Source organism: Rana temporaria, chromosome 4, assembly GCF_905171775.1.
Source record: "Rana temporaria chromosome 4, aRanTem1.1, whole genome shotgun sequence".
In the NCBI taxonomy this organism is placed as follows: Eukaryota; Metazoa; Chordata; class Amphibia; order Anura; family Ranidae; genus Rana; species Rana temporaria.
In genome coordinates, this window is record NC_053492.1 from 389,674,577 (window position 1) to 389,962,934 (window position 288,358).

At 44.3% G+C, this 288,358-nt stretch overlaps 3 protein-coding genes and 1 long non-coding RNA gene across 8 annotated transcripts; 1 reads left to right on the plus strand and 3 right to left on the minus strand.

Moving 5' to 3' along the window:
• Positions 1 to 19,538: 19,538 nt before the first annotated feature.
• On the minus strand, positions 19,539 to 139,256 carry NPHP1 (nephrocystin 1). Of its 3 annotated transcripts, none has more exons than XM_040351110.1 (21): positions 139,157 to 139,256; positions 133,482 to 133,584; positions 101,512 to 101,585; positions 95,683 to 95,743; positions 92,481 to 92,608; positions 77,951 to 78,143; positions 73,715 to 73,816; positions 71,181 to 71,278; positions 68,881 to 68,932; positions 68,692 to 68,776; positions 62,173 to 62,267; positions 54,808 to 54,936; positions 53,809 to 53,883; positions 51,235 to 51,345; positions 49,381 to 49,463; positions 46,001 to 46,077; positions 44,130 to 44,229; positions 43,182 to 43,294; positions 31,284 to 31,357; positions 21,469 to 21,513; positions 19,539 to 19,900 (listed from the first exon to the last, which is right to left on the minus strand). In XM_040351110.1, the coding sequence occupies exons 2-21, from the start codon at positions 133,548 to 133,550 to the stop codon at positions 19,622 to 19,624; spliced, it is 2,043 nt and encodes a 680-aa protein (XP_040207044.1). In that variant the 5' UTR covers positions 133,551 to 133,584; positions 139,157 to 139,256; the 3' UTR covers positions 19,539 to 19,621. The 3 variants fall into 3 exon arrangements, with proteins under 3 accessions (XP_040207044.1, XP_040207046.1, XP_040207045.1); XM_040351112.1 differs by having other exon boundaries at positions 139,052 to 139,218; XM_040351111.1 differs by having other exon boundaries at positions 139,028 to 139,218.
• Positions 139,257 to 150,884: 11,628 nt separating this feature from the next.
• LOC120937695 (heme-binding protein 2-like) lies at positions 150,885 to 187,347 on the minus strand. The gene is made up of 4 exons (XM_040351113.1): positions 187,162 to 187,347; positions 173,597 to 173,726; positions 159,251 to 159,419; positions 150,885 to 151,304 (listed from the first exon to the last, which is right to left on the minus strand). The coding sequence occupies exons 1-4, from the start codon at positions 187,303 to 187,305 to the stop codon at positions 151,127 to 151,129; spliced, it is 621 nt and encodes a 206-aa protein (XP_040207047.1). The 5' UTR covers positions 187,306 to 187,347; the 3' UTR covers positions 150,885 to 151,126.
• Positions 187,348 to 218,203: 30,856 nt separating this feature from the next.
• Positions 218,204 to 222,692, minus strand: LOC120937696. Its single transcript, XR_005748745.1, has 2 exons — positions 222,339 to 222,692; positions 218,204 to 218,455 (listed from the first exon to the last, which is right to left on the minus strand). It is a non-coding gene; the product is annotated as an uncharacterized LOC120937696 (long non-coding RNA).
• A 6,055-nt stretch (positions 222,693 to 228,747) lies between these two features.
• On the plus strand, positions 228,748 to 246,567 carry FAM161A (FAM161 centrosomal protein A). 3 transcript variants are annotated; one of them, XM_040351114.1, is made up of 7 exons: positions 229,025 to 229,275; positions 231,088 to 231,323; positions 234,363 to 235,577; positions 236,191 to 236,352; positions 236,925 to 237,024; positions 239,813 to 239,952; positions 246,329 to 246,567. In XM_040351114.1, exons 1-7 carry the CDS (start codon positions 229,129 to 229,131, stop codon positions 246,459 to 246,461), a joined length of 2,133 nt encoding a protein of 710 aa, XP_040207048.1. In that variant the 5' UTR covers positions 229,025 to 229,128; the 3' UTR covers positions 246,462 to 246,567. The 3 variants fall into 3 exon arrangements, with proteins under 3 accessions (XP_040207050.1, XP_040207048.1, XP_040207049.1); XM_040351116.1 differs by lacking the exon at positions 239,813 to 239,952 and having other exon boundaries at positions 228,748 to 229,275; positions 246,329 to 246,412; XM_040351115.1 differs by lacking the exon at positions 236,191 to 236,352 and having other exon boundaries at positions 229,057 to 229,275; positions 246,329 to 246,565.
• The last annotated feature ends 41,791 nt before the right edge of the window (positions 246,568 to 288,358 follow it).

Sequence of the window (288,358 nt, forward strand, 5' to 3'; positions counted from 1 at the left end):
GGGCTTTAGAGGGTTTCACTGCTTTCAGAATTGGCAACTTCCCATATTGGTTCCCAGATTTCTTAGCACCTTGTTAAAGAGAACCCATCAGCAACTCCAAAAATTTGGGGTAAAATCACTTAAAAATCAAGCTTTTTTTATGGTTACTTGTAATGTTTTTCCTTTTATTAAATTATGTGCTATTACCTTGCAACATGCCTCTGAACTTGATAGAAAATTTGACTATTCAGGTCCCTGGAAGAGCCCCCTCTATGCCTGTATGTTATATCCCTTTTGTAATGCTGTGTACACACGGTCGGAATTTCCGACAACAAATGTTCGATGGAAGCTTTTTGTCGGAAATTCTGACTGTGTGTAGGCTCCATCGGACATTTGCTGTCGGAATTTCCGACAACAAACATTTGAGAGCTTGTTCTCAAATTTTCTGACAGCAAAATCTGTTCTCATAAATTCTGATCGTGTGTGAACAATTCCGACGCACACAATTCCACGCATGCTCTGAATCAAGTATGAGACGGAAGCGCTCAGTCTGGTAAAACTAGTGTTCGTAATGGAGATAGCACATTCGTCACGCTGTTATGGACTGAAAAGCACAAGTCTGAAAAGCGTGAATCGTCTCTCACCAAACGTCTACTAACACGACTGGTATTGAACTTCCCTTTAATAGTGCCGTTGTACGTCTTGTACGTCACTGCGTTCTTGGCGTTCGGAATTTCTGACAACATTTGTGTGACCGTGTGTATGCAAGACAAGTTTGAGCCAACATCCGTCTGAAAAAAAAAACACGGTTTTGTTGTCATCTGTACGCGGCATAAGAGTGTCTACATACTGCTCAGTGGCAGCTCGGTGTCTGCCGGTGCTGCCGACATCACATTCAAGATGGCGGTGCACAGCAGCAGTCTCAGTGCTTTTGGATGTCTACATAAGAGAGGATTTTACATTTAAATAACATTCCTAAAATGCATTAAACACATCTATAAACCTACAGGAAGATTTTTGTTAAAACAAAGGATCTGGTGACAGGGTCCCTATATGGAATGGGTCATCATGATCAACATATGTAGACACTGGGGTTGGTTTACCAAAGGCAAATAAGCTGTTAAATTTGCAAGAGAAAATCATTGATAAAAAATACTATCAAAATAAAAGCATTGTTTGAGCCCTGCAAAAGCTTTACATGTATATCATAAGCAAACAAAAGTTATTGCTGAATTAATTGAAATATATCTATCTATGAAAATGGCTTTGGATCTGAAAATATTAGTTGTTAAGGGCTGCTAATTGGTAAATGTGCCATGTTGCTTCCATACATGAACATAATAGCAGATAGGATTGAGATTTGTTAAATTTGTTAAGAATGGTGTAAGACAAGTACATTCAAATATAATATATGTTTCATCATTCAGATTTCTGGGCGCAGCCCAACAAATTGCACATTTAATCCAGGGCAAACAAGAACGTTTCTTGATGGCCATTGATCAGCAAATATTTTATTAATAAACAAATAATGATGAGACATGTGTTTATTGTCACCAGGACCATATGATCCTTTCCTCCAGATCTGGCCGATGTATGTGGGCACATCCATTAAAGAGGTTTTAAAGGTAAATTTATTTTCCCCTAAATAGCTTCCTTTACCTCAGTGCAGTCCTCCTTCACTTACCTCATCCTTCGATTTTGCTTTTAAATGTTCTTATTTCTTCTGAGAAATCCTGACTTCCTGTTCTTCTGTCTGTAACTACACACCGTAATGTGATGCTTTCTCCCTGGTGTGGAGAAAGCCTCTTGAGGGGGAGGGGGCGAGCAGGAGTGTCAGGACGCCCACCAACACACAGCTCCTTTCTCTATCTGCAAAGTAGAGAGCGTCCTGACCCTCCTAGGGGGGAAAGAGCAAGTTTCAGGAAGAACTCCACGAGCACTGTGGGGGGGGTAGGGGGGCCCAAGCCTTCATCTCAGTTACTGAAAAAACAGACTGATTTCTCCCATCCTTAGGACAGGAGAACCAGCCTGTAAATTCTGAGAGTGGTGACTGCAAGCTGAGCTGAGTGTCAGTCTATAACACTCTTTCACAGCCCAGCGAGTCCAGCCACCCCCTCACTCTCCTCACATACGAGCAGGGAGTAATACAGCTCCTCCTCCTCCTTTCAGTCCCGCCCACACTATCCCAGCATGCTGTATCTGAAGAGAGGGGATGTGTGGGTAAAAAATATGAAAACCAGCAGCATTCCTGGCTGTGTGTGAATGATGCCTGAGATTCTAGCCTGGGCAGTGGGTAATTGTGTGCACTGCAGACTGCAGTACACTGTAATCACTGAACTGCATTATCTCCATCCCTTCTCTCCCCCATCTGTCTCCCTCCCCTCTTCGGTTCTTTCAAGAAATTCACAATTTACTTTCACTTTCAGTTAGGCAGGTAATATACGGTGCAAATTTCTTTCCTGCATCCACAGATTGCAGGAAATAAACTTACATGATTCCCCCATCAACACAGACAGTGGTGACAGGGGAATATCCCTCCTGCCCAGCAATTGTATTCTCCCGACAAACAGTGATTATCACTAGTGGCTATAGCAACCACAGGTGATAATCATAAGTTCAAATCTCAGCCAGTTCCTGTTGAACCAGCGGAGATTTAAACTGTCTATGGCTGGTCTTAGCTCTTAGGCAGCCCATACAGTGATCATTTTTTTTTCATTCAACAATTAGGTTGAATGAAAAAAAAAAAGAAATGATCCAATTCCCCCATCTACACATTATAGGCGGATGTGGGGAATCCTCCCAGTATGGACTAGTGCTTGAACAACCAGAGTTGCTGTCCTATCCCGGCTATTCACAGAGCTGGTCTCTGTCTCAATGGCAGCGGCGGCAGCACATTGGAACCCAGTGCTGGATACTTTATGGGGCTGATGTACAGGAGGGCCAGCACAATTTGTTGTTAGAGATGGGCTGGGCATGTTCAAAATTCCACATGCCAGAGCCTGACAAGAAGCCCACACTGCACAGCGCTAATCACAGGCAGTGAGACATTTCCCGGTCCGCAGCTGCACAGATCAGCAAATGTCTCACCGACTGTGATTAGCACTTTGGAGTGTCGGCTTCCTGGCGGGATCGGGCACGTGGGATTTCAAAACACACCCAAGCCCATCTCTAATGGTTGTAGACAGTTGAGCTCCCTGCAGGTTGCTTAGGAGCAGTGGAGACTTCTCTGACATGCTGATCAGGATGCAATCCAGGTGATGCTTCTAGTCAAATTTTAGTGTTAAATATCAGTGAATTTTTTTGTCTAAAGCCCATACTTTACAGGCATAGAGCCCACGTGGCTGCTGAGCATACGGTTGATTATATATATGTGGTTGTACTCTTGATGCTAATAAATACTGTGTTTATTAGATCTGACTGGGGGCATCACCTGGATCACATTCCAATCAGCATGTCAACTGAGAAGGTTATACAGCATTACTGCTGCTAGGTGACCAGTTGGGGGCTCGGCTCTCTATAACCAATAGTGCCAGCATTCCCCTGCATCCACCCATAATGTCACCAGCACTAGGTCCTAATAGACTGCCACCGCTGCCAAGGAGACAGATGCCAGACCAGCGCTGTAAATAGCAGGGACAGGACAGCTGGGGAACCCCACAGTGGCAGAACACCAGGGCCTGGTGGCAAGACAACCTTTGCAACCCTAATAGTTCTTCCACTACTTTGGACCCTTATATTTTCTTGGTGTGCTGGTGACATACATCTCTTGTTTTCTGCCACCCTGTGGGGACCCAGTATAGTAGGAAGGGAGCTCACTGCAGAACATGTGAAAGGGCCCGTTGTGGGATCATAGTAAAGGGCCCCAGGATATATATATATATATATATATATATATATATATATATATTGCATTTTATAGTTGCCCCCCTACTTTTGTCCCTGTTCCCCCATGTGCCCCCCCTAAATATGAAAGCTGGAGACGCCACTGAAAGTAATTAGTAAAGGTCATCAGGTTTGGTGAGAGGGCATATGCTCAAAATCCAGTTGCCAGCCACTAGTGCATCACTCTAAACCAGGGGTGCCCTATCTAGAATAGAATACTGTTATTAAAGGTCAGTTTATTACTAAAATCACAGTGTATATATGGGCATATGTGTTCTGCAGTGGTTACTGGGCTGCTTTCAAACTATTCCGCAGGTGCAGAGCAGCGCACTTGTGGGTTACCTGCACTGAGCCATAGACTTCTGTTATTACCTGCGAGTTTGGTGGTGAGCTTTCTGAAAGTGCACCAAACCTGCATAATATAAAATAGAAGTCTATTGCAAAGTGCAGAAAAGCTAAAAAGTACACTGCGACTGAGTTGCACACGCAGTGCGAGTAAACTGCAGCGCATCAGTGTGAAAGCAGCCTTGGGTCCTTTCACACGGTCAGTCCGACCCAATTGGACCCTCCATTCACCTCTAAGGAGTGGCAGAACCGACTTGTGTCCTACCTCCAATTTGATCCGGCTGTGACCATGTACACTCTACATATGCAGAGTGAACATGGACCTGCCATCCGCCCGTCACTTAAGTGGCCCTCGCTCTTCCAAAGGTTGGGCACCCCTGCTCTAAACATTGTATACAGACACCTTTAGACTTGGATTGCCTAGAGGATTTGTCACTAGTCAGAACAAGTTTCCTGCATTGATTGCTGATCACTATGCCATATTTAGGGGTTCCTTGCCAATCTGAACATTGTCTCTTATTGCTCTTCAAGGGGACACGTCTTTGTTACTTATACTGCTTTATCTCTCATTAGGATTAAAGGTTATATAGGTCGACCCGGGTTCTCCATTTTAGCAGGAATATTAATTACGGTATCTAATGACCATTTAAGGATCCATTTGCATATTGTCTGTTATCTTGAATATCTGTTATCGCTAATTGTCATTTAACTGCTCTAAGAATTTATCTCAACTAAGTCTTTTTATCCAAGGCTTGGTTGATTAATACTCATAAAAGTCTCTTCTCTTGATTAAGTAAATCTGAGAGAGCTGAAAACAGTTTGATTTGTGTCAGTGTGTTATTTAAAGGTATACACAACATGTAGTGTGTCAGGAGGACTGGAAAGTTCACAGGGTCAAGGCTGCGCAGAAGAACATACAATATCAAGGGGCAGTGCTACATGTATGAGAGAGGAGTAATATATGGAATTCAATTTAAGGTGCCCTGGGTAAGTAAGGAGCTGCTTCAGTTTAAAAGGGGAAACAGTCACTGTGTTTAAACCCATCTGAGTCCCTGATATATATCTGATCTGTAAATATTGAAAGAAGGCTGTGTTAGGTATCCAAATTTCAGTTTGAATGTTTTCAAAGAATTGAAAACACCCTTTCATATAAATCGGTGCAGATATTTAATTCCATATCTTGCCCAAAACATCCTTTGCTGCATTTAAAATAAATCCTTAATTTGTGGGTTACACTACAAGAGGGTATTAGATAAAGGAGGCGTTTCACCTAAAGATAGTTTCCTACAAATATTTTTTGGGCTACACTGATAACACATAATGACACATGGAGAACTTCTGTGGCTTGTGTTATAATACAAATGTTCCTATTGATGAGGTTATGCAGGGTCTCAAATTAGATAAAGAGGGCAGCTTTAGGCACAGCATTTTTGGCTACATGGAAAAACCACCAATGAGCATGGGCAAGATGGAAGGCCATGTATTAAACTTTTAAATTTGAAAGGGCTAAGCTTCTTCCTCATAGTGATAATGCAGGGCTTGACAAATTTGCTTGGAATCTAGGATCCAGCTAAAAAAGATAGGAGCCAGTTTTTTTTTGTTAACGACAGACAATGGTTAATTTTTACATTGAAATTAAGACAGAAAGACAACTAGAGCAAAACATATATATATATATATATATATATATATATATATATATATATATATATATATATATATATATATTTTTTTTTTGAATTAAGAAAAAAATTATAAACAGTTTTTACTGTTGTGCCGGCCTCAATTACTGGCCGGCACAATCCAACGCGATCGAAAGGGTGTGCACACAGAGACAGGATACCCCAGCTGTGCCCCCCCAGGCACCAGGGGTTTGTCGAGCCCTGTGATAATGGTAATGTGTCTTTGGAGATTCTAGCCTGCGTATCACTCTATAGGCAGGTATTTATTATAGAGTCAATGAATTTGAATGAGCTTTTTAGGGTATACAGTGGTGTATTACCCAGGACGTAAAATAAATCAAAGCAGAAAATATTTTTAAAAATATGAATACATCTTAGTAAGCTAAAGGCAATTTTGACAATGTTTTCAGGTACTTTTTAAGTTTAAAGTGTCAATTTTATTCTGTGTGTAATTTCATAGAGATCTTTATTATTTATTATACCTAAGTATCCAAATGTATCCAATATTGTTATGGGAGCAAACATTCTAGTTAATGGAGACTGGAAATATGAGTCAGGAGACCATAGATGTCAGAAGATGATAGAAGACATTACAAGAGACAGCACGAGATAACTGCTATTATAGCTTGTTTACAAATCAAGGCTTCTACATTTATGCTTTCTACATTCCAAATAAAATTACATGTGGCACATTTATTATTTCTCTAAGCAAGATCTGTTAAAAAATACAGAAAATAGATAAGTCAGATCTGAAAAAAACAAGATAGCTTGAAAGCAATAAACCAAGCCATTTAACTATTAAAATGCAGTATTTTCACTGGCTTGAGTATGCACCCAGGTAAGGAAAACACAAACTATTGTCTACAGGGGCAGCTAGAGCTTCACAATAATGCAAAAAGGCCACTTGCAGCCTTTCCGAACCACAGGTTGGTCACCAGGGCTCTAGCACTGTCAGGATTAATAAATCAGTGGACAAAATGCTGGAGCTAGTATTTGATGTATGTCTATTCCAAGCATTAGGCATGAACATTCGGTAGTGGCAAAAAATCTAGGTGTGGGGGGATATCTGACTGAAGCAGCAATTAGTGTAGACATAATTTTGACTGGTGAGGTTCCTTCAGATTGCTTTCCCTGCGATGCTAAATGGAGATGTCCTGAAAATGCACCCGCCCCCACATCACCCTATCAGTAGGCCTGGATACTGTCATGTGTTTAAGCAGATAACTCATATAACTATGTTATAAGTAGGGATGTGCAAACTGAGCAAAATGTTTTTTGCTGGACATTAGCTGAAACCAGCAGCAAATTCACAAACATAGCACTCGCATTCCAATAAATCTTTAGGAGCCAAATATTGTCATTTGTTTCGGGCCTTTTTGATGGTAAATTTGCAAGTTTTTGTTAAAAGGGGCATGGGTAGCTGGGCAGATTTTCAAATATACGGTGGGGAGCAGGTTTTTAATTGCATTTTAAAGGGAAAAAAAATAAAAATACACAGTTCCTTTGTTTGGGAGATGCCTTAAAAGATAAGTATGGCCAAAGCTACCTTGGCTTTTCCTCTCTTGACGGTCACAGGAGTGCAATTCGTTCTGACTGACAGTCACCAACTCTCTGTTCAATTAAGAATCGGAACTAAATGATCAGTGGTCTTTGATCGCTGAGTTCTCAGATGCTGCACCCACCTAGGTGAGTATAATTTTATTTTTCTAAAACCCAAACTTCTATTTTATTAACTACTTGCCGTCGCCGCACCGTCATTTTACGTCCACAAGGTGGCTCTCCTAGGCGAGACCACGTAAATGGACGTCCTACCCTTTAGCCGCCACTAGGGGCGCACGCGCGCCGCCGGAGGCGCGCGCGCGCGCCCCCCGCTCGCCCCCGACTCCCGTGCGTGTGCCCGGCGGGCGCGATCGCCGCCGGGCACACGCGATCGCTCGGTACAGAGCGGGGAACGGGAGCTGTGTGTGTAAACACACAGCTCTCGTTCCTGTCAGCAGGGGAAATGCTGATTTTCTGTTCATACAATGTATGAACAGAAAATCAGTGTTTCCCCAAGTGAGGCCACCCCCCCCCCACAGTAAGAACACACCCAGGCATACTTAACCCCTTCCCCGCCCCCTAGTGTTAACCCCTTCACTGCCAGTGGCATTTTTATAGTAATCTAATGCATTTTTATAGCACTGATCGCTATAAAAATGCCAATGGTCCCAAAAATGTGTCAAAAATGTCCGAAGTGTCCGCCATAATGTCGCAATACCGAAAAAAAAATCGCCGATCGCCGCCATTACTAGTAAAAAAAATATTAATAAAAATGCCATAAAAATACCCCCTATTTTGTAAACGCTATAACTTTTGCGCAAACCAATCAATAAACGCTTATTGCGATTTTTTTTACGAAAAATATGTAGAAGAATACGTATCGGCCTAAACTGAGGAAAAAAAATGTTTTTTTATATATTTTTGGGGGATATTTATTACAGCAAAAAGTAAAAAATATTCATTTTTTTCAAAATTGTCGTTCTATTTTTGTTTATAGCGCAAAAAAAAAAAAACCGCAGAGGTGATCAAATACCACCAAAAGAAAGCTCTATTTGTGGGAAAAAAAGGACGCCAATTTTGTTTGGGAGCCACGTCGCACGACCGCGCAATTGTCTGTTAAAGCGACGCAGTCCCGAATCGCAAAAAGTACTCTGGTCTTTGGGCAGCAATATGGTCCGGGGGGTAAGTGGTTAATAAACATGCAGTTGTTGATCTGTATGATGTACTCCCACAAAAGTGACAGTAAGAATAATAAACTATTGCCACTAAATGACAGTTCTGGATCGGCTTAACTTGGTTTGTAACAAAAACAGGATGGGTTCCTCTAAAAATACATGTGGTATGGATTTTGGGGTAGATGCCATATACTGTATATATACTGTATATATTTATATTACGTATCAGAATTTTGGTGCTAGTATCTTTATATTCTTGGTGGATTGCAGACCTAAGCTTAGATTTATATTTATAATGTTTTCTCATTCCTACCCTCCACCACTGAATAGCAAAGGGGCAATTCCATGTGCATATACATTTCCATCCTTTATTAACCCCTCACCCCACCTTTCCTTTCCCCCTAATCTTCAGTCAGATGTTTACTATCCTACCTTTGAACTCTCCATCAGAGCATCACTTGTCTTCTAAAAACATTCCAGCTCCCTTGTTTCACCTCTTAGATACACTAAGCTTAACCATCTACCCTGGTGGCAGCCTCCCTCAATGTGCGGTTCACTTTGTCCCCCATCACAGCATCACTGAGCTCAGATCTACTGCCTGCTGTGTAGACTCGTCCCCTTCATTCCAGAAGAGGAAATAGCAGTAGTAGTTGGAGCAATCATCAATTCCCGAATGGACTACGCAAACTCTCTCTACATAGGACTACCTAAATACCAGATTTTGCGCCTACAAGTCATCCAGAACACGGCAGCAAGGCTGGTAACAGGAAAAAAAACCTGGGAATCTATCACCCCATCCCTGAAGACCTTTTATTGGCTAACCGTAAAGGATCAGATTACATTCAAGACCCTATGTCTCACCCACAAGTGCACACAAGGAAACGCTCCTCAATATTTATGCGAGAAAATAAAACACTACACCCCCAATCGCGCTCTCCGATCAACAAACCAATACCTCCTCCACATCCCCAAGTCCCGCTACAAATCAAAGGGAGAACGAAGATTTGCAGTCCAAGGACCACGGCTATGGAATGCTCTACCCACGGACATCCGCATGGAGGAAATCCATCGGGCCTTCAGGAAAAAACTTAAGACCCACCTCTTTTGAAGGATTAGGACTTCACTGGATTAAAAGCGCCTTGAGGCAATTTAGTTTGCATTTGTAGTGCTATACAAGTTATTTACTCACTCACTCTTACTGCGTCAGGAGAGAAAGAGATTGCTCCTATGATGATGGGGGTTGAGCAGTACTCGCTGGGAGTGTGTTAGCAACAAGGCAAGACAGGGGGGTGCTTTCTCTGAGTTTTTCACCCAGGGGCTTCGTGAGGTATGTAAATGGCATACACCTAGAGCCAAGGCATTATTCAACATTGGTCAAAGCTGTGCAGATTGTTTTTTATACAGGAACCCTTATCTGTTTAAGCAGTGTTTGTAAAGGTGACCTAACACTTAAATGAGACCCTTACCCTTATCAATGTAGTCTTGTAAAAACAAGTGTCAAATCCTGTCGATACAGGCAGCATTCAGCATGTTTGTAGTTTGTGATGGTTAAATATTTAATCTGAATTGAACCAAAAGATACATGACTATTTTCTTGAATTGGTAAACTTATTTTCCATTTTAATGTAAATAGTGTTACCCTCTTGATAATGAAGTATACTAGATTAGTAGATGTATGGTTCAGGTACATTCTCCTTCCTGGCAATCAATTAGCATTTGCCAATTACTGGCCATAACCAAGGTAAACAAACACAATGACTAATACATAAAGTTATGTTTAGCCATCTGATTGGAATGTAATTCCTAACTGGGGCTTAAAGTACATGAAACCAAAACTGTAAAACTTCCACAAAGCTGGGAAATTAAAACATGAGCATAAATGGAAAAATTAATCGGCAGAGATAACCTTCAGCGAAAGGTCACAAACAATCATGTGCAGGAAAAGTTTAAAAAGTAGAAAATTCTGCTCATTATTAGATGTTTGACACAAACATGAGAACACTTCACCAAGAGTAAAAATTACTCAGTAAATAACCTTGCACGTCATGATGACATTACTGGTACATTTAGTCATCCCTTTCAGTCTAAGAGCTCATTCTGAAGCTGCATCTAAGACATTGCGATGCACCCTGCCAAAACTCTTAGGAATTAAGTAAGGAAACACCCAGAAACTTGTGTGCAATCCAGAGTACAGCAAACCAGAAGATCATGCACACACCCCCACTTACAATCTATTCCTCCTTTAGCTCAAACATTCCATTCACCTGATTGCTTCATTTGGTGTAACACCCATTCTATTTTTTTCTCTTCTGCGACATGAGATTACACAGGTCACACTCAGTTGTAACCAAGGAGACCAGACATTAATGCAACACTGTATATCACAACTAGTCAAGTCTATATTGAAATAAAGAGAAAAATGGCTGAGGATTGGAATGAATCAATGCCCTATATCTATGACTGTAAACATACTCAGAGACAAAACAATGAATACCACCATAATAATGGTGAAAAGTATAAAAATAAATATTGCAATAAGGTTAAAGTCAAATAGGATCTAGCTCAATACATGTTTGAAGATTTTTCATGTAAATGTTTTCCATTATTACACAGTATATTTTAACCTTTCACCTTGGAGAAAAAGGAAAGCTAGTTTACTAAGAAAATGGCAAAATGGGTTACAGCAGAAATAAAACATACATTAAAATGGGAACATTGAACTTAATTTTTTTATTAAAGTTTTTTCAAACATTACAACAAGTCAGCATATTGCAATTCTTTTTCTGCAGATTAAGCACGTTATTTCTTTACAATAACTTTCTCTAATTTCAAATAATCTCCAGATTACCATTATATCACTCCTAAGAAAACAAACAATCAAACAAAGAGACAAACAAACCAACAAACAGACGAGGAAGATACAAAAAAAAAAACTCCCCCCTCCAGACCATCACTATCAGTCCTCCCATATACTATGCAAGGGCCTATCCAGCTCGTGTTTGCCCATTTATTACAACATAAGTTATTTCTATGATGTTCTAGGTTAGGCCAAGGAGAAAAAAGTCAGTCCTGGGGCTAAAAAAATGGGAACATTGGGCCAGATCCTCAAAAGAGATACGCAGGCGGATCTGCTGTTCCGCCTGCGTATCCCTGTTTCTATCTTTGGAACTGATCCACAGAATCGGTTTCCAAGAGATAGACAGAAGATCCGGCAGGTGTAATAGTTTTACACTGCCGGATCTTAAGATGCAGTACTGCGACCGCCGCTGGGGGCATTCATCGTCGAAATTATGCGTCGGGTATGCTAATGAGGAGTTACGTCGATCCTCAAAGCTTTTTCGCGTTCGCTACGTCGCCGCTATGTTAGTTTCCCGTCGCTTAGTTACACTTTTGTAAAGCAGCCCTACTTTTACACAGCAGGCGTACTGCTGTGTAAAGTATGGCCGTCCTTCCCGCGTCAAATTTTTAAATTTTACGTCGATTGCGTAAGCCGTACGGGAATACGGAAATACGCTACGCGCCGATCAAAAAATGATGTCGCGCAAAGCACGTCGGGAAATTTGCGTCACAAGCATGCGCAGTATGTCCGGCGTGGGAGCGCGCCTAATTTAAATGGGACTCGGCCCATTAGATTAGGAACGCCTTGCGCTGGACGGATTTGAGTTACACCGCCGCAAATTTCCAGGCAAGTGTGTTTTGGATCGATACCTAACTTAGGAAATTTGCGGCAGTGTAACTTAAATCTGTTAAGTTACGTTGCGCTGCGGGGCTGTGGATCTGGCCCATTAAAATTAAATATTTTGCACCATTGTAGAGTTCAGATATGTTTGCCCTAGTAAGCCGCTGTCAGCATATTTGGAGATCTTTGTATCTGCACATTTTCATATACCTTACCTTAAGACAATAAATGCATCCTACATCTAACCAAAGTGACGATTAAATATTTCATCTTTGCCTCTGTCTGTGGGAGTCATGCTTATAACTGTCAGCCTTGCAATGCATAATGGGACTTGTAGTTTTGCAACAGCTGGAGGGCCGCCACTTTGAGACCCCTGCTCTAACACAAACATTCAAACAAAGAACAGCCTGCTGTCCCATTGAAATAATGTTTTAGAGTGTGACACTACAAAAATCTTTATAAGGACATTTGTCACACATTAACCACTTGCCGACCAGCTCACACCAAGATACGGCGGCAGAGTGGCAACGCTGTGCGAATCACCGTACCCGTCTGGCTGCTCCTTTAGGAGCCATAGCAGGTGCGATCGCCACCGGCCACCCGCGATCGTGAGCCAGAACGGGGATTTGTGTGTGTAAACACACAAATCCCTGTTCTGACAGGGGAGGAGAGACAGATTGTGTGTTCCTAAGTAGGAACAGCGATCTAGCTCCTCCTCTAGTCAGTCCCATCCCCTCACAGTTAGAAACACACCCAGGGAACACACTTACATTTAACAACAAAAAAAAACAGTCCCAGTGTTTCTCTTCAAAGATGATTATCTTAATCACATGTGCACAAATCCACATACGTGAAACATTTCACCAATTTGTGAGACACCACCACCTTCTAAAATGGACACTCACCAGAAACAGGATAAACAAATGCCACTGCAAGTTTATGTCAGGGTTAACCTCTCCACTCAATCTGAAGATTTTCCAAAAGGTATGCCAGTAATCACTCCCTACACCTCCACATTATTTATCTCAGGGTATCATAGAAAGCAAACAGCCATCATTGCGCAAAATATATTATGCTTTATTTAATAAAATAGAAAAAAAGAGACTCACTCAAAAATATAGTGCCTATGGACCGGCGCATACTAGCCCCAAAAATATCACTGGAAAGACTCTAGACACTAGATTTGTGAGCGAGTCTCCTTTTTATCTATTTTATTAAATAAAGCATAATATATTTTGCGCAATGATGGCTGTTTGCTTTCTATGATACCCTTGGATAAATCAATGTGGAGGTGTATGGAGTGATTACTGGCATACGGTTTGGAAAATCTTCATATTTACTCATATGAGTGGAGTGGTTAACTCTGACATAAACCAAAGGCGTTTGTTTATCCTGTTTCTGGTGAGTGTCCATTTTAAAAGATGGTGGTGTCTCATGAATTGGTGGCATTTTTTCCAGTCACCGATTTGGAAATGTGCACGTGGGATTCAGAAAATCATCTCTGAAGAGAAACACTATATTTTGTTAAATATATGATTTTCGTCTGGGACTGTTTAATATATAAGGAAACTTATTTGTCTTTTATTTTATTTGTCCTTTATTTTAGTCCACTTAATATATATTTGATTGTTTTTTTTTTTTTTTTGATTAATCACTGATGGGTTATTTATGAATATTATTCACTGTTCTAAGAGATGTGGTAAGATATATGTTATCTTTGGGTTGGCACAGTTATCTTCTTTTCCTGCGATATTGCTTACCCTGCATTATTGGTGAGGAATTTATGACTGCAGCAGACCCATCATTTGAAGACAAATTGACACATTTTTTATATATATGTTTTTACTATTTTTGTGACGGTCACACGTATATCACATGACTGAGCAATAAACAGCGGCGTTACCACTAAGTTCTGACAAGCATTATGGTAATGTGTATTGTGTCCATCCCTAGTCGGCCCAATGGGGGGAGGGGGAAGACCACATCCTGGTCAGTAGTTACCCTATTTTCCCGTATAAGAAGCGATTGAATAGTTTGATTACAAAACAGAGGGTACAACAAGTTTGACATAGGATAACATCTGGCTTGGTGGAGGCCGATATCATGTTTTTTCATAGCAACTCAAATATATAACGCAAGTTATAGAACCTCGCCCAGTCCACCTTTTTTTTTCTTCCCTCTCTCCTCTTATGGAGACGAGATGAGCTTAGACCTGGGGATCAAGCAACAGTCTTGGGTCTATCTAAGTACCTATAGTTCTCTCTATATTGGAGGGGTGAGGAGTGGGTGAAAAGGGAAAGGGGGAAGGGAAAGAAGAGAAGAAAAAAAAAGGGGGTGGGGGGTGGATATACTGGAGGTGTTCAGTGGGTGTGGGTTCTGGTGAAAAGTGTTCCGAAGTGGCAAGCATATTAAGAGCCGGTATGTGTAGTCGTAGGGGCCCCAGGACAAGGCCCAAGCCTCTAGGGCTCTTTCTGGTAGCGTGAAGCAGGGCACCGACCGCGATTAAGGGTTTGATTTCTTAGAAGCTTTGCATATTCTGTTGTTTCTGTAAAGTGTCTCCAGCAAGCCCAAGTTTTGCCGAATTTGGAGGTAGTTTCCCTGGCTTGATATATTAAATCCGCCATGTCCTCAGTTTTGTTAATGCCTCTCAGCCAGCCATTCTACTATTGTTGTTTTTTTTTCTTCTTTCCAGTGCATCAGGATGCACATTTTGGCAGCGTTGATTAAGTTAAGGGTCAAGGACTTTCGGTATGCTGATTAGGGGATCAAAGTGTGATGAAGAAAATACTGTGCCGCTGTGTATTCTATGAAATAAGACGTGAGGGAATACTAATATTTTCTCCTTTGCCAGAAAACTTTTTGAGAACAGGGATAATAAAGTGACACGAGACAATGGGCTTGATTTACTAAAGGCAAATCCACTTTGCACTGCAAGTGCACTTGGAAGTGCAGCCGCTGTAGATCTGAGGGGTAGATCTGAAATGAGGGGAAGCTCTGGTGATTTTATCATTTAATCATTTACAAGCAAAAGTGCTGTTTTTTATTTTCCTTGCATGTCCCCCTCAGATCTACAGCGACTGCACTTCCAAATACATTTCCAGTGCACTTGCAATGCAAAGTGTATTTGCCTTTAATAAATAACCCCCAATATCTTTATTCTCTAAAATATCTCCATAAACATCCATATAAAAAACAAAAACACATATAAGGGAGAGAAGAGTTCTCTTCTAAATATAGGGATTTTTAAGTGAGATGCTGTTCGTAGTATTTAAAGGGGTTTTCCACCCATTTTTTACGTTTATTAAAAGTCAGCAGCTACAAAAAGTGTAGCTGCTGGCTTTTAATAAACTGACACTTACCTGCTCTACTGCTCCAGCGATGCGCCGGCCGGGGCTCCGCTCCTCGCCCCCCCTCGCCGGCCGGCGTCTTTATTTCTAGTGTGGGCACCCGGCAGTGACAGCTTTCAGCTTCACGGCCGGGCACCCACTGCGCATGCACGAGCGGTGCGGCGCCGTCCGATTGGACATGCGCTCGCCTACAGGGAGGGGCTGTGAAAAGGCGATTAAGCTAATCGCCTTTCCAGCCCCTCGGCGAAAGGAGGAAGTGGGACAGGAAGTCCCCTTCTCCTGAAACCCCCACTCCCCCCCCCAAAAAAAATTACATGCCAAATGTGGCATGTAAGGGGGCGAAGAGTGGGTTAAGAGGAAGTTCAATTTTTAGGTGGAACTCCTCTTTAAGGTAAGCACACCAAACACGTATGTTTTAGAAAAATATCAAAAAGATTTTATTTTCATATAAAATATTTCCATATAAAACAAATTGTATGATATGACCACAGTACATTACAAGGAATGAAAGAGAGAGAATATGAAATGCAGATTGCCGACTAGTTTCGCACTGTTGTGCTTCGTCAGGGCTTGCAATTTATTCTTTCTGAATTTAATGGTCTGTGTGTGACATAAAAATATACGTCATTAGTACATCATAGCAAAATACATTGTAGTCCATTTAGTAGTCTTGATGACAAGAAAAGATAAAATACAATAACTGTGTGCTTACCAATTCCGTTTACAACTGAGCCAGAGCAAAATTGCCTATACGTCAACCGGCAATTTTGCTCTGGCTCAGTTGTAAACGGAATTGGTAAGCACACAGTTATTGTATTTTATCTTTTCTTGTCATCAAGACTACTAAATGGACTACAATGTATTTTGCTATGATGTACGAATGACGTATATTTTTATGTCACACACAGACCATTAAATTCAGAAAGAATGAATTGCAAGCCCTGACGAAGCACAACAGTGCGAAACTAGTCGGTAATTTGCATTTAATATTCTCTCTCTTTCATTCCTTGTAATGTACTGTGGTCATATCATACAACTTGTTTTATATGGAAATATTTTATATGAAAATTAAATTTTTGATATTTTTCTAAAACATACGTGTTTGGTGTGCTTACCTTAAATACTACGAACAGCATCTCACTTAAAAATCCCTATATTTGGAAGAGAACTCTTCTCTCCCTTATATGTGTTTTTGTTTTTTATATGTATCCAATGATGGGATTGTGAGTCACTGCTATTCGACTTGGGAAACCTTTCACCTACCCCTTTGTTTTTCTATATATCCATAAACATCCACTACTTAATGGTCCAGAAATAAATTTTTCATTAAATTGCTTCTTAGAAAGTTTTTCTGCCTCCTTGTAACTTCCTTTGTAAAAACTTTAAACCTCTCCTTTAACCCTTTTGTTTGGAACGAGCAGTGGACGTTAATTGCAGTTATTTGCACTGGTCTGCACACACCACACATCCCATAGTCCCTAGTCAATCTCAGGAGTGAGAACGAGAGGGTGGCTACTGTACATCCCTACATAGTGTGACCATAGAGAACAAACACAGCCACCCTCTAACAGGAAGTCAGTTAACAGCAGAAAAAAAAAGTTTTGATAGAAGAATACATACTTATAGATTACCAGAGTTTCGTGTCAGTTTAAATAATTTGATCAGCGTACTGCTGTGACTTCACTAACACAGGCTGGGACAGATCCTCAACTAGGTTATATCTTTAAACTGCACATATTCCAAAAAATATGCAGTGAAATATATTGTCATCAAAATTAACATAACTTTCAAAAAAGATTTTTGGAGTGGGTTTTGTACCTCTTTAAGTAGTTTTTCAAACAATGACAAACACTGATTTGTGCTCTGTGGTACCGTATTTTCCGGCGTATAAGACGACTTTTTACACCGGAATTACACAGCCAAAAACCGGGGATCGTCTTATACGCCGGGTTAAGCAGCTGCTCGCTCGATATCAGCCCGCCGGGCGCTCTAACTCTGTATTCTGCGCTGCTCAGCCAATCCCGATGCACTCTTTTGATGACAGAGTATGCTAAGCCTGCTTGGATTAGAGTAATTACCTCTGCCAATCAGAGCAGGCTTAGCATGCTCTGTCATCAACACAGTGCATCAAGATTGGCTGAGCGGCGCATATACAGACTACATACAGCACCCGGCAGCGGCATTTTCGTTTTTAAAACGCATTACAAACAGCCTTACAAAGCACCCGGCGGCGGCCTCTTTGTTTTAAAAGAATTACTACAGCAGAAGGGGGTCGGCTAATATGGCGAGTAGACCACAAAACCACAGTTTTTAGCAGTATATTAGGGGGTCGTCTTATATGCCGAGTCGTCTTATAGGCCGGGAAATACGGTAATATTTAAAACTAAAACACATACTGATAACGGCCAAGCTAAAATTATCTTATGTGTCAGCCTCTGTGCAGGTGATATTGGGAGAAGTCAAAATGATTCCTGGGGTAATCCAACCATCAACGATTGTACATTCTATCTGTATGTTAATAGGGAAGGGTTTTTTTGGGGTTTTACAGGTCTCTTCGAATCCAAAATGGCATGGCCAAATAGGGGAGAACCAAGGTGCACAATGTCAAGGTTTTTGAGAATGGCTGCAGTGAGCTTTTCAATGATAGGAAACATATTGCAAAAATTGCTGTATTGAGTCCATTATTTGTCTAATAAACTATGACAAAGATGAAGGAAATTCAGCCTGTCAGGTAGGTCACTTGTAGGCCTGAAATAAAGCTAGAAGCAGATGCAAAGACTGGTGTTAGAGCCAGCACCTGCTCTGGTGGAAGGGGCGCATCATCGCCCTGAGATTGTGTGTTGTGCGGGGGACTTCAGCAGAGTGAATGTTTGCCTGTGGGTTTGCAATGGCTCCCTTTTCCCCTGGTCGTCGCCTTAGCTACAAATGAGGGTATTCCCCTGTGGGGTACTCACAGAGTAAGATGTAGAATATAGGGTAAGCATATCCAAAAGGAGAATGCAGCTAGCCTGGTGTGGACCACCTTGTAGGGAATCCTTGTGGTGAAAGGGCAGGAGGAAGCGCATGAGTACCATATAAGAGCTCTAGGAAGAAGCAGCGGTATAATGTGCAACCTGTGTTGAGATGTAACACCTGGCCATACACCTGTGACTAAGCTCTGAGTAGTTGGGTTTTAGCGCCAAATTCGAAATGGTCACACTGTAGTGAGTGAATACAATTCAAATATAGCCCCAGTCTTTTATAGTCAGAATTATACTGGGTAACTGTATATAAAGTTTAGGCTTCGCCTGTCTCAGCTGGCATACCCTTGAAGGGGTCTTCATGGGCTAGGTTCCATAGGGTGGACTACAGCCCTGGACCTGAATAGCACCTACGCACGATAAACCAAGTACCAAGGTAAGCGCCCATTCAGAATGTATTGCCAGAGCAACAACACAGGCTGTCCCCACAGTGTAGGGTTTGGGAATGGCTCCCACGGTTTACCAAAGTTTTGCCAATTTGGATACACTGATTCTATTTGTGGTATTTAAAAAATGTTGAGGAGTTAAACTAATTAGGCTAACAGTCATTCTCCATGAAGAAAGAGACTTCCATCGCCTTAAAACACTAGAGTAAAACTGAGGATTCACTAAGTGCGATAGGTATATGGGGGGGGGCACCCATTGTCCAATCACCTGAAGGTAGGAATCTACAACCAGGATCTATGAATACTTTGCTTGTGTCCTGTGCTGTATGATTAGGATAATCACATTACAAAACCACCAGCTGAGGCAACATGGATTTTTTTTTTATTAATAATAATAATAATAATAATAATAATAATAATAATAATTATAATAATAACTGCAAAAATTGTACAAACGTTTGCTGAATAAATATTTCCAGTATATAAAAAAGAAACACCACCACATCAATGCACAACATAAAACATATATATTTATACCATAGTCATTTTGAAAAAGTAAATTTAAAAAACCCTGCTCAGCACACTTCTCAAGCAGTGAGCACAGAGGTTCTCGATGCATCAAGAAAGTCATATGTTATCTCTGACATGTCAAAGGGCTTGTGAAGACAATCAGGTGACAGCAAGTAATGGAGGGCTCCATCCTTCTCCCTGTTTTGCTTTAGGAAATCCGCAATAGCTTTCCAGCGTGCAGCTTCTGTTTCATCATCTGCCCATCTAGGTTCCTGGAGAAATGTTGATTGTAGAAGAGGGTAAGCTGTGTCGTGGTACACTTGAATGAATGTGCTCTTCAAAAATTCGGGATCTCCCTACAGATAAATATATTTACATTAACTATATAACTGAACTAATTTTGTTCCTGAGTTTTTGGTTTTATTGCATACATTCCTGCTCAAAGGAGCACATATGTCCATTGACAAAAAGGCAAGTGCTGGCTTGGTCTCTTAATCCCACATTTCATTTTTTTCAACATATCTCATAAGATAAGAAAGGAACTCATTCACAACTTTCACAAAAGACAGAAAACCATCATTGATACTAAAAGGGGGCAATACAAAATATCTACCAGGCAATTCCTAAATATTTTGCACACATGTTAAAATCTACTTTCTAGTAAATACTTTAAACACCCATAAATTATATATTTTCTGAAAGCAGAGGCCCTGTAGAATGAAATGGTAGAAGTTGCAATTTTTTATGTTGCATGATATTTGTGCAAATGCTGATGCGCATATGTTACATGTTCATATTTTTGTATATTTTCAGGAAAACACACAATTTTTTTATTTATTTTTTAACAGGTCCATTTTATTATTTGCTTTCTTTATTGATTATACGATTCTGTGATGTAATAGTTTAATGTGAGTTGTATTAAAAATAAAAGAAGAAGAAAAAGAAAAAAAGTGTTTTGGTCCACATCTTACCAAATGTTTCCATAAATGCTCGTTCAGTGTTATTTATCTATCATATAAATGGGCTTATTTATTACGGTTATCCAAAAGCCATTACCGTATTTATCGGCGTATAACGCGCACTTTTTTGCCCTGGGGGGCAGGGATCAGGCAGTCCGCCCTGGGTGCCACCCACTGGGGGGAGTCAGGCCAACTACCCCGCCTCTCCTGGCCCTGGGACACTGCTGCCAGCATACTTTAAAGTTAGGAAAACATTACTGCCAGCCCTTTTTCATACACCACTCCTCCTGTGTTACTCTCAATGTAAATAGAAGCCTCTAAATACCTCAATTAACACCCCTCTTTCTGGCTCTCTGCTCCTCCTGCTCCGCCACCTCCTCGAGTGTAGCTTTTGATTGGAGAGCGGTCATGTGACCGTCAATGAAACAGCAGAAGAGAGTAGTCACATGACCGGGTCCATGAAAGAGCAGCGTTAATTGAGGTATTTAGACGTTTTGATTTACAATGACAGTGACACAGGAGGAGCGGTGTATGAGAAGGGGCCGACAGTGATGTTTTCTCAACTTTAGAGTATGCTGGCAAAGCTGTCCCCAGAGACTGGGGGTCTCCTGGGAGTGCAGGGGGGCATTATAATGAAAGGGGGCTGTGTGATGTGCAGGGAAAGGGGGCTGTGTACTGTGAAACGGGCTGTGGAAAGTTTTTTTCCTGAAACTTCCCTCTTAAAGTTAGGGTGCATGTTATACGCTGATAAATACAGTAATTCAATTCCAATTTTTATCAGTTGACATACCAACATCACAAACAGGGTGGAATATGACCCTAGTGAGGCATTCTCCAAAGTAAAATGCAAAGTACAAAATGCAGAAACTTAATGCTTTGCGCTTAATAACTGTGCTTTGAAGCATTTTGCTGCAAAAAATTACATTCGTACCATTAAATAGTAATAATAGTGAGAAAAGTGCTACCTTTTCTGACCTCTTCAAAGAGTTCTGCTTTTCAGCCCATCCACTCTGAAAAGGAAAAAAAAAATCAATATAAATAATGTGATAATATATTTCTTGAAATGTTGTATATGCGCATTTGTTAACATGTATATTCTGTATCTGTGTTGAGAAATCAATTAATCAATAAAAAAGAAAATAACAAGGTCTAATAGCCTAGTATAGATTTGTCCAGAGAAGAGGAGAAACTAATGTGGACAACAAATTCATATATTAGGCTTTAAAGGAATTCTATAGTCACAGTGTACACTTTCATTTTATAACAGTGGCTAAGTGATTAGTACTTCCGCCTGGCAGCACTAGGGTTCTTGGTTTGAATCCTAACCATGACACTACCTGCCTAGAGTTTGCATGTTTTCCATGTGTGGGTTTCCTCTGGTTACCTCCCACATGCCAAAAACATGCTGGTAGGTTAATTGGCTCCTGTCTAAATTGGCCCCCAGTATGAGTACGTATGAATGAGAGTTAGGGACCTTAGATTGTAAGCTCCTTGAGGGCAGGGACTGATGTGAATGCATAATAAATATGTAAAGCACTGCATAAATTGACAGCACTGTATAAATACCTGTAATAAATAAAATAAAAACTAAAATAACATCAGCATTGTAAAGGCAAAACAAACAATAGTTAGTTTGACTTTCCAATCAACTGTAAGCTTACTTTAAAAAAATCTCCTTTTATGTGTGAGTACTGCCTATTTGCTGGCCATCTCTTTCCTCAACTTTCCCTACATGCTTTGCAACTTCTCCTCTGCTGTTTACGTTCCATTTCTAAGGACTACATATCCCATGGTACCTTGCTGCATGCAAGCAGTGATTCCTGTACTGACTCTGCCCCTTGAAACTCCCCCTCTCATCACCTCTGTAGTTCAGAAGGAAGGCTCTGCAATTTCTGTGACACAGCAGTACCTACTCACAGGGCATAGTGAATATGTGTGTCCCAAAATTCAAGGAAATAAACGTGTGGGGATCTTCGCCAAGTAAGTTTACAAACTTAAATGTGGAAATGAATACATGATTTTACATTTTGACCATAGATACAATTGAAAATAAAACCTTTTAGGTGGTATATGCACTGTTTTTAAAATGTGTCCTGTTTAAAGCACTAAAAAAAAAACTTTTGAAGAAATATTTAGGGTGCTTAGTTGATTTTTATCTCTGTAATTCTGAAAGCAATGATGATTTAATGAGCATATTTAACAATAAACAATGAGTCAGTTGTCCATGTTAAATGAAAGCGATTACTGCAAATAGCAGAAATATTATATGCTATAGATTTTATATGCTGTTTGACAAGCTTGTTACAATAATTGGTCACTTAGTGTTTCACAGTATAGTGTTGTGCATGAAAGAAAGCCTTTACAGTGAACAGGACACTCACAATTTGCCATATTACAAGAACAGTTTTGGAATATTAAAATGGTTTGCGGACTGAAGTAATTTTTGTAATAGCATTACAAATTAAAAAAAATGCTTATGTAGAAATATGTTAAATAAGGAAAGGAAAATTTGAATATTTCAAGCATGGTTGGTTTAGACGGAAGAAGAGAATTAAAGAATGCCAACAGTAAGGATGGGTTAAGCCCCGTACACACGATCGGAATTTCCGATGGAAAAAGTCAGATGGACTTTTTCCATCGGAAATTCCAACCGTTTGTATGCCCCATCGGAAATTCCGATGAATTCCATTGGATTTTAGATAGAGAACATGTTCTCTTTTACTCCGATGGAATTCCGTCGGAATTCCGATGTGATTTTGGTCAGACAAAAGTCAGATTGTGTGTACGGGGCTTAACTGCACACCATGGAAAGATAAAACTCCAACTTTTTTATTTGCAGCCATCAAAATCCTTATGCCGGGTACACACGGTCGGAATTTCTGACAACAAATGTTCGATGTGAGCTTGTTGTCGGAAAATCCGACCGTGTGTATACTCCATCGGACATTTGCTGTCGGAATTTCCGACAACAAAAATTTGAGAGCTGGTTCTCAAATTTTCCGACAACAAAAGTTGTAGACAATTCAACGCACAAAAATTCTACGCATGCCCAGAATCGTTGAACTTCATTTTTCTTGGCTAGTGTTGTACGTCACCAGGTTCTTGACGCTTGCAATTTCCGGCAAAATTTGTGTGACTGTGTGTATGCAAGACAAGTTTGAGCGAACATCCCTCGGAAAAAAATCCACGGTTTTGTTGTCGGAATTTTGATCATGTGTACGCGGCATTAGACAACATCACAGCTACACAGAGGAACCAGGTTGATGCTTTTCACATTTAGGTCCACAGATGCCTAGTCATAACCTGAATAGGTTATGGCTAACTGTCTATGGATGTGAAACACATCAACCTGGTTCATATGTGTCGCTATCCTATTGTCTAAGGGTTTTAATCAATTCAATAAGCAAGTTGGAGTTTCGTCTTCCTGTGGTGTGTGGTTATTCAACCCTACTTTTTGCATTAATTGTGGATATGAGCCAAACCTGCACCCAGGCTGTCTTAGGGGATGTGCGAAGCAACCTGGAGCTGTGCTTTACTCTGTTGTGTATTAAGAAAACTAAAGAAAATGTGTGCTTTTCCCATGCAACAAGTTAGCTTTAAAGCCCTGTGCCTCATTAGCATCTTTCCTTTGTTCTTTCAATGTTTTGTTTAGCTGCTCGTGGCTAAAAACATACCTGGTACTTACAGGTATAGGGGAGCATTTGACACATAGCCCTTACCCTCACCTAAATCGCTGGTGTTTGAGGATTAGCCCAGCCACATGAAGGCAGGAAAAGAGTCTTCCACCTTGTGTAAGCGCCAGTTAGAACGACTCGGAGCTTACACAGAGACTAGTATACACTGGTAGAAGCGTTTGTGATCCAATCTTCTTCATACAAGTCATACTCACTTGTATAAACTAATTAGAGCAAGACACAAACAAATGTCAAACTGACAAAAGGCCCACGTAGTCAAGATTCAAGTGTAGGTGGACAACTCAGCAGCCATATGCAGCCACTATACACTGAGAACCAGATATGGAATTATGTGTGCCGCTCAGGCTGTGAGGGCTTCTAGCCCTGTGCCCACCGCTATGAGTGTCGGCCAGTGAAGGAGCTTGGCTCAGCTCCAAATGTCAATGGAAAACAAAAGCTGTATCCCATTGGCTGCACATCGAAGCAAACCCGCTGTGATGAAGTATGTCACAGTCTCAGCCCAGGCTCCCGCCAGGCCATGGCCAATCGCGTTTCGTTCTGCTCCTCGGAGGGGACTTTCTCCGATTCAAACCCCATCACATGCACTCTCTGTCCACTGATGTAGTATCTCTGATCTCAGAGTTTGAGAGCTCACTCCCGTGATGATAAAGGTGAGCAGTAATAGCTGGGCCTTTCTTAGCAACGTCCTTTGAGATTTCCAGTGATGCTTCATAAGGTATGTAAATGGCCTACACCTATAATAAAGGCGATATTAAACTTTAGTCAAAGCTACACTGTTTGTTTTGGTCTACAGACACCCCTTATCTGCATCGGCAGTTTTTGGTAAAAGGTTTGACAACACTTTAAGAAAAATCCAAAATAATATTTTTTTTCCTTATTTAATTGATAGAAGTTTTTTTAAACTAGGCAAATTATCGTCTTTCTCCAGCTTTTAAAAGTCACAGGGAGATGTAATTATTACACCTAAAATAAATATGCACTGAAACCTGCCTAGTACTAGAGAACAGTGAGATGTTGAACAGGTTTATAGAAACCAATTGCCAAACACTGATTTTGTCACTCATCTATGAAAAGATTCAAATTAATTATACAGTGTGTCACCTTATAAATTCATCATAAGACTCCACAAACAAGTAGTACAAGAGCTCCTATATTTCTCGATGTTCTAATAATCAAAACTTCGTACTTTCACTGAGGATTGGTCTTGCAGGGCGGGCTGAATATTTTAACTGTATTATAATTAAAACACCCACTCCTTCCGGACCTGCAAATCTGCCCTTATTAGGAATGCATAAGTCTAATGTACTGCCTGATATTACACTGCAAATAATAATTTAGCATAACGACCATTGTGCGTAAAATGGGAAGACAGGACAAAAAAAAAAAGAGTTTAAGTATAAAATCTTTTTCTAGACATCTTACTGATATAATGTTATTTCCTTACTATGGGAGCTGCTATTGTTGATGTAATTCCAAAAATTTTAGTCATCCAGCTGTTATGCTCTACTACTGGCTTCAGCAGTTTCTGACTCCAGAACAACATACTCAAAGAGGTATTTTAACTACGTGATACGTTCATTTTTTTTATCGCTAGCTCACCCTGTGTATCAAACTTATTAAATGTGCTATAAATAAGGAAATATCAATGTATAATCACATATAATATTTCCAAAACATCAAAAGAAAATAAACTTGTTTGTATGCTGGTGGGATCTCCTATGTTGCTGTTTCAGATTGAGACTTTCTCTTCTCCTGGACAGCACTACCGGTATATGAGTTAGTGACCAGCAAGGAGAGGTACTTGTGTTTGTTCCATAAATATGTTTTTTTGAGGGGACAGTAACTTTACACTGTTATACAAGCTGTACGCTCACTACTTTACATTGTAGCAAAGTGTAATTTCTTCAGTGTTGTCAGATGAAAAGATATAATAAAATATTTACAAAAATGGGAGGGGTGTACTCACTTTTGTGAGTTATTGTATATGCGATTTTGACTTTTGTAGTGAAGGTCAGAAATGGTGGTGAGCATTTACCCTTAAGCTACTGGTTGAAGCTTTTCTGTGGTGGAGCATGTATACTTACAGCATCATTTTTTTTGGAGACCTGTTGATGCACATTAATTGATCTATGAACTAGTTTTTTTTCTTTGGATGTTTTGGAAATGTTACATGTTTGTATACACTGATATTTCATACAATATTTATAGCACATTTCATATTATTGATACACAGGAGTGTTTGCAGCCTAGTATTTTTTGACTGTTGCTTAACCACTTAAGACCATTATGCAGGTTAAAGGACCTTGCCCCTTTTTGCGATTCGGCACTGCGTCGCTTTAACTGACAATTGCGCGATCGTGCGACGTGGCTCCCAAACAAAATTGGCGTCATTTTTTTCCCACAAATAGAGCTTTCTTTTGGTGGTATTTGATCACCTCTGCGTTTTTTTTTTTTTGCGCTATAAACAAAAAATAGAGCGACAATTTTGAAAAAAAAATCAATATTTTTTACTTTTTGCTCTAATAAATATTCCCAAAAAAGATTAAAAATAAAACATTTTTTTTCCTCAGTTTAGGCCGATACGTATTCTTCTACCTATTTTTGGTAAAAAAAAATCGCAGCAAGTGTTTATCGATCGCAGCAAAATTTATAGCGTTTACAAAATCGGGGATAGTTTTATGGCATTTTTATTAATATTTTTTTTTACTACTAATGGCGGCGATCAGCGATTTTTTTTGTGGCTGTGACATTATGGCGGACACATCGGACAATTTTGACACATTTTTGGGACCATTGTCATTTTTACAGCGAAAAGTGCTATAAAAATGCACTGCTTACTGTGAAAATGACAATTGCAGTTTAGGAGTTAACCACTAGGGGGCGCTGAAGGGGTTAAGTGTGACCTCATATGTGTTTCGAACTGTAGGGGGGCGGGGCTGGACGTGTGACGTCAGTGATCGTCTTTCCCTATATCAGGCAACAGACAATCACTGACATTGCCACAATGAAGAACGGTAAAGGTGTGTTTACACACACCTCTCCCCGTTCTTCAGCTCTGGTGACAGATCGCGGGACACCGGCGGTGATTGGGTCCGTGGGTCCCGTGGGCGCGGTCACAGAGCTTCGGACCGGGTCGCGAGTGCGCGGCTGGGCCTTAAAGAGACACGTACAGGTACGTGCTTGTGCCCAGCCGTGCCATTCTGCCGACATATATCGGCGTAAAGGGGTCTTTAAGTGGTGGCTTGCTAGCTGGCACCCTGATGGGGGTGGGTGGCTTGCTAGCTGGCACCCTGCTGTGGGTGGGTGGCTTGCTAGCTGGCACCCTGCTGTGGGTGGGTGGCTTGCTGACTGGCACCCTGCTGTGGGTGGGTGGCTTGCTGCCTGGCACCCTGCTGTGGGTGGGTGGCAGGCCTGTCACCTTTCTGTGGGTGAGTGGCTGCTAGCTGGCCTGGCACTTTGCTGTAGGTGGGTGTCTGGCTGCTGACTGGCTGGCACCCTGCTGTGGGTGGGCTTGCTGGCTGGCACCCTGCTGTGGGTGGGTGGCTTGCTGGCTGGCACTCTGCTGTGGTTGAGCGGCTTGCTGGCTGGCACCCTGCTGGGGGGTGGGTGGCTTGTTAGCTGGCATCCTGATGGGGGGTGGGTGGCTTGCTAGCTGGCACCCTGCTGTGGGTGGGTGACTTGCTAACTGGCACCCTGCTGTGGGTGGATGGCTTGCTGACGCCCTGCTGTGGGTGGGTGGCTTGCTGCCTGGCACCCTGCTGTGGATGTGTGGCTTGCTGCCAGGCACCCTGCGGTGGATGGGTGGCAGGCCTGTCACCTTGCTGTGGGTGGGTGGCTGCTAGCTGGCCTGGCACTTTGCTGTGGGTGGGTGTCTGGCTGCTCACTGGATGGCACCCTGCTGTGGGTGGGCTTGCTGGCTGGCACCCTGCTGTGGGTGGGTGGCTTGCTGGCAATCTGCTGTGGTTGAGCGGCTTGCTAGCTGGCACCCTGCAGGGGGGTGGGTGGCTTGTTAGCTGGCATCCTGATGGGGGGTGGGTGGCTTGCTAGCTGGCACCCTGCTGTGGGTGGGTGACTTGCTAACTGGCACCCTGCTGTGGGTGGGTGACTTGCTGCCTGGCACCCTGCTGTGGGTGGGTGGCTTGCTGCCTGGCACCCTGCTGTGGGTGGGTGGCTTGCTGCCTGGCACCCTGCTGTGGATGGGTGGCAGGCCTGTCACCTTGCTGTGGGTGGTTGGCTTGCTGGCTGGCACTCTGCTGTGGTTGAGCGGCTTGCTGGCTGGCACCCTGCTGGGGGTGGGTGGCTTGTTAGCTGGCATCCTGATGGGGAGTGGGTGGCTTGCTAGCTGGCACCCTGCTGTGGGTGGGTGACTTGCTAACTAGCACCCTGCTGTGGGTGGCTTGCTGACTGACACCCTGCTGTGGATGGGTGGCAGGCCTGTCACCTTGCTGTGGGTGGGTGGCTGCTAGCTGGCCTGGCACTTTGCTGTGGGTGGGTGGCTGGCTGCTGACTGGCCTGGCACCTTGCTGTGGATGGGTGGGTAGCGGTTGGCTGGATGGCTGGCGTGTCCGTCCGACCCCTCTAGTAGCGTGCAGTGCATTGGTGAGGTGAGGGAGGCTAGGACTCACTGTCAGACTCAGAACGTTTAGGCCCAGTGCACGGAAGCGTAATGACGTCATGTGCATGTGCCACGCGTCCCTGCAGTGCACCGCAAATCTTCCGCCCTTTTGGGCCCGAAAATATGGCTGCGTCCCGCAGAGACCAATATCGGCAATATTAGTAAAATTTGCTTCGGATTCTTCTAAAATTGTGGATATTGGCCTGCAATAATCGGCTGTAACTGTAATCAGTCGTCCCCTATAACCAACAGTATCGGTGTATTTTGGTAATATGAGACTTCCCAAGCCCTGCCTGCATGTTCCCATACTAACTGCATCCCAGAACACAGTGCAGACCCCACCCACTGCTATTAGGACCCAATAAATCTTATAATCAGTGCTTCCTGGAAGTTCCCTTGTAAAATGAATATTAAATATTTTTCCCCAGATGTCAGTGGTGTTAGATCTTAGCATGATTTAGGCATAGGTAGATGGCCCAATCTTTGCAAAATATTCTAGAACTGGTGGTGTGCAGCATATCAATGCTGAGTAAACAGCTCGCATAAAACAAAAGGGATCCCAGAGTTACTTTAGGACTGGAACTGATCAAAGATATAAGAACAGGAGTGTCATTCAGGCATGTAAAGTCCAAAAGTATTTATTCCAATAAAAGTTTTAAGAAAGGTCTGTATGTCCAGTCAACATGTATCAGGAGCTCAGATTTGTTCCATCATCAGGAAATCATGACGATGGATTCCAAATGTCAGTGACTGGTGCAGACTGCAACAACCAGCTGCTGATGAGCTTGCCACTATGCATTCAATACAACAACCATCTTTCGGTTCACTCGGAGTACACAAGTATTTGAAGTGTAATGGATAGCATATCAAGTCAAGGATGAATTTTTATTTTAAGTGTAGCCAGGTGCTTGGCTATGAATCAAGAGTGAGAGAAACACCGGCTGCAGCCGTTCTCTGTAGCTGCTGCTCTGTGGTGCTGAACTGCACCCATACCAATACCAATAATTTATCACTAAACGGTCTTGTGTTTATTTCCTTGTGCTGAATTCAGTTGAGTTAAAAGTATCCACACTTATGTTCATATAGATGCTACAGAAACTTTTACTCAACCAGAGGGAAGGGTGTTCTTGGAGTCGAGGCACAGAACAGAGAACCTAAATTACTATGCAGCTCCTTCGGGAGTAGCACTACATGTAGTGCTACTCCCGAAAGAGCTGCATAGTAATTTAGGTTCTCTGTTCAGACATTTTAAGATAAACATTTTTTTTTTTGGGGGGGGGGGGGGGTTAGGGATCAGTTTCTACATTCTTCCCTTACCTGACAAATAAAAATGAAGCATCCACTTTTTTTTCAAGTGAATATTGCAGTCACCAAGCAGTATTAGTTAACTGGTGAAAAAATGAGAGGTCCAACAGACCAACCTATTTCCCGTTGCAGTAAACCCATCATGCTTTAGTCACCTAATAATACCAACAAGGCATCTAGCTTTAAATTCCACCCCAGTCCCAAGACGTAAATGCCCAAATAAGCAATAGCAGAAGAAAACCATCCAGGGGGCAGGGTGCAAACATCCTGTTTTGGGGGGTTACAAGGAAAAAAACAGATGGAATTGCTAAATTAAAAAGATTTCAGAAATTAGTAAACAATTCTCCCAGGCATTCATTCTGGTGGAGGGACATATTGGCTTATTAGAAAGCAGCAACAGTACTTCCTGTTGGTATATACACTGGGAGTGGCATATGAACCAGATTGCTGCAACTGTGACTTGATTCCTACTCCAGGAACTTAGGAACTTTCATCAGTAGCAACTAAGGATGAGCTCCGGCGTGTTCGCATAGAACACGTGCAGAGCCCGCCAGGAAGTGAGAACGGCGCTGTGCTAATCACAGCCAGGGAGACATTGTCCCGATGCTCGGCTGCAGGCATCGTGAAATGTCTCCCTGGCTGTTATTAGCGCAGCGCCGTGCACACTTCCTGGCGGGCTCTGCACGTGTTCTATGCGAACACACCAGAGCTCATCCTTAGTAGCAACACTAAATGACACTGAGGAAACAGTATTGGGATGCAAAATTAGTTTTTACCAAGTTTCAATGCTAGAAAACCCATTCGCTGGGTGAAACAGTTGAGCGTTGTCATGGGGGAGGTGAATATCACCAAGGGTAGAGGGGAGTTCAGCTTTCCACTGCTTCAGTCCTGCATCAAACAACGTATTCTGTGCTCCATTAAGGACTTACTAACATTGACAAATGTCTCCCTAGGTGGTCTTATATACTGTATTTATTGGCGTATAACACTCACTTTTTTACCCTGAAAATAGAGGGTAAACTGTGCCTGCGTGTTATACGCAGGGGGCTGTGGAACTTTTTTTCCTGAAACTTCCCTCTTAAAGTTAGGGTGCGTGTTATACGCAGATAAATACGGTATTTTCGTTGCATAAAATAGGTTTTGGCAATCAGCCCTATGCACTTACCCTCAAAGCATCCATGATATCAGGCTGCTCCATTAGTCTGGAGAATGTGGCCAGCAGTGGATTGCAAATTAAATCTGAAATGAGGAGCAACAAAAATCAATGTACTTTGAACCACAATCAGTGTGTGACTATAGCTCAGTGGTCTTAAAATTATAATGTATCCACAGTGTCAGTTTTGGAAAACAATTTACTTTGAAATGAATAAATGCTGAAGACATGCTTTACCACTGCTATGTGCTGACTGCCCACTAAACTTAGGTCCCATGTACACAGGACGCTGCTAAAGGTACGTTCAGAGGCAGTTGGACACTTTTTTCAAATGCCCCTGAACTCATTCAATGTTATCTTATGTGACCATGTACACAGTCTCGTTTATTGCCGTTTTTAGGCAGTTGCGTTCAACAGCGTTTCTTTGAAAGCAAAAAAATGGGTTTAGACGCAGAAGATTTCCACGTTTCAGATGCCAAACGTGAACGTGAAAAATGGTCGTTTTAAACGTGGGTTACTATCTGTCAAGTTTAATCATTTAGAAGCAGTTGTAAAAGCGTCCCCTGTACATGGAGCTCAAGACTTTACTTTTATTATTTATTTATTATAAATATGTACTTTGTTTCGCACTATTTGACATATATGCAGTTTATACATGTATATCTCAAAACATCCAGTGTCCTTTTTTCCCCATTTTAATTTATTTTTCTCTTGCACAGTACGATTGCATATAAATAAAAAGGTAAATGCATTGCCTAACATTTTATGTTTACTTATTTCACTTAGTCCTATGTTTACATTATGTGTTTTTGTCCTGGAATATCATGCATGGGACCAACCAAGTACATCATTTGCACTAATAACAACCATAATCATATATAACGAAATAATAGTAACTTTGTTATCAGTTGCAATAAAGACACACTAAATGTAAGATGTTCTGACATCTACCTTGGTGCCTACTTGACTTGCATATTGCTTTAGGCAGTTTGGGTCACCTGTACGTCTATATGAAAGACTTGGTGGTGGCTAGCATTTCAAAGTGCTAGCAGTTGAAAATGCGAATTTCGATTCTTATATCAATCTTTGCTCACGATCTGTGACGCCAGAGTTAAAGCCAAAAGCATCAGCATAACAGTCTAGAAAAATATATATTTTTTAAAAACAAAAAGGTCAGCAATGGCAGCCAACATAATTTGGTCTTGACAGGTATAAATGAATCTCACATTCTCTTCATACACAATTTCAATATGCCTTGGTAGTACTTCCTTAAGTACTGTAAACCAGCAACACTACTTCCTAACACATTTATGTATAGCTTAATCAGATGGGAAAAAGTATTAGAAGTATTAGTGTGTTTTGTGCAAACAGTGGCAAAGCAAAATCCAGTGGCACAAAAAAATATTACAAAGAAGACAATTTCCTCAGAAAAATGCTGGGCTCCTTTGTCTACATACCCATTCATAATTCAGCACAGCATATTTTTGGGTACAAACTTTCAAACTGAAAACTTTTCAGTAAAGTGAAGAAATTACGTCCTTGTATCCAGGGGAGGGCTGGCAGCCTTAGGCCTGGGGGGCAAGTCCAGTCAAGTGGCCCATAGAGCGTGGAAAAGTGATGGATAGAGGAAAACAGTCTATGATCACAGTCTTTCATGATCACAAGTATCCACACGGAGGCCCTCCTTACATCAGAGTCTGCACAGAGGCCCCCCTAACATCAGAGTCTGCACAGAGGCCCTCCTTACATCAGAGTCTGCACAGAGGCCCTCCTTACATCAGAGTCCGCACAGAGGCCCCCCTAACATCAGAGTCCGGTAGTGGGTGTTCTGGGAAACTTGATTTAAGGGTGCATGCTGTGGACTATTGTGTAAAGGGGGTATCTGCTCACCAAAGCCTGTCCCCCCTCCCCTTTAACAAAGTCCACAGAGCACCCCTTTTTATACACTGGGAGGCAGGAGAGACTAGAGAGGGTGAGCTTACCAGGATGGAGGCTGAGGCGCAGGCAGGATGTCTGATGATTTTTTGGGTTCAAACTTCCTGTCCAGTGCCCACACATGCCCGGGAAGTGTGGGCAGGGCAAACTCACAAGGAGGAGGTGCAGGTGGGCTCTATCTCTCCTCGTGTATGTGCAGAGAGAGAAGGGGATGTCAGCGCTGGTGTGTGCTGAGGCTGAGCTATGTGTGAGACGAGACATAGCTCAGCCCTGTAGCCATCTACCTCGGAGCGGACACAGGCATGGCTGCACAGTAGGAGGCGAGCAGCCGCCGAAACCTGTGTAAACAGAGCTCCAGCAGGCATATTCCTGCTCTGCAAAAACAGCGTTTGGTAGTGGCGGCCGGTGGCTGTGCATAGTGTCACCAGCCCGGGGGGGGGGGGGGATTTCCACCCTGCCCCCCCTGCCAGCCCTCCCCTGCTTGTATCACCAACAGGACCCTCTAGCCGTAGCTTGGCTATGGAGTGCAAACAATCTCTAATATATTTTTTCAAAGCTTAATTGAACAAGCGGAAGTTAGAAGCCGATTGGATATCATGCACAGCTGAATTAGATTTTGCACTCTTCAGTTTTAGTAAAACCCCAAAGTGTCAGATCGGTTGGGCAAAGTGTGTGTACATATTGAAGCAGAGCTCCACCCAAAAGGGGAAGCTCCACTTGTCTTCCCCCTCCCCCCTCTGTGGCCACATTTGGCACCTTTTGGGGGGGAGCGGGTACCTGGCTTCCCCTGCAGCCAACCCATTCAGAAAGCGTAGTAGGAAACGGGATGTGAAGCCACAAGGTTTCACTGCTGGTTTCCCTTGGACAAGATGGCGGTGTCAGCACCCGATTGAAAAATCATCTTGGGTGAGGACACCACTAGATTCCGTACATAGGTAAGTGCTCTAATATTAAAAGTCAGCAGGTACAGCATTTATAATTGCTGGCTTTTTTTGGGAGGAACTTGGAGCTCCTCTTTAATAAGTACTTCAAATTTAGAGATAAACAAATAAAAAAATGCTACCTCTCCTTCTTCCTCCCTTTAACAAATAGCTTTGCAAAACAAAACTATTTAAGAATGTAATATGCTCGTGTGCACAAGCTCATAGGTCAAAATACATTAAACAATCATAAGTGATAGGAAATGCATGACGTTGAAAAGGTAAACAAGACTATAAATAGGTGCATACTCAGGAATAGATCTTGAAACAATATTGCGGTTGACCAGTATTTGACACAAATAAATGAATAAAGTCGAAATGCTGATAAAGGTAATAAAACAATAATTAAAAATTCATGATTAACTCATATATACCCAAAGAGGAACTTCAATTACGTATGCAAAAAGTAAATGTCAGCAGCTACAAGTACTGTAGCTACTGACTTTTACAAAACAGGTGCTTACCAGCCCACAGAGTCCAGCACCATCTTTGAACAACCTGATCATTTTTAATGCCGTCTTTGGCCCAACACAACCATCTTGGATTCAGGTGCCAATTGTGACCTCATGATCAGTTCCAGTCGGCCCGCCACTGTGCGAGTACGCATTAAAGCAGCCTTAGCCGATTTCACCTTTGTCATTTGAGCGTGCTCTTGAGACCATGGCTGGTTTAACACCCCAGAACTAATTTTCTAAACTCCTTTTTTTTTCTCATTAGAAATTTGCTGCATATTTCACTGACTTTGCCTGGTCCTTGCCATTCCCTGGGCCATGGCTGAGGTGGACCATCCAAATGTCAGCTTTCTAACCTCTTTCATCTTTAAACTGCATACTATGTTGCTAAATCATCTGTTGGACCACATCTGTTCATCTATCGACCCCTTGTGTTGGATTGGTGTTTGTTTTTGTATCCCTCTCTGTGTGGAATCAAGCTTTCCTTACAATTGATGTTAATTCATGTGTGATGGTCTTTGTGTTGTTGTGCAATAAAATGTGTAAACATGAAAAATTTGAACTGTGGGCACCTGGCTGTGACAACAGGAGGCGCACTGCACATACATGAGTCGCACTGCATGTCCTGAATGGTCCGGCAGTCATCTGGGACCTGTGTCATGTCCCAGATGACTGCAGGGAGGGAGGGGAAAAGGAGAACTAGGCCTAGGGGATCCGAGCGGAAGTGGGATTGGGTACCTGTCAAATCTAGGTAAAACTCCCCCCCAGAAAAAAAGGGATTTTTAATACAGCTTACCTGTAAAATCCTTTTCTTGGAGTACATCACGGGACACAGAGCGGCATATTCATTACTATATGGGTTATATGGAGTACCTTCAGGTGTTGACACTGGCAATCTCAAACAGGAAATGCCCCTCCCTATATAACCCCCTCCCATAGGAGGAGTACCTCAGTTTTGTAGCAAGCAGTATGCCTCCCAAAATGGTCCCCAAAAAAAGAGGGGTGGGAGCTCTGTGTCCCGTGATGTACTCCAAGAAAAGGATTTTACAGGTAAGATGTATTAAAAATCCCTTTTTCTTTATCGTACATCACGGGACACAGAGCGGCATATTCATTACTATATGGGATGTCCCAAAGCAATGCTCACAATGAGGGGAGGGAGAACATCTCCAAGACAAAAGGATTTAATTTAGAGAAATACTCAAATCATAATAAATCCAACTTAGTTGAGAAAAATAATCTTAAATTTAAAATTTAACTCAAAAAAGAGGAGCCCCCGGATTCCGAGGGTCTCAAACTGCAGCCTGCAGCACTGCCTGCCCAAAGGCTGTATCAGACTTCCTTCTTACGTCCAACTGGTAGAATTTTGTAAACGTGTGGACAGAAGACCAGGTTGCCGCCTTGCAAACTTGAGCCATAGAGATCTGGTGGTGTGCTGCCCAGGAGGCGCCCATGGCCCTAGTAGAATGAGCCTTTAATGATACTGGAGGAGGCAACCCTTTCAAGCCGTAGGCCTGAGTGATTAATTGCTTAATCCACCTAGAAATGGTGGACTTTGCAGCTGCCTGCCCCTTCTTGGGCCCATCCGGTAATATGAACAGCACATCTGTTTTCCGGATCTTCTTTGTAGCTTTAAGATAGGCCTTCATGGCCCTGACGATATCCAAGGTATGCAGCAACCCTTCCTTTCTGGAAGTAGGTTTAGGGAAGAAGGATGGTAATACCAAATCCTGGTTCAAATGAAAACTGGATACAACCTTCGGTAGGAAGGAAGGATGAGGGCGGAGAACGACCCTGTCCTTATGAAAAATAAGATATGGTTCCTTACAGGATAAGGCCGCCAGTTCCGATACTCTTCTTGCGGAAACTATGGCGACCAAAAAATACTAACTTTCTTGTCAGTAAAACCAAAGGAATTTCAGCCAACGGCTCAAACGGTTGTTTCTGTAAACTTGACAGAACAAGGTTTAAATCCCACGGGCAAAGCGGGGATTTAACTGGAGGTTTAATACGTAAGACCCCTTGAAGGAAGGTCTTAACCAGCGAGTGGGTGGCCAGCGGCCGCTGAAACCACACTGACAGAGCAGAAATCTGTCCTTTGATTGTGCTTAATGCCAATCCTTTATCCACTCCTAGCTGGAGAAAACTTAATACTCTATCGATGGTAAATTTGCGAGAAAGCCATCGCTTGGACTCCCACCAGCCTACATAGGCCTTCCAGACCCTGTAATAAATCACCCTAGAGACCGGTTTCCTGGCTCTGATTAGGGTAGAGATTACTTTCTGAGACAGACCTCTACCCCTGAGAATCAGGGATTCAGCTTCCAGGCCGTCAAATTTAGATGCCGTAAGGCAGGGTGGAGGATCGGACCTTGCGATAGCAGGTCTGGCCGTAGAGGAAGAGTCCAAGGGTCTCCCACTACCATCCTTAAGATTAGTGAGTACCATGCCCTTCTGGGCCATGCTGGAGCTACCAGGATGACTGGTATGTGCTCCACCCGGATCCTGCGCAGCAGGCGGGGTAGTAACTGGAGCGGGGGAAACGCATAAAGAAGTTTGAACTGATGCCAAGGGCAAACCAACGCATCGGTTCCGCAGGCCATCGGATCCCTTGAGCGGGACATGAACCTGTCTAGCTTCTTGTTGAGTCTCGATGCCATGATATCCACGTCCGGCACTCCCCATCTTTGGCAGAGTGCTTGAAAGATTTGTGGATGCAGAGACCATTCCCCCGGCAAAAGAGTCTGGCGGCTTAAGAAGTCCGCCTGAAAGTTGTCCACTCCTGGAATGAATATTGCCGATATGCAGGGCACATGAGCCTCTGCCCATAGGAGAATCAAGCTCACCTCTCTCTGAGCGGCTTGACTCCTGGTTCCCCCTTGGTGATTTATGTATGCCACGGCCGTGGCATTGTCTGATTGAATTCTCACCGGGAACCCCTGCAATTTTGACGTCCAAGCCCTGAGGGCTAGTCGAGCAGCTCTGAGCTCCAAGATGTTGATGAGCAACTGCTTCTCTGGCGTTGCCCAAGTACCTTGGCGAGTGCAACCATCCAAAATTGCTCCCCAGCCCGTCAGGCTGGCGTCTGTGGTCACTATCTTCCAAGCCACTGGGCTGAAAGACTTCCCCTTCAGTAGATTCTGAGGGTCTAACCACCAACACAGACTTTGTCGGACTCTTGATGAGAGCGGCAACGGGATATCCAAGGCCTGTGGCCTTCTGCTCCATGCTGACAGGATGGCTGCCTGCAGGATGCGAGTGTGGCTCTGGGCGTATGGTACCGCCTCGAATGTGGCCACCATCTTGCCTAGTAACCTCATACATAGGCGAATAGTCGGTTCCTTCTTGCTTAGAACCAGTAGGATTAATTCCTTGATGGCTTTGACCTTCCTCAGAGGTAGAAACACTCTTTGTTGTTCTGTGTCTAATCTCATGCCGAGATATTCCAACTGCCTTGTGGGCAGGAAAGCTGACTTTTCTCGATTTAGGACCCAGCCGAACTTCGAGGTATTGGACCGTGAGGGCCACTGCTCGCTCCAAGCCGGGAGACGAGTGATCTATGACTAGGAGGTCGTCCAGGTATGCTAGGATCGTGACCCCTTGGATCCTTAGTTTGGCTAGAATTGGAGCTAGGACCTTCGTGAACACCCGGGGGGCCGTAGCCAACCCGAAGGGAAGCGCCACGAATTGGAAGTGACGCGAAGCCACCATGAAGTGTAGATATTTTTGATGTGGCTGATAAATTGGAAGATGAAGGTAGGCATCCTTTATGTCTATGGACGCCATGAAGTCGTCCTTTTGGAGTGTGGTAGCTGCTGACCGCACGGATTCCATCCGAAATGAGCGGATCTTTAGGTATGTATTTACCATCTTTAGGTCCAAAATTGGCCTGACATTTCCATTGGACTTCGGGATGATGAATAGGTTGGAGTAGAAACCTAGCCCCTGTTCCAGGACTGGTACCTCTACTATTACTTCCTGGGAAAGTAGATGATTTAATGCCGACATTAATGCGGCTCCTTTCTCCGGATCGTTTGGAATCCTCGACTCCTGGAAATGAAGAGGAGGAAACCTTAGGAAATCTAATTTGTAGCCCGTGGCCACGGAAGACCGTACCCACTCGTCGGGAATGCTGGCTTCCCAAACCTCTGAAAAGAGTCGCAGCCTTCCCCCCACCTTCGTGGGTGGGGGCGCCCCTTCATAAGGTCGGCTTGGGGGCTGGGTTTGCTGGTTTGCGAACCCACTGCTTTCTGCCTCTAGCAGCCTGTCCTTGTGATTTGCTGTTGAAGCCGAAGTTTGCTTTCGCAGGAGGCAGTCGATACTGTTTGGCATTAGAGGGCCCCTGCCCAGGGGAGTACTGTCGTTTAAACGCAGGCCCCTGAAACTTCCTCTTAGTTGGCAAGAGAGTACTTTTGCCATTTGAAATGGTTTGAATGTATTTATCTAGGTCTTCTCCGAAGAGTCGTCCTCCATGGAAGGGGAACCCTACCAGGAGCTTCTTGCATGGGGGCTCGGCCTCCCAGCTTTTTAACCATAAGAGTCTTCTCATATGGATAAGGGATAACGATAAACGTGACGCTTGCTGGATAGAATCCTTAATTGCGTCTACTGTAAAACATATGGCCCTAGGGACATCCGAAAATTCTTCTGCCTGCTGGGCAGGAATAAGTTTAAGCATCTGCTTAACTTGATCCGATAATGCTTGAGCAACCCCAATCGCAGCCACAGCTGGCTGTACTACTGCCCCTGCAGTAGTGAAGGAGTTCTTAAGTAGTGCTTCCAAGCGTTTATCAACTGGATCCTTGAATACCTGTATGTTTTCTACAGGGCATGTTAATGATTTGTTAATACATGAGATGGCTGCGTCCACTGCAGGAGTAGCCCATTTCTTGGAAAATGTATCTTCCATAGGATATAGGGCAGAGAATCTTTTAGGTGGTAAGAAGATTTTATCTGGCTTGTTCCAATCTTGGAACAAAACTCCCTCTAGTAGAGGGTGGATCGGAAATACTGCATTGCTTTGAGGCGCCCTCAGTGAGCCCAAAGCTGAAACCGTAGATACCTGGAGATCTGGTACTGGCAAGTTGAATGCATTATGGACCAAGTCCGTTAAGGCTTGAATCCACCAGCTCTCCCCTTGGGAGACTGCTCCAGACTCCTCTGTATCCGGATCTTCGATCCCTGAACCTACTTGGCCCTTGTCCAAGAGGTCGTCCAATTCCCCTGAGGAAAGGAGCTCCTCTTCTGAGGGTCCGCGCTCGGGCGACGGAGATCTAATCCGTTTACTGCCCCGCATAGCTGTGGCTATCATTTTTCCCATTCTTTTCTCCATCTCTCTTAAAGAGGTGAGTCCCGATGGCCCCAAGGCTCCCTGTGGGGAAAGCAGCGGCATGCTACCTATTGGTATTTGGAACTATAAAAGTTAATTGCCCAAACACCTGTTTGGGGGATAAAAAATGCTTCCTCTCCCCTAGATGACTTTTCTTTTTTTTTTTTTTTTTTTTTTTCGTTTTTGTTTCAAATCCAGGAAAGAAAAAACATTCTGTCCCCCTGAGTAGTATTGCAAAGAAAAACTATGAGATGGAAAAGAAACAGCCTATTTCTAGGCTTGAAAAACAGTCTTCTGAAGACTGCAATATCCTTTCTGGCCACGGTGTGTCCTCGGCGCCCCGTGCTGCCGCTCTGGTCTTTCCTCCCCAGTTCCAAAGTATTGAATGAGCTGTACAAACAAGGAAGGGCCGTCCCTTCCTTAAGCCACTGACCCGCCCTCCCCCCCCAGCAATCTCAAACAGGAAATGCCCCTCCCGACAGGGGGGGGGGGGGTTTGGGAGGAAGGGACCTCTCTGCTCCAGCAAACTGCAGCCTGCAGCCTGGAACCACGAGGAGGTCAGCGTTTTGCCTGCTAAGGAGGAAGACTGAATGGAGCATCGCCTGGAGGCTTGCAGGTAAGCACAGCTCTCACACACACATATACTTTTATATCACACAGGCCCCACTCAATGCTTTTCCAACACTACAAGGGAGGTCACATCTTATGGGGAATAATACATATAGAGCCATCCTATCTTTATGATATGTGACTAGTTTGCCAGATGCAGTGCATAACTTTAGGCATGTCCCCTGTGACCCCCCAGAAAAAACCTGCTAAGAACCAAGTTCCGCAAGTTTTCCCCTCACTTACCTGCTCCATGCCGCAGGACTTTGCCAAGCAAGAGGCCCAATCTTCCCCCATCTCGGTGGGGATGTCTAGACCTTCAGGCCCTGGGTTCCTATGAAGGATCCACTGTCCTGGGCCCATATAGCACCCTGGCAACAGAAAACATTAGGCACCCAAAGGTTTTCTAAGTTCTGGGCCCAGGGTCCAGCTCTCTAAAAAGAAAAGCATTATGGGCTATACCCCAAGGGTTTGGGGTCCGGTTACTGACCACTTTAGCGCTGAGGCTTTTTTGGACAGAACCGGTAGCTCACCTAATCCCAAGGATGCGGAGGCAAGCTAAACCATGACTAACACCTAAGACACTGGCGTAAAAACTGAGGTACTCCCTCCTCCTATGGGAGGGGGTTATATAGGGAGGGGCATTTCCTGTTTGAGATTGCCAGTGTCAACACCTGAAGGTACTCCATATAACCCATATAGTAATGAATATGCCGCTCTGTTTCCCGTGATGTACGATAAAGAAAATGACATGCCAAAAGTGTCAGGGGAGGGGGGAAGAGTACTTAATGTGGAACATCCCCTTTTGGGAGGAGCTCCACTTTAAAGTCTATTCAAAAATACACACATCAGTACTATACATTCTAATTCTATGACCCGTTTAACAATATCACACTTGTTTCAATGGACTGCAAGTAGCGTGCAAACCCTGTGTATTGTCTCCTTATATTAGAGTGCGAACCCTGGAAACACCTCTACGCTACTAAACCAGACGTGGGGTTTTGGCTATATGATATGACGGCAGTAAAAAGGGCATTATTCAGTGATAAAAGAAGATAATGAACAGACAATTAATAACTCCTATATACATCATTCACTTAGGAGCTGAGAATGCATTCCAATCTCCTGTATTGCACTTGGTGAATTTAGTAAAGGGACGTTGTAAGTCAATATTTCAGCCAACAATTTTTTTAGAAGACCAAAATAATGTATCATTTGATCAAGCACCCATTTTGAAAAGCTATGTAACAAAATAAATTTATTATTACCTGCAGTGAAATGGTCACATTTGAGAATCCAGGAACCCGAAAACTCTACAAAAAGAGTTTTAAAGACTTCTATATACGATGTGTGTGTACAAAAAGCCTTAGTGTAATGATAACCTTTTATTTTATTAAAATTGGGAATTACATTTAAAGGAACACTAAAGGTACCTTTTTTTATTAGATCAATTGATTGCTGTAAGCTAGAGCATTTAAATATCACTTACCTCGTTTTTCCTTTTGACCTCCAAAATACAGTAATCCAGGTTTGAAAATGCCATTTCCTGTCACTCCTCTTCTTGCTTTCCACCAGCATCTGAGCTGTTTTGCATGGTGGAAAGCATAATGTGCTTACCCCCTCCCTATGACTACAGCCCTGCGTGAAGATGCTCTCTTATCCCTCACAGGCATGGAGGCTAAGCCTAATGGGAACTGTAGTTTCCATTAGGCCGTGATGTAGCAAGAATGAATGTGCACCGCAAACCAGGAAGTCAGTGGGAATAATGATTCAGGAGTGCTGGAGGTGAATAAATCAGCTTGATTTCAACAGGTATCAAACTAGTTATAATGCAAAACATTACTTTTTACTTTATCAGCTACTGTCAGACTTTAATTAAAGGGGTTGTAAAGACAAAAATATTTTCCTCTTAAATTAGAGTCTGTAAATGTAATCAGGACTAATTCTTAATTCCTTAGTAGAACAGGTGACATGTTAATAGCTTGTAAAAGTTGCAGCATTTTTTTTAAATAACAAACATGTCAAACCTACTGGCTCTGTGCAATGGCTTCTGCTGCTGTGTCACAGCCAGTGAGAAGGCAGAGACCCAGTAGAGCTCCTGCTCTCATGCACATCGCTGGATTGCGCTCTTTTTCAATATAACTTTATTAAATAAACAGACCACTTAAATTCCTAGTGCCATATCTGGATCTATATATGCAAATAACCATTATATTTAGACAAAGATCTGAAAAAACACAAATAATCTACATCATGATTGAGCACGTATTTTTCAGCAGATAGCTAGATGTCAGTCTCTTTTCAAGGTATTAGGTATCACCTCATCTACACATCACCCAAGTAGGAGAAATTACCGTAGTGGGTCCCGATACTTAAGAAAAATGAACAAGGACAGGCAGATAGGTCTCTTCATCTATAGTTTGTGGCGAGACATCTTTTGATCTATTTATAGTCTTTGTGTTTTAAGACTGTAAGTCCCAAAAGTATACTGATTACTTATTGCATATTCACTACTATGTAGTGGTGTGGCGATAAGGTAAGGACTAGGAAATAATAAATAAATTGTATGTTTACTAGAAATATTACTCATACTAGAAACATTGCATACCTATATTCTGCATGTTCACTCTCTCCTTCAAAAGAACATCACCAAGGATTTGCCGATAAAAGACCAACAATGGCACATGGCACATGCTGCCTACCAAGGTTTCTGGAAGAAGACTACAAAACAAGATAAAAGAATAAATACAATATATTCTCTAGACACAATTGACAATGACAATGCATGGTCATAGCATTCAGTCACTAGCCCTGAGCACTATAAAATAAAGAGTGATGGCATGGGTCGGGTGAATGGGTCACCCTCAACGCTGACTATACTATCAACTGAGAGAGAAAGGAAGGAAAAACGGATAGCAGGTAAGGCGAGTATAAAGTGGTTAGGGGTCCTTTGAAGACACATTGTCACGTACATACACTTTAAATGCACCTCTAGTCTACTGACTAAACAATGAGAAACAGTGCACTGATGAGATCGTCCTTTTGTCAGTATGTTCACTGTCAGCACATGTGCAATGCAGCTAATCTGGCTGGCTCTAAATGTTGGCCCTCCTTCATCCGGGCTGAGTTCTCTTTTACAGGGGATTTAAGGAGACCAATATAAGACAATTCACGCAAGCTGCATTTAAAAAACCCTCAAAGTAGTTATTTTTTCATGGCTAAAACAGGAAGTGAGAGGAAATTCCTGTAAATTAAGAGAATTCCATGGGGACACCCAGGTCACCAGAACTAGTATGCCTGTTGGAAGATGTCCCCTACTTTTTTGAGGACAACCCAAAAAAACGTTTTGCCTTTACTATTTTAGAGTTAAAGTTTTTAAAGATAAAGGAAAGATTGCAGCAGTAACCAGCAGTCAGCTGGCTGTCGGATGCATTTCTTGTTGCTGTATATCCAAAAATATTTGAAGTAAACTTTTTAATTTTAAATGCATTAGTTAATGTTTTTAATCTGGCTGGAGTTGAGCTTTAACAATGACTTCAGTGTCAGGTGCACATACCTTAACATTTCTCTTTTTCTTCTGTTGACGGATCTAAGTTTTACAAGAAGCCGTGGTTGTCTTCTGTGGGTCATCATTTGATTAAAGACTCCACTGTTTGCTGCATAATAACATTGTAAACTCATATAAAGCAATAACACAAAAAAGAATTACAATCTAAAAATGTCTCATAATTCCTCTTATAAACTGATTTATTGTAACTGCAATAACTGAGAAGAGGGAAGGACCAGGTAGTCTGCATGACATTTTTTTTTTTTTAAACTGAGCATGATCTTTCCTTCCCCGAGTTTGCATCAGGATCAATAGCACAACTACCTTTCCCTCCCCTCATGCCAAGGTGCTAGGGTGTAATCCTGGACTCGGACCCAGTGGCACGCGGCCCCCCTAATCCATGTGCCCAGCCCCTAATCTACATGCAGGGCGCCGGTCGCATGGATTGCAATCAAGTTGTATGACAATAGTGAATATTCGCTATGGTCTTCCTGATTCTCCTTCTGGCCAATTAGGAAGCGGTTCCCGAGACCCGATTGGCCAGGGAGTCTTAGGACGGGTTTCAGGACCCCCTTCCTGTCTTTAGGCGATCCCTGAAAAATCATGTCTTCAGATAAGCCTATCTTTCTTCTACCCAACTACTGAGATTTTAATTCCCAAACAACTCATTTACACACAGTTAATACCTTTTGCTTTACTTGCTCTTGCCTTTAATTTGTAAGCTCTTACAAGCAGGGCCCTCTTAACCCACTAATATTGAATTGTATTGTAACTGTACTTTCTTCTCCCCTTATTTTGTAAAGCCCTGTGCAAACTTTTGGTGCTATATAAATCCTGTATAATAATATTAATAACAAGTTGGAAAATCAATGTGAGCAATGATGATAATTTTCGATACTGAAAAAACTTATTACCGTGTTTCCCCGAAAATAAGCCCGGGTTTTATATTAATTTTGACAACATAAGACACTGTAGGGCTTATTTTTGGGGTAGGTATTATCGTGCTGTGTCTCTCCCTACCTGCCTGTCACAATTCCCCTGTGTAAAAGTGCTTGTAGAATGATGGTATCACAATGCAAAACTTCTGCATGCTGAGATTTAGTGCCACAGAACGTCTTATATCACCTGTGACACGCCAAACGTCTGCAGAGGAAGAGGGGCCCCCCCGAGATCCCCCGCTGACATCTTGGAGAGGGAGAGATTAGCTGAGTGCAGCTTGTCACTTGCTTTGTCCGCCGGAGCTCTGCACAGGGAGGGGGGCCGAGATCCCCGCTGACATCTCAGAGAGGGGGAGATCAGCTGAGTGAAGTTTGCCACTTCCTTAGCCTGCCGAACCTCTCCTCCCTGCTCCGAGCACTGTAGGGGGGGGGTGAAATCCGAATCGCAAAAACTGGGAAGGTCCTTTACCTACATAATGGTCCGGGTCTTAAGTGGTTAAAGGAGCCTGTAGGGGGGCCAGTTTTTTTTTTTAACCCGGTTTACTACTGCTTTAAAGTGGTTGTAAACCCTTACAGACCACTTTTTACTACAGGTAAGTCTATAATAAGGCTTACCTGAAGCTACCACGGATAACTCTTAAACCTGCCCGGTTTAGGAGATATCCCCTGTATCAGCATGTGTCGACGTCATCGGTACATGCACACTGAAGCAATAGTTTGTGCCGTTGCTTCAGCTAGTGTGCCGTTACCAACGACTCCCATGCGCGGGAGTGACGTCATCGCGGCTCTGGCCAATCACAACTAAACCGAGAGTAACTCCGAGAGCGTTGTCCTAGGCCTAGCTCATTATGCCTTCATCTTGCAAGGTTTTTTTTGGGGGGGGGGGGGTTGTGGATTTACAACCACTTTCACTCATAAGGGCACAGTTATATTAATACTGACCTCGTCTTGATATAGAGGGATCCACCTCAACTCCTTGTTCATAGGGATTACCACCATTTAATGTCAATTCATAAGTCCTGTTAAAAAAATACGCTATTAATTACTAAAGCACTGTATAGAAGAAATGGTTGTAATTTTAAACCAAAAATAGAAAATACAGTTGCAATGCCACGGTTATTAATTAGCACTAGCTTAAAATACAGCATACAAAAGGTGACATTTACCCACAAATGTTATGCATTTCAATCTGTCATTACCCAAGCATTTCTTTGTTGGTCACTAAATTTTCACCACTGTACTTGGTGCTCAGATTCAAATAAAGTTTCTTGTACTACATGACAATTAAAGAGTTCTGATGCAGCAACACTAGAAAGTTATAGAGTATTTATGTAACAATCTAGTTTACTGTACATTTTATACAAGGTTATAAATACATCGAAAGCACAAGTTCGTAAATAACTTTAATTGAATAACTGTATGGGCATTTAGATATTTGTTGTGTCTACAGATCTCTATAGATCTTTTTAGTAATATGAAATATTTAGAACTCTTCAGGATTACAATCAAGTAAAATATAATCTGAATTGGGACATAACATTTTAAATCCAATATATCAGTAAACCAAACAAGAGCCCAACTGTCACCTGTTCATGCAGAGATAAGTACAGAATTGGTATCACGTGGCCAAAGTGCAGACAGAAAGCCAACAAACAAGGCCAACAATAGACTTTCAATAGGAATGATCAGGAAAATCTAATGCCCATGCACAGCCCAGCCTGGCCCAGCACTGAAAAGGTTTCTTTATACTCCTCTATACCTGGACTCGACAGGAGAAATATGGTCCTGCTTAACCACTTGCAAACCGAATGACGGCTAAAGCGTGGTCGGCGAGTACTATGACATCCTCCCAGACTCGCGCCCCCGGAAGCCTCCGTGACCACATCACAGATTGGGGTAAAGGGCCGATGACAGCGGCCCTTTACCACATGATCTCTCCGTCCAATGGCAGAGCGATCACTTGTCAACAAACCAGCGCATGCCCGGTTCAGCTCTCTCCTCTCCTTACACGCAATCGGCAGAGCATGCGAGGACAGGAGGGAGCTGATGCAGCCACGCTGCCTGATATATGCCTGATATATTCACAGCCGCGCCTGATTGAGGCACATCTGGGTCTGATCCATGCCTCTCACATGCCCAGCCGTGCCTCACACATGCCATTCCTGCCTCATTCATGGCCATCGATGCCTTATCCGTACCCATCCCTGCCTCATCTGTGCTCCATCCAATGCCACATCAGTGCTCATCCGTGGCTCACTAATGCCACATCTGTGCCCATCCATGCCTATCCTTGCCTTATCCGTGCCCATCTATGCCTCAAAAAAGTGGTCATTTGGGGGTATTTGTACTTTGCTGGCTTGTTAGGCCAGGTTCACACTTGTCTGACAAATGCTCCGACACTGGAAGCTGATGTCGCACGACGTGTGAAAATCAATATAAATAATAGATGATCCTGCGCTTAACAATACAGATCGTGCTAACAATATGAAAGTGTCGTTAATGATGAGTTAACTATCAGTGTAAACACAATGCTATACCAATGACTGATAAACAGAAAATTTGATGTGTGTAAATATAACAATATATAACATAAATGGGTAATCAATGTTCCCAAAGTACACAAATGAAGTGCAAAGTGCAGACTGCAACAGTATGCCGTGAATAAATAATCAATAGTCCAAAAGTGCACAAAACTCCAAAAAAGTGAAAAGTGCGGTATCGTGCAAAATTACAAAAAAGTGCAAAAAAGTGCAAAAATTTATGAAGCAGCCAACATGTAGCCACATGTGAAGAATGGTTCAATATAAAAAATGAATATAAGAAGATTGGAGTGTATAGAAAGTTCTATTCAGATAAATGGTGGGATCAGCCAGGGTCAAACTTCCAATATAACAATGATTTGATGGATAGATTTCCTGGATTGCAGTATTGAACCATACTCTCTCTGTCCTCCACCAGTCTCCCAGAACTCTCACCTCACTGCCAAAGCATTTAGAGCACATCAGCTTATTTCTTTATTGTCAGTCTTCTCTGCTGTGTATGTCATAACCACTGTGATAGTTTCACTATTAGGTTCCTCTATCCCTTATAACGCTCTATATCAGGGGTGCCCAACCATTGGCCCGGGGGCCACATGTGGCCCGCGGAGCTCTCTGATGTGGCCCGCAACCTCCTGCTCTGGAATGGAATAGAATAGAATACTGTTATTAAAGGTTAGTTTATTACTAAAATCACAGTGTATATATGGGCATATCTGTTCTGCAGTGGTTACTGGGTTGCTTTCAACTGATCCACAGAGGCAGAGCAGAGCACCTGTTGGTTACCTGCACTGAGCCATAGACTTCTATTACCTGCGAGTTTGGTGTGCTTTCTGAAAGTGCACCACACCTACAAGATATAATAGAAGTCTATGGCATGGTGCAGCTAACCTGCAGCAAAGCCACAGGAGATTCCGTGGTGCGGGTAAACAGTGCATCAGTGTGAAAGCGGCCTTGGGCCCCTTTCACAAGGTCCGTCCGACCCGATCAGACCCTGTACTCACCTCTAATGGGCCGTACACACGACCGAACATGTTTGCTGAAACTGGTCCGCGGACCAGTTTCAGCAGACATGTTCGGTCGTGTGTAGGCCCGAGCGGACAGGATTCCAGCATACATTTGCCCGCCGGGCCTTTTTCCAGCGGGCAAATATTTCTGGACTTGTTTTAAAACAGCCCGCTGAAATCCTGCCCGCTCGGACATGTTCGGTCGTCTGTACAGACCTACCGTACATGTCCGAGCGCCCGCCATCCCTCGCATGCGTCGAATGACTTTGATGCATGCGTGGAAGCATTGAACTGGCAGGGCCGCCCACGTCGCCGCGTCATCATCGCGTCGACGGCGCGGACACGCCCCGCGTATTGTTTACGCGCGGATTTCTGTATGATGGTGAGTACAGCCACCATACAGAAATCCCCGGGCAGACATGTACGGTGAAAACGGTCCGGCGGACCGGTTTCATCGTACATGTATGCTCGTCTGTACGCGGCCTAAGGAGTGGCAGATAAATGGACTTTTGTCCATTTACAAACGCTTACCTCCAATCTGATCTGCTAAAAAAAAAGTTCAGTGAGCTCTATAGAGTGGACTGCCAAACACCCGCTACACTCATTGTGGCCCACGATCGGTTACCAAGCCGCTTAAGTGGCCCTCGCTCTTGAAAAGGTTGGGCACCCCTGCTCTATATCAACCGAGAGAAGGGGGAGAGGGAGGGAGAAGACTCCAGCCCAATAAAAAATGTGGAATTACTACTATCAGAAAAACTGCATGAAGCATTTCTCTTACTTTGAAGGTATTGGAATTCCACTGACATCAAAGAGTTTTAAGAAAGTCCAGCCGCAGCTCAGCTCTCCCCTCTCACCTGTAGACTATAAAATAAAATTTCAGTTAATAAAGCAAAAAAACAGCACAAAAAAAAAAAAAAAAAAAAGTGAGGAAGCTATAGCGGTCACATATTTGCACTTTTTCTGCAGAGGGATTTGCAGGGAGATTGTATGTACAATGTTTTCTTTTTTTTTTAGGAAGTGCTTACCTTTTCTACCCAGTTATGTGGTTCTGCATCATAATAAATACATTCATATTGATTAACTACTAATTTGAATAATTCCTATTTAGTAAACTCTGCATTTATAAAAGATCCCCTCCACCCCTAGGATGCACGTGACAAATAATAATTAAGCTGTAACTTGAACTCCCTGGCACACAATACAGATTGCATTCCACATATAATATTATGAGTAATGTACTAGGGGACAAGGACATATAATGCCTGCAACAGGTACTGTGTGCATCTGAGCTCTGCCTGTTACAGTATGACAAAAATCTCCACACCAGTATAAACCTAACAAAAAAACAGTATCATATCACAAACAATCAACATACTAAAAGTCTACCATTTCAAATCAAAATTTATACTGAAAAAAGTGGGATAGGTGTGCGTTTCCCATAGAGGCCATATTTCAGCTGTTATTTTGCCTTGCAGCTTTGAAAAAAGCATGCAAATCAAATGACCTCCTAGATTGTAAGCTAGAGTGGAGCCAGGGCTCAAGTCCTGCGGGAACGGAGTTCCTGCACTTTTTTCACAGCAGGAACGCAGTTCCCTTTGCAGGACTAGAGCAGCCGAGGCGCCCGAGCCAATCCTTCACTAAGCGGCGATGCCCAGCTCGAGTCACTGTCAGGGGCAGGCGAACCTTAGTAATCCTTTATGTTACTGGCCGCTTCCTGTATATGGATTCATCGGGTAGTGTGCGGGTATTCCGTCACTTCCTCAATGCCGCAATGTCTCCTGGGAGCTTTTGTCATTGTTTCCAGGAGACATTGCGGAGGTCTGCAGCAAGTTATCACAGGATTTAGAAAAAACTTGCTTAAAGTTCTTTCTAAATCCCGCGATAACTCGGTACAGTGGATTGAAAAAAACAAAACAAAACATGCGGTTTAGTGGTTATGCATATGAGCGTATCATTTATTTTTTTGGTGGGGAAGTGGATCTTGGGTGGGAGTTCCCACACTTTTTTCCCCAGGACTTGACCACTGAGTGGAGCCCTCTAATTCCTCTGGCATTGAATTGTATTGTAACTGTACTGTCTACCCTCATGTTGTAAAGCGTTGTGCAAACTGTTGGTGCTATATAGATCATATATTATAATAATAATGAATGTCAACAGTAATGCAGATAATCGTATGTTGTCCAGCACTGATGCATAAGGTCCTACACCTCATCTCAGCACAATAGTACTGAAAAGCCAGAATGAATAGAGGACCTCTCATTGCTGACCAGTAATAAAAAAAATTTAAAAGTAAGGCATAGCCACTTTTTGTCTGTGAATGTGAAAAACCCTTTTAAGAAGTTCACTTAAATAATATATTCACTGTATGATTCAAACTATGCAACCAATAAGAAAAAAAAAAAAAAAAAAAATTGTCAAATAGAACATTTTTAATCTAATAAAACAAATGGATGTTCTTGCATGCAATCATTGTTTAAAGCAACCAATTTGGAAAGAAAGCAACAATCAAGATCGAACTATATACCCTAAATATGGTTTATATTTTTTTTAACAATGTAAAAATTGGCAGGAAAAAAGATCTTAATCACACAGAGCACAACACAATAATAATACACGTTAACATGAAACTTACGCTTCGGATATAGGTAACTCCTACTTCAAACAAAATCCCTATTTCTGGAAACTGACTGACAGACCTCACGAAACAGTCACCATCCAACATGCTAGGAAGAATGCCTGTAACCTGTATGCACAAATAACAAATGGAAGCACAGAATTATTTTTATCTACATATAAAACAGCTAATTTCTTAACATAATTATCCAATGTACTGTATATGTATTATTCCATTGCAGAACAAGAAAAAATTCCCTTGGTAACCATGAAACTGGGCAGTGTCCAATCACTAGATATTATTGATCCCGGTTGGAGTTTATTCCGACGGAAAAACAGGTCGTGTGTATGCAGCATTAAAGGGGTTGTAAAGGAATTTCACTAAATAGCTTCCTTTACCTAGGTGCAGTCCTCCTTCACTTACCTCATCCTTCCATTTTTCTTTTAAATGTCCTTATTTCTTCTGAGAAATCCTCACTTCCTGTTCTTCTGTCTGTAACTCCACACAGTAATGCAAGGCTTTCTCCCTGGTGTGGAGAAAGCCTCTTGAGGGGGGAGGGGGCGAGCAGGCAAGTCAGGACACTCTCTACTTTGCAGATAGAGAAAGGAGCTGTGTGTTAGTGGGCGTCCTGACACTCCTGCTCACCCCCTCCCCCCTCGAGAGGCTTTCTCCACACCAGTAAGAAAGCCTTGCATTACGGTGGTGAGTTACAGACAGAAGAACAGGAAGCGAGGATTTCTCAGAAGAAATAAGGACATTTAAAAACAAAATCGAAGGATGAGGTAAGTGAAGGAGGACTGCACTAAGGTAAAGGAAGCTATTTAGGGAAAACATTTTTTTCCTTTACAACCCCTTTAAAGTCGACTCCACCTGTGTGGAAGATCTTGGGAATCATTAAAAGCTGTGTTTACCCCAATGTTGCAGAGAAATAGGCACTCACTTCTGGTAAGCGCATTTTCCCATATGATTGGTGGTGATCACCCTGGAGTAAAGATGTTCTACATTTGGAAGAATATTATTGGTGATGGGAATTAATTAGGTTTTACACAGACTTGTTTGAACTGATTTTGCTTTAAATGTAAACCTATTTTTCTTATATATAAACTGTTTGGAGGACTATAATTAATCGTGATTTGTAATATTAAAAAACATTTTTTGCTTATGAACTTTCATATTTAAAGAGGAACTGCAGTCTGGTCACATAATTTGTAATAAAAACATCTTTGCCATTCTGAAGCTTCCCTCCAACCACTTTGCATAATTTTTTATATATACTGTGATTCTGTACTTGCCAAATATGCTGCAGAAATCTCCCTCTACCAAGTCTGGTTTTAGCCATTTTAACTGTGGGCAGCTGAAGCTGCTGCCTGTTCACTTCCTGTGTTTAGACAGAGGCACACCTCCAGCTCTGCAGCCCTGATTGGCCCTCTTATGACTCATTCCCCCATCTTTCTGGCAAACTCTCACAAGAGTGAGAGAGAGAGCTGTGCATGATATCATAAGCCTAGGCCAGGGGTGGCCAAACTTTTTTCAAAGAGGGCCAGATTTGATGAAGTGAACATGCGTAAGGGCCGAACATTTTGCTGACATTCTTTGAACCATTAAAATTCGGTCTAAGTGTGTTTTCCCGAGCACTAATACACTGCCCAACAACAATTCTCTTGCCGTTGTGGCTGTGTGTGGTGAAGAGATGAGCTCAGGCGTATTATTTGGATATAGCGTATTTATTGGCGTATAACACGCACCTTAACGTTAGGAGAGAAGTTTCAGGAAAAAAATGTTAATAAAGAACTGTGAAGCAAAATAAGGGTCATTGCCCATCAATGCAGCCTTGCCATTGCCATGAATCCAGCCTTGCCATTGCCATGAATGCAGCCTTGCCATTGTCATGAATGCAGCCTGATCGATGCCAATCTGCAGCCTCGGAGGGGAGGGGGGAGTGGGACGAGCGCCAACAGATTACATACAGGAGAATCTCCTGTTTACACAGCAGCCTCTTTAATACAATGTCCCGCCTCCTATGATAGACAGAGGAGTTGTCCAATGGCAGCCCAGGAGACAAGACTTCCTATTACAGATGCCGCAGAGTAAACAGGAGATTCTCCTGTATGTAATTTGACAGAACTCATTCCCCGCCCCTTCCTGGCCCCTCCGAGGCAGCACTGATAAATACAGTATATATCCAAAAATACCAGGGGGGCCACATTAAACTGGAACGGGGGCCGCAATTGGCCCCCCGGCCGGACTTTGGACATGCCTGGCCTAGGCTAATGACCAGACAAGAATTAGGAAGTGGGCTGAATAAGGTATCTTCTGCTAGAAAAATAAAATGTTTTACCAACAAGGGCAGAAGATTTAATATATGGAAAGTTGAAAAAAACAAAAAAAAAACAAAGTATCAATAAGGAGAAAAATTACATGTACTTTGTATCCATAAAAATGTATAACATTTTCATTTTATTTGGCAGTGGACACAGAACATATTGTAATGTGAAGCAAAAAACAACAGGAGGCACACATTGGAAATACAACTAAAAAGACACCAAAAATAGAAAGATATTACGTAAAAATAGCACTTATATGTAAACTCACCCTAGGAGAAAATGTCCAAGTTCTAGAATTTTTAGGTAGCCATGTTGCTCTTACTGTATGAATGTTACTCAAGACCTAATGATATAAAAGTATGTATAGTTTTATTTGACAACATTTTTTATTGTTTTTGATTTAAACTTTATAGCACTGATATTTTTTACAGCACTTTTACATTCATACGTACTTATAGACACTAACTCCAACAGAGACAGAAGCAAATTACTGTAACTATTTTTGGGGGTTTAAGGAATTCCCAGGGACATGAAAAGATTGTGAAGTCTTCATCCAAGCAGCTTGTTGGCGTTGGGAAACAAACCCATAGTGCTCATCAACTCATCAAAACCATTGCCAACACATGAAAATATGTAAAAAATTTACTTTTGTAAAACTAGTATTGATTTTTTTTTTTTTATCGAATTGAAATGGTAGAGTTATGCCGCGTACACCCGACCGTTTTTCATGACGCGAAAAATGCAATAATTGGTCATTAAAAACGATCGTGTGTAGGCTCCAGCGCATTTTTCTTGACGAGAAAATGGGCATTAAAAATTTAGAACCTGCTCTATTTTTTTTCGACGTTTTACACGTCGTCGTTTTTCTCGTCGTGAAAAATGGTCGTGTGTAGGGTTTAACGACGGGGAAAAAACACGCATGCTCAGAAGCAAGGTATGAGAAGGGAAATTTGCATAATTAAGCCCAAAGGTTGACGCCATTCAAATGGAACTTCCCCTTTATAGTGCCGTCATACGCCACCGCTCTTTGCTCCAGCATTTTTTATCACAATTGTGTGTATGCAAGGCAGGCTTGAGAGGAATCACGTCGAGAAAAACTTCGTTTTTTTCCATGACATGAAAAACGGTCGTGTGTACGCGGCATTAGGTGTGTTAGTGGCATGTCTTTAACCGAAAATGTTAGTGCTGAATGTGTCCCTCTGCCCAATCTCAGTAAGGCAGGAGGTTCCAATAGTACACTGGAACTTGCACGTCACAAAAGGTTTACCTTGGTGCCATCAAACAAGCAGAGGCGCACGTGTCTGCTTAGAATCTGAATACTGGCTCCAGGCAGAGGTATCATCTTACAACTCCATAATGTCAAAACCAATGAGATCCTGGTAGGGAGAGGCTGGATCTGCAGAAATAAAGTCATACGTTTACATTAATATTTTGAATCCATTAGAAGATGATACAGCCCTGAGCATAAGAATGAGCAATGCTTGTCTATCGTATTCAGGGTCAGACAGGAGAAATCTGCACAAATATTATCATAGCACATACGGTATTTGCATTGTTGAAGTCCATTGTTACATATCAAGCAATGTGACAGGCTGCATAGAACACACAAATAATGATTTGTTACCAAACACAGCTGGCTCATATTAGTAGTACAGCCAAGAAAGAAGAGGGCAAAGTACATAAATCTATATCTAAAGCTAAAGAAATTATAAAAAGGCTAAAGCTGCATTCACACCTGAGCAAAGCGACTTTCAGGTGTTTTTATTTGAGAGTTTTGGAACATTTTTAGAAGTCTATTACAAGCCTTTTACAGCTTCAGGCATTTTTGTTTAACCAATAGTAAGGACTAGGGGAGAAGAGGTGGAGAGCAGGGCCGTCTTTAATGTTAATTGGACCCCGGGCGAAAAAATTCTCGGGGCCCTCCCATGCAATTTTGCTCTCCACCTGCTGTGAGACATACAATAAATATCAGCTAGACTTAAAATAAGTTTACTGGATAAGATCAGGCAGGGATTGCGATTGGTTGCCAGAGATTGCTGTACAGTAATACTGCTCAGTTATTGGTTGCTAGAGGTTACAGCACATCATCGCTTCACTGCAGAGGGGCATGATGTACATATCAATGCCTCCGGCCTCAGCTATTTACATATGAATGCCGCCGATATTCACATATGAATGCACCTGTTATTTACATATGAATGATGGTTATTTACATGGAAACACATGGTCTACAGGTGAGTCATCTGTACACAACAATAGGGCAGAGCTGGGCAGCATTAGTAGCACAGCAAAGGACTAAAACGTCAAGGGTCAAGGGGATTTACACTGGGATAGTTGGCAAGTATGTGGCAGCTGATTTGAGCCTCACAACAATGGCAGGGCAGCTGTCCCTTTTGCCCTGCCTTAAAGACGGCCTTGGTGGAGAGCTACTGTTTGAGCAGAAGATTTGTGACAAAACTCTTGTAAAACGCTCAAGAAGAGGAGGAGCCAGGAGCGCCATGGAGGGACCCCAGAAAAGGAAGAGCGGTCCACTCTGTGCAAGACCAGAGCACGTAAGTAAGACATGTTTGTTATTTAAAAAAAAAAAGCTTTACAATCACTTTAACTATTGCTTTGAACCATTCAATATACTGAAATTCCAATCAAAGATAATTCGCTATGTCTGGGGTGTCTGCGGCGTATAAGACGATCTTTTACACTTAAACAAAAAAGCAGGGGTCGTCTTATACGCCGGGTCATCCCCTTGGATGCTCGCTGGATGTGCGGTAATACATCGTGGGGGGCGTGGTCTGGCTGCAATCAAATATGGCCGCTCCTCCACAGAGCTGCACAAAGCAATCCAGCTGCCCACCTGAGCTCCTCTCCCCTAGAACAGGGGATATCGACACCACTCATCCCCCAGATTATGACCCGTGGCCACTGCCAATCATTAGGAACAAGCAGGCTCCTTTATTGCCTGTGTCTGCCCCACATGACGATCAGGTATCTGACATGGAGGAGACAGAGCAGCAACAACCTTATCTGGACTCCTCTCCCTCTGATAGAGGTAGGAGATCTGCCATGTCACCTGCACACTCACCCACTAAGCCTCCTCCTGTGAAGAGACAGCATAGCGCTGAGCCTTGTAGTCCCACAGCTGAAGTTGCTTCTTTCTACCGAGCCTCTGGCAACGTTTACAACCACAAGAAGAAAGAAATATGAAGCCTCAGAAGGGGGGGGGGGGTGTCATCTTAAACAGTGAGTACAGACAAAAACTCTTAAAAAAAATGTAAAATTAGGGGGTCGTCTTATACGCCCGGTCGCCTTATACACTAGAAAATATGGGTAGGTTGTCGAGAAGAGTGTTGTTGTTCTTGAGATCTAGGGAAGGCCTTGGACTTTCAAATCTAATTCTATAATACTAAGCTGCTCAGTTGGCCCAACTGTCCATGGTATATTCCTGTAGAGAAAGACCTGACTGTCACTATGGAAAGTTTGGTGGTGGGCTTTTATACCTTAGATCTCTTCAAATGGATATCTCCTTGAAATGCCCTTCTGAATAAACCCATAGAGAATGTTTTGCATGCTCTCCAAAAAAAATAAAAAATACATTTATTGGCTACAAAGTGGACTATAGGCAGATTGTAGGAAAATAAGTCTCCTTGTCTCAGACCAGGCAAAAAAAGTCTTGGACTAGGACTCACAAAAGAAAGGCAGCATCTTGAACGATATGGGCAGGCGTTTTGAAAAAATGTAGGGCTTATGGGCTCGCTATATGCATATTGACCTATGATCAGGCAACATAGCTAGATGCTTTTAGAGTGCTCTTGGAATTTTTATTTTTGTTTGCTTCAGATTTTCTTTCTCTCTGTATTTGTTTAGGCACTAATTAGAGAATGTGACATGATTCATAAAACAGGATGTTGACAAAGTGTTAGGTTGTGAAGATTGCAACACTTTATGGGAAGGTCGCTTACTGATGGAGACTTGATGCTACGCTGACATAGTCAACCAAATATGACCTTTGTTGCAACTGCTGATTAATGTTAAATTGCTTGTTTTGAGTGTCACCACTCCTCTGTTTAGAATTGTCTCTTAAACTTAATGAAAATATTCAAAGTAAAAAAACCTGCTTCCCACTGAATGTTTTTTTTTTGGTTTTTGTATTGGTACATATGGTAGCTACTATGTACTTTTGTTAACAAAAGCTTGCAAATAGGCCAGAACAAAATGACAAGATTCAGCTTCTATAGCGTTCAATTGCTTGGCGAACGCGCACAGAACTGAATTTGTCTCAGTTTGCTCATCACTACTGGTTGCTATGGGGCACCAAAGCAGTTTATTAGTGTACATTGAAAATATAAACCCTGCAGTTATCCACCACCACCAAAGGATGAATAGTCCTTTGACATTCATTGCTAAATGCAGAATGTGTAAACATTGGATGGATTAAAAATCAGGTAGGTTGCTTTGTTTGATCCAATGTACCGTAACCGAAATTTTTGCTGCACAGTAAAGGGCCCTACAAACCATGAACCGACTTTCAAGTATCTCCTGGACCCTAAACTTGGCACACATGTAGCCCTACTCTTCCTTTACAAGTGTGCAAAACATTTTTGTCTGGGGGACCTACGGCCGGGGAGCACTGATTTTTCAAAGTTAGGCACCCCTTCCATAGACTCCCATGTTAAACAGTCATTTCTCTGGTGACTTTGGGGACCCAGTACAGGCTGGTTGTAGGTCCCCTGGACCCTAAACTTGGCACACATGTAGCCCTATTTCTCCTCTATAAGTGTGCAACGTTTGTTGTCTAGGGAACCTACGGCTGGGGAGCACCGATTTTTCAAACCGGGTACCCCTTCCATAGACTCCCATGTTAAACGTCAGTCTAGTCATGGTCACAGTGAGGCATGCACATGGACACAGTGAGGCATGCACATTGACACAGTGAAGCATGCACATGGACACAGTGAAGCATGCACATGGACACAGTGAAGCATGCACATGGACACAGTGAGGCATGCAGATGGACACCCTAGGCTTATACTCGAGTCAATACATTTTCCCATTTTTTTGTGGTAAAATTAGGTGCCTCGGCTTATATTCAGGTCGGCTTATACTCGAGTATATACGGTACTTAACAATCCATTTCAGGACAGTCACTTGTACTTTTCTCACTCATTAACCAAAATAAAAGAAGTTGCAAAGACGGAGAGTGAAATTATTTTCCTTTCTGTACAAATCCAAGAAGAGAAAAAAAAGGAACAGAAAAGTTTTGGGTGGAGTTTAAATTGGAATTGGAAGTGCATTTTTAACACTTGCCATGCCTCCTTTAACCATTTAATTGCTAATACAATACATTTTAAATACAATACTGCTAAGACTCAGAAGTAACAAAGCCATTAGATCTGCACAACAGCCAGGCAACTAGTAAGAGGTCAGTAATGGCAGTCTGCCAAGTCAGAGAAATGTATGTCACTTAAACTCTTCTAATAAAAGCATTATTTACCACCCTGAATCTCTGCAATCACAACCCTTTCCATGTTTTTACAAGCCTGACAGATCTTCTACCAGCAGTGGGTGGACTTTAATGCAGAGATCATTATTACACTTTATTGTGACATTATTGCCACTGCAAGGAGCCTGAAGTGGGTATATGACACCCTGCACTCATAGTATGTCCTTAGTCTTTAAGGTTTATGTTGGGCGTCATTCAACAGAGAAGATTGAGGACATCTTGTAGCACTGCGGGGGGACAGTATTAAAGAAGTATTGTAGCCAGATCTACTTATTTTATTTTTAACAATGGCTCAAGGCTCCTTCTTGTTTTAAAGGGTTAGTTCACCTTTACAAAAAAAAAGGTAAAAAGGAAAAAAACAGACACTCTTTCGCCTAAGGTTCTTGCTGTACTTACCTCCAGTATTTCTGAGCTGTCAGCACCTTTGCAGTTGCCCCAGCAATCCGGGCATTTCAAATCCCCACTCTTCTCCGCCACCGCTTCCGGGATAAACCCAATTGATTCTGATTGGTCAGCACCATCACTCTGACCAGCACTGACCAATCAGAATCCATCTTGTCCATGCCAGAAGTGCTGACAGAGAAGAGGGGGATGAGCGGGGATTCCAAACACCTGGGCCGCTGGAGCAGCTGCTCACAGCTTAACAACCCCGGAGGTTAGTACAGCAGGGGCTTGGGGGGTTGAGGCGTTGGCTCACCTCACATTTATTCTGTAAAGGTGAACACTTTGAAAAGTTGCTTAGAGTTGGGCTTCAAGGCATTTCTGAGCAACAGTGAAGTCAGCAGGCTCTCACTGACAACTGGGTCAGGAGCCCTTTAGAGGAAGGTTGGTCGCCGTTTTGATTTGGGGCTTGTGTTGCTGGGAAACGCAGATAAGAGACCAGTTTGGGATGTATCTGAGATCATTTACTGTCCATTGACAGGTATACTAAATCTGTAGCTGACCTCCTAAGCTGTATCAACCTGCTTTTGGGCTGCTTTAACATTATAACTTCTGCTTGTACAGAGAGAGAAGCAGCTCTGACACGAACAAAGGCCCATCAACACAGACCCCTATTTAATTGTGTGTGCAAAAATCAAATGGCGATCTATGTTAAAAAAGAAAGAGAAAATGTGAAAAAGAGCTAAAAGCTATACCGCTGTCCCAAAGTACAAATAAATGTTATATAGTATTTAATATGCACCCGTTTTAAATGTACCTAAAATAAAAATTATCTCAATAATGCCAATAGACCCTGATAATTTCCTATTATGGTGGCCTGAATCTGTTTATAAACTACAGGTAAACTCTCATTCTAAAGCATTTAGGTTTCCATGTGTATGCAGACACAAATTCTTTGTCTCTGTGTTCTTCCCTGGTCACTTTGTATCAGAGATTGCCTGAGGAGTTGCCTGAAAACTAATCTAGCATAACAGAAATCTGACACATTTTAAAGGAATTTTGACTAGAGAGCATAATGAAACAAGCAGCTTCTTTATTCCCATTGAAACTTTGGGAAATGTGATACAATATAAAACAAAGCATAAACATCAGCTGAGCTGTAAGAAACTACCGTGGTTGTCAATCATCTTACATCATCCATAAAGATGGCAATTTACTTTACTGTGACAGCAGGACTCGGCCCCGCCCCCCGGCTCCAGTGTCACTGGATTTTAATTGACAGCAGCAGGAGCCAATTGCGTCGTTTACAGACGTTTTTATTTTTACAAAAATAAAAAAAAAGCTTCTAGCCGCAAACGCCGCTAAACAGCCGTTTTAAGACAATGGTTTCTAGCTGTCAAGTTAAACCGTTCAGGAGAGGTTGAACAACATCCGGTGTACATGAAGCCTAAAAGAACGAGCCCTTGGCGTGCATCTGTTCATTTCGATGACCTGCCCAACCCGCAGAAACTCAGGAAAAGGTCTGGACCTTTTTTTTTTTTTTTTTATGTCATACTGAAAACGCACCGTGTTTGCCGATGCGTGGGGGAACCATTAAGAAATAACGACACCCCAGCCTGTCTGCTAAAGGGCAGTGCGTTTGTGTGTCAGGAACGCACACGATTTTTGTGCACGTTCCCTAACACATAGTAATGTGAGAAGTGGCAGCTGGTGCACAAAATTTTTGGGGGGGCGCAAACGAGAAAAAAAATTGCAGCCTCACTGTGCCCATCAAATGCAGCCACTTTGCCATCAATTGTCATCACTGTGCCATGCCATCAAACGCAGCCACTGTGCCATTAATTGTCACCACTGTGCCATGCCATCAAACGCAGCCACTGTGCCATCAATTGTCACCACTGTGCCATGCCATCAAACGCAGCCACTGTGCCATCAATTGTCACCACTGTGCCATGCCATCAAACGCAGCCACTGTGCCATCAATAAAACCATATCTTCTAATATTTATTCAAGAATAGCAGTCTGATGAGGAAGAGAATGCCACATTTGATATGTAAGAGTTGTCACCCCCTGTATCAGCCTGATACTATCAGGCATTTCGTAATTATTATAGTTATGGTGGATTTAGAACGTTCTTAGCTACTTTGTTGTGGAAAATGTTAATGTAGCTTCATCCATACATTCCTAGTAGTGCCCTTCGTCGCCGCCGTGCCCTGTAAAGTGCCCCTTTCCCACCCCGCCCGGCACTTACCTTTACTGGAGTCAGCCATCCACGTCCCTCGATGTCTTCTACCGCCCTCGATGACTGACAGGCGTCTCAGCCAATCAGGTTACCGGTAGCCAGAATTGGCCAACCTAATTGGCTGAGACGCCTGTCAGTTTTATCCAAGGAGCGCATCCCTAGTGCGTTCCTTGTATAAGCTTCCGGGACCCGAGGGCTGTACTCGGAAAGCCTATCAGAGCCGTTGGCTCTGATAGGCACTTCCGTACAGCCAACCAGCTGCCGTTATTCAGATGGCCGGACATGAGCGCCGACCATCTGAATAGAACAGCGGCAGTGGCGATAATAACATAGATTTATGCAATGGACAAACCGCCACTGAATGTGAGCCAAGACTTTAAACAGGGTGCTTTGAGACTGAAAATACTGTTCAAGGGTGCCATGACTGGAAAAGGGTTGAGAAAAACTAAGTTACTTCACTGGATTTTCACAAACAAGAGCCTTTAGTTGTACTTTCAAAAAACAAAACTTACACCTCCTCTTTCCAAGTCCCATGAAAGATCCTTAAAAGCAAGCTGGGAAGCAGTAAGCTCAGGCTGGAGATAGCGGCTTGACCTGTACTGATCACCTGCATATGGAAACATACAATTACTGTATAATTACAATGTATATTACAATTATAACGTATATTACAATTATATTTACAACGTATAAATAAAATAGTGGCTACACAAACATTACTACCTGGTACTGATTAAAGAGGAACTGCAGTTTGCTCAGATAATTTGTATGAAAAAAACATCTTTGCCATTCTGAAGTTTTCCGCCAACCACTTTGCATATAATTTTATATATTCTGTGATTCTGTACTTGCCAAATATGCTGAAGAAATCTCCCTCCACTAAGTCTGAATCTGCGGCTTGTTTACTTCCTGGATTTACACAGACACACACCTCCAGCTCTGCAGCTCTCATTGGCCATCCTATAACTCATTCCCCCTCCCTTCCTGGCGAACTGTCACTAGAGAGAGAGAGAACTGTGCATGATGTCATACACCTAGGATTTTTAACATACAAGAAACGAAGAATGAAGTAGGCTGTACAAGGTATTTAATGATAGAAAAAAAATCCAAAGTTAACCACATCCCTACCGCGTCATTGTAAAATGATGGCGGCAGGAACCCCTCCTCGATCCGGGTGGACGTCATATGACGTCCTGCGTTCTCGGCGATCTAGGGCGTGCCGCCGGCGGCACGCGCGAGTGCCCGCGGCGACGCTCATGACCCGGCGCGGGTGCCCGCGATTGTCGGTAATCACGGCAGGAGTAACACACAGATCCACCTCCTGTCAGCGGTGAGGAGACCAATGTGTGTTCCCAGTACAGAGGAACACACATCGGTCTCCTCCCCTTGAGAGTCTCCTCCCCCCTAGTTATAACACATCTTAGGGAACATATTAACCCCTTCCTCCCCCCCCTAGTGGTTAACCCCTTCCCTGCCAGTCACATTTACACAGTAATCAATGCATATTTATAGCATTAATCGCTGTATAAATGTGAATGGTCTCAAAAACGTGTCAAAAGTGTCCGATGTGTTCGCCGCAATGTCACGGTGACAGCAAAAAAATCATAAATCGCCGCCAATACTAGTAAAAAAATGTAAAAAATAAAAATGCCATAAATCTATCACCTATTTTGTAGACGCTATAACTTTTGCGCAAACCAATCAATATATGATTATTGCGATTTTTTTTACCAAAAATATGTAGAAGAATACGTATCGGCCTAAACTGAGGAAAAAAATAAAATTAAAAAAAAAAAAATTGTCATATTTATTAAATAAAAAAGTAAAAAATATTGCATTTTTTTTAAAATTGTCGCTCTTCTTTTGTTTATAGCGCAAAAAATAAAAACCGCAGAGATGATCAAATACCACCAAAAGAAAGCTCTATTTGTGGGAACAAAATGATAAAAAAAATTTGGGTACAGTGTAGCATGACCGCGCAATTGTCATTCAAAGTGCGACAGTGCTGAAAGCTGAAAATTGGCTTGGGCAGGAAGGTGCGTAAGTGCCCGGTATAGAAGTGGTTAAAAAAACAAGGGCGGAAGATTTAAAAGCTGGAAAGATGAAAAAAATGACTGAAGTTCCACTTTAAAGTGGATGCAAACCCAAATTTTCTTATTTATTTTTTGCTGTCACAATGTAGAGTATAAGATTTCCTATCATCTGTGACCAGTCTTGCCACAAAGAGTTAATCCAGCTCTGAGCAATCCTCTTTTATTTTTTCAGTGAGATAAACGGACAAACAGGAGAAAACTTTTGTCCGTTCTTCCCCCTTGCTGTGAATGACAGGTTATTTACATATCTCATGCACTAGCCTGAGACAGGCATTATTTTTTAATTCCCACCCCCACTCCTTTTCTGAAGTCATGCGGTTGCTTTTCTGGATTTTGACTGGATGTTAGTGATCATAGCAGAATTTAGTGTAAGGGGAGTGTAGAGGTGGGCAGGGAGTCTACTGACATCACGACTCCACCCACCGAGCTCCAGACAACAGACCCACTCACAGAATCTGCAGTTTTTCAGTTCTTATAACAGACAGAGGGGAGACAATTGACAGGTAAGGATACATGCAGGAGGCATCTATATCCTTATAGATCAGCACTATGGCAGGAGTTTAGAAAGGATAAGCGTGGGTTTACATCCACTTTAAGCTTGAGAAATATGCAGTTCATTGGTCAAATCAAAAATATTTCAGCAACCTTAATGCCGCGTACACATGATCGGACATTTCGACAACAAAACCGTGGATTTTTTCAGACGGATTGTTCGCTCAAACTTGTCTGGCATACACACGGTCACACAAATGTTGTCGGAAATTCCGACCGTCAAGAACGCGGTGACGTACAAACCCTACGACGAGCCGAAAAAAAATTAAGCTTCATGATTCCGAGCATGCGTCGAATAGATTCTGAGCATGCGTAGGATCTTTGTGCGTCGGAATTGCATACAGACGATCGGAATTTCCGACAAGAACTTTTGTTGTCAAAAAAATTGAGAACCAGCTCTCAAACATTTGTTGTCGGAAATTCCGACAGCAAATGTCCGATGGAGCATATCCACGGTTGGAATATCCGACCAAAAGCTCATATCGAACATTTGTTGTCGAAAAATCTGACCGTGTGTACGCGGCATTAGGCTTCATGCAAACTGGCTTAAAAATTGCTGCTTCTACAGGAGTTTTGTGTTCTGCCTCTAGAAGCAGCTCAATGTAATCCTGTGTGTCCATTCACATCAAGAGGATTTGTGCCCATTCTTCTTTGCAAAATAGCTCAAGCGCTGTCAGATTGAATGGAGAACGTCTGTGAACAGCAATTTTCAAGTCTTTCCATAGATTCTCATATGGATTTAGGTCTGGACTTTGACTGGGCCATTATAACACATGAATATGCTTCGATCTAAACCATTCCATTGTAGCTCTGGCTGTTATGTTTAGGGTCGTTATTCTGTTGAAAGGTGAACCTCTGCCCCAGTCTCAATTCTTTTGCAGACCCTGCTTTAAACTTCCACATAACTTTATCCCTGACCTGTCTGGTGAGTTCCTTGGCCTTCATGATGCTGTTTGTTCATTAAGGTTCTCTAACAAACCTCTGAGGGCTTCATAGAACAGCTATATTTATACTGAGATTAAATTACACACAGGTGTAATTACAAATTAGGTGACTTCTAAAGGCAATTGGTTCTACTAGATTTTAGTTTAGTATCAAAATAAAGGGGGTTGAATACAAATGCACGCCACAGTTTTTAGATACTCATTTGTAAACATTTTTGAAAAACATTTATTATTTTCCTTCCACTTCATGACAAAATGTGGAAAATTTCAAGAGGTATGAATACTTTTACAGGGCACTGTGGACCCCCCCCCCCACTACAGACCCCTCTCCGTCAGTATAGACCCCCCTCCCTTAGTACAGTCCTCTCTCATCATTACAGACCCCCCCCCCCGTGCAGATCCCCCTTTCCACTTGTGCGAATAGGAAGGTGGAGGGGCACTTTGGGAGAGAAGAGGGTCTGTGCTCTTGTGGGGGCTTGGATTTCAAATCCAACCCTCACTATAGGACCTTCCTCTCTCCTCCCATAGTGCCCACCCAGCACATGTCCGCTTAACCCCCTCTTATTTTAACTTGCCCCACTTCCTGGTCACTGTCTCCCTCCGCTGTCCATTTATTGTACAGGCCACATACTATGTTTCTCTAAAAATAAGCCCGGGTCTTCTATTAATATCGGGGTAGGGCTTGCCATTTAATCCCCAGTGTGAACAGAGTAAACATGCTTATAAACTGCTAGAATCCTTGCTATGACAGTAGAATATAATGTAAAAGGTATGCGTTTCTGTAATCTAAGTGTGTCACATACCTTCTTATAGCGCCGCTTGACGCTTCCGTGACCCAACTGAATAGTCTTCCCCAGCACAAGCACTGCAGAGGGAGGGGGGCCCGCGATCCCCCGCTGACAGCTGGCAGAAGAGGAGAGCAGCAAGGAAAGGCTAAACGCGGCGCTTCCATGGTCCGCCTGAGCTCCCTTACCCACTCTGAGCTTTGCAGAGGGAGGGGGCCCCAGATCCCCCATTGACAGCTGGCAGAAGAGGAGAACAGCAGGGATCAGCTGAGCGTGGTTCGGCGCTTCCATGGCCCACCTGAGCTCTCTTACCTGCTCCAAGCTTTGCAGGGGGTGGTCAAAATCCCCCACTTACAGCTGGGAGAAGAGTAGGAGAGCATCAGGAGGTCAGCTAAATGCTAAGCAGCGCTATAAGAAGGTATTTTACTCAATTATATTACAGAAACACACAACTTTTACATGTAATAGGATTGTAGCAGTTTACAACCACTTTAAACTAGGGCTTATTTTCGGGGTAGGTCTTACTTTTGGGGGGAACACGGTATCAGCACAGAACCTGCACATCCTTCTGTGTAGATGTTAACAGCGAGGAGGGGAACCAGCTTCTGTATGCTCAGCTTTGTGAGACAGGAAGACAGCCGACGAGATACGCAGATCAGTGTAAGTGGAGCATGTTAGCGGTGCCACTGCCCACAGGTATCACCCCTCTAGCAGCTGTCACTCAGGTGTGGTCCGCACCCCCAGCACCCCCCTAGCGATGCCACTGAAGCAAGCCATGGATGACGTGATTTTATTTTACTGCAACCCGCTTTCTTCCCCATTAACACAGTCAGAACACTGCAATGTATTCGCATGCTGGTTGTACTCGATTGATGGATCGACTTCAGACTTCGACCAGACTGCTCATAGATGCAGTGAATCTTAGGCCAGTCTCTGCCTGAACCAGTCGAAGTTCGATCCATCTATGGCTGGCTTTAGTCTATTTGTTTGCCAACCATGAAACAGAGGCTACAAATGAAAACTTCACAATGGCTATTCAAAGCACTAGTCATTCCTAATATGCTTAACACTAGTACAAGAAATAAGCTATTAGTAGCTGCACTCTCTCAATCAACATTAAGAATTTTTAATTCTGATGCTGCTATTGTTCGTTAATAGATATTATATATAAGTATATAATATTTATTTGTTTTAAGGACACTTCACACTAGAATCACACAGGAATGCAACCTGGTTTCCAAGCCTAGGAAAATTATGTCATACATCCCAGGAGGCTTCAGGAGGAGAAGAGAGGTTTTCCTTAGCCAAGCCCCCCTACTGTCTGCATGAGCTAAATGCATATGGATTCCAGAAAGTAAATGCTAAATAAATCATCTGCCCTTACTCAAGATGGTCACAGCTAGAAATACTAGAGGGTGTTTTTCAAAGTGATTTCTCAGTTAAAAAAAAAAAAAAAAATGAATAGATGTGTAAGTTTGCTTTGATTATTAAATGAATTAATTAAATTAAATTAAAATGAATTAAAATAGCGTTTTTAGTTAGTGGTGCTCAGTTGCAGTGTAGTGGCGCTTTAACTACTTGCCTACCGAGGCAAATCTGACATTTCTCTCCTACATGTAAAAATCATAATTATTTTGCTAGAAAATTACTCAGAACCCCCAAACATACGCATATATATATATATTTTAAGCAGAGGGCCTAAAGAATAAAATGGTGGATGTTGCAATTTTTTTTAATCACACAGTATTTACAAAGCAATTTTTCAAATGCAATTTTAATTATTTTTTTTATAAATTAATTTTAATGCAAAAAAAAAAAAAAAACACAATATATAACCCAATTTTTCCATAAGGTATAAAAGATGATGTTACGCCAAGCAAATAGATACCCAACATGTAACGCTCGTGGAATGGCACCAAACTATGGTACTTAAACACCTCCAAAAGGTGCTTTAATTTTTTTTACAGGTTACCAGTTTAAAGTCTAGCGCTAGAATTATAGCTCTCGCTATAATGTTTGCGGCGATACCTCAAATGTGTAATGTGAACACCATTTACATATGCAAGAGCGACCTATGTATATGTTTACCACTGCATGTGAGCACAGGGGGGTGAAGGCACGTTTTCTTTTTTATTATTACACTATCCCTTTAATTATTATTTTTTTTGGCACTTTTATTCCTATCACAAGAAACGTAAACATCCCTTGTGATAGAAAGGGCATGTCAGATCCTCTGTATCTCCTTTACCCTGGAAAGCATGAGATCAAAAAAATCTCCGATCTCTCTGCTTTGCAAAAAAAAAAGGCAGTGTGTCCGTCTATGGTAACCTGGCGGCAGCCCCAGATCGGATACTGGGCTCCTTGATCACACAGGGGAGCCCAGAGAGGAGCCGGTGGGCAGCAGGGAGGAGACCCTTCTGCTGCCTGAAAAGGCAATTCATCAGCTAATCAGCCACTAGGATAGCTTTCACATGACATGGAAATGCTAGCTGAAAAAAAGATACTGGGATGATGCCTGTAGCTGCAGGCATCATTCTGGTACAACCACTAAAAGGACGATATGATGGCTACAGGTAGGAAATCACATTCTGGCTTATTTGAGGAAAATAAAGTATAAGTTACAACAAAGGCAACTCAAACCATCTATTACACAGTACCTTGTTCTAAGAGTTGGGCTAAGGTTGATGAACGGAAGCCAGCAGGGATTGTACCCATAGTGGTCAGGGCATCAGTGGCACTCATCTGAAAAAGAAAAACAATTAGGCATATGCACATCATACCAAGCCAATATCAAAGTAATTATTTTTGTGAATGATACCATAAGCAGGATCCAGTTGGTCACCTACCTCCTGTGTCCTCTTGAAGGCACTCAGCTGTGAAGTGGTATCAGTTTCAGGTCTAATAATGAGAAGTATTTGATCAATTATAGCACATCATATAGGGCACTTTAAATTACATCTAGATAAGATTGTCAGGCAGATAATGTAAATAATTATGCTACATTAAAAAATAATATAAAACTTCACAGGATCTATGTACACCCTCACTAATCGATTGATCGTACCACTGCGCCAAAAATAGAATACCATCTACTAGCTGTTACTTAATATAGTGAGTATAGAACAAAAAACAGCAAATCTACCACAGCAAAAGAGGTAAATTGCGGCGCTAGCACATATTATGTGATGGAAAAGTGCAAATACAAATATCAAAGTCCAATATAAGTAAATCCATCATTGGAACAGCATATAAGTCCATGCAGAATCCCAATTGGAAGATATTCACCCCGCACCACGTGTCACAGCTCCCTCATGAGATGTACACTCACCAGCGGGAATTTCCTTGCACTCTCATGCTTGGCAATAAGGCATTGTACCCCTCGGGGTTGGGGGGCAAATCCAACGTCTCCTCCAATCTCATGGGACAATGTATCCCTCCCGTGTATATAAGATACCAAAGGACACTCCAATAGTGCAAATAACGTCTGATAACATGTATTTAAAACACCATAAAACAGATTCACAGGTAATTGCACTCACATTTATTCAAGCTATGACTCGAATTTGGTATATCATAGCTGCAGCAGGTCCAAGGCCAACAGCTTTGTGTCCCACCCCTGGGTTAGAGTTAGAGCATTTTTCCAGCTGAAAAACTCCTCTCAAAATCCACTAGTTCTGGGGGGTTTTTCCAGCTAGAAAACTCCCCTGCCAAAAACTGCTGATAAAACCCCTTTCACACTGGGGCGGTGGGAGCGTCGCCGGTAAAGCGCCACTATTATTAGCAGCGAATTACAGTCATTTTTTGCGGCGCTATTCAGGGCTGCCCATTGATTTCAATGGGTAGGGGCGCTTTAGGAGCTGTGTATTCACCGCTCCTACAGCACCTCAAAGATGCGGCTAGGAGGACTTTTTTTTACCGTCCCACCACCTTTCAAAAATGGAGGAATGAGAGGCAGGCTGCCCCCTATGGGGACCCCCAGGTATGACAAAAAGACACTCAGTGAGCTAAACCACATGAAAACAATGAAGGGAAACCTCCCGGAGATGCACTGAGGCAGGACAAATATGTGAGAACAATGACCAGAGTGAGATTAAAAGAAGAGACCACCTTAGGGAGAAAATAAGCCATAGGACTTTTCCCTTGCTTTCTAGATATCTTTTGTAAACTACAAAGCAACAATCCTCTTTGTAAAGAAGATGAGCAAAGGGGAAGGGTTTGTATCCCAAACTAAAAGAGCAGCCTAGGAAGGCAATGTTGCTCCTCCATAGATACAGAGTAGTGAACAAGATTTATCATCCTAGGACAAGAAGTGTCTTATTGGCAGAATCATAAGGTGCAAATAAAGGAAAACAAAGCCTGATACAAATGCAGTCACCACATCCAAAGGCTGGTAATCTGTAATATATCATTCTTTGCTGTTGTTGTTGGGCTTGGACAGGGCTGGACTGGGACAAAAATTTGGCCCTGGACTTCATCCAGACCGGCCCACTTTAATTCAATAAAATGCTGCCCCTGCCCCCCGAAAAATCACGCCCACCAAAAGGCACCTACATCCATTATTGTATATCATGAGAGGGTGAGAGAGAGGGGAATGAGAGAGAGAGAGTGAGGGTTGAGGGAAAGGGGGCGAGAGGGGGTGGGTGAGAGAGGGGGGTGAGTGTATGAAAAAGAGAGTAAGTGTAAAAGAGAGGGGGTGAGTGTAGGACCCCTTTTTACACTGAGGCGTTTTTTAGGCACTTTTGGGCTAAAAATAGCGCCTGTAAAGCGACTGAAAAACGCTTCCGCTGCAGTCCCAGTGTGAAAGCCTGAGTGCTTGCACACTGGGGTGCTGCCAGGATGTTAGAAAAAGTCCTCCAAGTAGCATCTCTGTTTTAAAAAACGGCCCACTGAGCCATCGGCCCACCGGGAAACTCCCTGTAGTCCCTATGGCCAGTCCATCCCTGGGCTTGCATATGATTTATGAAGCTTTACTTCTAAGGAAGAAATTTGAATTTCAATGTTTCTGCCACTTTACTCTTTGGACAAAAGAAAAGCTTTATCCATGTTATTTGATAGTGTATAAGCTTACTTGGAACATTCTGCAAGGGGGAGCAAAGTAAACTGTTGGACAGCAAATTGTGAATATTAATTACAATAATCAGTTCACCTATTTTTACTATCAGTAGCTTCTTCAGCTGCTTCTTCCTCCTCCTCCTCCTCTTCGCTTTCCCCCTCATTAGGATCAGGGCTGTGATTGTCTATAATCTGTCAGTTAAGAAATAATGAAACAAAATAATAAATGTGGTATTAAGGCGATCCATGAGTTTTGTAAACTATTTCTTACTAAAACCAGTGAATTCACCCACTCACCCAATTCCCGGCCCATCACTTTTTTCAAGTGCCCCGACAGCAGGCAGTTTGCTATGGGGGCACCCAAGCGGAGCCGCAGCTCTGTGTGTCCTTTTAGACGCAGAGCCTCTGTTCGGCCCGCCCCTTCTCTCTCCTCAATGGCTCACAGGCTTTGATTGACAGCAGCAGGAGCCAATTGTGCTACTGTAGTGTCTTAGCCAATCGGCAGGGAGAGTCCTTGACAGCCAAATGTCTAGTGCAACATCGCTGGATCAAGATTGGCTCAGGTAAGTATTAGGGTGGCTGCTGCACACACAAGGTTTTTCATCTTAATGCATAGAATGCCTTTGCAACCACTTTAAAGTAGCACATGGTCATGAAGGGGGTAAAAAAGTGAAAAAGTGGTTATTACTCATATTTTTGATGCCTAAAACATCCAAGTCCTGGTTTTTGTATACTCTTTTACACTCCGAGAAGACACTTTGTGCTCCCTAATTTTTTAACAAGCGGGTAGAGTTGTGACTCATGATACACATCTGAATGGCTGGCTGGTACTTTTTGATGTTTTGTCAGTTGGTTCATGCAAGCCTAAATAACCTTCAACAAGCAACAAGTATCCAATGTTTGATAGCCATGAACATTCGTCTTTTTATAGATTTCAGATCAACATCCTCCACCCCTGAATAAGACTTTAAAGTTGAAACACGTTAGGCTTCATATGAATAACTATGTCAAAATTACGGCCACAAAATATTATCAGCTGAAATAAAATTGTTGATTTTAATGTTTTTGATGTCTAAAAAATCTCAGTGAAGAAGCTCATAGCATAAAATTGTATCTTTATTTAAAACCCCAAATAATAAAATGATATATTTACAAAGGCAGTGCTGCAGCCAGCACTAAGAATACTCAGCATTCACTTTTGTATGGGCACCTTACCATGTCCTAAATCCTGTGTCAGTGCGTGCAGCCATTTTTTTCCAGCGCGTTTCGTTATTTGATGACGTTCATGATGAAGGTATGCATTAAAAGAGGGAAGCTCTGTGACATTACATACACACTAACACAGGATTTAGGAAGTGGAGTGGTGACCTACACAAAAGTGAATGCCAATTGTTCGTAGTGCTTTTTTTTTTATATAGTAAAATGGCCCCCCTCACCCCTTTTATTTTTGCACTTTAACCACTTAAGACCCGGACCAATCTGCAGGTAAAGGACCTGGCCCCTTTTTGCGATTCGGCTATGCATCGATTTAACTGACAATTGCGGTATTGGTGGTATTTGATCACCTCTGCTGTTTTTATTTTTTTTGTTTTTATTTTTTGCGCTATAAACAAAAATAGAGCAACAATTTTAAAAAAATATCCAATATTTTTAACTTTTTGCTATAATAAATATCCCCCAAAATATATAAAAAAAAAATAAAAAGATGTCCTCAGTTTTGGCCGATATGTATTCTTCTACATCTTTTTGGTAAAAAAAAAAAAAAAAATTGATTGATTTGCGCAAAATTTATAGTGTTTACAAAATAGGGGATAGTTTTATGGCATTTTTATTAATAATTTATTTTTTACTACAAATGGAGGCGATCAGCGATTTTTTTCGTGACTGCGACATTATAGCGGACACATTGGACACTTTTGACACATTTTTGGGACCATTGTCATTTTCACAGCGAAAAGTGCTATAAAAATGCACTAATTACTGTGAAAATGACACTGGCAGTGAAGGGGTTAACCAGGAGGGGGCGCTGTAGGGGTTAAGTGTGTAGTAAGGGAGTGTTCTTACTGTGGGGGGGCGTGGCTGTGCGTGTGACGTCACTGATCGTCGTTCCCCAACACAGGGAACAGACAAGCACTGACAGCCACACTAGGAAGAACGGGGAAGGTTTGTTTACACTCACCTCTCCCCGTTCTTCCTCTCTGTGAACCCGTTCGCGACCCACGGCTGGGCATCTTTACGTCCATGTGCCCAGCCGTGCCATTCTGCCGACGTAAATAGTAAATAGTCGTGCGGCGGTCCTTAACCGGTTAATACGTTTATTTGCTTATAGCAGTGGTTCTCAACACTTGTCCTCAGGACCCACTTACAGGCCAGGTTTGCAAGATAACTGAAATAAATCACAGGTGATATCATTTGCTGCTCAGTGATTGCAGTATTCTAGTCTGAATCTTCCCAAGGTAATACTTAAAATCTGGCCTGTTAGTGGGTCCTGGGGACCGGAGTTGAGCTTATAGGTAGTGGATACATTTTTTTGTACCAATGTATTTGTCGAATCATTTATCACTCTTATATACTGCAGATATGACAACATCAAGGCAACAACTCCAAAGAATACAGTTAATGACTTACCTTCAAGTAGGTCTTTGGTACAAGACCCCTGATTCCCTTTGAGTTCTGAGCCACCCACCAACCATCGGGCTTCTTTTCTAGAATCTGCAATACTTCTCCTTTCTGAAAACCCACAAAAAACAAAAGATGTATTAGCCACTGCAGGAAACTGGGGACTGTGTGTGCTTGGGGAAGGACACAGGGAAAGAATGATGTGTGTGCGCTGGAAGTGAGATACTGGGTAAAGACCGATGTGTGCGCTGGAAGTGAGATATTGGGTAAAGACCGATGTGTGCGCTGGAAGTGAGATATTGGGTAAAGACCGATGTGTGCGCTGGAAGTGAGTTACTGGGTAAAGACTGATGTGTGCGCTGGAAGTGAGATACTGGATAAAGACCGATGTGTGCGCCTGGAAGTGAGATACTGGGTAAAGACTGATGTGTGCGCTGGAAGTGAGATACTGGGTAAAGACCGATGTGTGCGCTGGAAGTGAGATACTGGGTAAAGACCGATGTGTGCGCTGGAAGTGAAATACTGGGTAAAGACCGATGTGTGCGCTGGAAGTGAGATACTGGATAAAGACTGATGTGTGCGCTGGAAGTGAGATACTGGATAAAGACCGATGTGTGCGCTGGAAGTGAGATACTGGATAAAGACCGATGTGTGCGCTGGAAGTGAGATACTGGGTAAAGACCGATGTGTGCGCTGGAAGTGAGATACTGGGTAAAGACCGATGTGTGCGCTGGAAGTGGGATCTTACCGGGCAAAGACCAATTTGTGCGCTGGGGGTGGGAGTTCAGTGCGAAAGCAAGCTGGGGGTGTCTTGGACAAGCAGCACAGCTACTGCATTGGATTACAAGCCCAGAATAAGTCGTCTGGTTGGGGAGTGTGCATTAACAAGTCCCTACATACAGTATTGCATTTTAACTTTTTTGCTGTTTGACTTGAGTTCAGCTTGGAGAGTGGCAGTAATACAGGCATTGCCTTTATTTAATATCAATAATAATGGTAATAATATTGATTAGTTTATGCACAAGCTTCTAAAGCACAACCATAGTAATACCATAGAAACTAGGAATAGGGATTTCATTGTATTTTTTAAACATTTTGGCTCAATAACCTGCACTATAAATTAAAGTGACATTACCTTAGCTTACTTTTTTTAAAATGTAAATTATACACCTGTCATACTTACCCGCTTTGTGCAATGGTTTTGGACAGAGCAGCCACGGGCCTACTTTTCTCAGGTCCCCCACCGGGACTCCTGGCTCCTCTACCCTGCCACGTGCCTGCATAGAAAGCCACTTTCTATGGGTACATCCGTGCAGGCTTGCTCCCAAGTGTCCTGGTCTGAGTCTTTTGTCATTTTGCGCGCATGTAAAAATCAGCTCTTTTTTGTATAATAATAATTAAAACCCCCCAGAATTTTATATATTTTCTGAAAGCAGAGGGCCAGGAAAAAAAAAGATAGTAGTTGGAACTTTATGTTGCACAATGTAGGCAGGAGATTGGAAGGCTAGAGATAGAATTTAATGGCTAATGTCCAGTCAAACGTTTAAGAAATTACAAAATAATTTTATTACAAGGTAAGAAAAATTATTCGCATATTCATAGAATAAAATATTTAGTCATGACAACCATGAGATAGCTAATTATTCAACATCCTAATGTTACCCGGTAGAATATCAAACCATCCACAATATATTGATTTTAAGTTGCTTAACATGTTGTTTCGCAGATTTTTCATATCAACTGCTTCTTCAGGAGCAAGATGCTTACCCCGACTTGTTCATTCCCCGTCTTAGTTGGGGTAGGCGGTACACTTTGTGGGGGTGGGTCAGCCACGCCCTGTGACCTCTGGGAACCCGCCTTCTGACCTTTGACCTCTGGGGGAGGTCCCTATTCCAATTTCTGAGTCCTAGCCATATTCTGGGAAACCCTAAGCCGAACCACATTATATCATCCTGGTATAACCCCCGAACGCCGCCTCGTTAATCGCGCGATAAAAAAATTGGCGGCGTTAACATGGGTTTGTGTTAACGCCGTTAATAACGCGTTTAACTGACAGCACTAATTATATATATATATATATATATATATATATATATATATATATATATATATATATATATATATATATTTTTTTTTTTTTTTTTTCAGATGGTACATACATAGATTTTGTCATGTGACATAGGGAGTTGCGGCAGACAAGTAGTCACCAGGGGCCGTATCAAGATAGTGACCCACCCTGGAGGACTGTCAGGACACCCACATCCAGTAGTTTATTCTTAGGGAGAACATCTCTGCAATTTCATGTTGTGTTGTGCACGGGAAACGTCTCTGCACCTTAAATGCGGCATCGATGGATTAAGTATCCATTTTGAACCTTGCTACATCTAGCTAAATGGGAGGCTGTTCTGAGCAATATATAATCTCCCCCTGCCTTCAATCTCCCCCAGGCCCCCTGCCTCCAATCACCCCCTGCCTCCACCCCCCTCTGCGGTGCCACCAACAACCCCTGTCTCCATCCCCATCCTCTGCGATGCCACTATCCCCCTCTGCGGTGCCACCAACACCCCCTGCCTCCAATCACCCCCTGCCACTAACACCCCCTGCCTCCATCCCCCTATGCGGTGCCACCGCAGCCACCATCACCCCCTGCCTCCAATCTCCATGCGCAGTTTCAAGCTGAACCGATCTCGGCTATTTTTACTGGCACATTTCCGCAACCACGGACATTTACGAACAGGGGAAAAAAGTGCCCGTTTTTATCAACTGTCCGTAAAAATACGAACGGTTGGTAACACTGATGTACCATCTGACAAAAATATATATATATGTGCAAAGCTCCTGAAGAAGCGGTTGATACGAAAAATCCACAAAACATGTTGGGCAACTTAAAATCAATATATTGTGGATGGTTTGATATTCTACTGGGTAACATTAGGATGTTGAATAATTAGCTATCTCATGGTTGTCATGACTAAATATTTTATTCTATGAATATGTGAATAATTTTTCTTACCTTGTAATAAAATTATTTTGCAATTTCTTAAACCTTTGACTGGACATCAGCTTAATACTGTACCATTAAAGTCCATCTCTAGCCTCCTTCCAATCTCCTGCCTACATTTTGACGGGACACAAATACCATTTAAAAAATCCTCTTTATATTTAGCACTCTTATATATTATGTTGCACAATATTTTCTTACTTGTTTATCAAATTTATTTTTCCAGGAAAAATAAATATACTAAAATAAATTTTAATGCACACAAAATAAACTTAATCCCCAGTTTTTTGTACAAAATAAAATTAGGTAGTGTAGAGCAAATAGATACCATATGTGTCATAAACGGTGTCAAAACTGTGTGTGCCTTTTAAATTGTGAAGAATTACGGCACCCAAATTATCAATAGGCGAGATTCTCCTAGAATTATAGCTCTCATTCCGACGTTACTAGTGATGTAAAACAGGTATTGTACACTCGCCATTTAAATACATATGTGTTTTTCAGGTGTGCGAAAAGCAGGGTTGTTTTTAATTTATTTTTCATTATTTTATTTTATTATACTTTATTTTTTTTTGCACACACCCCCTGCCGACTCTACACACAAGGAACATGAAAAAGTAAAAATGTGAATGGGGCTTGTCACTATTGGAAGTGTGTGCAGTACCTGTCACTGCTGGAATGTGGACGGGGCCTGTCACTATTAGAAATGTGGGCGGGGCCTGACACTATTGGAAATGTGGGCGGGGCCTCACATTATTGGAAATTTGGGTGGGGCCTGACACTATTAGACATGTGGGTGGGCCCGTCAATATTTGAAATGTGGGCAGGGTCTGACACTATTGGAAATGTGGGCAGGGACCATTCATTTCAAATTTTACGGTCTTTTTTCATTTATTTAATAAAAATCAAGTTGTGATCAGATACCACCAAAAGAAAGCTCTATTTGTGTGAAAAAAAATTATATAAATGTTATTTGCGTACAGCATTGTGCGACTGTGTACTTACTACCTAAAATAGTGCAGTGCTGAATAGCAAATAAAGCCCTGGTCATGAAGGGGGTAAAACCCTCTGGACATCAAGGGGTTCCTATTACAGGGGAGCTAAAAAGTGAGCAACAGTCACGTAACCTATTCAACTCCTTAGATGTACCAGACATGTCCAAAAAAGGTAAACTATTTAAAAAATAATTTTTCATGTATTTTTTTCTGCTGAACATGCATCAATTTAGGAGAACCAAAATGTACCTTAAAAGTCAGATCGTCTTTCTGCTGGGCTTGAAAATCTCCCTGTGTGATGAACTCTTTAGCGGTGAGGTCCAACCCTTCTTCCTCCTCATCCTCCTCCTCCTCCTCTTCATCCTCTTCATTGTCATTGTCCTGATCCTCTCCCTCATCTTCTTCCTCGCCTTCACTTTCTTCTTCATCCTCACTAGCTTCTCTTAAAAAGTCATAAAATAAATTAAAATCATTAATTTCCCATTAAAAATACAGTATCAACAAATCTTCTTTGAAGACAAGTATTAATTAATTAATTTAGTACTTGGTGGAGAACCCCTTGTTGGCAAGCACAGAGTTAAGACGTTTCTTGTAGTTGGTTACCAGGTTTGCACACATCTCAGGAGGGATTTTGGTCCACTCTTCTTTACAGATTTTCTCGAAATCCTTAAGGTTTCTTGGCTGTCGCTTGGCAACTCGAAGTTTCAGCTCCCTCCATACATTTTCTGTAGGATTTAGGTTTGGAGACTGGCTAGGCCACTTCATGATCTTAATGTAGATATCTGAAGATATCGCCCAAATCACCCCCCCCCCCCCGCTCCTCCCAGGACCTGCTGCTCTCTAGCTCCCTTGTTACCTCCTCCCATGCTCACCTTCAGGACTTCTCCAGAACCTCTCCCATCCTCTTGAACTCCCTGCCCCGGCATGTTCGATCAGTCCCTACCCTGTCCACCTTTAGGAGATCCCTTAAAACTCATTTATTCAGGGAAGCCTATCCCGCACCAACCTAACAACTGTCCCCGAGCCACCGCCACCAAATCATTCTCTGCAGCCATTACCTTTTGTACCACCACCCCCTCCCTTTAGAATGTAAGCTCTACGAGCAGGGCCATCCTGTCCCTTCTGTATTGAACCGTACTGTAATTGTGTTGTCCCCCCTCTACATTGTAAAGCGCTGCGTAACCTGTTGGTGCTATGTAAATCGTGTACAATAATAAATAATAATAATAATAATAATAATGTGCTTCTTCTTAAGCCACTCCTTTGTTGCCTTGGCTGGACGTTTTTGGGTCATTGTCATGCTGGAAGACACATCCACGACCCATCTTCAGTGTTCTGGCTAAGGGAAGAAGGTTCTCATCCAGGATTTTAAAATACATGGTCCCATCCATTGGCCCCTCAATGTGGCAAAGTCAGCCTGTACCTTTAGCAGAGAAACAGCCCCAAAGCATAATGTTCCCCCACCTCTGTGCTTGACTGTAGGGATGGTGTTCTTAGGGTCATACTCAGCATTTTTTTTTTCTCTAAACACGGCAAGTCGAGTAAATGCCAAAGAGCTACATTTTGCTCTCATCTGACCACAGCACTTTCTCCCAATCCTTCTCTAAATCATTTAGATATTCATTGGCAGACTTAAGACGGGCCTCTACATGTGCCTTCTTGAGGAAGGGGACCTTGCGGGTGCTGCATGATTTCAATCCATGGCAACGTATTGTGTTACCAATGGTTAGTTTGGTGACTGTGGTTCCAACTGTCTTGAGATGATTTACAAGCTCCTCCCCTCCCTTGTAATTTTGGGCTGATCCCTCACTTTTATCATGTTCATCCTTACCCTATGAGGCGAAATCTTGCATGGAGCAACAGACTGAGGGAGATTGATGGTTATTTTGTATTTTTTCCATTTGCGAATAATCACTCCAACAGTTGTCTCCTTTTCACTAAGCTTCTTGTTGATGGACTTGTAGCCCATTCCAGCCTTGCGCAGGTCTACAATCTTGTCCCCAACATCCTTCGACAGCTCTTTGGTCTTGCCCATGATGGTGAGGTTTGAATGGAAGAAAGAGATTCTGTGGACAGGTGTCTTTTATACACATAACAAGTTGTTAGGAGCACCTTCTTGAATTGACAGGACTAATTTGTGTACCACATGAGCACATATGGTAGCCAGTCTGTGGGAGCCAGAATTATTGTTGGCTATGAGTAAGCATCGGTTTTCGATGTGAAACGTGTCAGGTCTGTTACCCCACTGTTTGCCGTTTTTTTTGCTGTTGTAGTTTTCGTTTTACTGGAATAAAAGGCACCATTTTTTACACTTTATTGGAGAGCGGCTGTCCATCATCTCCTCCCTCTTATTTATGCTTTGTGCATTGCCTGCACCCATCGGGTTTTGAACCATACTCACCGCTGAAGTGCATTTGTCTGGAGCGGCGGTTTTCTTTCTCCAGAATTATTGTTGGTTGGTAGGGGATCAAATACCTTTTTTACTCACTGAACTGCAACTCAATTGATAACATTTGCATCGTGTGTTTTTTCTGGATATTTGGTTGATATTCTGTCTCTAGCACTTAATATACACCTATAAAAAAAATGATAGACCCTTCATTTCTTTGTAAGTGGGCAAACTGCAGGGGACCAAATAATTATTTTCCCCACTGTACTATGGTATTGTTGCACACTATGCAGCGGTTTTGAGCATTTTTACAGTACAGCAGGTCTAAGCTGAAATTCCAGATATTACATTAGAACTAAATAATATGGTCATGCAAATTGATATCTGGTCATTACCAAGGGATACTGATTAGCTTTAGAGGTAGAATTATCTCTGTGTTCGGTATGGGAGGCAAAAATATCAGAATGTTGGACAATCTACCCTTTATGTCTAAGGTTCTAGTGGTCGGTCTCAGCCTTACAGTGGAGGCTGCAGCCCAGTCCCTAGTTCATAATTTCAAGTAAATTTATTTATAAAAAACAAAGTAAAAACTACTCACAAACATGTGGAGAAATATTGCTTCTATGAGCCACCTATTTGTGGCAATAAGTCCTGAAACCGAGGGCAAGGGGACGGCATCAGGATCGCTACTGGCTGACGCGTTTCGAAGGAGTACCTTCTTCCTCAGATTCTCTCTTTTTTCTATAACTATTAAGATATCCCCCTATCCTGGAGGTCAGCAAGGCCAGAGAAACTATCCCTTGAGTAATAGACCACCCGGACATCACACTAATGTGCAAGAGTGTTTGTTTGCTGTTGTCAAGAACCAGTCTCTAGCTGTACCTGCTTGTCCCTTGGACTGTGTCCTCTTTGCAGCATCTCCTGTGTTAGGCATTGCTACTTGCAACCTTTATGCTGAATGTTCTGAAATGCATATCTTCATACTACTTGTATAGCTTTTTTCTAATTGTAAACCTAATAAAAATGATTAAAACCGAATGTTGGCCGATCTGTCCGAAAAAGACAAATTGGATAACTATGATTTTATGTTTATAAGTAAACTGTTCTTCTAATCAGCTACATTTTTCATCCCATTCTGTTAAGTTCATCCACTAGTGTCGGTAATTAGCTAGGAGGGTGATTAAATAGCTACCTTGACTGTTGTACATCAACTATACCAGTGGTCTCCAAACTGTGGCCCTTTGCTTGCCTTTATCTGCCCCTTGGGGAACTATTATTCCCACTGTCACCAACAGTGGGGCATATTACCTACCACTGACACTAATGATGGGGCACTATTTTTTCCACCAATATCAATGATGGGGCACTATTCCTCCCACTAATATCAATGATGGGGCACTATTCCTCCCACTAATATCAATGTGATGGGGCACTATTCCTCCCACTGACACCAGCAATGGAACAACATTTATTTCACCGACATCAAAGGGGCACTATTGGTCTCACCAATATACATGATGGGGCATTATTCCTCCCCCTAATATCAATGATGGGGCACTTTTCCTCCCACTAATATCAATGATGGGGCACTTTTTCTCCCACTAATATCAATGATCAGGCACTATTCCTTTCACTAGTATCAGTGATGTTGTACTATTTCTCCCACTGACACCAACAATGGAACACCATTTCTTCCCCTGATACCAAAGGTTGGGCACTATTCCCCTCACTAATATACATGATGGGGCACTATTCCTCCCACTATTATCAATGATGGGGCCGTATTCCTTCCACTAGTATCATTGATGGGGCACTATTCCTCCCACCAACACCAACAATGGATCACCATTTCTTCCACTGATAGCAAAAAGGTACGGCACTATTCCTCCCACTAATATCAATGATGGGGCACTATTCCTCACACCAATACTGATAATGGGGCACTATTCTTTCCACCATTATCAGTGATGGGGCACAATTCCTTCCACCCAAACCAACGATGGATCACGATTTCTTCCATTGATACCAATGGTGGGGCACTCTTCCTCCCACTGATACCAATGATGGGGAACTACTCTTCCTCCTCCTACTGACCACCAATTCTGAGGCCATACTTATTCTCACTGATGATGGGCAGAGGACATTTTCTACGCTCACTGGCCACAATCTGGCCTCCTTAAAGTCTGAAGGACAGTAAACTGGCCCTTTGAAGAGTTTGGAGACCCCTAAACTATACCATACAGCTACACACACAGTATCTTCAGTAATTTGTCTTCCTACTGCCCATCTCTAACCGCCACCATCTTGCAGGGAAACTGCATTCATAAGTTTTAATTTCTAAAACTGACTTTATTTGCAAAATGACTTTTGTTTTCTGAAATAGTAGAATATATTATTTTAAAATTAAATTTTCATAATTATGTAAAACTATTTAAAGGGCCAGCCTACTCAAAACTGAAGTATTAACCACTTAAAGCGGGAGTTTACCCAATTATATATTTTTTTATCTTTTCCCCTTAGATTCCTGCTCGTTGTGTCTAGGGGAATCGGCTATTTGTTTTAAAATATGATCCGTACTTACCCGTTTTCGAGATGCATCTTCTCCGTCGCTTCCGGGTATGGGTCTTCGGGAGCGGGCGTTCCTTCTTGATTGACAGTCTTCCGAGAGGCTTCTGACGGTCGCATCCATCGCGTCACTAGTAGCCGAAAGAAGCCGAACGTCGGTGCGGCTCTATACTGCGCCTGCGCACAGACGTTCGGCTTCTTTCGGAAAATCGTGACGCGATGGATGCGACCGTCGGAAGCCTCTCGGAAGACTGTCAATCAAAATAGGAACGCCCCGTCCCGCAGCCAATACCTGGAAGCGGCGGAGAAGATGCATCTCGTAAACGGTAAGTACGGATCATATTTTAAAACAACTAGCCGATTCCTCTAGACAAAACGAGCATCCATCTAAGGGGAAATAGTGTCATGTGCGGGTGAACCTCTGCTTTAAGGACTGCCTCCTGCACATTTACGTCGGCAGAATGGCACGGCTGGGCACATGCACGTACAGGTACGTCCTGTGCTAGTACCCAGCCGTGGGTCGCGGCGCGCGCCCGCGACCTGGTCCGAAGCTCCAGGACCGTGGGACCCGATCGCCGCTGGAGTCCCGCGATCGGCCCCCGGAGCTGAAGAACGGGGAGAGTTGTGTGTAAACACAGCTTCATCTTTCTGAAATCTCACTGCCTAGGCTTCAGGCCCAACAGGCGACACTCCTTGACGCTCCTCTGACGGCTGAGGAAATTGGGGAGGCTATCCAATCCTTTGCCAGAAACAAAACACCGGGATTGGATGGTTTCCCCATCGAGTGGTATATGCAGTACAGGGATCTGCTTGTGCCTCATCTGGGCAGGGTGTATGATTTTGCTATCAGGACGGGGCAGCTGCCGCCTTCTATGTCAGAGGCACTGATTGTCCTCATTCCTAAGCCACACAAGGATCACCTCCTCTGTGAATCTTACAGGCCGATCTCACTCATTAATTCGGACGTAAAAATTCTAGCAAAGGTACTTGCCCGGCGAATGAACACGGTCATTACTACCATTATTGGTGCAGACCAAACCGGGTTCATCCCGGGGCGATCAACCACCATCAACCTACGTAGATTATTCACCAATCTGCAGGCCACCCATTAAGAGATGGGCTCTAGGGCTGTTCTGTCCTTAGATGCACATAAGGCATTTGACTCGGTCGAATGGCCTTACCTGCTGGAGGTCCTGGCGAAGTTTGGATTCGGCAATACCTTTATCAGGTGGGTGCAACTACTGTACTCGAAGCCCACTGCTAGACTAAGAGTGAACGCAGCCATATCTGATCCCTTTCCAATAAAGAGAAGCACCAGACAGGGGTGCCCTCTGTCTTTGCGTTGGCAATAGAACCTCTGGCGGCGTTGGTGAGGTCCTGCGGGGCAGTCGCGGGACTGACGATTGGGGGTCTAGAGGAGAAGGTATCTCTCTACGCTGATGACCTGTTAAAATACTTGTCAGACCCCCAGTCGTCCCTCCCGGCCCTGCTGGATCTCATTGGGAGGTTTGGCCACTTTTCGGGATTCCAGGTTAATTGGGACAAGTCCATTTTGTTTATGATGGACCAGGCGACGTCGGTCCGGCTACCACCATATTGTCCACTACAGATAGTCAGCTCCTTACGGTACTTAGGAGTCATAATACAACATCCTATGGCCTCCTATGTCAAGACTAATTTAGACCCCCTCATAGGGCGCATGAAAACTATTTTCAAAACCTGGGCTAATCTTCCATTAACATTACCGGGTAGGGTTAATATTTTTAAGATGATTTTCTTGCCACGATTTCTGTATGTTTTGGGTAATTCGCCAGTGTATGTCACTAAAAATAAATTCAAAGAGATAGATTCCATCCTCACCTCCTTTTTGTGGGGAGGGGGGGGCGGTCAGGATTGCCAAGGACACCCTTCAGTTACCAGTACTGGAGGGCGGTCTGGCCCTTCCCTGCCATCAAACGTATTATATTTCCTCTCAATTGGCCCACGTACACTGGTGGTTTTACCCCAAAGCCAACATGACTCTACGGATTATTAAACTCACTAAATTGCAAGTCCCCTCCAGCAGTAATACATACTCACCGAACACTCCACTGTGGGGGAATCCGAACCTTCCGGAATTTTTCCGTAGATCGGATGGGGGATACTGGTCGAAAAGGGGGGTAAAAACTATTTTACATCTGTTCTCAGGCAATGTGTTTCGTACTTTTGAGGAATTTCGTAGAGACTATAATCTGCCACGCACGGCTTACTTCCTTTACCCACAGATACGCCACACTGCAGCAACATAGTTTGGCCTTCGTAACATAGTCATCCAGCTTTCTCGGCTGGAGCGACTACTAACTGACCCCTCGCACACCATGTTAGTCTCCACATATTATGGGTCTCTCCTGCACACTACGACTCAAAGGCTGAGCAAAGCGGCTGCTAGCTGGAGAGCCGACATCCCTGAGCTGACGGAGGAGATCTGGCAGGAGGTATTGCCCCTCCAGGTCCCCTCTGTCATTTCGTCCCGTGACAAGGTAATACAGACCAAACTGTTATATAGATCCTACTTCACACCATGCTTACTGTTCAAACTGAGCAGAATCTCCTCAGCGCTATGCTCCCGATGCGGCCCCGGCCGATGGCACGTTCTTTCATATGATGTGGGAGTGTGCTCAGATTAGAAAGTTCTGGTCGGAGGTCACAGCCTTCAATAGCTTGCTGACGCAGATACCCAATATATGTAATCCTCTGAGGTGTTTACTGGACCACATTGATGACGAGACTATATCTAAGAATACGCAAACCTTCCTGCGGATAGTACTGTTCTATGCCAAGAAGTCTATAAGCTTCCACTGGAAGTCTCCATCCTTACCTACCATTGCCTATTGGCTCACCACGATCAATCGTGCTATACCGCTGTATAAGATGACATATGAGGCCAGAGGGTGTCCAAAAAAACCTTAGTTAGACTTACCGGTAACGGTATTTCTATGAGTCTTTCAGGACAGCACCTGGAGAGAGCGCAGCTCCACCCACTTCCCAGGAAACACTGCAGTCAATGCTATAAATTCCGCCCCCTTCCACCATGGCCTCAGTTGTTCACGAGTACCTCCGGCCACGCTGAAATTAGATAAGCAGAACATAGAAACTACACACATTAGCATATATATATATTATCTTTAATAATAACAGGGCGGGTTATCGGTGCTGTCCTGAAAGACTCATAGAAATACCGTTACCGGTAAGTCTAACTAAGGTTTTCTCACCTCGTCTTTCAGGACAGCACCTGGAGATGATAACCGAGTACTTACTCTAGGGTGGGACCACCGCTTGCAGGACCTTCCTGCCAAAAGACTGCTCTGACACAGAGAGCAAATCCATCCTATAATGACGAGCGAAGGTGGAAAAGCTCGTCCACGTTGCCGCTTTACAGATGTGCTCTGGTGAAGCTCCAGCCCGTTCTGCCAAGGAAGTTGCCACCGCCCTAGTAGAATGGGCCATTACTCCCGGAGGGGGATCCAAACCTTTAGCTTTGTACGCCTCATGGATAGCCATGCGTAACCATCTAGCCAGAGTACTTTTAGAAGCCCCATGCCCCTTGCGGGATCCTGAAAACAGAACGAAAAGCGAATTCGCCTTTCTGTACTCGCTAGAGACCTCTAGATAGCGTCTAATGCATCTCCTGACATCTAGGGAATGGAATTCCCTCTCCTTCGGACAAGAAGGAGTTGGACAAAAGGTAGGTAACACTATTTCCTGCGTCCTATGAAAAACTGACACTACCTTCGGAAGAAAACTCGGATCAGTTCTTAATACTACCCTATCAGGGAAGATTGACAAAAAAGGCTCCAAAACGGACAGCGCCTGAAGCTCGCTGACCCTCCTTGCTGAGGTGACCGCTACCAAAAGCACCAATTTTAAAGTCAGAAACTTTACAGAGGCGTCTACCAGTGGTTCGAAGGGTTTTTGAGTCAAACCCCCCAGGACCACTGATAAATCCCACTTGGGGAAAAATTTTAACGGGGAAGGCCTAGCCCTGGCTAAGGCCTTAAAAAACCTGATGACGTAGGGCTCTAGAGATAAACGTCTCTCTAGAAACACTGACAAAGCCGCCACCTGTGCCTTCAAGGTGCTGGCTGCCAGACCCTTATCCATACCGTCTTGTAAAAACTCCAAGACGGAACAAGTATTCAAAGGAGAATAATTTTTACCTTCACACCAAGAATTGAAAACTTTCCAAGTCTTGAAATAGATGGCCCTCGTGACCTCTTTCCTACTACTAAGTAGCGTATTTACCAAACGTTTGTATAAACCCTTCCTGCTAAGAATTAGCTCTTCAGTAACCAGGCCGTGAGTCTTAACCGACTTACGTCTGGATGAAGTAGAGGGCCCTGAAAAAGTAGATCTCTTCTGACTGGTAGTACCCAGGGGTCTTCCACTGCCAGTTCCAACAGACTCGAAAACCAAGGCCTCTTGGGCCAGTACGGGGCTATCAGGATCAGAGTAGTCTTCTCCTCCTGAAGCTTCCGTAACACTAAGGGAATGATCTGAACTGGGGGGAAGGCATAGCACAGGCGGAAGGGCCAGCGTTGAACCAACGCGTCTAGACCCTCTGCCTGGTCCATTCTGTTTAGAGAGAAATAAGCCGAAACCTTGGCATTGGACTGGGTCGCGAACAGGTCTATCTGAGGGGTTCCCCACCTGTTTATTAGCTCTTGGAAAACCTCCGGGCATAAACACCATACCGATTCCAGAACCCTCGTCCGACTTAAAAAGTCTGCCAGAAGGTTTAGGCTGCCTTTTAGGTGTACTGCCGAAAGGAAAGCCAAGTTCACCTCTGCCCAGGACAGAGTCTGTAAGGCCAGATTGAGGAGTACCTTGCTTCTCGTGCCCCCCTGTTTGGAAACATACGCCACCGCCGTGGCGTTGTCTGATAGAATCTGGACATGTTGGCCCAGAATCAGCTCCTGAAAGGCCCTTAGCCCTAACCAAATGGCCCTGAGTTCCCTCCAATTGGAGGACCTTCTGGACTCTTCCCTCGTCCAAGATCCTTGTGCCATCTGCCCGTTCAGGTGAGCACCCCATCCCCACGAACTCGCGTCCGTAGTTAGGACCCTTGTAGTGGGGGAAGGACCAAGACAGACCTAGGCGCAGATTTGCCTGGCCTCTCCACCACCAAAGTTTCCTCTTCACTGAAGATGGAACTCTGAATCTCTTCTCTAGGGATTCTCCATGGGTCCAATTCTGAAGGATCACCTGTTGTAGGTCTCTTGAATGGGGACGAGCCCACTGCACCGCCGGAATGGCGGCCGTGAGTAAGCCCATTGTGGACATGGCTGAGCGCACAGAAATCGGCATATTCGTTTGAATTGCCTTCACCGCAGCCTGAACTTTCTCTATCTTTTCTTCTGGTAGAAAGATTTTCCCCTGAACAGAGTCTATAACGTATCCTAGAAAGACTATCCTCTGGGAGGGGACTAGAATTGACTTTTCTTTGTTCAGGATCCAAATGAGCCTGGGTCCTCCTCAGATCCAGGAGAAGCTGCTCCTCCGACTTGGCGAACACCAGGAGGTCGTCCAAGTATGGAATTATAGAAATCCCCCTGAGCCTTAGGGGTGCCAAGGCTTCTGCCACCACCTTTGAAAAGACTCTGGGAGAGGAGGAAAGGCCGAATGGGAGGGCTCTGAATTGAAAATGTCTCACTCCGCTCTCTGTTCTGATGGCTAGGCGCAGATAGCGCTGGGAGGAAGTCCTGATCGGGACGTCCAAATATGCATCCCTTAAATCTATTGATGCTAGAAAGCACCCCAGGGGAAGAAGCTTTCTCACCGAGTATATAGAGTCCATGCGGAATCTCTTGTACCGGATAGCTAGATTCAGGACTTTTAGGTTTAAAATTAACCTGAATTTGCCCGACGGCTTCCTTACTAGAAATATATGGGAATAACAGCCCTCCCCCTGTTCTCTCTGGGGTACTGGCGTGATCACCTTCTGTTGGAGAAAATCCTCCACTAATGTCAGCATAGCCAGAGACTTCTCTTGCTCCCTGGGCAATTGGGTCACATAAAACCGCGACGGTGGTTTCCCCGAGAACTCCAGTGCGTATCCCTCTGCAATCAGTTTGAGGACATACGGACTGGACGTCGCCTCTGCCCACTGTGGAAGGAAGGCTTGGAGCCGACCTCCCACAGCTGGGAGACCGTCACTGGGGCTTAGCAGGCTGGCTGGGGGAGCGAAATAACACCCCAGGCTTCCCGCGGCCCCTCTGGGACCGCCAGGGTCTACCACCCTGGCCTCTTTGCGCCTCCTTAGGACCCCTGGCTTGGAAAAAAGGACGAAAATTCTTTTTGGGCCCCGAATCTACCTTTTTTAAAGGAAGAGCCTTCTTCTTATCCGCCGTCCTATCCAGCACGGTGTCTAGCCCTGTGCCAAACACCAAGTCTCCTTCAAAAGGTAAACCACACAGTTTCAGCTTAGAGGCTGTGTCCCCCTGCCAGGTCTTAACCCATAAGGCCCTTCTGGTTGAATTTATCAACGCCGAGGATCTGGCAGAGAGCTTCACGGATTCAGCAGAAGCATCCGCTATATAGCCTACCGCTTTCATAAGGACTGGAAAGGACTCCAAAAGCTCTTTACGAGAGGTACCAGCCTCGATGTGACCCTTAAGCTGATCCAGCCAATGTTCAAGGTTTCTGGCCACCACAGTGGATGCCATAGCTGGCTTGAGATTAATCAAGGAGGTATCCCAGGCTTTTTTGAGCAGGCTATCTGCTCTCTTATCCAGGGGATCTTTAAGGGCACCTGTATCCTCAAAAGCTAGGTCCGTATTGCGGGAAACTTTTGAGAATGCTGCATCCAGCTTAGGCCTTTTATTCCAGGTCTGCGCTGGATCCTCATCGAAAGGAAATCTCCTTTTCAGGGATTTAGAAAAGAAGGGTGCCTTCTCCGGGTCCTTCCATTCTCTTTTAATTGTTTCGGACAATACTTTATGTACCGGGAAGGTACGATGTTTTACCTCATCCAGACCCTGGTACATCCTGTCATGCAAGGACAGCTGAGTCGCATCTTCCTTAATGTTTAGGGTAGAATGAATTGTCCTTAATAGGTCATCAACCTCCTCTAAGGACAGTTTATAGCGTGAGGAAGAAGTATCCTTTTCTTCTTCATCCTCCGCCTCTGATCCTGAAACATTTTCAGGTTCCTCCTCCTCGGACTCACTCTCTAACCTTCTAGATGTGGAGGGGGTACTGACCCTGGCCTTAGATCCCTTAGACGGACCCTTGTCCAGGAAGGAGCGAAAAGACTGGAAAGTCTGGTGCAACTCCTCCCTAAATGAAGAGAGCAACTCCCCCGTTCCCTTGACGGTGGGCTGCTCAGAGGCCGAACTAGTAGAGGCTTCCCCCCTGACAATATCCGCAATACAAGTTTTGCATAAAGGTTTGGTCCAGTTCCCTTTAAGGGAAGCTTTACAAGTAGCACACCGCTTCTTGGAAGGAGGAGGTTCTACCACTTTAAGTTTTTCTTTAACTTTCTGAAACGACACAAAGGACAACAACGCTATGTTTAACCTTTGTGTGCCAGACTAGCACATCACCAAGTGCACACAGCTAGTGAACAAAACAAAAACCAGAACCCATCACCGCTGTACCAGAAAACTACACACACCCACAGAAGTGACTAGGGTGAGTGAGGCAGGCTCCCCTCCCCCGAAGGGGCAGAAAAGAGGGACATAACACCCTGGTACATAGACCACCGCTGGGTCTCCTACCTGGGCTGGGCTGGTGCTTGTGGCTCCTGCTCCCGCCACCTCCGCTGCGTCTTCTGGCTCCATGGTCCCAGAACGCTGCGGGCGTGCGACAGCTTTTTAAATTTCCCGGGTTCCTCTCGCCGCTGCGAGACCCGGAAATGGCACCGCCGAGGCTCACTCCTCCTCCTGCGTTCCAGGCGGCCGGAACCGGAAGCCGCCACGCGCCGCCGGAAGTCCCGCCTCCACCCGGAAAGGACGTCACTACGCCCTCCGCTCCGGAGCCTCGTATGCCGGAAGAACGGCGACCTGACCGCCCCCCCGCAAGCTACGATGCCCGGACTAAGGGAGCGGGACCTCCAGCAGCCTCTGTCCTCGCCGGACCGAAGAGGAGAAGTACCCGACCTTCACCCGCGCGTCAGGGGAGAAGTCGAGTCCGCCTCCTAGAGGATCACAAAACCTAAAACACCGGTATGCTCAAACAAAAAACCTCCTTCCCCGCCTGGGGAGAGAACAGCACACCCCTGGTTCCCTGCAGCGCTTCCACCATGGCCGGAGGAAACACTACAACTGAGGCCATGGTGGAAGGGGGCGGAATTTATAGCATTGACTGCAGTGTTTCCTGGGAAGTGGGTGGAGCTGCGCTCTCTCCAGGTGCTGTCCTGAAAGACGAGGTGAGAAAATTTTTTCTGAAGGTCTGGGGCTCTTGGGTTGATTCCGAGAGCACCATACCTCCTGCTCCTTGAACTTTGACTGATACCTCTGCCCGTTGAATAGACCTAAGTGAGTAAATTAAAGATTCTGTTGTTTTTCTCCCACCTTTCTCTGTGCGTTTTTATGAAAATGCTCAATGTGTACCAGCTACCAAAGTTTTGTAAAATGATGTGTGTTTGTTGTACTGTGTTTTGTATGTACAAAAATTTAAAAATAAAAAATGTACCTTTAAAAAAAAAAAAAAAAACACAGCTTCCCCGTTCTTCACTGTGGCGGCGTCATCGATCATGTGATCCCTTTTAGGCTGTAGGTGTGACGTATGACGTCACACCTACAGCCACACCACCCCTACAGTTAGAAACACATATTAGGTCATACATAACCCCTTCAGCGCCCCCTTGTGGTTAACTCCCAAACTGCAATTGTCATTTTCACAATAAACAATGCATTTTAAATGCATTTTTTGCTGTGAAAATGACAATGGTCCCAAAAATGTGTCAAAATTGTCCGCCATAATGTCGCAGTCACAAAAAAAAAAAAAAAAAAAAAATCGCTGATCGACGCCATTAGTAGTAAAAAAAACAAAAATTAATAAAAATGCAATAAAACTATCCCCTATTGTGTAAACGCTATAAATTTTGTGCAAACCAATCGATAAACGCTTATTGCGTTTTTTTTTTTACCGAAAATAGGTAGAAGAATACGTATCGGCCTAAACTGAGGAATTTTTTTTTTCTTTATATATATTTTTGGGGGATATTTTTATATATATATATATATATATATATATATATATATATATATATATATATATATATATATTTATTTATTTATTTATATTAATTGTCGCTCTATTTTTGTTTATAGAGCAAAAAATAAAAACCGCAGAGGTGATCAAATACCACCAAAAGAAAGCTCTATTTGTGGGGAAAAAAAGAACGCCAATTTTGTTTGGGAGCCACGTCGCACGACCGCGCAATTGTCTGTTAAAGCGACGCAGTGCCGAATCGCAAAACCTGGCCGGGTCCTTTAGCTGCCTAAAGGTCCGGGTCTTAAGTGGTTAATATGAATACTCTGTTGATGTAATATCTGTGCTTTGAGTTCCTGGGTCTGCATATCTGCTGTGCCCGTTATGATGGGTCCCTGCTAGACAGTTTATTCATTTTATATTGTGAAAGACCTAAGAGTAGTTGCTGATACACAGAAAGTTGGGTGGGAGCATGCAAATCTTTTCAGTAACAAACTAGGTAGTAAAGCCAGCAGTGGTGGAACTGTTCCCCTAAACTGTTGTATACATTGTATACAGTATCCGCCTAGTCTGTATACTGTAAATCACAAGCCTATTACCTATAAAGTACTTTAGTTAATCTATACAACGTACTTTAGATCTCCATCACCCCGAGATAAAGCCTTGGCAAGATTTTGCAATTTTTGAGACAGCTGCATCAATCTACGATCTTCATCTTCTTTCCTTTGGTCATAATTGCCAACAGGAGCAGGTTCATCAGCCTGATAAAAGGGCAAGGAAATTAATAGACATTGTTATTTTTCCATTTTAGAGGGCTTTAACTTAACCAGTATAAAGTACATATATGGGGCAATTAGCATTCTTAGATGTAGAGGTCAGCAATGGCATCCTACACTCTTCATAAAAAGTTTCCTTGAAACATAAAAAATGCCAGCAACAGTTTAAGTTGAACTCCAAGCAAACCGTTACATACACAGATGAAATACATATATCTCAGTCTGAAAAAGGACAAAATCAAAGACCAAGCTTTTCCAGAAGGAAAAAATAAGGAAAAAATGAGAAATCCATAAAAGAATGATAAATATCCATGTCTAGGCAGTATAAGAGTGGTCGTCAGCCGTTTTTTTGCCTCTGGTGGATCTTTTGTTTGTTAGTGGACCACAGGAAGGACCCTGGTCCTCCTGAGTGAAGAGTACCTAATCCCAGTGGAATCCTATTTGTGTCTATCCTTATGCGTTTTTGGCCATTATAATTATATAATTATAAATGTTTGTATTGCCTTTTTTATGTAGAGCTCTAGTTCTTTGTCCTCTGTGCTTTCAAGTGGTATTTTGGGGGTTAAACAGGCAGTAAGGAAATATCACCTCCTCACTGCATGTCAAATTCCTCTAAAAAGTGACCTAGGCATGGTGCACTTTTCAGTGGAGAATTTTCTAACCATCTCCTGTATAATATCCGCAGTCTCTCCCCCGAAAAATATCCCCAGTCTCTCCCCCGAAAAATATCCCCAGTCTCTCCCCCGAAAAATATCCCCAGTCTCTCCCCCGAAAAATATCCCCAGTCTCTCCCCCGAAAAATATCCCCAGTCTCTCCCCCGAAAAATATCCCCAGTCTCTCCCCCGAAAAATATCCCCAGTCTCCCCCCCGAAAAATATCCCCAGTCTCTCTCCCGAAAAATATCCCCAGTCTCTCTCCCGAAAAATATCCCCAGTCTCTCTCCCGAAAAATATCCCCAGTCTCTCTCCCGAAAAATATCCCCAGTCTCTCTCCCGAAAAATATCCCCAGTCTCTCTCCCGAAAAATATCCCCAGTCTCTGACCATTTCCTGTATAATATCTGCAGTCTCTGAACATCTCCTGTAGAATGTCTGCAGTCTCTGAACATCACTCTTTCCAAAACACACTGTACATAGCTTCCTCTTGAGCCCTGCATCCAGCACCCACCTGCACTCTGCATGTAGCACCAGCATACAGAGGCATACTGACCACCAATATGCATGGCCAGTGGTTACCAGTCTACAGAGGACATAACAAATCAGGTAAATCAATTACCATGCAACTAAAAATCTCAAAAGCAATAAGAGAATCTTTTTAGCTAGTTCCCTCATCTAACGCGAATCAATAAAAAGCAAAAAATGCAGCACTGCCCTACACAACATCTATAAAATTGTACAAATGGATTTATAAGTGCGATAGTAACACCTATAAATGAATATCCAGTGCAAATCAACCAATGTATTGCAATATAGTAGTGATGGTGTCACCCCCTCTGCAAAAATATTTTGAGAAATTGCAGAGCTTCAATGTGCAAATAATGCTGAAACCCCCTACATACAATAATAATTACATGAGATGCAAATCAACCCATGTATTAGAACATAGTAGTGATGTTGTCACCCTTTATGCAAGAGGTAAGACATTTTTCAGAGCTGCAATGTGCAAATAGTGGTGAAACCCCCTATATATAATCATAATAATAAAATGTAAAATATATACATCAAGTGTACATTTTATTATTATGGTTATTATGATTATGTATAGGTGGTTTTACCACTATTTGCACATTGCAGCTCTGCAATATTTCTTACCTTTTGTAGAGAGGGTGACACCATGCAATACATTGGTTGATTTGCACTGGATATTCATCGATAGGTTTTACCTTTTAACTTATAAGTCCATTTGTAGAAATGTATAAATGAAGTGTAGGGTTGTGCTGCATTTTTGGGCTTTTTATTGGTATACAGAGGCCAGGATATAGTGATCATCATTGGACGCCATGATGAAACCGCCACTTGCTGGCCACTCCCACAGGTGTGCGGTAGCGCACAGCATTAGCACCCTCGCTTTTACTTCAAGCACCACCATAGCACCCCAAAAAAACATTGTCTGGAGCCACCCCTGCCTGGATTGGATTTGAATTTTGCGGCCCCATCCCTCCCAAGTTTTTCTCTATCTTTTCTTCAGAACATTTGCTAGTCATATCCCCAACAATTCTAAGAAGTATTTTATTTTTATTTTTTTATCTCATGGATGAAATGTGGGAAAGAACATATATATCATACAATCATTCCATAAACACCACATACACTGCATACTGCACACCACATACACTATTTGAGAAAAATATGCTTATAAAATAGTTTTCCATTAGCCAATAAAAAAATGTAATTTAAAATATGTCCCCGGATTTAATTTTAAAAATCTGGTCACCTTACCTTAGGTGGTTGGGTAATTAACAGGTGCTTATAGGGCAGTGATGGCGAACCTTGGCACCCCAGATGTTTTGGAACTACATTTCCCATGATGCTCTTGCACTCTACAATATAGTGGAGAATCATGGGAAATGTAGTTCCAAAACATCTGGGGTGCCAAGGTTCGCCATCACTGTTATAGGGGGTGTTCTATATCGGGGGATGGAAGGATCCACGAACTGCATGGTTCAATCTCCCTCTTATATTTTGAGAGGAGATTATCCATTTGGATCATCTGTTTTTATAGCGTTGGGGAGGTTTCTGACCACTAGGGAATAATTCCCTTTATTAGGGATTTTCTTCTGGTCTATTTATATGGGATTAAGGGATACTGTTGTTGCCTTTTTGTATTTTGCTTATTTATAGCTATTAAAGTGATTGTAGTTTAAAGGGTGTGCATCTATATCATTTTGTTTGTTATTTTTCTTTTTTGTCCCACCACAGAGATCTGCCTATGAAAGCTAATATAGCCCTAATAAACTTGAAAAACATTTTTCACCCCAAAAGACCAACGTGGCCCCTTTCCAGAGTGGAATACCTGCAGCATTATCTGAACGCCAAGTTTGTCAAACTTGCTTTTCTTACCTTTTTTAAATTCTGAAGTGTCTCTCTGTTTGTATCCACCAAACTCTTCAGGTGTACACTTCTACATAAAAAGAATAATAATGATGAGTATAAGTGTAATAACAATGAAAGGTAGCCAACATACATACCCTGTCACTTGGCAATCAATAGAAAATAGCCTAAAGTAAACACCAACATAAGGGTAACATGCACATGGCCGCAAGAGGGCTGTACAGCATACGTCTGGGTGTAATTCCCTGCCTGGGATTCACAGGTGCAGCATACAGCTTTCTGCAAACAACGCGTCAAAATCAATGACTGGCTGAAATACACAGAGTGCCCTACACAGATATAAACACATCCGAGGGGTACTTGTATTCAGGAACATATACACTTCCCCGAAGGCAGACTTTCTGCATTCAGGGTAGGGTATACATTGCTTCACATAAGTAAAGCTCAGATGTGTGTGTGTATATTGTCGTACAGTGGCTGCGTATTTCAGCTTGTCAATGATTTTGGACAGGCTCCAGGCAGCGGGCTGTGTAATGGACCTGTAACTCTCAGGCAGAGAAATACACCTGAATATGTGAGGGGTCTTCAGAAAGTTTCTGCACTTTTATATTTTCGTTGGAAATGGTGAGAGCAGGAGGAGTAGTATTCGGTTGTGTCTGTGTCATGTGACTACTCTAGTCTGTCTGGCAAGCCATCGGAGCTTGCAGTTTAGTATAAGAGTTGTCATGCTGTGGACAAGATGGCTGCGAAACTTATCAAAAAAAGTGTGGAAACTTTTTTTTTGAAGAACCCTTGTATATGCTAAACGGCCCTCTGGTGGCCCTGCACATGTACCATAAAAGGGCAATTATTGAATCAATTGCCAGAAAGTGCAAATATCGACCTAATGATTGTGTCTAATATAAAGGATTGAGATGATTTCAGCGACCCAAATCTCATTTCATAATAAGACCCCTTTCACACTGAGCTGCCCATAGCGCCGGCGGTAAAACTCCGCTATTTTTACCGCCGACGCTATGGGCGGATTTGCGGCGCATTTCGGGGGTAACACCGCCCCGCTAGCAGCCGAGAAATGGTTAAAAATGCCTGCAATGCGCTGTTGAAGTATTTTATACTGTATATATAGTAAATAATTAAAGTGGATGTAAACCGATTCATGAAACTTGAGCTGGGCACATACAGTATACCTGCAGTGTTTTGCTATGTCTCTCTTTAAAGCACTATGTCCTGTAGCTGTCTCCTGCGCCGTTCTTCTGTTAGCAGCCTGAAAACTCCTGTCAAGTTCTCTGTTACATATGATAAAAGCAGCCTGAGTTTTGTGTTGGGAAGGATTCTATAAATGGATTGGCAGAGCCCTAAACTATTGAAGGAACAGAGATGAAAGTCTCTACCTATCTGGAGAGGGGGTGTGTCCCTTTCCTCCAATCACCTGTCTTGGCTGTATGCTCGGGCTTCACTGCAGTGTTAAACAGGAAGAGAAAATCTCTCATCACCATGTGAACTTTCTAAAAGATATACAGGGTGGGCCATTTATATGGATACACCTTAATAAAATGGGAATGGTTGGTGATATTAACTTCCTGTTTGTGGCACATTAGTATATGTATGGGGGGAAACTTTTCAAGATGGGTGGTGACCATGGCGGCCATTTTGAAGTCGGCCATTTTGAATCTAACTTTTGTTTTTGGTGTATCCATATAAATGGCCCACCCTGTAGAATGAGGACGACCGATATACATATAAAACTTTTGTAGGGAGATTTGTTTCATCTCTGTGTATCACCTGAGGCCAGTCACTTTACCGAGGAAAAGTAGTGGGGCTTTTTTTTAACCTTAATGCAGGGAATGCATTAAAGTATAACTAAAGGCAAAACTTTTTTTTTTTTTTCGTTTTGAACAGAGTGGAAAGGTAATAGAATACCTGTTAGATTATTATTTTTTGCTGTCTGTGCCCCCGTTAGGGAGATCCACCCTTTACATTTGCACTGTTTACCCTTTTCACTGAAAGTAAAAGAAAATCCCAAATTTTGAGTTGTCTCCCAAACAGGAATAGAGGCAATGGACACACTAGTTTTGCTGACAACAGGAGATTCCCTCATTTAACCACTTGCTTACTGGGCACATAAACCCCCCTCCTGCCCAGGTGAAATTTCAGCTTTCGGCACTGCGTCGCTTTAACTAACAATTGCGCGGTCGTGCGACGTGGCTCCCAAACAAAATTGACGTCCTTTCTTCCCCACAAGTAGAGCTTTATTTTGGTGGTATTTGATCGCCTGTGCGGTTTTTATTTTTTGCGCTATAAACAAAAAAGTGCGACAATTTTGAAAAAAAATACAATATTTTTTACTTCTAGCTATAATAAATATCCCAATTTAAAAAAAAAACACACACATTTTTTTTTCTCAGTTTAGGCCGATACGTATTCTTCTACATATTTTTGGCAAAAAAAAAAAAAAAAACGCAATAAGCGACTGGTTTGCGCAAAAGTTATAGCGCTTACAAAATAGGGGACAGAATTATTATTTTTTAGTATTTTTTTTTTTTTTTACTAGAAATGGCAGCGATCTGCGATTTTTATTGGGACTGCGACGTTATGGCGGACACATCGGACACATTTTTGGCGCCATTCACATTTATACTGCGATCAGTGCTATAAATATGCACTAATTACAGTATAAATGTGACTGGCATTGAAGGGGTTAACACTAGGGGGTGAGGAAGGGGTTAAATAGGTTTCCTATGAAGTGTTCTAACTGTAGGTGGAGGGGGGGTGACTGGGGGGGGTGACCGATCTGTGTCTCTATGTACAAGAGACACAGATCCGTCTCCTCTCTCCCCTGACAGCACCGCTGTCTCTGTGTAAAACGGCAATGAGAGATGATCTCATATGTTTACATATGAGATCATCTCTCATTGGCCGCACAGATCGCAAACGGCCACTCTGATTGGCCGTTCGCGGCGATCTGTAATTGGCTGTGTCCAAGGGACACGGCCAACACAGATTTTCCCCGCTGCGCGCTCTGGAGCGCGCGCGGGGACCGCCCAAAGGGGCGGACGTCAATTGACGTCCTGTTGGCTTTTGGGATCCGCGCTGTAGCCGTCAATTGACGGCAGGCGGATCCCAAGTGGTTAAGGGGGATTTTCCCTCACTTCCTTTTTTGGCTACTGGATAGGAAGTGAAGGGAAATCTCCCCAATGGGACAGAGAAAAGCAAGAAAAAAAACAAAGCTGACAAAAGAAACATTTTGAGTTTATAACCACTTTAAGTGCTAAATCTGTCTTTGCTATCTCCCCAAGACTCCAGGTGCAGGCGGTGCAAAAACACAGAAAAGCTGTTGCATATGCACTATATTGTCAAATGAAATGGGACCCCCAGATTTACATGTACATGAACTTTATTTAATGGCATCCCAGTCCATAGGGTTCAATATTGAGTTGGCCCTCCCTTTGCAGCTATAACAGCTTCAACTCTTCTGAGAAAGCCATCCGCAAGGTTTAGGAGTGCGTTTCCATGATTGTTTGACCATTATTCCAGAAGCACATTTGTGAGGTCAGGCACGGATGTTGAATGAGAAGGCCTGGCTCGCAATCTCCGCTCTAATTCATCCCAAAGGCGTTCTATTGGGTTGAGGTCAGGACTTTGTGCAGGCAAGCCAAGTTCCTCCACCCCAAACCCACTCACCCATGTTTTTATTGATCTTTCTTTGTACACTGGTCAAAATCATTTGGTGGAAGGAGGATTATGGTGTGGGGTTGTTTTTTAGGGGTTGGATTGGCCACTTAGTTCCAGTAAGGAAGTTTAAGGCTTCAGCATACCAAGACATTTTCGACAATTTCATGCTCTCAACTTTGTGGGAACAGTTTGGGGATTGCCCCTTCCTGTTCCAACATGACTGCGAACCAGTGCATAAACAAGGCGAGTTTGGGGTGGAGGAACTTAACTGGCCTTCGAAGAGTTCTGACCACAACCCAATAGAACACCTTTACAGTGAATTAGAGCGGAGACAGCAAGCCAGGCCTTCTTGTCCAACATCAGTGCCCGACCTCACAAATGCGCTTCTGGAGGAATGGTCAAACATTCTCATAGAAACTTCTAAACTTCGTGGACAGTCTTCCCAGAAGAGTTGAAGCTCTTGGCCCAACTCAATATTAAACCCTACGAACTAAGACTGGGATGCCATTGAAGTTCATGTGCGTGTAAAGGCAGGTGTCCCAATACTTTTGACAATATTGTGTACTTTGCTAAATAAAAGGCATGCCAATTTGCACTTAATAGTGTTAATTTGCTTGATGAATGTCCCCATATTGTCAAAAATCGATGTTTGTACTTAATTATGGATTATTCATTTATTAGCAAAGCCCAAGTGTGAGAGACATGTCAATTTAGTCTTATTCTCTATACTGCTCTGTTTAGCGTTCCCATCAATGGGAAAAAAAAAACATGAGATGCCCAAATGATCCTGATAGACAGCAAGCTGTAAATAGGCACTACCTGGCTAGAACACAATTGTCCAAAAATACTGCTAAGAAAGCTCTAAGGGCCAAAATGTGTTTACTAAAACTGACCATACCCTGCTAGATTTTTGCGTGAATGTTCTCGCCAATATCGTTTGTCAATCACTATACTAAATTTCGTATGAAAGTCCTGAAAAATGTTGCTCCGTTGCCATGTTGTAAATTTTAACACTGAATTTAATTCCGAATGGGAATCATATTTACAGTAAGAATCTTGTTCAACCAGATAACATACAAGAAGTATTTTTCATCCTTCAATTTTGCTGGTCAGTGCAGTCAAAAATGATTTGATCACATTAACTGTTGATAAATTGAACATCTCGGGAAAAAAAAAAATGTAAAAAAAAAAAAAAAAAAAAAACTTTACGAGTGGCTTGCCAAATTTACTTGAAAAAAGAAAAAACACTCCCAAAAATGGATCAATTTACAGTCTACACACTATGGCCCAGATTCACAAAGCACTTACGCCGACGTATCTCCAGATACGCCGCGTAAGTGCAAATATGCGTCGTCGTATCTATGCGCCGGACTCAGAAACTAATATACGCCTGAAAATAGGCTTCATCCGACCGACTGAACTTGCTTACGCCGGCGTAGAGTGGGCGCATATTTACGCTGGACGTTTTTGACGCACCCATTGATTTTCTATTCACATATGCAAATGAGGGAGATACGCCGATTCACGAACGTCCGTCCGTCCGACACAGTGTGCATAAAGTCATACGTCCGGCGTAAAGTTATGCCCCATATGGAGGTGTAACTCAGCAGCATCCATGCAAATGGCTGCAGCAGGGAGCACAAGCCGACGTATTTTACGTAGGACGTGAATATGACTAGGCGTAGGTTACGTTCACGCCGTAGGCAGTGAGCCGACGTATCTTAGGAAGTAGTTCCGACGTGATTCTGAGCATGCACACTGGGATGTGTCCACAGGACGGCGCATGCGCCGTTCGTTATACATGTCTGGCTGGCGCTCGGCCCATGATTTGCATGGGGTCATGCCTCATTTGCATGGCTCACGCCCACTTCCACCTGCGCCGGCTTATGCCTTGGAAACCCAGCGCAGTTTTGCCAGCACTGGCTTTGTGAATACAGTGCTTGCCTCTCTGCGCTGCGTAAAGGAGATACGCTACGGCAGCATAAATATGCGCCGCTGTATGTGAATCCGGGCATATGTATATTGATACCTTTTTGGAACAAACCTGAAAAATCCTATACGGTGTCATATAATGAAGAGCTAACATGTTTAGTATTAAGCTAATCTTTACGGTTTTATGTTGGGCTTCCCATTTCAATACTACAGTTAACATCCCACGTACAATACCTTTGGTAGAAATCCTTTCTAACGGCAGGTTCTGAAGAATCCTTTTTTAAGGTGTCATTTAGTAGATCTTCAAACTAACAAAAAAAAAAAAATATATATATAGGATTTACAGCAAAATGTTATGGCTAACCATAATCCAATGACAAACAGGTGAATCTAATTATAAAAAACAAATTAATAATGTATATGATATTCCTAATATTACCACCAACAACACTATTCAGGCACTCCAATTTTCCACAACTCTTAAAAATTTCCCCAAGCCCTGACACTTATTTTCCTGTGTCTTCAAAAGCTTTCTTCATATTCCCTGTACACACGATCAGTTCATCCGATGAAAACGGTCTGATGGATTTTTTCATCAGATATCCGATGAAGCTGACTTTCATCAGTCTTGCCTACACATCATCAGTTAAAAAAAACGATCGTGTCAGAACGCTGTGATGTAAAACACAACGACGTGCTGAAAAAAATGAAGTTCAATGCTTCCGAGCATGCGTCGACTTAATTCTGAGCATGCGTGGTTTTTTAACGGATGGACGTGCCCACAGACGATCGTTTTTTTCTATCGTTTTTTTAACCATCAGATAATTTTAAAACAAGTTCCTAGTTTTTTCACCGATGGATAAAAAAACCGATGGGGCCCACACACGATCGGTTCGTCTGATGAAAACGGTCCATCAGACGAACCGATCGTGTGTACGCGGCATTATTTGTCGACATTTGTTTCACGGTTTTCTGCTTTGTGCTCATTGATAAGGAAAACCCAAAATAATAATTACCTGTTTAAATTTTCCAGATAAATGCAATAATATTAACCACTTGCCGTCGCCGCACCGTCATTATACGTCCACAAGGTGGCTCTCCTAGGCGAGACCACGTAAATGGACGTCCTACCTTTTAGCCGCCACTAGGGGGCGCACGCGCGCCCCCCGCTCGCCCCCGACTCCCGTGCGTGTGCCCGGCGGGCGCGATCGCCGCCGGGCACACGCGATCGCTCGGTACAGAGCGGGGAACGGGAGCTGTGTGTGTAAACACACAGCTCTCGTTCCTGTCAGCAGGGGAAATGCTGATTTTCTGTTCATACAATGTATGAACAGAAAATCAGTGTTTCCCCTAGTGAGGCCACCCCCCCCCCACAGTAAGAACACACCCAGGCATACTTAACCCCTTCCCCGCCCTAGTGTTAACCCCTTCACTGCCAGTGGCATTTTTATAGTAATCTAATGCATTTTTATAGCACTGATCGCTATAAAAATGCCAATGGTCCCAAAAATGTGTCAAAAATGTTCCGAAGTGTCCGCCATAATGTCGCAATACCGAAAAAAAAATCGCTAATCGCCGCCATTACTAGTAAAAAAAATATTAATAAAAATGCCATAAAAATACCCCCTATTTTGTAAACGCTATAACTTTTGCGCAAGCCAATCAATAAACGCTTATTGCGATTTTTTTTTACGAAAAATATGTAGAAGAATACGTATCGGCCTAAACTGAGGAAAAAAAATGTTTTTTTATATATTTTTGGGGGATATTTATTACAGCAAAAAGTAAAAAATATTCATTTTTTTCAAAATTGTCGTTCTATTTTTGTTTATAGCGCAAAAAATAAAAAACGCAGAGGTGATCAAATACCACCAAAAGAAAGCTCTATTTGTGGGAAAAAAAGGACGCCAATTTTGTTTGGGAGCCACGTCGCACGACCGCGCAATTGTCAGTTAAAGCGACGCAGTCCCGAATCGCAAAAAGTACTCTGGTCTTTGGGCAGCAATATGGTCCGGGGGGTAAGTGGTTAAAAACGGGTGATAAATATTGTTAGCATGCAAGGTTACGGTTAAAATGAAGGATTCCTAAACCCCGACCAAAAAAAAAGTTTATTTAAACTCAGTGGGGTAGATTCAGATAGAAGATACGACGGCGTATCTCCAGATACGCTGTCGTATCTCTGAGTCCAACCGGTCGTATCTATGCGCCCGATTCATAGAATCAGTTACGCATAGATTTCCCTAAGATCCAACCGGCGTAAGTGTTTTAGACCGTCGTATCTTAGGCTGCATATTTACGCTGGCCGCTAGGTGGCGCTTCCATAGATTTCCGCGAGGAATATGCAAATGAGCTAGATACGCCGATTCAGAAACGAACGTCCAGCCGGCGCATTTTTTTACATCGTTTACGTTAGGCTTTTTTCGGCGTATAGTTACCCCTGCTATATGAGGCGTAGCTAATGTTAAGTATGACCGTCGTTCCCACGCCGAGTTTTGAAATTTTTATGTCGTTTGCGTAAGTCGTTTACGAATACGGCTGTACGTCATTTACGTTCACGTCTAATCCAATACGTCCTTGCGGCGTAATTTGGAGCAATGCACACTGGGATATTCTACGGACGGCGCATGCGCCGTCAAAAAAAAACGTGAAAAACGCGGGGTCAAGTAAAATTTTAATAAAACACGCCCCCAACATCCCCATTTGAATTAGGCGGCTTACGCCGCCACACATACGTTACGCCGCTGTAACTAAGGGCGCAAGTTCTTTCTGAATACAGAACTTGCGCCCAAAGTTACAACGGTGTAACGTATCGGAGATACGTTACGCCCGCAGAAAGATGAGCGCATCTTTTTGAATCTACCCCATAATTGCTATGCTCCAGATATTCTTACCATGTGGGTCTATCTAGAACTATCTACAACTGGCAATAAATAGTTCAATGGGTGTTAAAACAAAATAATGCAGTGGGCAACTAAATTAGATTTTGTGTGTGGTGTTTGGGTTACTTCAAAGTGGAATTTAGCAGTTTATATTTACAAAAATAATTGCATTTCCATGTTTTGTGTACTGTGGGAGACCAGATACAGTGAATGCAGGGTGCTGGGTTTAGTAACACTTTAATATACTGATGCCGCGTACACACGATCGGAAATTCCGACAACAAAACCGTGGATTTTTTTTTCCGACGGAATGTTGGCTCAAAGTTGTCTTGCATACACACGGTCACACAAAATTCCGACCGTCAAGAACGCAGTGACGTAAAACACTACGATGAGCCAAGAAAAATAAAGTTCAATGCTTCCGAGCATGTGTAGACTTGATTCCAAGCATGAGTGTGTTTTTTAAGCGTCGGAATTGCATACAGACGATCGGAATTTCCAACAAGAACTTTTCCCATCTGAAAATTTGAGAACCAGCTCTCAAATTTTTGCTGTCGGAAATTCCAACAGAAAAAGTCTGATAGAGCATACACACGGTCGAAATTTCCGACCAAAAGCTCACATCGAACTTTTCTTGTTGGAAATTCCGACCGTGTGTACGCATGATCACACACCCAGCAAATCCAGCATTGTCCATCTGTAGTCTGCTAGTGCACACCAGGCCCTGTACTGCCATTTTCTCTTCTTAGGTAATGAAGCATGCCCAATGGATTGCCCCAAAGCTTCCTTGGATGCATGAAGTAGGTACCTCGGGAGGCCGCAGGCAGCTGGGGTTATAACATTCTTCCCTAGGCAAGAAAGGTAGGCACAGGCTAATTTCCAAAATAAAGATATATAATAAAAAATAAAATAAAAAGATATCGTTGAATGTGGAAAAGAAGGTAGGAAGGGCCAATATTAATTAATTGCAAAATGGGGTGCAGGGTCCCTTTAAGATGGTGTACATATGAGCTGCAGCTACACAGTGCTTTGGTGGAGACCATAAAACAGAAAAATGTGCCATGCCATTATTTACCAACCAAAACTGCATGCAAAATCTAGTGCAAGTCTGCATGGTAGCCAGCTTCCAACTTCAGCTTGTTCAATTCAAGTGACACTAAAGGTTCGCAGATTATTTTTTTTAAATAACAAGCATGTCATACTTACCTCCACTGTGCAGCTCGTTTTGCAGTGGCCCTGAACCCCATGGTCTCTCGGCTCCTCCTCGCCTCAGATAACCCAAAGGGGTTACCTTGTGGGCGCGCTCCATTGCCATCGAGTACAGGACTTTGGATTTGATTGACAGCAGCGCGAACCAAAGCCTGTGCTGCTATCAATCTATCCAATGAAGAGCCGAGAAGACCAGGCAAAGGAAGAGCGTGTTCGCGACGTGGGACTTTCCAGGGCTCAGGTTAGTAAAAGGGGGGCTCGGGGGGGGGGGGGTACTCGTAATGTTTTTTCACCTTAATGCATAGGATGCATTAAGGTGAAAAACACATGAACCTTTACAACCCCTTTAAAGTGGTTGTATAGTCTCTTTTATAACTTTTACCTACAGGTAAGCCTATAATAAGGCTTACCTGTAGATAAAAAGAATATCTCCTAAACCTTTACGGTTTAGGAGATATTCCCCTTGCAATGAGCCGCTGACTTCAGCGGCGCATGCGCATCTGAGATTCTCGGCTGAAGGGCCGGCAGACGCCGGACCTGGCCGGAAAGAAGTCTCCCGTGCGCAGGCGTGGGAGTGACAAAATCACGGCTCCAGACACTCACAACGCTGGAGCCGCAATACCCGGAAGACACGCCGAGGCAAAATGTCATCTCCCTCGGCGTGGACCAGCTAAGATACCGACGCCTCATTCTAAGGTAAGTATTTCATAATGAGCTAGTATGCGGTGCCTTTTGCCTTGCAAGTGAAGGGGTAAAAAAAAAAAGTGTCAGCGGGTATACAACCGCTTTAAGCTTTGACAAAAAAGGAAGCTGACTGGTCTCTATGCAGAGCTGCACCAGGTTTCACACTCTCCAGTTTTAGTAAAGCAACCTTAATGTGTGCTTTACTACTTGCCTGAACTTTGGATATTTGATGCTGCAGAGTGGTATCAAGGAGGATCTTTGCTCTCTGTGTAGAAGAGGTCTCTCTGCAGAGGTCTGGCAATTCCCTTGCTGAGTCAGAGATAACATTCTCTTATAAATAAAGCTCCTTGTAGGTGGAAGCACTCTAGTTCTGATTAAGGGGGCTGAGAAACCACTGCACCCACACAGAGAGCAATCGTCCTTCTCTGTACCATGCTGGCCAAGGACAGGCTTTTCTACTCAGTGGCTAAATGACCAAAAAAAAAAAAAAAAAACACTTTAAGACTTTGAAAGCTCCCTGTATTTAGATCATTTAAATAAAAGTTCAGTTTGGCTTTAACTTCCAGCTACACCTACATAGAAGTCTGTGGGTGGACTGGAGACAGATGATTTAACCACTTAAGCCCCGGACCAATATGCTGGCTAAAGACCCAAGGGGTTTTTACAGTTCGGGACTGCGTCGCTTTAACAGACAATTGCGCGGTCGTGCGACGTGGCTCCCAAACAAAATTGGCGTCCTTTTTTCCCCACAAATAGAGCTTTCTTTTGGTGGTATTTGATCACCTCTGCGGTTTTTATTTTTTGCGCTATAAACAAAAATAGAGCGACAATTTTGAAAAAAATGCAATATTTTTTACTTTTTGCTGTAATAAATATCCCCCAAAAACATATATAAAACATTTTTTTCCCCTCAGTTTAGGCCGATACGTATTCTTCTACCTATTTTTGGTAAAAAAAAAAAAATCGCAATAATCGTTTATCGGTTGGTTTGCGCAAAAATTTATAGAGTTTACAAAATAGGGGATAGTTTTTTTGCATTTTTATTTTTTTTACTAGTAATGGCGGCGATCAGTGATTTTTTTTCGTGACTGCGGCATTATGGCGGACACTTCGGACAATTTTGACACATTTTTGGGACCATTGTCATTTTCACAGCAAAAAATGCATTTAAATTGCATTGTTTATTGTGAAAATGACAGTTGCAGTTTGAGAGTTAAACACAGGGGGCGCTGTAACATTTAGGGATCACTGTGTATGTGTTTACTAGTGTAGGGGGGTGTGGCTGTAGGACTGACACCATCGATCGAGTCTCCCTAATAAAAGGGGTCACTCGATCGATGCGCCGCCACAGTGAAGCACGGGGAAGCCGTGTTTACACACGGCTCTCCCCGTTCTTCAGCTCCGGGGAGCGATCGCGACGGAGCGGCTATAAACAAATAGCCGCGCCGTCGTCACGAATCGCTCCCCGAGCGGACCCGACCTCCACATGTACCGGGGGGGTCCCGATCGGACCCCCCACCCACGTCTAGGCAGGCACGTACAGGTACGTTGATGTGCCTGTCCGTGCCATTCTGCCAACGTAAATGTACATGAGGAGGTCGGGAACTGGTTAATTTAGGTTTTATATTAAAAAAAAAAAAAAAAACACGTCTTTATCATGAGCATTATGGTCAATGGGGGAAGCACTGATGGGATGAATATGGCCCTTGGGCTGCTACGTTTGGTTTAAAATATTTTCACAATCCCTGATCTTCTGTCAGTGTAAAGCCATTATTACATGTGGCCCTCACTTTTCTTCTGGTAATTCCGCCATCCAATCTCTCTGTTTTCACATCTCTATAATGAATGCAGTATGATTAACATGTTGATACCAATACCAGATCTGCTTATGTGAAAGGAGGACTACTAAAACAGAATAAGAAGTTACTGTGCAGGTAAAACAAAGGTGTGGTCTTCTTTTTGATATTGCCAGCACTCCCAGTATCTGTCATATAAATGACGTGACTCATACAGGTTTCCTTTCACATATCACACCCAATTAATAACAATTCTAAAAGTTACATAATATTTGAATAAGTTAAATGGTTTGGGTCAACAGGGGTTTCTGTTCCTATTTTCGGTCCATCTTCTTTATGTTCGTCAAGTTCACACTGAGGGGCTAGATTCAGAAAGAATTTACGCCGGCCTATCTATTGATACGCCGCGTAAATTCAAAGCTGCGCCGGCGTATCTTCTTTCTGTATTCAGAAAGCAAGATACGCCGAAATTAGGCTAAGATCCGACTGGCGTAAGTCTCTTACGCCGTCCTATCTTAGGGTGCATATTTACGCTGGCCGCTAGGTGGCGCTTTCGATTTCAGCGTAGAATATGCAAATGAGCTGGATACGCCGATTCAGAAACGTACGTGCGCCCGGCGGATTTTTTTACGCCGTTTGCGTTCGGCTTTTTCCGGCGTAACGTTACTCCTGCTATAGGAGGCATTGCCAATGTTAAGTATGGACGTCGTTCCTGCGTCAAATTTTGAAAATTTTACGTTGTTTGCGTAAGTCGTTCACGAATAGGGATTTGCGTAAATTACGTTCACGTCGAAAGCATTGACTATTTGCAACATGTTTAGGAGCATGCACACTGGTATAAGTTCACGGCCGGCGCATGCGCCGTTCGTGAGAAACGTCATTTACGTGGGGTCATGTTTTATTTACATAAAACTCGCCCACCTCTTGACAATTTGAATTTGGCGCGCTTACGCCGGCAGATTTACGCTACACCGCCGCAACTTACGGAGCAAGTGCTTTGTGAATACTGCACTTGCCTCTCTAAATTGCGGCGGCGTAGCGTAAATAACATACGCTACACCCGCACAAATTTACGTCCCCCTACCTGAATCTAGCCCGATATGTCTTACTTCCATTAGAACACAGAAGAAAAAAGACACAAAACTAGGCAGCAATACAACTGTACCAACAATAACATGTGCAGAAGAGCACTTATAACTCCTCCATTCTGTGGTTTTGTAGCCTTGTAGAGGACGAGGATAAAAGCATCCTGAGCAACTCCCTTACAAGTCCACGTTCCATGCAGTCTTACAGGTCAGAGGATCTTGTGTGGGAGAGTGCATGCTCAACTGGGTGTCATCAGTTAAAATGGTTGTAAACCTCAGACATACCCGCAGTGCCCGGGGTGTCGGACAGACCGGGGCACTTTCATGCATATGTTTTAGACGTGTCCGGCTCTGGTGCCCTTCTGGTCGGGTGTATTTGACCACTTGAATGTTCGCATGGAGCTTTCCGTCCCCATGACGCCCGCACTGGCTTTGCTGGGTGTCATTGACCACGACCAGAGGTCCCACCATAGTAAGTTGTTGATCTCATCTCTACTGTTTTACGCTAAAAAAAGAAATATTAGTTAACTGGACTTCTTCTGTCTCCCCTTCTGTGTCTTCCTGGGAAAACAAGATCACTGCAGCTCTGCCTTTGTATAAATTAACTTATATTAGTCGTGGATGTCCCTGGAAGTATGATAAGGTCTGGCTGTCATGGACGGAACTCTGACCGCCCCGGTGGTGGTGCATTGTGGTCTGTCTTCCTCCTCCACTCCCTGTTCTTTCTTTACCTCTCTCATCTCTATCACTCCTTCTCTCTTCAATTTTTGTCCCCTTTCCCCTCCCTACTCCGGGGCTGTGAATTTTTGGCCCAGATCCTTCGGTCTTGTCCTTTCTCCCCTTCCATACCCTTTGGTCCGGGTTGCTATCCTGGTTGTACTGTCACAATAGCATAATATGTGAAATATTTGTTTGGCGCACTCTCGTATTGCATTATTCTTGCTTGATGAAATGTCTGTATTGCTGATATATTATTGTGTATGTTTTTTCCTCCATTAAAGCACCTCAGATATGAAACATGAACAAAACACATCCCTCTATAGTGTGTACTTGTCTCACATAAGAGCACTAAGTGTCATTTCTGTCTGCTTCTTTGTTCCTCAGCTATCAGCATGAATCACATCTGACACGTTTTCCTGACACAAAGAGAAAAATGGTGACACGGGTGAGACCTCTAGCTGAGTGACATCCTCAGCTCTGTTCTTGTGTGCAGATGGGTGTGTCCCTTCCCTCCAATCAGCTGTCAGAGTATAATTTCAGCTCTCCACCCCCTTTTTCTGACAGCTCAGAAAAGCTGTCTAAATTCTGAACTTTGAATGGATGTAGAGAAGAGAAGACTGCAGGTAAGCAGGTATAACTTATGAAGGAGGCTTTGTTTCATCTCTGTGTATCACCTGAGGCCAGTTACTTTACTGAGTATATGCAGGGCTTTTTTTTTCAGCTGGAACGCAGTTCCACCACCTCTGGCTCAGGCCCTCTGCCCCCTGCTCACCACTATTACTTGAAAACACAAAAGTCAGGCTTCTATGGTTACAAGCGACAGCTTGTTCCCCAACAGCTCCCACAGATCAGATCTCCTGAGTGGCTTCCACTGGCAGAAGGATGAAGACAAGGGAGATGCAGGTGCCAACATCACCACTGGATGATCACCCCGCAAGTTAGAGAGGTGGAGCCCATTACAGTATGTGGGGAAGTACTAGAGCCGGGTGGGTGCTTCAGCTTAATACAGCAACAAAAATAAGACATGTGGAATATGGTGGAGCTTTTAACCACTTCATTACTGGGCACTTAAACCCCCTTCCTGCCCAGACCAATTTTCAGCTTTCAGCGCTGACGCATTTTGAATGACAATTGCGCGGTCATACAATGCTGTACCCAAATTCTATTTTTATCATTTTTTTTCCCACAAATAGAGCTTTCTTTTGGTGGTATTTGATCGCCCCTGCGGTTTTTATTTTTTGCGCTATATACAAAAAAAAAAAAAGACAGAAAATTTTGAAAAAAAAAAACAAAAATGTTTTACTTTTTGTTATAATATCCCCAATTTTTTTTTTTAACAATTATTTCCCTTAGTTTAGGCCAATACGTATTCTTCTACATATTTTTTGTAAAAGTTATAGAGCCTACAAAATAGGGGATAGATTTATGGTTTTTTTTACTAGTAATGGCGGCGATCTGCGATTTTCTTTTTTTTTTTTTTCGTCAGGCCTGCGATATTGCGGCGGACATATCGGACACTTTTGACACTATTTTGGGACCATTCACATTTACACAGCGAACAGTGCTATAAAGATGCATTGATTACTGTATAAATGTGACTGGCAGTGAAGGGGTTAACTCTAGGGGGCGAGGAAGGGGTTAACTCTAGGGGGCGAGGAAGGGGTTAACTCTAGGGGGCGAGGAAGGGGTTAAATGTGTAAACTGGGAGTGATTCTAACTGTGTGTGGAGGGGGACTGACTGGAGGAGGTGACCGATGCTGTGTCCCTATGTACAAGGGACACAGCATCGGTCTCCTCTCTCCCTGACAGGACGTGGAGCTCTGTGTTTACACACAGAATTCCACGTCCCTGCTGTCACCGCCGATCCCCGGCGCGCCTGGGGAATGCAAATAGGACGTCCAGGGACGTCCATCCGGCACAAAAGAGCCGCGCTGTGGACGTCTTTTGTCTACAGCGCGGGTCTCAAGTGGTTAAGGAGATGGGGAGAAGATAGGAGCAGTAGAGGGGGGTTGCATGCAGAGGTCAGAGCTGAAGAGGGGTAAACGTGAGATGAGGATGGGGGATGCAGAGGTAAGCAGCCGTGGAAGAAGGCTGAATTCTGCACTATTTACGTAGCACACCCTGAACTCGGCACCCTTTGTCTAAACCCCCCCTGAACGCTGCACTCTGTACATAATGTACTCCTGGTATTTAATGAGCCGGTGAAAACCCTCCTATTGTTAGTGAAATTTGACCACACCCACTATTTGATGCAGTTTGGAGGGTGTGTGCAAGGGACAGGGTCGTGATTGAGTTCCTCTGCCTATTTTCCGAAAAAAAGTGTAAGGTTTACAACCACTTTAAAGCCCAACTCCTGGCATGATAAATTTACTAAGTGATGGTTGTTAGTAGGACTTAATTTTAGCTGTAACTTTATTTGTGGTGTTGCTCTAACTGCTTCAAAATTATTCCTGTGTATTTTTTTTTTAGTTTCCGTAAATTCAGCCCAATCCACATGGGCGCTGTCATGTCATCACCCCCTTTGATGGCCATTCAGGAGCACAGTCTGCCTCAGATTTAGAACCACTGCAATGTTCTTATTGCTTTCTGTGTGGGATTTATCCAAGTTTCCTGCTCCCCTTTCGCTGGGACAGGAAGTGAGAGGAAATCTCTCCAGCAACAATTTAAACTCCATCATTCTGATTGATGGTTTGTTAAGCCTATTGAAGTACATTGGTTTTTCCTTTTTGTTTTTTTCAAGTGCTGTTGTGTTGTATTCCTCTTTAAAATGAATAAGAAAGAACCTATATATAAAAAAAAAAAAAAAAAACATTTGTAGAGCAGAGATTTGGTTATAACCTCTGTCAGCTTTTATTGTTGCCATTACCCTGGGGAATTTTGCTTTTGTCTCTGTGACAGCATGTGTGTCAGGGTGTAACAGGTGTCACTGGGACACAAAAAAACTAGATCAGACAATTGTATAAAGAAATCCTGGTTATTCAAATAATAATTGCTCAATAAAAAAAGAAAAAACTGCAAGGATACTTATTACTCACTGAACAGCAGTTTTGTAATCACTCCAAACATTTAAATACTAATCCCCAAATTAAGGAAACAGGAAAGGCATTTCTCGGATTGCTACAATGGTTATATTATGTGCCATGCTATGTGCAGAATTTACTCATAGCAAGAATTCCAACATTCCATCCCAATAGCATTAAATGTCAAGTAATGTATTCCACAAAATATACATGTGTTGGTTTCATGTACTATATCAAATATCAGAGCCCCCTAACCAACATAATGGAGGAGAAAAATGGTCACCACTGTCCATCAATGTAAAGGGACATTTTTCACTGACCAACAATGTAGGGGGACACCTCCACTGACGACTAGAGTAATGCCGCGTCCACTCGATCGGAATTTCCGCCAAGAAAACCACAGATTTTTTCCCGACGGAATATTGGCTCATAAACACAGTCACACAAAAGTTGTCGGAAATTTCGAACGTCAAGAACGCAGTGACGTACAACACTATGACGAGCTGAGAAAAACCTTAGTTAGACTTACCGGTAACGGTATTTCTATGAGTCTTTCAGGACAGCACCTGGAGAGAGCGCAGCTCCACCCACTTCCCAGGAAACACTGCAGTCAATGCTATAACTTCCGCCCCCTTCCACCATGGCCTCAGTTGTTCACGAGTACCTCCGGCCACGCTGAAATTAGATAAGCAGAACATAGAAACTACACGCATTAGCATATATATATATTATCTTCAATAACAAAAGGGCGGGTTATCGGTGCTGTCCTGAAAGACTCATAGAAATAACGTTACCGGTAAGTCTAACTAAGGTTTTCTCACCTCGTCTTTCAGGACAGCACCTGGAGATGATAACCGAGTACTTACTCTAGGGTGGGACCACCGCTTGCAGGACCTTCCTGCCAAAAGACTGCTCTGACACAGAGAGCAAATCCATCCTATAATGACGAGCGAAGGAGGAAAAGCTCGTCCACGTTGCCGCTTTACAGATGTGTTCTGGCGAAGCTCCAGCCCGTTCTGCCCAGGAAGTTGCCACCGCCCTAGTAGAATGGGCCATTACTCCTGGAGGAGGATCCAAACCTTTAGCTTTGTATGCCTCATGGATAGCCATACGTAACCATCTAGCCAGAGTACTCTTGGAAGCCCCATGCCCCTTGCGGGATCCTGAAAACAGAACGAAAAACGAATTCGCCTTTCTGAACTCGCTAGAGACCTCTAGATAGCGTCTAATGCATCTCCTGACATCTAAGGAATGGAATTCTCTCTCCTTCGGACAAGGAGTTGGACAAAAGGTAGGTAACACTATTTCCTGCGTCCTATGAAATACTGACACTACCTTCGGAAGAAAACTCGGATCAGTTCTTAATACTACCCTATCAGGGAAGATTGACAAAAAAGGCTCCAAAATGGAAAGCGCCTGAAGCTCGCTAACCCTCCTCGCTGAGGTGACCGCTACCAAAAGCACCAATTTCAAAGTCAGAAATTTTATAGAGGCGTCTACCAGTGGTTCGAAGGGTTTTTTAGTCAAACCCCCCAGGACCACTGACAAATCCCACTTGGGGAAAAATTTAAACGGGGAAGGCCTAGCCCTGGCTAAGGCCTTAAAAAATCTGATGACGTAGGGCTCTAGAGATAAACGTCTCTCTAGAAACACTGACAAAGCCGCCACCTGCGCCTTCAAGGTGCTGGCTGCCAGACCCTTATCCATACCGTCTTGTAAAAACTCCAAGACGGAACAAGTATTCAAAGGAGAATAATTTTTACCTTCACACCAAGAATTGAAAACCTTCCAAGTCTTGAAATAGATGGCCCTCGTGACCTCTTTCCTGCTACTAAGTAGCGTATCTACCAAACGTTTGGACAAACCCTTCCTGCTTAAGAATTAGCTCTTCAGTAACCAGGCCGTGAGTCTTAACCGACTCACGTCTGGAAGAAGTAGAGGGCCCTGAAACAGTAAATCTTTTCTGACTGGCAGTACCCAGGGATCTTCTACTGCCAGTTCCAACAGACTTGAAAACCAAGGCCTCTTGGGCCAGTACGGGGCTATCAGGATCAGAGTAGTCTTCTCCTCCTGAAGCTTCCGTAACACTAAAGGAATGATCTGAACTGGGGGGAGGGCATAGCACAGGTGGAAGGGCCAGCGTTGGACTAACGCATCTAGACCCTCTGCCTGGTCCATTCTGTTGAGAGAAAAATAAGCCGGAACCTTGGCATTGGACTGGGACGCGAACAGGTCTATCTGAGGGGTTCCCCACATGTTTACTAGCTCTTGGAAGACCTCCGGGCATAAACACCATTCCGATTCCAGAACCCTCGTCCGACTTAAAAAGTCTGCCAGAAGGTTAAGGCTGCCTTTTAGGTGTACTGCCGATAGGGAAGCCAAGTTCACCTCTGCCCAGGACAGAGTCTGTAAGGCCAGATTGAGGAGTACCTTGCTTCTCGTGCCCCCCTGTCTGGAAACATACGCCACCGCTGTGGCGTTGTCTGACAGAATCTGGACATGTTGGTCCAGAATCAGCTCCTGGAAGGCCCTTAGCCCTAACCAAATGGCCCTGAGTTCCCTCCAATTGGAGGACCTTCTGGACTCTTCCCTCGTCCAGGATCCCTGTGCCATCTGCCCGTTCAGGTGAGCACCCCATCCCCACAAACTCGCGTCCGTAGTTAGGACCCTTGTAGTGGGGAAGGACCAAGACAGGCCTAGGCGCAGATTTGCCTGGCCTCTCCACCACCAAAGTTTCCTTTTCACTGAAGACGGAACTCTGAATCTTTTCTCTAGGGATTCCCCATGGGTCCAATTCTGAAGGATCGCCTGCTGTAGGTCCCTTGAATGGAGACGAGCCCACTGTACCGCCGTAATGGCTGCCGTGAGTAAGCCCATTGTGGACATGGCTGAGCGAACAGAAATCGGCACATTCGTCTGAATTGTCTTCACCGCAGCCTGAACTTTCTCTATTTTTTCTTCTGGTAGAAAAATCTTTCCCTGAACAGAGTCTATGGTGTATCCTAGAAAGACTATCCTCTGGGAGGGCACTAGATTTGACTTCTCTTTGTTCAGAATCCATCCGAGCCCTTCCAAATGAGCCTGGGTCCTCCTCAGGTCCAGGAGTAGCTGCTCCTCCGACCTGGCGAACACCAGGAGGTCGTCCAAGTATGGAATTATAGAAATCCCCCTGAGCCTTAGGGGCGCCAAAGCCTCTGCCACCACCTTTGAAAAGATTCTGGGAGAGGAGGAAAGGCCGAATGGGAGGGCTCTGAATTGGAAATGTCTCACTCCGCTCTCTGTTCTGATGGCTAGGCGCAGATAGCGCTGAGAGGAAGTCCTGATTGGAACGTGCAAATATGAACCCCTTAAATCTATCGATGCTAGAAAGCACCCCAGAGGAAGAAGCTTTCTCACCGAGGATATAGAATCCATGCGGAATCTCTTGTACCGGATAGCTAGATTCAGGACTTTTAGGTTTAAAATTAACCTGAATTTGCCCGACGGCTTCCTGACTAGAAATATATGGGATTAACAGCCCTCCCCCTGTTCTTTCTGGGGCACTGGTGTAATCACCCTCTGTTGGAGAAAATCTTCCACTAATGACAGCATTGCCCGAGATTTATCTTGCTCCCTGGGCAATTGGGTCACATAAAACCGCGACGGTGGTCTTCCCGAGAACTCCAGTGCGTAACCCTCTGCAATCAGTTTTAGGACATACGGACTGGACGTCGCCTCTTCCCACTGTGGAAGGAAGGCTTGGAGCCGACCTCCCACAGCTGGGAGACCGTCACTGGGGCTTAGCAGGCTGGCTGGGGGAGCGAAATAACACCCCAGGCTTCCCGCGGCCCCTCTGGGACCGCCAGGGTCTACCACCCTGGCCTCTTTGCGCATCCTTAGGACCCTTGGCTTGGAAAAAAGGACGAAAATTTTTCTTGGGCCCCGAATCTACCTTTTTTAAAGGAAGAGCCTTCTTTCTATCCGCCGTCCTATCCAGAACGGCGTCTAGCCCTGTGCCAAACACCAAGTCTCCTTCAAAAGGTAACCCACACAGTTTCACCTTAGAGGCTGTGTCCCCCTGCCAGGTCTTAACCCATAAGGCCCTTCTGGTTGAATTTATCAACGCCGAGGATCTGGCAGAGAGCTTCACGGATTCAGCAGATGCATCCGCTATATAGCCTACCGCTTTCATAAGGACTGGAAAGGACTCCAAAAGCTCTCTACGAGAGGTCCCCGCCTCGATGTGACCTTTAAGCTGATCCAGCCAATGTTCAAGGTTTCTAGCCACCACAGTGGATGCCATAGCTGGCTTGAGATTAATCAAGGCGGTATCCCAGGCTTTTTTGAGCAGGGTATCTGCTCTTTTATCTAGGGGATCTTTAAGGGTACCTGTATCCTCAAAAGCTAGGTCCGTATTGCGAGAAACTTTTGAGAATGCTGCATCCAGCTTAGGCCTTTTATTCCATGCCTGCGTTGGATCTTCATCGAAAGGAAATCTCCTTTTCAGAGATTTAGAAAAGAAGGGTGCCTTCTCTGGGTCCTTCCATTCTCTCTTAATTGTTTCGGACAATACTTTATGTACCGGGAAGGTACGATGTTTCACCTCATCCAAGCCCTGGTACATCCTGTCATGCAAGGACAGCTGAGTCGCATCTTCCTTAATGTTTAGGGTAGAATGAATAGTCCTTAATAGGTCATCAACCTCCTCTAAGGACAGTTTATAGCGCGAGGAAGAAGTATCCCTTTCTTCTTCTTCCTCCGCCTCTGATCCTGAAACAACATTTTCAGGCTCCTCCTCCTCGGACTCACTGTCTAACCTTCTAGATGTGGAGGGGGTACTGGCCCTGACCTTAGATCCCTTAGTCGGACCCTTGTCCAGGAAGGAGCGAAAAGACTGGAAAGTCTGGTGCAACTCCTCCCTAAACGAAGAGAGCAACTCCCCCGTACCCTTGACGGTGGGCTGCTCAGAGGCCGAACTAGTAGAGGCCTCCCCCCTGACAATCTCCGCAATACAAGTTTTGCATAAAGGTTTGGTCCAGTTCCCTTTAAGGGAAGCTTTACAAGTAGCACACCGCTTCTTGGAAGGAGGAGGTTCTACCACTTTAAGTTTTTCTTTAACTTTCTGAAACGACACAAAGGACAACAACGCTATGTTTAACCTTTGTATGCCAGACCAACAAATCACACAAGTGCACACAGCTAGTGAACAATTAACACCAGAACCCATCACCGCTGTACCAGAAAAAACTACACACACCCATAGAAGTGACTAGGGTGAGTGAGGCAGGCTCCCCTCCCCCGAAGGGGCAGAAAAGAGGGACATAACAATACCCTGGTACATTGACCACCGCTGGGTCTCCTACCTGGGCCGGGCTGGTGCTTGTGGCTCCTGCTCCCGCCACCTCCGCTGCGTCTTCTGGCTCCATGGTCCCAGAACGCTGCGGGCGTGCAACAGCTTTTTGAATTTCCCGACTCTTTCTCGCCGCTGCGAGACCCAGGAAATAGCACCGCCAAGGCCACTCCTCCTCCTGCGTTCCAGGCGGCCGGAACCGGAAGCCGCCACGCGCCGCCGGAAGTCCCGCCTCCACCCGGAAAGGACGTCACTACGCCCTCCGCTCCGGGACCTCGTATGCCGGAAGAACGGCACCTGACCGCCCCCCCGCAAGCTACGATGCCCGGACTCAGGGAGCGGGACCTCCAGCAGCCTCTGTCCTCGCCGGACCGAAGAGGAGAAGTACCCGACCTTCACCCGCACAACAGGGGAGAAGTCGAGTCCGCCTCCTGGAGGATCACCTCCTAACACATCAAACACCGGTATGCTCAGAAACCACCTTCCCCGCCTGGGGAGAGAACAGCACACCCCTGGTTCCCTGCAGCGCTTCCACCATGGCCGGAGGAAACACTACAACTGAGGCCATGGTGGAAGGGGGCGGAAGTTATAGCATTGACTGCAGTGTTTCCTGGGAAGTGGGTGGAGCTGCGCTCTCTCCAGGTGCTGTCCTGAAAGACGAGGTGAGAAAATTAAGTTCAATGATTCAGAGCATGCGTAGGATTTTTAAGCGTCTGAATTGCATAGTTTCCCCAGATGAAGACACGTGACTGTGTCGTAACGCGTAGGGATTGGCCGTGGGCAGACGTACACCAGGAGTGACGTGAGACGGCGCTGAGAACGCCACTGTTCATGTTTATGCACTCGTTTTATTTATCCCATGTAAGCGCATTTATACCGCAATAAATGTTCCCTAAGTTTTAATACTTCACTATTGGAGGCCCTCTCTTTTGTCCCTCCTGTTCCCGGGTACGGAGTCTATATAGGTACTTAAAGGAGACGTGTTAAGGCTTGGGCTATCTGGACCGTGAGACACCCAGGAAGTCTGTGTATGGAATAGTGTATACATGTGGATACATCTCATATTGTACCGCTGATTTGATCCATTGGTGAGGTGAGAGTTCTGGGAGACCAGATTGAAGTCTTTTTGGTGCAGTTTCTCATTCCTCCCTGGGATTGGTGGACATTTATTCTTCTCCTTTAGCAGTGTTTACTGCCACTTCACTTATGGACTTTATTATTTGTCTTTATATTATTTGATCACCTTTAGCACTCCACACTACTGTATTTATATTATGATCACTATATTATTATCTGTGTTTTATACTGTATATATTTTGCGCAATAACCTTACTCCACTTATCCACTGAATTGCATACAGACGATCAGATTTTCCGACAAGGACTTTTCCCGTCTGAAAATGTGAGAACTAGCTCTCAAATTTTTGCTGTCGGAAATTCCAACAGAAAATATCCGATGGAGCTCACATTGAACTTTTCTTGTCGGAAATTCCGATCGTGTGTACGCGGCATAAGAGAGACACAATTTTCACAGTCTGTTCTTTTTTAGTCATTATTATATTTAATTTCCTAATTATTTTCGAAATATAGAGCAGGGGGTCTCTAAATTTTCTAAACAAAAGGGCAAGTTTTAGGGTGGATAAAATAAAAATAAATGATTTAAAAAATAAATTAAAAATCTGATTTTCTTATTTAAAGGAATTTTTTTTAGGTAAATAGCTTCCTTTACCTTACTGCAGTACTGGTTTCATGCTTTTGGAGTAAAAATCTATCAAAAGATAGTTTTATATTTAGAATACATTAATAATTTAGTTTATTCAGCATGAAATGGAGCTTAGTTATGTAGCATGAGGCTAAATATTTTACAATAGTTAAATTTTTGGTAAACTCATTCAATGAATCCAAGCTCTGCAAGCTGAGATAACATACAATGTATTGATTCAGTTTGATTCATTGGTTGCAGTCACACAATTTCACAGTAACCATGAGATAAAACAAAGTTCAGGAATATTCTCTTATCCAAGGGGTGCCCAACCAGTTGCCCGTGTGTGGCCCGCGACCTCCTGCTCTGGGATGGATTAGAATAAAATACTGTTATTAACCACTTAAGACCCAGACCTTTAGGCAGCTAAAGGACCCGGCCAGGTTTTGCGATTCGGCACTGCGTCGCTTTAACAGACAATTGCGTGGTCGTGCAACGTGGCTCCCAAACAAAATTGGCGTCCTTTTTTTCCCACAAATAGAGCTTTCTTTTGGTGGTATTTGATCACCTCTGCGGTTTTTATTTTTTGTACTATAAACAAAAATAGAGCGACAATTTTGAAAAAATGCAATATTTTTTACTTTAGATACAAAAGAAAAAAAATTTAGTACAATAATTTAAGCATAAATTAAGCATTTTGATGGCGACCACGGTTCGCACACTATCTTTCATTCATTGGGTAAGCTACCTATTCTACTTATGTATTACATGCTGTAGTTATTCTAAATTATTGTCTTTATATGTCCTTATTGTATTATCTGCTTTATAGATTGGCTCTCCTGAGGAAGTGGTTTACCGCAAAACTAGTCGAGACCCTGACCAATCTATCCACTGACAATTACAGATGTCTCTTGGGTGATCCCCGAGCGTCTGTTTTTCTCATTTTAATTCATGTCAACTGTTTATTAGTTTTTTATTCCCAATAAAGCTTTTTATTATACTGTATTCTGTTATTATCGGTACCGAGATAGTCAATTTCCTGGGTGGGCACGTTACAGGGTTAGTCTCAGCAACTATTTCCCTTGTCCCCACCCCTCCCTGTTTGCTTTAGTAATCTGGATGATGGTACGTTGCTATTCATTACTATGCCTTTTAAATGAAGCCATACTCCATTTTTTGTATCAATCCCTTATATAATTTTTTTTTTTTTTTTTTTTAATGTTGGCATGGTGAAGGGTCTTCCCTTCCTTAAATTTAAAGAGCACCTGTCATTTCAGATCCATCATGGCAGCGCCTGTTAGCGGCATCCACTCACCTGCTACCGCCACGTCCCTCACTTTGTTGTGTCACTGCCACATCACCAGCCGTCCAATTAAAGTGAACGGGACTGTCGGTGAGTCAACAGCGGGTCAGAGGAGGAGCCGCTGCGGGACAGAGATGACAGTTGCTCTTTAAAATATTATGATTTAAATTGAGTTGGATTTAAATCAAGCCTTTTTACTAATGATTTAAATAATGATTTAAATTGACTTGGCCATTAGGAGTCGAAAATGTGGCATTATCAGTTGGAGCAAACAATACACCATCTTTTGTGTAATTGGAAGGAATTGTGTTCCATCATTGGCGTAATTGGGCCCAATTGTTGGTGTTATTGGTGGGAATTGTGTTCCTTCATTGGTAAGAATAGTGCCCCATCATTAATGTCATTGAGAGGAATTGTGCCCCTTTGTTGTTGTCCTTGGTAGAAGTTTTGCCCTGTTGCTGGTGTCATTGGAAGGAGTTGTGCCCCATTGTTGGTGTCATTGGGAGAAACTGTGCCCGGTCGTTGGTGTTATTAGGCGGAATTGTGCCCCATCAATGGTGCCTTGGGGGAGTAAATGTGCCCCATCAATGGTGCCTTGGGGAGGAACTGTGCCCCATCAATGGTGCCTTGGGGAGGAACTGTGCCCCATCAATGGTGTCTTGGGGAGGAACTGTGCCCCATCAATGGTGTCTTGGGGAGGAATTGTGCCCCGTCAATGGTGTCTTGGGGAGGAATTGTTCCCCGTCAATGGTGTCTTTGGGAGGAATTGTGCCCCGTCAATGGTGTCTTTGGGAGGAATTGTGCCCCGTCAATGGTGTCACTGGGCCCCATTGTTGGTGTCTTTGGGAGGAATTGTGCCCCATCAATGGTGTCTTTGGGAGGAATTGTGCCCCATCAATGGTGTCATTGGGCCCCATTGTTGGTGTCATTGAGAGGAATTGTGCCCCATCATTTCTTATCTTTGGGAGGAACTGTACTCTATCATTGGTACCATGGGGGGGGGGGCTGTGCCCCATCATTGGTGTCATTGGCAGGAACTGTGCCCCTTTGTTGGTGTCTGTGAATGAAATAGTGCCCCAAGGGCCAGATTACAGCATGCACAGGGCCGCATCCAGCCCCTGGGCTGCAGTTTAGAGACCACCGATATAGAGCAAGGGAACTTTGTAAAATAGTTGGGTGTCAAACATTCTCGGTATGCCGTATTGTTTTCAATAAAACTTTCAGCAGATTACTGATCTGATTACTTACCGATTACCGGTACTTTTTTTTTTAGCAGGGGCTCCCTGAGATCTGAGATTATTTCAAAAGGTTTCTTCAAGGTAAAAATGTTGAGAATAGCTGTTTTAGAGCATTACATATCTGTACATTCTTCAGAATGACTACAAACTATTAAGAATATTTATTGCATCTCTATGTTTTTCAGAGAAAGGGTTATCGCTCTGTACCGTGGTAATCTTATTGTGGCCAGTTTAGAAGCTAATAACATTCAGCAGCATTCTTCTTCAGTCCTGTAAGAACAGTTTGTCCCAGGTATTTGGAACTTTATTACTCATAGAAGACATCCAATGCCTCCAGTGCCGTTTCTGGATCCCTGCAGTCTGAATCAACCCTTCAGCATGCCGCGGATAAGAAAAGATGATATTGTATTAGTCTGAGGTGCATCATTGGCATTCCATGCATAGGTGAAAGGGAACCTGTCATTAATGAACATCTGGAATAATGAGAGTCTGCATTCTTGATTCATTATAAAAGTGTGGCCTTACCTCTCAGGACTCATGTGACTTTTGATTATTCACTTGTTTTCTCTCCCTGCCAGCACAGACGAGTCATGTTGGATATAAGGCTATCCTATCTCCTGCCTCAACTCAGTGATAACAAACACTTCAAGCCCTTCACACTTTAGTGCCATGCAGGAAACCCCTGTTCCATGCCAGTTTCATGTTCCTTCACCGCATTTAAATCACACTGTCCTTGCGATCTGCAAAGGGTGTCAGTGCAAAGTCAACAACATCCAAATGCAGGTCGCAAATGCATTGCGTTTGCCTGCACCGGTTCGCATGGTACAAATAAAAATAAAAAAATTTAACTGTTTCACTGCATCTACTGTATAGACAAGTTACAGATATGTGCAATAATCCGAATACACAACCAGACTTGATTCCATAAGATATGCAGCAAAGACACCTGTGTTTTTTTTTTTTTTTTACGAAAGGCAAATCCACTTTGCACTACAAGTGCAAAGTGCACTTGAAATTGCACTGAAAGTGTACTTGGAGCTGTTTCACCCAGGTGAAAAAGATTTCACCTTCTTTTCTAGGCCGCACCAAGTATATTCCCGTATCGATTACTTCCTAGTGCTACATAGAAATCTGAGTGCAGTTAGGGAGATCACCATAGGCCCAATTACGTGGTCGGACCATGCTCCGGTCACGTTGATCTATGCTCTGACGGAACTCTACTCCGAAAGGAAACACCCCTGGCGCTTGAATGAGTCCTTACTGCAAGACCCTGAAATTATAGCAGATGTAACGAAAGAAATGACAAACTATTTCACAGACAACACCACCCCTGACAGCAAACCAGAGGTAGTGTGGGAGGCCCATAAGGCGGTCGTGCGCGGCGTCCTTATCAAGCATGGAGCTAGGAAGAAGAAACTAAGGACAGAACAGCTAAATACCCTATTATCCAAATTACAAACACTAGAGAAGCAGCATAAACAAACCCCCACGAGGCAGCGAGGAGTAGAGCTAGACACAGTGCGTAGACAGATTACAGATGTTCTGACATACAAAGCCAAGGCCGCGCTACAAATCTGCAGACATAAAGTCTATGAGGCGGGGAATAAATGCGGGAAGATGCTGGCGAGATCTTTGCGCTCCCAGACCGGTGCATCCTATATCCCACACATAGCTGACCGTGAAGGCCAGAAAAACTCCCTGCCACAATCCATCTCCGAGGTATTTAGAGAATACTATGGAACCCTGTACAACCTACCCCCGAAACGCCGGGACACTGACATAGCTGCGATGCGCGACTACCTATCTTCATCGGACATGCCGACGCTACCCACGGACACCAGTGACCTGCTAGAGGAACCCATTACCCTAGCTGAGTTGCAGTCGGCCCTGAGCGCTACCAAACCGGGCAAGGCACCGGGGCCAGATGGGCTGACCGTGATTTACTATAAGACGTTCCTCCAAACTCTAGGTCCGAAGATGGTCGCACTGTTTAACATACTGGGTGCTGGCGGGAAGCTTCATGTCTCCACACTGGAAGCACAGATAGCGGTCATACCTAAAGAGGGAAAGGACCCAGGCCAATGTGGTAGTTACCGCCCTATCTCGTTGCTAAACGTGGACCTTAAGCTCCTCACCAAAATCCTGGCGAGCAGGATCCAAAATCACCTCCCGAACCTGATCCACTTGGACCAGGTGGGTTTTATTCCCTCCAGAGAAGCTAGGGACAACACCGCCAAAGTCCTGAATCTGGTCCACAGAGTAAGCACCACAAAAACACTGTGCGTCTTTGTTAGCACCGACGCCGAAAAGGCGTTCGATCGCGTTAATTGGCAGTTTATGTTTCAAACGTTGTCACATGTTGGGCTGGGCAGTAAGATGCTCAACTGGATAGAGGCGACATATACTGATCCATCCGCTAGAGTTAGAGCCAATGGGGTGTTGTCCGGACCATTCCAGATAAGCAATGGAACACGACAGGGCTGTACCCTATCACCCTTGCTATTCGCGCTTACGCTGGAACCCTTCCTACGCCATGTCAGGAACAACCCGACCATCTCCGGAGTTAAGCTGGGAAGAGGAGAATACAAGGTATCCGCCTACGCGGATGACCTGCTCTTCTCTTTAGTTGACCCGACAGTATCCCTTCCCAGTCTCATGCGAGAATTCGAGACGTATGGACAGGTATCTAACCTTAAGATCAACATGAGCAAATCAGTAGCGATGGGAGTGGGAATCCCGGATCCATGTTTGGAACGACTCCGCGGCAGCACTAAGCTGCAGTGGACCGACACGGCCCTACACTACCTCGGCACACACATCCCCCCGACCCTCGCCCAGACATTTCGTCTAAACTTTCCACCACTACTAAAAGCTGTCCAAAAATTACTAGATCAGTGGACCACCGGCCTTCACTCCTGGTTCGGGAGGTGCAACATACTAAAAATGTCTATACTGCCAAAGTTTACATACCTCCTACAAGCCCTCCCCGTACATATACCAGCAGATTATTTCAAACAAGTCCAGAACGTATTTAAGACCTTCTTGTGGGCCGGAAAACATCCCCGGATACGCAGATCAGTGCTAACTATGCCCAAGATGTATGGGGGGATGGCCATGCCTGACATTCGGGCGTATTACCATGCTGCCCATCTTAATCGCCTCATTGGCTGGTGTCGACACAGGGACATAAAATTGTGGCCTCACATAGAACAAGCCCAGAGCGAGACCCCATTGCAGACAGCCCCGTGGTGCCTTGCGGCACTCCCCAGACTGGTACGAGACCACCCACTGATAGGCACCACGGTTAAGGTGTGTGCTAAACTACTACCCAGACCGGGACCGACACAGGGAGTTTCACCCTTATACCCAGTGCTGGGCAACCCACACTTCCAACCAGGACTACGAGGTGGGAGTTTCCAAAACTTGAGAGACCTAGGAATGCTTAGGGCCTCCCACTTTGGTGTGGCCGGCCGCTGGAGAACTCTGACAGAGCTGACAGACCCGACCGGAAACTATAGTTTAAATTTCCTGACAGCGACTCAGCTTCATCACTTCCTTCGCTCCTTGCCACCTCCCGCGACAGGAATGCAAACACTGACACCCTTGGAGGAGCTGTGCTCGGGCACTGATGCCCTGCCGCATGCCCTATCCATCCTGTATACCACACTCTTGACGCCACCGGACGGCTACCTAATCCCATGCATAGTCAAATGGGAACAAGAACTACACTGCTCATTCTCGACAAAACAAAAACAAAACATATTGACCTTTACACATAAATCTTCCATCTGCACAAAAGTGCAGGAAACGAACTATAAAATCATGACACGCTGGTACCGCACACCAGCTCTCCTCAGTAAGCTATACCAGACAACGTCCGAACTGTGCTGGCGCTGCCAGAGCGAAACGGGTACATTGCTACATATCTTTTGGTCCTGCCCAAAACTGAAACCCTTCTGGTCGGAGGTCAAAAAGATCTCCCAGAAGTTTACGGAACGACAGCTCCCTGACGACCCAGCCTTCTATCTACTACACGCCAATGACATCCCGACCCGTGTGTATAAGAAGTCGATTCTTCGACACCTCTTCGACGCCGCCAAAGCTTGTATTCCACTTTGTTGGAAGTCCCCCGATCCACCGACCGTGGCAATGTGGCTACGAAAGGTGGACGACATTGGAAGACTGGAGGACCTGACCCTCTCACACCAGGACAGACAGGAATCCTACAAAAATACATGGCAGCTGTGGAACGTACACAAATACTCAGATGAGGGACAGTCCCTCAGAGGCCCGCCGCCCTAGAGCTGGACGCGGCTAACAGTAGCCCCGGCCTGGATAGAGCGGAGGGTGATGATCCAGACCCAATATAGATGAATCTGCGGGACATGCGAGTCCGGGTGTGTGTGTCCATGCCCGCGGGCCCTCCCCCCCCCCCCCCCTTTTTTTTTTTTTTTTTTTTTTTTTTTGACCCTCCCTGATGCTCTTCCGTCCCCCCTCTCTTTTCCTCACATTATGCCTCCCGGGGAGTCCCCCCTACAGGACCCCACCCCTCCCCCCCCTTCTTTTTCTACTCCTATTCCCGTACTTTCCTCTGGCACTGGTGCTGTCCACCAGCCCCTTTTCTACCTCTACTTACTATTTCTTAGAAAACAGGAAAATATGGGCGTACCGGCGGGTCATGTTTATAAGACTTGGATGAGTATGACTGTTTAACTGATATGCACTTTGCTTACAAGTTTGTGCTCACCACTGTATGTTGCACTTTTGCTGTGATCCGTACGAGATCGCCCGTTGTATTGTATAAATAAAGAATTTTGAAAAAGAAAGTGTACTTGGAAGTGCAGTCGCTGTAGAGCCGAGGGGGACATGCAAGGAGAATAAAAAAATCTGCATTTTAACTTGCACATGATTGGATAATAAAATCAGCAGAGTTTCCCCTCATTTCAGATCTACCCCACAGATTTACAACGACTGCACTTTCAATGCAATTTAAAGTGCACTTTGCACTTGTAGTGCAAAGTGGATTTGCCTTTCGTTTGCCCCCCTAGTTTTTTATCCCATTCTAGTCTTGTCATTTTGTGAGTACTGACTGATTATGCCTAGATTGAACTGACCGACTCCTAAAGTTGATCTATAGGCAAAAACCAACGTTAGACCTACCGGTAACGGTATTTCTATGAACCTTCCAGGACGGCACCCGAGAGATGATGGCTCCTCCTGCAGGAAACACAATCACATGACAGTTTAAAAGGCCCCGCCCTTCCCCTTGCTCCTCAGTATGCAATAGAGTAATCCTGAACTGGTTCACAAGGGACGTAGTCCTTATAGGTACTTACCTTTTTTCCCCTCCACATAGGGTGGGAAGTAGGCCTGCCGTCCTGGAAGGTTCATAGAAATACCGTTACCGGTAGGTCTAACGTTGGTTTTCTCTTACCACCTTCCAGGACGGCACCCGAGAGGATAATTGAGTAATAAACACAGGCCTACCTTCAGGGTGGGACCACAGCTTGTAGCACCTTTCGACCAAAGGCTAAGTCTTGCTGTGACAACATTTCCACACGGTAGTGCTTCAGGAATGTATGATGGCTGGACCAGGTGGCCGCACTGCGGATTTGTTCCCAGGAGGCCCCTGCTTTCTCAGCCCAGGAAGTTGCTATGGCTCTGGTAGAGTGAGCCTTGATCTTTTTGGGAGCTGTTGCTCCAGTACATACATAGGCTTTGGATATTGCTTCTCTAATCCATCTTGAGACTGAGGCTTTTGATGCCTGCAGTCCCTTCCTGGGCCCAGCGTGTAGAACTAGTAGGTGGTTAGATCTTCTAAAACTTTTAGTTCTCTCTAGATAAATGAGAAGACACCTTCTCACGTCTAACAAATGAAATTTCTTTTCTTTTTTGTTCTTTGGTTCAGAACAAAAGGACGGCAATATTATGTCTTGCGTCCTATGAAATAGGGATGCCACTTTCGGCAGGTACAGGGGGTCTGCTCTGAGGGTGATCCTATCTGGCTGTACCCTCAGGAAGGGTTCTTTCATGGATAGCGCCTGCAAATCCCCTACCCTCCTGGCCGAAGTAATGGCTAACAAAAAAGTCAACTTTAAGGTTAGAAACTTAAGGGGAACCTCTTCCAGAGGTTCGAATGGGTGTATAGATAACGCCTCTAACACCCTAGTTAAGTCCCAAGGCGGACAATTATATTTTTGGACTGGAGAAATTCTTTCTCTAGCTAACAAAAAACGTTTTATAAGGTCCTCTTTCGCCAATCTTTTATCCAGATAGACTGAAAGAGCCGTTATTTGGACCCGAAGGGTACTAACTTTTAATCCTAAATCTACCCCATCCTGGAGGAAGTCCAGGATAACCGGGATAGAAGTTGAAGCTACCTGTCTTTCCTTACGCCAGGAACAGAAGGTCTTCCATACCTTTTGGTAAATCTTTTGAGTTACTGGTTTTCTGCTCATGAGAAGGGTATCTATGACCCTCTCTGAGCAGCCTTTGCGTTCTAGAATCTGGCGCTCACTAACCAGGCTGCTAGCTGGAAGAATTCCGGCTTTGGATGGAGTACTGGGCCCTGCCTGAGGAGATCTGCCCTGTACGGGAGCTTCAGAGGCTCCACCATTGCCATGGCTCTTAGGTTTGCGAACCAAGTTCTTTTTGGCCACCATGGTGCTATCAGAAGAATCTGGCCTGGGGACCTGCTGAGTTTCTGAAGAACTCGCGGAATGAGCGCTACCGGCGGGAAGGCATAGGCCAGCCCGAAGCGCCAGGTCTGGGATAGCGCATCCAGACCTTCCGACTGTAGTTCCCAGGAAATCGAGAAATACCTTTCTACCTTCCTGTTTAGTCTGTTGGCAAACAAGTCTATTTCCGGTTCCCCGAAATACTGGACTAGGTGTTGAAACACCTCTGGGTTCAGTTCCCATTCCTCCTCCCTCAACTTGTGACGGCTGAGGAAGTCTGCTTCTATATTGCTCGCCCCCTTTATGTATATGGCTGAGATAGAGAGTACTCTTTCTTCTGCCCAGGTTAGGATTTCCCTGGAAAGTTCTAGTAGGGGACTGGACCTGGTCCCTCCCTGGTGACCTAGGTACGCTACTACTGTAGAGTTGTCTGAGCTTACTTGGACTTCTCTGCCTCTGATGTCTTCCTGGAAGGCTATTAAGGCTTCCCCCACTGCTCTGAGTTCTCTGTAATTGGATGACCTGCGAGCTAGTGAGCTGTCCCATTGCCCCTGCGCTTTTTTCCCCTCCAGGTGGGCGCCCCACCCCCAGGAACTGGCATCCGTGGTAACCTTCACTGGGTTCCACTGAGCCCACGGTCGCCCTCCCCTCAGGTTTTGGGGAGATGTCCACCACTCCAGGGAGGACAGAACCTGGGGGGTGAGTAGTATATCCTGATCTAAGGACTCTTTCCTTTTGTCCCATGAGGACAGGAAGAAGAAGTGTAATGCCCTTGCATGAAGCTGAGCCCAAACCACCGCTGGGATGCTTGCTGACATCAGGCCTAGAACTCTCAGAACATTCCGTCTGGAGAGTTTGGGGTTTTTGATAAGGTTCCCGACTGCTGAGGCTAGTTTTAAAACTTTTTCTTCTGGTAAGAAGAGTCTCTGCTGCCTGGTGTCCACTACGTATCCCAGGAAGGTCTTGACCTGTTCTGGGTTGAGGGAGGATTTTTCTATGTTGATTATCCACCCTAGGCTCTCTAGGAGTGCCATTGCTTTGTTGGCATCCAGCGTGACTTGGGCGGCTGATTTTCCTGAAATCAGCAAGTCGTCTAAATAAGGTATAAGGGATATGCCCTGAAGGTGTAGGTATGCCACCGCTTCTGCTAGGACTTTTGTAAAAATCCTTGGGCTGGAGGTTAGCCCGAATGGTAGTGCTCTGAACTGCCAGTGGAAGGTTTCTCCTTCCACAACGACCACAAACCTCAGATATACCTGGTGATCCACGTGGATTGGCACGTGGAGATAGGCATCCTTGAGATCTAGGGTCACCAAGAAGGCCTCCTTCATGAGGTTCTTTCTTACCGAATAAATACTTTCCATAGCAAACTTTTTGTATTCCAGAAACTTGTTCAGGTTTCTCAAGTTTACTATTAGACGGTATTTCCCGGAGGGTTTCCGTACTACGAAAATATGGGAATAAAATCCCTGGTACTGCTGAGCTTTTGGTACTGGTACTACCACTAGTTGTTTGGCTAAGTCCTGTATGCCCTCCAAGAGGGCAGACCTTTTCAGGGTATCCCTGGGAAGGTGAGTAATGGTGATCATGGTGGGGGGTGTAGCCAGAAATTCTAGGCGATAGCCTTTTTGAATTATTTGGCAGATGTAATGACTGTTCGAAATTTTTTCCCATAGGGGAAGGAATTGAGATAGTCGACCCCCCACTCTGACTACGTCGTCACTTGGACGGTTTGTCGCTGGGTTTTGGAGGAGGGAAAAGGAGGTTGTTCTTCCTGTTCCCTTTGCCAAAGTTCCAACGCCTAAAAGGTTCCTTTTTGGCTTTTTGTCTACCCTGCCCCTGGGGGCCTCGAAAAGTTTTCTTGAAACCTTCTTTTTTGGGTTTAACTGGGAATTTTTTACCTTTTTCTGATGACCTAGCCAGGACATCATCCAGGTCTTTCCCAAACAACAGGGAACCTTGAAAGGGGATGCCACAGAGTTTTCCCTTGGATGTAGCATCTCCTTCCCAGGCCTTGATCCAAACTGCCCTCCTAGTAGAGTTAATGAGGGCTGCTGTCTTGGCTGCTGCCCTTGCAGATTCCGTAGCTGCATCTGCTAGGTAAGCAATCGCCTTCCTTACCACTGTAAGTGACTCAACTACCTCCTCCGCCTCCGAATTCTGGGCGAGGTGGTCGGTGAGTGTCTCTACCCAAACATCTGTATTCCTAGCTACACATGCTGCTGCTAAGGCTGGGCTTAGTGCTGCCGCATTGGCCTCCCAGGCTTTCCTAAGGAGAGACTCTGCTCTACGGTCCATCACATCCTTGATGTTACCTGTATCCTCAAAGGAGAGATCAGACAATTTGGTGACTTGCGACAAAGCCGCATCAAGTCTAGGAAGCTTAAAAAAGACTTCCTCATCTTCCTGGGAGAAGGGGAACCTTCTTTTCCAGGTTTTTTGTTTGATTATTCTCCTTTCAGGGTCTCTCCACTCCTGAAGGACTAACTCCTTGAGGGATTTGTGCAGGGGGAATACTTTAGATTGAGCGTCACTCAGGCCCCTATAAACTTTATCCTGTGCTGAGGTAGGTTTGGGGGTCTCAGGAATTTCCTCTGTGGCGTAGATAGCCTGGAGGAGACTCTCTAGATCTTCTACAGCAAAGAGGTGTTTTCTTGGACGTGTGTCCTCCTGAGACTGACTAATGGAGTCTCCATCTACCTCCCCTGAGCTGTGCCTAGACCTAGGTAGACTGGCTACCTCACTCTCTTCACCATCTGCTTCCCCCAAAGGGGGATTTTGTGAAGGTGTAAAGAAAACACTTGGGCCCTTAGAAAAGGGGGTCTCCTGAGAGGAAGTGCCTTCCTTAGGGGTAAGTTCCTCTGTTTCAGTCTGTGCCGACTGCCCGGCTGCCTCCCGAAAGGCTTTAACTGTTGCTAACATTTCTGTTTGCATGGATGAGAGAAAACTCTTCATCATGGCAGCAGCCTCCTTTCCCGCCAGTATATTAATACATTTGTAGCAGAAAGGTTTTGTGTAGGACTTGGGGAGCTTCTCTCTACAATTCCCACATTTTTTAGAGGAACTATGCCCTGTAGCGGAGGGAGACTGAGCTGAGGCCTCCTGGGGTCCGCTGGGGGTTTCTGCAAGACATGAAATATACATTTAAATTGTCTTTTTTCCCCCAAGACTGCTGGCTGTACTGGGGAGGGGAGGAAGTGGACGAGAAGGGACCAGATCCTGCTCCGGTCGTTCCCTAAAAGTTTGGGAACTCTCACCACTTCCCCCCTCCCTTTCCAGGGGGATTGGTACTTACCACCCCCCGACCTGGATCTGCCAGCGGTCGTGTCGGTCTTTCCGTCCTCTTCCATGAGGAGGGTGACTCGGTCCTGGCTGTCGGTACTCCTGTACTGGTCACCGCAAGCCGACCCGTCCACCACCCACGCTGTCTCCTCGCTCCACTGGGAACTTCCGGGTTACGCCGTCCGGAACCGCCCACTTCCTGTGATGCAGTTCCTGTCTCAGAATGAGGCCTGGAGCGCGGCGTTTTTACATCTGGAGACCCGGGAAAACGGCGATTCGAATGGTGGTGGATTCGATAGCACGCAGTGATGGCTCACCTCCTCGTAGCTCAGAGCACTGGTGCTTCCATAGGGCGACCTGTGAGTTTGGACCGAAGTCTACAGGTAAGTTCAGCCCTCCCCGGCCTCCCTTAAACCTGTCTCACAGGGGTACCTTCGACCCTCCCCGGTCTCTAGGTTTCCATAAACAAAACAAACGTGTCGCTGTGTTGGAGAAACACAATCAATACTGAGGAGCAAGGGGAAGGGCGGGGCCTTTTAAACTGTCATGTGATTGTGTTTCCTGCAGGAGGAGCCATCATCTCTCGGGTGCCGTCCTGGAAGGTGGTAAGAGAAACTTTTTCTTTTCATTTTGGATAGAGCCAGGGAGGATTATAACCCATGTCTGATTCTTTTCGCCTCCTGTGTCCCATTACTGAGATTTTTCTTCACTTCCTGTCCCATAGCCAAACCGGAAGTGAGATGAAATCCCTGTAAATTTAGGGAATTCCTTGGGGGCCCCCAGGTCATCAGAACTAGTGTCTCCACAGAAAGATTTCCCCTCTATTACTTTTAGGGGGACAACCCAAAATTTGGGATTTTCTTTTACTTTCAATGACAATGGTAAACAGGACAAATGGAGTGGGTGAGACATCAGTTCACTTCTGGAGTCATGTGAGGATACCAGCTACCAGGAAGTGGAGATGGTCCCCGGAACGCAAGGCCTTTAGGAAGTGATGTCACATTCCACAGGATATACATGGGGCGTATCTATGCATTTTGGAGACGCTCAGCTCCTTTCTCAAACCTGTACTTAGCATGGTGCCCTCCGGTGGTCCTTCACAGAGAGGGTGAATCTCCCTTACAGGGGCACAGACAGCAATAAAACCTGACACGTGTTCTAATCCATCTCCACTCTATCCAAAAATGTAAAAAAAAAGTTTTGCCTTTAGTTATACTTCAAAATTGATTAACCATGAGCAATAGTGTATGAAATGTAGATGTATTTGTTATTAACAGATACCTGTCTTTTCAGATCATCTGTCACCCTCACTGTATTTTGCAATGGACTTCTAGTCTTTTTGGCTGACATCGTCTATGATCCAGGACATAAAAAGATGAGTCACCTGAGGACAAAAAGATACAATAAGAAAAGTTCCAAAGCCGGTGCAGAGGAATAATGACAATAATAACAAAGGAATGACAGTTAGGTTATGTGCATGGGTTAGAGCTAATTATAAACAATTGATGCCTATTGCTGTCACAGGTTGTGACATGATCATTGGTAAAAGTACAATGGCAGAAACAATAGTAAACTGTAATAGAGGTCCAATGAAAATAATGAGAGCTGACAGGGAAATATTTCATGGCTGATGCCCAAAACCAGAGGTGTTACAATATGCTTGGCATACCACCTCCGATCTCCAGTGCTTTATGACTGGCTAGTTATAACAATGGTGAGCTTTACTGACCAATCATGAAGCGTGGGAGAGGACAATGCCAAGTCTAGCAAGTAGAAACCACCAATAAGCACCTTTAAAATGAAATGATTCTTAGCACAATAATGTACAGTATTAGGCTTATCTGCCAATGTTTTAAATCAATTTTGGGGACACATTTTTAATAGCCTGGTGTATTAAAGCCCATCACAGCTCTGTCTCACATGGCCACAGAATATAACCAATTAGCACTATTTTAATTTTTATTTAAATGCTACACAAACTTAAATTAGAACCAACCCCAATTTTTTTTTCTAGTTTTGGGAACCACAGACAAAGGCCAGACACTCGGTAAGGTTTTTATTGCTGTCCCTTTGGAATAATGTCTCTCCCTTCCCTGCTTACCATTGTCATAGAGGTGAGACAGTGATGAACAGTCTAATGTCCTGTAACAGAAGTACCGTATTTGCTGACGTATAAGGCGGCTGGGCGGATAAGATGACCCCCTAATTTTCCAGCTAAAATTTTGGTTTTGGAATATACTCGCTGTATAAGACGACCCCCCTCCTACTAGTCTGTCTGGAAGCTGAGGGGTAGCCAGGAAAACCGCTGACAGGAAAAACCGCTGACAGGAACATGCTTTATTCAGCTTTTTTTCAAATCTCACTGTGCCATTACATGTGTCATTGTGCCATCAACATGCCTCACTGTGCCATCCACATGCCTCACTGTGCCATACCTTATTCCTGTACTGCGGGCGTCCATTATTCAAAAGCCGTGCCTCCTCCTCGCGCTGTTCCGTGATAGGCGCCTGTGTTCTGCCTATCACGGAGGTCCTCTCGTCCGAAGCCGAGGATGAGAAGACATCCATGATAGGTGGAACACCGAACACAGGCTCTGCTGGGAAACCAAGTGTTCCGCCTATCACGGAACAGCACAGAGAGGAGGCGCGGCTTTTGAATAATGCATGCCCGAGACAGGTACCGGCATATAAGACAACTAGGGTTGTCCCGATACCGATACTAGTATCGGTACCGATACCAAGCATTTGCCCGAGTACTTGTACTCGGGCAAATGCTTCACCCGATACTTGTACTGTCAGCGGTGATCAGTGCGTGGGGAAGTTACAAGCACCGATCACCGCTGTATAGATTTAAAAGTAATTTCTCCGCTTCTCTCTACACCCCTCGCGCGGCTATCAGCTGTGATCGGTGCATGTAATTCCCCCACACACGATCACCGCTGACTGTCCCATGTCCTCCTCCAGCCCCCCCTCCGTTTTGCGAGGATGATGAGGATGAGGAGGAGGAGGAAAGGGGAGAGAAACACAGCGGGATACACGGTGGGAAACACGGCAGGATACCCCCCTTAAAAAAAAAGAAAGCATTATAAAAATGTAAAAAAAAATTTAAAACAAATTGTTAAAGGGAAAAAAAAACTAGACACATGTGCCACTGTCACATGAGATTAAAAAGTATCGGTATTCGGTAGCGGCGAGTACTTGAAAAAAAAAAGTATTGGTACTTGTACTCGGTCTTAAAAAAGTGGTATCGGGACAACCCTAAAGACAACCCCCGAGTTTTGAGGCAAGTTTTTAAGCCCAAAAGGTCGTCTTATACGCCGGAAAATACGGTAAAAAAGAAAAGTCTCCCATCGGAGAAACCGCTGTGATGTCATCTGTCAAATGTGGGATTTCCCCTATGTTGGGGGAAAGGAAGGGAAGACGCACAGGGAGTGAGGAGAATATTCCTACTGGTGATACAGACTGCAATAGAAAAAAATAAAAATTAGCGCCCCTAAAACTTTCCCATTCTGTTCAAAAGTATAAATAAAAAGAAAACACAGCTTCGTCTGGAGTTCCACTTTAATGTAAAACTAAATGCAAAACCTTTTTAATTTTGGATGGAGTAAGAGACAGTTTTAACCCCTGTCAGTTTTTGTTGCCATTGTGAAGATTTACTTTCAATTCCGGTCTCATAGATAAAACAGGAAGAAGAAAGAATGCCTGGTTGTCACCAGAACGAGTGTCCCTGTTGAAACATTCTATTCTTCTTCTGGTGACAACCCAGAATTTGTGATTTTCTTTCACTTTTGGTGATAACAGTACACATGACAAGAGAGTGTGAATCAAGAACAAAGGTAAACAGAGGGCACACAATTAGATGTAATCTATGCTTAATCCATTAACAATCGAGACCCGGGAGAACAGGATGCCAATCACATGATCATTGTGATAGCCTGCGATTGGCTATTACAGTGATCACCCACTTTGTAGCCCTTCCTTGTGTTATTCTCCTCTGCTAGCGAGGAGGAAACAATACATTGCAACTATTCCTCCTTGCTAAGGCCCCTTTCGCACTTGTGCGACTTGGGACTGCAAAAATCGCATGACAAGTCACACCCCATGATTTCCAATGAGTACCATTCATATCTGTGTGACTTCAAAGTAGTCGCATTAAAAGTGGTCAGACTTTTAATGCGACTTGAGGTCCATAAACCTCACGATTACACAGGCATTGCTTCAAATCACGTGAAAGTCGCGGCAAAATCACAGCCAGGTCGCACAAGTGTGAAAGGTCCCTAAGGAGAAGCCTGTACAAAAAAAAACAGAAGGGATTAGTTAGTGAGTGTAGGTGTCAGGGGGAGATTTACTAAAACTGGTGCACACAGAATCTGGTGAAGCTCAGCTTTTTTGGGAACTAGCGGGGATTAAAAGCGCCGCAACAAAAGACGGTAAAAACGCCTCAGTGTGAAAGTAGCCTAAGGGGGTTATTTACGAAAGGCAAATCCACTTTGCACTACAAGTGCACTTGTACCTGTACATATCATCCCAGCTATTTAGTGTATCCAAGTGGATTATACCACCTTTTTTTTTTTCAGGACAGATTGTCCTTTTTATTTGTTAATGGATGTCTCCTGATTTTTTTTTTTTTACCAAAGGAACACAAGAGTAAACATTTTTTTTTTTTTTTTAAATGTTAGCCTTATATTTTTATGCCATTACCATGTATCACCACCAAAAAAAAAAAAAAAACACCAGCAAAATGAATTCCACTTATTGCAGGGATACCACATATGTGTGTGTAATTTGTGCCCATAGTAGGGACAAGAAACAACAATAAATATTTGATTTGTTTGTTGTTTTGGCCTACCTAAACACCCTGACACTAAATACAAAACCTTTTTTCTCTGAAGTTAAAGCGGAGGTTCACCCAAAAAAAAAATTTACATTTTATTCAGCCGAGTTGTCAGAATGACAATCGGCTGTTTTGTGTTTTTATCCCCGCACATACCGTATTTTCGCCGCCGCTTCCGGGTATGTCTTCTGCGGGACTGGGCGTTCCTAATTGATTGACAGGCTTCCGACCGTCGCATACTGCACGTCACGAGTTGCCGAAAGAATCAGAACGTCGGTGCGCAGGCGCCGTATAGAGCTTATAAACCCCCGCTTTATGCTGCAGCTACTCAGAGACTAAAAATATCTCTATAAAATATGAAGGAACACCAGGGGGCGCCAGACTAAGTACAGTATACAAGAAATCTAAAGTGGTTTTAAAGGATATCTAAAGGTTTGTTTTAACCACATCCCTCCCGGCTACTGCATATATACGGCAGGGTGGGCGCTTCCTCCTGCGTGGACGTTCAGGAACATCCCTCAGAAGGAGGGTGAAAGTGCCCAGTATTGAAGTGGTTACAAACATGTCATACTTACCTTCTCTGTGCAGTTGGTTTTGCACAGAGTGGCCCCAGTCCTCCTCTTCTGGGGTCCCTTAGTGGCGCACCTGGCTCATCCTCTTCTTGAGTGCCTCGTTGGAGAGCCAGCAGGACTCAGCATCACTGAATTTGATTGACAGCAGCGGGAACCTATGGCAAACCCAGGCCGATGGTTGTCGGGGCCTGTAGGCTGGGGGCTTATTAGAATCTAGAAGTCCCCTTTATCAAGGGGGCTCCCAGATCCAAGCCCCTCCCCCATGTGAATAAGTATGGGGTACATAGTACCCCTACTCATTCACCAAAAAAGTAAATAAAATAAAAAACAACATAAGTTTTTGACAATTCCTTTATTAAAAAATGTCCCCCGACATAGATCCATCATCAATCACGCCGCCACCGCTCACCCAAAAAAAGAAAAACTTCCAATCCCAAGGAAGTCTCCTGCTGTCTGACAGCTCTTAAATAACTAAGAAGCAGGGCCATCAGGTGACGTCACCCCCTTGTAATGTCACTGCCCCAGCATGCCCCTGACCTATAAAGTCTCAAGTGGGTGGGGTCACTGGGTGACATCACCGGGTGGCCTCACCCCCTGGTTATTTAAGAGCTGTCAGATAGCAAGCTTTTTGCGCTAATTAACCTTTTTTTTGCCCTAAATACCGCATAATCATATTTTTTGGTGAATTTTTTTTTACCAAATGCTATAAGTTATGCAAATGAGTCACGTGATCGTGTTATCACATGCAGTAACCTTTAGTGAGTTGACTCCAAAGTGCTTTATCCTGCACAAAGGTTCCTGTGGGAAACCAGCTACACAAACAGCCTGTGAGAGCGGCTCCCTATTCTGACCTTACTTCTAGGTGTATCTACATACAGGGCGAGGTCACTTCCTGCTCTGCCCCACCCGGCCGCATCATTCATTAATAGATTTCTGTGAATTGGAGAACTACAACTGCCATTGCGAGGGTGTCCGCTTGTAGTTCACAATTAATTACTAGGGCACTGATGAGCACTCTAGGTAGCTCATTGATTCTTCTTGCCATTCAGTAACTGCCTGCTCGTATGAGGTATGGACAGACAGCTACAGTGACAGCCTGCAGGAGCCTAAGACTGTAATGCTCCGCAGGCTCCTAATAAGAAAAATAATGAATGCACTTTTAACCTGCAAAAAGATGTGTATTTATTTATAAAAGGTGAATTTATCATTTAAAACATTTTCACTTAGGGGTGTACTCACTTTTGTTGCCAGCTATTTAGACATTGATGGCTGTGTTGAGTTATTTTGAGGGGACATCAAATTCACACTGTTATACAAGCTGTACACTCACTACTTTACATTGTAGCAAAGCATAATTTCTTCAGTGTTGTCACATGAAAAGATATAATCAAATATTTACATAAATGTGAGGGGTGTGCTCATTTTTGTGAGATTCTGTATACGAACCTGCAGAATTTACCACACTGAGAGCTCCTGCTTCTCTATGGAGCACCCAGTCCTAAGAGAGGGATTGGGGGGGGGGGGGCGACAATGACAAACCCGCATAACTACCTCCGTCCTGCAGAATCCTGTGATGTGTATACGGTCGCTAGGCTGCCAGCTGGGTTCGTCATCACTCTGCGCCTCAACCCACACGTCACATGACTCAGCCAGGGGCGCCTTCCATGATCAGCCTCTACACCATGTGACCTTAGCTCATGTGCCGATTGGACAGATCTCTCCCGCTAGCTGGACCATAATGAGAATGGAATGTGTGAGATAGCAGAGAGGTTGCAATGCCAAGTAGGACCACTGAGGGGTGCTGTACGTGTAGACGATTTGTGTAAGTGAGGCACCGCTGTTGTTACCCTAGGCTACAGATTTCTAATGGGTCATTGTCCAGAAATCGGATGCTCGCTCAGTGTGCTGTTAGATGGCTCCGTTGTGTGAGCTTTAGCTGCCGCGCTGGAAACATAGGAGGTAGCTGTAGCAGGAATGGAGCAGTTCCATATTTGACCACACGGTGGTGCTGCAGGATAATATGATGAAGTTGAACTGTTCAAGAAGGAATGTATCCAAACCCCAGAACAGGAATGTCATATATACTGTATATATATATATATTATAGGCATTTATATAGCGACAGCTAGCTAGAAGTCAGCAGCCATAAATCCTGTAGCTGCTGACTTTTAATAAAAGAACACTAATGCCGGGTTCACACTTGTGTGATGTTAGACATCGCATGTGATTCGTACTGCACTGCTGTGCAGGTCACATGCGATGTCTTTGCGATACAAATTCAGCCGTACAGTTTGTATGGCTGAATTCCCATTGCATTTGCACCAATTTGGCGCAGGACCTTTTTTTGGCCCGCACTGGAATCGGAATCGTATGGGTGTTCAGATCCATGCAATCCAATTCCTGCACCATTTGTGCGTGAACCGTCTGCGAGTTCTATGCGATGCGGGAAGCGGCAATGGAATCGCTCTGGTTCCTGAATTGCGCTAGTGTCAGCTGAGCCTAAAGCCTGGTACACACTGGGGTAGATTCAGGTAGCAATTACGCCTGCGTATCCATCGATACGCAGCGAAATTGCTAATTTGCGCCGGCGTATCGACTTTTCTGTATCCAGAAAGCTCGATACGCCGACTGTAGCCTAAGATATGACTGGCATAAGGCTCTTATGCCGTCGTATCGTAGGCTGCATTCTTACGCTGGCCGCTAGGTGGCGTTCCCGTAGTGGTCAGCGTAGAGTATGCAAATTGCATACTCACGCCGATTCACAACCGTACGCGCGCCCGGCGTTCGCATTTTACATTGTTTGCGTTCGTCGGTTTCTGCGTAAGGCTGCTCATGCTATTAGCAGGAGCAGCCAATGCTAAGTATACCCGTCGTTCCCGCGTCGCGATTTTTGAAAATTACGTCGTTTGCGTAAGTGAATCGTGAATGGCACTGGACGCCATTTACGTTCACGTTGAAGCAAATGACGTCCTTGCGACGTCATTTACCGCAATGCACGTCAGGAAAGTTTCCCGACGGAGCATGCGCACTACGTTCGGCGCGGGAACGCGCCTAATTTAAATGATCCACGCCCCCTACGGGATCATTTAAATTACGCGCGCTTACGCCGGCCAGTTTTACGGAGCGCCCGCGCAAATTACGGAGCTACTGCTCCGTGAATGAAGCGTAGCGCAAGTAATTTACGGAGGCGTAGCGTTAAAACGATACGCTGCGCCTCCGTAAGAGTGCGCAGCCCTACCTGAATCTACCCCAATGTTCCTTTTTTCCTGGTTTAACAAAAATCTGTCGGCTTTGGTTGGAGCCACTGGACTAACTATCCAATTTTAGTACACCGATCTCCCCCGCTGAGCTGTTGTATTCTAACAGGGGGACTCCCCTCACCAAAACACTCCGATCAGCACTAATGGCTGAGGGCGCTGATCAGGAACCGATCAGCTGCTTGTTTTCCAGCATGCTCGTCCAACAGAAGCTGGTCAAATGGCCAGCTTCTATTAGACTGGCTAGCATTCTCACAGGCTTTACCTGTCCAAGGATCCAGCACTGTCCTCGCCTGGGCTGGTTTTTCGCTGATCTTCGGGTCCCCGGCATTGGTATGTAAAGTGTGGGAAGCCAGCTGTAACTCCTTGAGGGATCACAGCCTCCCTGGTTTCCCCTTATCCAGGCATCCCTTCCCTACTAGCCTCTGGTGTTGATAAATCTTTTGAAGGGAATAAGTGCAGCGCCAATATGAAAACCACCTAGATGGCGGGATTCACATATAAACCAAGGGGTAGATTTACTAAGACTTACGACGGGCGTATCAGTAGATACGCCGTCGTAAGTCCGAATCCCCGCCGTCGTATATTTAAGCGTATTCTCAAACTGAGATACGCTTAAATATTGCTAAGATACGACTGGCGTAAGTCTCCTACGCCGTCGTATCTTAACTGCATATTTACGCTGGCCGCTAGGGGTGTGTACCCTGATTTACGCCTAGAAATATGTAAATCAGCTAGATACGCCAATTCACGAACGTACGCCCGGCCGTCGCAGTATAGATACGCCGTTTACGTTAGGCTTTTTCCGGCGTAAAGATAAACCACCAAAAACATGGCGCAGCCAATGATATGTATGGACATCGGAACCGCGTCAAATTTTACGTCGTTTGCGTAACTCGTCCGTGAATGGGGCTGGCCGTAATTTACATTCACGTCAAAAGCATGACGATTTGCCGACATCATTTGGAGCATGCGCACTGGGATACGTCCAGTGCGCATAAAAACGTAAAATACGTGGGGTCACTAGTATTTTACATAGAACACGCCCCCAACCAGCCTATTTTGAATTAGGCGGGCTTACGCCGGCCCAGTTACACTGCGCCGCCGTAAGTTTTAGCGCAAGTTCTTTGTGAATACAGGACCTGCGGCTCAAACTTACGGCGGCGTAGTGTATCTGAGATATGCTATGCCGGCCAAAATCTACGTGAATCTACCCCTATGTATATAAAAATATATTCAATGGTGCAAGTGATCAGGAGCAAAACCTACTCCTATAAATCTTTTAATACGCTTTATCTAGGTTGGAATGTCTACTGTTCCCTACTGTGGAAGTAACTACAGAAAATGTACCCGATTATGAATGTCTTCACTATTAGTTAGTAGTCATCAATGGGTCTTCTTATCACTCCGCAGACCAAAAGAGCGCAAATAAGAGAAGTTCATGTTTTAGCGGTTTACATACAGTTTGAACTAAAACCAAATCTTCTCCATTTTAAAGCGGTTGTATAGTCTTTTTTTTAACTTTTACCTACAGGTAAGCCTATACTAAGGCGCATGCACACAGCAGATTCTCGGCTGAAGGCCCGGCAGATGCCGGACCTTGCCGGAAAAAAGTCCCCTGCACGCACGACATCGCGGCTCCAGCCACTCACAGCGCTGGAGCCGCGATACCCGGAAGACACGCCGAGGCGAAATGTCAGCTGCCTCGGCGTGGACCAGGAGGGACACCGACGCCTCGTTCTAAGGTAAGTATTTCATAATGAGCTAGTATGCGGTGCATACTAGCTCATTATGCCTTTTCATTACAGGTGTAAAAAAAGTCAGCAGGTTTACTACCGCTTTAATACTGACCCCTGCTTAACGTGAGCCTGTCAGGTTATGAAAAAATCCCGCATGTAAAGAAATCAGTGGTCTGTGTCTCCTATCTTTGCTCTCTTCCAGTTCTGCATCATTGGGGTAGATTCAGAAAGCAATTGCGTCTGCGTAACCATAGTTACGCAGCGCAATTGCTTAGTTGCGCCGGCGTATCAACTGCTTCGGATTCAGAGAGCTCGATACGCCGACTGCAGCCTAAGATATGACTGGCATAAGGCTCTTATGCCGTCGTATCGTAGGCTGCACTCTTACGCTGGCCGCTAGGTGGTGTTCCCGTAGTGGTCAGCGTAGAGTATGCAAATTGCATACTAACGCCGATTCACAACCGTACGCGCGCCCTACGTACGCAGTTTACGTCGTTTACGTTCCTCGGGTTCCGCATAAGGCTGCTCCTGCTATTAGCAGGGGCAGCCAATGCTAAGTATACCCGTCGTTCCCGCGTCGCGATGTTTGAAAATTACGTCGTTTGCGTAAGTGAATCGTGAATGGCGCTGGACGCCATTTACGTTCACGTTGAAGCAAATGACGTCCTTGTGACGTAATTTGCCGCAATGCACGTCGGGAAAGTTTCCCGACGGAGCATGCGCACTACGTTCGGCGCGGTAACGCGCCTAATTTAAATGATCCACGCCCCCTACGGGATCATTTAAATGACGCGCCCTTACGCCGGGCATTTTCAAGGAGCGCCCGCGCAATTTACGTAGCTACTGCTTCATGAATGAAGCGTAGCGCACGTAATTTACGGAGGCGCAGCGTTAAAACTGTACGCTGCGCCTCCGTAAGAGGGCGCAAAAGGTACCTGTATCTACCCCAATGTCTTCATCATTGGACATCTCCAGGAGAGCGGGATGCCTGTGGCCGCTAGCATTCTATGACCCCTGCGGAGTCCTGTAGTAACGTAGAGGTTGGCGGATGGAACCACGATGGGGACACAAGTATCTGACACTCTCAGAAGTCCCAAATGCTGAAGGGTTTTATGGAGGCCACAGTGCAGGAACAGAGAGAAGATAGGAGACATGGCCACCGCAGTGATGAGTATAAGGCTGGGTTCACACCTATGCTAATTGGATGTGGGTCTTCCCTGCATCCAATTCGCAAAGCAGGAGAATGTGACTGTCTCTATATGAAGCTGGTTCACACATCTCCGCAGCGGGTCCGGTGAGTTTTGCAGGAAAAGCCTTTTGCTTTTTTTGGTCTGTTTCAGGTCCGAATTCAGCCCAAAATTCGGGTTGAAATCGAACCTGAAACGGTGAACCAGGACGCACCGGACCACTGCTGTGCGACGGATCTGTCTTCTCTTGCGGGACACCTTCAGTAGCTTTTTTTGTAACCTGACAGGGCCATATCAAGTGCACCTGTAGGGATGTAGTATTCCAAATTCACTTTTTGCCATACCATAGGAAGCAGAGGGCTTCAGTTAGCCTGTAAGGCTGCATTCACACCTCGGCGTACAAAATCGCGGCGTTTTGTCCCGCGAATTGCGGCGACAAATAGCGGCGTTTTGTACCGCGATTCGCGGCGACAAAACGCCGCGATTGTGGATGCAGCCTTCACCGGACTTTTTTTCAGGCGGCAGGCGTACGGCGTTCGGCGTGGAGATGTGAACCATCTCCATAGAGGTGCATGCTAAATCCTCCCTCTGGCGTCTCAGGGGCGGCTGCGGCGTCGCACTACAGGCGTATATACGCCTAGGTGTGAACGGGGACTCAGTGTGGACCTGTTAGTGTTTTCGAGTGTATGTTTATACTCACCTTACCTGTGCTGCATTGCCGCTCCTTCCTCATCTGCAGCCAGTGTGAATACCCATTGGGCCTAGGTATGGGGGGAGCAAATGACCTATGCAGCATTAACACATGGCCATGAGAAGTGGGAGGGGGGGGGGGGTGATGTCACTGCTTTCCAGGGTTGCTGACACAGCAAATTTTAGCACCAGCTATGGATAATTAAGGTGAGGGAGTGCAGGTAATGTAAATAGAAAAGGGCCAGGGGGTCCCATTTGCAGAGACACTGTCACTTTGCCCTACGTGGTAACAGCATCTCTGTAAAAAATGCAATAGTGATAGCACTGCTGCAGGTCCATTGTATACACTTCCCGTCAGCTTCAATTACTGCCCCAGGTGCTGGTTAGGGTAGGGTGACCAGACATCCCTGGTTTCCGGGGACAGTCCCCAGATTGAGGACACTGTCCCCAGACCAAGTCTGTCCCCGGATTGGATTTGAACAGGGGCTGGGGCAATTTCAAAGACAGTCAGTGCAGAATAAAAAATTCTGGCATGGCTGCTGGGTGGTCATAATACAGTACACTAAAAAAGGAAAGGCAGCATTGTAACCCTCTTATAGGAAGGGCTGGGGGTAATTTTGAATAACCATTTTACAAATCAAACAGAAGTCTAAATAGAAAGAGCAAACACAGAGAGCAATAAAAAAAAAAGACAATACAGGATAAATCTTTTTTATTTTAATATTTAGGTTTCGTTATATTGGAAAGTTTGTGTAATGACCAGTTTTCCATCAAATGTGGTTGGTTGTTTAAGATGACAGGTTAATGGTGGCTATACATGTTTTTATTTTATTATGCGATCGACGTGTGATTCCATTAAAACAATCAAGTCTGCTTCCCGTTCTATGGCTTTCTACCTACCTCTGAAGATTTTTTTGCCCTTCTGAATCCTTGTGGAATGTTATAATGTTACAAAACCTACGTTTTCTCATTGTACCAGTAATTGTAATCCTCTTAAAGCGGAGGTTCACCCCTACAATATACCTTTTTCCCTTAGATGTATGCTCGTTTTGTCTAGGGGAATCGGCTAGTTGTTTTAAAATATGAGCAGTACTTACGGTTTACGAGATGCATCCTCTCCGTCGCTTCCGGGTATGGGCTGCGGGAATGGGCGTTCCTATTTTGATTGACAGTCTTCCGAGAGGCTTTTGACGGTCGCATCCATCGCGTCACGATTTTCCGAAAGAAGCTGAACGTCGGTGCGCAGGCGCAGTATAGAGCCGCACCGACGTTCGGCTTCTTTCGGCTACTAGTGACGCGATGGATGCGACCGTCGGAAGCCTCTCGGAAGACTGTCAATCAAGAAGGAACGCCCGCTCCCGAAGACCCATACCCGGAAGCCGACGGAGAAGATGCATCTCGAAAACGGGTAAGTACGGATCATATTTTAAAACAACTAGCCGATTCCCCTAGACAAAACGAGCAGGAATCTAAGGGGAAAAGGTCACAAAATTAATAAATGGGTGAACTCCCGCTTTAATAATTTTTTTTGTATTGTTTCAACTTCAATAAAAACTGATTATAAAAAAAAAATCAAGTTTGTGATCAATAGAAAAGCCATAACTTCCCTTCCGCTCGTTGTAAGCTGTATCAGATTGATTGTATGCTTTCAATACAATCATCTTTAGATTTATCCATACTATATAAAACGAGGACAAACCTAAACCCAATTTGTATCTGTACCATACTAGATGTACCTTATAGGGTCTAATACGGGGGTCTCAAACTGGCGCCCTCCAGTTGTTGCAAAACTACAAGTTCCATGAGGCATTGCAAGACTGACAGTTACAAGCCTGACTCCAACAGGCAGAAGAAAGGTGGGACTTGTAGTTTCGCAACAGCTGGTGGGCCACCAGTTTGAGACTCCTGGTCTAATAAATTCAAAAACGATTGAAATGTTAAAATATACAAATCTTAATCTTAAAAAAAGGTGAAGACAAAACTGGTTAAAATCAGTTACAGTTTAGTTGTCCAGGGTGATGTTATCCTGGCTGAAGAATCCGGAAAAGTTGCCTACGTGTTTCGCGGGCTGACTCGCTTCATCAGGGCCTCAGATTTTAACACAAATTATTTTCCTCTTTCTTACACATTCTGTCATGGTGCATACAACAGGCTTCATCATAATCTAGTCGGTAGACTCAATAAATAATTATTGAAAGAAATAAAAATTAGGTGTAATATTGTTATGCCGCGTACACACGATCGGATTTTCCGATGAAAAAAGTCAGATGGACTTGTTTCATTGGAAATTCCGATCGTGTGTGGGCCCCATCGGCCATTTTCCCATCGGAGTAAAAAAATAGAACATGTTTTAAAGTCTTCCGATGGAAAAAAATCCAATGGGAAATTCCGATCGTCTGTGTGGAATTCCATCGGAGAAAAATCCACGCATTCTCAGAATCAATCAACGATAGGTCGGCACAGTGGTGTAGTGAGAAGCACTCTCGCCTAGCAGTAAAAAGGGTCGCTGGTTCGAATCCCGACCATGACACTACCTGCCTGGAGTTTGCATGTTCTCCCTGTGCCTGTGTGGGTTTCCTCCTGGTACTCCGGTTTCCTCACACATTTCAAAGACTTGCTGGTAGGTTAATTGGCTTCCGTCTAAAATTGGCCCTAGTATATGAATGTGAGTTAGGGGACCTTATATTGTAAGCTCCTTGAGGGTAGGGACCGATCTGAATGTACAATGTATATGTAAAGCGCTGCGTAAATTGACGGCGCTATATAAGTAGGGTAGTAGGCGGGATTAGTACGGGAGAGACGGGAGTGAGTGTGGCGGTGGTCGGTGAGGTACGGAGAGAGAGAGGACGGTGAATGTCTTGTACATGAATAGTGTGACAGAGGTGACAGTGGCAGCAAGTAGACTCGGGGTCGGCAGACGCAGTGTGGCGGTTTGGAGGAGGATCTTTAGGACACCAAAGTCAGCAGCTGAGTTTATCAAGGCCCTGGCTAGGGTTTTTAGCCATAAGTTGATTACAATTTTTCTTCTGGTAAGCCTTCATTTTATGAGGTGATCTGGTGATGGTGTTTTAATTCAGTCACAACCAATTCACTTGCATGTGCTGTTTTGTCATACTTCACTATATGATTCTTATTTTTTGGATACACACAACTTGCCGCTGATCCTCCTGGAGGGTTCCTTTATCCATCTGCATCTGGTGTTGACTACATAAAGGCCCGGGCTGGGGTTTACAGCCGCAAGCGAGTTATGCTTGCCATCTGGTAAGCCTCCATCTTCTTAAGGTGTATATGTGGTGGTGGTTATTTAGGGCCAGATTCACAAAAAGGATACGACGGCGTATCTGCTGATACGCCGTCGTATCCCTGTTTCTATCTATGCGACCGATTCATAGAATCAGTTACGCATAGATATCCCTAAGATCCGACAGGTGTAATAGTTTTACACTGTCGGATCTTAGGATGCAGTACCGCGGCCGCCGCTGGGGGGATTTTGCGTCATAAACCAGCGTCGGGTATGCAAATTAGCAGTTACGGCGATCCACAAATTTTTTTTCCGTCGTTAGGTCGCCGCTAGGGTGGCCACATTTCCAAACTGCCATTCAGGGACACCCCCCCCCCCCTCCTTTACAAAAATGTGCCAATTTTAACGTTTTTCGGGAGCAGTGATTCTAATTATGCTTAAAGTGCAACAATAAAAATGAAGAATTCCTCTAAATATAGTGCCTGGGGGGGTCCTCCTAGTCTGCCTGTAAAGTGGGGCATGTGTACCATGTATAGAACATGCTGCAGCAAAAATGAAATTTCTTAAGAAAACAAAAAAAGAGTCAAATCACATTTAAATTGACTCACGGTTGCACTTGCTTGCACCTAGCTATTGAAAAAAAGAAAAAGCAAACAAAACCCAGTAAACCCCCCCCCCAGTCCATACCAGCACTCATGAGCTCTACCCCCCCCCCCCACCCCAAAGCATCACGTCCCCATCTTACCCTGGCTGGTGGTTGTGGTGGCATGCAGGCAGGGAGGGTATCAGAATCTGGAAGCCCCCAAAGGACTAGGGGAGGGGGACCCCACGCTGTGTTTTTTTTTAACTGGCAGTTTTATTTTTTATTTAGCTGTCAGCGGGAAAGACCATTGACCGCTGAAGACTGAGTTGCTAGGGTACGCCGGCTTCCCAGCCCCGCTCTCTCATCGGGTGGCTGTGTCAGGTTCATTCCGGGACACTGTACTGTCCTGGAATGAAGGTGCCCGGGACCCGGGACAGAACTTCAAAATGTGGGACTGTCCCGGGCAATCCGGGACACGTGGTCACCCTATTTGCCGCAAGTGTTAGTTTGCCGTTGCAAAGATAGGGCACCTTTTACAAAGTGTAAAATTAGTACACCATGTAAAAGTATACCCGTCTTTCCCGCATCGCTTTCAAATTTTTTTTTAATTTTTTTTTTCCCCGGCGCAAGTCTTTTTTACCCGTCGCGATTCACAAAACGTCGGCGCGTCGTAACTTCGCGCAAAGCACGTCGGGAAATTTGCGACGGGAGCATGCGCAGTACGTCCGGCGCGGGGGCGCGCCTAATTTAAATGGGACTTGCCCCATTCGATTGGGCACGCCTTGCGCCGGACGGGTTTAGGATACACCGCCGCAAATTTCCAGGTAAGTGCTTTGTGGATCGGGCACTAACTTGGAAAAATTCCGGCGGTGTAACTTAAACCAGTTACGTTACGCTGCGCCCGGGCTATGTGAATCTGGCCCTTAGTCTTTAATATATACTGGACTTCCTAGCATCAGGATTGCTTTCAACATTTATTACGCAAGATTTGGTTTTTCGTCATTTGCATAATTAACATCAAGTTGTTTTTGGCCCACATTTGCCATTTGAACTTTGTTTCACAATTTGTTTTACATTTGAACTTTGTTTCACATATTTTGGACACTATCTTTAGCAGCCTTTGTAGTAAGGGCTACTTTATTCACTTATGGTCCCTGAAATTTCACTGTGCTAGTTTAGTTTGGTATTATTTCACAGCGCAACTTCATTTCTTTCTTGGCGCTATATAAGTACCTAAAAAATAATAATAATAACACATGCTCGGAAGCATTGAACTTCATTTTTCTCAGCTCATCGTAGTGTTTTACGTCACTGCGTTTTGGACGGTCAGAATTTAGTCTAACAGTGTGTATGCAAGACAGCTTGAACGGAATTCCAATGAAAAAATCCATCGGATACTCCGATCGTGTGTACACGGCATTAGACAACATTGTTGGAATATCTGATGATGATTTTTTTATGTTCTTTATGGGATGGTACCTTCTGTAGGGTCATAATTGTCTCCCACACATCACCTGCATTTCTTTACCCTAAGGCCCCATACACACGAGAGGATTTATCCGCAGATACGGTCCAGCGGACCGTTTCCACGGATAAATCCTCTCAAAGATATCCGCTGATTTCGATGGGATGGAGTGTACACACCATCGCATTGAAATCCGCGCGGAAATCCTCTGCCGATGACGTGTCGCGCCGTCGCCGCGATTATGACGCGGCGACGGGCGCGACGCTGTCATATAAGGAATTCCACGCATGCGTCAAATCATTACGACGCGTGCGGGGAATCCCTTTGGACGAATGGATCCGGTAAGTCTGTACAGACGAGCGGATCCATCCGTTGGAATGGATTCCAGCAGATGGATTTGTTGTGCAGCACAACAAATATTCGATCTGCTGGAATCCATCCCAGAGGAGATTTCTCCGCGGAAACAGATCCGCTGGCGTGTACACACCATAGGATCTATCCGCAGAAACCCATTTGCTGGGATTTATCTGCGGATGGATTCTATCGTGTGTACGGGGCCTAATTTGTATCTGGTTAGGAAGGAAGGCCTTTGTACTTTCAGCCCTGGTTCACACTGGGTACGATTTGGAACGATTTGAGATGCGATTTGACATGTAAAATCGCATCTCAAATCGGCGGCAATTGTCGGCAATGGCACTGTCCTAATCAGTGCGACGCCGCATCTGCGATTTCAAAAAGTAGTTCCTGTACTACTTTTTGCGATTTCAGGCCGCGATTTACATTAAATTGCGGCCAAAATCGCGGCAAATCGCGGCCGCGAAATCGTGGTAAAATCGCGCATTTTACCACGATTTTTAATTCTCAGCAGTGTGAACCTAGGCTCAATCAAACTGAGTTGATCACAAGGGTGAAAACGTATTGATCGTTTAGCACTGAGATGCTTTGTTCACAAATATGATCATCATCAGATTATGAGATTACATAGTGGAAACAGAGATGTGATCAATCATTTAGGATCGATCGAACAGGCTGTCAACTGTGGTTGATTTTTTACTTTCAGAAGAGATCGAACTCAAATAAATCAATCGATCATTTATCAAGGCTTGTATGACCACCATTATGCATGTTGTAAAGTTGTGGACTTTATTTTAGTGGAAGCCGTGTCAATCTTCCCAACAAAACAGAGCAAACTAATACAATAGAAATACATGAGTGTTTCCTCCGCATGTCATCAACTGACATTCTTAGAAAATCACTTGTTACAAGATACACATTTTTTCTATTTTGAATTTAATTTTTATATATAGTCTCTCCATAATAATCATTGCTAGATAATGGATGCAAAATCTCTTTCCCAGATTAATTTAGGGACTTGAACCAGACTTCATTGTGTCGTTTAAAAAATGTAAGGGGGTCATTATAGGCTGCTGCCATTCCAAACTGGTTATCAAAGGCTAGACCAAGGGCGGTCAGCTCTTCGGTGAGGGCCTTGGAGTGTTTTTCATAGTCAGAATTTACAGCGTATCCCGAAAAAGACCTGTTAAAACAGAACACCAAACATTTCAAATTAGACATATGATGAGCTAAACAACAAATATAACAAAAAGGTTAAATTAATACATTTTATGCAAAGGATTCAATAGTCAAAACTAGTTCTAAAGAGCTGTTGCCCATAGCAGACAGTCGGTACTAAAGATATCTGCTTGCTATAGCTGGCCAAAAAGTGATAGAATTTCATTGGTCAGCTTAAAGGTGAACCAAAAAATACTGGCCCAGATTCAAGAAGCACTTGCGCCCGCGCAACCATAGGTTGCGCGGCGCAAGTGCTTACTTGCTCCGGTGTAACGAGTGCTCCTGATTCAGGAACCTCGTTACACCGAATGCAGCCTAGGATCTGACAGACATAAGCCTCCTTATGCCTTCACATCCCAGGCTGCATTCTTGCGTTGGCCGCTAGGGGGCGCGGCCATTGTGATCAGCGTATAGTATGCAAATTGCATACTACCACCGATTCACAAAAGTTGCGCGGGCCCTGCGCACGCAAGGTACGGAGTTTCCGTACGGCGACTTTAGCGCAAGGTTGCTCCTGCTATAGCAGGGGCAACCTATGCTAAAGTATAGCTGTGCTTCCCGCTCGTGAAATTTGAATTTCACGTTGTTTACGTAAGTGATTCGTGAATGGCGCTGGACGCCATTCACGTTCACTTAGAAGTAAATGACGTCCTTGCGACGTCATTTGCCGCAATGCACGTCGGGAAAGTTTCCCGACGGAGCATGCGCTGTTCGCTCGGCGCGGGAGCGCGCCTAATTTAAATGATTCCCGCCCCCGGCGGGATCATTTACATTAGGCAGCCTTACGCCCGGCTGTTTAGCATATCGCCCGCGCAATTTACGGAGCTACTGCTCCGTGAATCGCTGGGCAAATCGAAATATTTGCGTGGGCGCAGAGAAAAATCTTTGCTCTTTGCCCACGCAAATATTGCTCCATTCTACCTGAATCTGGGCCACTGAATTCCTTTATTCACGCTTTGCAGCACAAATGGAAAAATCTACAGTGACAGTTTATGTATTCTGACAGCCGGCACCAGTGGCTGTCAGAATACCCAAATCTCATTAAATGCAGTCACTGCTTGGTGAACAATTTTCTACCAGGCTCTTTTGATTCTTCAACCAAAGGATTCCAGGCAGGAGAGTGCCATTAGGGCCACCCACATAGTAAATGTAATCAGTGTATGGCGAGCAGGGCCGCTATCAGGGGGGTACAGGCATTACACCCGTAAGGGGCCGATGGTCCCCCAGGGGCCCTGATGGCCCTCCTCCCGTTTTTTTTTTTTTTTTAATTCATTTTTTTTTTTTTTTTGCATTACACCTGTAAAGCCTCGTACACACGATAGGTTAACCAGAGGACAACCGTCTGAAGGACCGTTGTCATAGGTTAACCGATGAAGCTGACTGATGGTCCGTCACGCTTAATAACCGATCGTGTCAGAACGCGGTGACGTAAAACACAAAGACGTGCTGAAAAAAACGAAGTTCAATGCTTCCAAGCATGCGTCGACTTGATTCTGAGCATGCGTGGATTTTTAACCGATGGTTGTGCCTACTAACGATCGGTTTTGACCTATCGGTTAGGAATCCATAGGTTAAATTTAAAGCAAGATGTTTTTTTTTAGCCTATGGTTAAATAACCTATGGGGCCCACACACGATCGGTTTTGACCGTTGTCCTCTGGTTAACCTATCGTGTGTACGAGGCATTAGGGGGCCAATGGTGCCCAGGGCCCCTTACAGGCCCAGATTGCCCCCCTCCCATTTTTTTTTTGTGCATTACACCTGTAAGAGGCCCAATGGTCCCCATGGGCCCGGATGGCACCCCTCCCGTTTATTTTTATTTTTTTATGTTTAATTTTTTATTTTATTTTTGCATTACACCTGTTAGGGGCCCGATGGTCCCCAGAGCCCCTTACAGGCACGGCTGGCCCCACTCCCATTTTTTTTTTTTTTATTTATGTATTTTTTGCATTACACCTGTAAGGGGCCCAATGGTCCCCAGGGCCCCTTAGGCCTCGTACACACGACCGGATCTATCCGCTGGGATTGATCCGCAGATCAGTTCCAGCGGACAAATCCGGTCGTCTGTACGGCCTATCGGATATTTATCCGTGGAGATTCGTCCGGCCGATCGATTTCAAGCGGATAGAAATTTCTTAGCATGCTAAGAAATGTATCCGCTTGAATTGTGTCCAGCGGATTGATCCGGTCGTCTGTACAGACTCACCGGATCAATCCGTCTGCTCCCCTCCCTCGCATGCGTCGTAATGATTCGACGCATGCGCAGAAGTACTTACCTTTCAGCGTCGCGCACGTCGCCGCGCCATCGTCGCGGCGACGGCGCGACACGTCACAGCTGATGTATTCCGCGCGGATTTTGATCCGATGGTGTGTACAAGCCATCGGATCAAAATCCGGAGGAGGAATCTCCGCTCCGGCGGACCGTTTCCAGCGGAGATCCCCTCGTCTGTACGAGGCCTTACAGGCCCGGCCAGCCCCCCATCAGGAGAGAAGAGATTACACTTATTTTTTCTTCGTCAGCATCCCCCCCCCGGTTCTCTGCTCCAGGGGGGGCACTGCCTAAAGCTGTGCAAACAACATTTGTGATGGCTGCCCCGGCAAGTTTATGATGAACAGTTTCAGTCTATAATAAGGCTTACCTATAGTTACTGTAAATATCTCCTAAACGTGTGCCGATTAGGACATGTTTACTGTACATGCAGCCAGTGACATCACTGGCGCATGCGCCTGTAGGAACGGCCACCTGTGCCATTCCTTCAGAGCCCTGTGCTATGACCGGCGGCTCCCATGTGCAAGCATGGGAGTGATGTCATTGCGGATCTGGCCAGTCACAGAGCCGGTGTCCATGAACCCGGAAGCAAGACAGGTGAAGATGGCAGCTGTCTCCAGCAATGACATTGCATCGCTGGCTTCCTTTTCAGGTAAGTCTCACATAATTTGCTAGTATGCTGCTGTGCATACCTCCACATTATGGCTTTGTCTTGCAGGTAAGAAAAAAAAACGTGCATCGGTTTACAACTGCTTGAAACTGGCCATAGATGGATCGAAAATCAGATGGTTCAGCAGCAGTTAGCTTTGAGCCCCCATTCAAACCGGTGTGACTTGTCATGTGATTTGACAGGTGCAAATCTCATTAAAAGTCACACCCTATTGTCAGCAATGGAACTGTTCAAATCAGTGTGACACCGAATATGCAAGGTCGCACCAATTTGATACAAAAGTTCCTGCACTTTTTTTTTTGCGATTTCGGGTGTCACTTGCATTGACATCTGTACATGAAGCCGCACAGATATCAGCCAAGTCGTACCTCGACGGGTTATGCTGGGTGGTTATAATGTTATGGCTGATCCGGGTATGTAGGACATTGCAAGGCTCAGAAAAAAGAAAAAAAATGCAGCTGCCAAATCTATGAGTTGGTAGTCTGCAATTTAAATATTTTTTTTTTGGGGGGGGGGGGGGGTTAATACCGCTTTAAGTCTGCACTACCAGTCAACCTTTATCATAGAAAGGGTGATGAAAGAGTTTGTATGAGCTTGTGTACATTTCAGAGTTCATAGAGAACATTCACAGTAGATGTGAGCTGTAGGTGGGGGGCACATGATACTTTGTAACAGCAGTCAAAGGTTGCAATCACTGTTTACAATTGAGCAAGGTTTGGAAAACACTGATAACAAGGCATATTTATAAAGCGGGGAATCTGGCATTCAGCAAACATTCTCTTCAGGTGAATCTTCCAGGTACACGTGTTTTAAATGGCAGTGATTGACTCTCTGTCAGAGAATATTCACTGAAAGTTAAATCCACTGCTTTATAAATAGACTCCAATTCATTAGACTAGATTCCAATACATTATTTCTGCAGTACTAAGGGCCAGGGCTGCAGTTAGAAATCATAGGGCCCCGTACAGCCTAACTGACAGGCCCCCCTAAAAAACAACCAAAACAATATTTTTGCCAGAAATACACAAAAATCTTTATTAGCGGACACAAATACAACTAAACTTACAAACTTGCTAGGGAACAGGAGGGTACAGTACGTGGGGGGCGGCAGGATGGCACAGTACCGGGGGGCAGGAGGGTACAGTACAGGGGGGGCAGGAGGGCACAGTACAGCAGTTAGGATGGTACAGTACAGGGGAGTCAGAAGGGTACAGTACAGAAGGAGGGGGGCATGAGGGCACAGTAAAACACTTAGAAGGCTACAATACAGGAGGGCACAGTAGAAGGACAGGAAAGTACAGAACGGGGGGGCAGGAGGACATTGTATGGGGGGGGCAGAAAGGTACAGTATGGGGGGTTGGGAGAGCACAGTACAGTGGTTAGGGGTGTACCGTGCAGGGGGGAGGGTACAGTACAGCAGTTAGGATGGTACAGTACAGGGGAGTCAGAAGGGTACAGTACAGAAGGAGGGGGGCATGAGGGCACAGTAAAACAGTTGGAAGGCTACAATACAGGGGGGCACAGTAGAAGGAGGACAGGAAAGTACAGTACAGGGGGGCACAGTAGGAGGGTGTCAGGAAGTCACAGTATGGGGGGGGGGGAGAAGGGAACAGTATAGGGGGGGGCAGGAAGGTACTGTATGGGGGGTTGGGAGAGCACAGTACAGTGGTTAGGGGTGTACAGTACAGAGAGAGCAGGGGTCACAGTACAGGGGGAGGGTAGGTAGACATAGCAGGAGGGTACAGTACAGGAGTTAGGAGTGTACAGTACAGGGGGGGCACAGTAGGAGGGTGACAGCAAGACACAGTATGGAGGGGCAGGAGGGCACAGTATGGGGGGGAAGGGAGGTACAGTATGGGGAGGTTAGGAGAGCACAGTACAGTGATTAGGAGGGTACAGAGCAGGGGTAAGATAGGGGGACATAGTACAGGGGGCATGAGGGTACAGTACAGAGAGGCATGAAGGTATAGTATGCAGAGGAAGGAGGGTACAGTATGGGGGGTTAGGAGGGCACAGTACAGTGATTAGTAGAGTACAGTAAAGGGGGAGCAGGAGGGCACAGTACAGTGGGAGGGTGAGTGGACGCAGTACAGTGGGTGGAAGGGTATAGTATTGGGGCAGTAATGTATTATACAGATATAGTCTCCTCAAGCAGAGCTGCGCAGGGAAGCTGATGTCACAGATCCTACCTATTTCTGGCAGGCTGTCACTGGGCTAAATCTACAACTGGAATAACATCCCCCCTCTACCTTCCCCTCCAGAGTTTCTGGCTCTCTTCCGGCACTTTGCAGGGGTTAAGGAAGAACCCTAAGGTGGAGCATCTTACTACTGCTGCTGTTTGTGTGGGCGGGATGTGTACTGCACCAATCACATGGGATGAATGGGAGAGGGTCAGCAGGGATTGGTGCAGTACACATCCCACCCACACAAGCAGCAGCATCAGTAAGATGCTCCACCTTGGGGTTCTTCCTTAACCCCTGAAAAAAATGGGGGGGGTGAGAACCATGGGGTAGGGGAGAAGGGGGTGGAGTGGGGGGAGGGTATGAGATGAGGGATAGATAGAGAAGAACTGGAGTGAAACTGGGTGATCCTGGTCTGTATGGGTAATACTGCCAGCTGGAAAGGAATAGAAATAGTATAATAAAAGCAAATGGGCTAGCTGGCTGGGAGGGGGAGAGGGAGTGATCTCCATTGACTAGTAAAGGGACAGTTTGGGGAGTGTACAGGGTGCTTCCAGAGAAGAAGAGGGGGGAGAGAGTGAGGGAAAGTGAACTGGAGGCATAGGTGTGCCCAGCCAATTGCAATAGGGTGTGCACTGCAACGTTCAAATGAACGCCACCTGCTATCACAGGAAGGAGGTTCTGGTGGTGGGAGCATATTGTGTTACTTTTTAAATATGTGTTAATAAAGTTGAACCTAGCCTTTATTATATTGGGGGCACCTATACTAGCCACTGGCACCCCCAACCACCCATCTGGTGCCGTCCCTGGATAATGCTAATGAACGTAGGGTGATTAGGGCGTGCCCAGGCACATCCGGCGCACCCTGTGTGCACGCCTATGACTGGAGGGACTAATTATTGAGAAAGTATTAGGAAGAGAATTCCAGGTGGCTAGGGAGAAAAAGGTTGTAAACTATCAGAGCTGCTGAAAGTATGGATGCAACCAGCGGCACCGACACTGAGGGACTGGAAGAGGGAGGTGAATGCTATTCTTTCATACAGGAGAATGATTTATACGCATAGAAGGAGACCACAAAAATTTTCCAATGTATGGGACAGGTGGCTGGAAGATGGAGAAACGTGTACTGTCTGAGAGTAAAGGTGCAGACCCTCGGTGAGAGCCAGAGGGGGATTAAAAGGGTGGGGGTCACGTGGGACCTAATGGGTGGTACTGTCGATCAAAATGTTTCGGTTTATGTTATACATGGTCGGGGACGTGCTTATTTCGGTTTATTTATGCCAGGGGGTACACCTGCGGAAGGGAATGTAGTCGCTATGAATACAAGTAACTGTTTTTCCCATTGACTATATGGGGAATGTTGACCCATTGTTACAAATGTTTGTACACCTTTTTTCTACATTTTAATAAACTTGGATTTATTTGGAAAAAAAAAACTATCAGAGCTGCTAGAAGGGAGCAGGACAGGATAGTGACTGAGTCAGGTAGAGAGATACCGGGGAGGAAGTTGGACATCTGAGAGACAGATAACAGAACTGACATGTAGCAAAAGAGCCAGCCAAAGCGAGGGGAACCGTTGCCAGAAAACTGCGGGGAGAAAACCTCAAGTGCCCCCATGCACCTAGGACCCTTGGGCAACAGTTCTACAATGTGCCTGTGCGTTAAGACAGCCCTAGTTACCAGCCCCTTTCCCCGCTCTCAGTGTCGCGACACATCCCTCTGATTTCCAGGAGAGGGGGTGGGCATTGAAGGTACCCATGGGGAGTCATATGTAGCCCAGACAGGGAGGTGGATCGGTGCCGTGTGGCAATTACAGAACAATGCCCTGTGTGTCTTTCCATCCAACAGCTGAAAGCCGACAAGAGGGAGAGGGAGAAAAACTGGCTTTCAGCTGTTGGATGGAGAGACACACGGGGCGTTGTTTCTGTAATTGCCACACATCACCGATCCACCTCCCTGTCTGGGCCCCATGTGTGCTCGGGCCCACTACAGAAGGACCGGTGGTCCCACCTTTCAGCAGCCCTGCAAAAGATGCATTTATTAAAATTAAACTCCATGCACACTGTCTTAAAAATCGCTGCTTCTATAGGAGTTTTGTGTTCTGCCTGTAGAAGCAGCTCAATGTTATCCTATGTGTCCATTCACATTAGGACGAGTACAGGCATATTTTGAGCTCAGCGTTTAGAGGTAGGAAAAAAACCCTTCTAGGTTGCGTTTCCGATTGGAACTTTCTGGCAGAAAAAGCACTAAACTCTCCTAAACTGTGTACAAAAAAAATTTCTGCCAAGGGAGCTGGCGTTTTTTTAAGCATGGAGCCTCAGTATCAAGGAAAAAAACGTCAGCTGAAATCTAATTAGGCTTCATTTCCATGGACGTTTTTGGACGTTTTTACAGCCACTTTTCTGAGTGTTTTTTGCAGCTTAAAAACGGCTCTCCATGTTAGTCTATGGCCTCATGCCCACCATGACGTTTTTGAGCTGTAGATGGCTGAGCCGTTTTAAGCTGCAAAAAAAAAAAACAGGACCAGTGCGTTCTTAAGCTCCAGCGTTAGAGCTGTAAAAACGCCAGACGTTAAAAAAAAAAAAAAACGCTTAAAAACGCGTAAAACCGCTACCGCGGACCAGTTTCAGCAGACATGTTCGGTCGTGTGTACGGGGCCTTAGAGTTTAACCTAAGCCTACCAACATTTGCACACAAAACTGAATTTTTGTTTAATCAAAATTTTGTACAATATACATTCATATTTTTAAACCAACAAGTAAAAAAGATAAGCATCCTTTCCATTTCACATACCTGACATAAACATTCATAGGAGGAAAGCTTTCCAAAACAACAGAGCGGTCATTAGGTGTGGGGAGATTCATCATTGCCGATGGCATGAAGAGAGACATGGTGGAATTAAGTGTGGAATCAAGCAATGGTACAGTGACGCGAACAGGGACGTTCATTTTCATAGATATACCTTTTAAGAACAAAAAGAGGAAAGAATGAATTACCCTTTTCAACATTTTTAAATGACCTATAATAAACAATGAAATTATTTTCAGATGTATTCCATGTACTGTATACCAGAAGGGAAACATACAAACAAAGCATATCCCTCTATAGTGTGTACTCAATTAACGGATTTAAAACTGCGTCGCTTTAACTGATAATTGCGCGGTCGTGCGACGTGGCTCCCAAACAAAATTCATGTCCTTTTTTTCCCACAAATAGAGCTTTCTTTTGGTGGTATTTGATCACCTCTGCGGTTTTTATTTTTTGCGCTATAAACAAAAATAGAGAGACAATTTTGAAAAAATTCAATATTTTTTACTTTTTGCTATAATAAATATCCCCCCCCCCCCAAAAAAAAAAAAAAAATATATATATATATATATATATATATATATATATATATATATATGTATGTATGTATGTATATATATATATATATATATATATATATATATATATATATATGTATATACAGGGCTTTTTTTCAGGGGGAACTTGGGGGAACTCAGTTCCACCACCTCTGGCTTAGGCCCCATACACATGATAGAATTTATCCGCAGATACGGTTCAGCGGACCGTATCCGCGGATAAATCCTCTCTAAGATTTCAGAGGATTTCAATGCGATGGCGTGTACACACCATCGCATTGAAATCCGCGCTGAAATCCTCTGCCGATGACGTGTCGCGCCGTCGCCGCTATTATGACGCGGCGACGGGCGCGACGCTGTCATATAAGGAATTCCACGCATGCGTCTATTCATTACGGCGCGTGCGGGGAATCCCTTTGGACGGATGGATCCGGTAAGTCTGTACAGACGAGCGGATCCATCCGTTGGAATGGATTCCAGCAGATAGATATTCTGTGCATGTCGACAAATATTTATCTGCTGGAAATCCATTCCAGGGGAGATTTATTTGCGGATAAATATCCGTTGGCGTGTACACACCATAGGATCTATCCGCAGAAACCCATTTGATGGGATTTATCTGCGGATAGATTCTATGGTGTGTATGGGGCCTCAGACCCTCTGGTGCCTGCTCACCACAATCACTTGTAAACACAGAAGTCTGGTTTCTGTGTTTACAAGTGACAGCTTTGCACTCTGTGTGTAACCCCCCTGAACTCTGGACTCTGTATGTAATGCAATCCTGGTATTTAATGCCCCTTTAAGACCCTTCTACTGTTGAATGGGGTCGTGGTTGAGTTCCTGCACCTATTTTTTGAGAAAAAAAGTTCTTTATATATATATATATATATTCACAAGGTAATGGAGTCCATGTCTGAATACTCTGGTATGTAACCTTTACGAGAAGATTTGAAAAATAAAACGATTTTAAGTGCAGCAAATCTTGAACTTTTTCTCATATATATATAGATATATATATATATATATATATATATATATATATATATATATATATATATATATATATAAATCCTCAGTTTAGGCCGATACGTATTCTTCTACATATTTTTGGTAAAAAAAAAAAAATTGCAATAAGCGTTTATTGATTGGTTTGCGTAAAAGTTATAGCGTCTACAAAATAGGGGATAGTTTTATGGCATTTTTATTAATAATTTGTTTTTTACTAGTAATGTCGGCGATCAGCGATTTTTATTGTGACTGCGACATTATGGCGGACACATCGGACACTTTTGACACAATTTTGGGACCATTGTCATTTTTACAGTGATCAGTGCTATAGAAATGCACTGATTACTGTGAAAATTACACTGGCAGTGAAGGGGTTTACCTGTAGGGGGCGCTAAAGGGGTTAAGTGTTCCCTAATGTGTGTTTCTTACTGTAGGGGGGAGTGGCTGTACTTGTGACATCACTGATCGTCGTTCCCTGTGACAGGGAACAGACGATCAGTGACACTCTCACTAGGAAGAACGGGGAAAGGTTTGTTTACACTTACCTCTCCCCGTTCTTCAGCTCTGTGACCCAATCGCGGGACACCAGTGGCGATCAGGTCCGCAGGTCCCGCTGGCGTGGTCACGGAGCTCAGGACCGAGTCGCGAGCGCGCCACGGGCTGGGCTTCTTAAAGAGGACGTACCTGTAAGTCCATATGCCCAGCCGTGCCATTCTGCCGACGTATTTAGTCGTGTGGCGGTCCTTAACTGGTTAAGAGCACTAAGTGTCATTTCTGTCTGCTGCTTCGTTCTGACAAGTTTTACTGACACCAAGAGAAAAATGGTGACAGGGGAGGATCCTCTAGGTCAGTGGTCATCAACCCTGTCCTCAGGGCCCACTAACGGGCCAGGTTTTATGCAGCCTAGAATACTGCAATCACTGAGCAGCAAATGATATCACCTATGATGTATTTCAGTTATCTTGCAGTTATCCTTCAAACCTGGCCTGTAAGGCCGGGTACACACGGACAAACATGTATGGTGAAAGCGGTCCGTCGGACCGTTTTCACCATACATGTCTGCCAGAGGGCTTCTGTACGATGGTTGTACACACCATCGTACAGAAGTCCGCGCGTAAACAATACGCGGGGCGTGTCCGCGGTGTCGCCGCGTCGATGACGCGGTGTCGCCGCAACAATGACGCGGCGACGTGGGCGGCCCGCCTTTAAAATGCTTCCACGCATGCGTCGAAGTCATTCGACGCATGCGAGGGACGGCGGGCGCCTGGACATGTACGGTAGGTCTGTACTGACGACCGTACATGTCCGAGCGGGCAGAATTCCAGCGGGCTGTTTTAAAACAAGTCCAGGAATATTTGTCTGCTGGGAAAAGGCCCGGCGGGCAAATGTTTGCTGGAATTCGGCCCGCTCGCGCCCACACACGACCAAACATGTCTGCTGAAACTGGCCTGCGGGCCAGTTTCAGCAGACATGTTTGGTCGTGAGTATGGGGCCTTAGTGGGCCCTGAGGACAGGGTCGATGACCAATGCTCTAGGTGATTGACAGCCTCAGCTCTGATCTTGTGAGCTGTGTGAATGGAGGGGGTGTGTCCCTTCCCTCCAATCAGCTCTCAAACCTCTCCTCGCTGAGCTCTGCAGAGCGTAACTTCAGCTCTCCGCCCCATTTTTCGTAATTCTCAGACAAGCTTTATAAATTTAGCACTTTGAACAGATGTAGAGAAGAGAAGACTGCAGATAGACAGATATAACTTATGTAGGAGGATTTGTTTCATCTCTGTGTATGACCTGAGGATAGTCACTTCACTAGGTATATGTAAGGGTTTACAACCACTTCTTTTAGTTTACATTCTATTGCTGTCAATAAAAACTACGTATCAGCTCCTTCAACTGCCTGCCAGCTCATAGAGGTTCCTTAAAGGTTCACTCCAAATGCCTCCCTCCAACTAGTCATCCTTAAGCCATGATTATTTTAAATGCCCCAAATGTGAAATCGTGTTTTACACAACCATATGATTATATTGTAAAACTTCATAAAGCAAGGTCTGCTCAATAATTCCGCACCCAGGGCTGGACTGGCCTACTGTGATAGCGGGAAATTTCCCACTAGGCCGCTGGCCTTGGGGCCACTTTGCAGGGCCAATCCTGGGCACCCAGGGCCAGCCCTGCCATGGTCCGTTGGGTTGCCTTGGAGGGGAAGGGGATTACAAGTGTCACCGGATTACAAAGAGCAGGAATCACCCGCTTACCCAGCGGTCGCTGTCAATCAAGTCCCTCCTCCTGGCCCAGCTTCTATGCTAGACATCACACTGGTCCAATGCCGGGACGCATGTCGTCTATCATAACAGCCCGGGCCAGGAGGTGGGACTTTGTCTGACAGCGGCTGCCGGGTAAGCGGGAGATCCCCCACTTTGTGTAATCTGGCTGCTCTCTTCTCTCTCAAACCCCCTGCACCGGTAAGCCTGAATTGGATGGGCAGTGGTGAGGCTGCAATGATGAGCACTGGTGAGGCTGCATTGATGGGCACTGGTGAGGCTGCATTGATGGGCACTGATGAAGCTGCACTGATGGGCACTGGTGAGGCTGCACTGATGGGTACTGGTGACGCTGCATTGATAGGCACTAATCAGGCTGCACTGATGGGAACTGGTGACCCTGCACTAATGGGCACTGGTAAGGCTGCACTGATGGGCACTGGTGAGGCTTCACTGATGGGCATTGGTGAGGCGCTGGTAAGCCTGCATTGATGGGAATTGATCAGGCTGCATTGATGGGCACTGGTGGGGCTGCATTGGATGGGAACTGCTGAGGCTGCATTGGATGGGCACTGGTGAGGCTGCATTGATGAGCGCTGATCAGGCTGTATTGATGGGCACTGGTGAGGCTGCATTGATGGCCACTGATTAGGCTGCATTGATGGCCACTAATCAGGCTGCATTGATGGCCACTGATCAGGCTGCATTGATGGCCACTGATCAGGCTGCATTGATGGTCACTGGTGAGGCTGCATTGATGGCCACTGATTAGGCTGCATTGATGGCCACTGATCAGGCTGCATTGATGGTCACTGGTATAATACACTCTTCAAATATGCTTTAAATGCATGGTTTTCCCTTTTATGAACAAGAAAATAATGACGTTATGCTGTTGAGCTGGTATAATAATGCTATGAGGCTGGTATGAAATTATTTCAAGGACTGGTTTTTATTCATAGTCCGGCCCTGTCGGCACCCCTGAGAAAGTTATATATTTACTATACCCCCTTACCTTAATCTCATGGTATGACACTCTATGGTGCAGGAGCATCCTTCTGCCACATTTCAGATCCTTCTTGGCAAATGGATCACAATGTCACATACTGCCCTGTGTTTGTGTTGGAACTGCATTGGGCAACTCTGCCCAACGCTGCCAAACTCTGCTTGTGCCCTCAGCCACGATTGTAAAATGTAAAAAAGCTTTACAAGTTATAATCTAACGTGATTTTTACAATCTAAGGGCTACTAATAGTAATCTCTTGAGTCTTCTAGAAATCAGACAAGATCTCGTACAGGTCTGGTCTTCACCATGTACAAATACCCAAATAAAATCTGCAGATGTTGGATATGGCTACTATCTTAAACTACTGCACTGCTATATAAGGGGGTAAATACCGTACATGCCCGATATCAGCATGGACATAGGAAAGATTTTCTGTGTAAAATATGCTGCACATAGAAGATCCAATTAGTTGGGAGTCACAATAAGACTCACAGCAGCATTAGGAAAGCTGCTAAGCTGCATTACCGGAGATTTGAAAGGGTAAAGTCAGCTAGTATTATTAAGTCAGCATCGGTCTAAGCTGGAATTATAGCTGCATACATACAATACAAAGGAGACCATTTAGTCTATCACTTAAGCCCTGTACACACGATCAGTCCATCCGATAAAAACGGTCTGATGGACCGTTTTCATCGGTTAACCGATGAAGCTGACTGATGATCAGTCGTGCCTACACACCATCGGTTAAAAAAACGATCGTGACAGAACGCGGTGACGTAAAAAAAACACAGCTACGTGCTGAAAAAAAACGAAGTTCAATGCTTCCGAGCATGCGTCGACTTGATTCTGAGCATGCGTGGATTTTTAACCGATGGACGTGCCTACTAACGATAATTTTTTTTTCCAATCGGTTAGGAATCCATCGGTTAAATTTAAAACAAGTTGGCTTTTGAGTGTACGTGGCCTTACTGTATATCAATATAATTAACATACTTTTTACTAAAATGTTAGGCATCGTCTGTAATATAAATTATTAGCCGGATTCAGGTAGAGAGGCGTATATTTGAGCGGGCGTAGCGCACCTCATATGCGCTACGCCGACGTAACATAGAGAGGCAAGGCCAGTGGCCCGGATTCAGAGAGCAATTGCGCCTGCGTAACCATAGTTACGCAGCGCAATTGCTTACTTGCGCCGGCGTAACGAATGCTCCTGATTCAGGAACCTCGTTACGCCGACTGCAGCCTAAGATATGCGTGGCATAAGGCTCTTATGCCCGCATATCTTAGGCTGCATTCTTGCAATGGCCGCTAGGTGGCGTTCCCGTTGTGCTCAGTGTATAGTATGCAAATTGCATACTAACGCCGATTCACAACGTTACGCGAGCCCTGCGTACGCAGTTTACGCCATTTGCGTACGGCGGTTTTCGCGTAAGGCTGCCCCTGCTATTAGCAGGGGCAGCCAATGTTACGTATACCCGTCGTTCCCGCGTCGCGAAATTTGAACTTTACGTAGTTTGCGTAAGTGAATCGTGAATGGCGCTGGACGCCATTCACGTTCACTTTGAAGCAAATGACGTCCTTGCGACGTCATTTGCCGCAATGCACATCGGGAAAGTTTCCCGACGGAGCATGCGCTCTACGATCGGCGCGGGAATGCGCCTAATTTAAATTATTCCCGCCCCCTACGGGATCATTTAAATTGCGCATGCTTACTGCTCCGTGAATCGCGGGTAGCGCAGAAAATTTGCGGGGGCGCAGGGCAAAAACGTTGCCCTGCGCCTCCGTAAAAACTGCGCAAAGGTACCTGAATCTGCCCCAGTATTCACAAAGCACTTGCTCCCTAAGTTACGGCGGCGTAGCGTAAATGGGCCGGCGTAAGCCCGCCTAATTCAAAGTAGGCAGGTAGTGGGCGTGTTGTATTAAAATGAATCGTGACTCCATGTAAATGAAGCGCCGAACGAACGGCGCATGCGCGCGCATGCTCAGAATCACGTTGAATTTACTCCGTAAGATACGCCAGTTCAATGCCTACGACGTGAACGTAACCTACGCCCAGCCCCATTCACGTCCGACTTACGTAAACGTAAAATCCGACGGCAGTTCCGACGTCCATACCCTAACATGACTTAGACCAGCTATTTGGTGGTTTATCTTTACGCCGGACGTACGCCTTACGTAAACGGCGTAGCTTACTGCGACGGGCGCAAGTACGTACGTGAATCGGCGTATCTAGGTCATTTACATATTCGACGCGTAAATCAATGGAAGTGCCCCTAGCGGCCAGCGTAAATATGCGCCCAAGATACGACGGCATAGGAGACTTACGTCGGTCAGATGGAGCCGAAATTCAGGCGTATCTCCTTTGCAGAATCAAGCGCATAGATACGACAGGGTGCATCCGTGGACTTACGCGGCGTATCATTAGATACGTCGGCGTAAGTCTTTGTGAATCCGGGCCTATATTTTCAGTAAAAAAATCCCTAAGTACACATTAACCACTTCCCGACCCCCGCATGTACATATACGTCCACAATATGGCACGTACAGGCACATGGGCGTACACGTACGTCCTCGCCTATTAGCGGGTGGGGGGTCCGATCGGGACCCCCCCCGCTACATGCGGAGGTCGGGTCCGCTCGGGGAGCGATCCGGGACCACGGCGCGGCTATTCGTTTATAGCCGCTCCGTCGCGATCGCTCCCCGGAGCTGAAGAACGAGGAGAGCCGTGTGTAAACACGGCTTCCCCGTCCTTCACTATGGCGGCGCATCGATCGCGTCATTCCCTTTATAGGGAAGACACGATCGATGACGTCATTCCTACAGCCACACCCCCAAACAGTTGTAAACACATACTAGGTGCACCCTAACTCCTACAGCGCCACCTGTGGTTAACTCCCAAACTGCAACTGTCATTTTCACAATAAAGAATGCAATTTAAATGCATTTTTTGCTGTGAAAATGACAATGGTCCCAAAAATGTGTCAAAATTGTCCGAAGTGTCCGCCATAATGTCGCAGTCACGAAAAAAATTGCTGATCGCCGCCATTAGTAGTAAAAAAAAAAAAAAAAAATAAAAATGCAATAAAACTATCCCCTATTTTGTAAACACTATAAATTTTGCGCAAACCAATCGATAAACGCTTATTGCGATTTTTTTTACTAAAAATAGGTAGAAGAATACGTATCGGCCTAAACTGAGGAAAAAAAATGTTTTTATATATGTTTTTGGGGGATATTTATTACAGCAAAAAGTAAAAAATATTGCATTTTTTTCAAAATTGTCGCTCTATTTTTGTTTATAGCGCAAAAACTAAAAACCGCAGATGTGATCAAATACCACCAAAAGAAAGCTCTATTTGTGGGGAAAAAAGGACGCCAATTTTGTTTGGGAGCCACGTCGCACGACCGCGCAATTGTCTGTTAAAGCGACGCAGTCCCGAACTGTAAAAACACCTTGGGTCTTTAGGCTGCATATTGGTCCGGGGCTTAAGTGGTTAACAAAATCCCTCCAGAAAAAGCTATTTAGGACTTTTAAGATACCACAAGTTTTTCACGGTGTATATATATATAAAACATCCAAAGTTTATTTTTGTAACCAATAAAAGTCAACATTAAAATCCATCAAACATGGTTTGCATAAGCCACTCAAAGATTTAATCATAAATGAAGAAGTAAAAGTGAAATATCCACATTCAACACGTTTCACAGGTCAATTTCTGCTTCTTCAGGATAAGAAGGAAAGGGTTTTCCCCTTGTCTAAAACAACAGCAACATGTTCATATAAACTACCACCATTCAAAATTACAGAGAATACATCGCCAGAGATGGATGAATCCCGATGTTCAACTTAAAGAGGAAAGTTGAACAGTTTCCCCCCAAAAAAATTTAAGTCAGTAGCTACTGATTTTTAATATAAGGACAGTCACCTGTCCGGGGGTTCCAGCAATGTCCTCACCCGAGCCGATTCTTCAATCGCCTTCGGGTCCAGGTGCCAGCATCTTAAAGGGGTTTTATTTGAAACAAAATGAACAAAGGATAAGCTATGAGCAGGGGCGGACTGACAACTCATGGGGCCCCTGGGCAATAGAAGATTATGGGGCCCCTCTGGCTTACAGATGACCACCATGCCAGGAGGTAGTGCAGAGGCGGGCAGCTAAAATCTTGGGATATTCACATTAAAAGCATGTCATTTTCGGACATATCAGGGACAGATCTAAAAAAAACACAGATTTTTACATACTGTGCCTGGTTTTACTGAGCCTGGCAACCCGGATGGGGCCCCCTAGTGGCATGGGGCCCTCGGGCAGTGCCCGAGTGACTCAATGGTCAGTCCGCCCCTGGCTATGAGCTATTACTAAGCATCTATCCATGATGTGAAACATGTTCGCTTTTTTGTCCCCTATGTCCACTTTCTACCTTTGATTGCAGTGTTGCATGAACTTTTGGATGTTATACAGCTTTGGATTTTATCCTTTGTTCATTTTGTTTCAAATAAATCGCCTATCAGAGTGCGGCAGTCCAGGAGCATTTCTTTTTTCCACGGATCAGCGCAGAGTCTGCACCTGTCAGTACTACAGGGCGGGAGCACAGCATAGGTCGCAGGGCTTGGAGCAGTACTCTTTTCCATCTTAAAGGGGTTGTAAAGGAAATTTTCTTTTTCCCTAAATAGCTTCCTTTACCTTAGTGCAGTCCTCCTTCACTTACCTCATCCTTCAATTTTGCTTTTAAATGTCCTTATTTCTTCTGATAAATCCTCACTTCCTGTTCTTCTGTCTGTAACTCCACACAGTAATGCAAGGCTTTCTCCCTGGTGTGGAGAAAGCCTTTTGAGGGGGAAGATGGCGAGCAGGCAAGTCAGGACACTCTCTACTTTGCAGATAGAGAAAGGAGCTGTGTGTTAGTGGGCATCCTGACACTCCTTCTTACCCCCTCAAGAGGCTTTCTCCACACCAGGGAGAAAGCCTCGCATTACGGTGGAGAGTTACAGACAGAAGAACAGGAAGGGAGGATTTCTCAGAAGAAATAAGGACATTTAAAAGCAAAATTGAAGGATGAGGTAAGTGAAGGAGGACTGCACTAAGGTAAAGGAAGCTATTTAGGGAACAAAATGTTTTTTCCTTTACAACCCCTTTAAGTAAGGGAAGTCAGCAGTGAAGCCTTGCAGCTTCACAGCTAGTTTCCTACTGTGCATGTGCTGCCCTTTGTGAATGGGCCCACAGTCTTTTGGGACCTGTGATGTGTCCCAGAAGGCTGAGGGAGGAAGGTGCCAAATGTGACACCGGAGGGGAGGAGAATTCCAAAAAGCGGAAGTTCCATTTCTTGGTGGAACTCTGCTTTAAGATCAGAAGAAAGAGAGGGGAACACTTTGACACCAAACTGGGAACCAGGCGTGTAGCAGTAGATGGAGGACATCCCCACTCCAGCAGGAAGAAAACAGGATGGATGGTTAGTAGTGAGGACTTACAGGATAGAAATGATGAGTGGGGATGTCCTCCATCTAGAGCTACTTACCTGGTTCCCAGTTTGGTGCCAAGTAGTTCCCCTCTCCTTCTTCTGACCTTTAGTCCTGGTTCACACTGGTGCGACTTTGAAATCCCTCTACTTCAGAATGATTTCAAAGCCGCAGATCAGTGCGATTTGCACCTCCTATTTCATTGCGACTTGCTACTTTGTTTAACAGAAAGCTATCCAAGTCACAATGAAATTGGCAACAAGTAGTGCAAGAACCTTTTTCAAATTCGCTGGGACATGAGTTACGGCAATTTGAATGGTTCCATTGTCAACAATGGGGTGCGATTTGTTATGTGATTTGGAACTGTCAAAACACATGACAAATCGCACTGGTGTAAAGGGGGGCTAAGTTGAACATGAGGATTTACCCATCTCTGGCAATGTCTTCTTTGTGGTAGTTTATGTGAACGTGTTGTCTTAGACAAGAGGAAAACTCTTTCCTTCTTTTCCTGAAGAAGTGGGCTTTGACCTGTAAAGCATATTGAATGAGGGTACTTCACCTTTTCTTCTTAATTTATGATACAATCTTTGAGTGGCTTATGCACGCCATGTTATCATATGCATTCATGCATTATGTGATCTGCAACATGTTTGATGGATTTTAATGTTGGGTTAAAGAGGAGCTCCAGTCACCCCAAATATTGTATCTGCTGACTTTTAATGTAAGGACACAGGCCCGGCAAAGCAAACAATTGCTTGGGGCCCCAAGCTGGCCGGGGCCCCCAACTTCTCCTTCCCAGGCTATAGCGTGGCCGAGCTCCTCCTGTCAGTCCGGCCGAGTACCGCGCGGTACAGAAGATTCAGTGTCCTGTTACCGGCCGGACTGACAGGAAGTGCTCACTTCCTGTCAGCCTGGCCGGGAACAGGACACTGAATCTCCTGTACCGCTTGGAACCCGGCCGGCAGTGTCGTACTAAGGGGAGGGCGGGCCACACACGTGTCTGAAGCAGCTGCAGGGAGACTCGAGGCAGCTATTGTGATACCGCGATACAAAGGAGGGGATGCGTGGTGACATCCCCTCCTCTCACGGCCGCCGGCTGTCTGAGCGTCCCAGTCAGTGGTGTTCGGCACTTCTCACACAGTCACAGGCACATCCGAGTGAAGGCTTCTCCCCTCCTATCTTTATGTACAGAGGGGGGGACCTTCTGTGCATGTGCCATCACAACGCTTATCTGCAGCATCTGAGCCTGAGGTACTGAATTGGGGAGGGGGGTCTCTGCACTGGGGGTGTGTCTCTGCACTGGGGGGGCGTCTCTGCACTGGGGGGTGTCTCTGCACTGGGGGGGTGTCTCTGCACTGAGGGGGGGTCTCTGCACTGAGGGGGGGTCTCTGCACTGAGGGTGGTTTGCACTGGGGGGGTCTCTGCACTGGGGGGGTCTCTGCACTGGGGGGTGTCTCTGCACTGGGGGGGGTCTCTGCACTGAGGGGGGGTCTCTGCACTGAGGGGGGTTTGCACTGAAGGGGGTCTCTGCACTGAGGGGGGTCTTTGCACTGAGGGGGGTCTCTGCACTGGGGGGGTTAGCACTGAGGAGGGTCTCTGCACTGAGGGGGTTTGCACTGAAGGGGGTCTCTGCACTGAGGGGGGGTGTGAACTGAAGGGGGGTCTGCACTGAAAAGAGTCTGTGTAACATGCAGAGAGTCCAGAGCTATAGGGGCTGTGTAATGCAAAGGGGTCCAGAGGTGCAGGGTGCTGTGTAATGTAAAGGGGCCCAGAGGTGCAGGGGGCTGTGTAATGTAAAGGGGTGCAGAGTGCTATTTAATGTAAAGGGGTCCAGAGGTGCAGAGGGCTGTGTAATGTAAAGGGGTCCAGAAGTGCAGGGTGCTATTTAATGTAAAGGGGTACAGGGGGCTGTGTAATGTAAAGGGGTCCAGAAGTGCAGAGTGCTATTTAATGTAAAGGGGTGCAGGGGGTTGTGTAATGTAAAGGGGTGCAGAAGTGCAGGGTGCTGTGTAATGTAAAGGGGTCCAGGGGTGCAGTTGTGGAGAGGGGGGTACACAGTAGTAATAAAGAGATATTGAAGGATGCAGAGGGCACACTGGGGTGTTTTTACATTTTAACGTGGGGGGGGGTGCCAGATATTGGATCTGCCCCGGGTGCCAAATGCTCTAGGTACGCCCCTGCCGGCCGGTGTTCTGCCAAAAGAAGTTCCGCCCGTGCGTGCGGGGGGGGGGGGGCCTCCATGTTCATTTTGCTTGGGGCCCCCTAATTCCTTCAAACGGCCCTGTAAGGACACTTACCTGCCCCTGGATCCAGCGCTGTCTTTAACCAAGCTGATTCTTCAATTGGCTTCAGGTCCTCGACTAAGGGGAACCGGCAATGAAGCCTTGCGGCTTCATAACCGACTTCCAACGGCGCATGAACGATCCTCGTTGCACTTTGTAAATGGTCCCTCAATCTTCTGGGACTTGTGATGTGTCGAGAAGGCTGCGGGGAAGAAGGAAGGGCCGAACTTCCACTCAGATCGCTGCCGCGATCCAACCAGATTTGGGGGAGTGGGTACCTGTCAAAATCGGTTACCCACTCCCATTGTGAAGTGCAATTTTTCCTGCATTTGGTCCACCTAATGTATATCTCTGCCCACCTCCTACCAATCCCTCTTTCCATCTTCTGTGTGTGCATTCGGGCTGTTCCTTTATCAGAGTTAATTTATCATAAGGGAAGACTATACCTAATTTCCTCTACAGTTATGTACTAAAATAATGTATTTAATATCTTGCTTTGGTCTGTTTAGTTTATTTATTGTTTTTCTATTCCAGGTACCTTGTTCCTCTGCTGTGGTTGATTGGGCATTTGGGCACAATCAGTGGACCTTCCTAATGGCCCATACACACAATCTGATTTTCCGACAGGAATTGTGTGATGACAGGCTGTTGTTGGAAAATCCGACCGTTTGTATGCTCCATCAGACAATTGTCGGATTTTCCACCAACAAATGTTGGATAACATCCTTTAAAAATTTCAATTTCAATTTCAGTCCCAGTGACACCCTAAAACACAGGGTGTCACCTGAAAAGAAAGTAGGGGTACAGTGGGTCACAGACAGTGGCCCAGATTCAGGTAGATCGGGGCAATATTTGCGTGGGCAAAGAGCAAAGATTTTTCTCTGCGCCCACGCAAATATTTCGTTTTGCCCGCGATTCACGGAGCATTAGCTCCGTAAATTGCGCGGGCGCAATGCTAATTAGCCCTGCGTAAGGGCGCCTAATGTAAATGATCCCGCCGGGGGCGGGAATCATTTAAATTAGGCGCGCTCCCGCGCCGAGCGAACAGCGCATGCTCCGTCTGGAAACTTTCCCGACGTGCATTGCGGCAAATGACGTCGCAAGGACGTCATTTGCTTCTAAGTGAACGTGAATGGCGTCCAGCACCATTCACGAATCACTTACGTAACCGACGTGAAATTTAAATTTCACGAGCGGGAAGCGCAGCTATACTTTAGCATTGGCTGCCCCTGCTATTAGCAGGAGCAACCTTGCGCTAAAGTTGCAGTACGGAAACTCCGTACCTTGCGTGCCCAGGGCCCGCGCAACTTTTGTGAATCGGTGGTAGTATGCAATTTGCATACTATACGCCGATCACAATGGCCGCGCCCCCTAGCGGCCAACGCAAGAATGCAGCCTGGGATGTGAAGGCATAAGGAGGCTTATGTCTGTCACATCCTAGGCTGCAGTCGGTGTAACGAGGTTCCTGAATCAGGAGCACTCGTTACACCGGAGCAAGTAAGCCCTTGCGCCGCGCAACCTATGGTTGCGCGGGCGCAAGTGCTTCTTGAATCTGGGCCAGTATAATAAACCTCCTCACACTACTAGTTATTTTTGCTACTTCTTCTCTGTCTGAGAAAATTCCCTTCAAAAACCTGATAGAGGTTCTAACCCTACTTCAAAAACGGTTTTGTCCATCTCAGCATTTTAGGTCTCTGTAAATATGCTCCGTCTTGTAAAAATGTATTTGATAGAGAGAAAAATTGATCATTACAAATGTAACAATAAACTGAAATACCTTCTGAATTCTCTCCACTGATGTATTTAAAAAGGCGTCTAAAGGTTTTCATCATTCCTATGCCCATGCCATCCGTGTTTAGGTATGTTGTCGCCCAACGTGTTGACTCATAGCTTCTAAGCTCAAATGTCTGTAAAACACAATAAAAATAACGCATGACAGTCAAGTTTTATTCCTTTTTCCATACCAGTTTTATTTTTACATTTTCAGTGTTATCCTCAGTGAAAAAAAAATGTCACCTTAACCCGGGCGCCCTCCACCCTATGCCCGATTTACTCTGCTTTTAAGTGAGTGTATCTTTATTCACTAGTTCATTAACAATCCTTATACTTCATTATCCTTTACTTATTTTTTATTTCACAAATTTTTATCTCATATGTTATTCCTCTTTTCTGTATTATCCTTTCAGCCGGGTCATTATATGCCCTCTGTGGCTACTCTTTGAGCCCTTGTTTTTTTTCGGGCACTTGCATGCCGGCAGCAATCATGCAGCCCGAGACCATGAGAGCAAGAAATACTAGCTCATTGTGCCTTTGCCTTGCAGGGGTTTTTTTTTTGTTTTTTGTGCAGGTTTACTACCGCTTTAAAGTAATAGTAAAGTCTATTTTTTTCTTTCAAAATAATAATGTTATAATTACCTGCTCTGTGAAATGGTTTTGCACAAAGCAGCCCAGATCCTCCTCTTCTTGGGTCCCCCACTGGCACTCTTTGCCCCTCCCTCCTGCTGAGTTGCCCCACAGAAATCAGCTTGCTATGGGGGCACCCGAGCCGAACCACTGCTGTGTGTTTCCATTCAGACATAGAGCCACAGTTCCGCCCACCCCCTCTTTCCTGATTGGCTAACTGACTTTGCTTGACAGCAGCAGGAGCCAATGGCGCCGCTGCTGTATTTTAGTCAATCAGGAGGAAGAGTCCCGGACGGCCAAGGCACTCATGCAAATCGCTGGATAGAGATGAGGCTCAGGTATGTAATAGGGGGGCTGCTGCACACAGAAGGTTTTTTATCTTAATGCATAGAATGCATTAAGATAAAAAAAACTTCTACCTTTGCAACCACTTTAAAGCCTAAATTATTTAACTACTTCAGACCCGGACCATTGTAAAAAGACGGCCACAAGACCTCGGGTCCTCTGGCTACTGGGGGGCGTGCGCGTCGCGTCACTGAGATGCTGATGCGCGTGCCTGGTGGCTGCGATGTCCGCCAGGTACACGCGATCGGCAGTGACAGAGCAGGGACGTGGAGCTCTGTGTGTAAACACAGAGCTCCACGTCCTGTCAGGGAGAGAGGAGACCGATGCTGTGTCCCTTGTACATAGGGACACAGATCGGTCACCTCCCCCAGTCAGTCCCCTCCCCCCACAGTTAGAATCACTTCCTTCCAGGGAACGCATTTAACCCCTTCCTCGCCCCCTAGTGTTAACCCCTTCCCTGCCAGTCACATTTATACAGTAATTAGTGCATATTTATAGCACTGTTCACTGTATAAATATGAATGGTCCCAAAAATGTGTCAAAAGTGTCCGATGTGTCCGCCATAATATCGCAGTCCTGACAAAAATCGCAAATCGCTGCCATTACTAGTAAAAAAGAATAACACAAAAAGTCAGAATTCTATCCCCTATTTTGTAGCCGCTATAATTTTTGCGCAAATCAATCACTATACGCTTATTGCGATTTTTTTTAACCAAAAATATGTAGAAGAATATGTATCGGCCTAAACTGAAAAAAAAAAAAGTTATTTTTTTTAAAAATTGGATATTTATTATAGCAAAAAGTAAAAAATTTTGTTTTTGTTTGTTTATAGCGCAAAAAATAAAAACCTCAGAGGTGATCAAATACCACCAAAAGAAAGCTCTATTTGTGGGAAAAAAGGACATAAATTTTGTTTGGGAGCCACGTTGTACGACCGCGCAATTGTCAGTTAAAGTGTGACAGTGCTGAAAGCTGAAATTTCGCCTGGGCAGGAAGGGGGTATGTGTGCCCAGTAAGCAAGTGGTTAAGAATGCTCCTTTAATACCCCCCACTGTTGTGCAATTTGGCCAACATTTATTATCACAAAATGTCTGGAATAGAGCCACCTCTTCGTACAAGTGTTAATGAGTATTACAACTATTTTAATTAAAAAGCTCTTATCCAAACAGATTTCCTAAATCCAGTCCTTCTCATTAGAACTGGTAATACGTATGATTAAAATTCTTCTTGGGTAACTGAGCAACTGGTGTTAATGTAAAAGGACATTAGGTAACATTATTTTGGCATGATAAGAACAATTCATTTCTAGAGACATTCTGAGGTCCATCACTGGTGGAAGTGTCTAGAAGAAGAATGTAGCATGCAGCACATTTCCTCTCGCCAATTAGGACTTTGCAGACAGGAAAACAGAGATTCAGTTAATTAATGGACAAAATATTATGTTACATCGTGTATTTTAAAGGGGTTGTAAAGGAAAAAAATGTTTTCCCTAAATAGCTTCCTTTACCTTAGTGCAGTCCTCCTTCACTTACCTCATCCTTCGATTTTGCTTTTAAATGTCCTTATTTCTTCTGAGAAATCCTCACTTCCTGTTCTTCTGTCTGTAACTACACACAGTAATGCGAGGCTTTCTTCCTGGTGTGCAGAAAGCCTCTTGAGGGGGCGAGCAGGAGTGTCAGGATGCCCACTAACACACAGCTCCTTTCTCTATCTGCAAAGTAGAGAGCGTCCTGACTTGCCTGCTCGTCCCTCCCCCCTCAAGAGGCTTTCTCCACACCAGGGAGAAAGCCTTGCATTACGGTGTGTAGTTACAGACAGAAGAACAGGAAGTGAGGATTTCTCAGAAGAAATAAGGACATTTAAAAGCAAAATGGAAGGATGAGGTAAGTGAAGGAGGACTGCACTAAGGTAAAGGAAACTATTTAGGGAAAACATTTTTTTCCTTTACAACCCCTTTAAGGTAGGGTGACCAGATATCCCCATTTTCTGGGGACAGTCCCCGGATTGAGGACACTGTCCCTGAACCAAGTCTGTCCCCAGACAAATTCTGAACTACACACCCCCGCTCTGCCGCTCCTACTAGCTTAGGGGTGATTTTTTTTTTCCATTTTCTGTGCCCCTTTCTGATGATCATGTGTTGGTCGGAGCGGAGGGACCACTTCTTTAGTTTTGGGTGCATGCCCATTTAGCTCCGCTCGCATGTTCTTCTGCCTTGGCTGAAGTCCCGGCCAGCCTCCTCCCTGCTGATCTTCTTGCCCTCCCGGAGGGCGGAGTGATCTTCCTTCGATCCCCACCCAGTAGTAACTGGGCCCGGACAGTAAGACTTGGCAGGCTGTGAGGCTGGCGACGGGCAGAGAGTCGCTGATTGCCACCATTACTAGTAAAAAAATATGTCCCCGGATTTCATTTAAAAAATCTGGTCACCTTACTTTAAGGTCTCTCCTGCTCTGTTATGTACTGTACCTGTAAAATCCTCCTTTGTGTAGGCATCCAAAAGGACTTGAGGCTCCTTTACACTTATGAAAATAAAAGTGAACAAATATCTGCGCTAACTTAAAACTAATAAAAAGAATACAAAGCAGCTAGCACAGTTTGCAGATAAGCAAACAAAAACAATAAAATCCAATAGTGCAGCGCTCTAATAAAGGGAAAAAATTAATCCAAATAAAAATAGTGTATATAAAGTCCACAAAAATATGTTCATCAATGAAATTAAAGATATAGGACCTCCACGGAAGTTCCAGTGTGCAGACAAGGAAAAACACCACACCACCGTGCAAACAATCCGCTTACCAGAGCAGCGCCTCTGAAGATATCCCCAAAGGATGAAACATGTTAGGCTGACCGACACAAGTATGCTATGAGCAGCAGAGTTTTTATATCCTTTGATGCCTTTTTTACCTGTCTGTTTGTAAGTACCACACAATAAATTGCACATTGGTTTTACCTACGGGCTTCACTATTGTCGTTTCCTCTGTGCATTTTATGACCAAATATCTGCTGATGAACACAATGTACACTTTTGGACCTTCATGACATTCTAGATGTTATTTCATCATTAATGCTGCCTGCGGATAACCGTTTTCACCTGTACACTCTGTTGGAAGTGCGACTGCCACTGACCTGCACGTTATTTGATCACATGCCCATAACGATATTGCTCTGGTAAGCGGATTGTTTGCACGGTGGTGTGTTTTTTATTTGGATACATTTTTTCCATTTATTAGAGCACTATTAGATTTTATCCTTTACACTTATGCCTCGTACACACAACCGATTTTCCTGTCAGGAAAACTGCCATGAGAGCTTTTGGCCAGGAATCCCGGCCGTGTGTATGCTCAATCGCAGTTTTCCCGACAGGAAAACTGCGGGGGAAAAAAGAGAACATGTCTTCTGTTTTCCCCGTCTGGGAAAACCGGTCGTGTGTATGCTTTTCCGAGGGGAAAAACGCGTGCTCGTTCTAGTAAAACTATCGTTCGTAATGGAGATACGCCCAACACATATATACTGATGCAAGGCGGCCACTCTGTGCTGGATCACATATCTAATACGTGATCAGCGCTTTCAGGTAGGGGACACGCGCCCACCACCCAGGCTGTACTGTGATTTGTTACAGTACAAGCTGAATACGGGGCCCTGATTGATCACTGGCACCCACTGATCAGCTCTGTTCAGTGAAGGGAGAGCTGTGTTGTAAACAACACAGAGCTCCGAACGCTGATAGACGATCTTGCTGTTTTATTTATTCCCTGCAAAACAAGGAAAAAACACCAAAAGCAGCACATAACACACACAGTAAACATTGTTAGGCTCAAATTGATCGCCCCTAGATGTTAACCTATTCCCATCCAGTGTCATTAGTTCAGTGACAGTGTATAGTATTAGCACTGATCACTGTATTAGTGTTACTATTGATGTCAAGGTCAGTCAGTGTACCCCCCTAGTCAGCATCAGCTAGTGTCAGATTTACCACCACAGTCCCACTATAAGTCGCTGATCATGGTCATTACTAGTATTAAAAGTTCCAGACGCTATAACTTTCATATGCACTTACTGTATTGGGTTTTTTTTTAACCACTTGTCCACCGGGCCTATTTTAGCTCTTCTCTCCTTCATGTAAAAATCAAAAAAATGTTGCTATAAAATTGCGCAATAATTTTTCAAACGCCTTTTTTTGGGGAAAAAAATGGTTTCATGAATTAAAAAATAACAAAACAGTAAAGTTAGCCCAATTTTTTTGTATAATGTGAAAGATGATGTTACGCCGAGTAAATAGATACGTCACGCTATAAAATTGCACACACTCATGGAATGGCGCCAAACTTCAGTACTTAAAAAGCTCTATAGGTAATGCTTTAACATTTTTTACAGGTTACTATTTTCGAGTTACAGAGGAGAATTGTTGCACACGCTCTAACGCACGCGACGGTACCTCACATGTGGGGTTTGAACGGCGTTTACATATGTGGGGGGGACTGCATGCGTGTTCGCTTCTGCGCGCGAGATAACGGTGACAGGGGCGTTTGCAAAAAACATTTTTTTAATTTAATTTTATTTAATTTTTTTTATTTTTACACTTTTTTTTATCACTTTTATTCCTATTACAAGGAATGTAAACATCCCTTGTAATAGGAATCAGTGTGACAGGTCTTCTTTATGGAGAGATGTGGGGACAATAAGACCCCACATCTCTCCTCCAGGCTTACAAGCATGAAATCGGTAAAAAAAAAAAATCACTGATCACATGCCGACAGCCGCGATTGCGGATTTGTTTACTTCCGGGTACCAGGCGTGACGTCATAACGTCACGCCCGGGCCTCTGACGGTCATAGAGATGACTGGTAACCATCTGGTCACCAGTCATCTCTATGCTTTCCAAGTAGCGCCGACCGATTCGCTTTCTGGGCCCCCGATGGCACGGGAGAGCCCGGAGAAGCACCGGATGGCGGCGGGAGGGGGGGACGTCCCCTCCCGCTGCCTATAAGAACGATCAAGCGGTGGAACCGCCGCTTTGATCATTCTTATCGTGCACAGAATCGGCGGCTGAAGACGGCAATATCTGAATGATGCCTGTAGCTGCAGGCATCATTCAGATATCACCACACAAAGTCAAGGACGTCCTCCCGTGGACAATTGGTTAACCAAAATTCATGAAGAAATTTGATTTTTTTAATTATTTATTATATTTTATAGCAGAAAGTAAGATTGTTTTCTCTCTGTTTTTTTTTTTTCAAATCTTCCATCTTTTTTACATTTATATTGCAAAAAATAAAAAACCCAGTGGTGATCAAATACCACCAAAGGAAAGCTCTATTTTTGTGAAAAAAATATAAAAATGTCATTTACGTACAGTGTTGCATGACCGCACAATTACTAGTTAAAATAGCCCTGGTTATGAAGGGGGTAAAATCTTCCGGAGGTCAAGTGGCTATTTTATTTTGGGCAGAAATACACTTTCGTTTTTTGAGCCAGGCGAAGCCAATGGGCCAACGAAGAATGGAATTTCAGCTTATTTAGCAATAATCTGTGGAAATTTCGATCTGTGTATGGTCAGCTTTAGACAGAAGAAAATTCAGGTGACATATGTAGGAAATCACATGCAGAATTATGTAATGTGACCTTTGGGTAACAGACAGTGGTTCTATAACTTTGACCAAAGAAGATTAATCTCTTCGCTATCAGGAATCTGATATCTGAAGTGCACTTTGACATGTAATAGGCATTTATTTTTATGTAACTGAACTCAAAGCAGCTATAAAAGGTACACATCAATGGAGCCCTGTTATCATCAATACATAAGAAAATTATTATTTCTTTCTTTATTTTCAAATGTAAGCCGTGTAAATACCCAAATCTACTTAGTATCAGCTTCTTGCAGGCTAATGAACCATTTGTACAGCAGAGCCCAGGGATGGAGTAAGAGAAGCAGCACAACGAGCAAATTAAGTGCAAAGAGCATACTGATAGGAGGATAGAGAGATAAGTTCATCAGTCTGCTGCTTCTCCTTTTACTATCCATTTGCAGGGTGGGGGTGGGGAAGAGTCCTGTACAAAAAAGTGAAACTGCGCCAGAGAAAGACCAGGTCTCCCTCCCCTGCTAAACTGGGCTGTGCTGTGGGGCCCGGGGCACAGCTGTGTAAATCTCAGGACTGGATGCAAATGAATACAAATCCTTTGACAGGTAAAACAGCTCCAGGGAAGGAGTGGAAGAAGCAGAATAAGGAGCCAATCGAGTGCAAAGAGCATACATAGAAGGATAGAGAGATGAGTTCATCATTATGCTGCCTCTTCTTTTACTGTCCAATCACAGGGTGGGGGTGGGGAAGAGTCCTGTACAAAAAAGTGAAACTTTAAGGTCCCTCTCTCCTGCTGAACTGGACTGTGCTGTGTGGAGCACAGCTGTGTAAATCTCAGGACTGGATGTAAATAATTACAAATCCTTTGGCAGGTAAAACAGCTCCCTTATCTGTATTTAAAGCAGTAGTAAACTGCCACAAATATTTTAAAAAATGGGGCCCCCTGCAGGTTTAAGTTATAATGTACTAGTATGCATACTGGCACACTAGTACATTATTACAGACTTACCTGCACATGGAGTCATCCAGTGCAGTGCTGTTATGGCTCCACGGCACTTTGATATTCGCCAGGTCTTCCTTCCATGTTCGTGGGCTCTAGCTGAATGAATGGCCAGGGGCGCGATGACGTCACTCCTACACGTGGGTGCTACGGTGCAAGTTTAGGAGATATTCACTGTACCTACAGGTAAGTCTTAATATAGACTTACCTGTAGGTACAAGTTAAAGTGGAGCTCCACGCAAAAGGGGAAGCCCTGCTGCCACATTTGGCACCTTTTGGGGAGCAGGGGGGAGCGGATACCTGTCAAAACCAGGTACCTGCTCCCACTAGGGTGACCACGTGTCCCAGATTGACCAGGACAGTCCCGCATTTTGCAGGTCTGTCCCGGGCACATTCATTCCAGGACAATACAGTGTCCCGGAATGAAACTGACACAGCCACCCCCCAAGCCAATCTGATGCCCCCAATAAAGGCCGCCACATCACCGTTTTACTAACTGACAGTACTTGTCCTGGCCAGGAATGCCTGGAGGAGCACAATCCCGCCCCCTGCTTGTCATTGGAGAAATCATAAATCCCGCCTCTTGTGTCCAATCACTGTGCTGTGATTCGTTACAGCACAAGCCGATTTTTGGAAAGGGAGGGTGTCCCTGAATGGTAGTTTGGAAATGTGGTCACCCTAGCTCCCACTCCTGTGTAAGATCGCAGCATTGTCGTTGCGGCGATCGACAAAACTTTTAGTCCCTCCTCCTTCCCCTGTGCTACCTTCTGGGAGACACACAGGTCCCAGAAGACAGCTGGACCATTCAGAAAGCGCAGCGGTACTTGCGCATGTGCAGTAGGTAACAGGCTGTGAAGCCACAAGGCTTCACTTCCTGTTTCCCTTAGTAAGAATGCCGGCACCTGCACCTGAAGCCAATGGACGGATCAGCTTCGGGTGCCGACATTGCGGGGTCTCTGGACAGGTAAGTGTCCTTAGATTAAAAGTCAGCAGCTACAGTATTTGTAGCTGCTGACTTTACTCTTTTTTTCCCTCAGGCTGGAACTTCGCTTTAAAAAGTAGACTTTGTTTCCTTTTTAATCTGTGTATTTAGCTATTTGCCTGGGGTTATTAAACTGGAAGTAAACATGTAATTGTTGAAATCACATAATGTGGAATTAATTATTAAAATATTATGATAAGGTGGGTTTTGGTGCTTTAAATGGCTTCTGTGGGTTAAAGCAGCTCTTTTCAACTGCCCTTGACCTAATCTTGGGCCAGAAATTACAGTACAGTGACGGTGTATAGTATCACTAATCACTGTATTAGTGTCATTGGTGGTGTCAGTCAGTTTGTCTACCTCCCACACAGTGTCAGTTAGTGTCAGATTGTGAGACATCCTTGAGATGTTTCTACAACTTGATTGCAGTCCACCTGTGGTAAACTCAGTTGATTGGACATGATTTGGAAAGGCACACACCTGTCTATATAAGGTCCCACAGTTAACAGAGCACAAACCAAGCCATGAAGTCCAAACAATAGTCTGTAGACTGCTGAGACAGGATTGTATTGTGGCCTCCATCATCTGTAAATGAAAGGCTTTTTTTTTTGTATTATTATTGTATGTAGCACCCTGGTGTTTAGACAGGGTTGCTAACAAATTTAGTTTGCCAGGTAGTAATTGTCCTGGCTGATTGATAGAAGATCCACTGATTCCTTCCTAAATTCTGGAGTTGCTGCACCTTTTCTCTTCTGTCGCTAGGTGGCACTGTGGCTGGTGACATTAGATTGTCAAGGGCTTAGCAAGGTCAGATCATGAATGAATGGGGTGTCTCAGCCAATTGGCAGGGGTTTCTTTTAGTCCCTTGGCCTGCTGGGAGAGCCTATTTATTTGGGTGGAGTCAGGTGATCAGGGTTCTGTGCCACATGGACGGCTGTCTGGGTGAACGTGTGTTATTTCGCCCCCGGGTTGCTAGGCCAGAAGCCAGATGCTGCTAGGCTGCCTGAGGCCTATTCAGGAGCAGAAGAAGCAGCAGCGTAGGGTTCGGACTGCAGGATTGGAGTCCAACCGAGTTGCCAAGGTTCAGCCAGACAGTGAACCAGTTGTGGTCGAAGGTAGAGGGGAAGCTGTCACCACTAAGGGACCTCCCACCTTGTTACCAGAGACTACTATGAGTAAGCTGAAGCAAGTACCAGAGCAGTCTTCCCACCAGCCAGGGACGGTGAAGAAGTAGGAAAGCATCAGTAAGTGCCAAGCTGGGGACCCAGCAGGATAGCGGGGGTGACGCTTGAGGAGAATACAGAGGGATAGCTGTGAAAGAGCTCAGGAGATCCGGTGACGACTGGGATCTGGAAGTCTAGTGAGAGACTGACAGCTCACTGAGTGAAGACCAACATGCCCTGTACACACGATCGTTTTTTCCATCTGAAATAGTCAGATGTGAGCTTTTGGTCGGGAATCCCGACCGTGTGTATGCTCCATCGGACTTTATCCAACGGGAAAACTGCCGTAAAAAGATAGAGAGCAGGTTCTCTATTTTCCCGTCAGGAAAAAATCAGATCGGAATTTCCAATCGGGTGTACAAATCCTGACGTGCTAAATTCCGACGCATGCTCGGAAAAAAAATCGACGAATGCTCGGAAGCATAGAACTTAATTTTCCCGGCTCGTCTTAGTATTTTATGTCACTGTGTTCTTGCCAGTCAAAAGTTCACCGAACTTGTGTGACAGTGTGTATACAAGGCAGGTTTGAGCGGAAATTCCAATTGAGGGGCAAAGTGGTGACAATTGGCACAGTGGCGACAATTGAGGGGCACAGTGGCTGAGTTTGATGGCATGGAACAGTGGTGACAATTGATGGCACAGTGGCTGTGTTTGATGGCATGGCAGTGACTGCATTTGGCATGGCACAGTGACTGCGTTTGATGGCATGGCACAACGACTGCGTTTGATGGCATGGCACAGCGACTGCGTTTGATGGCATGGCACAGCGACTGCGTTTGTTGGCATGGCACAGCGACTGCGTTTGATGGCATGGCACAGTGACTGCGTTTGATTGCATGGCACAGTGGTGCGAATTGATGGCATAGTGACTGCATTTGATGGCATGGCACAGTGGTGATAATTGATGGCACAGTGGCTACGTTTGATGGCATGGCACAGTGGTGACAATTAATGGCACAGTGGCTGCGTTTGATGGCATGGCACAGTGGTGACAATTGATGCCACAGTGGCTGCGTTTAATGGCATGGCACAGTGACTGCATTTGATGGCATGGCACAGTGGTGACAATTGATGCCAGAGTGGCTGCGTTTGATGGCATGGCACAGTGACTGCATTTCATGGCATGGCACAGTGGTGACAATTGATGCCAGAGTGGCTGCATTTGATGTGCACAGTGAGGCAGCAATTTTTTTTTTTCTTTTACGTTTGCGCCCCCCCAAAAAAAAATTGAGCACCAGCCGCCACTGGTGGTCACCCTATCTACCAATAGTGTTTCAGAGTCTGCCAATTATCATTGCATCTACATAAGGGCATTGGTGTGTGCAGCCTATTGCATTAGGGTGTGCACCCCAAAGCTCAAACACACATTACCAATAACTCACAATGTTCATTCAGAAAGGGAAGGGGTCTGTAAATTCCATATTTACCGACCCCTTTCCCCACTCATCCTAAAACATCCCCGCAGCAACAGTCGACAGGAGAGAAGAGAAGGGGAGGGAAGTTGGGAGCGTGGTGGGGGGAATCTGTGCTGCACAGGATGATTAGGGTGTGCCTGGGCACATCTGGCACACCCTGTGCACACGCCTATGCTTAAGGGTGTCCTGGCCCTAACTGGCTCTCCCACACTTCTTGTTAAGAGACAATAAATATCTTGTTTGCATTCAAAAAGTGACTGACACCCATCATTTCATCTTACATTACACCCACCATGCCTGGAAGGATGTCAGCTCTCCCTAACCCTTGAGGTCACCGTTAGGCCTTGGGACCTTGCTACATGTATCTGTTTTATAGCAGAAAGTATCAAATATTGAGTTTCTTTTTCAAAATGTTTGATCTTTTTTCTTTTATATTATAATAATAATAATTTTTTTTTTTAAAACGTAGTGGTGATCAAATACCAAATAAGGAATGCTCTATTTTGTGTGAAAAATGGATTGTAGATCGTTTTAAAGGACACTCAGAAGACCAAAATGAAAGGAGCGAAGGTTAAGAGGATGGGGAAGAGGGTAGGTTAAAGGAGTTGTAAAGGTTTGTTTTTTATTTTCTAAATAGGTTACTTTAAGATAGTGCATTGTTGGTTCACTTACCTTTTCCTTCGATTTCCCTTCTAAAAAAATGTTTTTTTTGTTTTCTTTGTCTGAATTTCTCACTTCCTGTTCCACCTCAGTAAGCTGTTCTGGCTGACTAACCCCCAGCCAGATGATGGGGGCAAGCTTATTGAGGAGAAACAGGAAGTGAGAAATTCAGACAAAGAAAAAAAACATTTAGAAGGGAAATTGAAGGAAAAGGTAAGTGAACCAACAATGCACTAGCTTAAAGGAACCTATTTAGAAAATTAAAAACTAACCTTTACAACCCCATTAACCACTACCCGACGGCCGTACGACTTTATACGGCCGCAGGGTGGTTCGAATTCCCTAACTGGCCGTGTTTTTACGGCCTGCACGCGCAGTCGGCGGCGCGCGCGTGCTCGCCGCATCGCTGAGATGCCGATGCAAGCGCCTGGCGGCCGTGATGTCGGCCAGGCACTCGAGATCGGCGGCTACAAGGGACAAGACGTGGAGCTCTGGGTGTAAACACAGAGATCCATGTCCTGTCAGAAGAGAGAGGAGACCGATCTGTGTCCCTTGTACATAGGGACACAGATCGGTCACCTCCCCCAGTCACCCCCCTCCACACACAGTTAGAACACTATACAGGGTACACATTTAACCCCTTCCTCACCCCCTAGTGTTAACCCCTTCAATGCCAGTCACATTTATACAGTAATTAGTGCATATTTATAGCACTGATCGCTGTATAAATGTGAATGGCGCCAAAAATGTGTCAAAAGTGTCCGATGTGTCCGCCATAATGTCGCAGTCACGAAAAAAATGCTGATCGCCGCCATTAGTAGTAAAAAAAAAATAATAAAAAATAATAAGAATTCTGTCCCCTATTTTGTAAGCGCAATAACTTTTGCGCAAACCAGACGCTTCTTGGGATTTTTTTTATTTTATTTTTTTTACCAAAAATATGTAGAAGAATGCGTATCGCCTAGACTGAGAATTTTTTTTTTTTTTTTTTTTAATTGGGCTATTTATTACAGCAACAAGTAAAAAATATTGTTTTTTTCAAAATTGTTGCTCTTTTTTAGTTTATAGCGCAAAAAATAAAAACCGCAGAAGTGATCAAATACCACCAAAAGAAAGCTCTATTTGTGGGGAAAAAAGGACGTCAATTTTGTTTGGGAGTCACGTCGCACGACCGCGCAATTGTCAGTTAAAGTGACGCAGTGCCACAAGCTGAAATTTGACCTGGTCAGGAAGGGGTATATGTGCCCAGTAAGGAAGTGGTTAATAACCATTCAGACAGATAATGGACGGTGTGCCGAGCCATGTAGGTGAGCATGAAGATTTGGAAATCAATGCAAAACTTGATAGGTAACCAGTGCAAGTGAAGAACTCAAGAATAGGAGTAATATGGTCAATGGCAGTAGACCTATCAGGATTCTGGCAGCTGAACATACTGTAGTTTGTTTAGTGTGGAACTAGAAACCCCAGCAAGTAGAGCATTATAATAGTCAAGTCGGGACAACATAAACGTATTGATCAGCATTCCAGCTACAGTGTATGATAACACAGGGCGTAGTTGAGCAATGTTTCTCAAGTGGAAAAACATGAGACAAATAACAATCAAATAAACAAAGAAAAAAAACAAAGCACACCATAAGGAATAAAAAAGGCAAATTTCACTATTTTAATTTCTAAGTAGTTGATTGTTCACATCACCCCTTTTTTGAATAATAAATAGAAAGATAAAAAAAATCGGACTTACATTGTATCTTTTCAGCACTTGATATCTGGGGCATTCATTTGAGCCGCAAAATATTGGCAAGCCTTCAATTCTATTGTCTTCAGCTATCACTTCAGTGGCACACAGGGAGACCAAGCTGAGAACAAGCAGACACAAGCAAGCCATGTCTACTCTCAGAAAGTCCAGAGATTACTAAGGGGGAGGGTTTGCAGACTTGCTTATATATGCTGGATGCTGGGGAGGGACTCAAACTCCTCGCTACAATGAAAGCCACGTCTATATTCTAATTTCAGTTTCCACTTTTAGGCTTCATTTACACTAGTGCGTTTTCAGATGTGATATGAGTCGCACAGAATCGCACGACAATAGAAATCACATTGTTTTCAATGGTGTCCGTTTACATCAATGCAACTTGGCACAGAGCGATTATTGAAAAGGTTCCTGTACTACTTTGGTGCGATTCCAGCATGATTTTTGCCTCATAGAATATGCAAACCACATCTACATTGCACTACATAATCACACTGAAAATGTGATCTAAATCGGATCGCAGCAGTATGCCTTAGGGTTAGTTCACACCACAAAAACGTCCTCCAGATCTATTCTGGATGCTTTTCTTCATGTACATTTTTGATGCGTTTCTGGATGCGTTTCAGATATTTTCTTATTTTTTTTCCTTTTTTATTTACTGTACATGAGTCTGGTGCATTTTTGCTGTGTTTTTGAGGCCTGTAGGTGCATTTTTTAACCACTTAAGACCCGGATCAAAATGCAGCTAAAGGACCTTGCCCCTTTTTGCGATTCGGCACTGCGTCGCTTTAACTGACAATTGCGTGGTCGTGCGATGTGGCTCCCAAACAAAATTAACGTCCTTTTTTTCCCACAAATAGAGCTTTCTTTTGGTGGTATTTGATCACCTCTGCGGTTTTTATTTTTTGCGCTATAAACAAAAATAGAGCGACAATTTTGAAAAAAATGCAATATTTTTTACTTTTTGCTATAATAAATATCCCCCTAAAATATATACAAAAAAATGTTTTCCTCAGTTTAGGCCAATACGTATTCTTCTACCTATTTTTGGTAAAAAAATCGCAATAAGCGTTTATCGGTTGGTTTGTGCAAAATTTATGGCGGTTACAAAATAGGGGATAGTTTTATTGCATTTTTATAAAAAAAAATGTTTTACTACTAATGGTGGTGATCAGCGATTTTTTTCGTGACTGCGACATTATGGCGGACACTTCGGACAATTTAAAAACATTTTTGGGACCATTGTCATTTTCACAGCAAAAAATGCATTTTAAAAGGAATTGTTTATTGTGAAAATGACAGTTGCCGTTTGGGAGTTAACCACAAGGGGGCGCTGATGGGGTTATGTGTTCCCTGAAGTGTGTTTACAACTGTAGGGGGGTGTGGCTGTAGGTGTGACGTCATTGATTGTGTCCCCCTATAAAAGGGATGACACGATTGATGTCAGCGCCACAGTGAAGAACGGGGAAGCCGTGTTTACACACGGCTCTCCCCGTTCTTCAGCTCCAGGGACCGATCGCGAGACTCCAGCGGCGATCGGGTCCGTGGGTCCCGGAGCTTTGGACTGGGTCGCGGGCCCGCCCGTGACCCACGGCTGGGTACTAGTACAGGACGTACCTGTACGTACATGTGCCCAGTCGTGCCATTCTGCCGACGTATATGTGCAGGAGGCGGTCCTTAAGTGGTTAATGTATTTAACTGCATTCCAGCACAATTCTGTGCAGGAAAAATGCAGCATGTTCTACTTTTGTTTCTAGAACTGGAAACACACTGGAGCTGCAAGTACTGGTATGAACTATGCCATTGAAAAACATATATTCTACTTTCTATTAGACATGTGTACACTGAAATATTTTGTTTCGGAATTTCGTATTGATCCGAAAAATACATTTATTTAGTTACTCCCGAAATTCGTTTTTATAGTATAGTATAGTTAAAAAATGCATTCATCCGAAAATCTGAACTAATTAAGATCAAATCTGTCATTGAAGGCTTATGGTGTCTGTCGAATGTTCTAAGCGGAGCAGCTAAACTGTACGACGTCGCAATTGCTCATTTCTGGTCGAATGTTCCACCTGCAAGCTATAGTAGAATTCTAATGTTGTATGACTAGTAATAATTATATTTATGAATTATTATTACTAGTCAACCAACATTCGAATTCTTCTATAGCCTATGGGCAGAGCATTTGACCGGAAATGTGCGATTGCGGCGTTGTACAGTTTAGCTGCTTGTCGAATCTTCGTAGAACTTTCGACAGACACCATAAGCCTTCAATGACGGATTCAACGTTTGTATGTTTTTCGCTGCTTCGTCGAATCTTCGTCGTTCATGTCGAATGGTCTACCCCAACACTGTCTCTATAATGTTGAATCTTTTTTCTCTATGTAGAATAATCTTGGACTAATAGAGTTAAGGTTAGACACATTCGACCACAGGTTCGATAGACACAGATTTCTATTGTCAGCATCATGTCGAATCTCCTATCTATATTGAACTGTTGTAGCAACGGAAACTAAAATAAAGCATTATAAAAGTTTAAAAGTTTCTGCTTTAAAGTTGGTTTACCTGCATTAACATGCGTTTACATCAGTATAGCCAAATTTTAGAGATTTTTGATGCACAAAATTTTACAGTATTCTCTCTAAACACAGCTATATTGAATGACCCTAAAGCCTCATACACACGGTACGATTGTTGGCCAACCAAGCGTCTGATTTTAGTCAAAAGGGTGTGTGCCAGGATCTTGTCTTGCATACTAACGGTACACAATTGTCATGCCACAAACACGAACGTAGTGACCTACTATGAGGAATTTCAGCTCTTGAGCGCCACCCTTTGGGCCCCTTCTGCTGATTTCGTGTTTGATGAGCATTGATTCTGAGCATGCGTTTTTGTAATTTCAACTTTTGTGTGACGGATTTGTGTACTGGCCACACTAAAATCTGACAACAAACCGTTTTCTGCCATAAATTTACTAGCATGCCATCCAACATTTGTTGGCCGAAAGTTGGACAACAATTGTCAAAAGGAGTGTATTAACGGTAAGATTTTAGGACAACAGTCTGTCAACAGACAATCCCCTTCCAACAATCGTACTGTGTGTACGAGGCTTAAGGGTCAGTTCACACCACATGCAGTCCAATGCATATTTTTTTCTGCATCAAAAACGCATGGAAAGTAGGTTATATGGTTTTCAATGCCATAGTTCACACCATTGAACTCAGTTTCAGTGCGCTCCAGTTTCAGAAGAGGAAAGTGGAACATGCTGCATTTTTTCTTCACTGAACTGTCCTGGAACGTGGTAAAACGCATCAAAAATACACTGGAATGCATCCGGACTTTGTTTCTATGGTGTGAACTGGCTCTTTATGCATGTCTGAATGACACTTTGGAGAAATTAACTGCATTTATAGATTAGAAATGTTCTCTAAGGGCTGGTTCACACCAGAACACAGTGCTGGTAAGGCACGTTCCATGCAGGATTCCTACACCGCATTTAAAATACGTTGCCTTTACTATCTACTGCGGGTGCCAATACATTGTTAACATCACCCCAAAAGCAGATTGCTAATCCGGGGCATTAGCAGACACCAGACCGCATGCTACTGCTATACCATGCGATTTGTTGCAGGGTGTTTTTCTACTTTTTGTGCATTCTGGTGCGATTTGAAACCTATTAAAATGAATGATTTGTGAAATTGCACTGCAGGGGAATGCACAGCAATCACACAGGAATGCAGTCTGCATTCCTGTGTGATTCTAGTGTGAACTGGCCCTATACATATATAAGGACGGGTTTGACACTGCGAGTGTGAATGAGGCATTAGAGGGTGTTTTGCCTACATGTAGTAAGGTGACCAGATTTTAAAATTAAATCCGGAACTTTTTTTTTATTGGCTAATGGTGAACTATTTTATAAGCATATTTTCCTTAAATTATATATGTAGTGTATGTGGTATGTGTTTATGGAATGATTGTATGATATAGGTTAATTGGATCTTGTCCAAATTGGCCCAGTATATATATGTATAACTGTGTGTATGACTGTGTGTCCCAAGCGTGTCAAGATCCTACGGGGTAAAATGACCACACCAGCCAAGCAGAGACTGGCTGGAAAAGCGCCCAGAGGCGATTCAGTTCGCATGAGTAGCACTATACAAGTCATTCATTCATATATGTTATTTCTCACATTTCGTCCATGAGATAAAAAAAGATTAGACATTTTTGGGATATGACTACCAAATATTAAGAAGATAAGATACAGAAAAAAACGTTTCAATGCGTATTTTGTATTTTATTCTTACCAAAGAATTTTGGTTTAACAATCACAATATAAAATAACAATTCAGAACATTAAAAGATTGCATAGTAACAACACATAGGAAACCTTTGAACATAAATAATCAAAGAGTCTGTTGTCACGGACCCCCGTTCCCAACAGGATTATGTCTGCTGTAAATGCTTCCTTTGTCCGGTACCTATACGATCCAAGGTTCCTTGGCCCCCCAGTCACTTTGTCAAAGCATCAGTGTAGGATGAAAATATAAGACACATATATATTCAAACACATGTACCAACAGATATACACTCAGGGAAAATTCCCCCTCCTTTCCATAATGACACAGGGTGGGGCAACAAGAGACACAAAGGTGTATTCAAACTTCTCATCAGTAGACTGTCTTATCAGCAGGGAGGGCTGTTGGAGGAATTTCCCCCCTCCCTGCCCACAGTCTACATGCTAGGAACACAAATACATCCCATAATAGGTTGCTCCCAAGGCAGAGGGAAACAATAGAACAATGGGATACAGCCACTTAGCAAACACATAACAACCCCCACCCCACCTCAAACGATGTAGCAGTCTGAAAGGTGAAATCATTCATCTTCATATATTTCTTGAAGGATATTGCTCACAAACATTAATGTCCCAAGTGAAAGAAACCCTTCCTTCTTTCAACCCAAACCACACATATAGAACCCTGGATAACACCGGTAAAGCGAAATGCTGAGTCCGGTGTGGTTCTACAGTGAGTGTGGTTAGGACAGACTCAACTGGGGTTCTTCGTCACCCTGTACCCCTAATAGACACAGGGTGAATTGCACATTGGAGAGGCTGGAGAAGGAGTTTCCAGTGCTCTCCAAGGTAAGCTCCGTTCCACTAGCCCTCCGCCCAAAGTGACTCCCATAACATGTGTGTTCCAGCGTTGATCTCCCAGCGGGATCTCTCCTCAGGCTCTGCAGGAGCCTTCCAATTTAGAGAGATTTACAGTCAGGATGCTAGGAGATTGATGCTGGTACCGGTTCAACTATTCGAGAATGGTGAGCCAGTGCCAGGGACATCTTGGCACCATAACAACTTAATTTAGATTAAGGGGTTGTAAAGACAAAAATATTTTACTCTTAAATTAAAGTCTGACAGTAGCTGATAAAGTAAAAAGTAATGTTTTGCATTATAACTAGTTTGATACCTGTTGAAATCGAGCTGTTTTATTCACCTCCGTCACTCCTGAATCGTTATTCTCACTGACTTCCTGGTTTGCGGTGCGCATTCATTCTTGCTACATCACGGCCTAATGGGAACTACAGTTCCCATTAGGCTTAGCCTCCATGCCTGTGAGGGATAAGAGAGCATCTTCACGCAGGGCTGTAGTCATAGGGAGGGGGTGAGCACATTCTGCTTTCCACCATGCAAAACAGCTCAGATGCTGGTGGAAAGCAAGAAGAGGAGAGACAGGAAATGGCATTTTCAAACCTGGATTTCTGTATTTTGGATGTCAAAAGGAAAAACGAGGTAAGTGATATTTAAATGCTCTTGCTTACAGCAATCAATTGATCTAAAAAAAACCTTTAATGTGCCTTTAAGTTGTTTTGGTGTCTGGAGTGTTCCTTTAATATTCTAATCACATGGTGTTTTTAAAGCTAAAAGCTGAAGAACTATTTGTGATTAGATCATAGGATTAATACATATGGAACTTAGAGTGGAGCAGTGTGGTTATACACTCTGCTTCATATGCATAAACAACAGTTCTGGGGCAAAGTGTTTTGCACCAGAAGTTCTCTTAATACATATCCCCAATTGGGCGAATTTATCAAACTAAAACTGGAACAATGTGGAGGCAAAGTGGTAAATTCGGAGCTATCGTTTTAGAAACCAGTGTAATGTTTCTGCCAATTGCTCGAAACTCAGCACTTTGCCTCAGAACTGCTTCAGTTTTGCTATGCTAAATATAGAAATGTTGTATACACACACACATACATTATATATATATATATATTCTTTTGTCTAGTTTTCGTCTTGTTTTATTTTGTATACAGTACCTATGTTTTGTTTGTTTCATTTGTTTGGAACTTTCCCTCCTTTTTCAAGTAGGATTTTTTCTTAGATTATTATTTTATATATATATATATATATATATATATATATATATATATATATATATATAATGAAAAATGAAAAGTGTAAAAGAAAGAATAGTTCTAATGAATGAAGCAAAATCCAATAAAAAAAAAGGAAAATATATAAATGATATATATATATATGTGTGTGTATATATATATATATATACACCGTATATATAAAAACAAGTAAGGAAATTAAAAGGAAAAAATATATATAAAAATGTATATATAAAGGGAAAAGGTACACAGATAAAAATAGTCATAATGCAAATACGTTTTGATTTTAAAGCCTCAAACATATGGACCATATTGGATAGCATGGCTCCTATATATGCAAAGATTATAATAAAATCTGAATGGTCACCTATGCACACGGCAATAATGAAATCAATAAATTGTCCCCAACTATGGGGACACAAGCATATCTGTAACAACTGTAACAACAACTAAAACTAAAAAGGGGGGGGGGGGTCCCACATCCCTCCTGTACCCGGGAGAGGTGTATCGCAAGCTATTTATAAAAGTGGCTAACACCTCACTCAAAATTGAGGCCATGGGTAATGGGAGTCTGGAGATGGAAACTCCAGTACATCTCTCCCTGGCACAGTAACTGGAATGCATCTCTCCCTTTTCGGGACCCTGATCCTGTGGATGACCTGGACCTGTTTATGAGTATGAGTGATTTATCTCCTCCATGACACAAATTGAAGTGTTTTGCTACATTAGTAGATTTGTTCCTATCCACACTGTATATGTCTATCTCTCAGACGCCTCATATTTCTCCCCATGTATTGTACATGACAGGAGCTACAGGTAATAAGGTATATAACAACTGGTGTTACAATTGTAAAAAGCAAACGTCTTCTGACTAACAGTAGAATTACATTTCTTGCCTTCTAAGATGTGTCTGCAGCAGGGACATTCAGCTGCCCCACACTTATAGTTCCCTTTTAAAGGATATGTAAAGAAATTTTTTTTTTTTTAAATAACAAACATGTTATATTTACCTCCACTGTGCAGCTTGTTTTGCACAGAGTGGCCCCCGAACCTGGTCTTCTGGGGTCCCTCGGCGGCTGTCTCGGCTCCCCCTCACAAGAACTCATCACCTACATGCCAGCGATCTGAGTTCTTGCGGGCGCGCTCCTGTGTTACAGCCGACGGTCATAGCCGCTCACTGTATCACTCGCCCCGCCCCACAGCGCACCATATCATTGGATGTGATTGTCAGCAGCGCCAGCCAATGTCTGCGCTGCTTTCAATCATCCAATGAATGAGCCAAGAAGCCTGCCCGAGAGCAAGCGTGTTCAAGGCGCGGGACTTTCGAGGGGTCAGGTAAGTAAACAGGGGCTGGGGGGGGGGGGGGGGCTTAGTCTTGGCTGCTGAGAAGCAAGGGCCCATTGATGACCAACTAATAATCCAATATCCCCCCCCGCAAAAAAAAAAGACACGGAAGCTGATTAAGGTGGAAATAGGGCAAGGCCACAGCTTTATTGAACTTTTCAAAAGTACAACTTTCCAAATGTACCAAACAATGCCAGTCACAGTATACCATGAGCACACATAAATATAAACTCACATAGTCTAAGAGGCCTGTCCTTACCCACATTGCCAGACAGGCATTAGACTGACCCCAGAACTTAATTGAGGGCATAGCCTATAAAGCAACATCAATAGCTGGCAAGGTCAAAACCGCCAATAAAGCTGTGACAAAACATCACAACAGGCGGGAGGGTGGGAAACTCTTGTGACAGCTGAATCTCCTTTAGAGCAGTTGGATGTGCCTCAGCATAGCTTTTTCCTAGAGTTCAGGCTCCACCTAGTCACCTCAGGTCTTTAACTTCCCTTTAGGTTCACAACCACAGTGATGCCATGCTTCCAGCATTCAAGGCTCCCTTTCCCTAAAGGCGGTTCAAGGGGCCTTCAGTTCCCTGTAAAAAAAAGGGGATAGATATGGACTTAAGGCGGGTGCCCAACAGGATACTACATTTATACCCTCTCTGAGGACGTAAGCACACACATCATCCTCAAAAAAAAGTGGCAGATATTTGTGGATGATCTTTTTGACCTCATTAAATTCTGTGCTATAGGGAGTAGATATAGTTAACCTGTTTTTACGTGTGATGTTCCGATTGTTTATCTGTTTTAGAAGATCCTCCCTGTTCTTGTCCCTAGCAATAGTCAGAGCTCTAACATCCAATTGGGATAACCCCCGTTCAAGAATCTTTTATACAGGAGGGAGGCTTCTTGCTTGAATGTCTGTTCACTACTGCTGATGCGCCTTGACACGCAAACACTGACCTACAGGGATACCTTTAATCATATGTTTTGGATAACCAGACCGAGCCAAAATTATAGAATTACCTGACAAAGGTTTCCTGTACAATGTAGTGGCAACCTTTGAGCTCATGCCTGTCAGGCATACATCCAAATAACAGACACTGCTAGTACCTGCATGTCCTGTAAAGAATAAATTCCTGTTGTTAGTATTCACAAACATAAGAAACTGATCCAGGCATCCCACTCCATTCTCCATGACTAGCAGTAGGTCATCTATATACCTTAAATGTATCTCAATGGATGAATTTAAGGGGTTCTCTGTGCCAAAGATGCGGGACCTCTCCCACCAACCAAAAGGTTGGCAAGAGAGGGAGAAAACTTTGCCCCATCACGGCCCCCGCATCTCTGGAGGTAGAACCCCTCATCAAAAGTGAAATAATTGTGGGAGAGCGGGTACTCCAGGATCTCAAGGATGTGCATGTAATGCTCAATAGGTAAGTCAGTCATAAGCCCCAAATAGAAGGAGACTGCCTCCACAGCCAAATTTTGGGGTATCGATGAATATGAACTGAGGATATCACATGTGACCCAAGAGTAGCTGTCCTCCCACAAAAAAAATCCTTAAGAAGATGGTTGGTATCCTTAAGGTATCTGGGCACCTGGATGACCAAGGGCTGTAATTGCTTGTCCAGCCACTGACCCAGCCTCTCATTTATAGAGGCTGGGTCACCTAATATAATGGGTCTGCCGTGTAGGGGATTTAACCCCTTATCGGTCTATCGGTAGGTGATAGAATGTGGAAACAGTAGGATTAGCAGGAGACAACATGTCTGCTTCTTTCTGGTTAAATACCCCCAACCTAACCCCTCTATCAACCCAATCAGGATGGTCTTATATCCCTTGGTCGGATCCCCTCCAAGTTTGAGCATCTGACAATTGTCGAATAGCTTCATCCCTATAGGCATCTGTATTCAAGACGATTGATCCCCCTTTATCTGAATAGACTTGTCATCCTCTACGTTTTTAAGGCCAGTCAATACTGATTGGTGAAGTTATCCTGCCATTTTTTGTTGCCACTCATCGCACACTGTGCTAATGTTGTCAAATCTAGTTCAACACATTTTTGGAATTTACTCATCTCCAGTGTACAGAAGTTCACAGGATAAAAGTGTGATCTAATGTCTGTGAATGTCAGAGTTTTGCAATGCCTCATGGGATTTGTAGTTCTGCAACAGCTGGAGGGCCGTAGTTTGAGGATCCCTGCTTTAGTTCAACAAAATTAAGCATATTATCAGAGGACATATGTAGATGGACTGAGACTCTCTCTGTCTCCTGCTGAAAAATAATGTTTTTTAGTGGTCAAAAAAAAAAAAATAATAAAAATTTCTTTCCCCTATTTTGTAGATGCTATAACTTTTGCGCAAATCAATAAACGCTTATTGCAATTTGTATTACCAAAAATATGTAGAAGAATACGTATCAGCCTAAACTGAGGAAAAAAATAAAATTCTTAAAAAAAAATTGGGGATATTGATTATAGCAAAAAGTACAAAATATTGTAATTTTTTCAAAACTGTCGCTCTTTTGTTGTTTATAGCGTCAAAAATAAAAACTGCAGATATGATCAAATACCACCAAAAAGAAAACGCTATTTATGTGAAAAAAGGACATCAATTTTGTTTGGGTACATCGTCGCGCGACCGCGCAATTGTCAGTTAAAGTAACGCAGTGCCGTATCGCAAAAAATGGCCTGGTCATTGAGCAGCCAAATCTTCCGGGGCTGAAGTGGATAAGAAAACACTTTTATTTATTAATGTAAAACCACAAATTACAAACATGAGATTAAATCTTGCATAACACAGTGTAATTGTAGTTTTAACATACCCTGGAGTGCACTTCCGGTTCCCCCAATGACATCACCCGCCTCCCTACATGTTATTTCATGGACACATTGGTAGCGGGAGACAGTCCTGACCCAAAAAGAGTGTGCACCACTTGAATGTGTTGACGGGCCAATAGTGAATCGGTCACTTTCTGAGCTTTAACCACTTCCCGCCCGGTCAATAGCAGATTGACGTCTGGGAAGTGGTTCAGTTATCCTGACTGGACGTCTATTGACGTCCAGCAGGATAACAGCCGCCTCGCGCCCGTGGGGGGGCGCGCATCGCGTCGATCGGTGGTGCAGTGTGTCAGTCTGACACACCGCTACACCGATCTCGGTAAAGAGCCCTCCGGCGGAGGCTCTTTACCACGTGATCAGCCGTGTCCAATAACGGCTGATCACGATGTAGACAGGAAGAGCCGCTGATCGGCTTTTCCTCACTCGCGTCTGACAGACGCAAGTAGAGGAGAGACGATTGGCGGCTCTCCTGACAGGGGGGGGGTTTGCGCTGATTATCAGTGCAGCCCCCCCACGGATGCCCACACTGGACCACCAGGGAAGCTGTCAGGACCACCGGGGAAGCCCCAAGCATGTGAATGGTCATGTACATCCCCCATGGTCACCCACATGTGTAAATACATGCAAAATATGTGCCAATTAGTGCCCACAAATGGGAACTGATTGGCACCAGTATGAAACATGCTGGGCATCACAGATTTCAATGCCACCCATCAGTGTCATCAGTGCCCATCCATGCCACCTATCAGTAACACCCATAAGTAACCATCAGTGCCGCCTATTGGTGCCGCATACCAGTGCCACCTGTCAATGCCTATCAGTGCTCATCGGTGCCCGTCAGTGCAGCCATATCAGTGCCCATCATTGAAGAAGAAAACGTACTTATTTACAAAAAAAATAACAGAAACTAAAGAAACCCTTTTTTCAAATTTTCGGTCTTTTTTTTTTTTTTTGCGCAAAAAATAAAAACCATAGAGGTGATCAAATACCACCGGGTAAGCTCTATTTGTGGGAACAAAATGATAAAAAAAAATTGTTTAGGTACAGTGTAGCATGACCGCGCAATTGTCATTCAAATTGCGACAGCGCTGAAAGCTGAAAAATGGCTCGGGCAGGAAGGTGTATAGTGCCTGGTATTGAAGTGGTTAATCTCCCAATCATTTGTCCTGTTTTTTTCCCCCCACTATTGGTGACTTCTCAGAATGTTCACTTTCACACCCCATTTTTTTTTCCTCTACCTCATCCTTTCTCACTCCCTTACCCTTTCCCAGTTTATCTCAATGTCGCAATTGTGTCATTGGCTCACTATTGATTGTTGTATAAACGGCGAAGTTGGCAACTTAATCTTTTTATTACATTCTGTCATGTAATATAATACTGGCAATGGTAATTTTATAGGCAGTGGATTGCTTCAGCTTAATTTGTTTGAAATACATTTTGGTGAAAAATATTTTTATTGCTTGGCAGTGGCAGCCCATCCGTTAAGGGCGCATGGGTGCCGCCCCCTCTATCACGCCACCCCCCATATGAGTAATGGATAGATTCCTGCATAGCAGGAATCTATCTATGGCCGCTGCGGCCACCCCCTATTAATGCGTCCGGCCTCTTTCAGGACATCAGGCACGTGAATTACAGCAGCGGAGGTGTTTTTTTGAAGCACCTGATTAGAACCATAGGCTCTAATAGGCTTTAAAATAGGTTGGACTAGGAGGATTGCGTTCGGAACCCACCCAGGTGTGTTAGAAAAGCAAATAAATATTCGTTTTTCTAACACTGAACTGTCTCTCAGCCATTTAGGAACTGTGGGTCCGATAACCGTCAACTGATTGGCTGAAAAGACAGGTGATTGTATTGGACGCCTAGCAGGAGGAAAGAAGCGACGCAAGGCAGAAGCATGGAGGACACACAGATCGCCCTTTTACATTACACAGCACCCTGCACCTCTAGACCCCTTTACATTACACAGCACCCTGCACCTCTGGACCCCTTTACATTACACAGCACCCTGCACCTCTGGACCCCTTTACATTACACAGCACCCTGCACCTCTGGACCCCTTTACATTACACAGCACCCTGCACCCCTTTACATTACACAGCACCCTGCACCTCTGGACCCCTTTACATTACATAGCACCCTGCACCTCTGGACCCCTTTACATTACATAGCACCGCACCTCTGGTCCCCTTCACATTACACAGCCCCCCCACAGTTTGTTACACAGACAGCCCCCCCACAGTTCTGGACCCACTGCATGTTACACAGACCTCCCTACAGTACAGACCCCCCCCCCCCCCCTCTACAATACAGCCCATACAGACGCCCCCTACATTACAGAGAAGTAACCGGGCATATGCCCGGTATGCCCTATGGCCAGTCCGGGCCTGTTTTCATTTATGGAATAGAAAAACAAAATAAAAGACCACATTTGTATGTATAATTATTAACAGAATTTTATACAGGATATTATTTTTCTGGTAAAGTCTTTTCAAGTGTTTTGAAACTTAGATAAAAAAAAATTGAAAAATCCTGGTACATAGGCTTGCGTGCAGGCATAGGTCGCTGAATATACTTCATGCTCGATCATTCACAACAGCTGCATCTTTTAAAATTTCTGGATCTGCAAAGGGAGAAAAAATAAATAAATGTTGTAATATTAAGTACGGGTAGCGGTTACTAGATTCCCCCCCCCCCCCAATTAAAAACACTAAGGAATGCCAGATTCTCTTAGTGGACAAGATGGAGAGGCCGGGCAGATAATGTCATGATATCCACCTCATCCAATCAGAGAACACCTCCTAATGGAATACAAAATGTGTTCTGAATAGTGGAGGTGCCAAGCAAGTGAACCCCCGTGTTCTATATACAGAGGACAAGCCCTTTGAGCAGCACCCAGAATAAACCAGCACCAATTATGTAACAAAAAGCCGCTACAGTGAATTCCTGCATCCCCAATGGCCCTCTGGATGGGATATTATTATTATTATACAGAGTTTATATAGCGCCAACAGTTTGCGCAGCGCTTTACATCAGGGAAGACAGTACAATCACAATACAATTCAATACAGGAGGGATCAGAGGGCCTTGCTCGTTAAAACGTACAATCTAGAAGATATGAGGAATTAGATATATGCAAACCGAACCAATGCAAGTTGGAAAAAAAAATCATCATTCCCTAAGTTCAGGTTCCGAGGTAGAGATCTTTGCACTTTCCACAGTCACAGCTTTTTAAAAAGGAGAAGTCTAGCCAAAGCTATTTTGGCTGTACTTCTATGGATTACAGGAGTGCAGTTTGTTCTGCCCGCCTGTAATCCGTTTTCAGATGCTGTCGGCTGACGTCACAGAGCCGTTCCAGGCTCTGGAAAGATCCCAACCATGCAGTCGCTATTTGCCCAGAAGCCTGGACCAGCAGCTGGCTCAGCCTCTCAGCAACAAGCCTGCCACTCCTGCCTCCCCTCCACATCCCAGCACTTGAGAGAGCCGGAGACCAACAGTCCCCAGTTCTCTGCTCACAGAATGCGGAGAGCTGAGCAATCACCATTGTTTGATCGCTCAGTTCTCAGTGCAGAGACATTGGGGGATCGATGCTGCATTCATTTTAGGCAAGTATATTACATTTTTTTTTTTTTTTTTACAAACCCATACTTTTTTTTTTTAAAGGCAATTTACCTTTCCCTGTTGAGTTTTTCCCCGGTATTTTAAGTTGCAGAAAATGTCTCTTGAGCAGAGCTAGAAATTCGCAGAGGGGAGACCTAGCATCCCCCAAAAAATACATGAAATGTATTGGGGGGGGGGGGGGATGTCAATAGGCGTTACCCATTACAATCTGGCAAATAGCCAGCCCATATATTAAGGGAAAATTGAATTTACAACCAACCAATAATTTTCCTCTGAAAAGGAGTGTATGGATGGGAAATCTGGGGACAGGATAGTTTCAATCCTCTGTGCAGATTTTACAGAGCTGCCACCATTACCAATCTCCACTGGCCATCATATAATTAGGTTATTTATCCTTGAAAATGTGAATTGTTTTGGACACATTATATTCATAAATTGAAAAAAACATAAATAAATAATGCATAGCAAACATATAAAATGTGATATATGGCTCTAAATTGAATATCGCAAATAAAAAGATTGCCAATGTAATTATACAATATAAAAAGTGTAAGTGCTCTTTATGAAGAAAACATCGTATTCTACTCCACAGTGCTTTTAGTGCCCCACATGGACTAACACTCACCATATACACTATATCACCAAAAGTATTGGGACGCCTGCCTTTACACGCACATGAACTTTAATGGCATCCAAGTCTTAGTCTGAAGGGTTCGATATTGAGTTGGCCCACCCTTTGCAGCTATAACAGCTTTAACTCTTCTAGGAAGCCTGTCTATAAGGTTGAAAAAAAAAAAAAAAAAACACGTGTGTAGCTTCCGACGGTCGCATCTATCGCGTCACAAGTAGCCGAAAGTCGGTGCGGCTCTATATGGCACCTGCGCACCGACGTTCGGCTACTTTTGGAAAATCGTGACTCGATGTATGCGACCGTCGGAAGCCTGTCAATCAAATAGGAACGCCCAGTCCCGGAGCCCATACCCGGAAGCGGCGGAGAAGATCGCTCTCTAAAACGGTAAGTACTGCTTCGATTTAAAAAAAACTACCCGATTCCCCTTGACAAAATGAGCATTAATCTAATGTTAAAAATTTACTTTTCGGTTGAACCTCCACTTTAATTACTTACCTGAGCCCCATCTCTCTCCAGCGATGTCCACGAGTGTCTTAGCCCTCCGGGACTCTCCTCTTGATTGGCTGAGACACAGCAGCGGCACCATTGGCTCCTGCGGCTGTCAAACTCAGTTAGCTAATCAGGAGAGAGAGAAGGTGAGGCCGGGGGTCCCTGTCTAAATGGATATAAGGAGATGTGACTCAGCTTGGGTGCCCCCATAGTAAGCTGTTGGTTGTGGGGGCACTCAATAGGAGGGAGGGGCCATGAGCAGCAAAGTGGGACCCAAGAAGAGGAGGATCGGGGCTGCTCTGTGCAAAACCAACTGCACAGAGGAGGCAAGTATAATATAAAAAAAAAAAAAAAAAAAAAGAGACAATCACTTTAAAACCCAGGAACCTGGTGTAGACAGCCCTGTGTATGTGTGGGGGATGATGGTCACCACCCACTCCAAGACCAGACATGAGGTGTGGGTCATCGCCTGGTAGTGACATCAGTGGAAGTTAGGTCATAGCTACGTGAACCACAAGCGCTATTGCTCATACAAGAGATAGTTGGTCAATTATACGTGTTATTATCGGGCATGCTAAGTATCACCTGGCAAAGTCAAGTGGTGTCGATCAACTAAGGGACTGCCCCATAAGCGCTACTGGCCATACCAGAGATAGTTGGTCAGTTATATATGATGAGTGCAAGTCCATGTGGGACACTTTATATTGGATCACAAGGAGTCCATAAGGAGCACTGACACTTTATATTGTATCATCACATTCGGACTGTAATACTGGGACTTTATACTGTATGCAATCTCTTTATTTGTGATATTCCAAACAGAGCCATAGATCACATTTTGTAGGTTTATAATATGCATGGTTTATTTTTATCAATTACTCTGTACCTTAGTACACATTCTAAATGCAGCAACCATCTTAAAGTGGTTCCAAAGGCTCAAGGTTTTTTTTTTTTTTACCTTCATGCATTCTATTCATGAAGATAAACCCCCCCCTCCCCAATACTTACCTGAGCCACATTGCGATCCAATGATTAAAAAAAAAAAAAAAACTTGCCTTTACTACCACTTTAACCACTTGCCGACCTCCTCATGTAGATATACGTCAGCAGAATGGCACGGACAGGCACATCAACGTACCTGTACGTGTTCTGCTTGACGTGGGTGGGGGGGTCCGATCGGGACCCCCCCCCCCCCCGCTACATGCGGCGGTCGGTAAGCCTCGGGGAGCGATCCGGGACGACGGCGCGGCTATTTGTTTTTAGCCGCTCCATCGCGATCGCTCCCCGGAGCCGAAGAACGGGGAGAGCCGTGTGTAAACACGGCTTCCCCGTGCTTCATTATGGCGGAGCATCGATCGAGTGATCCCTTTTATTAGGGAGACTTGATCGATGATGTCAGTCCTACAGCCACACCCCCCTACAGTAGTAAACACACACTAAGTGAACACTAAATGTTACAGCGCCCCCTGTGTTTAACTCCCAAACTGCAACTGTCATTTTCACAATAAAGAATGCAACTTAAATGCATTTTTTGCTGTGAAAATGACAATGGTCCCAAAAATGTGTCAAAATTGTCCGAAGTGTCCGCCATAATGTCGCAGTCACGAAAAAAAATCGCTGATCGCCGCCATTAGTAGTAAAAAAATAAATAAAAATAAAAATGCAATAAAATTATCCCCTATTTTGTAAACGCTATAAATGTTGCGCAAACCAACCGATAAACGATTATTGCGATTTTTTTTACCAAAAATAGGTAGAAGAATACGTATCGGCCTAAACTGAGGGAAAAATTTTTTTTTATATATATGTTTTTGGGGGATATTTATTATAGCAAAAAGTAAAAAATATTGCATTTTTTTTCAAAATTGTCGCACTATTTTTGTTTATAGCGCAAAAAATAAAAACCGCAGGGGTCATCAAATACCACCAAAAGAAAGCTCTATTTGTGGGGAAAAAAGGACGCCAATTTTGTTTGGGAGCCACGTCGCACGACCGCGCAATTGTCTGTTAAAGCGACGCAGTCCCGAACTGTAAAAACCCCTTGGGTCTTTAGGCTGCATATTGGTCCGGGGCTTAAGTTTCACTACTTCTATGCCCTATTTCAAATATTTAAAACACTGTGCATCCAAGGCGCAGAGCATTTTTTTTTTTTTTTTTTCATTTTACATCAAATTCATAGCACAATTCCAGTTTTGGAGAGAATTGAACATGCCATATCGACTTTTAAATAAGTCGATATTTAAAATGCATAGACTTTTCTTTAACCATATTCCATTATGGTATAGTAGTTTGAACTCATTTTAATAACACATTAAAAATAAATGCATCCAACACAAAATGCACAGTGGCCACCAAACAGCATGGTACTGTAGTACTACGTTGTTTGGGGTGGTACGTTTCTAAAAGTCGCACCTGCTGTATTTTTACACATTCCTGTGCTTTTGACCTCCTATTGAAATTCATAGACTTTGAAAAACACATGCGTCTGGTGCGTCCTGAGCATCAGGTGTTTTTGTATTAGCCTATAGAGAATAGTGTCAGCACTTGTTGCTGTGTGGACAGATCAGCCTTAAAAGCACATATAATTATGTATATTGCATTTTTGTGTGAACTAATGCAATTCTGTGAGCCTCAAAATGCCCCAAAATGCATAAATCCACCCGATGCAAGCTACAAAAGAAGTGCCAAAACTTTTTTGAGCTACAGGCAGTTGCGTGTTCAGGTACCATAGAGACTAATTAATTGTTGATGTTAGAATGCAGCGTAATTGTTAAAGCGGAGTTCCAGCCACAAATATATATATATATTTTTTAAATACTGTAGCTGCTGACTTTTAATAAGGACACTTACCTATGCAGGGAGGCCATGATGTTGCCTTCCCCCCACCCACCCGAGGCCGATCCGCTGCCATTCTAAGGGAAACTGTCAGTGGAGTCATGCAGCTTCACTGCCGGTTTCCAGTCGTGCTGCGCTTTGTGAATGGCAAGCTTGTCTTCTGGGACACGCACTGGTCCCAGGCGACAGCGAGGGGGGGGGGGGGGGCTATCAGCATTTGAGCTTGACATCTTTGGTATCTATTTACTCGTCGTAACATCATCTTTTACAAAAAAATTATTGGATTATGTTTTTTGCATTTAAAAAATGTGTATTTTTCCTAAATCAATTGTGTTTGAAAAGCCGCTGTGCAATACCGAGTGGCAAAAAAAAAGGAATATGAAAAACCCACCAATTTATTCTCTAAGCTAGTGTATTTAATGGTTCAGATTTCTACACTAAGCACTTGTATAACACCGTAGAAGATTCCTTGCTCTGCCAAGAGTTTAATTACAATCTTAGGTTTGCATCTTAATGTTTTTTTTTTATGCATTATGCGCTGAAATTTTTTTTGGATACATATTTCACATATGATTTATATTTTCACTGTTTGTACATTAACCCTTGAGAGATTTTTTGGTGTTTCTGTATTTCTATAGCGCTGCATTTTTTTTTTGTTCTTTATAGCTACTGAACCAAGCCTAGGAGGTGTACAGGCGGGTCATACGTCTTTTCAGACACTAGGCGGCGGCACCGGCAATACAGCCTCACCTTCTTGAGGCAAGCTTTCCTTTTTCTCCGTAGTGAAGTGAATGTAAGCGACGCAGGCGACCGTAAACCAGGAGCTCGCGGCGTAGAGCATCGCTAGATGGACTCTCCGTCTTTCTTGTGGCGCCCAGTGCTTTTGCGGCAGCTTTGGACTTACCCACCGGAGAAAGTTTGCAAGCCTCCCCATCGCCATAGCGCCTTAGAGCTGAAGGGCAAATTCACTTGAGCGCTCCGAAAAAGTTCGAGGACCTTGCTGACGTTACGGTCAGGTGACTCCACTGAACGCACGTGACCGTTCTCTTAGCGATTGGAGGGTGCAGAGATCTCTGTCATGTGACAACAAGCGTAGTGCTACAGACCGGAAATGGCCACAGCTAGGAATACATTTGTAATAAATATCAGTCAGTACAGTTCTTCTAACACTTGTACCCCACTATGGACCAAAGTCTGCTCTTAGCCTGTTTAGTAAATAACTTTGCTATTACGTAAAGCAGGTCTCCCACTGCGAACGTAAGAGTGAGGGTCCATTTACATACACCAATTGTGGTGTGGGAGACATGCGTTTCCTACACTCAGTTGCGGCTGGTTCTTAAATTTTTTTGGGGGGCGCAAACAAACGAAAAAAAAAAAAACATCAATTGCAGCCTCACTGTGCACATTTTTGCCACTGTGCCATCAAACGCAGCCACTGTGCCATCAATTGTCGCCACTGTGCCATCAAACGCAGCCACTGTGCCATCAATTGTCGCCACTGTGCCATCAAACGCAGCCACTGTGCCATCAATTGTCGCCACTGTGCCATCAAACGCAGCCACTGTGTCCATCAATTGTCGCCAATGTGCCATCAGTTGTCGCCAATGTGCCCATCCATTTTCAGCAGTTTACCCCCTCAAATACCGCCAGTTTGCCCCGTAAAATGCAGCCAGTTTGCTCCATAAAATGCTGTCAGATTGCCCCATCAAATACCGCCAGTTTGCCCCCCCCCCCCCCCCAGCCCGGCACTTACCTTTCTCAGGTCAGCCATCCTCCTCCACGATCCCTCTATGTCATCTTCCGCCCTCAATGTCGCTTCAGCCAATCAAGTGACCGGTAATCAGACCCGGTAACCTTATTGGCTGAGACGCGTGTCAGTGTTAACCAGGGAACACACACCCTGTGCGTCCTCTGGTTAACCATTTGGAAGCCGATAAGAGCCCACAGGCTGTAATCTAAGGTGACCAGATTTTTAAAATGAAATCCGGGGACATATTTTTTCTTTACTAGTAATGGCAACAATCAGCGACTCTCTGCCCGTCGCCGCCCGCCTCACAGCTTGTCAAGTCTTACTCTTCGGGCCCCAGCTACTACTGGATGGGGAGCGGAAGAAGATCACTCCGCCAGGGAAGGCAAGGAGATAGGCAGACGGCTGGCCGGAACTTGAGCCGAGGCAGAAGAACATGCGAGCGGAGCTGAATGGGCATGCGCCCGAAACTGAAGAAATATTCCATCCGCTCCGACCAGCACATGATCCTCAGAAAGGGGCACAGATAATGGGAAAAACCCCACTATGGCAGTAGGCACGGCGGAGCGGGGGGTGTAATTCTAATTTTTTTATTTTAATTCTCCACTGATTGTCTTTGAAGTTGCCCCTGCCCCCTATTAAATCCAATCTGGGGACAAAACCAGGGACTGACTTGGTCTAGGGACAGTGTCCTCAATCAGGGGACTGTCCCCTGAAACTGGGGATGTCTGGTCACCCTACTGTAATCAGGAAGCCTATCAGAGCCACTGGCTCTGATAGGCACTTCCAAAACGCACCCCCTGCTGTAAGATGGCCGGCGCTCAACAGGGGGCCGGCCACCTGAATAGTGGGCGGCAGCGGTGACAATACATAGATTCATGCAATGCATAAATCTATGTATTGTTAAGTGACGGTGCAGGAGAGAGGGGGCCACTATGGATGCACCGCCACTGCCTGCACTGAATTGTTAATGGCAACCCAAACACATGTAACAAACAGGCACACATTATGGCCACAAAGCCATGCTGTCCCATAGTACCATGTGGTTTGGTGTGGCGTGTTTTTAAAAGTAGCGCCTGCAGGGGGTGCGCATGCGCGGGCAACGGCGATGGCTGACTGAGCCGTGAGCTCCGCACCAGGCAGGAACAGCGGCGCCCGTAGCTCGGTACACAGACGTCCCCGAGCCTTAAAAACCCACACAGGCAACCCTTGGGACAGCGGGCACATTTTGGTACCTCAGGGTACACTGAAACCCGGCATCTTCTGGCCATTCTGAGACGTGGAACGGGTGTGAGGAGAATCCAAGATGGCCGCCGCGCGGTTTACACAGGCACAACAGCACAGCCTCATTGACCAGGGATCGCTCAGGCAAGTGATGCCCTTCTCCCCCCAGCAAATCACACAGGAAGACCTGGGGATTTCCCCACATATGAACCCTCTTTCCCCAGACATCAATGGAGCTCTGATCAAGCCCATAATGACTGAAAGTTTCCTCACACCTCAGGGACCTATGGTTTCACCGCAGCATAGTCCCCTCAGCCATGACGCACTTTCACTGGGTTCGCCTACCCTAATGGAGGAACTATTCTTGAAATTTTCATCTTTATTAGACAGGGGCTTGTCGCAAACAGCAGCCAAAATAACGGGTGATTTAAAGGCTGACTTTCACTCATTAGGCACTAGGATAGAAGCTGTTGAGGGCAAATTGGAGGAAACTATTGCAGCTACCTCACAGAATTACAGCCATATGCAAACACTTCAAGACCAGTTGGAGGTGGCCATGAATCGCATCGATGAACTCGAAAATAGATCAAGGAGGTCGAATATTAGGATTAGAGGTCTGCCTGAAACCGTCATCAATGTCCCTGAGGCAGTGCAGGACCTAATCAAAAATCTTCTTCCAAACATCACCCCTCAGCGATTGGAACTTGACAGAGCTCATAGGGCCCTAGGAGCCCCTAGAAAAGACGGCTCTCCAAGGGACATCATTGCTAAGCCACATCACTTTTCTGTCAAGGAGGAAGTCATGAGACAAGCAAGATCGGTTCAGGTCATATTGTGCCAGGGACATCAGGTACAACTTTTTGCGGACCTATCTCCCTCCACCATCCAAAGACGGAGGTCCCTGAAACCCCTGCTTCTGGCGTTAACCCAGAAATCTATCAAATATAAGTGGGCTTTTCCGTTTGCGGTCAAATTCTCTCTCAATAGCAAACCATATGCCTTTTCCACCCTATCAGAAGGGGAAAATCTGCTACTTCGATTGAAAATCATAGCTCAAGAAGCTGACATGGACACTTCCAGCGTGGGTCAAGGGTCCAACAAAAGAGCTATCCCTACCAGCCCTCCATCCCCCCTGTGGCTGAAGAACAAGAACAAGAAAGCCAAGGACAATGGAACTACCTGAAATGGGACTTTTGTGCTTCACCACCGAGCTCCTTTTTGCCTGCTCTATGGGCAATGGTTAGGCCTAACAGGCCGATTGGATTTTCTCCTCATGTTTTCTTGTTTTTTTTCTTTTTTCTTTTTTCTCCTTCTCTATTACATATATAGGTCATATTACCTATCTAGTTCTTCTAAGCTGTTCCTAAGCTAGTACCTGCTGGTGGTCGGTGCAGACTTCCCTTGACCCGCTCTTTGAAGGGGGGGGGGGGTCTGGGGCGATTACCTGGGGTAGTTAATTTCACAAAAGTGGTTTATTATTCTTTTTTTTTGATGTGTACTGTTCATTGCTCTTTTTTCAGGCTGATAGTATGTTTTTTGGGCGTCTAGTTCCTGCCTGGTCCTAATGCGCCTCCAGCCAACCGTCGGATACCTTATGGTCTCCGAGGGGTGGACAGCTCCCTCTGATTTCAGAGGAGCTGACGTTGTTATTGACTTTCTGAGTGTCTGGGGTCTCTCCCCCCCAGCGCTTGTTTTTTCTTTTCAGGGAGCTCTTTTTTGCTCTTTTCTTTCCTGTCTTCCCTCACCTTATCCTATGATCCTTAATTATATACAAACATGCCTAAGATTTCCTTCACCTACAGGTGCCTCATTCCTCCTGACTGCATACAGGGGTACAGCCCGCAGGACTTCGTTTTTTTCTGGACCCAGAGTCGCCAGGAAATCGAGACTACTGTGGGTGAGTGGGAAAAGAAAAATCGCGCTAACCACACCAATTGTAAACAAAATAAATAAATATGTGAAAAGGCAGCAAAAAACGTGACAAAGCACCAGTATATATGGAAAAGAAAATTTTGCGCCACTAATTAATAACATTCAAGTCCATTGTGAAAAACACAAATAAGTAAATAAAAAAAGTCCAAAAATTAATGAAGTTCTTGTGACAAACAACACCCAGCACCGATATTGAAAGTGAGCCACCACCACACGGACAGAGGCTTACCAGATGGTAGGTAAATAAAAGCGTTGTAATACAATCCACAGCAGGATATCCAGATAGCATGAACACACACAGGTTGGGATCAGGGATACAGCTCATCCACGGAGGGATGTGGTTGGATCAGCACAGACAAAAACCTCTAAGACCTTTCCAGGGAACTCAGCAGCATGTCATGTAGAAAAGAAAGCCGCACATGGTGTAATACGTCCAACGTTGTTTATTTAAAACAGATTAAAATCTACTTACATCCATAAAATGTAATAGCAGCATAAAAGAGATGCCGGCCGGCATGGATAGGAGCCCTTCCTCCTCGTACAAACGCAATGACGTCACCGCACGCCGTACCCAGACGCGTTTCGTTATACGATAACTTTTTCAATTGCCCATTTTTTCGGGGGTGTCTGCTGCGGGGCACCATGGCCCATATATGGTGGGAATGTCCTAGAATCCGCTCCTTTTGGAGAATTATCTTCAAAATTATCTCCAAAGTTACTGGACACCGGATCACTGGGACTCCCAATACGGCCCTCCTGAATGCCCAAGTACCACGTCTCGACAGATCCACACAAAAGTTGGTGCACTTCATATTACTAAGCGCGAAGATAGCCATTGCTAAGTCTTGGAAACAACCCAGGCCACTCATCTCAGTGGTTAAACAAAAAGTTTCATGGATCATGATTCAGGAGAAGTTATCCAGCATACTGAATGATTCCTCCGAGGCATTCCGAGAGACTTGGGCCCCTTGGACTGACTATGTTGGCATTCCTCTTACCCCTGTTCCTGTATAGGCCTGTTTGTTCTCTTATTTGGTATTAGGCATTGAACTACCCGCTTCCCCTTGATCCCCTTACCTCTGTTTCCTTTTCCTCTGTCCTTTCTCCTTTACCTCTTTTGCTTTCCCTGTTAGATTTAGTTTTATTTACAATTCATATAAACAAATTCTTGGGGGTTATAGCCCTAGAGTTTTATTGCTCTTTGTTTTTTTTCTCTTCTGGGGAATTTTCTTGTGTTATTAACCCTAGAGGGCTGTTTATTCCTTCCCCACATTGGTGAGAGAGGTGTGGGTTGGGGATGAAGGTCTGGGGCCTTTCACTTGGCACAGTTGGTCCCCAATTGGGGTGTCGAGGGCTGGGTCCCGGATCTTTCTTAGGTCCGGCCCCTTGGGTATTAAGTACTTAATCTAGAGGCACATTGATTCTCTTCGGTACCCTAGCTGGACAGTTAAGTAATTTTCCCCATTTTCTGCCTACTCCCCCCGGAAGAGATTGTTATTGTCCTCGCTATATTGTAACCTCACAATGATATCATCTGCCTCCTGTGGCTTATGTTATGTTTATTGATATGTCATGACTGTAACCCGTTTGATAAATCTCAATAAAAATTTATTGAAAGTAAAAAAAAAAAAGTAGCGCCTGCTGAACATTTTATGCATTCCTGTGCGTTCGGTAGCCCTTTGGACTGACAAAAATGTGCGTGTACCAGTGTGACTTGGTCCTAACTCCACTTTTGTTGAGAGAAAAAAAAAACATCCCCTCTGGGTGGATCTATGTACACTGCACAGTGGATAAAAATCAATGATTTAAAAAGAATATATTTTTTTTAGATTTAAATAGATTTTGGTCAAATTTATTTTAATAAAATGCTTTTGGAGTAAAAATCTATTGAAAGATAGTTTTCTATTTAATCACTTCAATACCAGGCACTTACCCCCCTTCCTGCCCAAGCCAATTTTCAGCTTTCTTCGCTGTCGCTGTTTAAATGACAATTGCGCGGTCATGCTACACTGTACCCAAACAGAATTTTTATCATTTTGTTCCCACAAATAGAGCTTTCTTTTGGTGGATCACCTCTGCGGTTTTTATTTTTTGATAAACAAATAAAAAAAGACCGAAAATTTAGAAAAAAAATAAAAGTTTTGCTTTTGTTTCTGTTATAGAATTTTGTAAATAAGTACGTTTTCTTCTTCACTGATGGCACTGAAAAGGCGGCACTGATAAGGCAGCACCGATGAGCGGGCACTGACGATGTGCACTGATAATCGGCACTGATAGGCGCCACTGATGGGCACTCATGGGTGGCACTGATATGCACTGAAAGGCTGCAAAGATGAGTACTTATGGGTGACACTGCTGGGCATTGATACGTGGCACTGATATGCAGCACTGATAGGTATCCCTGGTGGCACTGGCAGTGGTAGGCATTGCGAGTGGGCACTGATTAGCAGCTGCCTGGGAATTCATTGACAGCTGCCTGGGCACAGATTTGCATATCCCTGGTGGTCTAGGGGGGGTATACCTGGTGGTCCTGGGCGGGATCCGAGGGGGGGGGGCTGCGCTGATAAACAATCAGCACAGACCCCCCTGTAAGGAGAGCAGCCGATCAGCTTTCCTCTACTCGCATCTGTCAGACGCGAGTGAGGAAAATCGATCAATGGCTTTTCCTGTTTACATCGTGATTGGAGACGGCTGATCGCGTGGTAAAGAGCGGTGTGTCAGACTGACACACCGCATCACCGATTGCCGCGATGCACGCCCCCACGGGCGTGCGGCGGCTGTTATCCCGCTGGACATCATATGACGTCCAGTCAGGATAACGCAACCACCGCCTAGCTGTCATTTTGCTATAGGCCAGATGGGAAGTGGTTAAGATACATTCATAATTTTGTTTATTCAGCATGAAATGGAGCTTAGTTATGTAGTATGAACCTGTATATTCTGCAATATTTACATTTTTGGTAAACTCATTAGATGAATCCAAGCTCTGCAACCTGGGATAACATGCACTGCATTGATGCATTTACACAATTTCACAGTAACCATGAGATAAAGTAAAGTTCAGGAATATTCATTTATCCCATTGTTTTGCAAATCTATTTACACTACAAACTGTATGACTGAATAGGTTCTGATATCGCTGTTTACTAACCTGACAGCTTATTATTCTAAATAGGAAACCTTCTTTATGTTTGCAAATATTAAAGATTCTAACTACCAGCAAGAATAAGTGCTATGACATCCTCAGCTTCCCGGCCCTCTACGGACCACGTGCGCGCTACGTCACTAGGGAACCGATGCGCGTGCCGCGATTGCCCGGTAACAGAGCAGGACCGTGGATCTGTGTGTGTAAACACACAGATCCACGTCCTGTCAGGTGAGAGGAGATCGATGGTGTGTTGTACAGAGGAAAACCGACCGGTCTCCTCCCCTTGTGAGTCCCCTCCCCCCACAGTTAGAATCACTCCCTAGGTAACACATTTAACCCCTTGATCCCCCCTAGTGTTAACCCCTTCCCTGCCAGTCACATTTATACAGTAATCATTGCATTTTAATACCACTGATCGCTTATTAGTGTCACAAAATGACACCAATGCAGTGATCAGTGAAAAATCTGAAAACTGCAATTGGTGACACAGCAACAGGGAGAGAAGGGGTTAACTGGGGTTGGGGTGGCAAGTACACCTACATGTACAAAGTTTTTTCTCTCATCTGCGTTTGCAAACTATGAAATTAATTTGGGAATTCACTGCCCCCACCTGAATTTACTGTCCTTACTAAACCCAAGGTGGGTTTATATTATCTAACCTCCAGCATGATTCCAGTGCTGGTTCCTGCATCGCATCTCCCACGCAGGCAGTTCACACTGTCCTCTGCGAACCGCTGCGGGTGCAGAAACCATCCCCCCCCCCCCCGCACTGGATCAGATCACATGGGTATTCACACTGCGATCCAATCTGGGGGTGTCATTAACATTATATTGACACCCCCATATAATTCAAAATGTGCTCAGTCCATCCAAACGCCAAATTCTTCAATATTAGATAAAAGTGCTCCCAACTTATAGATGACCAATAGTCATAGACTCCACAATCATGATGAAACAAGTGCCAAATATTAGTGTTAGGGTGACACCACCAACTGTGCACATAGTGTGGTCACCTTCCCTATATGACCCACAAATGAATTCAGGTCATATATCGCTTTGATTTTGATTCAATACAGCAACTTCTGGTCTCACGATCATCACCAAGCCTTTTCTGGTATTACCAGGGATTAATGTTGTATATTCCTTTAAGACTTGAGTCCACTTCAATAGGCTGCTCTACATACACTCAAGACATTAAAGGAGTTGTAAAGGTACCTTTACCTTAGTGCAGTCCTCCTTCACTTACCTCATCCTTCCATTTTGCTTTTAAATGTCCTTATTTCTTCTGAGAAATCCTCACTTCCTGTTCTTCTGTCTGTAACTCCACATAGTAATGCAAGGCTTTCTCCCTGGTGTGGAGTGTCGTGCTCGCCCCCTCCCTTGGGCTACGGGAGAGTCAGGATGCCCACTAACACACAGCTCCTTTCACTATCTGCAACGTAGAGAGCGTACTGACTCTCCTGTAGTCCAAGGGAGAGGTCGAGCACGACACTCCACACGGTAAAGGAAGCTATTTAGGAATTTTTTTTTTTACCTTTACAACCCCTTTAAAGCAAAAGGGAACTGCTATAGTGTACTATAATAAAACACCTTAATTTATTAATATAAAACCACACTTACAAACATGGATTCAAATCTTGCATAACACAGTGTAATTGTAGTTTTATGATACCAGCCCTGTAATGCACTTCCGGTTCCCACAATGATATCACTGGCCTCCTCCCTACATGTTACGTCATGAAAACATTGGTTGAGGAAGATAGCCCTGACCCTGGAAGAGTCCGCACCACTTGAACGTGTTGGCGGGCCAAAAGTAAATCACTGCTTTCTCAGCTTTAATCTCCTAATGATTTGTCCTGTTTTTCCCCCACTATTGGTGACCTTTTGTGCACTTCTCAGACTGCTCACTTTCCCTATCTTGGTTGTACCTTACCTGGCAGAATAGCACGGACAGGCATATAAGCGTACCTGTACGTCCCCTTTAAATGCCTGTCCATGTGGCGGCGCGCTCGTGACCCTGCCACCACCCCGTGAGTCGGACCGCGGGTCCCGCATACTCGATCGCCGCGATCGTCTCACGGAGGTATAGAGCGGGGAGATGCTTGTGTAAACAAGCATCTCCCTGCTCTGATAAGTGACAATGACACTGATCTCGGCTCCGTGTACGCGGAGCGGAGATCAGTGTCATGTGACACAGAGCGCACCCCCCTACAGTAAGACACACTATGCAGGGAACACTTAACCCCTACATTGCCACCTAGTGGTTAACCCCTTCACTGCAATTTTCACAGTAAACAGTGCATTTTTATAGCACTGATCGCTGTGAAAATTACAATGGTCCCAAAAATGTGTCAAAAGTGTCCGACATAATGTCGCAGTCACTGATCGCCCCTATTACTAGTTAAATAAAAAAAACAATAAATAAAAATGCCATAAAACTATCCCCTATTTTGTAAACGCTATAACTTTTGCGCAAATCAATAAACGCTTATTGCGATTTTTTTTTTAACAAAAATATGTAGAATACGTATCGGCCTAAACCGAGGAATTTTTTTTTAAACGTCGGCAGAATGGCACGGACAGGCATATCAGCGTACCTGTACGTCCCCTTTAAATGCCTGTCCATGTGGCGGCTCGCTCGTGACCCTGCCACCACCCCGTGAGTCAGACCGCGGGTCCCGCGTACTCGATCGCCGCGGGAATCCCAAAAAGTGACCTGGTCCTTTAGCTGCAAAATGGTCCGGGGCTTAAAGGGTCACTAAAGGAAAATATTTTTTTTTGCTGAAATGACTGTTTATAGGGTATAGAGACATAAAAGTTAACCGATTCCTTTTAAAAATGATTAAAAATAGATAAAAAAACAATCATATAATGTGCATGCAGTTTAGTTTTGTTTTTGCTGTTGTTTCCTGGTTCTCTGATGTACAGAGCCAGAGAGCCAATAGAGGGCAGTGAAGGTTTTGCAAAACGAAACTGGATTGGTGCTGAGGGGTTTTAATCACACCTCCTTGATTAGTCACCACAGTGAGAAATCTCCCAGTACTGTGGTGATCAGGAAACAGACAACCAGGAAGTGTCCAGAACAGAGAGGAATTACAGCAACATCAAAGCAAAAACTAACAATCTAACAATGAGGACATGAAACCAGGACTGCAGTAAGGTAAAGGAAGCTATTTAGCTAAAAAAATAAATTCCTTTAGTGACCCTTTAAGTGGTTAATGTCGCAATTGTGTCATTAGCTCACTATTGATTGTTGTATACATGGCGAAGTCGGCAACTGATCCTATTTATTACATGCGGTCATGTAAGAGAATACTGTTGATGGTAATTTTTTTTAGTCATTACACCATTGGATTGCTTTATTTGAACTTATTTCGTTTGAAATAAAATTTTGGTTAAAAATATTTTTATGTATGGCTTGGAGGACTTTATTTGATCAGTATTTATTGAATGCTTTTTTGTACATAAATTTTTTCACGGATTACATTTTTAGAATCAATGCTGTAATTAATTTTGTTATATTAATTGTTACTTCATGGCTTTGTACTGAATGCTCAAAACTTTTTATTTTTTTAATAAAAAAATTCCAGAGATTGTACACCATACAAAATAGAATAAATGTTGCCAACTTAAAGCGGGGGTTCACCCAAAAATACATTTTTAACATTACATTCAGCCGAGCTGTCCTAATGACAATCGGCTGTTTTTTTTTTTTTTAGTACATACCGTATTTTCACCGCCGCTTCCGGGTATGTCTTCTGCAGGACTGGGCGTTCCTAATTGATTGACAGGCTTCCGACCGTCGCATACAGCGCATCACGAGTTGCCGAAAGAAGCCGAACGTCGGTGCGGCTCTATACGGCGCCTGCGCACCGACGTTTGGCTTTTTTCGACAACTCGTGACGCACAGTATGCGACGGTCGGAAGCCTGTCAATCAATTAGGAACGCCCAGTCCCGCAGAAGACATACCCGGAAGCGGCGGTGAAAATAGGGTATGTACGGGGAAAAAAAAAACAGCCGATTGTCATTAGGACAACTCGGCTAAATGTAATGTTAAAAATTTATTTTTTGGGTGAACCTCCGCTTTAACAGACAACATGCAAGGCAGCAGAAACCATCTCCGCAAAATTAACACAAGCCAGAGTAAGGGCTCTTTCACATTGAGCGTCCGTTCAGGTCCGCCTGTCAGTTTTTTTGTGGACCTGTACGGGCGCTCCGTGCTCCTCTATGGAGCCGTTGGTGACATCCGATCCGCCAAAGTGTGACAGAGGACAAACCTACTTTTCCATCCGTCTGGCGGATCGGGAGAACACGGACATAGGGTCCGTGTTCATCCGATCCCCCCATAGGGGGGGGAGCGGAGAAAAGACAGGGCGGTCCCTGCACAGTGTGCGGGGACCGCCCTGTCATCCGCCGGCTCAACGGGGATCAACGGAGCGATCCCCGCTGAGCATACGGAGGTGCACGGGGCGGTTCATTACTGATCCGCCCCGTGTGAAAGAGGCCTTAGGTGAAACAAAAAAAATAACGCCAATCCCCACATGCATAGGTAAAAGCAATATCAGTATACATTTTATCCAATCAATAAACGATTCAGGACAGGTTCAACCGGAGCCTACAATTTTTAAAAATTTCTCATAACAGCCCCTTTGTTGCCATATATACACCATTCAAGACGCAGGGTGTCCCCCCCATTTGAGATATCCACTCTCTTTTACTGTAGGGGGGGGGGGGGGGGGGGCAATGCCTTAAATGGATCTGGCTATTGCCTGTCTAGGGAAAATGCTCTAAACTTTGAATAAAAATATATATATAAAAAAAAAAAAACATTACAATATATACACGTTTTTATTTATGAAACAGAAAACAATAATACATATGACTGTGGTCTTTTATTTTAACAGGATTTTATACAGGATAATATTTTTCTGAACGCTTTTCAAGTGGTTTGAAATGTAGAAAATAAAATTCCGACATCTTAGTGCCTAAAGGTGCAGAGGTGCGCTTCATGCTCGCTAAAAATATTTCATCCCTGCCGAAAAGTTGATCTTTTTTCACACAAGGTCCATCTCTTAAGATTGCTACATATGCAAAGAAAAAAAAATAAGTTATATTAAGTATGTGTATCAGTTTATTAGAAAAATCACTAAAGAATGGCAGATTCTCTCAATGGACAAGGTGGAGAGGTGGGGCAGATAACATCATGATATTCACCTCATCCAATCAGAAAACGTCTCCTAATCAAATACAAAATGTGTTCTATATACAGAGGACAAGCCCTTTGAGCAACACCCAGAAAAAAAACAGCACTGATTATGTAACAAAAAGCCGGTACGGTGAATTCCTGCATCCCCAGTGGCCCTCTGGATGTGATATGAGAATTAGACGTATGCAAACCGAACCAATGCAAGTTGGAAAAAAAAAACATTCCTTTAGTTCAGGTTCCGAGGTAGGGATCTTTGCACTTTCCACAGTCACAGCTTTTTAAAGGGGAGAAGTTCAGCCAAAGCTATTTTGGCTGTACATCTTCTGTGGATTACTGCATTTAGTGCCCCACATTGACCAACATTCACCATAAACACTATATCACCAAAAGTATTGGGACACCTGCCTTTACAAGCACATGAACTTTAATGGCATCCCAGTCTTAGTCCATAGGGTTCAATATTGAGTTGGCCCACCCTTTGCAGCTATAACAGCTTCAACTCTTCTGGGAAGGTTTAGGAGTGTGTCTATGGGAATGTTTGACCAGTCTTCCAGACGTGCATTTGTGAGGTCAGGCACTGATGTGGACGAGAAGGCCTGGGTCTCAGTCTCTGCTCTAATTCATCCCAAAGGTGTTCTATCGGGTTGAGGTCAAACATTCCCATAGACACATTCCCTTCGGCTCCACAGACACTTACCTGCTCCGCTCCTCTCCCCCCCTCTCCGGCCGGCGCGCCTCCATTCATAGTGTGGGCACTCGGCCATGACAGCTTTCGGGTTCACGGCCAGGCACTCACTGCGCATACGCGAGTCGCGCTGCGCTCTATGAGTGGACAAACGATCTCCTGGGACCTGTCACGTGCCCCAGGAGATCACCTAAAGGGAGAGGCCGTCTGAGGCGAAAGGAGGAGTTGCCTAGGCGGTCCCTGGGTGGAAGTATGAAGTGCCCCACTCCCCCCCCCAAAAAAAAAATTACATCAAATGTGGCATGTAAGGGGGCGAGGAGTACTAAAAGCGGAAGTTCTACTTTTTGGTGGAACTCTGCTTTAATGGCACCCCAAACCTGGGGATCAAATACGCATTTTCTGCATGCAAAAACACGGCAATACGTGCAGTAAAAAAAAAAGCGCAAACTGGAACATGCCAAAAAGCTCCATGTGCTACTTGGCCACGTTTGCTCCACATAGCACACCCCCAACCACTTCAGGTGGTTATATTGGGATGATGCTTACAGCTGCAGTCACCACCCTGGTACCATCGATGGTGGTATCTCTTGTAAAAGCAATCCTAGCGGCCAACTAGCCACTGGATTGCTTTAACAAGCAGCGGGAGGTGATGGTAACAATGGTAACCCCGAAGTGATGATCTGACATAACTTCCAGTTTACCCGGATGTCAACGGCACCATTTTTAAAAACTCAAAAAGCATTAGAAAACACAAATCTTGGAGTTTTAAATGCTTTTTAAAAAAAAGGGGGCAGAAGAGGGATTTGGGGCCTTTTAGACCCCAGATATCTCTGTAAAGAGTACCTGTCACGTGCCTATTGCTGGCACAACAGTGTAAATCAGGGTTCGACAAAATCCGGGCGCCCGGTCGCAGTTGCCACTAGAATTAGCGACCTGGTGCCCGGGGAAGTAAGCTTAGGCCTGCAGAAGGGAGCAAAGCCACGGCCTCAATTACCTGTGTCTTTGTGCGCCCCCACCTCCCCCGCCGTGCGATCGCGGCGGGCCGCTCTGTCCGGTAATTGAGGCCAAGGCTTTGCAGCCTTCTGCAGGCCTAAGCTTCCTTCTGTGACCTGGCACCATCTTGTGGTGGTCCTTGGCATGACAAGTAAACCAGCCATTCTAATAGAGCTTCCCCAGTGTTTTCACTGTCATCTCCTTCCCTCTAATTAGAACCCCCAAACATTATATATATTTTTTATTTTAATACCCTAGAGAATAAAATGGCGGTCGTTGCAATACTTTGTCACACCGTATTTGCGCAACGGTCTTACAAGCGCACTTTTTTTGGGAAAAAAAACACTTTTTTTTTTTAATAAAAAAAATAAAACAGTAAAGTTAGCCCAATTTTTTTTATATTGTAAAAGATAATGTTACACCGAGTAAATTGATACCCAACATGTCACGCTTCAAAATTGCGTCCGCTCATGAAATGGCGACAAACTTTTACCCTTTAAAATCTCCATAGGCTGCGTTTAAAAAAATTCTACAGGTTGCATGTTTTGAGTTACAGAGGAGGTCTAAAGCTAGAATTATTGCTCTCGCTCTACCAATCGCGGCGATACCTCACATGTGTGGTCTGAACACCTTTAACATATACGGGCGCTACTCACGTATGCATTCGCTTCTGCGCGCGAGCTCGGCGGGACGGGCGCGTTTTCTGGCTCCTAACTTTTTTAGCTGGCTCCTAGATTCCAAGACAATTTGTCAAACCCTGGTGTAAATATAAAAAAAATTAAACCAATAAAAAAAAGTGCCCATGTCCTTCTGCGCACACTCAAACAGCGATCATCCTACACGAGGCATCAGCATGTGAGCGTAACATCCAAAAAAGTGGGATTATGGATCATGTTTTTTGCATTAAAAATTTTAAATAAAGTGTATTTTTTCCCCACAAATCAATTGCGTTTGAAAAGTCTCTGCGCAATAATGAGTGACAAAAATAATAAATGCAAAACCCAATTTATTCTCTAAGCTAGGGCTTCTGCTTAAAAAAAAATAATGTCACACACACACAAATTTTATATATATATATATATATATATATATTTATAATAAACACACACACACAATTTGGGGGGGGGGGGGGGGAGGGGGTTCTAAAAAAAAAAAATTCTAGCAAAAAATATTGATTGTTACATGTAAACAAAAGACGAAAAGGCCTGGTCTGGAAAAAATGTAATGAATTAGTCACTATTAAAAACTTACAGTGGATGTCCGCTGGAAAAAAAATATTAAAGGCCAACAGCTACAAATACTGCAGCTGCTGGCTTTTAATATTAGGACACTTACCTGTCCTGGAGTCCAGCGCCGTCCGCAGCAGAGGACGAGCGATCGCTCATCACTCTTCTTCCCCCCCCCCCCCCGCTATCCTCGGTGAGGGAACCAGGAAGTGAAGCGCTCCGGCTTCACGGCCCGGTTCCCTACGGCGCATGCACGAGTCGCGCTGCGCCTGCCGATTGGCTCCTGCTGTGTACTGAGAGCCGAGTGTTTCCAGCACACAACGGGGGGGGGGGGGGGCTGGTGACGTAATGCCCGCAGTCTGCCTGAGACTGTGTGGCCCGGAAGTGGGTGCAAATACCGGTCTTTAGAAAGGGATCTGCACCCCCCTTCCCAGTGAAAGGTGTCAAAATGTGACACCGGAGGGGGGGGGGGGTTCCAATCAGCGGGAGTTCCACTTTAGGGTGGAGCTCCGCTTTAATAGCACCACAAGTGCGGCATGTTTTTTGTGCATTCCAGGACCGTGCAGATGTGAATGGAGCCGAAAACATTGATCATATGTGAATCCTAAAAGTTGGCAGCTAAAAAAAAAGTCGAGAGGTTGCCCCATACCACTTTTAAAAAACGATCGTTTCACCTATGCTAGGTGTGAATGAGGCCTTATAGGACAACTGCCACCAACTAAAAAGGAAGGGCAGTTCGTCAAACCACGTGACTGTCAGAACAGCTCCAGCTACTGAAACCAGCCTAGGAGGTGTACAGGCATGCCATTCGTCTTTTGAGACACTAGGTGGCGCCTCCGGCAATACAGCCTCACCGTCTGCCAGTGAGGTTCCCTTTTTCCTTGATGTGATCTCTTCGTATATTATGCCAATGGCGATACCGATGCCGGACGCAGCGTAGGCCATATTTACCCAGACACACATTTTTTCTTCTAGTTTCCAGTGCTTTTGCGGCAGCATTAGCGTCTTTAGCAACCGGAGAAACTCAGAAAGCCTCCCCATCGCCAGAACTGAATGGCAAATTCACTTGAACGCGCTCCGAACAATATTTTGTCATATGAACACCGACACTCGGATGTCCTGACGTCCAATCAGCGCTCGTCTGGGACCTGCCTCCTCCCTGCGTGCGGCTCAAGGACGCCCCCGTCACATGGCGCTCTGCTAAGAGGGTGTTCTGTCAAAAGTTCCAACCGCGTGTACTGCGCATGGGCGAGCCTGATATTTTCCTGAAGCGAGTCAGCTTCCTAGTGTGTATGTGTATATATATATGTGTATATATATGTGTATATATATATATATATTACACAGTACAGGGAGGGCTGCATGCACCAGGCTGGCTGTGCTGTATAAATCTGAGGACAGCATTAACCAAAATAGAAATGAAAACTGCGCCCCCTCCATGTATTTAAAGTGGTTGTAAACCCTTAGGCCCCTTGCACACTGGGGCGTTTTTCATGCGGTACAGCGCTAAAAATAGCGCTGCTATACCGCATGAAAAATCATGCCCTGCAGTGTTCAATGTGAAAGCCCGAAGGCTTTCACATTGAAGCGGTGCGCTAGCAGGAGCGCACCAAAAATCCTGCTAGCCGCATCTTTACCGCGGTATAGGAGCGGTGTGTTCACCGCTCCTATACCGCGCCTTCCCATTGAAATCAATGGGAAAGCGCGGTAATACTGCCCGCGTTGCGGGCGGTATTAACCCTTCTTCGGGCGCTAGCGGGGGTTAAAACCTCACCGCTAGCGCCCGAATATCGCGGTAAATACGACGGTATAGCCCCGCTACAAATAGCGCGGCTATACCGTCACCGCGGCTCCACGCTGCAATGTGAAAGCAGCCTTACACATCACTTGTACGTAAGATTTACCTGAAGGTACTGGAAATATCTCCAAAACCTCCATGGTTTAGAAGATATCTACCATATACGATTGCTCCAACGTCATCAGCGCATGCACACTTTAGAAAGGACCCATGCCGTGACTGGCGGCTCCCATGCGCATGCGACTCCGGCCAGTCACAGAGCCGGAGTCCGCGGCCCCGGAAGGGTTGAAGATGGATGTTTCCGACAGCGAGGACATCGCAGAATTCTTTTGCAGGTAAGTGCAACATAATGGGCTAGTATGCGATGCATACTGGCCCATTATGTTTTTGCTTTGCAGGGAACAGCAAACTCATCAGGGTTTACTTCCACTTTAACCACTTCACCCCCGGAAGAATTTGCCCCCTTCCTTACCAGAGCACTTTTTGCGATTCGGCACTGCTTCGCTTTAACTGACAATTGCGCTGTCGTGCGACGTGGCTCCCAAACAAAATTTACGTCCTTTTTTCCCCACAAATGGAGCTTTATTTTGGTGGTATTTGATCACCTCTGTGGTTTTTATTTTTTGCGCTATAAACAAAAATAGAGGGACAATTTTGAAAAAAAATCAATATTTTTTACTAAAAACAAACAATTTTTTTCCTCAGTTTAGGCCAATACGTATTCTTCTACATATTTTTGGTAAAAAAATCGCAATAAGCGTATATTGATTGGTTTGCGCAAAAGTTATAGTGTCTACAAAATAGGGGATAGTTTTATTGCATTTGTATTTCTTTTTATTTTTTACTAGTAATGGCGGCGATCTGCGATTTTTTTTTTTTTATTGTGACCATGACATTGCAAAGCACATATCGGACACTTTTGACACATTTTTGGGACCATTCACGTTTATACAGCTATTAGTGCTATAAAACTGCACTGATTACTGTATACATGTGACTGGCAGGGAAGGGGTTAACACTAGGGAAGGGGTTAATGCAGGGGTCGACAATATCCGGGCACCAGGTCGCAATTGCGACAAGAAATTGTGACCTCGCGCCCGCCGGTAATTGAGGCCGCCGCTTTACGGCCTAAAAGGCCGCAAAGCTGCTAGCCCCAATTACCGGCCGCCACGGGCCCGCCGCGATCGCGTGGCGGGGGAGGTGGAGGCACAGGATCCTGTGTTTCCGTGCGCCCCCACCTCCCCGCGGCGGGCCCGCGACGGCTGGTAATTGAGGCTGCGGCTTTGCGGCCTTGTGAAGTCACAAGCTCTTCCTTCTGTGAGCTGGCGCCATCTGGTGGTGGCCGTTGGTATTACAAGTTAAACAGCAATTCTAATGTAATTTTTCACTATTTTCACTGCCATCTCCTTCCCTCTAATTAGAACCCCCAAACATTATATATATTTTTTTATTCTAACACCCTAGAGAATAAAATGGCGATCGTTGCAATACGTTCTGTCACGCCGTATTTGCGCAGCGGACTTACAAGCGCACTTTTTCGGGAAAAAAATACACAGGCACATTGCGGATGGTATTAACCCTTTTTCGGCCACTAGCGGGAGTTAAAACCGCACCACAAGCGGCCGAATATTGCCGCAATTCCTACGGTACAGAACCGCTAAATGGCACTGATTGCACTAACAGTGCAATCAGTGCCATCTAGCAGTGCCCACAAGTGCCACTTATCGGTGCCATCTATCATTGCCCACAAGTGCCACCTATCAGTGCAATCAGTGCCATCTACCAGTTCCACCTGATAGTTGGCACTTATGGGCACTGATAGATGGCACTGATTGCACTGATAGTTGGCACTTTTGGGAACTAATAGATGGCACTCGTGGGCACAGACAGGTGGCTGGCACTGAAATGTTGCGAAAAATTACACAGGATTTATTTAAAAAAAAAATATGCTGCAACGCCCATCTTGGTACACCCTGCACTTGGTTGCAGTAAGAAGCAGCAGACATATTGTTACACCCAGCCCATATAGCTCGGGCTGGGTGTAACAAGATGTCTGCTGCTGCTTACTGCAGCCAAGTGCAGGATGTGCCAAGATGGGCGTAGGGACGTTCACTGGTCACCGATCCTGATGCGGCTGCCCTACACCCTTGTCAGCCTACCACTGCAGGTGAGGACTCGCTCTCCGCCCGCCAACTCCATCCATGGACTGTGCCTTCCAAAGACTGCCTGCCCCCTTTCTAGCCAACTCCGCCTGCACTCTCCATCCACAGACTGTCCGCCCTCTCCAGCCAGACTCCGACCGCCCTCCCCAGCCACTGACTCCTCCCACCCTCTCCAGCCACTCTACCCTTAAAAAAAAAAGAAGAAGAAAAGTATTGGGTGAAGCATCGGGAGCATTTGCGCGAGTACAAGTACTCGCTCAAATGCTCGGTATCGGTCCCGATACCGATACTAGTATCGGTATCAGGACAACCCTATAAAAAACAGCGTGTGGGGAGATTAATAATCAAAAACTGAAAGGAGGAGAGACACAAATAAGTAGTCCATACACATTAAAGTGGAATTTAACCCTCTTCTCCTTAAAAGCCAAGGAAGCGGCCATCTTAGCCCATGGTTGATCTGCAGTTGCCTTTGTGCTGCTGAAGAGAAAGCAGCTCCAGGTGAGCACATTAGCCATCCATCCACAGTATAGCCAAGTTTTATATGAAGGTGCAAGCACAGCTCGTCTGCAGATACACAATCAAAAGAAATCTGGAATTCGCTGCAACACTTCAGCTTTATTGATCCTTCATGCAAAAGACATCACAGACAGTGACGTGTTTCACACTGTGACTAGTGCTTATTAATAACGTCTGAGGTTATGAGAAGGCGCTAGCTACAGTGTGAAACGCGTCAACTTTTACTGTACCCCGCACTGTGGTGTATTTTGCATGAAGGAGCAATAAAGGTGAAGCGTTGCAGCGAATTCCACATTTATTTTGACTGTGCCATGGTATGCCATGATTTGGCATGGATGCAAACCCTTTCTTGCCCAAAAAATTACACTAAAAGGTTGTGGAGCCGAGAATTTGGTTGGCATACCTGTCTCTAAAACCTCTGTTGTTTTTAACCACAATACCATGGAACGTTAACTTATAAATTCACCTCAGGGTATGCCCTCTTTGAGGCATACTGACCAGCTAGGCCAAGGCACACTTGAGGCCTTGGTAGTTAGGGTATCGCATGTGAATGTGAATGGACGTGCCTTCTCCTCACTGAGCTCGCCCGCCCTTCTGTCATAGGGGAAAGCGCAGCACACCGTCACCTCCAGGACAGCCCACAGTAGCAGGAAAGCCACTGGTGTCCCTTGGTAACGGGGCTGGGGGGTGGATAGAGCTGAGAGGAGACGAGTCACTTCTTCTGGGAGAGCAGGGAGCCGCCCCCTCCCCTCTGATCCCTCCATATACTAACCTGCTGCTAGTCCTAAACCCTTATCACCGAACACACACCAACATGACTGAACTCCGGAGGAGAGGCATGGGGGGGGGGGGGGCCCTGAGTACGACAACACTACCAGTGACAGGGTTAATGTGAGTGGGGACTGACTGGGAGCAGGTCGCCTATGTGCATGGAGTGTGCGGGGGCCTAGTGGGGGCACTACCTTCTTCTGTGGGGGGCACTACCTTCATCTGTGGGGGGGCACTACCTATTGTTGCTTGGAAGGATCTATTATTACTGGGGTGGGATCTATTGTTGCTGGATCTGGTGCATCTATTTTTACTGCTTTTCTTATTAGACAAGAACAAATTACATACAAATTATTTAGAAAATAGTACTTGGGGCAGTACTGGGAGGTGGGTAGGGGGCAGAATCCAGGGACGGTGCTTGGAGGTGGGTAGGAGCGGAGACAAGGGGGTGGGACTCAGAAGGGGGTGGAGTTCCAGCTCTTATTCTCTGAGAAAAAAAGTAAAGGTACATGTTTTTTCACCTTAATGCATTCTATGCATTAAGGTGTAAAAACATCCGACAATTAGCGGCCGCCCAGCCACCCCCTCGTTTACTTACCTGAGCCCTGGAAAATCCAGCGTCGCGAACGCGCTCGATCATTGCCCCAGCTTCTCGGCTCTTCATTGGATAGATTGATAGCAGCACAGCCATTGGCTTGCGCTGCTGTCAATCAAATCCAATGATGGCGTCAGGGGGCGGGGCCGAGTGATATGGCCACCGACTATCACACGGGAGCCCGCCTGCAAGCTAACCTTCTCGGGAAAGAGCTTCCCAGAGGGGGTTAGCTCTTGCAGGGAGAAGCCGCGAGAGCCGCTGTGGGACCCCAGAAGAGGACGTTCAGGGCCACTCTGTGCAACACAAACTGCACAGTTGAGGTAAGTATAATATGTTTTTTTTTTTTTTTTTTAAACCACGAACCTATACAATCACTTCAAGTTGGTGGACTGGAGTCCATTGTGAGACACTGTTGGAGGTGTGGGGGGCACTCTGGAAGCTCTGCAGCTAGATGGTGGGAACTGAGGACTCTCAAGGTGCCTGGGGCCACTGTGGGGCAGTGATAGCTGGCCCATAAGGGGCGCAGGGGCACCGCCCCCTAAATCTCTATGTGTTGCCCCCTAATCTCCATGTGGGGTGCCGGACTCATAGGTGCAGGAACTCAAGCCCAACCTCCTTTCCCCCACACGCACCCTCTATCAAATAGTGGTTGTGTTCAAATTTCACAATGGGAGGGTCTTAAAGGAGCATTAAATACCAGGAATTAATTATGTACAGGGTGCAGAGTTTAGGGTTGCACTACATGCAGAGTTCCAAAGTGCACTATGTACATAGTGTAGAGTTATGGGGTGCGCCCTCTTCAGCTCTGCCCCCTTCTTAAAAGAGCCACCATTTTCCACATGTCCAACTTTTGCGGCTGTGTTAAGCTGAAGCACCCAGCCGGCTCTAGTACCCCCCCTCACTTCCAGAGATCATCCGCACTGCACCCTGACCACCTGCACCTCCCTTGTCCCCATCCTGCTCTCAGTGGGAGCTGCTCAGAACAACAGATCTGTGGGAGCTGTTGAGAAACAAGCTGGCACTTGTAAACACAGAAGCTGGACTTCTGTGTTTACAACTGATGGTGGTGAGCAGAGAGAAGGGGGCCTGAGCCAGAGGTGGTGGAACTAAGTACCACCAAGTTCCAGCTGAAAAAAAGGCCTGGTCTTCCGGCTTCTCCTCCTGGCCTATCAGGACAGGAGGAAAATCTTAAAACCGAATTAGCCGGAGGGAGAACCCGGGGAAGCTGCCACCTGGATGGGGTAAGTGCGGACCTGGTGGGGGGTGTTTGCCGCCCCCATCATCAAAAAATAGAGCACCAGCCGCCAGTGCTGTGGGACATTGAGGTGGCATGGTGGACCACTGTGGAAGGTTAGGGGATCTGCAGGTGGTGGGAGGGCATGGCCCTGTGCTTGAGAGCCATAGATCTACATTTCTCAGTTTTATTTACTTTTTGGAAAGCATCTCCTGGATGTAAAGTCTTCCCACAAGAACATTGTAAGCTTTCATCCTTTTCTAATGTGATTTGTGAGCAGCCATGTCATTGATTATATAACAGTATGCCCCCCACCTGTGGAATGAGGCCTTCTCCCATGGTGGTGATGGGTACTATTCTGGGACACAGATGGTAGTTGCTCCTGTGTAATCCCCCCGTGTTCTGTCCGCTGTAGTCAGAGCAGATGGTGAGATGGGATTAGTGGAGGATCAGAAGCTCTTTGTGTTCTTGTTGCCTCTCACCAATCCGCGTTTCCCTCCTCTTGTCTCCTCCCACTCACCGTAGCGTCCTGGGTTGCCAGGCAACGGCAGGCTTTGTACAGGCGGATGTCATGGCGAAGAGTCACCGGGAGGCCGTGTTGGCTGCAGCCTGTGTACAGACCCCCGTCCACCCGCACAGCCGGACCCCGCTCACCCTGTACGAGAGGCTGGAGGAGGACAGACTGCGCATGGCCGGCTACAAGGAGGACCGATCGGGGGTGAGTACTTCTTCCCATCATATCCCATGGACTCCCAGTCATCGGAGTATTCCCCGGCTGTCATACCTATACTGGAGCGGTACTAGTGTCCTAGCCCAGACCCAGCATGCACCCAGTGAATTCCTGAGCTGTATTCATGTGTCGATCGTGACCTATTAAATTCATCAATCCATAGGCTAAAAGCTATTGTCAAAGGCAGAAAAAAAGCTGCGTTTAGATGGGCACTGCGCATAGTTTTGTACTCAAATAAATGCAGGACCAGTGGCGGCTGGTGCTCAGATTTTTTTGGGGGGACGCAAACAAACTGAAAAAAAAAAACCATCAATTGCAGCTACTGTGCCCATCAATTGGCGCCACTGTGCCCATCAATTGCCGCCACTGTGCCCATCAATTGGCGCCACTGTGCCCATCAATTGCCGCCACTGTGCCCATGAATTGCCATCAGTGTGCCCATGAATTGCTACTACTGTGCCCATCAAATGCTGCCAGTGTGCATCCCCCGCCCGGCACTTACCTTGTCTCGGTGGGGCAGCGGGTGGTGCAAACAAACTGAAAAATAAAACCCATCAAACGCAGCCACTGTGCCCATCAAACGCAGCCACTGTGCCCATCAAACGCAACTACTGTACCCATCAATTGCTGCCAGTGTGCTCATCAACTGCCGCTACTGTGCCCATCAATTACTGCCAGCAGGGCTGCTGTTAGAAATCACGGGGCCCCTTACAGCCTACCTGACAGGGCCCCCCCCCCCCAAATATATCAAAACAATGTTTTCACAAACAAATACACTAAAATCATTATTAGCGGACACAAACCTGTGTGAATTAGCCCTTTTTTAAAAATTTTAAAAATCTTTAAACTTTTTTGTTAATATAATTTATTAAAGAATGTTAAAATGTTTTAAAAATGTTTTATTTATTTTTTATGAGACAGGTAAGCCAGCAGTGCCATGGGGGCATCACATGTGACATGGGGCACAGAAGGGGATCAGAAGCAGGCAGAACAGGAAGGGGGAAGTAATTCTGTAATTGTCCCTCCATCCGACCACAATGATTCCCTCTGATGTCCGGGCCCCCCTGTTTGCCCGGGCCCCCTACAGAAGGGCTGGTGGTCCCCCCCTATCAGCGGCCCTGACTGCCAGTGTGCCCATCAACTGCCACTACTGTGCCCATCAAATGCTGCCAGTGTGCATCCCCCGCCCACCTGGCACTTACCTTGTCTCGGTGGGGCAGCAGGTGGCGCAAACAGACTGAAAAATAAAACCCATCAATTGCAAACACAGCCACTGTGCCCATCAATTGCCGCTACTGTGCCCATCAATTGCCGCTACTGTGCCCATCAATTGTTGACACTGTGCCCATCAATTGCCACCAGTGTTCCCATCAATTGCCGCTACTGTGTCCATCAAATGCTGCCAGTGTGCATCCCCCGCCTGCCCGGCCCTTACCTTGTCTCGGTGGGACAGCGGGTCACGGCGGTGTCCTCCACACTCCTCGATGTCTTCTCCCGTCCTCTGCTGATTGGATGCCTGATAGGCGTCGAATCACAGAGCCTATTGTTTCAGCCAATCAGGTGACAGGTAACAGACCCGAGCACCTGATTGGCTGAGAGGCGGTTCATTCGCTTTCCTAACAAAACGCTGAGTGAACAGCGAGCACCCAACCAACAGCAAAAGTCTGATGGAGCATACGCACGGTCGGAATTTCCGATGAAAATCTCACATCAGACTTTTGCTGGCGGAAATTCCACTTGTGTGTATTGGGCATAATGGTGTCATCTGCATCACAACTAACACATGATCTTACTCACCAGGATTCTTTTAGTTCATGTTCTGATGACGGAGACCACCCTTGCAAGATGACGAGTTCTAAGGATTGGGTTCTAGATGTTTCAAGAATGGATCACACAGACAAGGAGTATTACATGCAGGTGGAGAGACTGAAGAATGCTCATGTGGAAAACATGGAAGAGCTGGAGAAAATGTACAAAAATAAACTTAACCTGAAAGGAGTCCACAGTGGTGATCCTGTCATCAAAAGCACTTATCGGTATGCAGGTTTGACAATTGTTTTATTACATATAACCACATCCATGTCACATTTGCAGTTTTTTGGATTTGTGAAAGTCAAAAATGACAAGCTGCTTGCTGTGGGGGCAGGAGGGAGGGGCCAGGAGCGCCAGCGAGGGACCAGAGAAAAGGAAGATCTGGGCTGCTCTGTGCAAAACCACTGTACAGAGCAGGCAAGTATAATGGGCCAGATTCACAGAAGAGATACGACGGCGTATCTCCTGATACACCGTCGTATCTCTTGTCGTATCTATGCGGCTGATTCATAGAATCAGTTCCGCATAGATAGCCCTAAGATCTGACCGGTCTGAGGATGCAATACTTCGGCCGCCGCTGGGTGGAGTTCGCGTCGTTTTCCAGCGTCGGGTATGCAAATGAGGTTTTACAGCGATCCACAAAGGTTTTCGCGTTCGTTATGTCGTCGCAAGTCTTTTTTTCCCGTCGCAAAGTTAGTCATGTTTTTTCATGCCTTAAAGGATCACTAAAGGATTTTTTTTTTTAGCTAAATAGCTTCCTTTACCTTACTGCAGTACTGGTTTCATGTCCTCATTGCTTGTTTTTGCTTTGATGTTGCTGTAAAACTGCTCTGATCTCCACACTTTCTGGTTGTCCATTTCCTTATAACCATCGTACTGGGAGCTTTTCACGGTGGTCTAAGCTGTCATTACTGTGTGTCTAAAACTTAACAGAACCAATCAGATTAATTTTAAAAACAAAACACTGCCCTGGATTTGTTTGTTTTTGTTCTGTGGAACTCTTTACTTCACAGAAACATGAAACCAGTTTAAAAACGAAAGTGAAACTCTAGGCACATTATATGATTGAATTTAATCTATTTTTAATCATTTTTAAAAGGAATCAGTTAACTTTTATGTCTCTATACCCTGTAAACAGTCATTTCAGCAAAAAATTTTTTTTCCTTTAGTGACCCTTTAACTTTACACAGCCCATGTTAAAGTATGCCCGTCGTTCCCGCGTCGAATTTGAATTATTTTTTTCCGGCGTAAGTACGTTACGCACGTCGCGATTCACAAACGCGTCGGGCCGCCGTAATTTTGCGGACAGCACGTCGGGAAAATTGCGAATGGAGCATGCGCAGAACGTCCGGCGCGGGAGCGCGCCTAATTTAAATGGTACACGCCCCATTTGAATTGGGCGGGCTTGCACCGGACGGCTTTACGTTACACCGCCGCAAGTTTACAGGTAAGTGCTTTGTGAATCAGGCACTTACGCTGAAAACTTGCGGCGGTGTAACGTAAACGGGTTACGTTACGCCGCCGCATTTCTTCGTGAATTTTAAACCAATATAAAACAAGCCTTTAGTATCACTTTAAGTATGACATAGCCAGGCAACTAGCATTATCAGAAGAAGACAAGCATTGCTAGCTCTAATTTTTTTCTCCATGAGTCACTTTAAAATACTTACTAGTTGCGATAATCAGGATTTCTTGGAACACCAGTTGCTGACTTGTTCAAAAAAGCTGCCAAGTATTTCCAGCACCATTCCATGTGAACTCTGTACAGTATCTCAGACAGACAGAGAAAGGGACGTTGCACAGCAAAGAAGCATGTGTAAGGATCTTGGTGTGTGCAGCAGATCACATAGATCTTAGTTTATAGGTAAATCCAGGGCCACCACCTGGAATAATAGGGCCCCTTACACAGCTTCAGGCATGGGCCCCCTGGAGCAGAGCAGAAATAGAAAAGCGGAAGGCTGCCGTGAATTGAGAAGGGGAGGGTTCCGTCGCTAATTGAGAAAACTGTGAAGTGGGAGGCGTGAAAAGAGAAACGGGGGGTGCCACGAATTGAGAAGCGGGGTGGTTGCCCTGGGGACAAAAAAAATTATATATATATATATATATATATATATATATAAAAAGGGGGGGGTAGCCATCCAGGGCCCTGGGGACCTCTGGGCCCTTTAATAAAAAATATATATATATTTTTAAAAAAAAAAAAAAGGGGGGGGGGTTGCCATCCTTGGCCCTTTAATACAAAGAAAAAAATATATATAAAAAAAAATGTAATTAAAAAAAGGGGGGATTGCCATCTGGGGCCTTGGGGACCTCAGGGCCTTTTAATAAAAAGAAAAAAAAGAAAATATAGAAAAAAAAAAACATTTAAAAAAAAATATTTTATAAAAAAAAGGGGCTTGCCATCCGGGGCCCTGGGGACCTCTGGGCCCTTTAATAAAAAGAAATATAAAAAAAAAAATTGTTTTATATATAAAAAAAAAAGGGGGTGGGGGTGCCATCGGGCCCCTGTGGACCTCTGGGCCCCTTAATAAAAAAAATATATATATTAAAAAATTGTTTTTTATCTTTTTTTATTTATAAAAAAAAAAAAGGGGGGGGGTTGCCATCCGGGGCCCTGGGGACCTCCGGACCCCTTACAGGTGTACTGCCTGTACCCCCTGATGGCGGCCCTGGGTAAATCAATTGGTTCATCTAACTTAAAAAAAAATTAACATTAGATTGATGCTCATTTTGTCAAGAAGAATCGGGTAGTTTTTTTAAAATCGAAGCAGTACTTACCGTTTTAGAGAGCGATCTTCTCCGCCGCTTCCGGGTATGGTCTTCGGGACTGGGCGTTTCTATTTGATTGACAGGCTTTCGACAGGCTTCCGACGGTCGCATACATCGCATCACGAGTAGCCGAAAGAAGCCGAACATCGGTGCGGCTCTATACGGCGCCTGTGCACCGACGTTCGGCTACTCTCGGAAAATCGTGACGCGATTGTATGCGACCGTCGGAAGCCTGTCAATCAAATCGGAACGCCCAGTGCCGCAGCCCATACCCGGAAGCGGCCGAGAAGATCGCTCTCTAAAACGGTAAGTACTGCTTCGATTTTTAAAAAAAACTACCCGATTCCCCTTCACAAAATGAGCATCAATCTAATCTTAAAAAATAACTTTTCGGGTGAACCTCCACTTTAAGCACAGACAGCACACACTGTTCACTGATTGATTTTACTGATTGCCTGGAGATGCCCTTTAATATGTTTTGATTTGATTTTAAGGCCAGCGTGGGAGCAGAGACCTTCTCAGCCAGAGAGACCTTCTCAGCCAGAGAGACCTTCTCAGCCAGATGGATTTAATTGTTCCTCATTAAAACCTGAATTTAATTGGAATGTCTCCTCTGGTGTATCAGAAGCATCTTTTGGGGAGACGTCTGATGGAGAAGACAGCTGTGACACACAAGATTCCACTTCTGCCAAAGTGAAAATCCTTCAAATGTGGAATGGATTTGAAATACAAGATTACATTAAGGACACAAAACTCGATAAGCAAAAGTTAAAACGTAAAACCGACAAAGGCAAATCAAAAGAATGGTCTCACAGTGTTACCATTCCAGAACCTTTTGAGATGACTGTTAGGGAGTCCAAGAAAAAGGAGATGAATGCTAAATCCAAATTGGAGATTGAGTTGGAGAACGCTTTGCTAAAGAAAAGACTGGAGGAAGAAGCTGAATGTCAAAAGAAGTTCAGAGCAAACCCAGTTCCAGCTTCTGTCTACCTTCCCCTCTACCATGAGATAATGGAAAGAAATGAAGAGAGACGCAGATTTGTAAAAGAAAGAAGCAAGGATATACTTTTGGCATCTCAGAAACCGTTCCAGTTCACTGAAAGGGAAGAGCGCAAGAAACAATATAGAAAGATGCAATTTTTTGATTTTGAAGATTCAGTCAATCATTATAAGCACTTCAAAGCAAGACCAGTCCCAAAATCTATATATGGAACCTCTGTTAATGAGAGACTTAAGGAAGAAGAGCTCTATAGAGGAATTAGGATACATATGAGATCCCAGGATCTCTTACGTACTTCCTCTTATCCTACCACTACGCTGGCTTGTAAAAGTAGCACAAAAAGTTGCAAAGCAAAATGTTCTGAAGCGGTAAAAAAAACAGCTAGCAGGCCTAAGATAAATACCCAGTTACCCAATTTTCCGATTGTGCATCAAAAGAACCAGAAACGCCTTGTAAAAAATAAAAATATCAAACATGTGACGATCTGTGACCCTTTTCAACTACGAACCGATAATATTCCATCTCATAGGGAAAAAATTCTCAAGGACATTGAAGCTGATGAAGAATGTTTAAAAGAGGCCCGTTGGCCATATAAGTCTCCCAGGAGCCAGCCACAAAAAAATTCCTTGATGGTATCTCCACGTGAAGAGGCTCATGTTGTAAGTCCAAGATCCACCGAATCCTCTAAAAGAAGAGAACAGGCTGTTAGGTAAACTATTATGTTTATGTGGCTGCATGGACTGTTTAAAAGCTTCTTATGCCGCGTACATACAACCGTTTTTCATGACGAGAAAAATGGGGTGGGAGGGAGGGGTTTGCCTGAGAAAACAATTTTCTCTTCCTGTATTGTTGCTTCAGTTAAGACAGGGGATCCGACTTGAAGGCGACTTCCATTGAAATCTATGGGTACAAGTTGCCTACAAGTCGCCTAGAAGTCGGATTGAAGTAGTACAGGAACCTTTTCTGAAGTCGGAGCGACTTCAGTAGTGTACATTAGGACAACTCTATTCACTTACATCGACTTTCTCAACCGCACGACTTGGGGCGACTTCAGGTCCGATCCCAAGTCGCCCCTGTGTTTACCGACTCTAATGCTTGAATTTGTGATATCGTTTGTAAAGTCAAAGTCATATTTAGTAAAATCAACCTATGCATGTTGTGCCTTCCCTCTATACATATGAACCTCCAAATCCTCCCTTTTTTAGAATTAGTAGATTAGAGAAAAGGATGCATATTCCCATAATGACCCATAGACTCCTCGTAGAATCCCAAGATCCTCTTAGATATCAGAACAAGTTTGAGTCAGTTTATGTCCCTGCCAGGAAGTTTCTTGAAGCACAATTAAGAAAAGAAGAAGATGAGAAAAGGATCCGAGCAAGAAAGAAGAAGAGAGAGAAATTACTGAAGAAACATATAACTAGAAAAGTTAAATCTATCCATCCACAGCAAGCCAAAAACTCACATAGTAAATTAAAAGAACTCAGGTAATGACTGTGCTTAGACAGTGCTGTCTCCAACATATTTGCATTTTACTGGAGGGAAGAATCTGTACTGGTAGTTGCTCATTACTTCCATAAACAATGTAAGTGCCTTATCCGGGGTGTCAAACAATATGGCAGGTATAGGAACTGTTATCCCTAACATTTGGAGCTAATTTAAGAGTTCATACACTTGTCCTGTAGCCAATGTGTATCCTGGGACTAGGGATGACCTCAGGCAATTTCGGATTCTAGTCCAAATTTGCCTGAGCTATTCCACCAGGAAGCTTTCACTACAGACCACCAATCATAAGTGGTCAAGGCATTCCACGCTTTGCACCAATATGTATACAAGGGGCTATTATAAGTTATTATATGATATATTGGTTGAATTACAACAGCCCAGCTGTAAAATGAGCGCTCTGTTTCTCATGTGAAACTTTTGCCTATATATCCAAATGATGGAGGTCATTTCTATATTAAACATTACTGAATCATTTACTTTTAATAATTTTATGTGCCCTTTTTAATTCTATATAAATAAATGGTACTTCCCTATCTTTGAAATTATACAACAGGAGAAATGAAAAACAGAGGATGGAAGAGTACTTTGAAGAGTTGGATGCAATGAAAGACCGAGTCTCCCAGACGCCCCTCCTACTGGAAAGGGTTCGAAAGGTTTGTACTGGGCTGGCCAATTTCTGTAATGGGCCTACTAGCTCTGGGATAGAATTTGTCTTTGTGAGTATATATGATATATGAGCATAAACTCTCCATGTCCCACATCCAAAGCCTTTTTATTGGGGTGTGGGTTAAAATCTTTATCAGGTCCTGGTTGGGGAAATTTTTCCCATGCTCCTTGCTGTGGCCACACAACCTGCAGCCTTCATTCGATCCTTTGGCATTTATGTGGCCGTTAGAGTCCCTACAGACAGTAGTCTTTCCTTTCTTAGGTCCTTATTTAGGCCAGTGAAAAAAATATTATTAGAATGGTTTCTAGTACAGTGGAACCTCGGTTTAAGAGTAACTTGATTTGAGAGCAATTTGAGTTGTTAGCAATTAAAAAAAAAAAAAAAATTCTGACTCGGTTTGCGAGTGACTCGCAAGACAAGCAGAATTCAAGCTAAATAGGCCTGCAGTACTGCATTTGGCCTGAGGTACGGGGGCGCAGGAGCCGATCAGAGCCTAAATAGGCCTGCAGTACTGCATTTAGCCTGAGGTATGGGGCGCAGGAGCCAAACAGAGCCTAAATAGGCCTGCATACAAATAAAAAGAGCAGCTGCTTCAGGTGTATGCTGATAACCTGAGTTGGATTATCTCATAGAGTGCCAGCCCTGGCCTGCCTCCGTGGGAAACTTGTAAGAAAATAAATGGCTGCACATCCAGAAATTCCGATTGCCTTTTATTGTTCAAAGTGATAACACCAAAGACACCAATACGAGGTCACGTAGACGCGTTTCACACAAACATCTTGTGCTTAATCATTACAGTACCGCATTTGGCCTGAGGTACGGGGCGCAGGAGCTGAGCAGAGCCGAAAACCAACGATCGTTCGACAATATACAAAATACTCAGTTCCCGTGCCTTTCCGATGTTTGCTGAGGTCAGCTGACGTGTCCTCAGGCCTTTTTGGCGCCCTCTGGCGCGCCCCCCCCCCCCCAGGGTGGCTTTGGCCTATTTTGTCTCTGGGTTTAGTACACGCCCCACACTATATAAGGCCACCTGCATGTCAGCCTTGTGTAGTGTGTTGCGGCGGTGGTTAAAGACATAGCGAGAGAGAGACAGTATCATTTATTTTGAGTTACATAGAGCAGGCAGGCGAGTCAGTTAGCTTCAGTTACAGTGTGTAGAGGATATATATGCATCCCAGGTGTTGTATATATATTTATACACTGTATTGAGTCTAGCTAGATCCGTTCCTGTATTCTCTTCCTAATATACTGACAGGCAGGCAGGCGATTGTGCTAGCTGCAGTATTTTCACTTAGTGCACTGTGTCCTTTGCACAGTGTGCACGTAAAGCTTACCTTAATACAATTGCTGGTGTTCTCATACAAATATAGGCAGGGACCTCCAGTATTTTGTTTTAGTGTCCTTTGCACAGGACCAGACATGACATTAAAGCCGCAAGCAGTTTTAAATTACTTGTTTTCCTATAGAAATGTCATTTTGTGCAGGGACAGTTCTAAACACGGGAAACACGTGCCACTTCACAGGCATACTATAGACACACAGCAGGTACGATATTTAGAGGAATATTTCACTTTTTTTTGTTCACTTTAAGCATAATTAAAATCACTGCTCCTGAAAAAAATGCAGTTTAACAAAAAAAAAAAAAAATTGCATTGATACATGTCCCCTGGGGCAGGACCCGGGTCCCCAGACCCTTTTTAGGACAATAACTTGCATATTAGCCCTTAAAATTAGCACTTTTGATTTTGAACGTTTGAGTCCCATAGACTTTAATGGGGTTCTAACGTTTGCGCAAACGATTGGTCCATTCGCAGGTTCTGGTGCAAACCGAACCGGGGGGTGTTAGGCTCATCCCTATTGACCATAAAGGTAGTGAGGGAATATCCCTAGTGAGGCCCCAGCAACAATAATAAGCTGACAAAGGTTTTAATCCTTCCACACACAACCCAAAGCTAAAGAAAGGTGGAGTTTGATTTTCTGTAACCATTTAAAGTATAATTTTACAATTATTACACGCAATGTGCTACTTTGAGAAATTGTATTTAATTGCCTATAGAATCATCAATGAATCCAGAAAGGTATGCTGTAAGAATTGGGTTATGTATACTAAAACACCTTTAGAAGCAAAAGATTCCTACCCTGTTAAAAGTTTAGCCTTGAGTGGAAGGCGTCCCTTAAAATGTGAAAGTGTGCAGTGTTTGGTGAGTCCTGGCGAATAAAAAAACATATCATATACTGTAGATTCCTAATGGTTACCGATGGTTTATTTCTCGGATGCATAACTATAGACAACTGTGGAACTTCTTGTGATACTGGAATTATTATGTATGTGTTTTTCATAAATTTGATGGTTTTATTTTTTTACCTTGGGAAAAAGATAATAGCAAAAGGCCCAGAGCTCAGTATAAAATCTTCCTATGATAACACATAGGAGTTGCTTTACCAAAGACAAATAGACTGTGCACTTTTTCAAGGGAATTTTTACCCCGAGCTTAGTTAACATGCTGAAATTAATTTGCAAAAAATACCCAATTGTGTGAAAATAAAATAAAAAAAAACATAATTATTGCTTGCACATGATTGGATAATGGTAGCCAACAGGGCTCTACCTCATTACCTAAGCTCAGGGGCAATTTATCTTGTGAGGTGTAACTTCCCTTGCAAAGTGACCAGTCCATTTGCCTTTAGAAAATAAACTAAATTGCCTTGTGTTTAGTTGCCTTTCAGTGGTTTCATTTACAATTTTTTTCTTGTCTTCTGTAACCTGTTTATAGGAAAACGCTAGCCTGCGTGCTGAAAAGCGTTACTCCGGTGTTCTGAAAGATGCAGGATTATCTGATGATTATGTGTTAACTAAAGGCCAAACACTCCAAACTTCAGGATCATTCAAAGTGAATTCAGATGATGAAGAAGGGTAAGATATTATATATATATATATATATAATCACTTTAAAGTCATATTGACCTAACAGTTTAAGAGCTGTCTCGGTTCCATTACACTTTCTATCTTTTGTAGTCTAGCCCAGTGGTCTCCAAACTGTGGCCCTGGGGCCGGATGTGACCCTTTACTTGCCTTTATCTAGGCCCTTGGGACACTATTCCTCCCCCTGATAGAGACACTATTCTGCCAACTGACACCAATAATGGGGCTCCATTTATTCCACGAATACCAATAACAGGACACTAGTCATTCCAATGATACCAACAATAGGGCACTATTCCTTCCCCCCAATATGTGGTGTGGTGAAGTTTATTCCCACTGATGCTTTCCACTGGCCACAGTCCAGCCCCCTTTAACCCTTGAATACAATAAACTGACCCTTTGTTTAGAAAGTTTGGAGACCCCTGGTCTAGCCTAAACTTATATACCGTATATACTTGAGTATAAGCCGAGTTTTTCAGCACATTTTTTTGTGCAGAAAATGCCCCCCTCGGCTTATACTCGAGTCACCTTTTTGCGCCTGATCTCCCAGATTTGGGGACCTGGTACCAGCCAGCTGTAGGTTCCCTGGACCCCAAACTTGGCACACATATAGCCCCACTCTTCCTCTACATGTGTGCAAAGTTTGTTGTCCAGGGGACCTAAGGCCGGGGAGCACCGATTTTTCAAAGCCGGGAACCCCTTCCATAGACTCCCATGTTAAACGGTAATTTCTCCAGTGAATTTGGGGACCCGGTACCGGCCGGTCGTAGGTTCCCTGGACCTGGAGCTTGGCACACACGTAGCCCCATTTCTCCTCTACAAGTGTACAAAGTTTGTTGTCTGGGGGACCTACGGCTGGGCAGCACCGATATTTTTTTTTTTTTTTTTTTAAAGCCGGGCACCCTTTTTATAGACTCCCATGTTAAACGTCAGTCTAGTCATGGACACAGTGAGGCATGGGCACAGTGAGGCATGCACATGGACACAATGAGGCAATGTGAGGCACAGTGAGGCATGCAGATGGACACAATGAGGCAAAGTGAGGCATGCAGATGGACATCCTAGGCTTATACTTGAGTTAATACGTTTTCCCAGTTTTTGTTGTGGTAAAATTAGGTGCCTCTGCTTATATTCGGGTCGGCATATACTCAAGTATCTACGGTACATCATTATTTTGGTACAGATGATTTCAGATGGTAACATATTTGGATACAAATATTAGTTTTTCCTAGACTTTAATTACAAAGAAATTAAGGAAATGTTGAGAAAAACACAGTATAAAAAAAAAATAAGATCATGACGAGTTTGCTTGGACCCAAAATATCATGATGGTGATATTTTCACACATTTTATATTTCTAAAATAGTAAATGACAGCAGAAGTCCACAATAAAACAGACAACTCCAGGCGTGTCAATGTCCTGTGTCTGCTACAGAGCTCACTGGTTCCTCCTGCTAATCTCCAGGTCACGACTGTATCTAGTAGTGGGTGGAGGTAAGCGGGAGGAACCACTGAATGCTGCAGAGAACCACAGAGATTGATCAGTATTGGTTTCAGTGTGGACTTTAGAGGAAGATTTCTCAGCAACAGAGAGGAATTTGGAAATGCGGGCAGCAGAAAAGGTGAGTATACACTTCCTCAAAGGTATTGTTTACCTGTCTTGAACATTGTTTTGTAAAGCAGCAGGGTCACTTTAATAAGGGGTCTGGATCGCGTAAGAGGAGATCTAATGCCAGTGCCTTGAAAAGTATTCATACCCCTTGAAATTTTCCACATTTTGTCATGTTACAAGCAAAAACATAAATGTATTTTATTGGGATTTTATGTGATAGACCAACACAAAGTGGCACATAATTGTGAAGTAAAAGGAAAATTATAAATCGTTTTCACTTATCACATTTTTTTTTTACAAATACAGTAAAACCTTGGTTTGAGAGTAACTTGGTTTGAGAGTAACTTGGTTTGAGAGCGTTTTGCAAGACAAGCTAAATTTTTAACCACTTCCCACCCGGCCTATGGCCGATTTACGTCCGGGAAGTGGTTATGAAATCCTGACAGGACGTTCTAGAACGTCCTGCAGGATTTCATGCCGCGCGCGCCCGTGGGGGCGCGCATCGCGGCGATCGGTGATGCGGGGTGTCAGTCTGACACCCTGCATCTCCGATCTCGGTAAAGAGCCTCCGGCGGAGACTCTTTACCATGTGATCAGCCGTGTCCAACCATGGCTGATCACGATGTAAACAGGAAGAGCCGTCGATGGCTCTTCCTCACTCGCGTCTGACAGACGCGAGTAGAGGATAGCCGATCGGCGGCTCTCCTGACAGGGGGGGTTAGCGCTGATTGTTTATCAGCGCAGCCCCCCCTCGGATCGCCACACTGGACCACCAGGGATGCCCACCCTGGAGCACCAGGGTGGGCAAAAAAAAAAAAAATGCCAGAAAAAAAAAAAAAAAAAAGTCTAAAAAATAAATAAAAAAAAAAGCATAAAGAAAAAAGATGCCAGTCAGTGCCCACGAATGGGCACTGACTGGCAACCTGGCAAAAATCAGTGCTGCCACCCCAGTGTCCATCAGCGCCACCCCAGTGTCCATCAGCGCCACCCCAGTGTCCATCAGTGCCACCCCACAGTGCCCATCCATGCCCAGTGCCCACCTATCAGTGCCCATCTGTGCCACCCATAAGTATCCATCAGTGCCGCCCATGAGTGCCCATCTGTGCCGCCTATGAGTGCCCAGTGCCGCCCATGAGTGCCCATCAGTGCCGCCTATGTGTGCCCATCAGTGCCGCCTATGTGTGCCCATCAGTGCCGCCTATGTGTGCCCATCAGTGCCGCCTATGTGTGCCCATCAGTGCCGCCTATGTGTGCCCATCAGTGTCGCATACCAGCGCCGCCAATCAGTGCCACCTCATCTGTGCCCGTCAGTACTACCTCATCGATGTCCATCAGTGCCATCTCATCGGTGCCCATTAGTGCCGCCATATCAGTGCCCGTAATTGAAAGAGAAAACGTATTTACAAAAAAATTAACAGAAAAAAATAAAAACGTATTTTTTTTTCCAAATTTTCAGCCTTTTTTTAGTTGTTGCGCAAAAAAAAAAAAAAAATCGCAGAGGTGATCGAATACCACCAAAAGAAAGCTCTATTTGTGGGGAAAAAAGGACGCCAATTTTGTTTGGGTACAGTGTAGCATGACCGCGCAATTGCCATTCAAAGTGCGACAGTGCTGAAAGCTGAAAATTGGCTTGGGCGGGAAGCTGCGTAAGTACCTGGTATGGAAGTGGTTAAATACATTTTGACTTTATATACAAGTGATGTCTTGATATAAGAGTAGTGTCATGTCACAACCGAGTACAAAATAGAAGAGAGGTGCCTTTAAGTGTAGCAATATGGTTACATTTAATGAAGGGACAGCATTTAGAAACTCACGTGGTTGATGATTAAAGCAAGCACATCTAAGTATACAGGCATTCAGGGTAAAACTGTCCACATAGACCATTTTTCTCACCGCCATTGATGTCGTCCCTTCCACAAACGCTTCAAGCCTCTCTATCAGATCGCTCTACTGCAGGGTAGTCTTCCCGGTCACAATTGCAGACTGATAGCGATGAGAGCCAGCGGTGAGGAGGACGGTATATGTGGATCGCTTTACCCCAGATGCCTGCATACTTAGATGTGCCTCTTTTAATCATCAACCATGTGAGTTGCTAAATGTTGTACCTTCAATAAATGTAACCATATTGCTACACTTAGAGGTGCCTCTCTTCTCTTTTATACTCTGTAGCTCCTGCTGGATTTTGCTTCTAATCCCCTTGCGGAGGCTTCCATTTGTGGAAAGACATGTTATGGTTACACAACTTATCACATTGCTATAATCTTTTTATATGGACTATAAAGTGAAGGACTTATGAATAAATGGTTTTGGAACGAATCATTTGAGTTTCCATTATTTCTTATGGGAAAATTTGCTTGGATATACAAGTGCTTTGGATTACAAGCATGCTTCCAGAACGAATTATGCTTGCAATCCAAGGTTTTACTGTAAATATTGTTGAAAAGTGTGGCGTGCATTTGTATTCAGCTCCCCCTGAGTCAATACTTTGTAGAACCACCTTTCGCTGCAATTACAGCTGCAGGTCTTTTTTAGGGATGTCTCTACCAGCTTTGCACATCTAGAGAGTGAAATTTTTGCCTGTTTTTCTGTGCAAAATAGCTCAAGATTTGTCAGATTGAATGGAGAACGTCTGTGAACAGCAATTTTCAAGTTTTGCCACAGATTCTCAATTGGATTTAGGTCTGGACTTTGACTGGTTTATTTTAACACCTTAAATGTGCTTCGATCTAAACCATTCCATTGTAGCTCTGGCTGTATGTTTAGGGTTGTTGTCCTGCTGGAAGGTGAACCTCTGCCCCAGTCTCAAGTCTTTTGCAGACTCTAATGCCCTGTACACACGATCGGTTCATCTGATGAAAGCGGTCCGATGGACAGTTTTCATCGGACGTACCGATCGTGTATGGGCCCCATCATTTTTTTCCCCCCCATCGGTGAAAAAAAATAGAACCTGTTTTAAAATTTTCTGATGGTTAAAAAAACGATAGAAAAAAACGATCGTTTGTGGGGAAATCCATCGGTCAAAAATCCACGCATGCTCAGAATCAAGTCGAGGCATGCTCGGAAGCATTGAACTTCATTTTTCTCAGCACATCATAGTGTTTTACGTCATCGCGTTGGACACAATCGGATTTTTAACCGATGGTGTGTAGGCAAGACTAATGAAAGTCGGCTTCATCAGATATCTGATGAAAAAATCCATCGGTCCGTTTTCATCAGATGAACCGATCGTGTGTACAGGGCATAACAGGTTTTATTCTAACATTGCCCTGTATTTGGCTCTATCTATCTTCCCATGAACTCTGACCAGCTTCCCTGTATCTGCTGAAGAAAAGCATCCCCATAACATGATGCTGCCACCACCATGTTTCACGGTGGGGATGGTGTATTCATGGTGATGTGCAGTGTTAGTTTTCCACCACACATAGTGTTTTGTTTTTAGGCCAAAAAGTTAAATTTTTGTCTCATCTGACCAGAACACCTTCTTCCACGTTTGCTGTGTCCCCCACAAACTTCTCGCAAACTGCAAACTGGACTTCTTATGGCTTTCTTTTAACAATGACTTTCTTCTTGCCACTCTTCTATAAAGGCCAGATTTGTGGAGTGCACAACTAATAGTTGTCCTGTGGACAGATTCTCCCACCTGAGCTGTGGATCTCTGCAACCCCTCCAGAGTTACCATGGGCCTCTTGGCTGCTTCTCTGATTATTGCTCGCCTTGCCAGACCTGTCAGTTTAGGCGGACGGCCATGTCTTGGTAGGTTTGCAGTTGTGCCATACTCTTTCCATTTTCAGATGAAGGATTGAACAGTGCTCCGTGAGATGTTCAAAGCTTGGGATATTTTTTATACCCTAACCCTGCTTTAAACTTCTCCACAACTTTATCCCTGATCTGTCTGGTGTGTTCTTTGGCTTTATGATGCTGTTTGTTCACTAAGGTTTTCTAACAAACCTCTGAGGGCCTCACAGAACAGTATTTTTACTGAGATTAAATTACACACAGGTGGATTCGATTTACTACTGTATTTGCTGGCGTATAAGACTACCTTTTACACTTTAAAAAAAATGGCCAAAAAGCAGGGGTCGTCTTATAAGCTGGGTCAGCTGCTCGGATGCCTGCTAGATGTGTGGTAATACTCTATGTGGCTTCAGCTACATACAGTATATCCTGCTTAGCCAATCCCGGTGAGCGATGTATTCAAATGAATACAGAGCCTGCTCGAATTGGAGTAACAACCCCTGCCAATCCGAGCAGGCTACATACAGTAGCCTGCTCGGATTGGCTTTGAGAGTCAGAGAGGCGTGGGCTGATGATGTTACAGCCTCTGCCAATCCAAGCAGGCTTTGTATTCATTAATAGAATACATTGTTCGTCGTGATTGGCTCCAGCAAGAAGGAAGACAACTATGGCTCCAGAAGGAAGAAATATGAAGCGTCGGAAGCCTCGGAAGGGGGGTCGTCTTATACGGCGAGTACAGGCAAAAAATCTTTTTTTTTTTTTAAATTAGGGGGTAGTCTTATACGCCTGGTCGCCTTATACACCGGCAAATACGGTAATTGGGGTAAAGGGGGCTGAATACAAATGCATGCCACACTTTTCAGATATTTATTTGTAAAGAAAGAAAATTGAAAACCATTTATAATTTTCCTTCCATTTCACAATTATGTGCCACTTTGTGTTGATCTATCACATAAAATCCCAACTGAAAGTAAACAGTCTAGTGCTACTCATATTGAGCCATTTCTCCTTCTTCCCCAGAAGCTCACAAGGCACATTGGAAATAGAAGATTTACATGAAGATGGTGAAGATCATGAGGCCTCTGCCAATGAATCTGAAGAAAAGAAACAGGAATATAGTACCGATGAAGATCACACTGATAGTGATTCTTAATCAGGATTTGAAATCTATAACAGGAGCCACATTCATAAGCTAAATCTAATTTTAAGGTTGGGAAAATGTTCTACAACCCTCCTAAAGGGGTTGTAAAGGTACATTTTTTTTTCCTAAATAGCTTCCTTTACCTTAGTGCAATCCTCCTTCACTTACCTCATCCTTCCATTTTGCTTTTAAATGTCCTTATTTCTTCTAAGAAATCCTCACTTCCTGTTCTTCTGTCTGTAACTCCACACAGTAATGCAAGGCTTTCTCCCTGGTGTGGAGTGTCATGCTCGCCCCCTCCCTTGGACTACAGGAGAGTCAGGACTCCCACTAACACACAGCTTATTTCTCTGTCTGCAACGTAGAGAGCGTCCTGACTCTCCGGTAGTCCAAGGGAGGGGTGCGAGCACGACACTCCACACCAGGGAGAAAGCCTTGCATTACTGTGTAGAGTTACAGACAGAAGAACAGGAAGTGAGGATTTCTCAGAAGAAATAAGGACATTTAAAAGCAAAATGGAAGGATGAGGTAAGTGAAGGAGAACTGCACTAAGGTAAAGGAAGCTATTTAGGAAACATTTTACCTTTACAACCCCTTTAAGTAGAAGGAATTAAAATTGTCCCAAATGATCTAACACCTACACCCCCACTATATAAATGCAAACAAATGGCTTCAATCTGTATAATCATATTCTACTGTCCTATCCTCTTGATTACCTAAACACATATGTGGAGCTTAAACAATGTACCAATGATCTAAAAAAGATTTGATGTACCACAGTAGGTCAAGGTGTATCAGGCAGTAAAAAGCCTTGCAAAATACGCAATTTACAAGAGCTGTGAACATTTTTAGGGAACAACGCAGCAACAGAAAAATGTAGAGAAGGCAACAATTTTATATTGTTGGGGAGACATTGGACCAGTTCCTAAATTTGCAAGAAAAACCCCTAGAACTTTGGCTGACTTTGTTCTTTGTATGTACTCAGGGAATGCAGACATTGAGCATACCTCATTATAAACACTGGTTCATGTAAGAATGATGACCAAATTGATATTAATCATTTAAAAAAAAAACTTTTTTTTTTTAACAGAACATTGCAATAACAACTACATCTACCTCACTGCCGAGTACCATTGTCAGGAACTGTGTTGCGAACATATTATTCCAAAACCGTGTGGTGTGTAGTTATAAGGTATTAGTCACTCTGCCATACTTCCATACCGTATATACTCGAGTATAAGCCGAGTTTTTCAGCACATTTTTTTGTGCTGAAAATGCCCCCTCGGCTTATACTTGAGTCACCTTTTTGCACCTGATCTCCCGGATTTTGGGGACCCGGTACTGGCCGGCCGTAGATCCCTTAGACCCCAAACTTGGCACACATGTAGCCACACTCTTCCTCTACAAATGTGCTAAGCTTGTTGTCCGGGGGACCTACGTCCAGGGAGCACCGATTTTTCAAAGCCAAGCACCCCTTCCATAGACTCCCATGTTAAACGGTAATTTCTCCGGTGACTTTGGGGACCTGATACCGGCCAGTCGTAGGTCCCCTGGACCCGGATCTTGGCACAAATGTAGCCCCACTCTTCCTCTACAAGTGTGCAAATATAGACTGGGGGACCTACGGCTGGGGAGCACCGATTTTTCAAATCCGGGCACCCCTTCTATAGACTTCCATGTTAGACATCAGTCTAGTCATGGGCACAGTGAGGCATGGGCACAGTGAGGCATGCACATGGACACAGTGAGGCATGCAGATGGACACCCTAAGCTTATACTCGAGTCAATACATTTTCAAATTTTTTTGTGGTAAAATTAGGTGCCTCGGCTTATATTCGGGTTGGCTTATATACGAGTATATACGGTAATAGCTTATTTAGGGCTATGGAGTCCCCTCATGTGACATCACTGATGCTTGTTTTTTGGCCCCACATTGTCATGTGGACTGAGCAGGATGTTCTTCCCACCTTACACTTTATGAAACATTTGCAGAAGTAGATTTATTTTTGTAATTTATTATATTTATAAATTAAACTATTTATCAAATAAGAAATAATGTAATACTTTTTTGAGTTTCACCTTATTATTTGTAAAAATATACTTTTGGATATTAGAGAATGAAACTCAGCTGGGAGAATGCACAAAATCAAAGTGTTTGATGAATGTAAGGCCTCGTACACACGACAGAGATTCTCGGCAGAATTCGTCGAGAATCTCGGTGAAGAGCCGGATTCTGTCGAGAAACTCGGTCGTGTGTACATTTTCGGCCCGATGGAGCCGCCGAGGAACTCGTCGAGCAAATAGAGAGCAGGTTCTCTATTTTCTCGATGGCAGTGGATTTTGGCTCGACGAGTTCTTCATCGGGCTGTTTTTTAAACGAGAAACTCGGTCGTGTGTATGCTAAGAAACCTGTCAAAAACTTAGACACTGGAGACCAACATAGGTAAAACTAGCGTTTGGAATGGAGATAGCACATTCGTGTCGCTTCCAACATTATTTAATCGTTTATTTGCAGCGCTTTACACAATTTTTTCTAAGGGCACAAAACAGCAATATAATAATTTTTTTTTACGATATTCACACAGAGTTCCTTAAAATTAGGTGGAACCTTTTTCTTACTGGACTCAATATTTTTTTTTTTTTTTATTGTCACCTTATTTTGGTCGTGTGTTTTAAATCCTGCTTTTAATATTCACCTTAATTTTAAATTTTAAAAAAATGCAAATACTTTTTTTTTTTGTAATGTCAAGTTCCCCCCATAGAAACCTTATTGCTTTGTCTTATCTCATGTGTCCCTTTCAAATTACACCTTATATCCAATTTTTAAAAAATAAGAACCTGCCTTCTCACTTGCAAAATTGAAATGTAAAAAAATACAAGGACAAGTATGAACTGTAAAAAAAAAATGTACCATTTATTTTGGTAATAAAAAAAAATTTACTATGCAAAAGTCAGCACTGGAGAGCTTGCTGCCATTTGTGCACAGCCAGGTGTGGCCTGATGTGACTGGTGATCAGTTGGAGGCCAAAATGGGGACTTGAGAGGTTCATTCAGGAAGTCACGCATCAAGGTCTTGGACTCCCCGAGGTCAGAAACTGGAGCAGGGCAGGCAGATGTCACCAGGTTGTGGTACTACAGCAGCCTGAACTCTGGTACACCACATGGAAGTAAGGGAGTCACTTTCTGGATTTCTTCAAGGCCTTCCTTGGTGGCTTCCCTGCAGCCTGCTCTTTCACCTTCTCTGCAGCCTTCTCAGCAGCCTTCCTCTTCTGCCTGGCTGGAGGTGGTGCCACAGGGGTAGTACTCATGCCAGGAGGAGGAGTAGACGAAGGTGGTGGAGGATGAGTAGCCGACGGTGGTGGAGGAGGAGGTGGAGGAGGAGGAGGAGCAGTAGAAGGAGGAGGCGTAGAAGGAGGAGGAGCAGTAGAAGGAGGAGGAGCAGTAGAAGGAGGAGGAGCAGTAGAAGGAGGAGTAGAAGGAGGAGGAGTAGAAGGAGGAGGAGTAGAAGGAGGAGGAGCAGTAGAAGGAGGAGGAGTAGTAGAAGAAGAAGAGGAAGCAGAATGTTCAGATGGAGCAGGAGAAGAAGAGGAAGAAGAATGTTCAGATGGAGCAGGAGAAGAAGAGGAAGAAGAATGTTCAGATGGAGCAGGAGAAGAAGAGGAAGAAGAATGTTCAGATGGAGCAGGAGAAGAAGAGGAAGAAGAATGTTCAGATGGAGCAGGAGAAGAAGAGGAAGAAGAATGTTCAGAAGGAGCAGGAGAAGAAGAGGAAGAAGAAGGTGGGGGAGCTTGAGAAGGAGCATGAGAAGAAGAAGAAGAAGGTGGGGGAGCTTGAGAAGGAGCATGAGAAGAAGAAGAAGAAGAAGGTGGGGGAGCTTGAGAAGGAGCATGAGAAGAAGAAGAAGAAGAAGAAGAAGGTGGGGGAGCTTGAGAAGGAGCATGAGAAGAAGAAGAAGAAGAAGAAGGTGGGGGAGCTTGAGAAGGAGCATGAGAAGAAGAAGAAGGTGGGGGAGCTTGGGAGTTATGTGGTGTGTGAGGATGGGGATGGCGGCAAATCACAGTGTCCTCCGTGAAAAGACCCCTCACCCCCTGATTAGCGAGGGTGATGAGGAGGCCCTCAAAGAGGAGGCGTTGGTCTAATGTCATTTCTGACATTTTGGCCAAAACCACTGTTACAAATCCCTCCTGAGCAGTGGGAGGCTGTTGCAGGGTTGCATGGGCGTCCCGAATGAGGGCTAGTGAGGCGTCACGCACCCTTGTACCCCTCACCTGCCTTCTCGGACGCAGACGAAGAGGAGACACCTGGCATCTTGTGCTTGGCCCAGCAACCTCGTGCAACCCACTTGGGCCTGCCACCTCATCCGCTCCACTTGGGCCTGCCACCACGTTACAGCTACTTGGGCCTGCCAACACGTCCAAGATACTTGGGCCTGCAGCCTCCTCCAAGCCACTCACCCTGTCCTCCTCCTGCCTGGCATTTTCCTGATCCTCCTGCTGCCTGGTCTCGTCCTGTGTATGGAAAAAAAGTAAAGTTTTACTATTTTCAAAAAATTTTGTTTTATTTATTTAAGCTCCTGACTGTTGCATTTTTTTTTGTCACGACTTAGCTAAGCCAATCATTCTGACCCATGTTTTATGGTCAATCACACCACAAAAATTCATGGCCAATACTGACAAATTTTAGGAATAACACTTTTAGATCTAATTTTTATTTACCTTTAATATCTTAATTTACATCTCTTTAACAACATTTAAACACCACACATTTGCACATTGAAAGTACTATATACCTGGCTCCAGCTGGGCAAATCCGGATCTTCATCCAGGATGGAAGGCTGCTGAGAGGGTTCTTCTGCAGAGGGAGCAGCAGGTTGGCTGGAGGGAAGGCTGGACCTTCTGTGGCTTCTGGGGGGAAGGCTAGAAAGTGACTCCCTTACCTCCAGGTGTTCATCCAGGAAGCTCAGTTTGCTGTAGTACCACAACTTGGGTTTAAATACCCGCCCTGCTCCAGCTCCAGACCTCATCGAAGCCAAGACCTTGTTGCGTGCCTTCCTGTAGGTGCCTCTCAAGGTCCCAATTTTGACCTCCAACTGGTCAGTTGTCACATCAAACCCCACCTGTCTCCGCACAAGTGGGAGCAGGCTCTCCAGTGCAGTTTTGCGCAATTCTCTATTTCTAGATATGGGGTCTTTGGTGGCCCACAGAACAGGAAGTTCTTGCCACCGATCAATGAAGATCTCCAAGAAGTCGGGTCGGTTAAAGAGATTCATCTTTTCCTGTCCAAAACCAAGGATAAAAAAATAATGTCACCACACAATCTATAAAGTCAATTACTCTTTCTCACAAGCTAGCCCTTAAAGGGTCACTAATGGATAACTATATTTTTGGAGGAAATGACTGTTTACAGTGTCTAGAGACATACAAGTGCATACATATAATGTGCCTCTAGTTTCACTTTTGGTTTTAAATTTATTTAATGTTTCTGTGAAGTAAAGAGACACACAGAACCCAAAAAAAATAAAAGCAGGGCATATTTTAATTTCGAAAATTATTAGCATTGTTTTGGTGGATTTTTAGACACACAGCTTAGACCACAGTGACAAGCTCCCCTGATAAATTTGAGAGGGAGCCAGAGAACCAGGAAGTGATGATTTATGCAAATGATTACAGCTGCTTAAAAGCAAAAAGGGACAATGAGGACATGAAATCAAGACTGATATAATGTAAAGTTAGTTATTTCTGCCCCAAACAATTTTGGCTTATTGCTCCTTTAAATGTCTGTCTTTCCTGAATATGCCACTGCTGTCCCAAGTTCGAAGCATACCTACACGCTTGTCGTTCAAACGTCTTTCTTACGCAACCCGGTCGTATGGACGCTACATGTGTTCGAGCCTTATATACACTCCGCACACGACATCCGCCCATGCTTAAAAAAAAATTGATGTTTCCCCCCCGCCCCTTATCTTCCGTCGCAAAAACGACAAGGAGGAATTGGCAGCAGATCATGTTGGGTCAGTTCCTAGGAAACAGATGACCAGTTGTGTCGAACTAATAAGCCAGATCTCATCCTCATTTGTGTATGAAACGTTAGTTAGAGAAAAGCACTCCCGATATAATTTGGTCAAGACATAAAAGCGACCATTTGCATCATGTTTAAACCGACTTGTTTTAGAAGACATCCTGATGAGAACCGAGATTGCCCACACAACAGTAGTTGGATCAAAATGCATAATCAAAGCGTTGTTTACGTACGACGGCACTATAGCGGACCATTACCTTCAAATTTCAAACTGGCTATGTTTTAATTTATGAACCTAAGATGTAGGCCACAAAATCATTCAATCAAGAAAAACATGTAAAATGTAGTTACATACCGGTCTTTGACCCGATCGTTATCTCCGCCGTCTTCCACAAACTGTGAACGCCCCTTTTACTCACGTGGTAGCCCTTTATACACGCGCATGTGGGACTTTACGCACGTCTCCCCGCCCCTGACGTTCATGGTGTCGTATTTTCCCCGCCCCTTTTCCATCTTTTTTTTGTTGGAAGCACATGGAGAATATGGCAGCACGGCGAATCCGTTGTAAGGCCTCCAACATGACCTTTGAGGAAATGGTGGAGATGGTCCTCATCCTCAAAGCAGAGGACTACGATGGGAGGCATGGGCCATTTAAGTACCCTAATAAGGTCAAGGCCCAAATAATGGAGAAGGTGAGGAGGAGTCTCCATCAGAAATTTGGGGTGAAAAGGTCAAAAGAACAGATCCGGAAAAGGTGGTGTGACCTTAAAAAACGTGAGCCGGAACAAATGAAGAGGATCAGGAGAGTGATTAGAAGAAGTAAGTTTGTTATATATTTTGTAAGATTTGTTCCGCGCCATGTGTTTTTTATTTCAGGTTGTACTGTAATATTTTTTTATGCACAAGAATTTGTCGTCAAACTGGACGTCCATTCGGAAAGACTAAATATTGTGTTTAAAATCCTACAAATTATGACATTTTTTTAAAATTGTGGTGAGATCAATCGTGAAAATTATGTAGATGTGCTATTAAAACCACAAAACTTTTTTTACTAATTAAATATACAGTAAAAGGAGAGTCTGCTCAGCAGTCGGTGACACATGTGGACTCATTTGCATAATTGTTGTCCCCTTTAATAACCCATTTTGGGCTTCACACAGAGCTGAGGTGATCCAGTGTATACTTGGTTGGCTTACATGTTTAAAAGTAGACCAAAGCTACAAGATTTGTCAGGATCTTTGTGAATGCCTTCAATCCTGTGTTTTGCCCTGAGGGGTTTTTCTAAACATCAATAGTCCCAGAAATTGTATAAAGTGAATCATATTCCTCTTTCAGGCCTATAAGCTATAAAAATCCTGTTTCCATTTTCTTCATTCTCGTAGGGCGTCATGAAGCAAGAAGGGAGCAAGAAGTCCAGCAAGCCACACCCCCGAGGGATGGTGATGATGCGCAGCCTGCCACCACATCAGGTAAAGTAACATATAACTAACCCAGCTTCAGGTAATGTAGATGTAGGCCTGCCTAATTTAAAAAAATTGTTTTGTCCCACATTTCAGGATCAGGTGGTGGCTTGGACAGGCATACTAAACAGATGCTGATCTCCGAAATATGGGCCTGCAGAGAAGAGGTGGAGGAGATACATCTGGCCAACAGAAAAATAAACGAAAGAGCAAGGAGGGTGGAAACTAAATAAAAAAATGTACTAGATGTTTTGGGGAGAGTCTGAATCAGAAAAAAATACATAAAAAAATTTAAAATACCAGATTTTGCTGTTTATTTAATTAAAAAAAAACCAAAAAAATAATATAACCAGATTTAGCTGTTTATTTAATTTAAAAAAAAACAAAAAAATAATATAACCAGATTTTATACTTTATTTAATTAAAAAAAAAACAAAAAAATAATATAACCAGATTTTATACTTTATTTAATTAAAAAAAAACCAAAAAAATAATATAACCAGATTTTATACTTTATTTAATAAAAAAAAAAAAAAAAATAATATAACCAGATTTGACAGTTTCTTTAATAAAAAAAAAAAAAAATAACCAGATTTTAATGTTTATTAAGAAAAAAAAACAAAAAAATTACAAAAATGATTGTATATTGTATGAGAAAAATGACCAACAAAAATACAAAAATGATTGTATATTGTATGAGAAAAAAAAACAAAAAAATTACAAAAATGATTGTATATTGTATGAGAAAAATGACCAACAAAAATACAAAAATGATTGTATATTGTATGAGAAAAAAAACCAAAAAAATTACAAAAATGATTGTATATTGTATGAGAAAAATGACCAACAAAAATACAAAAATGATTGTATATTGTATGAGAAAAATCACCCACAAAAATACAAAAATGATTGTATATTGTATGAGAAAAATCACCCACAAAAATGATTGTATATTGTATGAGAAAAATGACCAACAAAAATACAAAAATGATTGTATATTGTATGAGAAAAATATACCAAAAATTTTTGTAGGGTATTTTGGAAAAAATAAAAATAAAAAAATTAAGAAAATAAAGAGCTTTTGAACATCAAAAAAGTGTGTGGTGTTTTTCCTAAAATACGTTAAATTTTCTATGTGTTTGGTTTGGGGGTCACCTGGGAAATGTTTGCTAGTTGATAATGAAAATACACTTAGTTACACTTAGTAAAGAACTCCAAACAACACAAGCAAGACATAACAAGTTTAGAAAAAAGATTATGATTTATTTTGTTGAAAGCTACAATTAGGGCAAATTTGATTGAGATGGTATTGCCCCCCTACCCATGAAATAGTCCATGTATTTGTCCCGGACTTCACGGGCACTCTGGGGGGGCAGTCCTGTGTGGCCAGCTTCAAGGCCCGCCAAAGTTTCTGCAGGGGTCAAATGTTGTGCCTCGGGCCCAACCAGGGCCATATAATTTGGAGATTGTCTCCGCAAAAAATTGTGGAGAATGCAGCAGGCAAAAATAATTGTATTCCACTTATATTCCGCCATGTGGAGAGAGGTGAGGAAAAGGCGGAACCGGCTGGCCATGATGCCGAAAGCGTTCTCAACCACTCTACGTGCTCGGCCCAGCCGGAAATTAAAGACACTCCTCTCTGGGGTGAGGGTGCGCTGAGGGTATGGCCTCATAAGATGGGGTCCCAGGGCAAACGCTTCATCAGCCAGGAAAACAAATGGCAGTCCTGTGGGGGCAGTCCTGTGTGGCCAGCTTCAAGGCCCGCCAAAGTTTCTGCAGGGGTCAAATGTTGTGCCTCGGGCCCAACCAGGGCCATATAATTTGGAGATTGTCTCCGCAAAAAATTGTGGAGAATGCAGCAGGCAAAAATAATTGTATTCCACTTATATTCCGCCATGTGGAGAGAGGTGAGGAAAAGGCGGAACCGGCTGGCCATGATGCCGAAAGCGTTCTCAACCACTCTACGTGCTCGGCCCAGCCGGAAATTAAAGACACTCCTCTCTGGGGTGAGGGTGCGCTGAGGGTATGGCCTCATAAGATGGGGTCCCAGGGCAAACGCTTCATCAGCCAGGAAAACAAATGGCAGGCCTTCTACATTCTGGTCATCCGGTGGCAATGACAGATCATCATCCTGAAGGCGAAGCGCGAACTCCGTCTGCCTGAAGGCTCCCCCATCCGATACCCGTCCATTCATCCCGACATCCACAAAAAGGAATTCATACTGTGCTGACACCACCGCCATCAGCACAATACTGTTGAACCCCTTATAATTAAAGAACTGGGATCCTGAACGGGGTGGAGGCACGATGCGGACGTGCTTCCCGTCGATGGCTCCCCCGCAGTTGGGGAAGTTCCATCGGGTCTGGAAGTCCAAAGCCACAGACTGCCACTCCTGTGGTGTGGACGGAAGCTGGGGAAGAAAAAAAGAAAAAATTAGCCACATAACCTTGCAAGCAGATTATACAAAGACATTATAAGCATTATAACATTTCTGGGAACTAGCATATTATATCTAAATATATTTAGACAATTAACACATTAAACACCCCCTCTGATGGGCCAGTGCCCAAGTTTGGGGGAGGGCTAGATGAGTTTGGGAGTACTAAAAAAAAAAAAAATTTGGATTATTGGTGAACATAGACTTTACAACACATTTGAGAGGGGAGGGCTAGATGAGTTTTGGAGTACTAAAATATAAAAAAAATTATATTTAATATTGGTGAACATAGACTTTACAACACATTTTGGAGGGGAGGGCTAGATGAGTTTTGGAGTACTAAAAAAATATAATTTTGATTATTGGTGAACATAGACTTTACAACACATTTGGGAGGGGAGGGCTAGATGAGTTTTGGAGTCCTAAAATATAAAAAAATGTATATTTAATATTGGTGAACATAGACTTTACAACACATTTTGGAGGGGAGGGCTAGATGAGTTTGGGAGTACTAAAAAAATATAATTTTGATTATTGGTGAACATAGACTTTACAACACATTTTGGAGGGGAGGGCTAGATGAGTTTTGGAGTCCTAAAATTTAAATATAAAAAAATTAAATATTGGTGAACATAGACTTTACAACACATTTTGGAGGGGAGGGGGGGGGACATTACAATGGATATAACACAATACATTGGGAAGTGACTAGACTAGGTAGGTTGGGGCCCAGGATAGCATGCTGGGGAGGTAAGTGATGGGAAATATGCATGTAGGCCAAAAAAGGGGCATCAAAGTTTACATCATGCATGGGGGCAAAGGGGACATTCACAGCATATTCCAGACATGGTAATTAGGGAAGGAGGAGATAACTACAAGACATTAGCATACATTATAGACATAAAATGTGAGATTAAAGGAGAAAACTTACCCTCATATATTCCTCCTGCAGAACCTGGATGATGGCAGAGCAGGTGTCAGGAATGATGAGGCCCAGAGCCTGGGGGGAGATGCCCGTCGAGAACTTTAAGTCCTGAAGGCTTCTCCCAGTTGCCAGATAACGGAGGGTGGCAACTAGCCTCTGCTCAGCACTGATGGCTTCCCGCATAACGGTGTCCTGCCTGGTAATATAGGGGGACACCAAAGCCAACAGGTGCTGAAAGACGGGATCAGACATCCTCAGGAAATTCCTGTAATCAACAGGATTATTTTCCTGAAGCTCCCGCAGCAAAGGCATGTGAGAGAATTGGTTCCTACGGAGCAACCAATTCTTGGTCCATGAACGTGTCCTCCTCCTGTTCATGAACTCCTCATCGTCTAGGTCATAAACAAACAGACCTATACTCAGAAGATGCTTAGCACTAAGTCGGCGACGACTAGGTGCCTGCAACATGGCTACAAGGCTAGTTACGAACGACAAATCAGAATTGCACTAAACAGACCGCAGTGAAGAACAGCAAGACCTATGAAGAACGACCCTGACAATGAAAAACGCGGGGACAGGACCGCAATGTAAAACAATACGACCTGACCGCACGTCTCGATTGCCTAGATACGACCCACACAAGTACAAACTGAATGGCAGAGATCAATCTGAAAGCACAAAGACTGAAAAGCACGAATCGTCACTCACCAAACTTTTACTAACACGCGTAAACACGGAATCAGCAAAAGGAGCCCCAAGGGTGGCGCCAACAAAATCAAACCTCCCCTTTATAGTCGCGTCATACGTCGTGAGCGTCATCGCACCGGAGAACGACCAGATTTTGGTATGTTACGTGTGTACGCAAAGCAAGCCTGCCGAGCTTCTCGACAAGTTCAACAAGGAACTCGACGAGGAACTCGACGGGCTTGGCACGTCGAGTTTCTCTGTCGTGTGTACGAGGCCTGACATTTATGCCCTGTACACACGACAGGACTTTCCGTCGGGATTAAAGTCTGATGGTTTGTCCGACGGAGTTCCGACGGAACTCCGCTCAAGCTGTCTTGCATACACACGGTCACACAAAAGTCCGGTGAACTTTTGCCTGCCAAGAACGCAGTGACGTAAAAGACTACGATGGGCCAAGAAAATTAAGTTCAAAAGTCCAATGGGGCATACACACGGTCAGAATATCCGATGAAAAGAACCCGTCTGACTTTTCCCATCGGAAAATCCGGTCGTGTGTACGAGGCACTACACTGTTATAAACAAGAAAAAAATGTCAACAGTGACCACTATTTCCTGGTGGAGAATACATTTCAATGTAGCATCAAATGTGCTGCATAAAAAAGGCAAATTGACCCATGTTAATTAAATATTTATTTTATTTAAAAAAAAGGAAATTTATATATATATATATATATATATATATATATATATATAGATAGATAGATAGATAGATAGATAGAGAGAGAGAGTGTGTATATATATATATATATATATATATATATATATATATATATATATATATATATATATATATATATTCTGCCTTTGTGACACTCAGAGTGTGCTGGGCTTTCTAGGAAACCATTGCCTGCATGCTTGTTGGCAGACTTTGTGGACTTACTAATTAAGATGGTCCCGTCTATCCTAGGAATAAGGGAGTGTTGTGTGAGTTCTCCCTCTGGGTCATTCAACTTTGTGTTTAATAAGATATCTTTGACCCTTTTACAGTTGTTTTCTCTGCAGCTATTTGCATGTGTTCTTGTTTTCAGCTCACCCCCTGCTGTCTTCAAGTGGTAAGTATGAAATATTCACATGTAAAAATGTATATTTACCTGACTTTCATTGGGGCATAGGACCAAAAGTGTCAGTGCTTGCGCTCAATTCATGTATCTGGATACCCCTTCCTCAGTGCACTCGCTCCCCCACCTCCTCCGGTCACTGCAGCTGTCACACTGGCAGGTGCTTAGCTGAGAACTTTTATACTAGGAATGGGCAGAAAAAATGTGTCTAAAAAATGTGTCAATGGTGCAAAAAAAAACGTATTTCTCTATTTTTAGTTTAATGGGTCTGCTGCAGTACGGTGTATCCCACCAGTGCTGTGGGATAATTAAAAAACTGTAAAAAGAAAATGGTAACTGCGCCAACCCTACAGTATATTATTAGTGTAGTACCACTATACAAACTACAGTGCTATTGAAAAAAAAATAGGATTTTTTGTACTCACCGTAAAATCCTTTTCTCTGTCGTCCATGGAAGGACACAGCCTTCACAAATCTTGACATATAGGTTATGTTCCTGTTCATATATGAACGGGAACATAACCCACTTGTCAAGATTTAAGGAGCTGTGTCCGTCCATGGGCGATAAGAGAAAATAGGATTTTTTTGTATTCACCGTAAAATCCTTTTCTCTGTTGTCCATGGACGGACACAGCTCCTTAAATCTTGACAAGTGAGTTATGTTCCTGTTCATATATGAACAGGAACATAACCCATATGTCAAGATTTGTGAAGGCTGTGTCCTTCCATGGACGAAAAGAGAAATATCATTTTTGAACAAATCTCTAGAACAAGTACCATCCCCTATGTGCACATTTACATGCTCCCAGGAAAATGTATCACAAGGAACAAAACATTAATATAAAAAATTGAAAAGAATAAAAAATGAACATGTATAAAAACATGCTCTTAAAAAGTCCCAGTGAACCTCTTCAGAGGTATTCAATTATATCCTCATATATGCAAATCTGTGCTATAAAGAAGTAGCTGTTTGTGCTACCACCACCACCAACTTCTGAAGTGGGCACTACCCAGAACTAGGATGCAAAAGTGCCTTTGGTTTATCTTAGGGTTAACCACTCCACACCTAGGAACCAATCTGCTGTTTATCCAGCCGATACGCCAGTATCTCATATATCTCCTTATTTGTAAATCTCAAGATCTCATAAAAAGCAAAGAATCGATCATTGTGCAAAATATTGAGCTTTTTATTCTAAAAAGTATAGATAAAAACAATGCTCTCTCACATTTTCTAGTGCCCTCAGACCGGCACCAAGTCTTTCCAGCAGTGCTATGTAAGGACGCTATGCAACGTGTGTATCACTGTGGCTGGCGTGCGTTCCAAGCCTCGGTTCCATGCAGGTTAGGGGCAGGAAGTGACGAGTGAAGTGTACCCAGAAGCCTCTACGCGTTTCGCAATGTGGCTGGTGTCAATAGGAAGCTTCCCGATGACGCAAGACACATTGCGAAACGTGTAGCGTTCAGGCTGTAATTGACTGCAAAGGATTTGAGAGTATTAAAGAGTGAAAGTTTGATTTGTTAATCTGTCCCAATACTTTTGGTTCCTTAAAAAGTGGGAGGCACATATACAAACTGTTATAATTCCTACACCGTTCACCTGATTTGGATGTAAATACCCTCAAATTAAAGCTGAAAGTCTGCAGTTAAAAGACATCTTGTTTGTTTAATTTCAAATCCATTGTGGTGGTGTATAGAGCCAAAAAGATTAGAATTGTGTCGATGTCCCAAATCGCATACCCTTTTATTAGAGGGATATTGCTCCCACTTCCTCTGGGGGCTCCGCAGCTCCGGAAGGAAGTTCATCTCTCCCCCCTCCCTCTCTGCAATCATCTGGGACACATCACAGATCCCAGATGATTGCCCAAACAGTCACAGTACGGCTCGTGCATGCACAGTGCGTGCCCGGCTGTGACAGTCACAGCCGGGCGCCCACAGTGACAATGCCGGCGCCGTGGAGAGGAGCAGGGTGGGGCTTCATACGCCAGCAACGCGCACACCCGCCCGCATAGCTGGACCATGGGACAGGTGAGTGTCTGATTAGCTATCAGTCAGCAGCTATACTTTTTGTAGCTGCTGACTTTTATATGAGTGGAACTCTACTTAAACATATATATGTATATAAAACGACTCGTAAGCACTCTCTGTATGTTCAGATAATGTAAAGTAAATATGTGACCATTCCATTGAACCCTGTGTTATTCAAACTCTGTACAATCCAAAGCATAAATTCACCAGAAAAACTAAACACTGTACGGCTCAGTTCACATCTATATGTGTGGGGAACGTGTGCAAAATTGCTCGCTTTCCCAACATACACAGAAATGTGATGCCCTAAAGGAAATGTGTCGCAGTGCCATTAATTGTTAGTGGATTTCTTCACATCTGCAAACGTGCGCCAAACTACAAGGAGCCGCCGCACCACAGGAGGAGAGCCGCCGCACCATAATGAGTGATCATACAATGGTAGTGACATGTAAATAGGTGTGTGTGACTGACCTAGCCGTGACAGAGGCTTTTGGAGAGGACTGAATGCGAGCCTCTTGCCTTCCAATTATGGGCCAGGGCCTCAAAACAGAAAGGCGGATCGGTTATCCCGGCAGACAGACCTGGAACCTTAAGACTACTTTTCCAACATCCTCGAGTTGACCCGTTTGGGGTCCCACTGTGGCTGTTGGACTGTTTCTCAGCGGGGGGGGTATTGTCATGGACCTTGGAATGCTGAAGTGTTTGAATCTGTTACACAGTGGGGGGTCTTCTGCCTAACCCCCCCCCCCCCCTCCAGACGGCTCCATGGTCTGGAGGAAAAGCATTGTTCTGTGTCTGGCTGTTTGTATACATTGATTGCCCCCTGGGGCTTCTGTCTCATTACACATAGCAGTCCTCCTATTCAAGTGGTTGGAAAGTGGTTGTTGGGGGGCAGGGGGGGGTCAAACTGCTGTATAAAAGTGTGTTGTGTGCAGCTGGATGTCTCTAATGGCATTCTGTATGGCGGTCTCTGATGGGTTAGCACCATATAATGCCAACCACTCTCGAACTCGTTGCTAAAACAAGTCTTCAACTGACCGGGGTCCTGCATCACCATCCTGTCTCATTACACATAGCAGTCCCCCTATTCAAGCTATCGGACCAATCCCTGCTGACCCTGTTTCAAGTCCTCATTTGCATGGCTAAGAGGACCTAATTGAGAACTACAATGTACTTTACAATTGACCAATTTTTTTTTTTTTTTTTTGAAAAGCCTATGGCGTGTGAACACACCCAAAAACTTCACCCGGTGCAGAAAAAATGTGCACACACATAAAGAGTGTTCACAAAAACGTGCAGATGGGTGCAACGTCAAGTAATTCTCCTGTGAAGAAGGGACCCAAAACCCTGATCCCCTGGGGCGTTAGGCTATAGACAGGGACTGAGGTACTGTGGTCCGAGCAACCAAAGCCGACACAGACCCAACTTCCTTGGAGGGACTGCCGAAACAGAACCCTCCCAGTACTAGGTGGGGCTCCCCCAAAGGGAGACCCCATGAGAGCAGGCAGACTAAGCCAGAAGGCCATGTCCACCCACTCCCAAGACGTTCAGGGCTGGCCTGAGGACCCGCACCCTACTAATCACACAGTGAGACAAAACGTGCACAAACAAAAAAAGAAAAAAAGTGACAAACATAAGCAATAAATAAAATAAAGTGGGGGAAAGGGATAGTGGAGAGGAGAGTGAAGAAGTGGTCATTGTGGTATACAATGACAAGGCCCTCTGGCCAGGAATAAAAAATTCCTCTGGTGCTGTTTGAACTTACATACAGCCTGCCTGGTGTTTGTTCTGATTTAGAACGGCACATAGTTGTAGTTCGAATCCCGGAGCTTTGGATGACTGAACCATCAGACGTTGCAATCTGATTAATAGCAGCAGTGGAGTGTCGGGAGAGTGGAACCGAGCGAGCAAGGGTCTCGTTACAGTGTGCTCTGGTGATTTGTATATAGAGGGTTTAGGATTGGATAACACTGGGTGACATGGAATGGTGATAAGGGAAGGTCACATGATGTGGTGGGGGGATTATAGAGTGATGTGTCCCGGCTTGGGAGATCAGTGTTATCTATGAGGAAGGCTGCACACTCCCCACACACTCCCTGCTCTTCCCATCCTATTATCTTTTTATTTCAATGTTTTTATTAATAATTAATTATATAAAAAAATGAAAATATATTAATATACAGCAAAGTGTACATATAATAGTATATCCACTTGCCGACCTCCTCATGTACATATACGTCAGCAGAATGGCACGGACAGGCACATGTACGTACCTGTACGTGCTCTTCTTGACGTGGGTCGGGGGTCCGATCGGGACCCCCCCCCCGGTACATGCGGCGGTCGGTAAGCCTCGGGGAGCGATCCGGGACGACGGCGCGGCTATTCGTTTATAGCCGCCCCGTCGCGAAGGCTCCCCGGAGCTGAAGAACGGGGAGAGCCGTGTGTAAACACGGCTTCCCCGTGCTTCACTATGGCGGCGCATCGATCGAGTGATCCCTTTTATTAGGGAGACTCGATCGATGATGTCAGTCCTACAGCCACACCCCCCTACAGTTGTAAACACACACACGGTGAACCCTAAATGTTACAGCGCCCCCTGTGGTTAACTCCCAAACTGCAACTGTCATTTTCACAATAAAGAATGCAATTTAAATGCATTTTTTGCTGTGAAAATGACAATGGTGTCAAAATTGTCCGAAGTGTCCGCCATAATGTCGCAGTCACGAAAAAAATCACTGATCGCCGCCATTAGTAGTAAAAAAAATAAAAATGCAATAAAACTATCCCCTATTTTGTAAACGCTATAAATTTTGCGCAAACCAACCGATAAACGATTATTGCGATTTTTTTACCAAAAATAGGTAGAAGAATACGTATCGGCCTAAACTGAGGGAAAAAAAATGTATATATGTTTTTGGGGGATATTTATTATAGCAAAAAGTAATAAATTTTGAATTTTTTTCAAAATTGTCGCTCTATTTTTGTTTATAGTGCAAAAACTAAAAACCGCAGATGTGATCAAATACCACCAAAAGAAAGCTCTATTTGTGGGGAAAAAAGGACGCCAATTTTGTTTGGGAGCCACGTCGCACAACCGCGCAATTGTCTGTTAAAGCGACGCAGTCCCGAACTGTAAAAACACCTTGGGTCTTTAGGCAGCGTATTGGTCCGGGGCTTAAGTGGATATGGTATTCAACATTCAAAGCAATGTATATAAAGTTAATGTATAGTATATTCATTTTATTCAAGCAAAATATAGAATGCCCAAACTTATATAAACAAAATCAAGTATTATAAATGAAACGATACAATTAAAATCTATTATATTATAGAAAATATAAAAGGAAATAAAAGGGGAATAAGGTTACAAAAAGGAATATGCAGTCTTCCCATCCTATTATCTTATCCCTTCTCATATAAAGTGTCACCTCCCTCCCTGTACACTGCCAGCAGCACCAGGATCTTCATTTTGCCAGAACACCGTGCTGTCAACAAGGAGTACATAGGGCACGCCCACTGGCCAATGGCAGAGCTGCGAGCTCAAAGCTGATAGACAGCGGGATGAGGGGGCGGAGCCTGCTCTGGAGAGCGTCAGAGACACAGCCAATCAAGATTGAGCGCACTGGCATTACCTTAGTCCGTCACTCGGGAGGATCAGACTGCGATGGACCAGCTAGCTACAGGAGGAGACCGATTCGGCCTTTCTCCGTCCCGCCCACCTTAATATCTTCCTAAGCATCGCAGCTGGATGCTAAGAGGGCGGAGATTGTCACTGGAGGCTTTATAGATAGAGAGGGGCGGGCATTTACTGAAGCCGAGTCAGACATTTTTACTAAAGGATCGGAGGAAACCATGGGCGGAGCTAGGCCGCCCCCCCACCGATTCCACCAGTGTAAGAAAAGAGAACCCGCCATGTGTCGAAAGGTAAATTTGTTTATTCACCATTAAAGAGGTCCTGTCCTTTTTTGTATTCAATATTAAAGTGGTAGTAAACTCTGTTTACCCATTTATACCTACATCTGTAGGTACTGTGAAAATGTCCGGAATGTGGGGGAGGAGGGGGGGGACCGAAGCTGTCAATAAGGAGCCGTGGACTCATAGCGAAAAGAAAGACTGAAAGATTGAGGGCGCGGAGCAAGCTCTGGAGATTGTTAGAGAGACAGCCAATCAAGATCGAGCGTGCGGCGAGAGGGCATTATTGTGATTGTGTGATGAATGGTTGACACCCTTGGCCAATCAAAAGTTGTAAACACTACAGAGCGGCATGCGGGTGTCCTGACGTCCAATCAGCGCGCGTCTCCTCACTGCTTGGCCCGCCCCTTTGCTTTAACGAACGCGTGCCCCTTGATCAATTACAGCGCTCTGCTGTGACCTCAGAGAGGGCGGATGTGTTGGTGGGCGGAGCCTGCGCCGTGTCACGTGATGGAGGCGGTGATGGTATATATTCCCGGAAATGTTTGTGTGACAGTCAGACCATCAAGCCGCTCCTGATAGAGGGAGAAGAAGGATCTCCAGAACAGCCTTTCTCAGCCAGTGTGTTGTGAGAGGTTCTCAGGTGTGCCGTGGGATCAGGGGGGGGAGAAGGGCTGTCCGATGAGCCGAACTGTACATCAGCACTGTGAGAAGGAAAGTAAAGTGCAGAGGAATGTGCTGTGCTCTCTGCTTCCCCCTACAGTGCAGTACCCGGCTAATGAGGAAACTGGAAAGGTACTGTGCTAAAAGTTACATTCGTTTTAAAAGGGCTTTGTGTGTGTGTGTGTTTGTGTACATCTGTGTGTGTGTGTGTACATCTGTGTGTCAGTAGCGGAACTATAGGGGGTCGCACTTGCGACTGAGCCCTGCCCTTCTGTCGCTGTGGGGGGCCCGAGACCCGGTGTAGCATGGAGATCTGTAGCTCATGAAGATGGGTATCCCTGCCATCAACTGCGCATGTGCCGATTTTAGGCAATTGAAATGGAGCGCAGAGCTATTGCCGACAGTACACACCAGTGAAACCTCGGTCGGCATCCAGGCTCTTTCCTTAACATCCCCGTGGATTGGAGGATGTTAAAAAAAGAGCCAGGAGTCCGAGCGGAGCGAGGACGTGAGGCCGACTGGCCACTTTCCCTTAAGTCCACGTCGCCCCGAATGCCGGGTTCGCTGGTGTGTACTGTTGGAAATCCATTGCTCTGCGCTCGACTTCAATAGCCTGAAATCGGCACATGCGCAGTTGATGGCAGGGATACCCATCTTCATGAGATACAGATCTGCATGCTACAACAGGATCTCCCTGGGACTTGTGGTTCTCTCTCCCCGAGTGTCAGTGTATACAGGGGGAGGGGCCTCTAACCTGGACAGGTATCGGTTTTGCTTTCAGTGCGTCACTCGGGTTGTACACTGTTGCTGATACAAGCCTGGGTCAGAGGCCCCTCCCCTCTACACTGTATACACGCGGGAGAAGAACTACTAGCCCCCGGGAGATTCCCCCCACCCGGGGCGCCTCGAGACTGAAAATCCTCTGGTATGTAAACAGCGACTGCACCGCGCATGTGAGGTATCACCGCAAATGTCAGAGCGAGAGCCGTCTAGCACTACACCTTGGTTTCTGACCCCTTTATATGGCGAGACCCCCAAAAAGTCTCACATGTGGTATCACCATACTCGGGAGAGCAGCAAACTGTGTTTTGGGGTGTAACTCCACATATACCTATGGAATGTGTAAAATATCTCATTAAAGTCACAACTTTGTAAAAAAAAAATATATATATATATATATATATATATATATATATATATATATATAATATAATTTTTCAAAAACGTGAAAAAATAAAACCTTCTATGCAGTCAACATGGCTCTCGGCAAATTCTTTGGGGTGTCTACTTACACAAAGGGGTGATTTGGGGGTTGTCTGTACTGCCCTGGCATTTTAGCACCTCAGGAAATGTGATGGGCAGTGTTGGCATTCTTTCCCCCAGTCATACTTACCAAGGTGGATGAAATCTCAGTCTGATGCTGCATCTGTCCCCTGCCAGCTCTAACACTGAGAAGCGAGCGATCTAACACCGCCGATTATTCGGTTCTCAGAGCTTCCTGAGCAAAGAGCTGGTGACTGTTAGTCATCGACTTTCTGCTCTACCCCTCCCCCATTGCACTCACTGGAGCGTTGGGCTGTGGAGGGGGTGGGAGTGGCTGTCTCAGGCTCTCGGCGCCTCGCTGACACTGAGCCAGGTGCTGCTCCAGACATGTGGGCGTCTCCCGACCTCATTGTCGCTATCTTGCCCGAGCCTACACCGGCTCTGGGACGTCACCCCGCTATCTGCTGACAACGGTCACAGGAGTGCAGAACAAACTGAACTTCTGTGAGAAGTACAGGACACTTATTGGAATGTTTTATATACCAATGACATGGAGCAGCATTTTGGGTACATTTTATGATGATTATTGGATGTTTTTTATAACAGAAACTAGAAAATATAATTTCATTTAAAATTTGGCGTGGAGTTCCCCCTAATGATTCATACCAAATACCAGCTCTGTGGGAGGGAGGGGTTTGCCTTAGAGCCGGTTCACACAGGGGAGACGTCCTGTAAAGTTGCCTCACTATGAACGGGGATCCGACTTGGAGGCGACTTCCATTGAAATGAATGGGTAGAAGTCGGATTGAAGTAGTACAGGAACCTTTTCTGAAGTCTGAGCGACTGCAGTAGTGTACATTAAGATGGCTCTCATTCACTTTAATTTGACATTTTCGCGCAACTTCAAGTCGGATCCCAAGTCGCCCCTGTGTGAACCGTCTCTAAGCCAATCACATATTTTCGGGGAAACACGGTATGTGAGAAACAAAGACCTACCCGAAAATAAGACCTAGCGTTATTTTACAAGAGGGCTGCAATATAAGCCCTACCCCGAAAATAAGCCCTAGTTTAAAATGTTTGTAAAATCCTATAATGCACTCTATTACAGTAGTATATAATGTACAATGTGTGTGTTTCTGTAATATAATTGCGGGGAAGAGAGCTCCGGCGGGTCACAGAAGCGCTATAACGAAGGTATTTGGCACAATTATATTACAGAAACACACACATTATACATTATATACTACTGTAATAGAGAGGATTATAGGATTTTACAAGCATTTTAACTCGGTTTACACTGGGGATTCCTGTCAGGCAGGGAGGGAGAGAAGACACCCCCACAAACTGACAGGATTGGTTAGCTATAAATTTGAAGGGGAGACGCCCCGCACCATTCTCTTCTTTTTATCCTCACCTGACAAGATGGACAGACATACAGCAATGCCTTTTACCGCAAATCGCCCCAGCAGGTTCAAGCCTCTCCTGTTTGGAAGTCCCTCCTGTACAGTCTCTAAAGCAGCTTCTATGGAGGGAACCCCCGTTCTGGTGGTTTTAGGGGTGCAAGGTACAAGTTTACTGGCACTTATTACAAGCTTTAAAGAAGCTTAAAAGTTTTGTAGTGGTCCCAATACTATTTTCTCTTTCACAGAATCGACCCCAGGCTGTGTCTGTTATACCTTTTGAACGTTTTAGACCACTCTGGTCTTTTTCAGAAACTTACTGCTCAGTGCTGGCTCCCTCACTCAATTTCTAAAGGCCTGCATAAAGATCAGACCACCTAAGAAACCAGTCTTGGTGCTGGGAACGTTAGACCATTCCAATTAATGGGCTGCCGTGCCTGAGTTTCCGCAAAAAAAGGTGCATGAGCCTCGTCAAAAACATGGCTGCAGGGAAATCGCATGGTGTTTTTGACCGCGTGATTTCCCTGCAGCTCCTACCCTACAATTTAACATGTGTGGGGGTGTCATTCAGAATGTTTTCGCAGAGCACGGCATTGTCACTGCGGGTGGGTGAGGGAATCGCTGTGAAAATATTTATTAAAGCGGATGTGCCAGTAAAAAAAAAAATATTAAAAGCCAGCAGGTACAAATACTGCAGCTGCTGACTTTTAATATTAGGACACTTACCTGTCCTGGAGTCCAGCGCCGTCCGCAGCAGAGGACGAGCGATCGCTCGTCTCTCTGCTGCCATCCTCAGTGAGGGAACCAGGAAGTGAAGCGCTCCGGCTTCACTACCCGGTTCCCTACGGCGCGTGTCGCGCTGCGCCCGTCGATTGGCTCACACGCTGTGTGCTGGGAGCCGAGTGTTCCCAGCACACAACGGGGGACAGACAGGAAGTCCGGAAAAACCCGTTTTTTGCCTGTGATGTGTGGCCGCAAATACCTGTCTTTAGACAGGTATCTGCACCCCCCCTCCCCCCTGAAAGGTGTCGAATGTGACACCAGAGGGTGGGAGGGTGCCGATCAGCGTGAGTTCCACTTAAGGGTGGAGCTTCGCTTTAAAGTAGAGAGAAAGCAGCAAACTATAATACACAAACACTTCAGAAATAATCCAATACTCAATAGATGCGATAAATCCTCCAATCAGTACAATGTGTTGCCATAAGCAAATATTTATAAATTTATAAATATTTATAAATACTGTGCAAAGTCCCCCTAAAATTCATAAGTGCGATAATAAATGACATAAAAATATATACAAATTCAGAAGAAAGAAGAAAGAAAAAAAACAGTCCATAAAAGTTCATCTGACTAATGTAAACTAGTGCTGATCTCCCACCGACTCTTTGCAACCACTTCAGTGCACCTCCACCAAACCAGGGAGCACACAAGCTGATTGCCAGAAAATGTGGCCAATCATAGAGGCCCAAACATATTTTTATCTTTGATTAATGACGACACGGTCACATGACGTTGTGTTCTCTGAGTGGAGATATCTGATGATAGCTACAGGCATCATCCGGATAGCTTTTGTTTTTAGCCGGCAATTCCCTGCAATGTAAAAGCCATCCTAGTGGCTTATTAGCCAGACTCCAAATGGTTAATGGGTCCTGCTGCAAGTCATCTAAGCTGTGACATGTCATGCTGTCCAGGTCCAGCAGCGGCGGTGCGTCCATTCGCCACCCCCTCTATCACGCCACCCCCCTCTGTGTAGTATGGATAGATTTATGAATAGCATGAATCTATTCATTGCCGCCGCCACCCCCTAATTAGGCGCCGGCCCCCTTTTCGGACGCTTGAATTCCAGAGGGGGGTGTTTTTGAAGCACCTGATTAGAGCCATAGGCTCTAATGGGATTAAAAAAAGGTGAACTCAAGGCGGAGAGCATTGCGCTACAAGCCCACCCAGATGTGTTAGAAAAGCGAATGTATATTCGCTTTTCTAACACTGAACCGCCTCTCAGCCAATCAGGAGGCATGCATCTAATACCCATCACCTGATTGGCTGAAGGCATCGGTGCTCTGATTGGATGCCCAGCAGAAGGAAGACGAGGCAAATGGAGGACACAGGAGCCGCCGCTGCTCATCCCAAAGCTCGCCGCCTGACCTGCTGCCTGATCACCTACCAAGATGAGGTAAGTGCCGGCCAGTCAGCGGGCGAGAGGGTCACATTGGTGGCATTTGATGGGCTTAGTGGCTGTATTTGATGGGCACAGTGGCTGTATTTGACGGGCAATAGTGGCTGTGTTTGACGGGGAAAGTTACAGCATTTGAGCATTTCACAAGAATTATCTTCCCCTGTTTCATCAGATTTAGCAACCCGTCAGAATATGTAACGGCAGTGGCGGTGCGTCCATAAAGGGCGCAGGAGCGTCCCCCCCCCCCTCTCCTGTCGCTCTCTTTCACTATCTATGGTCACCAGTGCTGCCCCCTATTCATGTGCCCTCGGCCCCTTGTCGGGCGCAGGGCATATGAATTACAGCGGCGTGTGTGTTTTGGAAGCGCCTGATTACAGCCATAGGCTCTAATAGGCTTCCAATATAGAGTATACAGTGGGCGCACTGCTGTGCGTTCGCTGATTACTCAGTGGTGTGTTAGGGAACTGAACACTGACCCGCCTGTCAGCCAATCAGGTTGCTCAGGTCTGGTTACCTGTCACCTGATTGGCTGAAACAACAGGCACCGCTATTGGACGCCTGATGAGACATAAGAACGGGAGAATTGCAGGAAACATGAAGGACCCCGCTCGTCGCTGTCATCCACTGCCCCACAAGACAGGGTAAGTGCCGGGCAGACAGCGAGTGGGCGGTGGGCACACTGCCAGCGTTTGATTGGCACAGTGGCTGCAATTGATGGCACACTGGCAGAATTTGATTGGCACAGTGGCAGCATGTGATGGCACAGTGGCTGCAATTGATCTTTTTTGTTTCCCCTTGCTGCACTCCTCCACAGTAAGGATACACTGAGAAGGGGGCAAGCGGACATCTTGTTACACCCACCGGAGTTTTGCATGTCACACATATATTTATACAGAGCTTATGTGGTGAAATACAAGATTTAGAAATCCAACGGACTGTTTACATGTTGAATTATAAAAGCAGCGGTGTTCTGTCAGATTAGCAAAGCTGTGAGATCAGCAGGCTTGCCGCTGCTTTTAAAATTCAACATCCAAACAGTCCGTTGGATTTCTAAATCTTGTATTTCACCACATAGAAATAATGAAAACTCAAATGATTCGTTCCACAGCCATTTATTCAGAAGTCCTTCAGTTTATAGTCCATGTGACTAGGTTGTGTAATCATAAAATGTCCGTCCACAAATGGAAGCCTCCGCAAGGGGATTAGAGGCAAAATCCATCAGAAGCTCCAGAGTATAAAAGAAGAGAGGCACCTCTAAGTGTAGCAATATGTTTCTAAATCTTGTACCTTCATTAAATGTAACAATTTTGCTACATTAGGCTGCATTCACACCTAATGGCGGCGTTTTGTCCCGCGAATTGCGGCGACAAATTGCGACGTTTTGTACCGCGATTTGCAGCGACAAAACGGCGCGATTTTAACCCCCATTAACCCCCAGGTCCACATCTCCTAGGCCGAACGGCGAAGCCGCCTGAAGAAAAGGGTCCGGGACTTGTTTTGAGCTTCAGGCGTTCGGCGTGGAGATGTGAACCATCTCCATAGAGGGCAATGGTATTTCTCCCCTCCAGCATATCAAGCGTCGGGCGTAAATACGCCTAGGTGTGAATGGAGCCTTAGAGGCGCCTCTCTTCTCTTTTATATTTAGCTGTGACATGACGCTACTTGTATATCAAGACATCGCTTGTATATCAAGTCACAATTTATTAAAAAATGTTTGTTAGTTTTGCAAAACGCTCTTAAACCAAGTTACTCTCAAACCAAGGTTTTACTGTATATGATTTTGTGGTTATTCGTGTTGACTGAAGAGTGTCTGCAGCCTATTCACGCCTCTATCCGGATGTACTACTTGAAGAAACAACTATGTTTCATGATACCGTTTTGCGTCTGACCGCATTATTCCCGGAGGTCAGGTGAGTTGGGACAGAGGCAGACGGTAAGAAATTAACCCTTTCAAATCCCACAGCTCTACAAACGTTACGCGAGCTATCACTACGTATTGGTGGTGCTCTGTGTGTCTCCTCTACCTGTCTGCAATTTACATTTACACTCTGCATAATGCCTCTGTGTGCAATGGGAGGACGCCTCTGATTGCATATAAACGCAGATGCAGAATATGATTATATTTCATTCTAATACATTTATCATACCATTTAATGATAATTGATATTATAGTGTAAATGTAGTACACTGCTATCCGGTCTGTGTGCGTAGTCTCGACTGTAACAAGGGGGAGGACGGTAGGACCCCTGTTATGGAGGACAGATAGCTGGGGCCGTCGGGGTAGAGGAGGCAGTTTTTTATTTTATTTTCTCTCACGTGACATATTCTGTGTCAATGTGTCAGAAAAGAAACCAGTGTTCTGTGTTGTTTGTCTGGGCCGGTTCACACCACATGCATCTTATGCTTCAGCTGCATCAAAAACCTATGGCAAGTTGTCGTGAATTGAGGAAAATGCACAGGTAAGCTTAAAAATGCATCAGAACGCATCAAAAAATGCATTGAAAATGTACGGGAACCCAGATGTCCTAAAATGAGAAAAATGCACAGGTAAGCTTCAGAAATGAAGCTGAACGCAGAAATTGTGGTGTGAACCGACCCTCCTTGTCTGTCCACCGCCGACCACTGACACCCACCTATACCCAACCACTGACACCCACCTACCTCCCACTGCCACCTAACCCAACCACTGACACCCACCTACCTCCCACTGCCACCTAACCCAACCACTGATACCCACCTACCTCCCACTGCCACCTAACCCAACCAATGTCACCCTAGACTGAGAGCGACCTACACCTAACCACTGACATCCCAGACTGACACCCACCTACCCGCAACCAAAGACACTCTAAATTGACGTCCAGCTATCCCCAACCACTGACACTCCAAACTGAAACCCACCTACCACCAACCACTGACACTCCAAACTGAATCCCACCTACCACAAACCACTGACACTCCAAACTGAATCCCACCTACCACAAACCACTGACACTCCAAACTGAATCCCACCTACCACAAACCACTGACACTCCAAACTGAATCCCACCTACCACAAACCACTGACACTCCAAACAGAACCCCACCTACAACCAACTACTAACACCCCAAATTGAAACCCACCTACCCCCAAACACTGACACTTCAAACTGAAACACACCTCCTGACAACCCCTGCTACCCTATATGAAATATTGTATTTCTGCATGCTTATAAATACATGTTTGATTTTTTAAATGGCAGAATCCCATTGTAAACACCTCCATAGGTTAAGAAGGTCTTTATTTAGTAGTTATATGATTTTGTGGTTATTCATGTTGACTGGAGAGTATCTGCAGCCTATTCACGCCTCTATCCGGATGTACTACTTGAAGAAACAACTATGTTTCATGATACCGTTTTGCGTCTGACCGCATTATTCCCGGAGGTCAGGTGAGTTGGGACAGGCAGATGCAGAATATGATTATATTTCATTCTAATACATTTATCATACCATTTAATGATAACTGATATTATAGTGTAAATGTAGTACACTGCTATCCGGTCTGTGTGCGTAGTCTCGACTGTAACAAGGGGGAGGACCCCTGTTATGGAGGACAGATAGCTGGGGCCGTCGGGGTAGAGGAGGCAGTTTTTTATTTTATTTTCTCTCACGTGACATATTCTGTGTCAATGTGTCAGAAAAGAAACCAGTGTTCTGTGTTGTTTGTCTGGGCCGGTTCACACCACATGCATCTTATGCTTCAGCTGCATCAAAAATGTATGGAAAGTTGTCGTGAATTGAGAAAAATGCACAGCTAAGCTTCAGAAATGCAGCTGAAGGCAGAAATTGTGGTGTGAACCGACCCTCCTTGTCTGTCCACCGCCGACCACTGACACCCACCTATTCCCAACCACTGACACCCACCTACCTCCCATTGCCACCTAACCCAACCACTGACACCCTAGACTGATAACAACCTACACTTAACCACTGACATCCCAGACTAACACCCACCTATCCGCAACCAAAGACACTCTAAACTGACGCCCAGTTATCCCCAACCACTGACACCCCAAATTGAAACCCACCTACCACCAACCACTGACACTCCAAACTGAAACCCTCCCAAAGCCGATCCTAGGCAGGGTGCTTTGCACCCAGGCGCCTGCAGCGGTGGGAGCGCTTAAGTGCCAGAGTTCTCCCCTCCCTCCTTCTCTCCTTGTTTGCGTCCATCCAGCACTAGTGTTCTGAGCATAGGTGTGTATCCGTCCAGAACTGATGTGTGATCATAGGGCACCCCGTCCAGCCTGGCAGTGCTCGGGGGAGTGTCCGCTCCTTTTCCTGACACAAGGGTCCTAGTTTTCAATGGCTGCTGACTGCTGATGTGCAGGAATGAATTGTGAGTCTTGGATCCCACTCTGTCTCCTCCAACTCCAGTTGGAATGCCTCCCCCTCCCATCTCTATCTCTGGCTGCACAGAGAGAGAACCAAGGTGTTCAGTGTGCTGTGTGCTGGGGAATTGCATCCCCAGCATCCCTTTACATGTGCTCTGGGCTGCCCCAGCTCTAGATGTTTTATGGCATGATAGATTGCATAAGATACACAGCCCCTGCCCATTCCGGCGCCTCAGTAGTCCATCTACAGATGTGATGTGTAATGAGATGTACCAAGAGCCCTTTCACACTCACAAAGGGGAGGAGTTAGTAAAATGACCGCACCCATTTGGGGTACCAGAAATATTTCTTCACCCAGGCGCCTGTGACCCTAGGATCGGCCCTGAACCCTCCTACCCCCAACCACTGACACCCCAAACTGAAACCCACCTCCTGACAACCCCCTGCTACCTTATATGAAATATTTTATTTCTGCATGCTTATAAATACATGTTTGATTTTTTAAATGGCAGAATCCCATTGTAAACACCTCGATAGGTTAAGAAGGACTTTATTTAGTAGTTATATGATTTTGTGGTTATTCGTGTGTAACGTCTCACAAACAATTTTGCACTAAATACAATTGTGCTTCAGTTAACTCTCATCCGTTACTTCTTTCCCAAACCTTCTTCCTGAAGAGTCTCTCACTCGAAGTTCAACTATAGTTACTTCCTTCTTTCTATTTAGCCTGTGACTTCCTGTTAAGCTGCTGGGAGGCCTATTTAAGCTCCTAGCACTAACCAGGAAGTGTTCCTTTATTTTGGCTGACACAACGCCTCTGTCGGTTGGGTATCCAGACTCACATGCTCTGAACTTCAGCTTCCTGACCTGGACCAGGAGTCTCCACTGCCTGCTTCACCAGCCTTACCCGTCTGGACCCTTGGAGCCTGACCTTATGCCTGCATCATTCACTTCAGTATCGCAAGTACCCTGATATTGTTATGCATTACTATCCTGTGAACTGCCCTGCCTGCTAACTATGTATGCTAACTATACCTGGACTTTATACTTATTTGTTTGAGTTTTCACTGGCGCCTATGAAGGAATATGCGCCATGTTTCTTGACTGAGACTGTGATGGTAGGATTCCAAACTCTCTACACACAAGAGAGTGAAACCTGGGTCCGAAACTGAGTAGTCTCCGCAGTTGAGATCCTAACTCTCAAATAATATCCGGTGTAACGTTACATCATGTTGACTTAAGTGCCAGAGTTCTCCCCTCCCTCCTTCTCTCCTTGTTTGCGTCCATCCAGCACTAGTGTTCTGAGCATAGGTGTGTATCCGTCCAGAACTGATGTGTGATCATAGGGCACCCCGTCCAGCCTGGCAGTGCTCGGGGGAGTGTCCGCTCCTTTTCCTGACACAAGGGTCCTAGTTTTCAATGGCTGCTGACTGCTGATGTGCAGAAATGAATTGTGAGTATTGGATCCCGCTCTGTCTCCTCCAACTCCAGTTGGAATGCCTCCCCCTCCCATCTCTATCTCTGGCTGCACAGAGAGAGAACCAAGGTGAGTCACAGTGTTCAGTGTGCTGGGGAATGGCATCCCCAGCATCCCTTTACATGTGCTCTGGGCTGCCCCAGCTCTAGATGTTTTATGGCATGATAGATTGCATAAGATACACAGCCCCTGCCCATTCCAGCTCCTCAGTAGTCCATCTACAGATGTGATGTGTAATGAGATGTACCAAGAGCCCTTTCACACTCACAAAGGGGAGGAGTTAATAAAATGACCGCACCCATTTGGGGTACCAGAAATATTTCTGCACCCAGGCGCCGTGACCCTAGGATCGGCCCTGATGTAACCCTAACAAATAACTTGGCTCCCTTTTAGTCCAGTAAATATACCATTGCAAAAGTTATTTTTTTTTATATATTTCAAAATATGCATTTCGATTCTGCCATAAATCCAGTGATCTCCTAACTTCCTGTATAGGCTGGAATTCAAACATGTCTACCTTGTTTCATCTCCATTACCTAAGGGGGTGATAGATTAGTAGTTTAGATGTAGTAATATGGACTACAATTGCAACAAACAGTTATGTGTATATTATATTATCCCTCTAGTGCCCGGTGTTAGTAAACTGACATCATCATATTTGTGAGCCCAACCAAAGTAATTGTGGGACTAGTAGTTCCACCAGATGGCTATTCCCCCACATGGCTAGATGCCTGGACCACATATCCTAGGGATCTTTGCTACCATCATGGAGATTGCTGGGGAAGGTCTATAAATCAAACCAGAGACCCGACCCAGGCTCTCTTCTTCCCGGGCCTCGTGCTGGGAGAGTGAGATTGCGGCCTACCACTTGGGTGTACAACATTCCTGCCCGACCAAGGAGAGGTTTCAGTGCTGCCTGTTGTTCATCTGACATCTGATCAGCACTAGTGTTGAGCAGAATATGCCATATTCGATTTCGCGATATATCTCGAATATATATTCGAATATTCGAGATATATTCGCTAAATTCGAATATTCGTGATATTTTATCGAAATTAATTGAATGCGATTTTTCGCTATTGCGAATGCGAAAATAATTGCGATTTTTTTAATAACTGCGGTAGGAGCGCTCTGATTGGCTTAGAATATTCGTGATATTTTATCGAAATATCGCAACATGCAAATGCGATATTTATTGCGCAATTTCGAGATATGCTGGAGGAGCGCTCTGATTGGCTCAGAATATTCGTGATATTTTATCGAAATATCGCAACATGCGAATGCGATATTTATTGCGCAATTTCGAGATATGCTGGAGGAGCGCTCTGATTGGCTCAGAATATTCGTGATATTTTATCGAAATATCGCAACATGCGAATGCGATATTTATTGCGCAATTTCGAGATATGCTGGAGGAGCGCTCTGATTGGCTCAGAATATTCCTGATATTTTATCGAAATATCGCAACATGCGAATGCGATATTTATTGCGCAATTTCGAGATATGCTGGAGGAGCGCTCTGATTGGCTCAGAATATTCCTGATATTTTATCGAAATATCGCAACATGCGAATGCGAAATTTATTGCAGATATTTCGAAAACTGCTGTAGCAGCACTCTGAAATCGAATATGTATGATATTTTAACCAAAATACATATTGCGATTGCGATTTTTCGATCGCGCATGCGCAATTGCGCGAACAACACGCGACCATTTCCTGGAGCCTTGCCAGTTTCCAACTTATGATCGCAGCGCAATCACACAGCAACATGGTTGGAAGCAATTTCACTAAGTCTGAGGAAAAGTTGCTGATTTGTGTAAGTATTTTGACCACTGTTATTTCATCATCTTCAACTGCATTTTAGTCTAGTTTAAAAGTTAGTATATATGATCAGATATTAGTATTTCACAAAAAATGTGTCTCCTGCTTTTACAAAACTACAAGTCCCAGCATGCCTGGACAGCTGCAGACACCCTGGTTGGCAAATGTGTATTTAGGCACTTTTCCTTGTTATTTAGCATAATGAATTTAACATTTTATTGGACATAGGACGTATGCGAACGTCCTGACTTCAGTGTCCTCAAGGCCCAAGGACGTTCGAATACATATTGCCCTTTAGATGTTGCAGAACTACAACTTCCAGCATGCCTGTGAATGCTGGCACTTCTAGTATTGTAAGTTCTGCAGGCCCACATTTTTCAGGCCTTTATGCACGGGTCTCTAAACTGTGGCACCCTAGATGCAGCAAAAGTAAAATTCTTAGCATGCACTGACAGACCGTGGCTGATGGGAGTAGTAGTTTTGCAACAGCTGGAGGTGGACTGGTCTTGAAACCCAGAGTTAGGTAACAAACCCGTAGTGTTTTGCAACCATTCTGCCTCCAGCTGGTTATTTTCTGTTGAAAAGCCTGTGGCGTGCAAAACACAACCCAAAAACTCCACCCGGTGCAAGGAAAAATTTGCACACACCTAAAGAGTGACATCACAAAAAACTGCGACGGTTGCATACGTCAGTGGTCCTCCGAAAAGGTCCCGTCTCTGACCCCCCGGGGCGTTAGGCTCCTAGGCTCCTGACAGGGAAAAGAGTTACTGTGGTCCATACAGCCGAAGCCATATGGACCCATCTCGGTCCAAGCAGCGCAATCAACACGCGAACAACACGCGACCATTTCCTGGAGCCTTGCCAGTTTCCAACTTATGATCGCAGCGCAATCACACAGCAACATGGTTGGAAGCAATTTCACTAAGTCTGAGGAAAAGTTGCTGATTTGTGTAAGTATTTTGACCACTGTTATTTCATCATCTTCAACTGCATTTAAGTCTAGTTTAAAAGTTAGTATATATGATCAGATATTAGTATTTAACCAAAAATGTGTCTCCTGCTTTTACAAAACTACAAGTCCCAGCCCAGCCCAGCATTTTAGTCTAGTTTAAAAGTTAGTATATATGATCATATATTAGTATTTCACAAAAAATGTGTCTCCTGCTTTTACAAAACTACAAGTCCCAGCATGCCTGGACAGCTGCAGACACCCTGGTTGGCAAATGTGTATTTAGGCACTTTTCCTTGTTATTTAGCATAATGAATTTAAAAATTTTTTGGACATAGGACGTATGCGAACGTCCTGACTTCAGTGTCCTCAAGGCCCAAGGACGTTCGAATACATATTGCCCTTTAGATGTTGCAGAACTACAACTTCCAGCATGCCTGGGAATGCTGGCACTTCTAGTATTGTAAGTTCTGCAGGCCCCCATTTTTCAGGCCTTTATGCACGGGTCTCTAAACTGTGGCACCCTAGATGCAGCAAAAGTAAAATTCTTAGCATGCACTGACAGACCGTGGCTGATGGGAGTAGTAGTTTTGCAACAGCTGGAGGTGGACTGGTCTTGAAACCCAGAGTTAAGTAACAAACACGTAGTGTTTTGCAACCATTCTGCCTCCAGCTGTTTTTTTCCTGTTGAAAAGCCTGTGGCGTGCAAAACACAACCCAAAAACTCCACCCGGATGCAGTGAAAAATGTGCACACACCTAAAGAGTGACATCACAAAAAACTGCGACGGGTACATACGTCAGTGGTCCTCCGAAAAAGGTCCCGTCTCTGACCCCCCGGGGCGTTAGGCTCCTGACAGGGAAAAGAGTTAGCAACGCATATCTCCCCTATACGTGTATCCTGTGTTGTTAATAATATATTCATAATTATGCAAATGATAATGGCTGCTATATTTATGCAAAAAAGGTGGCGACCGAAATGGCAGGATATAAAATCTTTCATGTTACCCCTGTCATTGATTAATAAGGCGAGAATGCTTCCAATTGTTGAATAGCATACATTTACGTCATATATCCATAAGGCTGTCAACAGAAGTATTACAATATACTTTGTTCTTCATCTTGCAGAAGTTCCTGGAAACAGGATACGATGAGCTGCGGAGGCAGCCAGAGAAAAGGGCTGTGGTCAGCGCCCTAATCGCTGACTTTGGCGGCCAACATGACCACAAGGCCATTGTTAAGAAGTGGTCTGACCTGAAGAGGCGCCAAATGGTTCATGTCAGACGTCTTCGGGCTAAATATCATCCAGGTAAGTTATTGTTGACAGTTATGTTTTTTTTAAAAAAAGTGTATTTTGTGCGTGAACTCGAAAGAGAGAGGAGCCGGCCTGCAGGAGTTGGGAGGCCTCCCCCAGAGGCAATCTGCCACCTTTCTCCATGCCCCGGTTGGCAATGGCGGGTGTGAGGGGGTCCTCCCAACCCAACCTCGCATAGCACACCCACCAGGGGCGGGGCTGAGACCACCAAACTCAATTCACAGGTAGCCGAGAGCGGGATCCGAACCCCTAGCTGCAGAGGTGAATCAGTTGTCAGTGCAGTGGCAATCGCGTGGAGCCACCGCAGCTCCTTTGGTGACAGTTATGTAAGGTCATATGTAATTCATGTAAGGTCAGATGTTGTTAACCAAGATGCCATGTTGTGCTAACATATATCACCACCGGCCAAGGTATTCATAGTACTGTTGAAAAAAGACATGGGGCAGCAGACAGGAACACAGAAGTTATGGGGGAACATAATTTTCCCATTGCTTTGCATGGGACTTTAAAGAAAAACCCCGACCATGGCAAGTGGGGGTGGGTAAGGTTTAAACCACCTATCCTATGTTTGTGGCTGACATATAAGTAACCTGTGTGCCAAGTTTCATATAAATATCTTTAGCCGTTTGTACGTGATGCTGGAACATACATACATACATACATACATACATACATACATTTATGCACACACACACGTTGAGTTTTATATATATAGATTACCACTAAATTCCTGTGTTAGGAGTGGGGTTGTTATAGTAATCCCGTGTGCTCCATCAGGCCCTTTTTTTAACATGAGATGGTCTGAACAAAACAAAGTAGACAAAAACAGCTCATTTTAACATGGTTGCATCCCAGCTCACGCTCAGTCCCCTGTAGTGCCCACAAGACCCTTTAATATAACATTGTCCCATTGGTTAACTGTCTATATAAATCAATTTGTATTCATATACAATACAGCAGAGTACACAGAATTTGCATACGTCATTAGAAAACATTTTTATAATATATGAACATTGTGTTATTATAGGAGCTCCAATGCCAGTTATCCGCGCCAAGCGCAGAAGGCGCCAGGCCGATGAGGAGGAGGAGGAGGATGCGGCAGAGGAGGAGATGGATGAAGAGGAGCAGCCAGGGCCCTCCCACTCCCCAACCCCAGCTCCTGCTGAGGAGCAAGCTGAGGAGCTTCCCCCCCCCACCACCCCAACTTCTCAAGCAGAAGAGCAGGAGGAAGAGAGCGGTCCTGTGAGCCTCGTTCAGGAAGGTAAATATGTGCACAATGATTAATAACATTTCAACAATAAAATGTAGATATAAAAATGGACAACATATAAAGCGCACCTGTCAGATTGTAGAACCATAATATGGTATTGATGCTAGAAGTATACAGGTAGTGCATAATTATTAAGCAAGTAGTATTTTTGAGGATTCATTTTATTATTGAACAACAACCATGTTCTCAATGAACCCCAAAAACTCATTAATATCAAAGCTGAATTTTTTTGGAAGTAGTTTTTAGTTTGTTTTTAGTGTTAGTTATTTTCGGGGGATATCTGTGTGTGCAGGTGACTACTATTACTGTGCAGAATTTTTAGGCAACTTAACCAAAAAATAAATATATACCCATTTCAATGATTTATTTTTAAAAGTGAAACCAATATAACATCTCAACATTCACAAATACACATTTCTGACATTTAAAAACAAAACAAAAACAAATCAGTGACCAATATAGCCACCTTTCTTTGCAAGGACACTCGAAAGCCTGACATCCATGGATTCTGTCAGTGTTTTGATCTGTTCACCATCAACATTGCGTGCAGCAGCAACCACAGCCTCCCAGACACTGTTCAGAGAGGTGTACTGTTTTCCCTCCTTGTAAATCCCACATTTGATGATGGACCACAGGTTCTCAATGGGGTTCAGATCAGGTGAACAAGGAGGCCATGTCATTACTTTTTTTTATTTAATACCCTTTCTTGCCAGCCACGCTGTGGAGTACTTTGACACGTGTGATGGAGCATTGTCCTGCATGAAAATCATGTTTTTCTTGAAGGATGGTGACTTTTTCCTGTACCACTGCTTGAAGAAGGTCTCTTCCATAATCTGGCAGTAGGACTGGGAGTTCAGCTTGACTCCATCCTCAATCCGAAAAGGCCCCACAAGCTCATCTTTGATGATACCAGCCCAAACCAGTACTCCACCACCACCTTGCTGGCGTCTGAGTCGGACTGGAGCTCCCTGCACTTTACCAATCCAGCCACGGGCTCTTCCATCTGGCCCATCAAGACTCACTCTCATTTCAGCAGTCCATAAAACCTTCGAAAAATCTTTCTTGAGATATTTATTGGCACAGTCTTGACGTTGCAGCTTGTGTGTCTTGTTCAGTGGTCATCGTCTTTCAGCCTTTCTTACCTTGGCCATGTCTCTGGGTATTGCACACCTTGTGCTTTTGGGCACCCCAGTGATGTTGCAGCTCTGAAATATGGCCAATCTTGTGGCAAGTGGCATCTTGGCAGCTGCACGCTTAACTTTTCTCAGTTCATGGGCAGTTATTTTGCACCTTTGTTTTTCCACACGCTTCTTTTGTTTGATGATCACGCTTCAGAAGCTTTGCAACTTTAAGAGTGCTGCATCCCTCTGCTAGATATCTCTCTATTTTGGACTTTTCAGAGTCTGTCAAATCCTTCTTTTGGCCCATTTTGACAAAGAAAAGGAAATTGACTAATAATTATGCACACCTGATATAGAGTGTTGATGTCATTAGACCACACACCTTCTCATTACAGAGTTGTACATTACCTAATATGCCTAATCTGTAGTAGGCTTTCGAGCCTATACAACTTGGAGTAAGACAACATGCATAAAGAGGATGATGTGGTCCAAATACTCATTTGCCTAATAATTCTGCACTCCCGGGATGTGTTAGACACATAACAAGTGTATACACATGATAATGATTGATTAATAAGCAAAAAAAAAATTTTATTTATTTGGTAACGTTATTTTAAATCCAATTTTTTTTTTTATTATATCCTAACAGTATCAGGAAAGATGAGGAGGCAGACCGCGCTCATAAAGACAACCCACCAGAGGATCCAGGCAAATCAGCGCCAGATCCGCTACCTTATTCAGCAAAATGTGCTGCTGGAGCAGCAGCAATTAAAAAATATAGAGAAGCTGGAGCGCCTTCAGAAGCTCAATCAGAGTTATATCTGAAATTATGTTTTTATTAATAAATATTATTTTTTGGAAATGTTTCATTTCTTTTTGAGATAGATTTGTAGGTTTTTCAACACATCTAACTTAACATCAAACAAATCAACATCAACACATTTAACTTCATAATAAGCAAAAACATTTTATACTATTATTTTATTTAACAGTAACCTAGGACAAACTAAAGCACACGACACAGACACGACGAACACAAAATAAACAGTTGAAAAATGAACATAACAAAAGCAACAATATATATATATATACAAAGAGAGAGAGAGGGAGAGCAAGAAAGAGAGAGAATGCAGATGAGCTCTTGCAGACAGCCCAATGGTTGCACTATAAATGCCGCAAAACAGTGTTTAACATAAGGTTCATTGTTATAGTTACACTTGCTGTTTAGATCCGGTCTGGTAGCTTGTAGCGGAGGCTGTTGGTGGATCCGCTGTGCCAGAGAGGTCATGAAGCTTTACTCAGCATGGAGGCAGCAGCAGGAGTATTAAAATATAATATAACTAGACAATGCATTTCCTGAGGAAAATGCGAGTGGGAATGCTGAATAGCTTAATTGGTGAGCCCCTTGCCAAAGACATTCACCATAACCACTACACTATCTTTAGGACACACAGCTTCTTTCTCTATCTGCAAAGTATAGCGTATGCTGACTTCCTGGTCGCCCCTCCCCCCTCAATAGGTTTCCCCTCCCCCCCAGGTCAGTGAGGAGGAATATTGCACTGAGGTCAGGAAAGTGATTTATAGAAAGAAATAACATTACAAACGCTTTTAATTCACAGATCTAATACATGATTTAAGCCTCCAAACAAAGCTTAATAAATCCTCAAACGTACATGCAATTGATACAACGACTACACCGTTTGAAATACACGGCCCTTGTAAACGCATCGATATGAAATTTATGTAGATAAACTTAAAAATGTGGCCATGTCTGCGATTTAGAAAAGAGCGTCTTTGTGAGTTCTGCAGCAACATTTTTTAGATAATTTAACATGAGAGTCTATGAGACATAATTTCTGGCTGTTGCTCCAATAACTAAAACTAAAATACGTATCGCAGACTTGATCACATTGCCATAAACCAGACAAGCATAGCTACGTTTTGATATAAAAATTGTGTATGAAAAGTAGATCTTGTGGGCGTGAGACCAATTTGTTTCCCCTTTTTGTAAAGATATTTTTAATTACAAAGATCTAGAATGTTAAGGTCACATGACAGACTCTAAATCCCCTCCATAGGATTACATTATAACCTATCGCATTTTTGTGAAAAATTCGCAAAACGTAAATTGCGTTTTCACCAAAAAATTGTAAACGCTAACTATCTGAAAAGTCATAGCCGGATAGCTAAATATTTTGTGACCGCTTTACAGTTTTTTCAGTGTCTGTAAGTGAAAGTATGAAGTAGCTGAAACTTTTGGCAGGGCATGTGAATTCAAAGGGGAAAAGGATGTTCTCATTGACTTCAATGTTAAAAAAAGGGTCTTAAAAGCTAAAAATTTATAAAAGTGTAAAAAGTAGGAAAAAACTTGAACAAGTCCCATCATTTGCTGAAAGAGACGAACATTTTTACAGTTGAATGGTCTCAATAGCTGAAAGTATGCCGAAGTTACGCAGAACCAAAAAACGTAAGGAATAATAAGATTACTAAATTTACGGATATCAATACTGGAAATGTTTATTAAAGCATTCACACTAATTAAGATTAATACATTTACGGGTATCCATACTAGGAATGCTTATTAAAGCATTCCCACTAAGTATCACACAGGCACGATTTACAAGCAGTAGTGGTAATAGTAATACATAGCATAAAAACACTTGGGGAATACTTTACAGCATTAGTAGTGGTCATAATAGTCAATAGTGTACCAAAAAATTGGGACACAGGTGTCTTGACTGAGCTGTAATAGTAGTAGTAGACATTGACAATACAGTGTCAAATCACTCGGGCAAGAGGTGCCATGATGAACAGCAGTCTTAATAAGAGTATATAGGGTGTGAAATAACTGCTGACATAGGTGTCTTGACTGGGCAGCAGAAGCAGCAGTAGTAGTATTAACAGTAGTAGTTGATACAGAGTCATATCACATGGGCAGGAGGTGCCATGATGTACAGCAGTCTTAATAAGAGTATATAGGGTGTGAAATAACTGCTGACATAGGTGTCTTGACTGGGCAGCAGAAGCAGCAGTAGCAGTATTAACAGTAGTAGTTGATACAGAGTCATATCACATGGGCAGGAGGTGCCATGATGTACAGCAGTCTTAATAAGAGTATATAGGGTGTGAAATAACTGCTGACATAGGTGTCTTGACTGGGCAGCAGAAGCAGCAGCAGTAGTATTAACAGTAGTACTTGATACAGAGTCATATCACATGGGCAGGAGGTGCCATGATGTACAGCAGTCTTAATAAGAGTATATAGGGTGTGAAATAACTGCTGACATAGGTGTCTTGACTGGGCAGCAGAAGCAGTAGTAGTAGTATTAACAGTAGTAGTTGATACAGAGTCATATCACATGGGCAGGAGTTGCCATGATGTACAGCAGTCTTAATAAGAGTATATAGAGTGTGAAACAACTGCTGACATAGGTGTATTGACTGGGCGGCAGCAGCAGCAGAAGCAGTAGTAGTAGTATTAACAGTAGTAGTTGATACAGAGTCATATCACATGGGCAGGAGGTGCCATGATGAACAGCAGTAGGAATAAGAGTATATAGAGTGTTAAACAACTGCTGACATAGGTGTATTGACTGGGCGGCAGCAGCAGCTGAAGCAGCAGTAGTAGTATTAACAGTAGTAGTTGATACAGAGTCATATCACATGGGCAGGAGGTGCCATGATGTACAGCAGTCTTAATAAGAGTATATAGGGTGTGAAATAACTGCTGACATAGGTGTCTTGACTGGGCAGCAGAAGCAGTAGTAGTAGTATTAACAGTAGTAGTTGATACAGAGTCATATCACATGGGCAGGAGTTGCCATGATGTACAGCAGTCTTAATAAGAGTATATAGAGTGTGAAACAACTGCTGACATAGGTGTATTGACTGGGCGGCAGCAGCAGCAGAAGCAGTAGTAGTAGTATTAACAGTAGTAGTTGATACAGAGTCATATCACATGGGCAGGAGGTGCCATGATGAACAGCAGTAGGAATAAGAGTATATAGAGTGTTAAACAACTGCTGACATAGGTGTATTGACTGGGCGGCAGCAGCAGCTGAAGCAGCAGTAGTAGTATTAACAGTAGTAGTTGATACAGAGTCATATCACATGGGCAGGAGGTGCCATGATGTACAGCAGTCTTAATAAGAGTATATAGGGTGTGAAATAACTGCTGACATAGGTGTCTTGACTGGGCAGCAGCAGCAGCAGAAGCAGCAGTAGTAGTATTAACAGTAGTAGTTGATACAGAGTCATATCACATGAGCAGGAGGTGCCATGATGAACAGCAGTAGGAATAGGAGTATATAGAGTGTCAAATAACTGCTGACATAGGTGTATTGACTGGGCGGCAGCAGCAACAGCAGAAGCAGCAGTAGTAGTATTAACAGTAGTAGTTGATACAGAGTCATATCACATGGGCAGGAGTTGCCATGATGTACAGCAGTCTTAATAAGAGTATATAGAGTGTGAAACAACTGCTGACATAGGTGTATTGACTGGACGGCAGCAGCAGCAGAAGCAGCAGTAGTAGTATTAACAGTAGTAGTTGATACAGAGTCATATCACATGGGCAGGAGGTGCCATGATGAACAGCAGTAGGAATAAGAGTATATAGAGTGTTAAACAACTGCTGACATAGGTGTATTGACTGGGCGGCAGCAGCAGCAGAAGCAGTAGTAGTAGTATTAACAGTAGTAGTTGATACAGAGTCATATCACATGGGCAGGAGGTGCCATGATGAACAGCAGTAGGAATAAGAGTATATAGAGTGTTAAACAACTGCTGACATAGGTGTATTGACTGGGCGGCAGCAGCAGCTGAAGCAGCAGTAGTAGTATTAACAGTAGTAGTTGATACAGAGTCATATCACATGGGCAGGAGGTGCCATGATGTACAGCAGTCTTAATAAGAGTATATAGGGTGTGAAATAACTGCTGACATAGGTGTCTTGACTGGGCAGCAGAAGCAGTAGTAGTAGTATTAACAGTAGTAGTTGATACAGAGTCATATCACATGGGCAGGAGTTGCCATGATGTACAGCAGTCTTAATAAGAGTATATAGAGTGTGAAACAACTGCTGACATAGGTGTATTGACTGGGCGGCAGCAGCAGCAGAAGCAGTAGTAGTAGTATTAACAGTAGTAGTTGATACAGAGTCATATCACATGGGCAGGAGGTGCCATGATGAACAGCAGTAGGAATAAGAGTATATAGAGTGTTAAACAACTGCTGACATAGGTGTATTGACTGGGCGGCAGCAGCAGCTGAAGCAGCAGTAGTAGTATTAACAGTAGTAGTTGATACAGAGTCATATCACATGGGCAGGAGGTGCCATGATGTACAGCAGTCTTAATAAGAGTATATAGGGTGTGAAATAACTGCTGACATAGGTGTCTTGACTGGGCAGCAGAAGCAGCAGTAGCAGTATTAACAGTAGTAGTTGATACAGAGTCATATCACATGGGCAGGAGTTGCCATGATGTACAGCAGTCT

Bases quoted from the DNA above. Each gene is read 5' to 3' on its own strand.
- LOC120937695 (XM_040351113.1), bottom strand. From the start codon at position 187,305: ATGGCTTGCTTGTGTCTGCTTGTTCTCAGCTTGGTCTCCCTGTGTGCC. The intron at 173,727-187,161 runs GTAAGTCCGATT...TGTGTTTTACAG, and splicing joins AAGTGCTGAAAAGATACAAT to ACATTTGAGCTTAGAAGCTA. The intron at 151,305-159,250 runs GTATGTGAAATG...CTGTTTTAACAG, and splicing joins CCTATGAATGTTTATGTCAG to GTCTTTTTCGGGATACGCTG.
- NPHP1 (XM_040351110.1), bottom strand. From the start codon at position 133,550: ATGTCAGCCAAAAAGACTAGAAGTCCATTGCAAAATACAGTGAGGGTG. The intron at 95,744-101,511 runs GTATTGTACGTG...CTTTTTATGTAG, and splicing joins AGAAAGGATTTCTACCAAAG to AAGTGTACACCTGAAGAGTT. The intron at 43,295-44,129 runs GTATGTGCACCT...CTTGTTTTGTAG, and splicing joins AGAAAAAGAGAAATGTTAAG to TCTTCTTCCAGAAACCTTGG.
- FAM161A (XM_040351114.1), top strand. From the start codon at position 229,129: ATGGCGAAGAGTCACCGGGAGGCCGTGTTGGCTGCAGCCTGTGTACAG. The intron at 235,578-236,190 runs GTAAACTATTAT...TGTCCCTGCCAG, and splicing joins AGAAGAGAACAGGCTGTTAG to GAAGTTTCTTGAAGCACAAT. The intron at 237,025-239,812 runs GTTTGTACTGGG...ACCTGTTTATAG, and splicing joins TACTGGAAAGGGTTCGAAAG to GAAAACGCTAGCCTGCGTGC.